This window comes from Xiphophorus couchianus, chromosome 10 (assembly GCF_001444195.1).
Source record: "Xiphophorus couchianus chromosome 10, X_couchianus-1.0, whole genome shotgun sequence".
In the NCBI taxonomy this organism is placed as follows: domain Eukaryota; kingdom Metazoa; phylum Chordata; class Actinopteri; order Cyprinodontiformes; family Poeciliidae; genus Xiphophorus; species Xiphophorus couchianus.
In genome coordinates, this window is record NC_040237.1 from 6682761 (window position 1) to 6925721 (window position 242961).

The 242961-nt window shown below is 39.0% G+C and overlaps 6 protein-coding genes across 16 annotated transcripts; 4 read left to right on the forward strand and 2 right to left on the reverse strand.

The window, feature by feature from the left end:
• Positions 1-3462: 3462 nt before the first annotated feature.
• Positions 3463-116330, forward strand: ctbp2l (C-terminal binding protein 2, like). Of its 6 annotated transcripts, none has more exons than XM_028029071.1 (10): positions 3463-3827; positions 47326-47538; positions 93755-93909; positions 99306-99450; positions 101339-101545; positions 106950-107164; positions 109498-109628; positions 111542-111669; positions 111887-112004; positions 114753-114933. In XM_028029071.1, exons 2-10 carry the CDS (start codon positions 47481-47483, stop codon positions 114931-114933), a joined length of 1338 nt encoding a protein of 445 aa, XP_027884872.1. In that variant the 5' UTR covers positions 3463-3827; positions 47326-47480. The 6 variants fall into 6 exon arrangements, with proteins under 6 accessions (XP_027884872.1, XP_027884873.1, XP_027884876.1 ...); XM_028029072.1 differs by lacking the exon at positions 3463-3827 and adding an exon at positions 35440-35546; XM_028029075.1 differs by lacking the exon at positions 3463-3827 and adding an exon at positions 112822-112896 and having other exon boundaries at positions 47481-47538; positions 114753-114888.
• Positions 116331-118010: 1680 nt separating this feature from the next.
• On the reverse strand, positions 118011-134862 carry zranb1a (zinc finger, RAN-binding domain containing 1a). Its single transcript, XM_028029070.1, has 10 exons — positions 134509-134862; positions 131947-132791; positions 128800-128987; positions 125928-126081; positions 124528-124599; positions 124071-124269; positions 123369-123489; positions 121055-121184; positions 120333-120562; positions 118011-118987 (listed from the first exon to the last, which is right to left on the reverse strand). Exons 2-10 carry the CDS (start codon positions 132755-132757, stop codon positions 118772-118774), a joined length of 2121 nt encoding a protein of 706 aa, XP_027884871.1. The 5' UTR covers positions 132758-132791; positions 134509-134862; the 3' UTR covers positions 118011-118771.
• Positions 134863-136453: 1591 nt separating this feature from the next.
• hpdl (4-hydroxyphenylpyruvate dioxygenase-like) lies at positions 136454-140963 on the forward strand. Of its 3 annotated transcripts, none has more exons than XR_003597110.1 (5): positions 136455-137185; positions 138310-138476; positions 138560-138756; positions 138833-139950; positions 140225-140242. XR_003597110.1 is itself a non-coding variant. In XM_028030263.1 (5 exons), the coding sequence occupies exons 1-5, from the start codon at positions 136491-136493 to the stop codon at positions 140367-140369; spliced, it is 1287 nt and encodes a 428-aa protein (XP_027886064.1). In that variant the 5' UTR covers positions 136456-136490; the 3' UTR covers positions 140370-140963. The 3 variants fall into 3 exon arrangements, 2 of the variants coding, with proteins under 2 accessions (XP_027886063.1, XP_027886064.1); XM_028030263.1 differs by having other exon boundaries at positions 136456-137185; positions 138560-138711; positions 139823-139950; positions 140225-140963; XM_028030262.1 differs by lacking the exon at positions 140225-140242 and having other exon boundaries at positions 136454-137185; positions 138560-139950.
• Positions 140964-143723: 2760 nt separating this feature from the next.
• Positions 143724-160549, forward strand: fam53b (family with sequence similarity 53 member B). Of its 3 annotated transcripts, none has more exons than XM_028029464.1 (5): positions 143724-143926; positions 151082-151275; positions 151889-151937; positions 154082-154824; positions 159502-160549. In XM_028029464.1, exons 2-5 carry the CDS (start codon positions 151186-151188, stop codon positions 159808-159810), a joined length of 1191 nt encoding a protein of 396 aa, XP_027885265.1. In that variant the 5' UTR covers positions 143724-143926; positions 151082-151185; the 3' UTR covers positions 159811-160549. The 3 variants fall into 3 exon arrangements, with proteins under 3 accessions (XP_027885265.1, XP_027885266.1, XP_027885267.1); XM_028029465.1 differs by lacking the exon at positions 143724-143926 and adding an exon at positions 148265-148796; XM_028029466.1 differs by lacking the exon at positions 143724-143926 and having other exon boundaries at positions 151181-151298.
• Positions 160550-166326: 5777 nt separating this feature from the next.
• On the reverse strand, positions 166327-193392 carry lhpp (phospholysine phosphohistidine inorganic pyrophosphate phosphatase). Its single transcript, XM_028029467.1, has 7 exons — positions 193235-193392; positions 192779-192966; positions 192286-192439; positions 192132-192195; positions 191944-192036; positions 191009-191100; positions 166327-169080 (listed from the first exon to the last, which is right to left on the reverse strand). Exons 1-7 carry the CDS (start codon positions 193363-193365, stop codon positions 168978-168980), a joined length of 825 nt encoding a protein of 274 aa, XP_027885268.1. The 5' UTR covers positions 193366-193392; the 3' UTR covers positions 166327-168977.
• A 4454-nt stretch (positions 193393-197846) lies between these two features.
• oat (ornithine aminotransferase) lies at positions 197847-205175 on the forward strand. 2 transcript variants are annotated; one of them, XM_028029942.1, is made up of 10 exons: positions 197847-197967; positions 200079-200270; positions 200367-200591; positions 200682-200777; positions 200893-201020; positions 201158-201280; positions 203191-203319; positions 203402-203515; positions 203658-203802; positions 204015-205175. In XM_028029942.1, the coding sequence occupies exons 2-10, from the start codon at positions 200084-200086 to the stop codon at positions 204173-204175; spliced, it is 1308 nt and encodes a 435-aa protein (XP_027885743.1). In that variant the 5' UTR covers positions 197847-197967; positions 200079-200083; the 3' UTR covers positions 204176-205175. The 2 variants fall into 2 exon arrangements, with proteins under 2 accessions (XP_027885743.1, XP_027885742.1); XM_028029941.1 differs by having other exon boundaries at positions 197900-198021.
• The last annotated feature ends 37786 nt before the right edge of the window (positions 205176-242961 follow it).

Genomic DNA, 242961 nt, shown 5'->3' on the forward strand with positions numbered 1-242961 from the left:
ATATATATATATATATGTGTGTGTGGGCGTGTGTTGGCGTGTGTGTGTGTGCATAACATTTTAGTGGGGGGTTTATTGGTGTTGAGCCAGATGCCAACCGGATGAATAGATCATAGAGACAAAGAAATACAGACTCAAAATAAATTATATTAAAAAAAACACATTTAATATATGGTAGGAATCTACAAGTGAGCCCTTAAATTCATAGACACAAAAATCTCAGATAAAATGTCCTCAACTTTAAATTTCTCCACAACTTAATCTCTGACTTGTATCGATTGTTTATCAGTCTTTATGAAACTGTTCACTAATGTCCTCTAACAAACATGAAAACATGGATTATTTCTCTCTCACTTCATAGCTATGCATTGTTGTTGTTTTTTTATTATTTGTCACATACAATTGTAATTAACTACCTTAAAGCTTGTGGTTGTAACACAACAAAATTTAAAAAGGTCAACGAGAGAGAATCTTCACAAGTGACCATAAAACAGAATGTGCATGACTCAGTGTAATTGGTGTCCCCTGTGGTCAGGGTGACCCTTATAAACATATTCCTGAAAGGAAAAACCCTGAATGCTTTAATTGACTCATGTGGCTTAAAGTTGTTCCTTTGTGCAGCAATTTACCAAACAAGGGAGCAAAGATTCATCATGTGACATCATCTGGATCTGCAGTGTGTGCGTGGGTCATTGGATTTGCTACGCAGACTTGTCAAATCAATTGTGCATGGTTCTGGTATTTACACAGTCACACAATATTTCCTAAATTAGATTTATTTCCCTTACTGACCTCACAGTTCTGCTTGCAGGGCAGTTACCATGTAAAAGTTTAAGGGAACGCAGACAATTATCAATATGAGGTAGTTTCAGATCCTTATATCCAGTGTTTTGTGAAAAAAAAAGTACTCCATGCACATAAATTAATCCTAAATGTTCTATTATTTCAGCTGTCTTATATGCAGGGTGAATCAAAGTCCATTATGTATACTTTTATTACTTATTTAAAGTATGTTCAAACTCAAGCATCACAGGCACACGTTTCTTTGCTCCTGCAACGTACACCACAGAGCACATGAGGCGTTTTGCTGTATTTGCTTAGACTTTTAGACGTTTTGTTTCCGAACATTTCCACATCATTAAATGAAATAGATTAGGGATTAATTTTAGATATTTATTTTTTTCTGCTTTTTACTTGTAAGCATTTCATTATCTGTTGTCTGGATTGCTTGAGGTAAGGGCCAGTTCAACTAAATATTAAATCTGGTCCAATTTTGAAACACACACATGGATAATCCGACCTGCTTTTAGCCTTAAGTGGCACTTAACCATCAGAATCAGACCAAAATGTACTTCCATTTGGGATAATTGACTTTTTACAATCACCCACACAAGTTTTATGAAGATTTTAGAGCTTTCAGGTGCCATACCAGTAGAATTGAAATGACTAATTAGCATGAGTTGTTTCCTGTTTTAATTGTCTTACTTTAAAGTTCAAGAAAATGTCCTTTACCTTGGCTTCTAAGTCAGGCCTTACTGCTCCACATAAGGCAGGATTAACAGCAAATTCTATAATCCACTCTTTTGGTTCATCTGTTCATGTTTGCAACTTTCTTACCATTAGACATGGCTTATCTTTTTCCTGAGAACAAGGAATTTGGATTTGCACAAAGGGGTTATTTATTAGGCACCTACCAGCTGTAGTTATTAAAGTATGGTTCTAAATAGTTAATGCTTAAAAATGACTGAACTATTACATTTCCTGCTTCTAGATTTTAAATTTCTTTAATGAGATGCAAGAGATTGTTTTTGGAGGGGTTTTTTTTCCAGCTGTATGGACTGTATAGCAACATAAAGTTTCCCCTTCCCCCACATGTTGCTGTTCATTGACAGACAATTGAAGAAAAGCAAAACAAATTTCTGCTTGTGTACAATGGAATTTTGAAAACATATCCTGTTGGGAAGAAAACAAACAGTCATGTTAGACAATCCAAAGAATTTTCACATAATTAATGTTTTCAGGCAAAACTGTCTTAAAACGACAGAAATATGTAAATTTCTGCGCGCTAAGCTCTTTAGCAGTTACTTTTGTGACAGTTTTGCTAACGTCTATCAAAATCAAACTAGCAGTAAAGAAATGTCACTGAAAACTGTACAACTTTCATAATTAATGTCTTGTATAATTTCAACAGCAGCGGGGATTAATCAGGGATTCATTTCACTTTCTATGCACTCTGATCTTTAATTCTTTTCAATTTTCCATTGGATAATTTTCCAAGTCACTTGATTGACTAGACTATTTTATCTTTTTTTACATTCTTCCTTTGAAACCAATTAAGAGTTTTCTTCACTGTGTGCTTGAAGTCTACAGGAAATCAATGCTTGCTTCATTCTCAGATTCTTATGAAGAATTCTCCAGTTTTCCTTCCTACAGTCATTGCAGTCGTTGTTGTCGACGGCTGATTTGAACTTTGTATCAATGTAAACTAAGTTGCACTTTTAATGTTTTTAGTCAGCTGTTACTTGATTTCTGCTTATTGTAAAATTTGCACTTGTTTTGAAATTAGTGGTTGGTTATGATTTCAGCTTTTAGCCTTAGTCAAAAATGATGGGATATATATAAACACAAAGCCCCAAAGATGCTTCCTGCATACAATGCTGCTGTTGCCATGTTCCATACATATTTAAAGTGACACAAGCAGAAAGATATTTACTGCAAGTGATCGATGTGCATGGAAAACAGTAAGATGGAAATCCTGAAAAAGGACAATAAACTTAACATTTTTATTGTCGCTTTTTGGTTCAGCTTCGCCATCCTCGACAGTATCCATCAATGATTTTGGATAATCGAAGTTAAACTCCGGCTCGGCACGTAAGTGCAACCTGAACGCTTCAGAATATTTAAGATCTGTCACTTCTTGGCTATTGTGTTCACTAATGATGATTATCGTGTCTCTTTTGATGTCATCAACTCAAATCACAAAGCAGCATTACCTTTTGTCTCAAGTGTGTTTTTAAAAAGCATTGTGTTTCGTGAGATCTTTAAGCAAATCTGTATTTCATTAGTTATTCAGCTGTGTTTTTACAGTAGGTGGACATTTGTTAGTAAAAATGCATACCATGGGTAAAATCTTTTAAAATTATGGGTACTAACATTACAGTCAGGTCCCTAGAAAAGTGGTCTTTCTAGATAAAGATGACCTTCATTTAAAAACAAAACAAACAAACAAAAACTTTTGATTAAAATTTCCCGTTTGACCTCATCAGTTAGGATAAGCATGTGAGCAGAAGGTAAGTGTGTGTGAGTGATTTTATGGAGAAGGAGGAGGAGGAGAAGGAAGAAGTGTGGGGGGGTTCGTCTTCGTCTGGGTTTATGTCATTGGTTTAAACGACCCAAGACCCCGCCTTGATTAAAAAAAAAAAAAAAAAAAAAAAGAAAGAAAAAAAAAACTGGAGTTAGACAGACTACTGCCAAAGAGAGGCAGGCAGGGAGCGAGAGAGAGAGGGGGAGGAAAAAATAAAGCGGTGAAACATTTGGACACCTACTCGGTGTTTATGCTCATAATAAACAAGATTATAACACACTGTAGCCCGTTTACCCCCCATTACTCCTGTTATCTGCACATTTTCTTCGAGTCTGCTGGGGAAACAAACACGCTGCACGGAGGATTTATAAGGTGGAATCAGAATTACTCCGAAATCATAATATTAAGAACAATCTTCGCATGAAACATTAATCCTGAAGCGGATGATGCTGCCGCCGCCGAGGACGTGCGCTTGAAGAGAGAAAGTCGGCTCCTCAACTTGGCGATTCATTCATTTATTCGGGTAAGTGTGCGACATTTTTTGCTGTAGAAATTGAGAGAAGAGCGAAGCACGCTTTTAAAATCCAGTTTGTGGGTTGATTGAGAGTTGGGGGTGACTGGCTGCCGTCAGGGTGCCCAGGTCCGCATTCAGCTTCGGCCATGTGTGTCCACCTTACTGCGCCATGAAGATGGGGGGGGGGGAGGAGGAATGGACGGGTGGGTTGGATCCTCACAGACGCTGTTTTTGACCGAGTAGTAGCTTGTCCTGTTAAAATGTGGACCTGTATCTACCTTCTCTGTTGACATTTATTTTTTACCTCCGTCTGTATTTTCAGCCAGGACGCGGACACTAGCGCTTGTTTTTGCTTCCAGTAAGACCGAGTACGGAGTGTGGTGTCGTTTAGAAGAAAATAGGAAGTGTTGTAGTCACCTGAGAGTGTTGCATGCTGAGACAAACCCCGTCATAGTGGGCTTGTTTATGACTTTTGTAGCAAAACAAATTAACTATTTGTCAAAAGCATTCCGAGATCCTTCGAATGATGCTAATATCGAGTATGTGGGTTAAAAATTAAGAAAGTAACTTAATTTTAAAATCGCCTTTTATGATGTAATTTATTGTCCTAAATTTACATTGAAAATTGAAAAGTTGTGACCCAAAACAGGGTATTCAGCAAAAAAGATGGCATAATTTCTACATTCATTTTAAAAAATTTCCATCAAGTTTCCAGCAACGGTTTTTTTTAAACTATATTGTATGTATATATACAATATCAGTACTATCCACATTACTGTTACGGTTTCAAAAAAGTTCAAATCGTCCTTCACACCAATTTTATGGTTTAAAGGTTAATGAGTTTGCAGCATAGAGGCATTGGTGCCTCTCCTCCACCTGTTGTTGTGCACTGCTGGTCAGTTGGCTGCAAGATGGCAACTACATTTTTACCCCACTTACAGGAAGGACACATTTTGAATGCTTGCAAACATTCACTATGTGTAAACACAGTAGTGGCAGCATCATGCTGTGAGTATACCACCCGTCACTGTGTGTGAAATTAGAACGTTATAAATTATTTTTATGGTGAAAATAATTTTTCACCTTAAAATATAAAGTTTAGCTATTAGCTACATTTTGACGTAAAGATAAAAAAAAATATTTGTGTTGAGGATCAAAACATAGCATGCAATCCCACTTATTCTGCTATTATGAACGCTTTCCATTTGGACATAGATTTTTCCAGTGGTTAAAAAGCATGTGCTCATCAACTCAGATTTTTAATATTTAGGGGGAAACATTAAGAGACTATTAGGCTATTGGGTTGATTTTAAAACAACTACTTTGATCTTTAGATTAATCAAGTGAGTGCTTTCTGACCAAAAGATGTCACTAACAGGAAGTAAATAGATTTGAATTCTGGGTATGTTTACTTTGCTATCAACGGTGACACTTTAAAGCAAATGGTAAACAAGAAGCTACTGGACCAGAAACAGAGCAGAGCAATGACTCAAAGATAGGAAAATACCAGTTCTGTACTGGATTCTCGATCCCCAGCAACTAGTTTTTGTGGAAAACATTTCAGTAGAGGTTGGCGTACTATGTTCCTTATCCAAAAATAAACACAATTCACAATATCTTCAGTCTGGGTCTCACTGACCTTTCACACATAACCAATTTTCCAAACGTTCCTCCCCTGGGGGTAACTTTGAAGAAGATGCCACACATCATCACAGAGGATCAGAGGCCGCACTAAACTTTGTGCATCTCATGACAAAAAAAAAAAAAAAAAGATCAAACACTTGTTACTGCCTGAGGAATTCCACCTGAAAGGTTATCACTTATTGTGTTGTGGACTGGTGATCTGTAAGTTTCCTGCGTGGAATGAGGAATATACCCTAGAAAAAGCTGTCTGTCTCAGAATGTAACTGAGCTGTAGTCTTTCATTGAAGCTTTTGTACAACAGCTAAAAGAGTAAATGGTAGTCAAACTAAATCGAAAGTGGATCTTGATTTAACAGCCACTGTTTTGGGCAGCCAGTGTATGAATGAGCTGCTAATTGCTTTGTGTTAACTTTTAATTACACACTCGAATAAGTACTTTTACATATTAGCAGACTAATTAAATCAGCATTTTCTGAAAATATGTCAACAGAACGTGTTTGATTATCTGATTTTCTCTGTGTTTATACATAGTGATGCACCAATCAATCAGCCAGTGAGTGGAGTGTCTCCACTTTTTTTTTAGCAGGTCATAGAAAATGTTAGGCTTATTTTCTTATTCATTAAATGCATTCAAACGAAGATTTTCCAACCTGTTTAATCCATGACGCATTATCTGCCACGACACGTTTTATTTTGGGTTTGGTAAAGATGATGTTGAGGTTGTTTTTTAAAATAAAAATAAAAGTTAGGATAAAATACTTTGATGCAGAAATCGGAGTATTTATTTGGAATCAAAAGTACATATATCATAGAACATTGTTTCCTTTATGTGTTTTTATTAGTGCATACGGTTGCTGAGAAAAAAAAATAAAGTTGGTAAAAGCAGGAATCGGCATAAAAGAAATAAAACATTAAAGGAACTGAATGATTTTCCATTAATTATTGATTTTTGATCGGCATGGTAAACAAAGAAGAATCTTTTGAAGCATTTGTGCAACTACTACGTCTATCACCAAATTTGCAGCAAATGTTTTGTTTTTTATGTTGTAGTTAGAAATCGAAGAAAGTAAGATCTCAATGAAGTTTGAAATCTGTTTCAAGCAGAAAAAGCTTCACTGCTGCATCTTTTACTTTGTGGCTTGAAGTGGTGGGAAATGGAGGTTTTGTGTTTGCAGTATAGAAAGAGAAGATGAAACCAAAACAGCAAAAAAAAATCCCTTTTTCTCTAATGCTATATACCATGGCTTTATCGATAGGGGGCCTTTGAAAGCAACTGCAAAAACATTTCCTCTGAAATGGTAGATGGAGTGAGATCAAAAAAGCCATACTTTTTCCATAGAACTCTCGCACAGCAGCCTGTAAGTGTGAACTTAAAAAAAAAAAACACAATGTGGATCATGTGTTCGCAACCACTGTTTGGTGTAGTTCATTTATGAATGAGTTGCTAATAGCCTTTTGCTAACTTTTTAATTACGCACTCTTGTACATATTAACAGACTAATTAAATTAGAACTTTTTAGTATGTTTAACAGATGGTCTAATGAAAAACTAGTGTCACCCAGATTGAGAGTTGCATCTTAATCCCATAGTCGGTTCTGATCAGTGATCAGCGAGACAAATAGTGAAAATCTATTATTTTTCCTGATTTATTGAAAGCACCCAAACTAAGATCTCTCAGTATGTCAGTTAATGTATTCACCAAATAATATTTCGATGCAGCTTTCTTGAGTTCAGATAATGGTTAATGATGTGTGTTAAAATCATTAACCATATATGTATATATTTGTCTTAAATTTTCTGTTGAATTACCCTGCCTCTTACAAAGAACCTGCAGTACAGCTTTTCTCCTTTATATGTTAAAGTATTTGGAAAAAAACTCCCAGCTCGCCAAGCTTAAATTACACAGGACTTTTGTATCATTAAGGAAAACTCTGGCTGTAAAATGTCTACGTCCTGTTTTTGTTAAACCCTGGCCTTTCTTTTCTGTTCAATTTTCACTTATTTATCCTTACATTAACTGTTGTTTTGATACTTGTAAAGAATAAAAAAAGTAGATTTGAAAAATATAGCTGACCTATTGATTACACATCAAAGCTGACAAATAGAAACTGATTCCATTCTTTGACTGAGTAGTTGGTGTATGTCTACTAACAGAGTCTGATTAGCATTTAACACTTGTGTTGCATAATTTCAAAAATGTCTGTTTTCATCAATCTGGTTATTTGTAAGAGTATCTACCAGTGTGCTATTAACAATGCAGGTAGATTCTTCTTGTAGAGATGCACTCGAGATTGAAATAAGCCATTGCCCACGCACAAACCCACAACTTCCTCATTTGGCTCTGATTGATGACTGGCAGGTTAGATCCTATACTTTTACAGTATGAAATAGACATTCTTTGCTGCAAACTGGTTTGAGTTTTGTAAAAATCTCACAAAATAAAGATGACCTTGGTGGGTTAGCTCTGTCTCTCTCTCATGAGTGTCCATGTGCATGCATGCATTAGCGTCAGGAATGGGGGTGGGCCTGTGTGCCTGAAGGACTAGAAGGCCACTACAGATGTGTGCAGCCTGGACATCTGCTCTGCTGTGAAGCTATTGTCAAGGAAGCAGTTAAGATGGTGGGCAGATCAGTTCAACAGGGATCCCTGTCAGAAAAGCTCCTGACACAAGAGCAGCAGGGATGAGGTCATAACAGGTACATTCACAATAATCATTGCTCAGCAGTAGATTGTTTTGTCTCCATCTGTGACCAGCAGAGTCGCTATACATATGGTGAGTTGGAAGCAATTTTTTTTTATCCTTTTCTCTGGAAATTGATCTGACTCCATCAGTCTCAGCCTGGCAAGGAGTCTTCCTCCCCCTCTCCCTACCACCGTCTCCCGCGTTGCTGAGCAGCACCCCATTGCCAGAGGCAATCGAACGTCTCCGAAGGGACCTCTGTTAGCCCCCTGCAATATTTATTACCATCCATCATCCCCAGACCCTCGCTCTGCGCGGGTGAGTAACAGTGGCCGCTAAGTTCTTGTGTTAAAACTTCCCTCGCTGACGACCATTAGAGGGGATTTATGAGAGCGGAGTCCCCCTCTGGAGGTGCCGTGGAAGCGAGACGGAGCATGTTTCAGAACCGCTGTGATGCGAAATATGCCGTGGATGCACCGCTTGTGTAAAGATTGCCTAAACTTCTATTTAGCTTTTAGTGATTTATTAAGATGCATCTCAGTAAATCCTAATTCATTTCAGTTCAGTCCATAAAGTGAAACTCGGATTATAAAGATTTGCTACAGACAGTGATATATTTGAAGTATTTATTTCTTTTAATTTTGATGATTCTGACTTGTAGGTAATAAAAACCCCAAATTCAATCCCTTAAAAAATATTACAATAATGGGAAAGACTGCGGACTTGACAGTTGTCAAGCTTGCAGTCACTGACACAAGAAGAGTAACCCAAAAAAGCTTGTTGTTATTGAAGCTGACTGTTCAGAGTGCTGCATCCAAAGTTTAGTGGAAGGAAGAAGTGTGTTCAAATCATAGCCTTGAAATAATTGTGAAGTGAAGCCTATATCATCTGATAGAAAAACTCCACCTGAGTTTTTCTATCATATTCTAATTCATTGAGAATGATCTATATATAGTTGATTTTCTGGTCTTTGTGGTAAGGTATTAGCATTTTACGGCCTTCTGTTATTTTCTTCAACATTCATATAGTTTGAGCAACACTGTTGCAGTGCTGAGAATGACATCCTTGTGTCTCTGTGAATTTTTCCCCCATCTTTCTATTAAGTCTTTCTTATGTCAGTGATGGTTGTGATCTAATAGTGTCTTGGGTGTTTAAAGAAGATCATGTAATTTATGCCTGGAAGACTACTGAGCCTGTAAATGCTTCCCTCATGCCCCTTATGTGTGTTCACCACCTCTCGATATTCTCTTCAATCCTTCCAAGGAGGCAGATTTTTCATCTTTATTTTCTGTGGAGGTTGCTTGTTTGGACTGGAAACAGCAGCTATGGGGAAAGGGTAAGTAGTGTAACCTGTACGGTTCTTTTAGGTCAGTTTTAATATGTGATTCTAATTGGTCTCCAAAGGCTAAGACTTCTCCCTTTCTCTTTTGTGCCTTCCTTCTTTAAAAACTGTCTGTGTGATGTGCCTGTGTTGAGCTGAGGTGCCCAGGAGCGCTGGTGTTCATTTTGAAGTCTGCCGAACATGTTCATTATCTCCAACTTAAGGCAAGATTGGTTTAGCTGGAAGCGGGGGGTAATTTTCAGTCTTTTAGAAAAGGGGGCAAAAACGTGAAGGTAAAACTGAAAATTGATCGTGATAGTTTATAGTAGCGGGAAACTAATATGTTTTTGCAACTGAAGCTGTAGTTACTCTACTGCTCTCATGGTTTTCAAACTCCTTTAACCTTTAGCAGTGATGTATTGGAAAGGTATTGCAAAGAAACATCTGACATATTGTTCCCTTTTTCTCTTTTCTCCTGAGGCTCTGTGTATCTTCATTTTTCAGATACATTACGGGGATTTTCAGACTGTTCTTCTGTCATTGCTGCCTTTCCTGTTGCTATCAATTCAGTGACAGTAGCAGCACTTGTATCTGGAGCTACATACGGATAAAGACTAATTAGTACCATACATGTCTTTTTTTATAAATCCCCATGAACAGTTCCCTGTACTGTAGGGAACAATAAGATATTTTGACAATGTGTGTATGAAAGTTTTTTGTTGTGTTTTTTTCCACGTCTGAGGAGGGTGTGAGATTGAAACAGTTGAAGAACCTTGAACGTAGTTATTTTCATTTCATATATTTCAGTTTTGATGCACAGTACAAGTACAGTGAGAGAAGATTGGTGTGTTGACTGTCAGCACTCTCTAAAATTTTCTTCAGCTAATTAATGTCTATATGTTCATGTTTTCAGTGTCAGCTGTAGATATTTTGTAAACGAAGGCGGGAATACTCATGTGATAAGGATTAAGGAAAGACGGTTTTGTTGACAATTTCCAGTTTATTTAAAAAAAATAAATCACTAAATTGCCAACATACATTTTTTCTGATTTTGATTTGTTTTTTAAAAGCAAGTGACAACAATATTCTATTTTAAAAATGAATAAAAATTTGGTTTAAGAAAAAAATCAAGTAAAATCCAACAAGTTTTGTGTTATCGTACAAAAAAACCCCAACTTTAAAGAATGAGAAATATCTTATTTACAGTGTTACATATTAAGAAGTGGGAAGAAGTGCTTCTCTAGTTGGAAGTATTTTTTGTTTGACAATTTGTAAACAGCTGAGTTAATTTTGTGTAGATGGAGAAATGTTTAGATGAATCCCCCTCCTTTGGCGTACGCATAGCTGATGGAAACCTTGCAGCACAGGCAGGAAAGACAGACAGCTACTTATGCTCCATTTGACCAGGAACCCCCCGCCCTCCCGCAGTTTCTCTGGCAACTTAAAACACGTTTAAAAGGCAGGAACCATATGAGCCAAATGATTAGGTGTTTTAAATATGTACTCTAATCCTATATAGAGCCAAGCATTGTTTAAATCCTCTATAGCTGAATCTTGTGGCTGTCTGGCAAGACGCTAAGATTTTCTTGCCGTTATTGGACTGGATGTAACAGTCACCACTCTTCATTAGTGTCAGGGGACACTGAGGTGGTTGAACGGCAGCTGCATTGTTTGCAAAAGGTCAAGTAAGTATTGCAGCGTTAGCCCCCTCTGACCGTGTCTGAGACAGCCTTGTTAGCATCCGGGTAAGATGTTGTCGGGTGAAGCAGTGGCACCGCTATTACAGTTATTAATTTTTTTTCAACAACTTAATACACTTTAATTTAATGCATATTAATTGATGGGCTTCTGAATTCACATTCACATAATCCACCAAGGATTTCTCAAAGGCAAGCACAAAAGGCTTTTATTATCTTAAGGAGGAAGTGGTCTTTTGGGATGTAAAGGGGCCCCCGCTCAATTGTGTGTTACATTATGAGACAGACATAAGTGAAATGAAATTACAACGTATCATCAGCACGGTGAAGGATCCTATTGAGTAATTGCCTCTGCAGAGCCATTGTTGTAATGTCAGACTTGCTCTTTTGGATATGACAGAGGGTCTTTCATGAAGTCCTCATGCGAGGGAGTAAAACGCCGGTTTCAAGGTTAAACTGTGTGAAGGCCAAATGTTTGGGGAGGGTGGATTAATTTCATGTCCCATAATATAATTTGTAAGATCTCCTCCTCCACTGCCCTTGTTTTTTCTTGGGAGATGAACAAACCTGATCAAAGCGGAAAGCTAGGTTGGGGGGAAGTAGGGGGGAGGTTAGCTATCGCCTGCAATTCTACATGTTTTCTAGGCAAAGAGCATGAGATTCTGTCTCTTAACCTTGAGCAATATTATTAGATAAAAAATACAATCTGACATGTAGGTACCAAATGATCTAATTACTTTGATGAAAATTATTATTAACTAATATGATTAATAATGTCACCTATTAATTCAAAAGATTATTATAATATTATTTTTGAAACCTATTTAATTACTGTTTTAACTTAAAAAAACAAAATAAAAAATATTCATTTTCAAAACACCATAAGCTCAAACTCCAGGAAGCCATCTGAACATTGGAGGGTTACCAGCATCAGGTATGCGAAGTGTGGTGGTGGCAGCAGCATGCTGTGGGGATGACATATTACCACTCATATTGAGCAACATGTCTGTTAAGTAGGAACTAATATTACTTGAACACTACATGTCATGTTATTATAGGAGCTCTGGAAATAACAGTTGCTTTTCAGTTTTAAGTAAAAGCAGTTAGATAATTTGTTTATTATTTTTATATTTGCAGTATCTTCAAAATGTGATATTTTTGGTCACAGTCGTGACACTAGGAAGATCTTTTTCTGGTCTTTGCCTATTTCTGTAGTTATTACTTTACCATCATTCATCTTATTACTGGATGCAAAACTTCACAATTTAACATTGAACCAAAAGCGAATTTCTCATGCAGTCAATTATTAATTGCATCATAGTTTCAAATGTATAAGTCAACATGTGCGAGGATGTGAGGTTGTTGCAGGAAAATCACAGTGCATCATTAATTACAGGGCAGGCTCTAAGGGTGGGAGATGGACTGTCGCGCTAACAGATGCCTTGTTGCTCTGTTGGCTTAAAGAAGCCTAACCAACACTTCTATCGCTCTGCATCGGCAGCCTTTCATTGTGTATCTGTGTATATCAGCCCAGCCAATGAAAGCAATTGCCTCATCTTGCTGGCAAATTCTTTGCAATACAGATGTCCTCTTAGATATGCATGTAGTCCATGTGGCAGGAGTGTAGATACATTTGTTCAGCCCGGTGATATGTGTACAGTATGAGGAAGTGATAAAATCAGCTATTAAAGTCACTGCAAGTAGCGAGTGGGCGGGATATAGACTTTTTATGGCTCTTGGCGCCTTGTTTAGCATTTTAACTCATCACGTTTTAGTGGTTAAATGGTAGAGGAAAAGTCATAAAAATTTTGGGCCGTTTTATTTGGTGGCTTTACACAAAACATATATTTCTTTAAAATTTAACCAAAAGAGAATTTCAGTCATTACTTGCATCATACTCACCAATATATGAATGAACATGTGCAGGCAAAAATAATTAGCTTATCTTTTAAGCTGGTTAAAATTTAAAAGTATACATTGGGTTGAAATTAAACTTCTCAGATTAGCTGCTGCATAATGTTGCTGCTGTTTGAAATGTAATCAAAGCATTGTCCAACTTTGGTCTCAACTAAGATATGGGTGTAGCTAAAGAAGTGAAATACAAGTTTGAATGGACAAAGACAAAATTTTAGTAGCAACAAAATAGGTAAATTTTTGGCAAAGGATCCATTGTCCCATGTAGATGCAATGCATGGTATCGTTTTGATTCTGAATAGTCATGCTTGTTTAGAACCCTAGTTTGCAAGAAACAAACATGGAGAATAGTAATATTTACCTAGGAAGATGTTTATTAGTACTTAGGCACGTTTTATCGACATATGCTTTAATGCGGACAATCTTTGAAGTAAGTATTCTTTTAATTGCTGACCAGATTTTTGCACATGCTTCAACTGATATTTTGAAAATTGGTCTATTGTGATGAGCCTCAAGTCATTGAGGTTAGAAAGGTTGCCATCACCCTAATCTTCAGCTCCGTCCATAGATTCTTAGATTGAAGTCAGGGCTCTGGCTGGGTTACTCTGAAATGTAAATGCTACTTCCAGTCATTAGCCCTGCCTGGCTTACTTTTGCTATGTTTTCTGCTAATGGTTGGACAAGACAATGACACATTTACAATATTTACAGATAGTTTGTGTATAATCTATGACTCTTTCAGTTTCTTTCTCTACAGACTTGTAAAGTATAAATAGAACCTCAACTGTGTAGGTAGTTAAAAATGTAGCTATTAAAACTCTGCATCTACTTGCAAGCCCGGCATGTCTTAAACTAATTTTGGCAGATTACTTTGACCTTAGAACATTTATAAATAACCTTTAAATAGAGAAGACTTGTAAAGGATAAAATTTACCCTGGCTTGACTGTGAAACCAGAAGCAACAATAAGATTAGATAAAACTAGCAACTGTTTGTTGAAGAGATTACCAGCTGATAAAAGTGAAGGGTAGTGTTGTGGTGGATGACAGTTTCTTTTTTCTTGAAATGAAATTAAGTGTTCCTGTATTGTTCTGCAGCTGCTCTGCTTTGATGCTTCAGACAGCTTCATGTTCACACATTTTAACTAATCTCTAGCTATGGTTATAGGTCTGAGAACAAAGGTTCTTCTTTTTGAGTTAGTGCTGTGGCTGCTCTCTCAGCGGCGTAGCTCGGCTGTCTGGAAGCATTGAAGGCAGCGTTATAGTCAGTATTGTGCTTGAAGTGCTTAATTCTGCTTTTAAATTATGATTCTTTCTTATTTTATTTTGTATTTTTTTCTACCTCCAATTAATCAGCATATGCCCTAAGCTCTGCATAATTTCTAATACCTGCCTACTGTTTGATTTGTTTTTGAAGGACTACATATCAGTTCGGTTTAATACCGAACACGCTGCTTTCTGTATAGTTAGAAACTAACCCAGAGAGAAAACCTAAATGCTGTATAAGTGGAACACTAAGTGGAGAAAATCTCCCAGAGCAGTCACCAGGTACTGTTATAGAGGCAACGTTGTTGTCACACTGTCAGCTTTTTTTAGCAGAGTTTTCCCCCAAAATGCATTTTTTATTTAAATGGTTGTTTAAAAAGGCAACAGGCTTTTGAAAGATGGCAGTTTGCCTTAAAAATGTGCCACAGTTGCCTGCTACCAGCTGTTTGACTTGACTTTTTTACGTCAAAAGCGATGTAAGTCGATGTAAAAGAGATTGTAAAATACTATTTAAAAGGTAACTATAATCGATCTGACACTATTCTATCACAGTCCCTCTCCCAGCGTGCTGCTTAGCTGCAGTCAGATAAAGTTAGATCTGAATCAGTCTTAAACATGCGCACACTTTGACCACATGCAGTTGTTTGCAGAAGGGTTATTCATGCACTTGACATCTTGGAGGAGTTTTAAGATTCTCCCTCTCTCTAGCTGCAGAACAACAAAACATCCTGCAAAATACCACCATAAAAAGCTCACTTTCAACCCTATGCTCTGTGCTGTATTAGCCTAAGCTCTTTCCAGCCGTTACCTTTATATGTCAGATAAATTCACTTCAGCTGTGGAAACTTTGTAGGTTGCAACACTCCTCCTTCAACAGTGTGAAAACAACCCCATGTGGAGTCTTGGCATTTGAATTTCCTTCGAACTGGACTTCTTTTCTCTACAAGTACCCTATAGCAACACCAACGCAGCCCTGTGGTGCAGTTGTCTGCCTGAAAAGCCTCTGCTGCTTTCTAAAACCCTTTTTAACTCTCCTTTTACCTTGCACTTTCTTATCTTTTTTTTCCTTCGACAGGTAGTCTTCTTCATCCCTCCTCCACATCGAGTGTAACAGGCGCATCGCTTATGTAACATGTCTAAACATTTGTGGAGCATTAGGAGAAGTCATGCATGTCAGAGCTGTGCAAAACGTCCCTCTGTGCACCCCATAGAGGCGGGACAGATGGCTGTCCTCATTCCCAGTCTTGTAAACTGCCTGTGACAGGAGATGGCATGTACACAGCTGAACCGGAGCGCTTCTAACTAAGGCTTGACAGACAGTGGTGGACACAGTCACATGTACCCTCATCAGCCAGAAACCTTATATGAGAATTATTTATTCTGTGTTTTTAGATTTTTAACTGCTGATTATATTTAACATTGAAAAAAGTATCTATACTCACATCGCTACTACAAACTTTAATAAATTTTATAAGAATTCGATCTAATGGAACAACACAAAGTTTTTCATAATTGGGTCGTCTAATGAATATTATTTATAATTTTCAACACTTCTTTCATGAATAAAAATCTGAAAATTTGAAGTAAAGCATCCTTTAAGGATGATGGTTCTAGTTCCATGTTAGACTTAGACTTAGACTGACTTTATTGTCATTTTGCATGCACATGTTTGAGTCATGTACACAGTCATGATTGACAGTGCTAAGACCCGCCTCCTCCCAGCTGTGATTGGTTGTTTTTGACCAGGAGCGGTGTATTTCTGCAGACATCAGTAGGACAACAGAAAGGAGGTAAAGGAACTTGATTTTTTTGGACAGATTATCAGTCTCATGTTATACTGGCACAACACGGTGACAGTTTTAACGAATGTGTAAAAAAAATATTGTTTCTAAAAGTTACATACAGCAACTTTACTGTGGGTGAACTTTTTAGAGTTTTATTTATAGAAGAATCATTAGATCATCAATTATTTTCCTCTCACATCAGAGTTGTGCACTACTTTCTGTTGATCTGGCATATAAAAATGTGGAAAAATGGCACCAAATTCAAGCAGTGAAAGGCATGACAGTTCGCCGTTTCATGGAAAAGTTCCTTAAACTCCAAACAGCAACAAAAGGCCATCATGATTCTTTCGTCAGGTCATTCATCATGACGTTAAAGAAGGTGACCCGGAGTTGTTTTCTAATTCGCTCGTTAATCACCGGCCCAGTAGACATGTCGGAACACTTTCACTTTGTCCCCCTTTAACAACTCTCTGGGCAGAGTCCATTACTGAGTAAACACAGAAGAAACGAATGAAGATGCCCAGTGCCGAGCACCCAGAGGTGAGATCAAATGGCAGGCTTGCTGATGAAGAGCTATGTTTATGGCTCGCACTCTATTAAGAGGAGCCTCTTCCCTGCTGGCTCATAATGAACATCTACCTTGTGTAACAGTTCGAGTTCAACCTTTTTCTCCCTTGCGATGAATTACGGGTCATTTTCATCAAAATGTGCCCTAATTGCGCTCAGAATCGAGATGAGGAAAGGCAGAGGACTGGGGGGGAGCACTGATTTGTCGATGAGGAGAATGACTTTTTGGCTGATTTGGCAAGGTGACTATCTTATGGCAACATTAACTGTGTTGATACGAATAAATCATGACCCTTATTTTCCCCTTTGCACGTTAATGAAATCGGGGTTTGTCCTTGGAGGATTATATTTCTGGCCTCTCCTCCTTTTCTTTTCTCTGTGTACATGGTAACGCCTCCTCCAGATGTCCCCTGCTGCGGGAGGCTGAGAGGCACATGCGAGGAGCTTACTGCTAACAAAACACACATACACACACACGCACACAAACACACCCCTACACCCCCACAAACATCACCTCTGGGGGCAGTCACCTCAGCTGACCTGTTATGAAATAAGGCTGCATGGGCTGTGGAGAAAAACTGTGCCGTTTTTGTCAAGATGAGAGTTAAATAGTCCCGACAAAAAAGGGCCTCTGTTTATATGCGCGGGTGTTTGTGTGGGGTAAGGAGAGGGAGAGCATCTCAGGAAAGGAAAGTGTTTTGGTAAATCACAGACAACGTACCATCTGCACACAGCGGGGTGTATAAGCGACACTGGGCCACTACTGTGAGGAACTATTGCATTGTTATTAAATGGCTGTTGCCTCCCTGGCAGCCATATTAAAGCTTTAGATCTTGTGTCTGATGGAAGGCATCGAAAAGGGAAAAGATATACTCTGAACTAGTCTGGCCTTTCAGCAGGGAATGTAGCCTTGATGACACACATTTGAAAATGGTCAACTAAATTAGGAATGTTGCTTATTTGTAGAGATGCACTGATCCAAACTTTGAGGCCAGTTTCTGTATGTTGGTTTTTGCAGAGTGCGAACACAAGCCTTGATTAATAGAATTTTTAGCTGATGTTGATTTGTCTGTTGCAGCTATCATAAAAGAAAATATAGGCCTTCAGAATATATATTTTTTTCCATTCTAATTTCATTCATTGTTTGTTTGGAGAAAAACCAAGAAATCTATTATTATTTATTATTTTTAAAACATAAGTCATTACAGAATTCACATCTTAAACCAGCCTGGATAAGATTGGTTTCCCATGTAATTATTGACTGATTTCTGATCACCCAAAATTAAGGAAATTAGTGCAGATTGTTCAGTGCACAACACATGAACATTTTGTAGATAACATTATCATCCTGAAACAATCTAAGTTAGCTTATTTTTTAGCAATACGTTTTTCTTATTTGTTCAAAATTAAAGCATTTAGATCATTTGGCTTAGCTAATCAAGCTGATTTCAGTCAACAGCTGATTTCTCAGTGCTTCTTTAGTTTCCTCTTCTTTTCATCTCTTCTTAACCTCCCTCTATTGCCTCCACTTGCTCAGCCTCTCTCCTACACGGTGTTGTCAAAGGACTTTTTTTTTTGTCTTTATATATTCAAATGTTCTTCACGGTCACCATGTTAACTCAATCCCTCAAGCGGTTCTGCAGCAGAATTAATTTAGTTTCCCACTTGCAATTAGATGTGTCTCTCTCTTTCATGGCTGAGGAGTCTGGATCCACTCTGGCTGTAGAAGCATGTTGACTTATCGATGCTACGTGCCCTTTGTGCATTCTGAACCAGTGGCAGACAGTTCATAAAATGCTGCTGAAGAGTACAAGTTGATTAGCTCCTCTTACTTCCCCCTCGTCTCATTCCCTCACACTCGGGGGGGGGGGGCGGAAATGATTCTCAAGATTGTGCACATTGTTAACTTTTTCTTGTTAAGTTTATACATACCAGAGGTCATTAAAATGATCCAGAGCCTGAATGTTTGCCTGTAAATTGAATCTGACCTCTTACAGGGTGTCTTTGCAACCTTTTACTTGTTACATAGGGAAGAAATGTGGATTACGTCTTTCTTCACTTTCTGCATTTTCATCCGAGAACTGTTGCTTTAATCAGTGTTCAACAGTAAAACTGCTGAGTTTTCTATTACAGTTCTCTGTGATTACACAATGTCTGTGATTTGCCATTGTCAGCAGCAACCTATTTTGGATTTTTGTGGAAATATTCATCCAATCTTTCTTTTTGATTTGGCATCAGTGGACTTTAAATCTCTAAGTAGATGTGTTGCAAAGATTTATTTCACATAAGCAAGCCGATATTCTGCTTTCCAATTGATTGGTAAAAATCACAGAATATGTTGACAAAATATGGGTGTAAAAAGTCTCAGGATATTGAAGTAAGGTGTTTTTTTTTTGGCTGGAGAAAATCTGTCTTGCCAAAATTTATCCAGTCACTGCCAGCAGGGTTTTTTTTGGCTCCTCTTAGTTTGTAGCCCACTTAGTACCATTTTGTCCCATCTTCCTTCCATTTTATACCTGTGAACAAAACATTTCATGCCCATGTACTCATCCATTGCATATCAGTTTATTTTTCTTCTCAGCTAAATATTAATATGGTAACAAATAGTCAAAAACATGCACAAATCTCATCTATAAACTAATTTTGGAATACTTTATGTGACATCGATTCTCATTCATATTTGGTCAACTGGTATGAAAAATGAAAATATATCATAATTTTTTACGAGTCACTTAAACACATCTTTTGTCATTTTGAGGCAATTACACAAAATTACATGAAATCAACAGTTGCTGAAAGTAAGTACAAATTAATGCATTGGTTGATATGAAGCAACACTTTTTGTAGCCAAAATTACTTAAACAAATGATCAAAACTATGAAAGTTCAAAATGGGAAATGGGTAAATGGGTACTACGACACTGTTTACCCCAATGGTTTAGAGAGAAAGAAACATTTACAACTGTTAATAAAATGATTATATTGACCACCTTCACCACATTTTTATGGGCATACCCAAATCAGCGACCTTACAAAGGGTTTCTCAGCAAGTTCAGACTTTCAAAAGTTTGCATTATGTAATGTCAGAATTCGCCAATTTTGCCTTGATCAGCTCTGATTGATTATTTATTTGTCTAATGCTTAAATATAGCATATAAATAACCATAATATGTTTTCACAATATTTTTTGTCTATGTTGGTTAAATCAGAACTAAGAAATCCTATGATTTTCAAATTATAAATGCATCAACCAACACTGATGTACATTTTCTTAGTTGAATAAACATCTGAAAAAGTTAGGAACAGGTGCATTGATGAATATATGGGAGATATTCTTTTAATTCATTTCATTGTTATATAGATGCAAAACTTCAACCTCTACAAAGTCTCACTCAATGAAACAATCTGTATCGGCAAGGAAAATGTCCAATTGGTGCATCTCTAATTTCCACGAAACAGTCCCAGATGTTGGTCATTAACGTAGCTCTAACTGCGGATCGTCTTCGGTTTAGCCCACAGCATAGTTTGTTAGCATCTGGCTAAGGAGATAAGAGTTGATGCCATGCGGCTGAGGACTGATTATTAAATAAATAAATAGATTTTTTTTAAAACTTCCTAAGCGGCACAGCAGTTTGACAGAAAAATAAACATGTGTGCATGCTGGGCAGCACTTGTTAAAAGTGGAGTCAAGTAACTGTCAGATCAGCAGCTCAGTCAGTGCTTTACTTACTCCAGCTACTGCATGAGGAGTGAGTTTGTGAGTGGCCATAAATATGCATGTTCGCTTGAACGTCTGACAAAAGTTTTCGAGCACCTTTTTTTTCTTTGGTGTTGGGGAGGGGCGTGCCGTCATGGAGTTTGATGAAACCTGACATTTGGAAGAGGTCTACGAAGAGGATTTTGTTTGTGACAGCTTCAAATTACTGTGCCATGGAGGGACGGGGAGAAGGAGGAGGGGAGGACGCAGGGATGAGGGAGAAAATGGTTCCTGCTTATTTAAATGTCACTCCATTGAGGTGAATATGTAAGCTCTTTTTTATATTCCCCAACAAGCACTACATTGGCTTGTCTGACAATGGGAAAAACATTGCCTGCCATAGTTTTCCTCCCTTTCCCTCTATTTGGCTCCGGCTGTGATATTGGCAGAAGGCTTTAAGCTCTGTGTAGCTTTGCCAACATCTTGACAGTAACCACAAATCATTTAGTTGTTTGTTCTGTGTTGGTATTGACTGAAGGTCCATTAACTCGGGTCCTATTTGGATTTGAGGCTTATTCTTGACTACTGTATATATGGAGGAGTATAAAATACATATTAATTCACTGCCTCTCCCACTCTCTTACGACGGCAAGAACAAGACAAAAGAGCATAAATTATTTTAAGTGCAATCTGGCAGAGGATGCAGATGAGAAAAATAGCTAATATTTTCTGGACATCCAAAGATATTTACCTTATGTAACAAACAAAGGCTGTTATTTCTTTCTATCACTCAGTGTAGCTATGATTGCGTAGGGGTCTCTGCCTGTCATGACCAAAATAGCCAAAATACATGATGTCCTTCATAGCGATAACAGTCAAATGTCACTCAGACTAAAGTACCGTGTTCAAACTCTCGCACTGAGCTTTCAGCATCGGTAAAGAGGATGGATTCCAGAGCCCTCCATCTCTGTTTTGCTTGACAAATAACTGATGACAGTGTTGGATTTAGAATTCACAGATCATGCCAGCTGCTGGAATCAGATGACAAGTACCTCGATGTCTACCGTTTCTTAATCCGTTTCTGAACCTTCCAGCATCATCACTGGAATTTTTATCACAGATGCGCTGGATGCAGATTTCAATAAATGAAGTTACTTAAAGGGAATGTATTGTAAGCACTTTATTTTTGAGTTTCGTGTTCAACTTTGTGACTTGCAGTAGGAATGCAAATGAGATTACTTGATTTTCTAGTTTTAACAAAATCGCAAAAAACTTTTTTCCCACATTGTCATAAAGAGGTAATCGTGTGTAGAGTTTTTAAGAAATATGTTAATTTGATACATTTTGGAATACTTGCTTTCCAGATGCACTGTTTTTTAATTACCATGTCTGAAATCAATAAATTTGTAAAGGGGGGAAAAAAGTGTGAATGAAGAACAGTGAACACAACATAGCCATGAACACAAAGCTTGTGAATTAGTGCGTAACACACACAAGAGAAAACAGTAATAAGTCTTGAAATGTGAAGTCATTAAAAAACGATTATATGTTATGCTAACTTTGCTAACTTCTTGATAAACGTTTATAAAAATGGTGTAAAACAGGTCACTGTCAAATTCCGGAAGTTTGGAGGCTTATTACGTCATTTTCAATGTTGTAAATATACAGTAGATACAGGTGAACATATGAGCAAAACTTGAAGCTGACACAGATTGTGCCACTCTGGTTTATTTGTATAACTTTATACACCAAAAACAGTTCTCCATCTGAAAATTATCTGCAATGGCCTTCTGTCTTGAAATCCTTTACTGGCGCATGCCTCAAAAACTGATATGCTTCTAAACCTGCTCGGAGCTCTTACGGCGCAGAATTGAGAGTTTTACATTGCACTAATGCAAACAGAGCATCTGTTTTAACAGAGGCATTGCCCATAATTAAACCAACACACAGGAAAGTTTGCTAGGGTTGCTCTCTTGATTAATGGAGCAATTAAATAATCCATTACGCTGAATTATGAATGTGCTAATGATGAGCCAACGCTGGGGTAATGATTCCTGGAGCTTGCTTGTGTAAAATATATATATAAAAAAAAAGGAAGTGGAGAGGACTGCCTGTGTTTGCAGATCTTTTTTTAATCATTGGGAGGTAGGGCTAAGGAGGAACGATTGTGTGCGACTTCCTGCCGCGAGTGGCAGCTCCATCATCGCGGGTCATTGCTTTGTGCTGTAACAAGGAAGCCTCCCACTGTTTCCGATAAGACATGATGTCACAGATTTAAGAGTCTCCTGCTATGATTGACCTAATTTAATGCAAATTTAAATGAGCAATTTATGTAATTCCTGGTGGCAACATTAATTATCCAATTCAGAAAGGTGAAAGCAATATAAAGGGTGACTGTTTATTTTTGGAAATTTCTTACTGAGCCAGTATGGTTGCTGTTATAGATTTTATTGGTGAATTTATAGATTTATGAACATTATTTGACACCAGCAGCTTGTCTGGTTCGATAACTTGCATTGTGGCTTTTCTTGTACTTAAAATTCACCCAAAGTGAATAAAATGGTCAAGCTTCCATTTATTTTAGAGAAATGCGAAATCTAGTTTATTTAACATAGACGTAGAATAGGTAAAGCTCTAGTGTGCTATTTTTTAAACAAATATTACACTAAAAGCATGAGCCTTGACTATTTATTTGCTCTTTTTGTTGAACAAAACCCAACACTAGTGCTTGACAAGGCTTCCAAATTTCTGCTTTCAGATGTTTCATCCATCTCAGATTTTGAGGAACAGTTTCACTCTTAAATCCTTTCACCAAATGTAAATATTTTTTCCCAGTTTGTGTACAATTACTTCTTATGATGCCCTTACATGTTTTCAAGATTTATTTGGACATTATAAGAAGCCCACGGTACATGTTTTCTGTAGATTAATTTAGACGTTTGCCTCATTAAATTTTTGTTCCATAATCTGATCTTTCAATGTTCTGACCTTCTGTCTCTCACTCACAGCTGCAGTGTGCACAAATATTTTAACAAGGTTGGGATTTAGAAAATTCAAACAATTATTGAATACTCTGAGTCAGCACGACTATACATAGCAGAATTTACAAATACTACTCAACTACAATTTGTTTGCTTTTAAAGCAAAGTGACTGGAGGTTTTTGTGGTCGAAGCACCTCAAATCCAAGGTTACTGGTTCAGGATGGCGAACGGCTTCTTTAAAATGTTAATTGAGTTGCAGCTTTTTGTTCGCATCAAAAATGCCAAAGATTATTGCGACAATGCACCAGATATCACATACCCTTCATCTATATTTATTTGACATTCTTGTAATCAAGGGAAATTGAGTTATTGAAACAATATCTGAATATAATTTTATTGCTGGTCTAATTAGAAACTACTGTGTTTATTTAGGTGTCATTTTAGACTGGATATACTATATACACTTTAAGTGAATGAATTCATTCTTCTGGTTTTTGAATGTTCATTTGAAATAAGATTTCTGCTTCACACTTTTGCAAATATTTATTTAAACTCCGAATTATTAGCGAAAATCCTGAGTTCAGACAAAGGAAATATGGATAAAGTTAAATCTTTAAACTATAGAATGCTCTATCTCTTCTCACTTTGGAAATTTCATTTAAGTTCTGAATTTTTCTTTAATCATTCAGAAAACATTCCTCTGACTTGTGTAGAGAAAGAAAGCAAATTGGGCTCCCTGAAAAAGACAGGTTACTTTTTTAGATTTGGTTTTGTATTGAATTTTGAGACTGCTTAGAAAGTAAAATAGTTAATTTCATGAAACTGATTTTTTTTTTAAAAGTTTTATGCATATTCTTTTGTGAATTTCTCCATGATGCCATGGTTTGAAATGAGTTCAAGCTGTTGATTTGTAGTTACTGTGCTTGTATATAGATCAGCTGATAAAAAAATATATATATATATAGATATGCTTTGATTATATTAGAATTGGGAGCATGTAAAAAATAGCATAAGTCATTGTCCTTTTATTGCTGAGTAATTAACCTGTGAAGGGCCCAAACCGGCACTTCTATAAGCCTTAATTAAGGCATTAGTTTGGTCCATTGTACTGCGGGTCACATTAGCTGCACTAAAACACCAAAGAGCTCACATATTTTTCATTCAGATATAATAACTATTACCTGCCTGTATTATGTCTTTGGAGAAATGTTTTTCAGTAACCACAAGAGGATAATGAATTATGCATTAATGTAAATTAGAGTCCTTTGTTGACATTATGTGCTGGGTTTTTTCTACATCTTAATTTTTGCCATTTGTTAGACCATTTTATTCCAAGTAAATTATAAATTAATAAAAACATTTAAGGTTAGCAACAGTATGAAACTGCGTTATGCATAGGAGCAGGTTAAGTCAAGTTCAGACAAAATGATTTTAGAGTAATATGTGGGAGATTACTACACACGCTGCAAGACGTTTCATCAGATTTGCTGTCTTATAAATCTGGCTTGATCTATACCAAGCATTTAATTTTTATTAGAGATAAATGTCTCGTCTTTAGCATTACATTTCAAGTAGCTTCCAATCGGATTTCCTGACCTGATTATTAAAAAGCGCTGCCAGTTTTTCTCCATGGATTTTCTCTCGAGCGCATTAAGATGTTGCATACTGAAACGTTTTCTGACTCGAAATACGCAATGCTTTCCTTGCTATGCTCTCCATTATATTTGTGTTACTTTTGCAGCCCCCTCTTACATCTTCTGTGCGCTAACAGTAACATTTTCACAAACATCCTGTACGAAGAACATCACAATCAGGATTTTTGTAACCTTTGTTGGAAAAATGTGCGAAGAGATAGTTTGTTAATCCTGAACAATAGCCAAGGATACATCATTACATTTTTTTAGGTCCAGCTGCACCTTGTTTATCTGAGCCATGTAAGTGAAATAAGGCTAGATTTTCTTCTGAGACTGTGGGATAATATGGCAAGAATGACATGTACATTTGATGACAATCATCTGTAGTCATATTCAATAAATTAAAAAATAGTAAGTCTCAATCATACTTTTCATTTAGCCCACATTTCCATTGGTCTGATGTAATATTTTACTCTTAAATGTATATTTTTTTCATGAACCGTAAATGGAAAATGATCTTAACAAATACAGCGGCTTGGAAACATCTCTCTGTGGGGAGTTTATTTGTATAATGTTTTTTATTTAGTGAGCTGAGTTACTGGAATTAATTAACTTTTAAATAATACTCTAATTTATTGAATTTATTCTGTATTGCTTTGATAGCAAAGCTACATACTTTGATGATCTGAGCATTGTGCCTTGGGGCACACCAATCGATTAACAATTAGCATTTTTCACACTTTAAAAATGCACAAACATTAGTGGTCTAGTATCAAATTATATCTATCTTAAAGATAATAGGAAGTATTTCATCACCATTTACTGTGCTTGAATCTGCTTAGATTTTCATCAAGATAATTTTTTTTTTTTTTAAAGTGCTGCAGCTTTCGCTTCAGTTTCTGTTGAGCTTCCAATCTGAAAACCACAATGCAGATTGAGCAAGTTTTTCAATGAGAAACTTTTAAGCATGTGTTTGAAATCCACTCTCAACAACCCATAAAGTGTTTTTCTGTGCATACAAATTTTAAAATCAAATTGTTTTTTTTTCCCTTTGCCACCTAAATATTGTTTTAAGCTGCCTGAAATGCCATATTTGTAGTATACCTTGTAGATGAGGTTTCATCTCATCTCCAAGTATATTTGCATAATTTCTTACTACTGGCAAGTTTGGTTTACCACAAACACGCAGCTGACATCTAAAAGCAAGAGCTACAAAGAGAACTTAAATAGAGAAAGATGCTACAGTAAAATCAAGCAATTCAGTGTACTCTAAAAGATGTGCAAAATAATATAACAAGCACCTTCATGAGCATAATGGGGCGCTTGAGTGCTTAACTTTGATGTTGACGAGTTTTAATCATCAGTTTGGCTGATTGTTTATTTACCACCTTATCTCTAAACATGGTATGAACAGTGTTCATCTCGCTAGAATTTAATTCTTTTTTTTCTTGTCGAGTCAGCTCGGTGTTTGAGCTAATTTCTTCACAATATCAGCACGCATCTCTGATGAAAACAGGACTCAAGAGGTGTGAGATTGTGAATGCGAGCAACGTGAGAAAAACAAGAGACTGCGATGCATTTCTCCACTCAGTTGTGTGTCATCTCCTGAGCGCAACACCATCTTGGCCCACTTCTGCCTGACCGACTACAGTCGGCGGCTCATCTGGGCCATTCCCTCTTGTCTGTTTTGCTTAATTTGCTCCATCCAACTCCTCTTCCCTGTCTGGGGGCCCGGTATTCATGTGTCTTTGTGATAGAGAGGAGAGAATAACTCAGATGTACATAGAAGCAGAACATCCCAGGTGAAATAGAAAGAGGGTTACAGCCAGCACCTTTGGTAAATCAGACGAGACCACCCAGCATGGATTCCCACACAGAGTTCTTACCCCAGTGCATGCACCCATACACATCTAGGTCACAGAGGGGAAGAGTGGTCTTTACTCCACATTACAGCAGCTCTGCTTTCATAGACTGAAGGGTCTCTGAGGCCTGTCACATGCAGTATGGTTTCCCCAACTTGTCCACAGTTAAAATATTCTTGCAGATGATGCAATAAAGAGGTTGTCAGACTTTCAACCATTGATTCTCTCAGTACCTCATTACTGGTAAGAACATTGCAACAAGTGAATATCCAGGTAAATCCAACCGATAAATTACAAATTTAGGTCAAGTTTACCTTTCAAACGAATGAAAAAGGAAACTCTTTGATTCATGTTTTACCTTTTTTTGAATTGGGAAAGTAAAAATTAACCATCCCCCTCTGTGTTTTGTTTGCTTGGAATTAGCATGTGTTTATAAAAAGTTATCAACATCTAACCTCTTAATTAAGAAGTGGAAAATGGTGGATTCTTCTGTAACAAACCAACAAAAATTTCATGCATGACTTACACAAAACGTACAAGTCTTTACGGGGGGAAAAAGAGAAGCACATGTAGCCGTTTCAAGATGTACAATAAAAAAGCCCTTGAAGGAAAAATGAGCTGTATGGTTGAGTCAACAGAATAAAACTAATACTCCACCAATACCACAAAGGAGCCTACAATTTACAATTTACCAGCACAGATGAGCATTAAAACCAAAAAAGATCCAATTTGAACAACTATCATCTCGACAACTGGAGTGAAATCAGCAACGCAAATATAGAATGTACACCAGTTCCACTTTGAAACACGGAGGTGGATTGCTGATGTTTTGGGGATGTGTACTACAAAGGCACAGATAACTTAGAAAATATCCAACAAGAAGACATCCCAACATGACAGTAATCCAAAACTCAAGGGAAAATTGACCTCTCAGTATGGAGCTGCTATGGAGAGATCTTAAACTTGTTTTCCTTACAGAGAATGCAAAATTGACAGGAACTGAAGGCTTTTGCCTAGAAGAATGAACTGAACTAAATTACTTCCATGTTGCTCTGAACTTCCAACTCCTTTCTGTTATGTTGGACTTAAAAATGTCTGCAGCTTTTAGGAAATAAGGGTAAGGCGTAGTCCACACACCTGGATATGTGAAACTTTTATTCACACAAAAGCTCAGTTTTACTTTACTAAAATCATTTTTTTAATGAAAATTTCAATCAAAGTGAAGCTTTGATAAGACTTGTTATTTATGTTTGCATGTGTTCACGGTCCCATGTCTGTGACAAATAGTGTGGTGCTGATGTCACGTGCGACCATTGTTACTGACTTGGAGGAAGAGTGGATGCTTTAAGAGAAGTGAGGATTTTTGCGTTGGCTCGTAAGCTTTTTGTTTGTTTCTTTTTACGAGCTGAACTCAGCTCCAATCAGGTGCAAAGGAGAAATGGCTCTTGGAGGTTAGCTGTTTACATCGACTCTCCCCCAAATACAGAGACATAATGCCTTTAGTTATTGCCGGTTTTGGATCAGACCTGGATGCGCTGTTGGAGTTGTTCTTAAGGATTCCATTTGACTTTGCAGTACACTGTTCCCTACATGTTTGGCATGTTTTAAAAAAAAAGGATTGTGCACTTCCATGTGGATGAAAACTTTGCCTTACAGATGAAACGTTATCTCAACTGTATCCAGATATCTATTACTCACATCTCTTTAGATTGTATTTCTTTAGAATGAGCTTGCATGGCATTGCTTTAAACATTATGTCACAAAAAGAGAACAGAACAAAAGCTTTTTAGTGAAAACACTTTTCCGATATCTTTGAAATGGAGAGGTGTGTGCACCGATGAAACTTCCCACTGTCACACAGAGGTTGCTGATATAAAATAATCATAACTAGAGCTTGATGCTCATAAAACTCATTTAAGGTGTATGAACTGTACTCCTGTACCAACTGTCTTTGGTCTACCCTTTACATGGAGACTACTGTTTTAGTAAGGTTGTAATCACTAATCTCCACTTTTGCTCCTAACATTAATTTAAAAAATGAGCGCTTAGAGCAGAAAGTTAGAAGACTTTTTTTTGTAATAGTTCACAAAGAGAAGTCGGATGAAGTAATTGGAAATTCTGATCAGTGTGGCTCTTAAAGCTGGAGATGGGTACAAGACTCCCGTGACCCAACACAGAGTAAGCAGGTTGAATGTATGTATGCATTTGACATGGTTACACCCTGTAAAACTACATTATTAGAGTCAAAACTACTGCATGTAGGGTCAACAGGCTTCTCACACATCAGTGGTATCAAAATGATGGAGATGGATCTATCACCATCCGTCATGGGTGAGAGTGTGTACATGCACTGCTTCTATCTTTCCCCACTCCTGTGGTCAAAACCCGTCGCTCCAGGCAGCGGTTGGTTCATTATGCCTTTATCTGCCCCAGGCCGCGGCTCATTGACTGGGCAGAGACTGTGACAGAGTCCTTTCATAGGGTCACCCGACCTGCAGAAGGCCACTCAGCCAAGATGTTGGTAGCCTGTGTGTCCAGAAAGACAAATTGACAGACAGCAGGAGTGATGGATTTGACACTTGTCAGGATTCGTGATAGAATAATCCACTCCATGTTGTCGTGTCTTTTATATGGCGTACAGATCAGAAGGATCAATTCAATGTTTGCCTCACTGCAAAGCAAACGGAGGAATACTTTGTAGGTATAGCTCAACAAAAAACGTAAATCATGTTTAATGAGATTTATGTCTGTCATTTTGAGATCGACTCACAGTTTTAGCTCGATGATTTTTATATTTCAGCGCAGGAGGAGTTAATCCATCAGAAACGAGTGCTTGTGTGTAGCCGAACTGTATTCCCAAGGCCTTTACCGCTCATCCATTGCCTGAAGAGGACGGCCAGCTTATTTTCTCTGCATATTAAAAATTGCCTGGAGAGGTGGCAGGCTAGGTCCCCAGAGGATGTACAGGGAAAAAAGATGAGTGGGGAGACAAAGACTGGAGGGGAGATCAGGGGTGGGCTTTTCTTTCCCCTTTCTCTTTTTAAATAAATGATTAACTAAATACGTCCCTCACTCCTGTCCGGTTTTAAAGACGGACTGACTTTGATCTCAGGGGCTCTTTGAAAGGATCCGAGGAATCAGAAGAGAATGGGAAATGCGTTGTCGCTCTGCCTGTATAGAGAAGCATCCCAGGTTACTGCTTCACAAAGACTGGAAGCAGTTTGAAAATCTGTGTGGATTTCTAGAGCAAAGCTTTTGGATTCAAACTGTGTATATGTAAAGTGAGCTGGTTGATGGCCTTACTGTAGATATGCCTGGGGATAGATTAGTTTCCCTGTTTCCCCTGAGGTCAGCGGAAAGCATATGTCTCAAACCACTTAAAAGTAAATCGTGTATCCCTTTTTTCATTGTAGTTGAGCAGAATATTGCTGGATGAAAATCCCACATCTTACTGGCTCTTGTATACTTGGAAGCCCCTGTTAGCACTGTGATGCCAACTGAGGTGAGACGATATGTTCCGACTTTCTGGTGTGCACAGTTCCAGTGTTTCATTTATTCTTAGCCAGTCAGTTGTCTTTGTGTCACTTAACCCTTAAGAACCCAGACCCAGTTCTACTTTCAGAAAAAATATTGGAATTACATCTTATACCAAATGGATCATATGTAACAGATATCTAAAGGTGGTTTTTAAATGGCGCCACCCACTGGCACAGATTTGAAGTGTCAGTGGGTGGCACTTCAAATCTGAAGTGTTTCTACAAAGTCCCAATGTGACATATATATACATATATATATTCATACAGTATATACAGGTCTGTATATACAGTACAGACCAAAAGTTTGGACACACCTTTCTAATTCAATGGGTTTTCTTTATTTTCATGACTATTTATAAGGCAAGAAATCCCACTTATTAACCTGACAGGGCAGGTTGACCTATGAAGTGAAAACCATTTCAGGTGACTACCTCTTGAAGCTCATCAAGAAAATGCAGAGTGTGTGCAAAGCAGTAATCACAGCAAAAGGCTGCTACTTTGAAGAAACTAGAATATAAGGGGTATTTCTCAGTTGTTTTACACTTTTTTGTTTAGTGCATATTTCCACATGTGTTATTCATAGGTTTGATGCCTTCAGTGTGAATCTACAATGTCAATAGTCATGAAAATAAAGGAAACTCATTGAATTAAAAGGTGTGTCCAAACTTTTGGTCTGTACTGTATATATATATATGGCATATATGTATAATTATGGAAACAATTGGTTTCCATATTAGGAAACAAATTGTCTTGCTTATTGACACAGAATTTACTTTTGATTACATTCCATAACATGTATGATATCTTTCTGATTTTTGTCATCTTCAAGCCTTGCAACCTCTTAGGTGTTTTTTACAAAGTGTTTCTACAAAGTCCATTCATTGCTCAATGAATGTGAGAAGTTTATATTTTTTAGGAGTTTTCAGCAAAAAATGCTTTGTTACTGTGGTTGAATTCAAAAGTTTTATTTTGGAGTTGTTTTAATCCAATATAGTAATTGAATGCATAGTAGAAACTCATCTTGCATCATCTCTTGTTGATGGACTTCTCTCAACACAGTTTGGGAATATGGTGGCATGTCTTCTGGTATCACAACTCCCATGGTATTTGGGCCTGATTTAATGCTACCGGTAGGCTTAGACTTTCACCAAATTTTTTCTTTGTAAAACTATAATGTTTATGTTCGGCAGGATGTCTCTCAGATTATTAAGTTCAGCGTGAGTGAGCTAAGTACCATATCACTGTTGGAAAAATACTGAAGTTGAAGTCTGCTGTTTAGAAATATTTCCTGTCATCCACCACCAGGCAAGGTGGGTGAAGTGTCTTGCCTAAGGACACTACGATGGAGGCGTAGTCAAACCAGTAACTCGACGATTGTGGGACAAACTCTTACCAACGTCGCCACCATCGTGTTAACTGTGTCACATTTCCTCAGGAATATTATGCTCCATGAATCTCATACAGCCCCATGCCTAATTATAGCTGTTTATCTTGATCAACATTGCAATACGTTAAAAACTGTTTTTGAACAAGGATTGACTTTTATTACGTCATCCAGAGATATTTAGTATTCAACCAGCATATTTTTTTCAGCAAACCCCCCTCGCCTTGCATCAGCGACACTGTCTGTCCTTGTTGTTGTCATTAGCCAGGAGACTTGGGTATTTCACCAAAGTCACCCGATACTTTTAATTTTGCAGCCTGACAAGCTTTTATCTCTGAGTCTGTTCTTCGGCACCTCTGTTCCCATGAGATCCCCGCTTTCATTAAAAAGTTGCTTGGTGAGTCTCTCGGCTTCGGTGCCTCATAAAACAAACAGCCATGATGAAAATAACAAAATGAAAAAAAAAACCAAAAGCACACACAGCCCAAATCTGCTCCTCTTATTTTATTACTGCATGCATACAGACACAAATGCACAACAAAATACTGTTTGTTGAGGTTGTAATGAGTCCCAGTAGCAGTGTTTTTTTTTCCTCCCACTAATTTGACATGCTTCAATTGGGCTGGGTCCCTCACTCTCCGCAGGCCTCAAATCCTCCACGCTGAGGCCTAATGAATCTTCTCAATGTACACAAACAAAAGGACAAACAAAGCAGGCAGGAAGCACTCGCTTCACTTGAGCTTGTAATTGTCCTAAACATGTCAATCAATCACTGCATCTTGCTTGTATCTTACTTTTCATGCAGACTATAGTTAATAGTCACCCGTGAGAGCAAATTTGTCTTAAGACTGCTGCGTTACGCCCAATGCATCGAATTGTGCTTACAAGTCTTCTTTCATTTTGTGGCAGAAGAGCTCAAACATTCCCCGCTGCACTTCCCCGCTCAGGAAGGTGACACGAAGAACAATGAGTCGGGGCCCCGCCGGTCTCAGAGGGCTCTCCTCGCTCAGGTTTCGGGAGTAATTGAATCGGGGCTTTTGCTGCTCGCAGAAGACAGCGTGAGCAAATTGTCTCGGATAGTTTATAGGGTAATAAACTCCCTCCACGCCAACACCTGCCAGCTGTGCTTAGCTTTGACCAAAACTGGTCTATTTAGTGCATCCTGCTGTGCACCTGCACCCCACCCGTAACATTTCTATCAGAGCTCTATCACACCAATCAGCTTTTCCAATAAACAGTGTCTTTGTTGGTCTACTGGAGGCTGCTGAATGTTATGATCGAGGTAATTAAAATCTTGACTCAATTCGGCATGCATGGCTGACCTTGTCGGCAGGTTAGGTTCCTGTATCTGAAGTCAGTTAGGATCATAATCTGTTATCCCAGATCCTCCTTTTCTTTGCCCAACAGCTTCCATCTATTCGTCTGTCAGACTGTCCACCTGTCCACCTGTCTTTGATTTAATCCATCCATCTATCCGTTCGTTAATTTTTTTATTCAGTCATTCATGCATCCATCCATGCATCCATCCATCCATCCATGCATCCATCCATCCATCCATCCATCCATCCATCCATCCATCCATCCATCCATCCATCCATCCATCCATCCATTATCTTAATGATGTGTAATTTTTCTTCTCTTGACTGTAACGCACATCTTCATCCAAACTGCTTCTGAGTGTCTGTTAAAAGGAACAGCTGAGTGGGCGAGGAGTAGGAGGACAAATGGATGCAGCGCTGATGCTTTCTAAGTTCTGCAAAGTGTCTTTCATGCATTAAATTTTGCCTCCGCTCGCGCCAGGTTCAAACTTGTCTGTCTACAAATGTTTAAGAAATGGGCTTAATAATGCTAATTAATTCTTTGACAAAACTGCACCTTTAAAACGTGATTATCAGTTTTTCCAACTCCTGCGTTCGGTGCTATTAAGCAAACCGTGCATTAACGGGCGTCAGCAGCTTTTGGAGCTGCAGTCTCATTACATTTACAGGGAAGGGATGAAGTGCAACAAAAACCCGAGAAAAAAAATTAATTGGAAGCATGTGATAGTTAGGACAGGAGCCTGGGCAAGGGCAGAATAAATCAGAGGTCTGGCTGACAGCTTTATGGTGCTGTGGAGAGAGAAGTGGTCGACGTTAATGGGTGGAGATAGAAATGTTCGGTTACTTTATTTCCCCCCCCTCTTCCTCGCTGCAACAAACACCCCCCTCCTCCCTCACTCCTCTTCCCTCTCATCAGCTTAGCCCCTCACCCCTGAACTGTGTAGCAAAGCTTGATATATAGAGTTAATTCAGTCCGTCCTGGGCAATAATTCATGCATTCAGTGTCTTGCAGACACAGCACGGGGTGGAATTGTTAATTTGCGCTGCTGAGATTGCACCCTCAGCCCCCTCTCCTCTTCAACACACACCTCTGTCACCTAATCTACAAACTGATCCCACCCTCTTGTCTCCTCCCTGCTCCATTATGCCGTCCTCTCAGACTTGAGCCAAATCTAAACCCATTATTTCCCCTTATCATCGAGCTGGACCCTCATCTCCTAACCGCGGTCACGTCCTGATCTCACCCCACCATCTCCAAGTTCACAAAGGTCATTCCCACATGTGGCTTCTCCTTCCCCATCCCTCTTCTGTTCCTGCTTTTATATTTAGGGAATAAATCCTGGGTAGGAATCAAGCAGTGAAGTGGTTTCTGCAGGTTGACGGGGGCCCTGCTCTCCAGGCTTAAGCCGAAGAGACCCCTGCATGTGGGGTTTGAGTCAGTGTGTGTGTTTTCATTTTGTCACTTGTTATGAGGGCAGATGGATAGGAGCACACCTTGACCTCAGAGGAAAACGATTCATTCAGATTGAACTGAATTGTTGGCCGTTAATTAATCCATATTTGCATTATTGATAGATTGCCGTTTATTTTTCTCTTATTTGAAGTAGGGATTGTGTCCTGCTCCAGAGTCAAAGAGACATCCACCCATGCAGTCCAGAAAATTATGCAGTTGTTGATCTGGATAATACATTTTTTTTAAAAAGTTGTATTTGGCTTCTTGTTCTATGTCTATGCATCCATTCGTCTTTCCGTCCGTCCATGCTTCTAATTTCAGGTTTTATATTTAAGTTTAAAAAATTGTATCTGTACAAAACACTGTCCTATGCACTCTGAATTTTTCTGCTTATATTAACAAGAAAATGCCTAAAAAGTTACATTGCACTGTACAAAAGTGTGAAATTTTGGCATGAAAAATATGTGAGGAGCCACCTTTATAAGCTGAAAACCTTTGTCCTGCTAGCTTCATGCGACATCGACAGTTTACAACGCATTTATGTTTCTAGCGCAAATAAAACCATGAGACAAACTAAACTGTAGTATCAAACAGCATAATGTCAGTGATGCTAAGCAGAAAGCTCTAATTAACCTCAATTACCCAAAAACATCTCTTTGCACATTTTAGCTTACGATTTTAAGACATGGTAACACTTTGGAAATGCTTTCGTAAATTCCTGCAGGTTTTAACAGTGCCAACATTAGGCTTGTGCACTGTTTCACAAGCCTTGGCTCAGACCGGCACAGCCAAAGATAAACAGTGAGAAGCATTTTCCCCCAGGCCCCAAATGCAACTCCGTATAAAGTTAAAGCCGTCACCTCCACTCTTAACATGGAAACTCTCTCAAGCAGGAGTTAACGGAGAACAAAAAAGAAACTTCTCTACGTGGTCTGGCAGAACTGCACAGCACATTGTTTTCATTTATTTTATTTCAGTTGGCAGCGAAGAGGTGAGTTCGGTTTTCTTTTTTTGTTTCAGCAGTGGGAGGGAAAAAAGGGAGAAAAAAAAACGAAAGAGAAAGGAGGTCACATTTTGTTGGCGGTGCTGCAGGAGTGCACTGATAGGAGCGTGAGGGCTTTTGTGTCAGGAGACGGGGAGAAACCTTAGCACTGTGACGGGGGCTTTTCTCTTCCTAAAAAGGCGTGACGACCCCCATGACCCAGAGAGTTGAAATGGAGGCCACCATTAAAATTCTCATTCCTAATTGAGTTGGAGGCGATAAAAATCCCAGACAGAAATAGTCATGTTGTTTTTAAAAAAGAAAGAAAATAAAACGAACAAAGAAGAGAAATGATTTGTACAATTTTGGAAAATCTACAAATTTGTGTGTGGCGTGTTTCTGCCCCTCAGCTGACCTAAAGCCTGAGGCGGTCAGTGGGTCTTTAATGTGAATACAATCCCATGATTCATCCTTTTTCATGGCACTTCCTCCCCTGTTGTGTGGGACGATGTACCGCTAGCGCCAGAGACGAGATCTCATTGAGGTCTCTGCAGTTTGGCGCATACAGGTCCTTACAGCCTATTCACATGTTATCACTGACTTGATGGGCTTAAATTGCCTATCTAGTGGACCTTCTGATATTGCACAGCATTCACTACAGTTTTTTAGATAAAGCTTTTAACATTGTGCTGATAATAATGGATTCTTGTGCTCCTTTGATGTTTTGATTCTTGATAAAATGAGCCGCTGATTGCTCTTTGAGAAAAGACATGAAACAGGAACAGATGGCAGCGGGTAGCAGGGAGACTGCTTCAATGTTATCCATGTTAGAGTCTAAATGACTGTTTGAGTTGTTAAAAAATAGTTATTTATCATTCCGTTTGTGCCATTTATCTCCGCTTTTCGCCTGCACAAATGAGGGCTTGTTGCTTTAATTTGCTTAGCAGCAGTATGCGAGTGTGGATTTCTAGAATTCAGCATTTAATGGTGGGGCTTGTACGTTGCCTTACAAAAGTGACACTCTTTAAGCTATTTCATAATTTATCATAAATCACAGCCTACGTGATTTTCTGTCTTTCTTTTTTGGTGGGAGGGTTTCACTAGACCAACAGAAAGTAGTGCATAATTTTGAATTGGAAGAAAAGGGATACATGCTTTTTACAGTTTTTAACCAATAAAATGTAGAATTTATGACATGTGCAAAGATTGTATGTATCTACCATCTTTACAAATTAGGTCACAATTTAGCAGCATTCAATTTTATTTTATCATATTAAAGTAGACATGAATGCATATGGCAACACATATTTTCCACTTCAGAACTTTGCTCCATTTTGTATTGGTCCATTGCATAAAATGTATTTGTAGCAGGCTGTAAGGGATGTGAATACTTTTGCTGTGCAATTTATCCAGCGTGTTAGTAGTGTAGGTTGATTACTGGCTATGCATTATGTGTGCCCAAGTATTATTTCTGTTAGCAAAAATACTAATAATCTATAAATAATTAAAAAAATTATTTAGGTCCAAGACAGGTGCTCTGATTTTTTTTTCTTTTTTAACTCTGCTTTGGAGAACTGCCGGACCAGCAGAAACTCAGCGACAGCCCAGTGAGATTTGTTTCAAAAAAATTGTCACACTACAGCTGCATACTCAGTTATCCACCAAAAAAACCTTGCTGAGAAGTAAGTCTCAGCCTAGATGTTAAACACTAGATTTCTCCCAAAGAGCTGTGCTCCGTCTTTGGAAAGATGGGACGCTTCGCTCTCTAATCAATTCAGTTAGGGCAGCATTATCTGGGGGTTGTGCCACCAGAGCTGCAGTGCACAATAACTCAATGCTGGCATTTGAGAGGTGTGTGAGTTTGATCCTGCGCCAGAGTGATGAATAGCTGTTTTTACTCTTTTGTTGCCTATCAGCACTTTTATTCCGCAGTTAATCCACCAGGCCATGCGTACCTCCTCTGCTGCAATTTTTCACCTTGCAGTGTGAGATTGTGCATGTGTGTGAGTGTGTTTGCACATCTTGCAGCTGATTGTTGGGCTCCTGCTATCTGCACCTTCCTGCTGGCATTGGAGCCTGATTTAGAGTGCGGGCGTGTTCAGGCGTGTGTGTGAGTGTGGATTGAAAGAATTGACATGTTGTGAAAAGTTAGTGAGGAGTGGGATCCATATATAACATGTCAGCAGGCGCTGGTGAGGGGAAAGCCTTGTTACCGTTGTGTGTCAAGTGTTAAAAGGATTGTCATGTTGTTGCAGACAATGCAGCTTAGCCTCTTGATTTACTACACCAGAGGGGCTGAGGGGCTCTGCTTGCCCTGCCTCCTGCTGAAACCATGTTCCAGCTGTGATATGGTCCACAATTATTTGCATCCATGGTAAAGAGGAGTAAAAAGCGTCTTCTATTGTAGTTGCATAAATTCACACTGAAAATGTTACAGTTGTTTTTACACTATACTATATGTCCACATACACCTCAGTGTTTAATACTTTGTACAACCAATGTTTACAAGCTTCAGAGCTTGTTACTCTGGAAGCTTCTGCTAAACGTCAACTCACCTCACTGGTTTTCTGTAAGTTTTAGGTCTGGGAACTTAGCTGGAAGGTAATTTCCTAAACTTGAAGCAGTTCGGAATCTACCAACTTTCCCAAGGTCTTTGGTGGAGAATCGAGCCAACAGCATCTCAGATCCTCCATAGTTCTTAATGGCTTTCCCACTAAATTATTCTTTATTCCATCCACACTCAGCTGGAGATGTTTGTTGAGGAACAGGTCCGTCTTACGAGTCCTACGAGTTTACAGCAAGCTGCAAATGTTTGTGATGGTAGGACAGAAACTTTTTGTGAATTCCAGCCCAACAAGTTGTGGTCGGTACAATCACACTGTCGACTGCTGTCATTTTTGTTTCTTACTGAAAACGTGTTCCTCGCTGCATCTTGTGTAGAAGACAGGTAAAGCAGATGGTTAATGGAGTCTAAGTGGGATGACATGAAATCCTGCACAGCTTTGCTAACCAGGAACTCCCCACCTCCTCCCGCTCCTCCTGCTTGTCAGGCCAGCTCCGATTAGGGAGTTAGGGGATCGTTGTGGCCATATTTTAACACAAGCCAGAGCACTTCGAGGCCCCCCTCAGCCTCATATTTGCCACATGTCTTCTAGCTGTTGGGGCTAGCTGCCCTCCAGAGAGCTGTTCTACATACGGCGGACAAGGAGTACAGCTTCGCGCGGAAGCCTGCTGAGACCCCGCATCATTTATCTCTCTGCTGCGAGGTTGGGCCAGTACTAATTGTCTGTGTATGCGTGTTTGCATATGTATATACTGTATGTGTGTGCATGTTTCAGTCCTTGTCTCCTGGAGCTGTGCACATCAGTGAGATGATAGGATGAGGTAAAGAGAGGAAGAGAGGCCAATCTGATGTTGCAATCCCATCAGAAGGGGCTCAGATGAAAAGGCCTAACAAATACATCCAGTAAAACTGCTCTGGGAGCTGAAATAAAACACAACCAATGCTGCTTTCAAAGAAAAACTCTTGTATAGTGGGGGGCACAATTTTACCTGTAATAGACAGGATAACATGACGTAAAGGAGGACAGAAATGCGAGTGAAATTGTGTATCGTGACACTCATGATGGACACAAAGAAAGTAACTTTTTTGCTGCCTTTAGGAAAAGTTTAGAAACTTATGGAGTTTAATTGAATTTTCCAGGTATAGATACAAATGGAAGAATCATCCATCTCCTCAATTCTTTTCTCCTTGGTGAGCATTAGCTTAAATCGAAGTTTCAGAGCAGCGGGTGTCTTAGTGGAGATTATCGGGGCTCCTACCTTTCTGTCTATTCTGTACACCAAAGAGCAGAGGCAAGGAAAACTTTGGATTTTAGCTTGTGTGTTTTAATGTGTTTTAAGGTATATTTTGTGTATGAACTCTTAAAGTAAGGCGTAAGAAAGGTCTCTAGCTATTTGCAGGGGGCCGTTTTCCCCAGGGGTTCACAGTATTAAACATATGCACATAAACTTGAAAGGTTTGTCAGAAATTAACTGACAACCTAGATGATTTGGGTCCTGAAAGGAAGATAATTTGGCCATGAAGATTGTGCTGGAATGTTGTGATATTCCCGTCCACCTGTACATAGTTGACAGGACTAGTGATTATTGTTTTACCTCCAAGATATAAATTTGTTTAAAACCTGTTTTTGTAGTTCTACTCCACATTTGTTCCTCTCTGTGACCTTATTTTATGATGATGTAATTTCCTCTTATGCTAACAACTAACTTTCAGCTATCATTCCCTCTAGATCTGTTTGCCAGAACTTGCAAAAGAAAAAGAAAAAAGTTGAAGTGAAATGATCCATCAGTGATCCTCCTGGCTCTGTGAATTCCTGTCTTGTGTGGGGTGTTACGGCATGATGCTCATGCCCTGTCTTTGTGTTCTGTCTCTACACCACCCTGTTCTGGACTTTATCAACATGTCGTTTGGCTTGGCCTCCTCCCAAAGTAAGCTTGAGTACAGCACGGAGTTGGCCGTCTCACTGTCCGCTGGGAGAAAGCTGAGTGATGTGCGCGTCTGTAGTCTGCATGTGTTGGTGGGTGCATTCTGAGGGTAGAGGGGATTGTCGAAGCCACCTCTCTCTCCTTGGACTGGGAAGCTCTGAATCATGCCGGCTTTTCCTGGAAGAGACCCAGAGGGAACAGGGCAGAGCCGGCTGGACTCGAGCAGGCCGTCTTAGCCGAAGCCTGGCCTCTCGCTGACACCAAGCTGGTGATGAGAGCAGTTCTTATTTCACCCGCCTTCCCTCTGCTCACCAGGTTGGCACGCTGCAGGCGCTTTCCTGTAACTGGGAAGTGTTTCCAGTTCTAGTCTGTGAAAGAAACAGATAACCTCATCGAGCTGAACTTTAAGAAGCAAGGTTTTAATAGATGCAGTGCTTTGTAAATCTGTTTGTACTCCTTTAAAATTTTACAATTTTACATGCCACAGTCTTAAACTTTAGTGAGTTCATTTGGGATTTTATGTGATAGACCAACACAATATTTAGGAAAATATGAAGTGGAAAGAAGAAACATGGTCCTTACATTTTCCTACAAATAAAAATCAAAAAAAGAACATCATAGTTCTACATCCTTTGATGTAGAACTATGCAAAAGATGTGTGTTTTTGGTAAACCTTGACCTTCATGTAGGAGGTGAATATAACAGATTTTCTTCATTCATTGTCTTTAACTTTGTCCATTTTTCAATCAAGTCTGACCAGATTCTGCTGGACTAGAGACCACTCCAAAGTCAGGAAGCAAACTAAAGTGCAGGGCATTCTGAGTAAATACAACCGAAACAAACAAGCAAGTCTATTGCTAGTGGAAGAAATGGCGGCTCATGGTCTATAACCAAGAATCGTCCTTCTCCTATGTTTTTATTTTTTTCAGAAATCAATGTGCACCATTATTTTTTTTGTTTGTTTGTTTTTATTTTACAAGGACAAAAGAGAAATTGTACAACCTCTAAAATCTGATGCCACTCGTTTTTTGTGTCATGAAGAAGTAAGGTGTGCTCATGTCTTCTTAAGAGGCTGTCATGTAGATTCCTGCAGCAGTTCTTGATGCAGCGCCACCACTGGCTGGAGAGTGAACAGTTCTCATATTCAAAGAGTTTGATTCGTTTGACACTGTGCAGTATGAAAACGAACTGCGCCATCTGAAAATGTAACAAATGTTGAAATTTTGGTCCCTGATCAAACGAGCCTACCTGACTATTTGTTTACACAGTCTCACATCTGAGCTGTGGGTCTCTGCAGCTCCTCCAGAGTTAACTTGGTCCTCTTGGTTGCATCTTTGATAAATATCCATCTTATCAGTTTAGGTGTACGGTCATGTCTGGGTTTGTTGCTTCGTCATGGTCTTTCCAATTATTAGATGCTGGATTGAACAGTGCTTTCTCTATGAGCTCTGTGAGTCACTATGGCACAATCTGGGCTACTTTACACAAAATCTTCATCACTGACACCCCTAGTGCCACAGTTGTGCAGTTGCCGGGGCTAAATATAATTGTGTCGAACTGTCACCTGCCTACGCTGTCACGTGCCGTGTTCAGTTCAGGGAAATCACTCTCTTCTGTGCCTGAGGTGCTGAGGATTGAGGCACGAAAGCCGATATTAATAGTAGAGTCCATTTGTTGCTACAGGGTGTCCGCACTTTCCTGTTTTCTCTTTCTTTGTTTTGGCCGAGCACTGACAGATTTACCACTGGAGGAACTCCAGCATCTAAAACGGAAAAATAGGCTCTATTGTTCAAATTGGTCTCTAGTGGAAAGAAAACAGACACTGTTCTGAAGAAAATAACAAGGGAGTAATCATGGTTTTCAATGTGAGTCCTGTAAACAGTGTTGTCATCGAGATATGTTTGTTATTTCTTTAGGAAATTGAGGGAATAGAGGTGTTTTCTCCTCTCAGTGAAGAGTCCCCCGGAGGGTGAAAGTGTTGAGTCCCAGTGAAAAGTTCAGCTTTCTCTTTGAGGAGGTTCTCATGTCTGAATCCCTAAAGAGGCTCGCTGAGCACCGGCGTTTGATTGGAATCAGCGGTAAGAGGGCTGGAGATTGCTCAGCGTATCCCTGCTTCACACTGTCAGATAACGTTAACAGTTGCCTCTTCTCACAATTTTCTTGTCAAGCTCCAGTGGGAAATTAAGTCAGGAGAAATAACTGCAGAAAGTGATCCAGCTCGATTTGTGAGCAAGTTTTGGCAGGAATCTGCAAAGAACTCGCATGCAGATATGTTATATAAACTCGGAGAGGCTGTAGCACAGGCTGGGAGAGAAAATAAGTTGTATTTAGAACTCTATATAAAGATGTAATCAAAGCTTTTTTAATGGAGTTACATTATTTTAGTTTAGCCAGTAAAATGAAAACCAGTCACTGTACATGACTTTTAAAGTATTCACACCAGTTGAACTTTTCATTCAAAAAAGCTGAAATTCAAATGTACCAAGACATGGCTGTCCACCTAAACTCACTGGCCACAGGGGTTTAGACTAACTTTTTCCTCTACATGTGCCTGAGAAAAAAAGTAAGGCACACCAGCATAAAAGTTAGATGCACCCAAATTTTTGAGCACACTGCATTAACGTTGCAGTTTTACAGTTCACTTTTTAAAACAAATACTCCAATTAATGTAATATTGACATGTAAATGATTTATTAACAATCTAGTCAATGTAAAGTTCTGTATTTGAAGCAGAATTACTGAAATAGTGCTTAAAATGCAGATGCTGAAATGTAAAAATCTCAAGATAAAGAAAATAAAAGATAACCTAGAAGATGGTTTAAAGACAAAAAAATCTTATGATAACCTCAAACTAAGCATACCATTAAGTTCAAGCCATTTTTTCTTATGAAAAATTATTTCAACTCAGTGAAGGGAAATTTTTCTTCTGCAGCGCTGGGCTATGTTATCCTCTCAACTTCTACTGATGATGTGTTTGCTGTCATATATAGTTTTTTTTAGATTCATTGCACTTTTTGTTAGTTTCAATTTGTTAGTTAGTGCCCAGAGCAGCACCTTGTGCCAAGTGCTGCTCTGGGCAAATGCCAATTTGACCCTTATCAAAAACCATCAGAGTAGTCACCGAAAGACCTATGGGGTATCAGGAGGCACTGCAGACATCCACAGATCCATAGATCCTTAGGGGGGGAGAACACCTATTGTTCTGTATCCAGGATAATACATTTATGCATTTCTTCAACTAGAGCTGGTCAATGTTGATGCGAAGATGGAGATTACTAAAAACAAAATGATTCTGGAAGAAAACTTGTTTGAGACAGCAAAAGACTTAAAACTGAAACAAAAAATCACCTTCCTAAACATAATCCAGAGTTATGATGGATTCAGATCAATATATGCTCCTTTGCTAACAAAACCCCAGACCTAAACCTAATTGTGAATCTGGAGCAAGACTCAAAAGGTGATCTTCTGAGACGCTATCCAGACAATAATCTAACTGAGCTTCTGGTACTTTCCAGAGATTAATTGGAAAGAAATCCACTAAAGCTGGTGAAGACATACTCTTCACTCTATATAAACGGAGTGAAAGGTGGTTCTACGAAATATTGACACAGGGAAGCAAAATGCAGACCAATATCCAGCTATATATTTGCAGATAAATTTGAAAGCATTAATTGTTTTTCTTCCACGTCACATAAAATACCAAATGTGAGACATTGAAGCTCTATTGTATGTACTCTAAAACCTCTCGTCAATGTAATTTATGTACAAAAGGTTTATCTCAAAAGATTTGTTCATATTCAGTCAATCTTACAGTTTTTTTTTTTAAGATTGAACTAAAATCTCTATGGTTTCCCTGTGGTTTTACCGTTATTTTGTTTGCCCCTTGAGAGTTGATTGGATGTAAAAGATTATTTGATGCAGCAGAATAAAATGAAGAGCAGCCATACTAAAGTAGGTTTTTTATCATTTTTATCTTTAAACATTTACACAGTGATTCAGCTTATGATGTTGTATTGAAAGAAACCACAGTTGTTAAAAGCTTTCCATTCCAACCACTAAATAAATATTGACGTGAACATGGTTAGAATCTGTAAATGTTCTTATTTTCTGAAAAATTGAAAATGACTGTCCTCTGTGGCTTTCCTTGTGCTAGTGCTTCTCATATTTTAAGATTATGTCTAAAAGACTTATCAGTGCAGTAAAGCTCTGTCTTCATATCTTTCTGGATGTGATACTTCTCTCCCATGAGAATAGGAGAAAAGTCCCGGTGAGAAGTATCGCTTGTCATGTTTTGATATGTATTGAAAACACATTGATTTTCTGGATTTATCTGTCACTCAAATGTTTCCTTGTAAAAAAATTCCAATAAAGGATTCCCTACAGTTTTGGGGGAAATAACTGACAAGTGTGGAAATGTGTAGCTGTTAGATGTGGAAATGTCAAACGTATTCTCTGTGAAGCCTCAGAACAAGAGATTCCCTTTCAGTTCTGAGCTTCAGGGCTTCACTGGTTGTTCTCCACGTCCTTGGAAAGCCAAATCTTACCGGAGCAAACCCCAAGGCTTAATGTCAGCAAATTAATTATGGATTCACCCAATTAGTTCACAAACTACTCTGTGTGTTTGAGGGGAAAATGATTACTCTCCAAGATGATGTCTCTTCTCAGTCCTTGCCCCAGTGAGCATTGCTCTTCTCTTAGAGGAACTGTGTGTGTGTGTGTGGGGGGGGGTTGTCTGCATGTGTGAAACGACACGCAGCAGGCAGGTAGCATGACCTTTTTAATTATTCAGCCACCCAAACCTATCCACAGCATCCACTTTGGCTTTTATCACCTTTCTGTTTTTCAAACAAAAGAGGATATTTCCGACTTACTGATTTTAATATAGATCGATAAGGACCTAACCTAGTTAATCTAGTGGATTAATTGTGAGTAATTGTATCTGGTAAATTCAGGTTTTTCTGAAACTCCCCACAAGTGTGCCAGGTATAGAAATGAACAACTCATAATTTTCTTCACTACTCTGTCTGAAGTCTAGCAGGGATCACTGTGTCATGGTCAAATTTATGGTGTAATATGGTTTTTTCCACTTGTCACATTAAGTTCCTGATAGTTTTCACTGTACTCTTTAGTAATTTAGAAAGTCTTCTGTAACCAGTGCTATCAGTTTGCTTAGCAACAATAAGGTCATCGTGGTGACAAAAATCACAGTTCCGCTTGGGCAAAAGTTCCCCCAGTTTATGACGCTGCCACCACCCTGCTGTACTGTGGGTTTGTTGTTCTTCTGCTGATGTTCTGTGTTGTTTTGTCAATATATTACCTTTCATATGTCAAAAAAAGTTTAGGTTTGGTTTAATCACACCATGACACATTTTTTCCTGAAGGAAGAAGACTAGATGTTTGACCTGAAAGTGCTTCTTTCAACTCTGGGGAATATAGGAGATTTTATCTGATCACATAAACGGTGGAATAAGGTGCTAAATGATTAATGTTGGTCCCATTTCTTTGCATTGCAAAATTCTGATAGTTTTGTTTCTCTGTTGGGCTGCGTTGCACCTCTAACACCCTGACAGCAGTCTCTGTGCATTTACCGATGTTGGGAAGAGTTTGTCTCCCATGGATGGCTTCACTGCGAAGCATGATTATGCTTCACAGACTCAATCATAACAAATATGGATTTCCACATTTATTGTCTTACCATCCCGTGGACAAACATTTCTCTTTCAGGGAGCCGGGGGCCACACGGGCTGAGAGCTTTATCAATCATTTGACTTCTAATGCCTCCTAAATATTAGGATTCATGTGTATGACCTTTGTGTTTGGATTTAGCATGCAACTTTGAATACCGTTTTAAAATGTGTTTGGCTGCACTACAGACTTTTGCTCGTATTCTTGTTTCACACTTTGACTAGATTACTTGAAGTGTGAATTGTTGAACGATGATGGGATGAGATGTTTGAGTCTCACGACCATTCTGCTCATTGCTAGCAAAAAGTAAATGGAGTACAGAAGAGAGGAAGTCCATGAGAAGTGGGCCTCTGTGCACATGAGCACTTTTTCCACCTTCCACCCACTTCAGCTCGTTTTCATGTCTCACACATACGCACGCCCATGTATCTGGAAGACAGCCCGGTGATTGATGACTCTCTGTGAGAGACCTCAGAGGCAGCAGCTCTGCAGAAAGATGGACAGTTGAAAAGCAAGGAGGAGGGACTGAAAGACGGCTGAAATGAATCAAATAGCATGATGAGGTCGAGCTGCAGCCGTTAACATGCTGAGGCCACCGTCTTGCATTGTTTAGTGGATTTGATAGTAACTTTATAAACCAGCTTCCTCTTGACAAAATCACTCTTTTTTTTTCTTTTTGTAGTTCCTTTATGACTATTTTTCAAGAAAATGCAGTTCTTAAAAAAAAAAAAAAACTATTCATACTTTGTGTAGTTTATCCATTTTTCTCACCTTCCAACCAAAAGTATTAATATATTTTGGGATTTTATGTGATGGAAAAAAACACAATAAAGTGAATAAAAATGTGATGCGTGTTCCACACCTTTCACTCTAATATATTACCAAATAGTAATCAAATTTGATGGTATATTACTGAGAAACTCATCTAAAATAATATAACCTTAATATATCTCTCTGTGTCTAATCTATATTGGCTTTATTATGCACGAGTGTAACTTGCATAGAATTACTGAAAGAAGCTAGCTTTTCAATGGTATTCTCATTTATGGAGATACATTTCTAGGAATCCACAGATACTATGCTATTCCCTCTGAGTTGATTTTAAGTACCCTCTATTGGGCTGAATGTGCAATTACATGTCATGTTATGGGACAGCCTTATTTTGTCAAGCTTAAGTCTTGCCCACCTCCTTCACATTGAATTAATTCAATATATGTCACATGAATGAGCTTTTAGTAAAAAACCTACAATGTTTTTTTCAAAAAATGTACTTGAGATGTTGCTGCAAGTGATGGAAAACATGGTGAGTCAGATGATGCTGCAGATGTGTTTGCCAAATTGAAGAAATTTGGAGCGCTTAGAGCATCAAAGTTTTGTCACTTTTAGAGCAAACAAAGCACTTTGTCACCACTGTGTGTGAGAATGTACGTGTGTGATTAAGGGATTTTTCAGCATCTGCTGCCTGGAGCTCCTTCTGAGCAAGAGGCAGAGCGACTTTGTTGTCGAGGTCTCTTTAGTGCCTTCCAAGTCAGCATTTTGCTGTGCGTTTACGACAATAATGTGCATTTTTTTACACCGTGTGTCTGTGTTTACCCAAGCCTCCTTGTGTTTGTAGGTGTATGTGCCGAGGCGGAATGCCCCGGGGAACAGCGCTGACTGTGCACTAGGAGTCTGAACCTTGTCGGTGTTTGTGGCTGAGGAGGAGAAGGAGGAGGAGGAGACGGAGGAGAGGTCCCCACCAGCACGCCGTGCCGAGCAGTGTTTGACGCCATGTCCCTGACTGACAAACATAAAGTGAAGAGACAGCGACTGGACCGGATCTGCGAAGGTAAAGAGACCTCCTCATTATCACTCCTCACGCTTTTTGAGATTATTTTAGGGAAACTTTTCAACAAATTATTGTTTTAAGAATTGCTTTTGTGCATTAAATCATTTTTTAAAATCAGAAATGGTATTTCTTGATTATTTTCATTGGGTTTCTTTCAGTAGAAGGTGTGTGCCAGCTAGTTATCAAAGTGGACTGTGGTTTTAAAAAGTCAAGTCTGTAAGAATTTTCCATCAAATCATACCTTTGGTTTACTGACATAAATGGCTGGAGTGACCAAAGTTCTCTTTGGCTGTATGAGCATCGAAGCACTGTCTTCCCAGCACTTGCTGCATACTACCAGTCAGCTGGCTGAAAGAAGGCTCTTATGGTTAACACTCACTTGTAAGAAACACAAACTTAATCATTTGACCAGGGCATGTTATGGTGTGGAAACTCAAAATAATACCGCATTCACAGCATCCTGCAGTGAGAATGATTCTGCCACCTAACATGTTTTTTTTTCTTGAAGTAAAGCTAGGAAGCTGATTAATCCAGATTCCTCAATAGGTTATTTTACAGAGTAGAATGACAAAAAAATAATATTCGTCATAATAAACACTTGAAAAGTATTAAAAACATTAAAAGGTGTTGATTCTTTATGTTTGCTTAAAATGTCTCAAAATAACATATTTGCGTTCATTAGCACAATTCCTTAGCACCCACTTTGTGTTAAGGCTGAAAAGCTCACTGTACATCTTTAGTTGCCACATGTATGTTGCTTAACTACTTTCAAAGACTGCACAGATTTATTTGTCTATTATTTATGTTGCTGGTGGCAAATTTTCTCAATGTAGTTATGACCTACAGTAGTATTTCTTTGCTGCTCTCTGGAGGTCACCAGCTTCTGTGGAACTCTGCTGATTAAGTTGGTGAGGCTTTAAGTTTTGTCAATGCAAAGTTATTGCTGTCATATTTTAATATCATTATCAAACTGTTATTCAAACATCAGTAAACTATATTTTCTTTAGTCTTTAAACTGGTAGCTAACGATGGGCACATTAGTACTTGTAAAATAAAATCTATTCAAATGTTTTGCCAAATTGCATCATTTAATTTTTTTCCCAAAATCAGAGGGTACAAGTATTGCTGATTCTTACAAAAAAAAGAAAAACTGGGTAGCGATCATTATTCTTTTTCCATAGAAACAATGTGAAATTTAATTAGACTTCTCTTCCGTTCTTCCTGTGTTCACTGAGCTGTTGGCAAAATCAGAAGCAGTAAGCCTGTTTTACTCGCTTTGGAGAAATTCTCCTCCTTTTTCCTTTTGCTTTGCTCCTCACACATACCTTTCCTTTTTGTAACCTCATGGTAGTATTTTAACTTGCAAATGTGCAAATGAATATATGGTGATGATTCAGGGGAGTTTTTCTTTAGATGGTTCTAGGAATATTCAGCTTTTAGAAGTTTAACTTCTCTGTTGCCAAAACTTTCCTGAAAGTATGCTTTTTCTTTTTTGCTTTAATTTCTCAGGTATTTTAACTAATTAAAAACTTGATTAAAAACTATAAAATATGTTCCTCTTACCTGTTTTAAGTAGATCTATCCATCCATCCATCCACCCACCCACCCTTCACCTTATAATTGTTTCTAGCTTTTTAATAAGGATATCCAAACATTATTTTCACTGACTGCATAATAAATCCTCATTTTGCTTCAACTATCCTCGGTCTTATTAACACATTTTTATCATCCATTAGTGAGGAATATTTACTTATTTCAATAATTTCCTCCTGGCACACAGCATAAGTCTGCTGTGCTGCAGAAATCAGTGCATGATTGTTGACCTCTGCAGCTATCCAGAGATGAGACTGAGATCTCTGCCTCACTCTGACCCTCTCAGTTTGACCTGTGGGCTGTTTGTGTAGGAGTATCTCTTATGTGACTTATTGTTTTGGAGAAGCTCTCAACATTTGAACTGAGGTTCGACTACTGCAGGGGCTGAAACACTTTCATTTCTGTTATGACTGTTAACTGCACCAATTTTTATTTAGGCTTTAGGTTGTGGATTGAAGAGCAGTGGGGACCTCGACATGGAATAGGAGTGCAGACCCTCCCTCCCCCAACATTCTGCTGTGCACATTGTTACAAAGTCAGTCCAGGCGGCAGATTCTATGTGCCTTCCTGTGGGTGAAGTTTAAAGCTTGGTGAATGTACATTTTCAAACCCACTTGTTTGCCTCCACCTTGCATATACGGGTGTGTTTGTGTGTGTGTGTCAGTCAGACGGAGTCCTGAGGTAAAATCATCTCCACTCTGCCGTCTGGGTCCCCGAGAGGCTTGTTAAGCTGCTGGGCCCTCCTGGAGCCGGTGCAGGGAGGAGCAGACATGACTGCGGTGCTGGAAAATGAAGCTTTATGCACCATTACCCCCAGTGCCAGCATATTTGTTTTGGTACATGATGCAAGCACCTCAGCATTGTGCACTTGAAAGGAAGGGCATAAGCCACACTTCCTCTAAAGGCTCATAAACTGGTCCTTGAAACATTATGATTCCCCTACAAACACTGCAGAATAATATTCAGCTGTCATACTGAGTGCTGGTTCGTATTTTATCTGGAGTCTATGTGATGTAGACCAACACAACCTACTGTATAATTGCAAAGAGGAAGGAAATGATACTTGGCTGTCGGATTTTGCTCATATAAATCAATATAATATCCTATTCACTCTGACACTCCTAAATAAAATCCAGTTCTATGTAGTAGGCTGGAAGAATGAATGCAGCAGGTCAGTGACTTGATGCAATCTGCTGCTTCCTTTGATAGAAAACGTTTTAAACTAATTTGCATCATGAACTGAACTTAGTACACTGATTGATAACTGTTATCAATTGGACTGTATATATGATTGAATTGAACTGAATACACATCAAGACCAGTGAAAAGAAAGCCATGAGTTTTTCCTGCAAGCCCTGGACTGGACGGATAAACGCATTGAAGGATTATTATACCAAAATGCAAATCAAACTAACACAGCACGTTAACCTGAGCACACGACTCACACTGGGGCTGGAGCATCAAGCTGTAGGAGGGCTTTGCTTCAGCAGGGACAGTGAAGCTGGTCAGAACTGAGGAGAGGAAGGATGAAACTGAATATGGGGTAAAACTGGAAGACAACATGTTAGAGGACAAAAAAGATTTAAGGCAACAACCCTAAGCATACAGCCAGAGCTACCATTGAATGGGTATGTTTATGTGTTTGAATGGTCCAGTCAAAGTTTCTGTAGCAACAGTTCACAACCAGTTTTCACAGACACTCCCCAGACTAATTTTTATGTTCCAAATGAAAAGTATTAATATTTGACTTAATCATACTTATTATGGGTTAATATGATTAATTTTATGTCATATTTGTATAAACAACAGTATTATATTCAGGTAGAAAGAGTCTACTCCATGTCAGATTTCAACATTATGAGGCAGTTATTTCAGTTATTTGGCAGTTATAAAAGCTTTAATATTTCATAGCGCAGCTGTTTACATTTAATCGGGGGGATCCTTCTTGATTAGATGGGCTGTTAAAGTCCAGCTGCTGAATTTGTATGTATTAAACACCTGAGACAGTTTAGTGATTCCTGTGGGAACGACAGTTTGTCTGCTCTGAGCTCAGAGAGACCTTAGCAGCTGGTGGTGCTCTGCCGTTGCAGGCAAAAGTTTGTGATTTGACTATGAATATAACTCTGAATTCAAAACTGCAATCCATATCCTCTAAATTAGAACACACAACTACTAAGTACGGGGAAGCTTATCAGGAAGAATCTCAAGCAGCTTGTAAAAGTTGTGCTTTTTTTATTAGCTTTCTTCATCTTGTTATTATCTTGTGACAGTACTCTCCTCTCATTGCTGAATAACTAGAAAATTGATCCAAAGGCATTCATTACTACTTCTGCAAACATTGCGGTGCTGTTTTGACGTCTACGTTTTCCTGCACACATGGGTTGCTTTTGGGTCGTAAACCGTTCACACAGAAATCTGATTGTGGTCGCATTTAATTAAATGAACGACCACGGAAAAAAATTTAACTGCTCATCAAGTCCTGGTGTGTGAAAGTAGCTTTAGGAAACATTTTAGAACTTCTAGCATAAAGCTGAAAGCTGTACCTAATGCAAATATGAGACACAGTAGGTGGGACAAAACATTAGAAGTACTAGTTACGGGGCGTGCTGTGGTGGCGTGGGGGGTTAGCGCGCCCCACGTTTGGAGGCCTTGGTCCTCGATGCGGGCGTCGCAGGTTCGGCTCCCGGTCCCGGCGACCTTTGCCGCATGTCTTCCCCCCTCTCCTCACCCTCCTTCCTGTCTGTCTACTGTAGAAAAAATACGAGCCACTAGCGCCGCAAAAACTCTTCGGAGAAAAAAAAAAGGAAAAAAAAAAAAAAAAGTTGTAGTTAAACTGCCTTTTTGTGCTCTTTTTAATGGACTAATTTTATGAGTCTGATAACAGAATACAGCGTTTGCGTGGCATTTGTTTAAATTACAAAACGTTTGGTGCGTGAGACAATTAGTGTAGATTTGTTGTGAGCTATTGGCTGGGTGAGTTGTTGTGCTGTCAGTTTAACACAGATCTGTTGCAAATCAAGCAGCTAAGTTAGATTCATTCATTATTCATAAAAAATCAGCAATTACAACTGAAATGTATGTTGAGGTTGGTGTAGCTATATGCATTCATATCATTTTCCTTACATAATGATTCCCTAGCAGTCCTTTATGCCAAAGAATGGACTGTGCCTTTGAAATAGTTTTAACAATTATAGTTGCAGTTGAAAGTGTATTATTTTTTCATTTAGATTTTTTTTTCAGCATTGTGTATTTTTTCAAGAGAAATTTTTTTTCTGCAGAACAATAGATTTGTCTAGTCAGAATTTTTCCATTGTGTTGCTGTATCTGTGAAGGAATGGGACAGCTTAATTTCCAAGAGAAAAAATAAAGAGATGTCACAACGACTTGCACACTTTTCATGCGAACAGGGTCTGAAATGTAAAGCCTCACTATGATGCTGGAATACGCAAACACAAGTACCCACAGCTCTCCAGATGGTCGTCATAAAGGATCAGAGAATCTGTCCTCCAGCCACCTTGGTGAGGGTGTAAAAACAAATAAACAGCTTGTGGTTTGTTCATGAGCCAGTGACCAGGCAGAGTTGTCCCACTGATTGCATGTTGCGGCGTGATAAGGCTGCCATGGTGATTGTCTCAGAGCATAGGGGGGAAACACAAATAAAGGGAGCTTCTTCTTTTGCTTTCCCTCGCAGGTAGAATCCTCACAAGACAAGGGAGTCACTCATCTTAATCCAGGTTCCCAGTTTAAACAGGCTCATGGCTGGCAAACATCTACAGAGGAGATAAAGCCGTATAATTCTTGCTGTCTTCTTTCCGTGTTTTTCCACAGGAAAAAAAACGATCTGCCGTTTTCTTTGGATCATATGCTTCCCAAAAAAAAATAAAACTCAGCTCTCATTTTATGCAAAGAGAGGTTTTTATTTATTTGAATTATACCATCATCCAAATTGTTCATTAAGGCTGTGGGATCACAAATGAAGTATCTACGGATGCCCGGTGGGTAGATGACAAGGCCGATTAAGCCATTAAAGTCCTTGATATGTATTTAACATAATCTGGCCTGTCTGCAAATAAGGAAGCATGGAGCTGGTTGGGAATGCTTTTTATCAAAAGATGCTAGTTGGCTCAATCAAAGCCGCTGCTGGGAAGCATGAGCGTTATGAGGAACAGAGAGCAGCTATCTGTCTCCCTCTGTCTCTCAGGGGGAAGGAGATTCATTTCTGTCGTCTGAAGAGATGAGGAGTGATCTGCCACGGCCCCTGTTCCTTTCAGCCTCAGGTCCTTTCATGTTCCCATCTTAATTTGAGCTGATCCAATGTTTATCATTCTGCAACGACAGGGCTGAGAGCGAGGCAGGGACAGTTCTGCTCCTAAACCAATTTTTTGATTTTATTCTCTTTGCTGAGATTGTTGTTTTGCTCGTAGACTGCAATATTCCCTCCCTCTGGGTTAGATTGGAGCTGCACTAATCTTGTCAGATAATGTTTTAATCAACGGCTGCATTTTATTCGTAGTGTGCAACATGATGGCACTTTATGCTGGTATAATTAGGAATATAATTTATCCGTATCAGATTCTGAACGAGAGAGGAGTTATTACGCAAATAATTTTATGTTTCTGAGCTCCAACATTAATATTGAACATCTTGAAACCAATCAAAGCTCTGCTGGGAGAAATCAGCTTATTCTATTTTATATTATGTCATTATTGCTACATGGGTTTTTAAAATGAATATAATGTCATTTTAGCATTTATCTCAGTTACTTGATTGACACCTTCAGTCTGTAGCTGTGCTAAGTTTAGGCAGGTGCTCTCGTTGAAGAAGCCTTTAGATGTTGTTTATTGTCAGTGCTCTGTCCAAACTGAGACATTTTCTGATGTTTCCATAAGTAAAGGTTTTATGTCATGAAACATAGAAACTTCTTTTTAAAGGCCACAAGATGGGTCTCTCAGGTTGTTTAGGGAAGGAGGAGCTGTTAGCTCCCAGCTCAACCAAAAAAGAAAAGCCTCAAAGTTTGAACAGTTTATTAATTCATTATTAGTAGAGTATTAGTAATTATTAGTAATAGAAACAATCACAGGCCACTTTAGAGCAATTTAGAAAAACTAAGATGTAGTTGAGCCATCTTCTATTCCTTTCACTCCTGTGGACTTTGCAGAATTTCTTTTCTCTGTAAACAAAAATAACTTTATTTTACACTAAATTTATGACAATATCCCCACTATGGAGACTTGGTTGCCTGGTTTAGGAACAGGGAACAGGGAGTTTAGGAACAGATTAATCTGATCTTTACTTAGAGTCCAGTCCCTGAGTGCCAGTGTCCTGCAACCTTCAATTCAACACACATCAATCAAACATCAACTTGACTGCATGCTCAGGAGACTGTACAGCTTGTCAGTTGAGGCGTATCGGACTCCTCAACTGCAGATGTGCTGCAGACTTTTTGAAGTCTGCTCTCAAGAACTGGAGTTTGACACTCCTGATCTAAACTACATCGTAAATGTTAACTTAACTTCATGACATCCTTTCCCTGCATGGACTCTAGATTTGCATATTTATGATTAGTAAAGGAAAAAAATAACATAGCTAGGTTTCTTTTTTGTCCTGCTGCCAAGCTAATGACCATAAAGGATTTAATTGCTCTTTTTATACATTTTTGTAGCTTATGACCAAGTGAGGCAGCAAAAGAACTACAGGACCTAATCTGTGGTTATACCTTTGGAAGTGTCAAATGTAATAGTTTGAGAGATGGTATCCTGCATGTGTTTTACTTGATGACATGTTTAGGAGGTAATTCCATCATTTACATCAGCTATGTTAAATCAGAAACATGTAAAACATGTAGGACACTTCGCGTAGAGCACTCAAACTGGACAGCACTAATCTAGAAAACATAATTTATCTGTCAGACTCCATCCCAACCAAATTATTAAGGTTGCATTTTGGCGTCCACCTCTTGTTAGATCTGATTAGCACGTCCTAAGTGAATGGATATGTTTTTCTTACTTAAGGTGGCTATAATTAAACATTCACTGTGTAATATTTTTTGATTAGAGTGTTCCAACTTTTAATTAAGAACAATATGTTCAAAATATAGTTAGTATTTAATTTTTTTTTTTCATTAGCCAGTACTGCTGAATTAATCTTTTGATTTGTGGTTATAATTTAGCATATTTCTAAATCGGACAAAGCAGTAGGCATTATAGTGACTTTATTAGGATGCTTTACAGCATCTTAAGCCTTTTTTTTTTTAATAAAAAGTGCTGGAGGAAATACAGACCTTTTATAAACCATTAACACCACAGGAAAAATCCATGAACGTCATGTTAGATTTTTCAGTCCTCGACAGCTGAACCACTCTATATATCTGCGTAAAACCCCAGCTGAGCTGAGCGTAGCCTGCTTTCATCTAACTATACAATTTACCCTTTTTCCACCTTTGACAGGAAAATCACATTTTTCTCTCCATCCTTTCCCCTCTCTAATACACTCGTTCCCTCCCTCTTCTCTCACTCAGCTGCACACTCCTCATCCCTCCAAAAAGCAAGCGGGCTGTCGCCTCTCCCTTCTGTCTGCCCCATCTGCGATGCAGTATGGGCCGCTGGCTCGGTAATGATCGGCGGGCTGAGCGTGGGGCTGCACGCGAGCCCAAGATGCGAAAAATGAAAGACGAGGCTCCACTCGCTTGCTTCGCCGAGTCTTCGAGAGGTCTCACCCCGCAGCGGTTCGCGCTCTTCCTTCTAGTTGTGCAAATGTGCGACGTGCTGCGTCACACTCTGCAGAGACGTGCACAGTCTCGATAACACAGCAGATGCACATAAACCCTCCGAAGGCCATCGAACCAGAATTGGTACCATGTGTTTTGCCGTCCCCCGCCACCCCCTCTTTCCTCCCTGCCGCTTGTGTTCTGGTGAGGAAAGGCTCAGAGGCTTGTTAAAACTTTAATATACTGTACAATCACAGTAATTGAGTGGAATGTTGGAGTTCTTGCAGCCGCAGCTTTAATTTATGAAGTCCCCATGAAAGTTTAATGTATCAGCAGTTGTAGGGTCGCCACAATCTAAATCATTCGGTAGCTATCTCTGTTCTGCGCGGGCTGCCAAGTCCTGCCGTTAGCTTCTGGTGCCCTAGAAAGATGGCCAGATTGCTCTGAAGCGACGAATGTTCCTGGACGTCTGTTTAGCACATTGCACCTAAAAGTCTTTGACAGAACTGAACGTCTGTTTGTGTGTGAGCACCTTCGGTTATGACGTTAATTTTGATGTTTTAACCAAATACAGCCACAGTGCATTTTGGATTTTCTTGGTTTGGCTTTTTTTAAACTAAAAAGCCAAAAAAGATCATGGATCCCTGTTGCTTGGTGATTGTTGGATAAACTGCTCTCCGAATTACGGAGCAGCCCTAAGGCGTGTCAGCGAATACAGAGGAGATGGATTTAGTAATCCAACTCCTGCTTATATATTGTGGGGAAATATGGTAAGTTGCTTGATGAGGATATATATCCAATGTCCTTGCAACAGTTGTACCAACACAGGCCTAACCATACTTGTGCTGTTTATAATTAATAATGTTTTGTCAGGAAGTGGGCATCTGAGTGACACACTGCCCTGGAAGGGGCTTATTAAGAAAAGTTATTGTCTATGATTGCTGTAGAGAAACAACATAGTGATTAATGGTGTCTTTTGTGGTGTGGAAACGGGGACACTGAGACTCAGACCTGCGAGGATATAGTGCTGAGAAATTACTACAGGGAAGCTGTTATGTGTCTAATGAAAGGAAACATTCATCCAATAACTGCAAGGGGCTGAAGAAAAAATAAAATCCTTCTATCTGTTTTTTGTTTTTACTACTTCTTTAATTCCAGTGTGGAATTATTTCACAGAAATTTCACTATTTCTGATATTATGTCATTGTTACTAGAGCTGCATGTTGTCTGAAAAACAGGTCATTGCAGCGTTATTGTTGAAACGTTAACCTACAATTCTTCCACTACTTTCTTTGTTTTACATCATCTTGATGTCGGCTCCTCTCTTTGAGGTTTTGCATGTTGTTCACTAAGATCAGGTGAATGTTGCATCAGGTGTGAGCATAAAGGACAGTGCAGGTCCATTCAAATGGCTAATACATTGCAGTCAGAGTTCAAATGAGTAGCACCCAAAATGTCATAAGCCATCAAAATACTACACAGTCCTTTGAAATTACTATATTACACACATTAATATGTAATGGCGGTATGATAAGCTGTGCTACTCTAATTATTAGGTAATGGAATTTCTTGAACAATACTGGGCTTCTATTGCATTTATAGCTGGAAATCGACAGATTGCATATTTACCATATGAATGACAACCCATTCATATTACAGTTTAATATGATGTTGGCACCCTCTTTGCGGCCATAACAGGAAAACCTTATTATCTCTTCAAGGGCATTTTTTGTTTACAGCAACACAAGCAAGACTTCATAGATTTCATACACAGTCAATGAAAATCATAGACACAAATTGTATATAGTTATTGAATGTGCAGTACTAAGTGCCAGCAATAGTTAAAACTAAGCCCGCAGCATTATGGTGACAAAATGAACATTTAGATTTAAATATGTTAAAATAATTCATAAATTCAATAAAAGATCTGCTAATTGGAGATGGAATAAAAGTTATTTGTTGTTAAGAGACTTGAAATAACTCTGTCCTGAAGGATTCCAACTGAAAACAAGTATGAAACATGTCTCTGTTTTTGGCTAATAGTGCGCTCTATCATCTTCTTGGCCTGATGTCGCTCTAGTGGAGACTTGCCTCCTTGCTTTGAGGAGCCCAGCATTGTTTAGTTCTACTTTTCCAGGTTGATATGCAAATGCAGAAGGTCAAAGCTGTTTGCAGTTTTTTCTATGAGGGCATTTGTGGGCTCATACACTTTTGTTGGATGAGATGGTTCATTGTTTTTCATTTGAAAGGTGATTAACGTAAGTCAAAAGGCTGAGTCACCTTATCTCCTTTGTCGCTTTCGTTCTACCTTTAGTTATAGAATCCTTCCTTCTCCTTCTAAAACCGTTCCAATATCTCTTGTCACAGCACATAAACACTGGCAGTTACCTCTCAATGGTGGCATGCCAGATAAGCAATGTTTGCACATCTGGTGTGTTTGGTATGTAGCAGGAAAGTTGCATAAAGTGTGTGCTCTGAGAGCGGAACAAGTCAATCTTGTAATACCATTTATGGAATATTTCTGAAATAAATCTAAGGCCTGTGTCAACCTTTTAGCAATATTGTCAATAATTTTGCTATGATCATCCATATGTTGTACTTATTACAATTTTGTTTTTTCATGTCTGTATATAAAATTACATCTGTATTCACCACAGACATTATTGCACACACTTTTATTGCATTCTTGTTTTATGTCTCATTTGCATTGATTTCCTTGTTACCTGTCAAGCTGTTATGCTCGCTGAATCATTGGTTCCAACTGACTTTTATATTACTCATGCTGAAATAAAGACTACTTTTTCAGGACCTCGGGATCTGAGTTTTATTTATAAGAGAATACAAACAATTAGAGGGGTTTTTTTGTACAGCAGCAGTCATAGCTTTTTGCTGGATATTTATTTTTGAACTGAGACCTTATGCGTGTACTTAATTGTATCTCCAAATCTTTTCTTAAACATTAAATTATAAAAGACTTAATGCTGTTATCTGTTTGAGTAAATTTGGACAAAAATAAACGTACAAACTCGCGCATCATGCTTCGCTAACTTTGGGTTTAAAATCTCACAAAATAAGTCAGACTCAATGTTAATTACTGGAGTTGGTTTTACTAGTGCACAGTTTTCTCCCACACCCTTTCCTTCCATTCAGCTTGCCAGAGTTTGCTTACATGCAGCATTCTGTAAACTGCCAGTTTCTTTTCTTTTTTTATTACAAATAACCATTTGCGGCTTAGCCTTTTTATTGAGGCTTATTGATAAGAATCCACTGGCTAACTAAAGTTAGCACTTTTCCAAGTGAGTGTGTAATATTGTCTTTTAGCTGTTTTTTCATTTCCTTTTATATATTTTTGGGTTTCATGAGTAAATTAATGAAGTTATTTTTATAAACTTCAATCCCTTATTAAAATAAAAATAATACTTGAATCCTTGTTAACATTGGACTATACACCAGTCGGTATGGAAACTTTGGGAGTATGCATGTTCTGTAAATGCATTTGCCCAGTAGAGGAGGCTCTGTATTCTTCATGGTTGAAGTGGAGCATGTCCTGGTTTTCTTCTAACAGCTATCAGATTAAGTGTAAGCCTCAGAAGTACTTGTGGGAGTCGACTTTGTTGCATATCCCTCCCCATCTCTCTGGGGATGTGCAGAATGTCACCCCCCCTTTGTCCTCCTCTGCCTCTTGGGTAAGATCCAGTCAATCCCACAGGGATATGGGCTGCAGGCCAGCAGAGAGGTGAGCAACAAACACCATAAACAGTGTAGTTTTACACTCCCTGAACACACCCCTGGGCCTCTGCAGACTGCCGGCTACATGCACTATCTAGACCAAGTGATGTCACAGGAGCAGTGGATTTAAGCAGGTTTTAGTTTGACGCTAATCCCCTCGTGGTGAGCGCAGTAAACGAGAGGACAGTCCCTGCCAATAGCATGCATGCATCAGCCCCCGTTGGATTAGTACATCTCGTCCCCTCCTCCAGTCTGTTGTCATTGTCCAGCATGTGTTTTTACCCCAATTTCTTACCCTCAGTCTTAGTGTGGGATGCCCAGCACAAGCATGATCCCAGCAGAATGGAGTAGAGCCTCACTCTGAAGGTGTGTTATTTTTCTGCCAGTATGCCTGCGTGTGTGTTCTTTTTCTATCATGTTGTATGTCTCTCTCCATGGATTTCTAATGTTTCCAGGGCTGAATTATTTAGACAGGCTGCCAGCAGGGAGCTACATGATAGCTCAGACTTAAGAGTGAAGGGAGGGAGGGGGTGTACAGCTGCAGATCAGGTAAGAGGGTACCTGCTGCTTCACCTGTCCTTCTCTCCTCCCCACGTCTCCCTTATGATTGGGGGGGTCAGTGTAACTGGAGAGTTTGAAACCCAATACTTGGCTCTATTTTCCGCTTTTGTAGCTATCCTCATTATTGTCTTTACTGATGCCTGACTTGAGCGAACAGTCGCATTTTGGTGGCTCTCTTGGCCAGCAGGTCGCTGCGTGGAGCGAGGGCCAGAACGACAGGCCGGCAAGTCGTTGTTTCTACTGTGGTACCATCGAGGGGCGAAGGAGTTCTCTGCTGCTGAGTGGTAGAGATAGCACAACTGGTTTTCTTCATCAGCTAGACCTGGCTGAGAAACAGCATCAAGGCCTGCATGGACAGCAGCTCCTGAGGAAGGGCTCTGTTCCTGATCTGAGCAGTAACCTCTACCTGAGGCAAGCCATGGCAGGCCAGACCTCAGTACCAGCTCAAGATTACTACCTGGCTGATGCTTCCTTATCTGGTCAGCCACCTGAAGAGTCTGGATTTTACAGGGATAACCAGCACTCACTCACCAGATCAGCCTCGCATTATGGAGGGGTGAGGCCTGCGTGGGATCAAGGACAGGCAAGAGCCACACCTTCTATATTGGCCTCTGCTTCTGCACCTACATCCGTGCCTCCTCCTCCTCTCCCTCCTCCCCCGCCACTTCCGCCCCCTCCTCTTCACGAGCTGAGCCGTTTGTACCGGGAAGCTCTGGGATCTAAGATGATCCCAGACGTCCAGCGTATTGGTGGCAGTTCTTTTACTCCAGCCGCTATCTACGGGGTCCAGCCCCCTCTTCCCATTTACGCCTCTGAACCGCCGTCTCTACCTGCACATCAGATTTATAACAGCATCACCAGCTTGCCCCTGGAACCTCGCCAGCCAACTGGCATCGGCTCAGTGGTGGACCCAGTATCTCAAGTGATGGACGGAGTTCTCCCACGAGCCTATGGAGCTCTGGCCTCCCAGAGGCTGCCCTATGACCCCAACTATGACCCTGCCTCAGTCATGGTGGCCGCCACAGCTGGAATGCCTTCCAACCTGCCTCCAGTCCATCCCAGCGCTGCAGACCCCAAGAAGATGGTAGACCCTACCTTTTTGGCTTTCCTGCGAGCCGAAGGCTTGGCTGAGAGCACCATCACTCTGCTGCTGCAACACGGCTTCGATTCCACGGCCACACTGACGATGATGGAGGATCACGATGTTCGGTCTGTGGCCCCGAACTTGGCCCAAGCCCGTGTTTTGTCCCGCCTGGTGATGGGATGTAAAACAAGTGGCGCTGCGACACGTACCCGGTCTAACAGCTTTAGCCATCGCAATGACCTCTATATGCAGCCACAGGGGCTGACGATGGACACCAGTCTGATGCAGCAACCCTCCACTACTATTCAGACCGTATCTCCGAGAATGGGGGAGTTTCTCGGCCGAAGGCCAAGCAGTGCTCCTTCTCAGCATCTCCTCGAGACCACCACCTACCCCGGGGCAAGGCCACTGGCAACTGGAGCTTTCCCAGTTAGCCCTGGAGGATACAACAATGTAGTGCCTCAGGCAAGACCTCTCTCTATGTACAATCCTCACACCGGTCTTGCCATGTCTGCGCTTGGACAGCAACCCCCACCAGCCCCTGGCACTCCCGGAACGGCGCCCAAAACCTTCTCTGGCTCCTATTCCCCCATGGAGCTGATGAAGAGAGCCCCAAACCTTCCCCCGGCTTCTCCCATTGCAGCAGCGAGCCCCCTCCACAGCCCACAGCTTCTCCGGAAAGGGATCAGTGCTGCTCTTGAGAGCACCATCGTTCCTTCTACCTCCAACACCACTCTCCAAGGGCAAACTACCACCAACAACAAGCTGGTTGGACGTCGCACCGGTCCACCTGTTATAGTCTCAACCATGACCACTGCACCCGATACAAGTAATGTGAAACCTCACATTTTCATTACTTATTTTCTAAAATCTTAAGCTTTAATATCTAAATCCATATTGTTTGTTGATAACAATAACTTCCACCCTGTGATTCTACTCTTAGGATAAATTTGTGGTATGCAAAATTGAAATCACACTGACATTGTTTTTTGGAGGAGCAGCATGTAAGATGACTCTGACAAGTTAAGCTGCTTTGCTCTGAGAGGTTCCTCTCCAAATTATGCAGCTATTTATACATGTATTGCACCAGAGTTGTGTCATTTACCAGAGGGGATTGTGTCTCATCACCAACTTGAAACATTTCAAACAAGCACCACTCAGTTTTTTTAGGATGCTTGTTTTTAATTAAGTTGGTGGTCAAATTTTCTATGCTTTCATGGTTGTTTTGCTGGGTTGTGGTGAAATTTTAAATGATATGCCCACTTTGTTGTAGAGTCCTCTCAAAATACATAAATATGAGGTAGTGTTCAGCAGCCATCTTTCAAATGTACTTTGCCTTTTGAGATAGTTTTTTTTTAATACACCGCTTGTTTTTAGTATGTAAGAGACGTTGCTGTCATTCTATTTTACGTTGTACTCTCACCTAATCTGGAGCTTAACAGTTAAAAATCCAATTACACTAATTGGATGTATGTTTGTGTAGACTATAATAGGCAACTGGTTTTTGTAGCTTCAGCTGTGTTTCTTTAGTGCAACACAACTCAAAGACATTGCCTTTTTCTCTTTGCCTCTTTCAAAATTAAATTTAAACCGTTGTTTAATAAAAAAATATGCCTTATTCTCGAATTGACTTTTAGTGTTATCATTAGCAGCTATTTTTTGTTGTTCTTTTCAAATCAATATATCAAGTATTTGTTGTGTGTTTTTATTTCTCAATTAATCGCAAGTCATCAATTATTCTTTTGATCAGTTCACCTTAGCTATTTTTTCAAATAATCTAAGCTATTTTCTTGCTTAATCAAAACAGCCTGCATCCCTCCAAGAAAAGAAAAGTTATTTTTTTATATACTTTTACATTTGGTATCACTGTTGCATTGCAGCAGGAAGGTCCCGATGCAGAATCCCAGCCTGGGGTCTTTCTGCTTGTAGTGTCCATGCTCTCCCAGTGCATATAGGGGATCTCTGTTGGTTCTCCAGACTTCTTCCCCAGTCCAGAACCGTCACTGTTAATTGGTAACAGTTAATTGTGTGCATGCACAGTTTCTTATTGTGTGCCATCCAACAATCCAGCAGTGGATGTTCTTAATTACACTTTTGAAATTATGGCCTTGGTTTAGTCAAATTATAGCACAGTATGGTGTTTAAAATAGCTTGTATTAATACCTACATAGAAATGTACTGTAATTAAAAGGGGGTGAGTTTACATTGCACTAACTCTGCACAGTACCACATATAGAAAAATAGTAAATTAGCGAAACATTGATCTAAACATTTCCATAAACCCCTTTGCAAAGGAAAATGTAGGAGACAGGTGTGTCTGACTGCCTAGTGTGCATTCAGCACCTTAAAAAAGCACTTAGGCCAGTTTTATCTTTCATCATTAACCCCTGGGTGTCACAGCTGCTTCTCTAGCAAGGCGCCTGTGCTGCTGTGGTTTGCGTCTAAGCACATATTTATTGTTGCCTAACTTACATTTCCTTGATACTTTAGAGCTTTTCAGTCTTTAAAAACTTAAAAAATCTTTATTCACCCTTTGTCCACTGTAGTTGTTTTGAAATTGTAGTTTTTAGATGGAACTGACCAATGATTGGAGAAAATGTCAATTCTCACACATCAACTTGGAGAAAATCAATCCAATTCAGTTTAACTATATAGGGCCAAAAAGACATTTCAGTTAAATCACACTACTGATCCTAGCCAACAATTAGTGCATTAGGTTCAAATTATTGTACAAATTAGTTTGAAGGGAACCAAGATTGACTTACATAATTCATCCATGTAACAACTGTAGACAATCTCTTGCTACATGCTTCCTCATACTGAGCAAACATGCAGCAACAGTGAAGAGGAAAAACTTCCCTTAAACAGGAAGAAACTTCCAGCACAACCACAACCTGACTTTGTACAAGCACCCATATCTGCCATGACTGACAGGTTTGAGAAGACAGAGCAGATGCAAATAAAATAAACAGACGATTTGATGTAGGAGTGCTTCCTAAGTTAAAGAAAAGTAAAAAACAGGAGAAAGAGAGAGATTAGTTTTTGTCTCAAACAATGCCCTCCTACAGAAAGGTACAGAGAAAGTGGTCAGTTTTTTCTCCAGGAGCCTAAAGCAGCACAGCAGCTTAACCTTCAGGGAGAAATGTAATTTAAAAAGATTAATTTACAAAAAAAAAATTCTTTAATAAATATTTTAATGTCGACTGGTTATGATAGTCATCGATTGTCTTCATCTTAGTCTTGATGTGACATTTAAAATCATTGCCAATAAATAGCAGTTATGACAGACACTTAGAAATTCTGTCATGTGGTTTTATAGCCATAGTGAAATTTAATATTACAGCCGTGTATTATGTTTGAAGGTCACACAAATGGGCTTACGTGCAAATAGTTATGAAAGTATTTATTTTATGCTCTACAGAAGTTTTCTCAAAAAGTCTTGTAGAAATATTGTGAAACTGTTTGAGTTTTACACACAGCTAATTTATATTTTAGAACCATCATGTGGGATACTTTTTTTAATTATCCCTAAACACCTAAATTTCAAGTTTAACAAACAAACATCTTTTAATGGGAGCTGGTAACTTTGCTTTTAGCTGTGTAACACCTAATCTTACTCCCCTCCTAATGGCTCTGTGGTCTGCTGCACTTGATACAAAGTAGTGACTTTTATGAAGTGGCCTCCCTTCATGTGTTGTCAAAGAAATAAGAAGCAGATCCAGATGATGGGGAGGGAGAGGCTTTTTTGAGCTTTATGGAAAACATCCTCTTCTGTCAGGGGTCACCACTACCCATAACACTCTTATCACAGCTGGCGTCATTTGCATGTGACTGCAACATTTGTTGCTGCTCCAACTTCATCTGATAAGAGGTCGCTCTTGCCACTGATCGGAAAGCATATTTCTTAATTGTGTGTTGCCAGGCAACTTCAATTTCTGTGCTAATCAGAGATGGATAATCTTTACATTTAAGGAAATAGGAAGTGTGGGGAGCTGCATGCAGTTTAGCGCTTGTTTTTTTTCTTCAATTGTAACCTTTTTTTGCGTTCAAGGATGAATATAGAGTGAAAATAATGAGACGCTGCAGGGCGCTTAATGAAACTTTTTTTTTCTCACCTCCCCGCTTCTTTCTGTGTGCCGCACATGTATTACTTTGCATTTTTGTGTGAAAGTATCTGCAAAGAGCCTCTTCTGTTACAAACAATGGTTTATGATCATCAAGATGCACATGAAGAAAGGTTAAATTAATGCAGACTTGTTATCCATAGTCCCAGCACTGCACGGTATATGCCCTTGATACTTAATTTGTGCTCCTTTTTTCTGATTTGCTGTATCATCGAGGTTTGGAATGGAGACAACCAGCTTGTGGCTTATCTGAGAGAAATGAATGTTAAGTTGCTTTAATAACAGCTCGTCTGTATGGTTGGGTCTTACATCGTTCATCTTAATCTTGACATCATTCTGTTTAGATCAGGTGAATCTGTTGGCCAACAAAACAGAGTGATACCACGGTCATTCAAACAGTTATTTGAACTTTTGTCGATTGGCCAGGTCCTACTGGAACATAAAATCAGCATCTCCAAAAAGCTTGTCAGTAAAGGGAAACATTAGGTTTTCTATAATTTACTGATGGACAGCCACTTTGATTTTGGACTTGATAAAACACAATGGACCAACATGAGATTAAATGGCTCTGTATTTCCAGATGAAAAGAGGACTTTGAACCTCCTAGGTAAGACGATTCTGACATTGTCTCTGGTTCATCAGCGGCTTAACACAAAGATTACTTCCATGTCTTGTATATCTATTCAGGTGGCAATTCTTGAATACACTCTACTTCACTATCTTCTCATCTTTCCGGTTATGTCTGTTGTGGTTTTTAAGGTATTGTCTTGTGTAGAAGGGAGTTTCATAAAGGTCCATGAGACACAGGAGTTGGCTGTCGTATTACGTTACTGTAGCACTCAGGTTTAAATACAAGGTTAACAGGTTTTTATAGCTTCCGCTGTTGTAATATACCTTAGCTCTTTTTCTGTCTGTAATTTGTTATTTATACATGCAAATCATGTAAAATGGCAAAGTATTTTAAGAATTCAAAGCCATCAGGCTTTTTAAATACTGTAGTTTTGAGGAATGAAGGTTTCTTCATGCATACTGTGACTGGTACTTCAGTGGTTCAATGGACAGACAGAACATACTTTTCAGTCTTATTTTAGTGAATTTAGACATACCTGCTTTTTTGTAAATACACTTTTTCATTTAATTACCTTAGATCAAACTACAAATTCTTTTTTTTTTTTTTTTTTAAATCAATTCTTACTCTTAAAGCAGACTTCAGGTGGGAGGGCCCATGTTTGTTCTCTGTTCTCCACTTGAGACTGTATTGGTTGGCTAAAGCCGTAAGCAGAGCTAATTGTGGCTTTAAACGGTGGAGTCTAGCTTAGATGCAACAGTTCCCTTCCACCTGAAGCAGGGAGAGCGCCTTGCAGCCCTCAGATTGGCCATGGAGGTGTCCATCAGTGGCATCCCACAGAGCAGCACAGGTGAGTAAACCCTGGCTTTAGCGTCATGTGAAACAACCCCAGCCTCCTTCGAAAGAGACGTGATTGGCTTGTAGCCTTTTGCTGTGTGTGTGTGCTTAGTAGATTAGGTAAAGGTAGATGCTTTGCACGTGGATTTCCCTGTGGGGATAATCTGTGAAGCATCTTTAGATGTGCTTTTCTGGGCAGGAGAATTAGGAGGCGTCATAGGGACGCTGCGTTTGTGGGTAGGTCTTGTTGGACGTGTCACTTCACCTGGAGCTCTTCTTTCTGTGCTGTTTTAGGTTCCATTTTATGACACTAAAAGCTGCAAATCAGTTTTTCTGATTGGAGACTTCTGATGCTGCAGCCGACAGTTATGTAATCTCCCAGCACATGTATCTGTCAGGGGCTGAATGGGTTTTTAATTTCCTTCCCTGTATTTGGAAGAACATTCACAAGGATCCATACCTAATGTGCTTTCATTTGTCCTCTGCTAAACTGCTTTAAAGTGTCTGAGTGTTTTGTTTTTTGCGCACAAACCCATCTTAAAGGGGAACAAGTGTACATCTTGTACCACTGAGGCTTCACACTGTCATTCTGAAAGCATTTCAGTTTTTACGTGTAGCCTTTTGGATTTTAGCAATAAAAATATTTTTATTGACAGTGCAGATTTTGTCACATTTTAGCATGACGAAAAACAAAGAAGCAGCAAAATATCTGTAAGGATCCAAATATTTTTTTAGCAGCAATGAAAATGCTTAAATATAAGAACCAGGGTAAAATACCGTGAATGAACCCTTGTTAGTAAATTTTATTATTCTGATCTAGAGGAATTAAACTATTTTTGAATATAAACACTACAAACATACAATAGGGCACAAATCAGACAACTTTCTCACATTTCTTTATGCACCATATGCTCTGCAGAGATCAAACTGTTAAATGGCCGCTGTTAACCTCTATATTTTGTCTCTTGTCTCAGTCTGCAGCCCTCCTTTTTCTGTGTCTCCAGTTTCCTGAGAACCTGCTAAATGTTACATGACGTTTTTTGTGCTATCTGCTTGACCATCTCCTCTTGAAACTAAGTTTGTGTCCTGAGGGGAAGTGCAGCGAGGAAAAATCCATTTTCCCACTGGGGTACTTTTTTTCTACAAACTGAGGGAAAGAAAAGTGTCGTCAAGTGGTCTGTCCACTCGCCGCCTTCCCCTCCCCCCCGAACTTCCCGTTTCTTGTCTTGATATTTCCAAACCATCGCTTGCGCTCACCAAGGGATTAATGGGTTCTGGAGGGAATGGAGCTTTCGAGCGAATGAGGAACAGCTGGTCTCCCCTCTCCTTGGCAGTTCGAGTGTTTTGAGTGTGAATTCGTGTTAGTGTGTGCAGTGGTAAAATCTGACCTTTGCACAGGATCAGCGGTGTTACTCCTGATCTGAAAAAGCACCTATAAGGTCAAGGTTTTCTCCACACTGGGTTGAATCTACTGTGAAATCGTATTTAATGCTGGTGAAAAACCGCTGCGATTATGAATTTTGTTTTTGCTCAAACTCTATTTAGTGTAAATCCTTTTATTCATAACACTAAATCGCAGATGTCAACTGATAGCACTTAAGTAAAAAAGCAGCGGCTTAATCACTTCAGTCTTTGAAAGCTGTGCTAATTTGGCTTCAAAGTAGCACTGTATCATCGTGAAGAAGTTGAGTTAAGGGCTGCAAGTCACTCAATCAAAAGTAGAAAATTCATGAAATTTTTGCTGATGTTAGTACAAATAAGTATTTGTTCTGATACCCTTAAAAAATCCAGTTCAACCCAATTGCCTTCAGAAGCAGCCTAATTAGTAAACAGAGTACAGTGGTGAGTAATTAGTCAGTGTGTGACCCGGGTCCGGGTGTGAATGCATCAGAGGTTGGTGAACAATGAGCACCATGAAGATTAAAATTTAACTCCTTCATGATTTTGTGGGGGTTTTTTTTGTTTGTTTTTTTTAAGTATGATGCAACTATTCTACATGAAGTTCCTCCCTGAAGTATTTGTAACACTGATCATGTTACGACCACAAACCTCACTGTATTTCTTTGTATTTTGTGTTACATAGCAACAGTGGTGCATAGCTGTGAAGTGGATCCTCCTTTCACAGCAAATTACAGCTTCAAGTCTTCACTAACTTTCCACATTAACATACAGAGCTTTTTGGCCATTCTTCCTATAAAAGATACCTCAAGCTCAGTCAGACTTGAAATAGAGCATCTACTAATATCAACTTTCAAGTTTTTCAACTGATTCTCAACTAGATTGAACTCTGGACTTTGATTGGGTCAGGCTTTGATATTCATCGTTTGATTGTACGTTAGTCTGTTTGTTTTTAGTTGTTATCCAGCTGAAGGGTTCTGATCATGATGCATCTGTCATCATGCTTTACTGTGACGAGGCTGCACTCAGAGAGAAGTGTTAATTTCCCCATACACGTCAAGTTTAGCCCAGAAAGATGAATTTTCCTTTACAGATAAAAATCGACAGTTATGGAACGTTTTTATTGTTTACTTAATACACGATAAGCATCATTTTCAAGATTCTACTAGGATGCTTTGTCATGTTTGTTTCTCTTCCGTCCGCCTCTCTAGTTTTTTTTTGTTTACATGTCAGCGGCAATTTGTGTTTGTTGAGCATTCTAGAAAAAAATGGCTTCCCTTTCATCTAATCTTCCCAATTATCCGCCGTCGATCGTGCTGCAGGTTGCACCTCTCTCCACAGCAGCCGCGGAGGAGATCGGTTTTGTGCTGAACAGCAACAGCTGCATCCACTTAAACAGACAACTACCTCTGCACACCTCCTCCTTCTTCTACTTTTTGTGGCTATGCATGTGTGTGTGTGATCTCCATCCCCCTCCCACCTCCCTCGCTCAGCAGTGGGCAGGTCACCCTGAATTATTCATCAGTGCGAAATGAAAAAGCTCATGGATATTGAATATCTTTTCTGAAGTGGTGGCCAACATTGTGTGTGTGTTTTTTTCCCTTCTTCTCTCTTCCTTTCTTTTTTTTACTTTTTTCCTCCAGCTGAATGGAGTAAAGAGCAGTCGATCTCATTGGCAGGGTATTTCAAAGGTTAACCAATTGCTTTACCTTGTGCACATATTTACTTTTTTCATGGTCCATGGCCAGCAAGGTGGGGGTTGAGAAAGAGAGAGGATGAAGAGGAAAACGGAGGAAAATAAATAGGTTGGGAATAAAAGGTGAAACGGTGGATATTTTTCTCTCTGAGGATCTTTCTTTTTTTCTTGAAGTGCTGCACCGCCTCTCTTCCTGGAACAAGCGTGCTTTTGGTCGTTTGTGGCCATCCTCATCGACCAGTTGTCATTCATTTCCCATTGTACTTCAGCCTGGTCTTTTGCCCTGTGGTTTGATCTGTGGCTCATGCTGTAAATCAATGCTACCGGTTCTTGTTCATTCAGCTCAGCTGCCAGCAAACACAGCGGAGCCTCTCAGAATATCTCCCATGCGAGAACGCTTTAGAAAAGGCAGAGAGGATTAGCAGGAAAAGTCTCTTAAGTGTCAGTGCCCTCTCTGCTGTGACTTTATTCTCTTTTTCTAAATGCTGGAGACATTAGGCTCTCATGCGAATCGTTATTTGTCCAGTATTAACTTGCATCGGTGTCTTTTTTTTTTTTTTTTAATGAGCAAGCTGGATACTGGTTCCCAGATGGGTTAAAACTTATTTCTTTGTGGCACAGATCACTAGTTCATGTACTGGTTCACCCTTTTACTAATTTGTGTGTCTAATTGCTATGCAAGAACAAAAAAAACTGATGTTGCAGTTATTTCTTAAAACAGACCTGTTGAAAAAGGACGGTTATTGATAAAAGACCACAATCCATTTCTTCCACTAGCGCTATACTCACTTGTTTGTTTTGGTTGTATTTACCCAGAATGCCCTGCATTTGGAGCGGTCTCCTGTCCGCTTTACATATCTATTCAAATCTCGGTTTCACTCGAACTGAGACCAATATTTTTAGGTGGACCAGACTTCGCTTTTTTGGTCTACATCGCAGTCCGATTGCGCATTCACTCCTCGTCAAATGAACCAGACATTTTAGGCAAACAAACTAGAAATCGATTAAAGTGGACTTAACAGAGCTGGTGTGAATGCACCCTAAGGAGTTACCAATACCCAACCAGCACTACAAACAGACTAAACATACTTCTCTTCTGTGAACTGCATGTTTTCAGGTCTTTTCAAGTTTGAAGAGTAGCAAAGAGAAATAGCCGTCTGTTTAATGGTATTTTTTATACTCAAGCGAAACAGAAACAATAAATGAAATAAAACCAAAAACTACTCAAGATGCCAGTCTTTTGTTTTCTGCTTTGCATGTTGCCCAGGCTCGAAAAGGAGGACTTAATGTTTTATTATTTATTAATACCTCGGAGAACCACACAGACCTGACCCTGCGTGGCTCCCATATGCCATTATGTTACTACCGTGCTTCCTGTCGGTCATTACAGTCCATTTTCCTTCAATACCAGCTCCTACCTCGGCACAGACAATTACCCAGGAATCCTTTTAAGAGTATTCCCAGGCTGAACAAAGACCAAATGTTCCTGCAGGAAGAGGTAAGGGCTTTAAGTGGCCAACCTTTTTCCAAAACCTATTTTTAACCAAGACATAATGACTGACAACTGTAGAACGCAATTTGATTTTCTCTGTGAAAAAGAAAAAAAAAAAGCAAGTCAATCTCTTTGTCTTCCTGGGAACTCTTGTGAGACTCATTTGTTTAGGAACATCATGTTACCTCCAGGTTACCATATTTTAAGCTCCACCGTGTCTCTGGTGCTGATGTCATACCTGGACAGCATCAGGTGACGGGTGTGGTGTTCACAAAATGCACCTTTCTGCAGGCTACAATGGGTTTCTGGGTATTGTAGAATCTTTGGGGAAGTGTGAAACATCATCTGGCACGGTGGAGGGAGACGGATGAGCAGGTGGGCGGGAGTTTATGGTGATAAAAATGCCTGCAACTCTTTAGCAAATCGAGCTTTAAAAGGCTGTAAGTGGACACCGCAAAATATCTGAGGGGCTGACTCCTAGCCGACAGGACCCCCCCTGACCCTGGAGTTTTTATCATAATGGAGCACAGCTGGGCTGCAGCTTGGACGGGTTAATAGCCATGTGACAGCTTTTCAAGAGGGAATGGGGGAGGGGGGGTTGCATGCATTTGTGTGCGTGCATGCATTTTATTTACTCGTGCACTCTTGAGTGGCATCCAGGGGCCACTCTGAAGAGGGTGGGACTTTGTGCTTCTCCCTCTCACTGCCAGGCCAGATGGCTCCTGTCACTGCAAGAAGAGGAGGAGCGATGGAAGGAAAAGGGGAAAAAAGGAGGGCGCTTGGAGTTGGCCTTAACAGAGCTGGAGTGGCCTGTCCCCAGAGCTGCTACATCTGGAGACCACCTGCAGCTGACTCCAAGTGCTTCCTCCCTCCCCAGCTCCTTCCCCATGCTTACTTTCTCATTCCATGATGGAGGGGAGGGGGGTGGCAGGGAGTCGGAGGCAGTGGTGGTAGGGGTATGTTTAGCCAGGCTCTGTGCCCATGCTGCTGCAACTTTCTTTCTTTATGATCTGGGTGGAGGAGGTGCAGGAAAAACAGTGGCGATGGCGGCATAACAGCAGAGCAGAATGTCTTTTTATTTTATGGCTGCAGCAGCCTCTGAGAGTAGAAAGGTTTTGTATTTGCTATATTTCTCGCTTTGTTTTTTTTTTCTCTTTTTTTTTATTTCTCCCCAAGTAAAAAAGACAGAGTGAGAATGTTCGCTTTTCTTCCCTCCGCTCATGCTACAACTGATCCAGAGGCCACAGGGGGGCTGTTCCTGCCTGGAAGATAAAGCCTGCCTGCCCTCCTTGGCTACCCCCAAATAAAATAAGCTCATTTGCATTCCCATGCTGTAATTTATCCCTTCTCTTTTCCATTTTTCGCTATCTCCATCCGTCATCCCTGCATCTTTTCAGCCCCATTCCTTGCGGTTCCGCGGGGACCGATGCGAGGGAGGGATGAAAAGATGGAGAATTGGAGAAAACAAAAGCAGAGAGGCACTGTTTACTTAGGTTTGTTATCTGGACAGCTGCTGTGATGGAGGGAGGGGGGGAATTCTACCACCCCTCAGGCATGTATGTCAACACATACATGCCTGAGGGGTGACATTTACCCTGCCTACAAGTACGAGTCAGGTGAATAAACCTGCGCTTCTTAGTTAAATATTTAATACATGAAAATGAACAATGCATCAGAAGAAAACTATGCCACCTGCAGAGATCCAAGTAGCATATGTTTCACCTTTTTTCCCCTAGAGATTATGAAATAAAAGAAAAATTGTGCTGCGGGTTTTTCGATAGAGATAACCGTAATGGTTTCAAATCCTTGGGAAAATAAAAGAAATTACAAAATTATTCCAGTTTATGCAACACATCATGACTGTTATTAAACTCAAAAAATGCATCAAACTAAATCCTGTTGGTAGGAGTTCTTAGTTTTGATGCGCCGAACTAAAGAAAAATCATATTTCAAAGCACTACAAGGAGAAATAGTCGCTCGCAGTCTCCAGACATCAAGGTTGATCTTATGAGTTAATTATTGTTGCATCTGTTCAGTCATAGAAGAATTGTGGCTTTTATTTTACTCACAAGAGATTTGTTCTCTCATTCATCTGATTGTCTTTTATCCTGCCATCTGTTTATTCATCCAGCCAGTCAGCTATTTGTTGTTGTTCACGCTGGCTATATATATATTACTATATATATATATATATATATATATAAAGGGAGAAAACAGCTAAAATAAGGGCTGAGAATCCTTGAAGGGTCTTATGGTCTTTTGTAGCACACAATGACAGAATATCCAGTGTGCAAACCAGTTGTAACATCCCTCGTTCATAACACTTAACTAATAAGTGTTTCTTCTGTATACTTTTGTGCTGAACACACCATAAGAGCTATAAAGAAAGAGAAAACATCAAACTAATGCTTTGCTCTTCCACATTCATAAAGAAAAGTTCATTTCAGACTAACTGTAGGTCCTGATAAACATGGTAAAACACATACTGACCTAAATAATAGAAGAAAACAGCAACCACTCTTAGTCCTCTTAGCAAGAGTTTAACATTACCTTCATTAACCTTACGCTCTTTAACATACCTTGCCTTCTGTCAACTAGCATATTGGCCTTTTGGCTTTTCTTTTTTCATTATTTCCCCTGTTTTCAGTTTACCAAACTGGATTACCTTCCTTTACTGGTAAAACCTACAAAATAAAAGCACAGATTTCACAAGGAAACACCATATGCTTCAAAAATGTACAAGCAAATAAAGAAGGATTAAGTCTCTTTTGAAATGCGTTGGACTTTGCTATTATTTATACACACAAAAATGTTGAAATTATTGTATTTACTTAGCAGATAAAAAAAATAGACCAAGAGACCAGAGAATAACAGAAGCTAAGTTCAAGATGTGCTAAAAAGCTGCACCTTCAGAGTGGCTTTGTGATTGCAGCTTAATCAGAAGTATCCAGTTCACTTTGATTTTTCATATGAGGCCAGTGTGAATATTAGCAGATTCCTGACTGCCCGTCCTAAACTACCAATTGAATTTCCCTGTAGAATAAAAGTCAGGAAAAGCTAAAGAATAGAAAGAATGTGTTTCAGAAAGGCAATAGAAATGGAAGAAAAAGAGAAAAACGAAAGCTTCCTTTTAAAAGATTACAGGGAAATCCTCTGTGGTAAACTTGGTGGGAAGCGGAAACCCCCTTTAACCTAAGTCCAGCATCTGCATTGAACCCCTGAACCTCCAGTCAGATGCCCTGAACTCAGGCCTTGTCTCCAAGCAGCAGGTTGGCTCGCCCTCCTGATTTCCTAAAAATCCCTTTAAGGGCTTTAGGGGGATTTAACTGGCCTCTACATTCAGCTCGTTTCATCAGCCAAGTTCTTGCACTTACAGGAAAAGGGCAAATACACTATAATTAGGCTGGTTAAAGAAGAGAGATTCTTTTCTGTGTTAAATCCACATAGGAGACTTGGGCCAATTGTGGGGTCTTCCAGAGCATGACTGCTGCTTCTGATGTTTTACTATGCCAAGGGTCGGGGCTCAAAGAAGGCATCCAGCTGGAGGGAGATTACAGCCTGTGTAATAAATCTAATAAATAAAAAGCAAACTGAATTTTAGAATTACAGCTGGCTCAACAGCTAGGTTTTTTTCAGCCAGTCTGTTGAGAGTGGTCATTATTTTAGACATTTTGCCATTTGCACAATGTCTAATGTCTAGTAAAACATCTGCAAAACGTTTTGCTACAGACTCTGAATTTGTATGTACTTTGACTGGACCCTTTTAAAATTCCATACTGGAATTCAAATCCTTTAGCTCTGCTAGAAGTCATAAGATTTTTTTTCTTCAAGGTTTTCCCTGTATTTCTATTTATCCATTGTCCCAACTCCTCTCACCAGCTTTCCTGTTCTTGCCAGGGAAAACCATCCCCACAGCATGATGCTGCCAACATCATGTCTCATACTGGGGAGGATGTGTTTGGGATACTAGCGCTTTCCATGCAGACTAAAAGGTTCACTTCGGGTCTCATCTCTCCTCTTCATGAGCACACTGAGTAAGTGTTTTGCAACGTAACTCTGCTTTAAGGAGCCAACAGAAGAGATGGATTTTCCATTGTTGACTCTGGTGGGAGTGGGGGAGGGAGGTTGCAGTATTTCTTTGCGTGACATTATACTTAAAAGGCTTAGAACCATAAGAAAAGAGAGTAAGCTACAAAAACAAACACGGATAACCAAATAATTTATGTTCATGCGATAATATTTACTGACGACGGATGGATAATTGCTGTGGCTGAACCGGTGCATTGTGGAAACAGATGTGAAGTCAGTCCTGGTTTAAACTCATGTCTGGCTGCCTTTCGTCTGTGAAAGCAGTTGTTTGTTTGCAGGGAGGTTCCCTGCTGTGCCAATCTGTTCTCATTAGTGTTTCGTCGCCCTCTCCAAACGCGTAACAACGTTTTCATCAACTGTTGGACTCAAACATTATTAAGCCCATTGAGATCAACATTTTTATAGGCTCTTAGAAAGAGAGGCGAAAATAGGGAAAGTAGTCCTTCAGTTTTAATAATTTCACTGTTTCCCATATAAATAATTAAGCTGAATTTGAAATCCTTTACCCCCAAAATGAATGCAAGGTAATTCTAAGTAAGGAGTCCCTTGCATAAGGGATAACGCTAGATAAGGACGTATTTCATTTTGCCACAACTCACGGTGAGATTGTAAGGCAGGTAAATAAATAATCTGCCATGTTCATTTTAGGGAACTGCAGCAAAGAGAGTGAAAAAGGGATTACCATGTTTTCATATTGACCAATAAATTCTGTGTACATGCCAACTGGTTGTTTGAATCAAGCCCTTTCACTGTCCTACAATTGCTGTAGTGGTTAGTGGAAAAACGCTATAATAAACCATGGCAAATTAGCTAATTCCCCATGCAAATCGAAATGTATTGCTTTTATTGTGAAGGTGACCACTGTGGTTGCTCTATTTTGGTAGCGATATCAGCACAACTGACTCAACTGCTAAATAAAGACTGATGCAGAGTGTGTAGTTTTTAATAATGCATAAGCTTCTAATACAGAGTTGCACAGAGCAGCAGTATGGCACTATCAGTGTGTGCATTAATAATAATGCAGAGGACCAGCTGAAAAGAAAACATTAGTTGGTTATTAATAATACATTCACCTTGTTGAATGAAATCTCACTGTGGTTGGTGCTCACACCTTACAGAGTCGATAGTGCCCAGTATACTAAAACTAAACGGGTGAGAAATGGAAGCGAAAATTTCACACTATTACTTTTCTTAACATTACGCAGCTCTACTCATTTATTTATTTACGGATGTCAATTGTAAAGCGGCTCCATTTGATTAGAACATTCCGCTGCTCAGGGATTACATCTTGAGTCAACCTTTTTTGATGAAACCTGCTGTAAAATACAAGAGCATCGATGTTTGTAATGTTTTTGTTTTTTTTGGAAGTGCTTTTTTTTTTCAAAAATCAATCAGCAGTCAAATAGAATAAAGCTTCTGTTGTTAGTACAAAATTTTAAACCGTAGCAGTTAATTGCAAAGTCTACTATTAATAGCAGTCGATTAATAAAAGTGTAAAGTTTATTTTCACGTTTGTGGAATATTTGTTTATCCAATTAATGCAACTGCCGTCATCATGTTACTATCATAATTGGACTGTCACCATAAACAGTTCCTCATGTGGGCCTGTTTGGAAAAATAATTGGCCGTCGTTGATTTGGAGTAAAAAAAAAAAAATCTATGTTTAGAATTTCTGTGCTACTGTCACCAGCATGGGTGGAGTTTGTCTATCACTACTGGGATTTTAACTCAAAATGTGTGCTTTGGTTGGATGGCACTAAGACTGAGATTCTCTGCATTAATGACTCCAAGTGGATGTGGTGTAAAGAAAAAAGGAATAAATGTGGAAGACCATCTCAAACTCACCAATATAGTAGAGGATTTGCTGTGGGCATTTTCTTCTTCCTCTCTTGAACTTTGGCAGCATCCATGACATTGAACTATTTGAATTACTTTACTTCTTATTTTAAAAAAATAAAAATCTGGTATGATTTGTTAGAAAATTGAATAATTGTCATGATATCCTCCATCCTCTTAGGTTTAATCGTTTATAAAAACCTATGAGGTGAACCGAAGAGAAGAGAGCTTAAGCGAGGACCCAGGATTCTGGACAGAATGTGCAAAAAAGAATGGTCAAACATCCTACTGTGAGCTCCAAGACGTGAAATGCCAGAAGGGGGTTGTAAAAAGTATTGATCCATTAGTTTGTTACCTGTAATTTCTCAATCATGGATTTTTTTTCTTTGTACTCAATATATGTAAAAGTAGGTTTTTTTTCCCCTAATTTTGACTCATTGCAGATTATTCTAGAATAAAATATTCATTAGTAGTGTGACAAATTTTATGTTAAACAAACATTTAAAAGGTGAAAAATCTCTGTACTATTTATCATGGCATCAGAAGAGACCACTCAAACAAACCTGCAGTATTCCTAAACACTTCACCCTCCTCTACCTCTGCTTTTATCCCTAAAAATTCCCAACCTCCCAGATTGATTCAGTGTCTGTTGGGATGTGATCCATCTCTATCATGTTCCATATTAACATATCTCTGTCAGTAGCCCTCCCCCCCTCATTCTACCCTCTGCTGCACTTTCTCTTATGTTATTGAAGCCAGAAAGATCAGAGGAGCAGCCATATCCCCACACTCCATCAAGGGTGTGGGGGTGTGCTGGCGTGTGTGTTGGGGTGGTGTGTGTGTGTGTGTTTGTTTCGCCGGCTGGCAGGAAGTTGAAGCCTTTGATGGTCACGGTCCTCAGATGTGTCGTTTCTGCAGACGGCGGCTCCGGTGACGTGCTGTGTCTCTGCTTGTTTGGCTTTTGCCGCTGATAAAAAACACACACAAACACACACATGAAGTGAATGCGCATCATTATTCCTCACAGGTGACATTGTTTTTTTTTTTTTTTTACAAAGATGGACACTTCCAGCCACACAGTGCCAGAGTGGTTCCACCTTTTCACTTTTCTGTCACTGATAATCGCTTCTGGCGCCGGACTCTTTATATATTTGTTGCGCTTGTCATGCAGTTGATGAGGTGTGTGTGTGTTTTCTCTGGCATGCCCTGAACTTGCTGCAGAGTGGCAGGGAGGCTCCACTTGCTTTGTTTTTCCCCACCAGCCTCTTCTCCTGCTGGTCATTCAGCCAAACGATCTCTCACTCCAGCCCCACTCTGCCTTCCTCCCTCCTGGGATCAAACTGTGAACTTAGCACACTAACCGCTGATGACTTCCTTAAAATCAGCAACAACTGCAAGCGGAGAGTATTGTTCTAAGTAGATATCAGCAGTCAAATCTTCCACTGTAACACTAAACATTTCAGAATGGGCACACATTTCTGTTTGGGGACAAGCAGGGAAGGGAACAAAAAAATGTCTAGAAAAGTCACGAGTTATATTAATGAATTTTATATTTTACTTTCATTTTACTTTATCAATCAATCAGGTTCATTTGTATAGCACATTTCAGCAACAAGGCGGTTGAACTGCCTTGAACATAAACCACAAAAGTACAGTCAGAAAAGATAGCATACAGTCAACAATTGAGAGAAATGGTAACAAACATTACATTTTGATGAGTGCCATACTTTACTTCCCATCCCATTCACTAAAGATATATTCATTCATCCATCCCTGTATTCATCCATTCTTCCTGATTTCATAAAGTCCAACTCCTGTGAAAATGTCTGCTAAAAAGTGTGGGTTTTCATTTTATAGTTTAAAACCATCTGCAAAGATTTGCAAACTCTGGAAATCTGAATAAGTGAAACTCTGAAATTCTGACCAGAGTAATGGGCGGGAACGCAGAAAAGAAGAAGGTTGGCTGCCTGGATATTGTAGAAAGTGAGAAGATGATAGGAGGGACCAAATAATTGGGAAGGAGAGGAGAAGCGAGTCGGGGATAGTGTGCGCAGCTAAGTGTGGTGCAAAAAAAAAACAAACAAAAATGGGACAGGCGTTCTGAAAACACTGAGGAGTCCAGATCAGGAATAAAAAAGGAAAAGAAAAAAAAAAACTGGGAGCAGAAAGCAGGCGGCAGAGGAGGAGGAAGAGGAGGGGGAAAAGAGGGAGGAGGGATTGTGCTTGTGCGGATCCTATGAAGTGATTGCAGCCTGTGAGCCCAGAGAGCTCGGCTCAGCATGTTCAAGCTAGCATTTCTGATTTACTGATTCTTTTTTTTATTTATTTATTTTTTATTTTGTATCTTCGGTGAGATTTTTTGTCCCCTCTCCCTCTGAAACCAACCAAACCAAGAGGATGCACAGTGATTGTTTGCCGCGCAGCTGACAACAAGGGAAGCAGCACAGAGACTTTCCAGCTAGCGTCCTCCCCTGACCGCGTTTTTTTTTCTTCTTATTCTTCGGGAGATTATAAAGGACAAAAGCTTTTCCTTCTTTTCTCCTGAAGCCGATCACCAGCACCATCTTCCTGGTGTGTGTCCGCGCGTGTGTTGTCCGTGTGTGTGTGTGTGTGTGTGTGTGCGTGGACAGAGACGCAGCGGAGGGGTGAACGGTGCTTCTTTTTTTCTCCCATCCATGAAAGGCACGGACTAAAAGATGATGCAGCCGGGGGGCTTAGTGTGAACTCACAGTGCAGAAGCCCCTTCCCTTCACTGACGAGGCCAGAGCGAGAAGAGTGACTCTGCGAGAGGAGGGAGGCGGGGAGGGGAGGGGGGTGTTAAGGCATTGCAGGAGAAGGAGGAGGGGATACCCTTCTTGGATTTTTTTTTTTTTTTTCATAGAGGGTCTTCCGTTTTGATTTTTCTGCTTAAAAACATTTTTTACCTCCAACTTTTCTTCCACCGACTTCTGTTTTTGTTGCGATGCTCGGGCTCTGAGCCTTTAAGAATGTGGAGGCAACATTTTCCAGGCAAGCAGCATGTTTCCTGTTTTCTTTTCTGGATGTCTAATAAAGTCTGGCATGTCGGGGGAGATGGGAGGGGAAGTGGGTGGTGGGGTGTGTGAGTGTCATGAATAAGAGGAGGTCTGGGGTGTGTTTGTGTGTGTGTGGGTTGCTGTGGTCAGTAACGTGGCCGTCTGCACCTGGCTTGTTTTGGTTTTCGACCTGCGGCACTTCGGGGTCTCAGTGGAAGAATGAAAAACAAGGAGGGTAGCGGGGGCACCAGCTCGTTGTGCCATGTGGGTACCGGTTCGTCAGTGCCCCACAGAGGGCACCGCTTTAAACATGCGTGCGCTCATTTTCTTGGCAGGGGGACGTAATGGTGTGGCGAGCCGCCAGCTGGGGACAGGGGTGGGGCACTGGCAGTGCCAGGACAAGTGGCCTTTGTGCGCTACTTTTGGGAAAGTGAAAGAAGTGAAGGGCATAGAGGGGGCTGTCAACAAAGGGTGCTTACACCCTCCCTTCTTCATCCCCTTCTTTTTTAGCCACGGTGTAAATTCACTACACACTCTGGCGGAGTGCCATTGGAAATGGAAGGAAGCTCCATAGAGGAAAACAAAGTGCTGTTTGACTTAATGGCACATCTGTGCATTATACCACAGTCAAGCTGCTGGCTCATTGCCAAGGTTCTAAACTGGTTTCTATCCATTAATTACTGAGTCCATACAAGTGCATTCCCACTGTACCAGTGTGTTCCTGGTAGGCATCACTTTGCATTTGCAGCTTGTCCTTAATGCACGTTGCAAACTGTGGAACATTGGTGTTTAAAGCTGTCTGCTTGACTTTTCTGTAAAATCAGTCAATCTCATTTCAGATATAGCTTGCCACCTATACAGTAACTTGTACTGTAATGTCATTAGTTTTTTTTCCCCACTTCTCCAAAAGTACAATTTAGTCCAAATGAAATCCCCTGCCCCCCCAAAAACAAACTTCCATTGCACATGCTTTTGGTGACATCACATAAGGCAGAAGTCTAAAAATGAACAATCTGACATTAATCTCATTTAGTCTGCTTAAAATAATTGCTCTATGTTAGAAACTAAAACTGAGGCCCAACATAGCGCATGAATACATGACATCTTTATCTTTGTCAAAAAAATTAATTTCCACATGTGAATTTTCTTTCAACTCCTGTGAATTGTTTTGTAACATAATAATATTTCTGTTACAAATATCAATATACATTTGTATTTTAAAAACAAGTAGAAATGAACTAGTGTTTCTGAACTTGAGATTTACAAGCATTAACCCATTTCACACAAGAAGTCGTGTTCAGAGGCTGTCCTTCTGCTCATTCTTTGTTGGAAGATGTGCCTGTTAGAAATCCTTCTAAAGATGCATTTCAAAATCCTTACCATCTAATTTGAGCAGTAAATGTGTTACAAGGTATGCAAGTATTTGCAAATTGAAGAGCTAGACATGATGCAGTGACTGAATAAAAAAGGTGAATATACTTCTGAATAAACATAATAAACAGGATATGTTTTTTAAAGTAACTGAGGTGGAGAAAATAAAATGCCAGTGGTAAGTTCAGTTTTTATTTTGCTCCAAAATGACTCAAAGTCATGTAATACAGATTTTGTTTGATGAACATAAATTCAAGGAAACCATGAACAGCTTGGAATAAACCATTAAAAGCCCACAGTGGGTAAATATTCCCAGTTGTTAAATCAAACGCACCCTTTCACTGGAGAATATGCGCATCTCTGAACTGCCAACTGTGTGGCTTTTTTACTGTGAATGCCACGCGGTGGCTGTGTTAAACAAAAGTAGGCAAACTTGGAAGCTGACATCAACTAATTTTACTGTCGAGAAACCTTACAGACAACCTGTTTACATGTGTGCAGTGTTTCCATGACAACCAGTGATTTGTAGACATCTCTACAGAGGGGACGTATTTTGTCATTTGCTCTAACGAGGGTGGACGGGGTTCTATTTGCTTACATGTTTTTGAACAAGTTCCTCATTCAGAAGTGTTCATTGCATCCAAGTCTATTTTGAAACCTGTTAAAACTTGCTTGCTTGCTGCAGAGTTCACTAAAGGCAGCTGATTAGCCTGACGTGTGTGCCTCTTGTGATGTCATTGACCCAAATACAGTACACACAAAGCAGAATGACCTGTTTCCTTTCTTTGACACCCTTCCTATAAAAAGTTGCACTTTGTAAAATGCATCATTGATAATCCATCATTGTTACCCAGCTGGGATTTTATTGTCTATGTACATTTGTTAGTGGAAGAGAATACACCACAAAATGAATCTCATATTTGTTTCCTCAAAAGTTTTGGTTGCAACTTAGTTGTGTATTTATGAGATGTTATGAGATCTATCAGGTTTAAAAGGTAAACATTGTTATTATTATTTTACTTGTGGACCTCAAATTTTAGCAAAATTGTTTAACTTTCAAGCAAACTGCTTGAAAAATGTACTTGTGTCACCTGTTATTTTGCCTATGACCCAGAATTGTAGGGCACAAAACAAGACAGCTGTAATTCAGTTGTCTGTGTCACAATTTAATGAGAATAAAAAGTTATTTCAGCTGAGTTTGACTTTGGGCTGTAATTTATTTTAGATTTTATACCGCTGCAGCTTTAATCAAGAGGTAAACATGTTTGCTTAGGGGAAGTTTTACAAGCGAGGAGGGTGGCAGGTTTTGATTTGGCCAGTAACCCAGGGTGGTATTAAAACGGGATGACAAACAAGCACCATAAAGAACATAATTTGCTAGTTGTGCCGAGAACACGTTTGCTATTGCTTTTATTTCAGTCAATAGGGACATGACGGTTCCTTAGAAGTGGGAGATCAGGGTATGCTTTCTGTTGATTAGTCAACGCTTATGTGGGGTGAGTTGAAGTCATTCTGTGGCGTCTTCTTTTCCTTTTTCCTTAACCTTTAAGGGAAATATGAAAAATAGATCTTCCCAAATTGGAACAGTTTCTCTAGATCTTTGTATCATGGTAGCAGCCATGAAGAGGGAAAATAAGAGTGGCTATGTTGAGCAGCAGAAGTAAGAGCTGACCCAGGGCACCATCCATGCAAGGCGATGTTCACATCCCCGCCCCATAAACACAGCCTCTTGTTGTTTGACTCACTGCCTGATGGCGACCATGTTTCGGGGGTTAAACTGCCGGCCACTAGCAAACTGCCGCTAGTACCGACACTAGCAAACAGCAGCGTGGGGTTGCTTGGTAACAGCAGATGATAATGATGATGATAATGAGAGTGTGGTGGAGTGGAGTGGCTTGTCTGGTCCCCCATTTCTACCTTTCTCTTGCTCTGCTCTTCTCTTCTGTCCCGTCTTTTTCCCCATTTTCTTTTCTTCACGTATGACCACATCACATTTCCCATTAGCCACCCCTCACCGTCTTTGCTGGTCCCTCTCCCCCCCATCCGAGGCAACTTAACACCAGCAGTGGAGGCCAGCGGTAGGAAGAGACTCCCCGTTCCCTGCCACCACCTAATGGAAACTCTGGTCTCATCTCCCAGCGCTGCTCCGCTGTATCCCACTGCCAGACTCTCTTGCTAAGTGTTGCTGGCTGAAAATCCGAGGCCTCCAGCCACCAGCCTCCATTCCTCTACTGGGGTGATTAGAATCAAAAACCTTAAGATGTGAGGCTGTGTAGATCTTAAAAATCCTTGTATTCTAAATTAAAAGGTGTTTTGCTTTCTTCATTTTTGGAGCAACCCTAGTTTTCCGAAATAAATATGATCCTGACCTAATTCTTATCTTCGTTAGGTTCTTTAGTTAATTAGGAAAGGGGTTTTATTTTAAGACCACCTGGGACAACATTCATTGTTGCCAGGATTTGAAAGAACATTAGATATAATTTTTTTAATATGGGCTGCTTTTACCATGTTAAGGCTAGTAATCAGCCAACTACAAGTTTTATGGTAAATGAAATAGTTGGAGTTTCATTGTGGTGTGCATAAAGTTTGAAGTTCTTTTATTAGAAAGGCACGAAATCAGTTTTTAGGCTGATTTCTGATGTCTCTCAATAAAGATTTTGGTCATTTCTGATTTTCTCTTCCCAACTAATTAAAGATTTAAGAATACTTCAGCTAACAGTTAACATACTATTGTTGTGTATCCTTCCCAAGCATTCAATTATTAATAGCAGGCATAATCTCTGTGAAACAAAAACAAAATTATTTCCAAGCTGACTTTCTAAACTCTCTAACGATTGCTGCAGTTAGCATCGTTAAGGATTTCCTCAGGTCTTGCTGTCTCGTTTCTTATGTTTGCAAAAAAACATGCACAGCAAATCGCTGTCTGCGACAGTTTGCAAACCAGAGTGCCATTCATCACTATCTCTGTTTTAAAACTACAGTTGGGTAGGCTCATAGATCGTGTCTGTGAAGCAGCTGACTGCAGGAGTGAGTCAGTAGATATCAGCTTTCTGTTTTTTCTCTCTCTAGAAAAAAACATAACTCCAAAGAGTGAATATTCTGCTCAGTAAGAACTTAAAAGCTGCTTATGAATCTACTAATTTGTTGTATGTTTTTGCTTAAGACATTGTGTAAACTGAAACAGCAAAATAAGTAACATATAACGTTACGGTGGCTATAAAGATTATATTGTTGTAGCACAAATAAATTTGAGTAAACAGTGCGATCATTTTACTTCAGCCTGAGAATCTCATAACGTAAAATATGTTTTTTTTTGTGTCTTTATTTTTGTAATTAAACAAGCAAACATCTCTTCAATCCCTGGTTTTTGTTGATTTGTTTTTGACTTGTTGTAGTACTTAGAGGTAATTAATTTTGAAGAGAGGGAAAATCATTTTCAGGACTAATCACCAGTGAGAAAAATCATTAACCGCAGCTCTGGATCTGACAGACTATATCATTACACAGACCCAGCAGGGGTTGTGTATTTGTGTCGAAGTGTGCTGCACGTTTCTTTTGGCAGGTAAATGCACAGCAGCATCTGCCTCCCTTAGTGAAAATTAACTCATACGCAGCGGAATCATTAGAAACAAAAAAAATCCACACGCACGTTTAGCAGCCTGGCAACAGTTTAGCAACAAGCAGAGGAAGCGAGAAGACAGAGGAATGAAAGGAAGCGAGGGGAATTAATTAACGGAGGAGGGATATTAAGAGCACTCTCTCATGCCCCCTAACACTCCACCGTGCTCCAGCCCTCAGTGATTAGCACATTTGTTGACATTTGTTGCACCATGTCTAAGTGCATCTCCCTCTCTCATCTCTGCACGATTCACAGCTCGGTTTATATCTTTGGTTGGTTACCATGAGGGGGCAAGCGGCAACACCGGTGCCTGTGGAAAAACAACAACTAAAAAACAAAACATGGCTGGCCTGCTGGAAACTACTCTTTAATTCCTGGATGTTGCTCTGTAACATCGCCACACCGCTGCTAAAGCAGAGAGCTAACAGAGTAGAAGTTAACCAGCCTAGGAGTTACATTTCAGTCTGTATTAAATATGAGCAAATCCGGTGGTGACAGTAAATCTGGTGATTGCCTAAAGGGTAGAAAATGGAGGATTCTACCTGGATAATTGGTTTTTCCTGAACAGCTCCACCTATGTGAAGCTTTGACAGAATGTGATGCATTTCTCTTGATTTAACCATCAAGGAGGTTAATTATCTTTAAAAATACACTACGGATAAAAGTAATGTGCAGTTATGTGTGATAGAAAGTAAATGCTTCAGTTGAGATTTAATGGTTGACACACTGACATCGGCATTAGAGCGTTACAGTTTTTATTCTTTTTTTTGATCATGTTAAAGAGTCCTTGTATAATAAGTCAGTGCCTTGCAAATGTATTCATGTCATATTTTGTCATCTGACTAATAAAATCTTAAATATATTTGGATGGGATTTTATGCGATAGACAAAAACAAAGTTATGCATAATCCGTCAGTATGAAGTAAACAGAAGATGATACCTGGTCTTCAAAGGTTTTTCTTTTTCTTTTTTGAAGTAAAGTAATCTTGTGTATATGAACCATTTTGATGTAATATTTTGAATAATCTTTTTAAAATTGTTTTTCAAGCCCTACCATGTCTTTTGCAGCAAACTTTTCCAGGATTACCCTGGACCAGCTTCCATATTCCTGCTAAAGAGCATGATGCTTCCACCACTTCATGTCACAGTTTAGTGACATGAAGTGGTAAAGGATTTGTGAGAATATGCTTTACTAATAGTTGTCTGTCGACAGATTCTCCCACCTGAGGGTTTATGCAGCTCTTCCAGAAATTAATGATTGACCGATATGTCAGTTTAGGTGGACCGCCATGTCTTGGTTGGCTTGCAGATTGGCTTGTGATGTTCTATGATTGAACTCTAGTTTAAACTTACCTACAAAATGATCCCTGACCTACCTGCTGTGTTCTTTGGTCTCCATGGTGAATCTTGTTCCCTTATGTTTTCCAAGATATTTCTGAGGCCTTCACAGAACAGCTGGATTTTTACTGAGACTAAATTACACACGTTTTCTAACACATTACGTGTTTTATTGCAATTTCTGAATGCCTTTGGTTGCACAGGAGTTTATATAATGTCATCCTATGGGGTTTCATGGAAATACACTTTTCAGGTTTTTCTTCGTAAGCATTTATGAAAAATTAAATGGTTACGAATATGATAAAGCCTAATTGATACGAATACTTTGGGGACTGTACATAACTGACACAACGCTGCATCTACTGTTACATTAATCCCTCTCAAATACATAGAACATGTGGGATATTTTTTCAGTTCTTTCTCCTAAAACCCCAAACCTCATTTAATTGTTCAACTTTTACATTTATTTTCCCGCTTTGAGAATTTCTGAATATTTTGTGTAATTTTCATATTTATTCTAATCCAGTCCAGATGACTCGCCACTAGATATTTTTGACCTGAATATAATTAATAACACAGCCATCACTCTAAATCTATTTCCCCACTTTAATAAGAAGGTGCTTAAAATTCCCACGAGTAACAACATCTAAACGAACGAAATTCTATCCTACATAATTACAGACTATTTCCAACGCACAAACCGCAGGCATGCTGTCAAGCTGCACGGTGCAGAGGGAAAGGTGCTGATAAGGGTGTCATGAATGGATCACTTATCAGAAGCGCGTGCGGCGGCATTGTGAGGCTGACAGACCCAGTGATTCTGGTTGAGGCTGGTTTGATATACATGCTGTCAGTTTACCACGAGGGGAGTGTTGCCTGTCACCTCCGTGCTTCCCCAGACTGAATACATCATCTCCTTTCCATCAAAATCAGCAGAGTGAAAATCAGCCTGTCACAGGGAGGACACACACACAACCGCACAGCGCCGCCGTGTGCTTCTGGAATGGAGAAGGAGGAGAAAATGATAGGAAAAGAGGAGGAGGAGTGACAGTCGAGGTGAGGGAATGACGGAAAGGGGAAGGTTGGAGATCACTGAAAGACAGCTGAGGAATGATAGCCAAGGTCGGTAGGAAATTTATGTGAGAAGAGAGATAAATGACTCGAATACACAGCGGGCAAACAAATACACGGAGCCAGACTTCAGCAGAGCAGAAGAGCTGTCAGAAGATGCTATCGCACAAGGATCCCCAGGAATAAAGCGCGATACAGCAGACGATGCTGTGAGATGTAGCCGAGGAAAGAAGTCTGTAGCGGGGAGATTTAAAGAGTAAGAGACTGAAAGGTTAGCTAGAGACACAGAGAAACTCAGTGGATGATTCACAGAGTTCAGCCAATCTAACTTGTGCCTGAGGGTTTGATGGGGCCTGCCAACAGCTTTTCTCCCCTCCTGCTTCATCCACTGCTTCTCTCACCTACACACCCACTCCTGTCTAAAACTGTTACATACAAGCACCGCTTCGATTATAGCACTTGTGGCTTATTTCTGAAAGGCAGAGCTCCGCAGTTGATGCTATTTTTTTCTTCTTTCTTTTTTAAATGTTCATTTTACATGAAATCGGTGTGATGTGAATGGGTTCGTCGAGCTGGTTTAAGTTAACAGCTCACGTTCCACCTTAGCTCACTGCTCTGATTTTTACACAAAAAAAAAATTCCAATGGCGATCAGAGCAAAGATAAGGTTGTTTTTGAGGAGATGCAAACTAAAACTTTCACCTCACTGTCTCCTGCTGAAGGATCTAAGAAATGTCTTGCACAAACTCTTCAGTAATCAGTGATTTCTGCTGAAAATCCTGGGGGAAATCCCCCCAAACAAACTCAGAGAGGGCTGTTGGAAAGTGTTGCAAAGAGTTTCAGATGCCAAAACAGTGTTTGGTGGCTTAAATTCATTTTATTTACATAGAGGCAATTCACTGCAAATGTCAAGTCACACAGTCTGAAAAAATAAGCAAGTGTTTGGGAAAGCATGGGACATGTAAATAATTTGCCGTCCATCCATCTGCATTAGTTAGTAAATTATCCATCCATTTATATAAAAATAAGGAGTATAATATAAATATATTTTATTGTCCCTTAGTCGGAAAATAAAGATGTACTAGCACCAAAAAACCAAATAAGAGACTCTACTGTAAAGGAAATCTATAAAAGGGTAATCGATGTTGTTTTATTATAATCACTAAATATTTTTGCTGGTTGTCCTATAAAATAAATATGTTCTGTTTGACCTGGTTAATCGGTGAATATTTTTAGATTTAAAGGCTTAGTTAATTTGTCTGATCCAGGTTAGTAATTGCAGATGTAATGGACTCTGTATTTGCAGTCCGCTTTCTGCCATCTGCCTCTATTAATGTTAAATGAGCTGTCACAAATCAGCGGTAACAGTCAGTATGCCATCACCTGTCTGCAGTGGGGGACCTGGAAGGGTTACATAGGAGGAGGCATTACTTGCGGGGATCAGGCTGTCTGTACTGTATATCAGGGCACACAGCATCTCGGCACAACAAACACGTCGAGGATAACGGAGGTTTCTGCCTCCGACCTCCACTCTTGTCTTGCACGCAAGTGGTGTTAAAAATAAAGCGTGCTAAAGCGGACGGCAAAAGCCTGTCAAGCGATCACCATGACAACAGACAGGCAACGGGAGGCGAACCCTCACGCTATGATATCCACTCGGCCTGCCGTAAGAGGCTGCACTGCTGGACTGCTCGCTTTTCTGTGCGCCGCTCCTGTCGTTTACGTCCTCAGTTTTTCCCTTTCATCTCCCTCTCCTCTAATATGACCCCCGGGAGCTTTTAAGGCTAACAGGCAGTGCTTGGTCTGTTTTAAGCATACTACTTTTCCCTTACTACTTACATCTGTTTATTTTTATGCTTGCAAAAGCTACACAGCCCTATTAATCTTAAACCTCCTAATCTCACTGTTATCTACCCTAATCAGCCTTCGCTGACGTAATCCCAACGCACGCTGACCCAATGAGACTTACTTGCATTAAGTCTTTTATGTGATTCACCTGTATCTCAAGTTGTACAGTTAATACATATATTACTCTTTTCTTTTAAATGAGTGACATTATTAACTAAAGGTCCATGTAACATTTATTATTACATTTTGAACTGAACCCATTAAATTCCAGTTTCAGTGATGAAAGCCTTTTTCTTCCACTCCCATAATATTGCTCTCAAATGTGTGTGCATCCTGAACAAAATGCCAGGCTTGGTGGCATAAAAACTAGATAATAAGAAAAATCTGTGTACTTTTTCCACATTTATTTAAATCCATATTCTGTACTATACATTTCATCTGGAAAAATACATTTTTAGTAAAAAATAAAGATGCAATAATCTGCTTGCAAAAGTGTGCACACCCTTAAGCTCATACTTTCATAAAGCTCCCTTTACTTCAACTTGAGAACTTATTCTTCTTCAGGAGGAGTTTGCCTTCATCCCACATCCTGTATTTGCCCATTCTGCCTGAATGTGTCAAACTGTGAGGACATCCTGTCTTATCTATCTCTACAGCTCTTAAATAGATATTCTGTTACCTCTAGATCTGGACTTGGCAAGGTCATTTCAAAATATTAATGTTTTTCAAGTGACCATTGCATTTATTTACTTGAGTATATGCTTAAACTCATTGCAACATTGAGAGAAAACTTATTTTTATCTTCATCTTTCCAACAGATACCCGAATGGCTTGTGGGTTAAAACTGACAGATATTTGAAAGTGTTAATAATTTAATGACAAAAAGCTCTGCTACATTTGAACTAAAGTAACCCCAGATTTTGATGTCACCACTACCATGTTTCTCAGTGTGCACGGCGTGCTTTGAGTGATGCTCAGTGTTGTTTTGGGCCAAATACATTTTTTGGATTAAGCATCAGTTTAAGTCCAGTTTTTGCAGTCTGCAACTCATTCTTCTGCATGCCTTTATGAATGTTTTAGACACGTCTGAATGTTTTCTTTGCAAACAAAAAAAAAAAAAAAGTTTCTGTTTCAAGTTTTTGCTAGAATTCAAAGTTTCTAATGACCTCTTGGCAGCCTCGGGGACCAATTTCTGTTTTATTTGATTTTTTTAGCAGTTTTGGAGAATCACCTGCTTTCTTGATTTAGTTTGAAAGGCATATGAAAGACTGACTAATAAACACTTCCAATTCAGCCAAAATGCACAGCTTGGGCATGTTTATGCAATTTGCATCAGCCTAGCCAAATGTATTCTAAAATTAAAAAAACAAAGTGCCGTGACCCAAGAGGGTGAAAAAAAACCCAAATGATGAGCCGAGATACCGTGAAAGACATTTGACTTTTAGATCTTTATTTGATTAATTTAAGTGTGTTACGTCATCTTAGATTGACCCATTGATGCTAACCATTAGTGATTAACATGACCTCTATGGAGTAAAAAGCTGTTAATCTGTAAGGAACACACTCTTTCCATCTCGGGTCCATCTGTACATGAAGCAACATGAATATTTATTCTCTGCACTTGTTAACATTGCATGAAGCTGGGCTGATAATTGTCTGTCTTCTCGGCGCTACACGCCGTCTTCTGCGGGGATGTGTGAGAAGGTCGAGCCACCGGGGAACTCGGCTCCTCTCCACTCTCTTCAGTCTAAGTGAGAAAATGGTGAAGCGACCCGTTCGGCGACAGAACCATAAATGCGACACATGCTTTGTCAACTGCGCCGCTGTGCAGATGTGAATCGGCTATGGGGTTTGTTCCAGGCTTGTAACGTTTTCTCGAGCATTCTCCATTTCAGTGATACATTGCTCTTTTGAGCCACGAAGTGAATGAAACTCTTCTGTGAAGGTGCCGATTGCAGGTTTTTTCTCGCCCCATTGAGGCAAATCTAGGATCCTTGCCTTAAAAAGTGAGGAAATGCTTATCCATTCAGCTTGTAGTTGTCAAAGCACCACCGTGGGGAATATATTTTCTTTTTTGCTGTGTGAATATACTTTTAGCTGCTTGCGCTCATGTTTAGGTGTACAGTTTGAGAGTGTAATGCAGGTGTTTCAGAGCTGTGATTCTGAGAGTGTTCCTGTAAATCTAATCCAGTCTAGCGTAGGTCCATTGATTTATTGAGCAGGCCTTGTTAGTACGGAGCAGCCGTGCTTCCCGCTACATTCTAATCACCTCCTTTACTCACACCCAGTCTTAGGAAAAGAATGATGCAATGAAACCAGCTATGTTTTAATTTGATGCCTGTTTGATTTGATAGTTCTTTGATGTCAAAAATTATAGTGTTTGTTGTCAATTTTCCATTTTCAGTTTTAGTAAACTTTGATGCTTTCACCCAGAACTTAAGAAGGCATGTAAACGAGTTTAGAGGGCTGCTGAACCACTTGTCTTGATTCTTGAAGATTGTTTCCCCTCCCATCCAAAATGTGATACCTATTTTCACCAAACCCAATTTCTTTTTTTTTCCTTTTTGAGAAGTGCCAAATAAGAAGATATCAGAACAGCATTTTTCTTCTAGCCTTCCTGCAGTGAGCAGTCATTGATAGCTTGCATTAGGACTAGAGGTGATAAGGGCACATAAGACACAGCAGTGACTGTACACAGAGTTTTATCATAAACAAAATAGTTGCGCTGTTTTCTCTTTAAACTGGCTTTCGCAGCCTGTATTAGCAATTACCACAATACTCATCATTAAAAAGACTAGCATTAGAAAAACAGTCTGCACTGTAGAGATTTTAGTGCAAACTCAGCGTGTTCCACTGGAGACAGGTCGAAATCTGAAAACAATAAACAGCTTTGCTGTACTCTTTTTAACATTCTTGTTGTCTGATGAGAGTATTGCCTCAATATGTAGTACGCGTGTGGCCTAAACTTCCTCAAGAAGTACGATCTGCTCTTCTTGTAGACGGCTTTTCTGTCGTCATATTGTTGCCTTTAATGTTCACTCAGACATTCAATAAGAGAAACAGATAAGCATTGTCTCTGTGTGGTCAGCTATTAGTAGGTTAGTTTTCATTTTGTAATGTTTAAGCATGTACAATTTTTGATCAGTTGCTGTTTCTGTTGTCTTTTTCATTATGTGATGTGTTTGCAGCATTAGTTAGCGTTTATACCTGTGGCTGATGAACTCGAATATTATGTTTTAACAAAACTATATTTCCCACGATACAGGGTAGAAAACATACCTCTTAACAGATTTATTGAGATTCAACATTCATTGTGAACCCTCCAACACGTTCTACTCCCCAAATTGGCTTTTGTTTAGGCAATTCAATTCTTGTTCTTGTTAGCCTATCCATTGGTTCTGTACAGAATGTGTAGTCCTTGGGTTTATGGACTAGGTGATTAATGCTCCATTGCATTTTGCCAGGCAGAATTGCTGTCACTCCAAGTGAATATATGTAAGAAATCAGCTTTGTAAATTAACCTTTTATTCCTGTGTTATCATTTCTCCCAAAAAATTGGGAATATCCCAAGTTTTAATTTGAGTATTTTACTTAGTCAAGGGAGGGAAAAGATCCCAACCCCTTTTTGGCAACAGGCCAGATCTTTTTAGGTTGTTCTTCTTCTGGGCTCTCTCTTAAGCTCTCTTCTCTTCAGCTCTGCCTCACAATTTCTAAAGGCTGTGCTGTTTTGAATCAGTGTCCTGCTGAATGACCCAATGATTACCCAAGTTTCAGTTCTCTGGGAGAGCTTGGTGAAATGAAAACGAAAAGAACGGTTCATGGTACCATGCACTCTCGAAAGCTTCCACCCACATTTAAGCCACAGTTGCAGTGATTCTGCAACAGTGTTGTACATGTGCAGTAGACCTGGCACCTTCCAGCTTTCCTCCAGCGATTAATTTTTCTACATGTCTGAAAAATCTGATCAAACTGAATGCTAGTGTCAAAGTTTCAAATAAGTCAATGCCAGACTAACAATAAGGCAAATTCTCAAAAGTGTAACATTGGTTTAAGGAACAAAAAAAGGGTCGGAATGTCTTTTGAGAAATCTTCAAAACCCTAAAGAACTATTTATTCAAGAGCATCTTAATTAGTAATGACTTCTTGAAAGCAAAGAAAAAACATTAGCTGAGACTTTTCCACAGATGATTCTCTGTAGCCCTGTACGCTAATTTTTCCCTCTCTTCTCATGTGTCTCGTTCAGGTATTCGGCCCCAAATCATGAACGGGCCTATGCATCCGCGCCCGCTGGTGGCACTGCTGGATGGGCGCGACTGCACCGTGGAGATGCCCATCCTGAAAGACTTAGCAACCGTTGCCTTCTGCGATGCCCAGTCAACACAGGAGATCCACGAGAAGGTAGGACACACACTCTTTGACACACACAACGGTATGCATCATAGCAACTGAAAGCTGATAGGGAGATTGCTCGTGTCCACCTCTATCACCGAGCTGATGTGTGAATCGTGTTATATTGGCCTCATGTACACTCGGCAGTTAAAAAATAGTGGCTTCATTATGATTTAATGTCACTTTGGGGCATTGGGTGTGATGCCTATATCAGTGCCATTGTTCTAATAGAGAGTCTTGTACGGCGGGGATGCAGTGTAATTACATTGGCTTGTCGAGGTTCTTTATTGTCTTTTATGCAGCGCTCCGGCTGCAAAACAATCTACGTCTGCAGAGATGGGTATCACCCAGGAGCGATCTCTCCATCTGATGATGGAGAGCGAGCCGCTACATCTTTTCGTCTCGCTGTCTTTATGAAAATAGGACATATTAAAAAAGAAGCATTTGCATAAAGATCAATTCAATCAAAGACCTCGGGCAGAGAAGAGGCGAGGGGGAGTGCGGGATACCTTTTTGTTTGTTTTAACACTACCTTATCAGGAAAAACATGATTGTAATGTTCACCTCAGCAGCATATTCAGCAGTTCGCAGTAATAACCTGCAGTCTGGATACCCAGAGGGGCGTGATAGATTGAAAATGTCCAATATCTTTCCTGCGCTGCATGTATGCAGAGATGTAGTGTTGATAACTGTGGAATTTCTGCATAATGTAGACGAGCGTGTCTGCGCGCCTACATTGGACTTGCAAGTTGTGTAAAATTAAAAGACCAACGGATCTCCTGCCAGATCCATAACTTTTTTAGGCGAGACGTGAATGATGACACTCGAGCAATGACAGAGCAAGAAAAACGTTACAAACCCACTTCAATGAAATTCAGCACCTGTGCTCATCCGCCAAGGTCAATGATCCTTTGTCTTTGTTTCAGTCGTTAGAGCCTAATATACCGCTTGTAAAGCTTGGATCGCAGCCCACATGGCAAACTGTCAAGAATGGCTTATCACACAGTTCAGCTTGACTCAGCCACTGAAAGTGTTAAGCTTAGCGATGTAGTGAAGCCCAGTAAATAATATAATATAATATAATATAATATAATATAATATAATATAATATAATTTTGTCAGTAATCAAGGTCTGCAGCTGGTAGTTTCTCTTTGCCAGCATTGAACGTATTTCTCCAATGGTGCTCACTTGATTCATCAGCATGATAAGAAGGTTGACAGAACTCTGTGAAGATCTGAGAAGGACATTTGTAGATTTCCAAAGTCTTTATAAGCCTTCTTCATACAGCAATTAGGCTAGGATGTTCAGAAACAAATAAGGGACCAACAAGATTCAGGCCTGCCATGAGCTGAAAACTGATGGAACCAAGTAGGTACGTCTGCAGGCGAAGTTGGCGTTTCCAAAGAAAGGCATTTCTCAAGGGTCAAACCTGATTAAACAAACAAAATAAGGTGCAAAACAATTGGACGTGCAAGTCAGCGTAGGTGTTTCTTGAGTCATTCTTGAGTTGAGGCTTTTAAACCTAAGAACACAAATAATTATCAAGCAAAGTGGTGGCAGTGTCATCATATGGGACTGTTTTGATGTCAGTGGAATAGGGACATTGCACAAAGTGGATTTGGACTACTTCCAAATTCTCTCATTTCTAACTCACATCACCTAGATGGTTGAAACTCACAGATGGGGGCTTGCAACAGGACAGTCACCCCAAAAGCACAACAGCAGTTTCTGCAGTTGGATAAGGTAGGCCAACATTGAGCTTCTAGAAACGCAATGGACTATGACAAAGACTGGGTGTTTATCAAACAGCCAACTTAATCACTGAAGAGTTGAAAAATATTCATACAAAATTATGCCAGAAGCTGGTTGATGGATTCAAACAGTGGGTGGTTGCCTAAGGAACCATTTTCAAATTATTAGTGGGTGTATGCATATGTTTAAGCTTATTAAGTTTTGATTACAATAATACACAGCAAATTAGTTATTCCATTGTGGAAAAGGAACTATTTAAACAAAACCTTAAAAGCTTGAAATTAGTAACATTCTTCCATATGAGTGTTTGTAACTTTCTCCAGTAAATGGGAAAATTTACAAATGCAAATTTTCAGCTGTTCTTTTTGTGTATTTGTGCTGAATTTGCCTTTATTTAAGGTTTCCAGTACACTATTAACATAAGGTAAGATTTTACTCTCCCTTTTTCTCACATACCTGTTTTATCACTAACGTGGATTTTAAAAGTGAGGTCAAAAAGAGGTTTTTATTGCATCCTAAACATGGGGTTATTCTGTCATTTGCCTGCTGCACTTTTATTAATAAGTGATCAATGCTTAGTAGTTTTAAGCAGCAACTATTTTAACAAAACAGCTTTTTCTGCCAGGTGGAAAAAAGTTTGTTCTCAATGTTCCAACCACATTGGATCTACTTTGGACCGTGTGCAGTGTGACTTCATAACCATGAAATCCTTCCACTGTTAACCGCAGAGACACACAAACACACACAAATGGTTTTCTGTTTGATAGGCGTCTAATTAGTGTTTATTTTTCTGAAATTCCCATGCACTGAAGAAACACTCAAATTTCTTTCACTGTTTTGAAAAGTACAGAATTAGATTTCAGTGATCCCAGATTTGAATAGTATGAAAAGTTTCTCTAGATTATTCACTGTCCTGTCGTCTTAATGATCCTTCCTACCTTTATTCTTTCTTCATTATTTCTTTCCATTCTCCCTTCCACTCATCCCTCCATCTTTCCCTCCGTTCTTCCAGCTTCTGTTTATTTATTTGAAGCATATTTAAAGCCTGCCCACTGCCGAAATAACAGCTATAAATTCATGGTGAACTTAATTATGTTGCATTTTAAAATGTCCATAAAAGATTAAGAAAATTGGGTGTGGAAAAGTGTGACATTTTTATATGGGAAATTTGTTGGAACCCTGAATTAAAATAATGATCAAAATATTAATTAAAATAAATGACCACATTCCAACAATCTTCTCCTCAAGCTCAGAAGAAGAAGAAAAAATCTTTCAGTGCAGAGGGATGTTGGCGTGCATTTGTGTGTGTAAGGAGTGTTTTAACCTTGAACTAGTATCTGGAAGGCCTGTCCAGGACACAGTGCTAATAAAAGCAGTATGGAAATTCAGAGCTAATCTACTAATCACAGGAAAGCTAATTCAGTTTGGCTGGAGGTGAATGTAGCGCTGTTATTTAGGCGCTGACAGGGGCCCGGGCAGATTCTGAGGGGGAGCAGTTTAGATCCTCATCAAACCGACTAGCAGGCCGGGTCACCTTGAGAGCCCTCGGGTGTTTCACTGCTACTGATCTCTGTAGGTGGCACAATTCAGATTCATCCACTGCTGATTCTTTGGATCTTCTGAGGGATACCCAAAACTTTCTAGCATGAACTTAAAAATAACTACTTTAACTATGTATGCAAAGGTTTGCATTAATTTAACATCACTTAACAGCACATCCCTATTTCCTTTCCAACAGTAGTCCTTGAATCTTGACAGGATTTATTTTCTGGTTTAAATAATGAACATCTGTTCGTTTCCAGGCTGATTCAGTAACCAGAATTATGTAGCTCTATATCGACAAAAAACAACTTTTTGAACATTAAAAACATTAAAAGAACAGAAATTATTTCCACTGTCCTCTGGGGAGAATAAATAGCTTCTTCCTTTTTGTCCTCTTAAGCACCTTTTAATGGTTATATTTTTACCATGTGCTGCAAAAGCTTGACTATCATTTCTAATGTCGTTTGGATAAAGATATTTTTCTGGGTTCTGCTCCTCACTTTGCCATCTTTGTCATTTGCAGTTCGGGTCTATTTGTGTGACTTTTTGTATTAAGGAGAGGTAATCGTCTAAGGGAACTAGTGCACTACACATCAGCTAAAGATACTTTAAATCTACTTTCATCACCATTTACTGAAAGTAATTTTCTATGTAATCCACTCAGCATAAAGAAATGTGGTTATGTGACTGCAGTCATGATTATCCACCAGCAGTAGATCACTTATAGTTATTTTTGGTTTAATCAATAGTCATTTCAGATGAGTCAGCTGGTCTCAGCACATATCGAAAGTAGGTGTAATTATGTTTATTTGTCATTTTGCTTTTGTGCATGAATGGCTTTATGAAGAGCTGAAATTGATATGCAGATATTCACATAAACTGTGTAAAAAGAGAGATCATATTTTAATCACTGTCTGACAATAGTCAATAGTTTATAAACTGTACAGTTCCTAAGTATTTCATTGAACACCAGGCATTTATTCAAGATTGAATGTCTTTGTCACTTTGAATTTGCAAATTGCTGACTGGCCCTTAAGCCTATTAGGGTCCAAAACTTGCATCACTATGAAAATGTCATTCTTTTATAGTTTCAACAGTATTTTCACAAGATCCTTTTTTCTTACTTTTATTCTGGGTTTAAATTATACATTTTTCACCAAACCACGATCACCTCTTAAACATAGAACTTATCTCCTTTTAAACAGAAATGCATTAAATGTATTTAACTCTGGCTAGAGTGTTCGTTCAAGAGAAGTTGATGCAATATCAAATTGATACTTGATCTTGAGCAGCATGGGTATGTGGTTTTTAAAATATTATCTCCCTAGTGCATCATTTGACTCTGTTGTTGTCAATGTATAGTCATAGTCAGCCTTGACCTCACCATAGAGACGGATAAGCAACCCTCTAGGTCTGAATGGAGTCCTGGTGATCACGCAGCAGTACAGATTCAGCCGAACTCTCTCTGCAACATAATTTTCTTTTTTTTTTTTCGCTGTTTGTACATCATTCTGGCCTTTCTCAACATCCTGGACTGACAGATGCTCTACTCTCTCAAGCCCAGCCAGAGTTCTACTTTATCTATTTGTCCATGCACGCCTCCCTGCCCACGCTCTCACACACACACACGCCCACCCCTGCACACAGACTGAAACACACACTAAGAAGAAGCACAATGCCTCCTCCTCTTCTCTATCCAGTCTCCATGCGCTCTTACCGCACACAGCCTTCTTTCTTACCCAATCCGGCTTTCTACAGTCTGTGCTGTTGGTCAGTTTGACTGGTGTTGACCCAAAGCAGCGTCCCTTGTCAGTGGGAAATTGAATAGAGCAGAGGCCTCCTGGTGTTTCATTGGAAGACAACAAGCTATTCAACTCTGGTGGCTGTAACTACACATATCCAGTGCAGGAACATTTTGATCCTGTTGGGTAAAAAAAAAAAATAAATAAATCTTTTGCCTTAATGAGTATGAATAATCACATGATCTGTGCAAAGTTGCAAAGTCCATTCAACGGAGAAGCAGATTTGTAAGCACACGGCAAGTGATAAAAATTTAAGAAAATAGAAGAGAGAAATATTTTTGTGTCTTTTTGTCTTGGTGTATCTGCAGGTTCTAAATGAGGCAGTGGGAGCCATGATGTACCACACCATCACCTTGACCAGAGAGGACCTGGAGAAGTTCAAAGCCCTACGCATCATCATTCGCATCGGCAGCGGATATGACAACATCGACATAAAGGCAGCTGGAGAACTAGGTAGTGAATTGTTATTTTTGGGTTTTAAATATTCCTCTATTCATGTATACATTTTACACATTCATTGTTGTACTCATATGAACTATCGTGTTCACATTACAACTGATAATGTGTTTTTAATGCTTTTATTTTGGTGCAACAACACAGAATTAGAATAGACTTTGATGTAAGGCACTCGGCCCAAAACAAATGCTACAATGGTTTGCAATAATGACCTTAGTTTTTAGCAACAGAGTCCAATAGTGGAAAACGAGTGGCTGCTTCGGTTGTCATTTTAAAAGTGAGGTTATGGCAAGCTGTTCATGAATATATTCTTCATCCTGACATTGCATTTTTTTACCGTCAACGGCATGTTGAAGAAAGTGTACGTCTGAAGTCTTCAACTTTGCCTCAGTGTAACACTTAAATGCATGTTCCAACAGGACGATGATCCCAAACACACCAAACTGCTTATGCAAAAGATAATGCATGTTTATAGTGAATTAATAAATCCGCCCTGACCTTTGGACCCTAATGAGAATTTGTGGAATTTACTTAAAAGCTGGATCCGTCACATGACCAAACATGAGGGGTTTTAGTAACACAGCTTTACTTTAAAGAAAACCTAAATCAATATAGCAGCAGGTGTTTGATTGGAGGTGTTGCTGTGAAAAGTGCTTTATTCCAAATGGTTTCCATTGATTCCATTACACAGAGTTTTGCCTGCTATCTTCCTCGTTGATCTTTTGTTTACCTGTCAGTGACATGCTTCACTTCAAATGCCAGTGTTTGGATTTATCCAGATAGCTTACCGGTGATTCATCAAATCATTTGCAATGTGCTCAAAAAAAAAATTAAAAGAGGGTGCTGAAGATGGTGATCAAAATAAGATCTATGTCTGAAGGGAATTTTCCATTGAAAAGACTTGCTTCAAGTACCTTTTCTGAGTTTCCTGGTATGCATTTTTAGAATAGGGTTTAAAGCCGAAGTTAATAGTAAGATGAACCACGAAGATGGAACTACGAGCCAGACTTTTCAAAGCCACTGAAAGTAAAAGGAAGAAAAGAGTTTGGTTCATCCTCTGAAACACCACTCAGGCTCCTATCAGCAGGCTCAGTGGCTCAAACAGCTCTTAGAGCTGACAAAGCTGCCATTTCCCTGCCAATACGAGATACTGTGTCTAACTGCCACCCACTCGCCGACAGCGCGCTGCCTTTTGCAACACAGGAGTCAAAAAGCTATCAGGCCTCGAGAAGGCAGCGCAGATAGGACGGCTGTTCTCCGAGAGGAGAAAAAAAGAGGCCATTGATTGAACATTGAACAGGCTCTGGGTATTTTTTGCTGTCCGCAGACCACCGTGCTGTTACTCAGAGATACAGAGTGGGATGAGGGCATTAGTGGAGAGCCAGGGCAGGCAGAAGTGCTTTGAAAGGAGTATAAAAAAAAGATGTGAAGGAAAGACGAGGTAATACCACGAGGTCAGAGGTTTAAATTGCTTGAAGGCAGCTAAATTGAGAACACTCTGCTGGAGTATAACTCAACAGAAAGTCCCTAAAATTTCAAAGTTTTCAGGTCATCCTGTTATTGACAGTAGAATGCTTGTATTTGGCTGTGATAATTCACTTTAATTTAAAAAGGTGCAACATAAATAAAGATTTTGGGGTTTATATAGGCTTCTTTAACATAGTGTTCATGTTTGGTGTGAAGCAAACACATTTTGACATAGACATTTGCATTGTTGCTTCTTGTATCCTATTATCCCAATTCAAGCTGAACATTTTCCAAGCGACAATTAATTTTTTTCTTTTTACGTTGTTAACCATAGTTTGGGTGAACACTGATAACATTTTTTTTATATCACCTATTCAGATTGATTTGAAACTCTTATGGCCTCTTTCTCGTCTTTCAGGGATTGCTGTGTGCAACATTCCCTCTGCAGCCGTGGAGGAGACGGCCGATTCCACCATTTGTCACATCCTGAACCTCTACAGGCGAAACACCTGGCTCTATCAAGCTCTCCGGGAGGGCACGAGGGTCCAGAGCGTGGAACAGATCCGCGAGGTGGCCTCTGGTGCCGCTCGCATCCGTGGCGAAACCCTCGGCCTCATCGGATTTGGTGAATATCCAGTATACTCATTTTTGTACCAGTAACGAATCTCCTCCTTTCCCCTTAAAATGCTTTCTATGTAGAGATGCCATGACGAGTTTCTCTTCTCTTTTGTCAGCTTTCATTCTGCCAGCACATGATTTTGTGAATTCTGATTTCCCTTTAAGAACTACCACATAATAAAATGCCAATCACAATAACCTTTGATTGGTTATTGATTAAGTATATTTGGAATAGAGAAACCATCGCACCTGGCTGTAAAATTCTCAGTGCCAAAATTATTACAGAATTATAATTTTAACATTGCTCTCAGCATCTTTATTAAATTTGCGCAGCTAGCTTTTCTGAAACAGAGGTCTCCCAGTGTATTTCTTAGAGAAATACAAAAGGAGCCTTTCTTTAACTCCAGAAAGGCTACTGAGCCAAAAGAAAAATAAAGCACAACAAAGTCTTCATCTCTCTCACGCTCTTGCATCTTGAAAGAACTGCAGCCTTGTCTCAAAATGTACTATAAAATATGATTTTAAGAAAAGTAACTATTAAGTAGTTGCCCTATTGTGTTGACAAAGTTGATTAAAATGCTACTAGGTTCCACGGCAACACTACATAATTTTTAAATAGTTAATCTGGCAATATTTTGAGAACTTGGTAGAAAAAAGAAACAGACAATATTTGAGCATTAGGTAAGCACCATCAGAGTAATGTGACTGACTAGCCTCTAGCCACGAATGCTAAAGTTACCATTCGCTTTGAAGTTGTGTTTCAGGCTAGACAGCAAATGATCATATGAAATACTTAGTGATCAAAATCCAATTTTAGATTTCTAAAACCTTTGTTCTGTTTGTGAAAATACAAAAGTGTGAAAATTTTAATGTGTTTTTGGCTGGACTACTTAAATAGTAGACATGCAGAAATACACAGACTGGTAAAAGATGGAGTGGGAAATTCTGCACAAAAAAGATGCTTAAGTACACAATTATTGATCAATATAATGTCTGAAGAGGCTGAGGAGAAACAAGCAAAAGGTTGTTTCTCCTGCAGCACAAAAAATGCAAAGTGCAGCAGGAGGTTTTGTAGCGTCCACAGGCCTTCTAAATTATTAGGCTTTCCTTTATTCTGCAGAGCGTGGCAACAATCACAGATGAAGCCGCAACAAAGCAGTCGCCTCATTTGTGAAAAGAAAACGTGGATTCGTAGTTTTCTCCAAATCTGTTTTTCATCTCATCTCCTCTCATCTCATTTTGTTTTAATAAACCCAGTATTGTTTTATAAACTTGATGTATTTTTTTTTATATCCCTACTTACATCTCTTTGTTTTCCTCTGACTTCAGCACCTCACTCTCACTGAAAATAGCTCATTTTTAGTATTCTTTATAAATAACTTGATCATTATTGTTTGTGCAATCTGGTAGCGATTGGGTCCAACGCATTCACTGATCAGCGCCGACCACCAGCCAGTGCATCCCTACTTTCATGTAGTGTGTTTTCAGATCTCCTTGCCAGTCAGAGAGCCTTCTGTTTTTCTGCTCTGATAAGGTTGTTTTTTTCCCCGCTCCGCTCGTCCCCCAGATTATCTCAAGGTTGTCTGTTTGGCCTCCCTCCGGGCCGACTCCCTCTATCCGCTCTCACAGCCCACCGCTCTAATGCTCCGTCATAATATCTTTATTATTTTCTTCTCTTCTGCTTTTCGACTCTTCGTCTCTGTTATTGCTCTCCCCTGACATCTCGCGCGGCCATAATCAGCCCTCATGGCGTACTCCATTCTGCCTTAGTGTGTGTAAATGTGTACGTTTCGCTCTCGGCTACTGTTTCTCTGTTGATTGTGTGTGTGCGCTTTTTTTGTTGTTTTTTTTTCTGATCCATTGTCTCCTGTCTCAACATTGCCGGGCACTCGAATGCTCAGTGTTCACATAAGCATTTGAAGAGTGCCACCTTATCTCTGTGTCCACACACAAACACACACAACCTGCAGGTCCCAGACAGCTGCGCAGACTAACTGTGCCTGAGCACCGGGCTCTGGCAGAGAAAACCGCCTTCCTCATTCTCTTGTTTTTACCCAATCCTCCCACTTCTAGCCTCATCCCTGAGTCCTTCTGGCTCAAGCAGTTCTCAAAACAGTGTCCATTGTTAGTGGAAAAGCAAAGGCCTGCTGGAGTTTGCTTGCAGGACTCAGCTCGGGCTGCCAGCTGCAGATACAAAGGTTCTTCAGGTGTCAAACTTAAGTCACTTCTGCTCTTTCTGCTGTGTTAGATTTTTAAGTAATTCAAGTAGCTCTTGTTTAATTGTCTTTATCTGAATAACGAATGAATTCATTGAACTGTAAGCAATCAATGCATGTTTAAAAATGTTTGAATGTCAAATTAAAAGGGTTATTAGATTTTGTTCATTAATACTGGCAGCAACACATCAGTCAAAGGCATTAAATGCATCCAGTTCACCCCTGTTTTAAATTTCCGTCATATCCAGCTACCACGTTGGCTTCAGTGCTGACAGCTTGAATGAAGCGAAGTTCACGAATCTGTTTTGACCTCATGTAACATTCGGCGGTCTTCATCTTCTTTCTCTGTGAATAGGTTGGCGACACAAAGCAAAAAGTCGAGTCGAGAATGAGCCAGACATTGAAACGCTCCCGTGGGCGACAGATCCTCTGGTTCTTTTACAGTTATTGGTATTGATCAGTGCATGAAGAAGCCGAACAGAAACGAGCTTTGATACTCAGGTATTTTATATAGCTTCCATTACAGCCGCGGTGCCACAAAAGCAAATACTGTTTTATGCTCAATGCATCAGCTGTAAATAAATCTGACTCTGTTTCAACTATAAAAGATTTATATAGGAAGAAAATGGCTGAAGAAGCCTGCAGCTGCAGGACAAATTTTTTTAAGCTTCACAACAGCCTGTTGTGATTCACACCAGCTGCAGACACTCCCTTCCTGCTGCTGACAGTACAGTTTTAAGACTGCAATCAGAAACAACAGAGGATGGCAATAGGTTCGTTCCTCAGAGTTCTCACACTGTCTGGAAAAGTCTGGAGTATATGGATTGCTTGATTCTTCATCCATCTGTTTGTCCATCCATCTCTATATCATCCATCCGTTCATTTGTCATTTGTTATACATCTATCTAGCTATTAATCTCTCTGACAGGAGGGGACAAATGGGACAATCGTCTTGTTCCCATGGCATCTGGAACCTTCAACTATTAAATTATGGTCAATATAGAAGTTTCTCCTTCAAAAGAGGCTTGCTTGTGAATAAAAATGTAGTATTAATATTTAAGTTACAAGTAGTGATCAAGATGGTTTATTCACTGACAGCCTTTGGTTTTTCAGGCCAGTAAAATCTAAAATACTCTGGGCACTACAGCAGAGAGAGAGGAAAACACAATCTGTCCCTGCTCTGGGTCAGGCAGTTGCTACATCATTTTGATATAAACGGCACCGCGACTTGTCATCTGACAGACACGCCTCAGTTCACTCCCTAAACCACTTTCCCTTGCAGTTGGTCTTCTCTCTTCTGTGTTCTCTGCTCTAATGGTGTTAACAAACTTGTTAGCACCAAGTCAGACACATCTCTGACATCTTTTGTCTGGCGGTGAGTGGCCGTGGATGAAATTGAAATATTGCTGTAGAACCTCATTTGCTGAAGAACGGTTCATATTATGACATTTGGAGTACAAATATACACATCTCACTCTAGCAATATCCTAAAATATGATTGATTTACTTTCCATAGCCCAGCCTGAGGGTTAAGGAAAGCCAAAAGTGCCACAATTCAATACTGCAAAAGGACCCAAATTGTTATTGATGAATATGAAAACTGCAATACACCTGGAAATTCACGTGACAAATTAATCACTCAAAGGTGTAGATTAACCAGTCAGTTAGGGTTTTTTAAGTGAGACACAACAGCAGTTTAAATTAGTTCATGGTGTACTTTAGCACAGGAAGCAAAATGTAATAAAAAAAAATACATTTGTATAATTTTAATATAAGTTTCATTAAAATCTTTAGTTTGATTCCCCAATTTAAGTACTTCAGTAAGTGCCAATGTATTGAGAAAAAAAAGTATTTTTTGAGATAAATACTTAAAATTTTATTCATGTGATCAACTGTAACAATATATTAATGACTGGCCTACTAGAAAGAATATCATCTAGAACCTGTTCTAAGAAGGAAAACTAAAAATGCAAAGTATATAGCAGAGAGGAGAGTAAGGGAGAAGCTGGAGGAAGAAAAAAATGAGACAGAATGAATTAAAAAATTATGTCTTTAAGTAGTAAATATGAATTCATTTTTCTACGACTCATAGAATACATCTGAGTTGATATTTTCTTGAGCCCAGGCAAAGCTCTCTGCTGGCTTTTATCTCTCATCCATCCGTTTTTTTCAGGCTAACTTTGGTAGCTTATGTAGAATTTAAAGTCAAGGACAGTATCCATAATTATCTATTAGTGCATTTAAAATGAACAAGGAAAGTCTGCTCATCTGAGTTTGGAAAAGTTTGCAAATTGGTCATTAAATATGTGCAGGAACCCTGATTCCTCTACTCTGAGGAGCTCAAGTGTGCTCAGGAAATACCAGGGTATAAAGTAGCTACGACAGAAACAGAAGCTGAGCGCGTCTAAAAGTAAAATGATTAATCATGTTAGAAACACTTCGCCATGCATCGCTTTAGAATCTATTTAGAAAATGACTGAATAATTATCTGTTAATTTAGCTGTAACTTTATGTTGCTCCATTCTGAATCGTCTCTTCTCTTAATGGACATAACGCTCCATCACAGAGAGAAAAGTCCCAGAGAGCATAAAGGACATTATCGATCCTCTCCACAGCCAACACCAGACAGCTCTTCTTTACTCTGCAGCCACCGAGCAGAACGCTTCCTCCAGCCAACTCGAGACGAGACTCTCATCCTACACAACACATGGCTGCGAGAGACAGAGAGGCTTAATATGTGCAGCAGAGTCCCACTCTGAATCACTGTCTGTTACCTTGCTCTGTGAGATGATTTCTGTGTCACGACTCTTTCCCTAATTCTTCAATGATTTTAATCTCTTCAAGACAAGGGAAACATCTTTCACTGATGGAAACTGTTACAAATAGTCATGAACTGATTTGAGACCCTTGCATTGAAGATAAGAGGGTTTCGCAGAATTTGCACAGAAATCAATAGCAGAAATGTAAAACATAATCAAACTATTTTTAATTGACAATTATTGTTCCAACTAAGAAAAGTTACACGTCATTTACTGACCTGTCTGCTACGTCCATCAGTCTCGATTTAAGACCACCACTGTTGACTAATATTCTCTAACAGACATCTGAGACTTTCACAGATGTCGCAAATTAATTGCTGAGATTAATTAGCACACATTTGGAGTGTGCATTTACGCAAATTATTTGTGCCCACAGGTCGTTTGGGTCAGGCGGTGGCCGTCCGGGCTAAGGTCTTCGGCTTCAACATCATCTTCTACGACCCATACCTGCAGGACGGACTGGAGCGCTCGTTGGGCGTGCAGCGCGTCTACACCCTGCAGGACCTGCTCTACCAGAGCGACTGCGTCTCCCTGCACTGCAACCTGAACGAGCACAACCATCATCTCATCAACGACTTCACCATCAAACAGGTGAAAACAGCCAAATGATTAAACCATAGTGATGTGGGTGAATAATTCTGTCTCAAAATCTGTCAAAAATCAGTCTGAAGGATGAAATCTTTACCGATTCGTTAAGTATTTCGGATTTAGATTAATTAGGATGAATCAAAGATAATTATATGTCAGTTAGTATCATAAAACAAACCAAGAGGATCTTGTAATTAATGTAATCAAGAATTCAGTTAATTAATTAAGGTATTTACTTATGATTAATTTAACCTAAACGAACTGCACGAAAGACAACTCTCAAGTTATTTCTACTCTCTGCTATTAATAAAGCTGTTGAGCTTGTCTTTAGGAACAAATATGCTTGTGTTTTTGTTTTGAAGATCTTACAGTTATACTGCATGTTCAACAAATAATGAAGAAATGCAAGATTAACTGTTTTTTTAATTTGAAAATCTGTTCTGGTTTTTTCAAGACAAGAAAATACCCGTCTCTCCAACTTTGATGCTTGTATTGGGTTATAGTAACATATACATCCGGGCCTCCTATTAGGGTCTGGGTGAGACCAACAGAGTTGGACTCTGTTACCATTTTGGAATTGTGTCTCACATTTCCCAGAAAGCATATAAATGATCCCGAAGACTAAAATGGAACTATTTGGGAGGTTTGGGTCCCTTTACATCTGGAGCATTTCAGAAAGAAATGATGCTGCTGCTTGTACTTTGCTTTTCCAGGACCTGAAATACGTTCTGTTACTGATGTAGCCATTGCTCTTTGCCTGTAAATACCGAAGGACAATGTTCAACCATAAATTTGTTACCTTAAGTTAAAAAGCACTTACGTTATGCACCAAGATGATGATCCAAAGCACACCTCCAAAACAACTAATTTCAATGTCCAGACCTGATTCCGATTAGGATGTTATGGTGTGAGCTTAACCTGGTCATCTCTGCTCAAAAGACCCTCAGAAGTGGCTGAACTGAATCAGTTCCGAAAAGAGTTCATCAAAAGTTTTGCGTAGCAATGTAAAAGACTTAATGCCTGTTATGCAATCACCTGATGGGAGTCATTGCATCTGTTTGTGGCATTACCATTAGTGTTTTAACTTTTTCACATTGGATTTGTTTGGTTTGGATGTACTACTTCTCCTAATAAAGGAAATAATCTTTTTAAAAAAAACAAATTTTTGGTACACTCGTGTTGCCTTTGTCTGATGTTAACATCCATATGATCTGAAACATTTATGTGAGTCAAGAAAGTAAAAAAGTAAAAATTACTTTCATGTCACTGCATGTTGACAGGCATTCAAGTTTTTCTCTTAGGATAACACTTTAAAACTAAAGTCATGGATATTTCAGAGGTAGCTGTGACTAGACCTAAGAGGTCATATATGGACAGTACAAAAAAACCTCAGGATAGAAATTAAATCTGAAGTGATCAGTACACTGCGATGACTTGAACATAAAGCAGCAATTTCTGGTAAGTGAGCAGTGATGAGATGTATTTTTATCACGCTTCCAGCCTGTGGGATGTCCCGACCTAAAGAAAGCAAAGAGTGAAGAGGGGTGAAGACAAAAAAAAGAGAAGAAGAACCAGCTCTTTATCTGAAGCTCCACTAAAGCTGGACACAAATTCATTCCTTTGCTCTGTCAAATGCAATTAGCACCACCCCACGGCTATAGCAAATATATTGACTAGCTGCACAGCGGGAGGCGGAGGGACAGAGCTGCTCTCCGACTCGCTGTCTGAGGCGACATCTGCAGGGGAGCTGAGGAACTGCGTCCTCAACGTTCAAGTCTCCTTATTGAGATGTTCTGAATGCATAAAGAGATACATAGGAGTGGGAGGAACAGCCTAACCCAGTTAAATACATATTTCTACAAAGCTCATGACTCTCAGTTGCTTCTTTAAGTGCTGCAATGAAGCAACACTTTTTCCTCACTAATGCGTCTAAAAATGTTGGTGGTTCTTCTCAGATGCTAAAATGGAAATGGAAATGTGTGTGCGTGTGTGAAAACAAGCAGAGCCTAATAATTAAAGACTGCCTGCCAGTGTAAAGGCTTTTGCCAAGATTAAGGTATTACTTTCATCTGAGTAGACTGGCTTAATTTTTCTCCCCATCACATTTGTTGTACGACTTTTTGTTATACAAACACCAAAATGATGATGGCGCTCTCTCATCTTCCAACTCGTCCCTGTCCTGCATCCCACAACTTCCCCCATTGTTATCTTTCAGGTCTTTAGATGCAAAACCTGAAACGTGCAGTCTGATAATCAGCTCTCGATCACACAAATAATCAAAAAGACAGGCAGCCTCTAAAATTTTTATTTATTTATTTTTTGTCTGTGTGTCACAGATGCGTCAGGGCGCGTTTCTGGTCAACACCGCGCGGGGAGGCCTGGTGGACGAGAAAGCTCTGGCCCAGGCGCTGAAGGAGGGCAGGATACGGGGAGCCGCCCTGGACGTCCATGAAACTGAACCCTTTGCGTAAGTTGCTCAGACTGAACCGGACGTACAAAAGGAAGTTCAGCCAGTTGGGAAAGAGGCAATGAGTTGGAACACCTGATCTTCATCTGAAAGGGTCAATCAGAGAGTTGTGGAGGAATTGCTTAAACTGATTCAGAATTTTATGAAGACTGTTCTCCACATAAAGTGAAGAAATTACAAGATTCTCTCCATTTAGCCATCAAAGGACATGCCTCTAAGTTTGATCTGATCCAGAGAAAGGACACAGATTTTTATTCTCCAGTTTTGTAGCCTTATGATCAAGGGAGATTTTTTTCCATGTTGACTTCTGGCTAACTATTTGCATGTCTTCGATCTTTTCTTGTTCTGATCTGATTGAAATTTGTTTAGACTTCAGATTGTTTTCCAATCTTCTCAAACACTGGTTGGCATTCTTACCGAGGTCAATGCCCCAATTGTGTGATTTTAAACAATGTGTTGCAAGTCTGAAAATTCCGGTAGAATTTGTCTTCACCACCCTTTGTTTTATGTAATTGAACTGTTCAATCTGGCAGCAATGAAAACATAATTACTTTAGCTTTAAGCATATCTAAATAGATAAAGATTTATTTGGCCATAAGCTAACTGCAGATTTCCATTTCTGAATTTTAGCTCAAACGGTTAAAAACTGCTAGCAAAGACATCCGCCTTCCTCCTTTTAAGCTGTGAGCCAAGAAGTCACTTAACTCTTGTCCTCCAGTTTCCCACCTTTTTAGAGATCCATGTTTCAGATCTCAGAGGGTAGCTGGTGCTGATATGTCGTTCACGCATCAGGGGCATCATGGGAGGTTTTTGGATGCTGTGTGTTTCCGGCTGGCTGCCCAACAGACTGGCTGCTGCTGCAGGGGACTGAAAGTGATCCAGATGGATCTGGAGCTCCTGCTCTACTAACCTAATATGTCAACAGGGGGTGGGGGAGTTTCATAACTTTTTCCCTATTGTCCCACATGACACGGATCTGATTTTCTGCAGAGACGTTGCACAAGCAGATCAGACAGGAATGTTGTAAGGACAGAGGAAGAGGAGGAGAAGGAAAATAAACAGGATGAGATATTTTATTTTTCTATTAGACAGGAGACTGGTTGATTCTACACGCTTATTAGGGGCATCTTAGTGTTTTTGAACATCAACAAAAATGTTATTAAATTATTTTCTATTTTGTCATTTTAGTAAAATAGATTCGTTATAGATTTTGGTTAGCCATTCAGCCATTATCATACTGCCAGAAGTACTCAAGTGGGCAGGTGACAAATCTGATGGAAAAATTAAATCAGCATCTTCAGAAAGCTTGTAAGCAGAAGGAAGCATGAAGTGCTCTAAAACTTTTTTATAGACTGATTCACTTAAGTTTTCCATTACTATGCTTTTGGGTGCTTTCTGTGAACATCCGATTTTTTTAGCAATGAGTCTTTGTGTTTTTACCATCCGCCATTTAGAGTTATAAGTGATAGTTTCCTAGAGAACTGCCAAGTTGGCAGTTTTCCACATCATTGTGTAGCCCCTCGCATGATCAAACATTTCTGTATTTAAAATATGTTTTTATCGGCATAATGCAATTTCTACATTTTCAGATAAACTGAATTGTGGGTTTTCATTTTTTGAATAATTCAGCTGAGATTTTTCTAAGGATTCTAGATTTTAAAGTGGAGCCAATCTGACGTTGTTCCAAATACCAAAGAAGTAGTGAATTAGCCACTTAACCATTTTGTTAAAGTGGAAGTTAGGTTTAGTGCTCATTTATGGAAAACACTCATTTAAAAAAATTATGTAATGGCTTTTTATTGAAAATTTAAAAGTGTTAGAAGCTGTCAAAAAAAAAATCAAGAATTAGAAACTATAAAACTGTAAAATTGTGTAAAATTTATAGAAACTGTGTGTGTGTGTGTGTGCTGCAGATTTGCACAAGGCCCTCTGAAAGACGCACCAAACCTGATCTGCACGCCTCACACAGCCTGGTACAGTGAGCAGTCTTCTCTGGAAATGAGGGAGGCGGCTGCCACTGAAATCCGAAGAGCCATCACAGGTAGGCAGAACATTCACAGATTCCCGTGTAACAGGTGTCAGCTCTGGCTCAGTATGTCCTTATGCTCGACCAGCATTTCACAACAACATCCAGACTGTCACGTAATCTTGATTTGCATATGTTTAATCAACTCGTTTGATCGCCAGCGCCATCTAGCGGCTTATTCCATCTTTTTGGATTGATTCATCCTTTATTCTGTGTCCGTTTCATTTGGCAGGACGAATCCCCGATAGTCTACGAAACTGTGTGAACAAGGAGTTTTTTGTTACCACGGCACCCTGGGGAGTTATGGAGCAACCAGGCGTTCACCCTGAGCTCAACGGCGCTGCCTACAGGTAGGAGCGGAAAGTTCTGGAGGGCAGTTTGTGTCTTTAAAAGTTGTTAATTTAAGGACAGAGATAATTTTAAATAATTTTCTTCACAGTGAACTCATTTAATATTTCCCAGCTGACGAGTGATTAAACTGTCAATACAGTGCCTTACAAAAGTATTCCCACCCTTGAAACATTTCTACATTGACCTTACACCCACAAATTCTACTGGTCTTATTGGGATTTTATCTGACAGAGAAACACAAAGTAAAAGGAAAATCAGTTTTTAAAATGTTTAATGTGCTGCTAGCCCTCCCTGTACCTAAGAAACACCTTCCCACAGAATGCCACCTCCATGTGTCACTGTAGGGATGGTGCATTCAGGGAACAATTTTGGTTTTTATGTCAAAATCTTTTTAACTGATTATGTTCCCACTTTTCTATATCTCCATCTTCCACATTTGCTGACTCCCTTACTTGGCAGCAAATGACTAATTAATTAGTTACACTAGTTTTTAAGGGTGCCAGATTAAAGCAGGTTGAACAAAAAGGTGTGTCTTTGGATATTTATTTGTTAGATAGTTTGAAAACTAGGCGTCATGTTCCTTCTACTTTGCAATTATCCACTACTTTTTTATCCATCGCATCCAATCCCAATAAGAATCAACATAGTTTGTGGGTGTGGTGGGACAAAATGTAAAAAAAATTCAGGGGATATGAATTATTTAGCAAGATACTGTATCACAGAGCCCCCAAACACTCTCTACCTGTGTGTCCATTATATTCAGTTCTGGGTTCTTTTATCTCAGCATGTCCACCTCCGTCTCCTTCTTTCATGCAGCCAACTGAACCAAACTCTCCCGGCTGTAACAACTGGCATCCCCCAAGACAAAATTAATGCCTAGATCAGGAGCAGGTAAATGAGACACCATGGATGGAAACCTCTCACCTTAAACTCACCTGATGTGTGCCTTCCCCTACCTCTATAGACCCTCCCCCCTCTCAAGAACTCACCCGTTTGACTGAACTCAGAGTAGAGCTGGATGGCAGTGAATGTGGGTTTTGAGTGTCCCAGTAAGCATGATGCAATTCAGATGTAATCTCATGGATGGACAGATTTTCTGTGGTTTCCTCTTTCTGGGTATTTTTTTGTTTGTTTGTTTGGGGATAATTTCTTTCCTGGTTTATGGGTTTTATTGTGATTTTTGTGTTTCTTCCTAGAAAGCCTTTAGTGCCTCTTTCTTCCAATTACATTCCAGAGCCAAATCAGGAACTACAAATGTTTACTTACTTTAGAATGCCTTCCAAGAGCCTTATCTTTGCAAGGACTGCTCTTAAGTTGCTTTTATATTAACAGCATTCATATTTTTACAATTTATAGCATTTTATATTTTATTTTTATTTTATCTACAACTACTACTCAGTGGTAGTTGTTATTGTGTCTTGTCTCTATGCTGTAACTGCGAAGTAATTTCCCTGCTGGGATGAATAAAGTACTTCTATTCCATTCCATTCCATTCTATTCTATTCTATTCTATTCTATAGCTTATGTAAATTAACTTTACGTTAATTCAGTTATTTTTCATTGAGGCTTATCAAATATGAGAATTTGATTTAGTCTCACTAAAAAGAAGAAAATCATGACTCCCAAACAAGATGATATTAAAGGTTACAAAATGTTTCTGTAATTAAGTCAAAAAAAAAAAAGTTTCCCATAAAGACCAACTTTGAGTTTCAAGATGGCCACTCCTCACATCAACTAAGATGTGGTGAAAACATGTTTATTTTACAACACATACTTGTAGGAGTGCATCCAATATCAATATTGCAAGATTATGCAACTCTAATCTGAACAAATTAAGCTGTGCTTTTATGTGAAAGGTAAAGCTTAAAACGATGTTTCATAAGAGGTACTATGAACAATAGATACTTAGGCATCACCATTCTGAAATTCCGACTTCCTCAACTACTCCATTCGTAGCACCTCTCATGTGTTAAGCTGCACTTTCCACAAATACCACGTTTAATTTGTTCAGCTCGTATTTGCAGACACTACATGTAACATTGATCTTGGACACACTCTTAGATGTGTGTCTTAAGCATGTTTCCACCAAAGGTTACTAATTGATGATGCGAGGAGCGGCCATATTGGATCGCAAAAATCATTTGAAAAACTCTTTGACTTTCCGAGTGGGAAGTCGGGGGAACATTCCAAATGATTTTTCCGACTACAGATGGAAGGCTATTGGCATTAGCATTAGCATTCTCAGATCATTCAGAACACATTGGTGAACAGACTCCGTACTGTACGTTTCACTCTACAGTGAAACGTACAGAGTTGATGATATAAACACGGCAATGGTACATTTTTAACTAACTGATTGTTTATAAGTTGTCCCTATTGTTGCCTTTTATTCAGCTTTAAACAGCATTTAATATTGACAGAGATAACAGAATAAGTAATCTCAAATGATTAGCACTTTTAAATTTGTTCAGTAAACAGCATAGGGGATTTAGCTTAGCACTTCTTCACAAATTACTTTCCAATTATTTAGTTAAAGATTTTAATAGCTTTATTTAATTCTGGTACTTCTAAAAGTCTAACTCCCATCTAAGCTGAATTCTTAAATGTAGAAACTTCTAATAAGAACACATGAATCAGTTCCTGAAGAGGCTTCTGTGGTGGAAAAGAGGCAGTAGGATCTCTAGATGTGTGCTGAAATTTAATATTTTAGCTTACACTGCACTTAACCTTGAATCCTCCACCGCCAGATATCCGCCGGGTGTTGTTGGAGTGGCTCCAGGCGGCCTCTCGGGGGCGTTAGAGGGCATGGTGCCCGGTGGGGTCCCCATCGCCCACACTCTGCCCTCTGGTACACACCCTTCCCAGGCCCCGTCACCAAACCAGCCCTCCAAACACGGCGAGACCAGAGAGCACCTCACTGAGCAATAGCAGAAGAGGGGATCCGAGCAGCGAACATCTCATCTGACAACGCTCAGAAAACCAACCGATCACGAAGTAAACCGACCAACCTGGGGACCAAGAGACAGTGAAAAACGACACAAAGCGGCTGCCTGTTGAACCAGCCTGGAAATGGGAACTAAGGAAGTGTTACGGGGAATTTGTACTTTTAAAGTTTCGGTTTTTACTCTGTCTGTTTGAGTTCTGTACCGACTTTACTCTTTGATGATGTTTTTGAGGTTTGTTTTTTTTTCTCCTCCACCTTCGGGACATGCCTATGATTGTGGACACAGAGTCCAGTGCTTTTAGTGCTCCAGGATTACCTGATAAGACTCTGTTCTGCCTACCCTATACAAACCAGAGCTCGTGGGAAATATAGGCCCACTTCTCAGAAGAACAGAAAAAAAGACCATCCTGTGCTACTGGACCTCATTCATCCCCCTCCTGAACTCCAAACACCTTTCCAATCCCTCCTTTATGTAACAAGTGTGCGTTGATTAGATTTCCCCCCATTTAAGGCTCAGAAAAGATTTTATTTTGTTTTCTTTCTTTTAGTGTGAATGATTAAGAATTTATCAACATATATCTATTTATCATTCAAATATACATGAGATTTGTCATCAGTTCTAATAATCTATAGTGATTTTCAACCCTTTCCTGGCAGCAATTCACAGCTGCAATATCAACATCACCACTAGGGGGTCACTTTTATACTTTGGAGATGTCCACTTTTTGGTAGGTAAACAATATGAGGGTTAAGTTTTAAGTTATACACAGAGGTTTATAACTACCTCGGTTTTTAAAAAGGGGACCTGCAACTACCATCAATGATCATTCAGGTTCCTGAGTAAATTCACTGCTGGCAGGAAAGGGTTAAAGCACACTTCAGTTCTTAACTCAGGAAAAACACTTTTTTGCCGATTTCCTTCCCATTAAATTTTCATCGCTTGAGTTGTAAAAAAGAAAAAGAAAGTTAAGACTAATCCGGTTAGTCTGAATATGTTCTCTCCTCCATCATCCTCTCCATTGTGGTATTTTTCTATACAAGGTGCATCATATGTTTTTGGTGTTAAAGAGTTTTGAGGAGTCCTGTTAGATTTGTATTGCCTAGTTAAATGTTCCTATAACCATAGTCCTATGTGATCCATCCTCTCTCTCCTCTCTCCTTACGGTTTCTTTGTTCTATTCAAGGCCTGGTTCTTTGGGGAAGGGGGGGGTCGTCCTGTACTCTGTAAGAGCAATAGCTGAAACTCCTTAGTGTCCCGACAATAGCGGAAGAGGCAGCCAGCAGTATGTTTTTGTTTTTAGTGTGAGTATTTGTATTTGTTTCTTGTACAAGGTGAACATTTAGCATTCAGTACAGTTCAAATAAAGAGATGATTCAGAGATCCAGTTGTGGTGTTACTTGATTCTGATGGATCATGGATCATATAGTTTGTACTTCCTCTGAATTTACAGGTTTTTTTTCTGAAACGTTTTGGAAGGTAACATGCAAAGTTAGAAGAAAGTATCTTACGATGGCTTTTCCCTCATATGGAATGCGGCCTGTGTATTTTTCAAACTTACAGGTTGCTTTCTGGAGTTTTCCCACAAACTAAAGTTACTTCCAAGCAAGTAAGCACCAATATTAGGAGTTTTTTTCCCCCTATACTACTATAAATGTGGTAAAGACCATTACAGCCCACATATCCCCAGACTTAAAGGTTATTTTCTGAAAATAACCTATTGTGGGACTCTACACATCTGTGTTTAATTCTCCACACACTAAAAGTACTCAGTAATGATACATAGTACAACCCATGGAAGGTTTTTCTTTTTTAAATGAACCATTATCTTCAAAGAATTTGAAAAGTGGTTGTGTTCTTTTCCCCTCAATCCTCTAACTGTAATTATTGATAAGATAGCCAATATTTTCCATATTTACAGGGTACCGTATTTTTCCACAACTTAAATTTTTTTTGAAATCTTTGCCCTAGGAAATACAAGATATTGCTGCTTAGGTGTTGAAAAGGTAGGGGAATGTGTATAATATTGATAAATATCGGTTCTCGTACATATCTCCCCAGATTTTTATATCTGTGTATCCCTAGTTATAGATATCCAAAATATTTGATCTCATATATTACAGATGTAGAATGGAGTTTTTCCTCAATATTCTAAAAAAAAAAAAAAAAAAATGCAGAAATTTAATTTAATACTGTCCACATTTTGTTCTGAACTTACAGGTTAAAATCAAAACACTTTGGATAAAACCCACCGGGTTTTGCATTTCTTGGAACTTGAACAGTACATATTGTCAGTCATAATTATGGCAGTCAATATTTTCCTACAAAGTTACAAGTTGCTTTCTGGAATGTTCCCAAAACATCTGTTACTTCTTAAAATTGAATCTTTGAGGTCTGAACATAAAAGTATCTGCACTTTTTACAACATTATTTAAAATGTTGTCAGTAGTTTGGCATAATGCATTCCATCTTTTCTTCGTAACTTACCGGTTAATGTTTTGTAATATTTCAGAAAGTAATCTCCAAATTGTGGGACTGTTCTAAGAATAAGAATGGTCTTGTTTCTCTGCATACTCTAAATATAGTCACAATAAAGCCAAAATTACAAGGCACTTTCAGTACTTTTCAAACTCTCGTGTATAAAAATAAGCATCCAGTCTGGTCTGACTACATGAGATGAAAAAATGTTTTTGCTTTTCAATTAAGGGTTTTTACTATATCATCAATACAAACTATTCTTTAACAAAAAAAATTATTAATTTTTTGTTTATTAAAGAAACAGTAGGCCTGCTAGGATAGTACTGGATAGAAAGAAAAATATTTAATGTTTCCCATGGGCAAAAATGTAAAAATATTGATATTGACCTTTTTAAAAAGCGGTAAAGGGAAATTTGGCCATCTGCGCCTTCCAAAACCATTCCATAAAGTTTATTTGTAATAGGAAATTTTGGGATTTTTTTCTTGTAATTCCTAAAGATTATATCTAATTTGACATCTCTTAATATTTCCAACCAGATTAATTCTCATATCAAAACAGAAAGAAATTAAAAATCAAGACAAAAGTTAAGTGGTTGCAAGTGAGTTAAGTTTAATACTAATGCTCTCCACAGAAGAGGCAGAGTGTTTGGTTTTCTCTTTTCCCCGCCGGCGTAATCACCCCTCACTCTTCAAAACACAAACATGAGCTACGAGTCGCACATCAAAATGTCAGCAAACTTGAATGTCACCCCTTCCCCTTCCAAAATGTAGGTTTTAACTGTGCAAAATAAAATACTTCAAGACAAGGTGAATCAAATAAAACTCAGGTCAAAATGAAAAAGAAAGCGGGGAACAGAAAGAGGAGAACTAAAAGCCAGGCGTTTGAAATAAATAAATCCAGCATCAATAAGGGCTTTGCAGCAAGATAAGCGCTCAGTGAAACATATGTTCTTCAACCACTGACGAAACGAATGGAATGCCCATCCTAACAAATTTCTTCATGGCAAGTGTGCAGATGAAAATCCTAACCTATTGCAGCTTGGGGAATATGGTACATCTTCAGACATATTCTGGCTTTTCTTTTTTTTTTTAGCTGTTTGAGATAACTAGGTAACAAACAGGGGAAAAATGTGAGCCTTGGAATTTGAACTAAGAAGCATTTATGTGCTTAAGTGGGAAAAGAGATACGTTCTCTGCAACAGAGCTCACAAAAATCATGCATTATAACAGGGAAGGGGTTTGCATTTTGGGGGGTGGGGGAAAAAAAAAACAAAAGTTGGAGAGCCCAGTACTCTCACCCAGAGCCTACAATGTCCATTTCAAAGATGCACAAGTTCCAACTGTCCTCACTCATCTTCATCGTCGTCCTCCTCACCGTCAGAGAGCGAGGTGCAGGGGTGGATCTGGCGGTATCTGTCCAGCCACTTGTCCACCATCTGGGTGACCAGGGGGTGGTTACGGTGGCGGGAGCTCTTCTGCATTGCGACGAGGAGGCCTCCGTCCGTCACGCAGCAGTCCAGCCACTCCCTCAGCAGCTTCTCTTGCTGCTCCTCGTTCCCCATCTGGTTGAAAGCAAGCCACATCGAAATACTTAAACATTAAAGTTTCCTCAAAAGTCTTTACAAGGTGAAACTATGCGCTGAAACAAACTGGAAACTGGAGTCATGTTTTCTTTTTCTCCTACACTTCTTTCACTCTTTCATTTTATTCAAGCAGAAAATATTCTCTCAAAACTAAGTTGTGTTGGTTGAACAAGATTTCTGAACCGTTATTTTGGTTATACATGTTTCTAGAATACATTTTAAAGAAGCAGCAAATTTCCAAAGCAAGAGCGAAAGACATTCATCTGATCGTTAACACTTCCTGGTAGAAGTTCACTGATGATGTGTGAGTAAGAGTCAAGCCACAGGGTTCATACAGCTGACAGATTCTACCCAAGTTTCCTTCCTTCTGTTAGAGGAGCTTAGCTTTGAGCTAACAGTCACATCTGTTTATTCCCGAATGTCACCACAGTGAGGTGCACTAGGCTTAAACAGCTTTTGTTAGATTTATGAAAAGTGAAAATGGGAATCATTTATAAAAAAGAATCACATGAAACTTCAATATCTGCTGGAAGCCTGCATATGAAAATGACGTGTGGATTTTCTAAAAGCATTGCTTGTTGAAATAAACAATTTAAACAAAATTACTGGTATAAATGGATCTCATTTCACCTAAAACAAATGTCGATAATTATGGGAATTTAATTATCCATTTTAGCGCAAAAATCAAGATCAAAAAAAGTACTGACATGGATAAAGCAGGCTGACGCCCAATAACACAATCTGTAGTGAATTTTGTACAAAATTACTTTCTGAGCCAGGAAAACTATAATGAATTGGCTCTATTAATCTTAGAAATGGTAAACATGGTGGTGATGTGGTGGCGCAGGGGGAAAGCATGACCCACGTATGGAGGCCTTAGTCCTCGTGATGGTGGTTGCAGGTTCGATTCCTGGCCTGGCGACATTTGCCGCATGCCTTCCCCTTTCTCATTACCCTGTTTTCTGTCAAACTACTTTCAAATAAAGGCCACTATAGCCAACAAAACCTTTAAAAAAAAAAAAAAAAAAAAAAAAAAAAAAAAGGTAAACATTTCTCATCAGAATCATGTCAGAAGCTTGTTTATGGCCATGAAAAATGTACAATTGCATTTATCCAAATATTAGTTGGGATGCAAGTATAATTCTGACCGTATTAATTAAAAGATATATATTTGTTTATGATTTCCTCCTTTTCACAAACCAAAAAAATGTAAAAGAATGAGAAATTCTGACCACAACTCTATATGAGAGATTTTAAGTATATCAATTGTTAAGCTTAAGGGAGAGAGAAAATTTGCAGCTACAGGAGTAATGTAAGTGCTCACCTCCTGAGCGGACAGGAAGTGAATGTGCAACAGCTTCCTCTCGCTGTCCACTAGCGGCAAAAAGGTGACCGTGACGTCGTCATCAGTATTGAGGTTGGCGCCTGCACCACGATTGTCGTAACCGTCGTTCTCCATGGCCACCAGGGCGGAGAAGTGTCCCCGCGTGTAACCCAGGGCAATGGGGCTCTTCCAGCAGAAGCTCTGCTCCCATAACAGAGGAAGGTACACACCTGTGGACGCAAAAACGAATTTAACAAGCTGGGACAGGGCGAACCTGGCGATCCCGCAGGCCCCTGCAACAAACAGGCTGTCCTACTGTACACTTTATTTTTAAACTGTGTGTGAGAGTCAGCAGGGACAAAGCACCAGCTCAGATCTGACATCAGAAGCTTTTCAGCTGACTGGAAACAAACAGAGTATTGTTAGCAGAGCAGAGCGTCTGAAGCAAACTCACACTCTATGCTGCGACTTCTGTCAGAGCACTTCCTGCTGTAAACTCAATGTGTTTGTATATGAAAACCAGAGGTATAACTGCATGAAAACATCAACTTGCAATTTCCTCGCAAAACAATCATTTAAAACGTTATTTTATCTGACGCGGAAGAATTCACCAACATAAAAAAATATAACACATAAGCAAAAAAAAAAAAAAAAAAAAAACGTAAGTAAACCACATTGACTAAAATCTGGACTATTTCTTGATGGATGTGAAGTCTCTTCACCTTGAAAACGAGTGTATCCCAACGTTTCCCCACGGAAACTTTTGTAGTATTTTACTCCGTAGACTATGATGGGTCTTCGAAGAATGTGTGCGAGAACAAAAATGTGGGTCTGCTCCAGGCTGGCCCCGGGCTGAGAGAAAGCAGAGGAGACAACATTTCATTTCATTTCACATCTAATATTTATACATTTCCTGTCAGGTGTATGACATTTGTGCTTTAGTCTTTCTCCCATTAGCAGCATACAATTCTATTTATTGGAAGCAGTGAAAAACATTCCACTACTGAGCACTGTAAGCGGGCTTTTATTACTTGTTGTACGGCTTCTTACACATTCTCTCACCAATTCAAATTTCAATACTTTTCCAACTTAAGTTTAGAGAGCGCCCAGGCAAAATAACTCGATTTAAATATAAAATATGCAAAAACCTGGCTGTACGAATGAATGGATAGACAATTTGAAGGATAAATAGAATCATGAATGGATCAATCAAAATATAGGTACATAAGTGTGACACTACAATGTGATCTTTTATCTTTCATGGGGGCAGGGGAGAAATGACATGGATTAGAGCAACTTATTCTTAGAAATTTACAGAGACAATGGGAAGAAAATTAAAGGATACCATTGTTTTTTCAATCTTTTCTTGACATATGAAAAAGGTTAAACAAATTCTGTATTTTTCAAGACTGTAGGAACCCGGATTTTAAAAGTGTAGAGATAATTTTTAAACTCTTATTTAACAAATTAGCACAGTTTGCCAGGCCAGTTTTACTAAAAACAGTAGGCGTCCTCTGTACACGACAGAAAATCAAAAATGTTTATCTCAAAAGATTTTCAAAATCCTGCCTATATTTCCTAATGCGGCGTGTCCCATAACAGACAGGAGGTGAAAGGTCAAAAGAAACCAAAAGATCACCTTTGCTCCATTCGGGCCTTCCTGTCATCTGCTTGATGCTTTGTTCTCTTTAGCAAAACTGAACAAACCGCAAACGTGTCTCAACACACAGAAAATGGTTTCCTTTTTATTAGCATCTGTGCTTCCTCTTCAACCTAGCCACCTCAATGATACAGACAACAGCAAACTTTTACTCAGTAACAACTTTTCCACTGAAGGGTGGTGTTGCTTTGGGTTCCAACAGTGTTTCATTATGGTGCATTAAATCGGCAGGAAAAAAAAGGTTGGATTTCCAAGCTTCCAACCGCTCTGACTGGTTTCTTGGAACATAGGTAGTAGGAACTTAACTCCCAAATCCAAATGTGATTCTCACTGAACAGTGAGACAATCTCATCTTGGTACATTAAACGTACAGAGAGTTGCCCAAGAGGCAACAGGCAAAAAAAAAAGATAAACATAAATGCAACCTGGCAAAAACAGGCATTCCTTAAAGTAACACAGCAGTTCTGTTCCTATCTCCATTCCCATCCCTAACCTGCTCATCTTATCTTTGTACTAACTGAATAAGCAGAAAGCAGATTATGTAACTTCTCTCAAATAGATGCAACAATCCGCATCAAAAAGCTTCAAAAGAAACAAAGTGAGACACAAAAACGTGCCATCATCCAACATCATATGTTTGGCACTTTCAGGCTCAGTGGAGGATATCTAATCAAAGCTTCTGCAATATTTCTTTATCCTGTCAGAGTAGTGGCTCAGCTAAATCCCCAAATCACGTGCTGAGAAGCAGTGCTGCCTCAGCAGGCGTGTCACTAAAGTAGATCAGCTGTCAATCTGCAGCTATTCTCCTTGCAACTCCATTAATCCACCTCAGTTCTTTGCAAATCTCTTAATAGTACTAGTACGAAAAATAATGCATAGTGTAGTCATGCAGTCTAGTCATACGCTGTTGGGTTTAATACATATGCAAAACGACTTTCTATATCTTAGACTAACTAATATTTTCTGTTTCTACAGCACCTGGCAAAAACATCAATATTCCTTGAACTCTTCCACAGTTTGTCAGGCCACAGGCCTCAATGCATTCTATCGGGATTTTATGTGACAAAATAGGCACATAACTATGAGGTGGAAGGAAAAGGATAAAAAAAATTTTAAATAAAAAAAATAAAGTATATATTTGTTTCCAGGCTCATTTTGCTCTAATTGATTGCAGCAAGTCTTTTGAGGTTATGCCTCAACTTGCACAACAACACGTTGTTTGAGGTCAAAGTTTAATTAAACGTTTAATTAATGTTTAATTAAACTGCACCGAAATATAAAAAAGCTCCAAAATGTAAATACTTTTGCAATTACATTATACACATTTCTTGTAGTTTTCTGTTTTTTGTAAACATCAGTTATAAAGAAACAATTACCTGGCTGGCTAAGGATAGGATGAAAGCCCAGTCCTCCTGCCACTGCTCTTCTCTGAGGGAGAAATGTAAACCAAAGCTCTGCGAGTACCAGGACTCCCACTCCTTCCAGCGACTGTAAAACCTTTTAAATACAAAGAAAGAAAATAAAAGGTTACATCAGATTTGCTCTTTATTTGACTCAACCAATGTCCAACTTAAAAATTAAATCTCAATGTAGGACCTTTCCTCAGTGATCAACAAAAAAAATCTAAGCTATGCACATAGTTTATACTTTTTATATGTTGAATCTCTCCCTACATTTTTAAATCTTCAAAATTTGCCTGCCTAGGATGCATGCAAATAAGCTGCAGAAATATTTCGACATCAGGCCTGTGTTTTATTTTAGCAAAGAAAAAGCATAAGAAAATAAGAAGTAATAATTACAGAAGTTTCACACTGATAAAGCTGAAAATAAACATTGAGCAAACCTCAGGGGGAAGCACTAAACATTTTTTTTCAAATTTCAGACCAGAACATGTAAATTGGGAAAACTGGCTTCACAGGCTAAAAATGATGCATGCAGTATCAATGTAGTTTTAAAGCTTAAATAGATCTAATATAGTCAGTTCATTCAGACTTTTTAGAGAAAGTCAAAAAGGCCAAAGTAGATTCACTCTAAAATAGTAAAAGGATTCCCTAGTACTGAGAACTCTGCCTCCTTACCAGTGGGAGCAGTCGTGCAGGCTGTCATGGAGGGTTTTGCGGAGGACTGAGTCCTTGTCGTAGATGCCCCAGGTGGCCTGCAGCACAGAGTCCAGCAGACAGTCTCCGGCCGTGCGGTTCCACAAGGCGTAGAGACGGCTGTCCAGGCGGGTCCCCAGCTCTAGAGACCAGTTAATAACCGGAGGCTCCTCTTCAAGTTCTATGGACAAAATGACAAATAGTTGATCTGTCGTGAAGACTATAAGACAATGGATATTTCATCAAACCAGGATTTCTTTGACTCTTAAAACTAAATAGTTTTAAGAAAAATACATTTTTCTCATGTAACAAGGGATGATTCAGAAGGTTTTCAAGTAGCGGTTTTATTTGCTTCCGACTTCTCCAATAGACAGTCAGCTTACTGCTTACTCTTTCACGCCAACATCAGATATGTAAAAAAAGAATAAATCCCAAATACCTTTCTGCACATCTCGGTCTAGCACATCATCATACAGCTTCTCCTGAACAGCAGGGGGCAAGTCCTCGATGTCTGCCAGAACACAGGAGAAACGTTTGTTTTCATGACCGTTGTTTAGTGATTGTGCTGTGAGAGGAGAGCAACATCAACTCCACAGTAATGGATCGCAGACGAGGGATGCTCTTTGCACTTCCATTCCCCTCATGACATTTAGTCGATGGTACAGTGTAAACACTGCGGCCCAGCGCAGGAGTGTGTGTTTCTGTGTGTGTGGAGCTGAGGCGACAGAGAGCGAGAACCCAGCTGCCTATTATCTGGTTCGGTATTGAACTGTACGGCTTTCTCAGAGAGACTGAAGCCTGCAGCTGGCCTCAGGCAAAAATCATTCGGCAGTAACATAATTGGCATCACACACGCACATTATAGACACACAGCCTCACATCTAACATTACATGCTTTGTAATCATGTATTCATGAAGTTCTGAGTCACAATGTTGGTTGTTCTGTTGTCAACACTGTTCCAACCTGGAAAGCACAGATCAGGATTTTTTTTTTCTCCTGCCTGTACTAGTCATGTCTTTTAGTTGTTCCAGTCCGATGACATAAAAGTTAGGATATATGTTGAAAAACATTCAGGACGCTGCAGTATCCATTTGTCATAATGACAAAGAGATTTTATACCAACATGAGTTTCAGTATGATAGTGTTGACAGCCTTAGTCACAAATTTCACATGAGTTAACTTTGTGACTAAGGCTACTATAATAAGATGTCAGCTAAAGTTTACATCTTTAGATTTAAAGACCAGGTTCTTACAAAAACTTCTTAAATGAACTTAAGCTTTTGCTCCTTTGTGGTCAAGTGAAGTGCTAGGCTGACATTGGTCAGTTTCCTTTCCGTTTTGATAAGACCTGCAGATAATTCGTTCTAGTTCAAACAGAGGTTGGAGATAAAAGTTGCTAGAAATGTACAATTTTCTTTGACCGTCATAAAATGCCTCGGGTCCCAGGATCTCTCTGAGCAAATCTTTTACCAAGAAATTTGTCTGCAGAAAAAGAAAGCTGTAAAACAGAATACAAGCTGCTGCAGCCAACAGTTTCTCTCCTATCATCGTCATCTTTTCTAAGGGTTAAAAAAAAAAAAACCCACAGATTTCTAAAACAGCCCTATGCTTTTTACAAGTTCCACTGTATTAACAAGATGAATCCATTTCAGTCAAAAAGGCAAAGCTTTATTGCAGGTGCCATTTTATCATGATGTAAACTCAAAGATGAAAATGAATCATTATTCTGGCAGTTGGAACTAAAAGATAATGTATTCAATTGTTCAATACATTACCATAAAGAATACAAAAACATTACACATGTAGAGAAGCTGACAGTATCGGCATGTGATGAGTACCTGCAGGCAGAGTGAAGGTGACCAAGTCAGTGAGAAAGTAACAGGCAAAGTCTCCTTTGCGCTGATGAAGGGAAGCTGCAATCTCCCTCCGGATCTGCTCCGTCAGCTCAGGACACACCATGGAGGGAATGCACTTCGCTGCCTGCTGGTTCACCTTAAACAAAACAGAATACTGAATGGCTGGAAATTACAACGTCTTTGTCAAATTATTCATTTGTTATAAAGACGGATCGAGAACTTTTAACCCAGTGAAAGTAATTTTATGTAGAGGTGCAATTGATATTGTTGTATATTTACAACTTTAGCCATTTTGATTTTTGTACAAGAAAACACTATATACAGATTAAGAACGGCATTCAAAGTATTTTTTTTCCTATTCTTTCTGTGATAGCTGGGAGTAGATAATGGGCTGAGGTCACCAAGCTAACATGGTCCCAAGTAATTACAAGCTTAAGGCTACAGACAGAATATAATTTCATCCTTAAATGACAAAGTATACAGATTACGTTCTTGTATTATAGATAAACAAATGTTTTACATATTAATAAATGCATTTCTCAATTTTGTCAGATTACTTAAAGTTTAAACAGCTGCCCAAGGACAACATCTCCTTTGGGATATATTTAATGTGATGAGACAAGACATGCATGTTTTGTAAAAACTCTTTAAAGAGGTGGAAACTGAGAAATTTTAGAGCTTTAGGGAAGAGCCACGAAAACCTTCAGCAAACAGAAAGGCCAGCTGCTCTTATCCTTGAAACTTTCAACCATCATCTTCCATGGGAAATGTAGGATCTGGAAATATTAGCAAACTGGTAACGAACTGTGACTTATAAAAAGAACATTTATGGCGTAGAAAATACACAGGGACGGCTACTTAAGTTAGCGAAGCTAATTGCCCTAACCTAACTGTTAATTTAAAGTTGTTGAGAACAGTTAGTAATAGTCACCGTCTTATGTTCTTGACATGATTTAACAAAAGCAGCAAACTCTTATTTATGTAGGCTGTTTGGTGAAGCTTCTTGGTTTATCATGTACACACAACAATGCCACTTCTGCTCATGGATGACAAGAGGATGTAGCTGCTTTTCTTCACTTTATTTTAACCAACAGTTCACGCCACAAAAAACCCACAGAGCAGACAGTAGCAGCTTCTGGAAACCAGTAACGTTTTGAAGCGTGTCTAGTCTCCTTCCATCTCTGTAGCTCATGCTGAGGAGCTCTGTGACTAACAATGAATATGAAGATTAAATTATAATCTTTATGCCATGATGTACTCTGTTCACATAAATAGAGCGATGACATATGCACATTTCAGCATGTTTTATTCATATTAACTTGTACTTCACAAAGACCAAAAGTAACACTTAATGTTTAAGTAAAGGAGTTCTGGATCAGAAAATATTAATATCAGCAAATAATTGGGATGCAGATATAATAATCAGAATTTAGAAGAATAGGATAGGTCCCACTTTGTATGAGAGGGAACATTTTATATAAAATGAGGGTTTTACCATTTCAAAATAAAAGCACAATTATCACAGAGCTGATATTTTAAACTTAGTTTAGAATTGCATATCAGTATTTAGATTAATTAAAGTTGCTAGTCTTATACTGGAAATAGTTAATAGTTAACTCTGATTGCTTTTCCCTCCCAACATCCACACTTTGTAAATGTTACACCACTTGTATTGAGTGATATTCACATTTAACACTTAATTCCTGTGCACTAATAAAACTATTGTAAAAATCAACGCTAACCAGGGAAACAACTGGCAAACACCAAGATAATTAACATCCAACTAAAACCAATAATTGCAGGCTTAGTTAATCTAATTCTTACTGAGGACCTTGTTTCACCCCTCTGTCTTCCAGCATCATTGCTTCCTCTGGTTATAGGACACTCCAACTCTGTATTAACATCCCCATTAGGAAGAAGTGACTGGAGCCAGGCTAATCCTCCATGTAATCCTTAAAGAGCACTTCCCCTGCAGATATAGACATCCAGATCGCACGGTGAACTATGGGGAATAGGAAGTAATAACGCATCATTTCCGAACCTGGGGGTTCATGGAGCGCTCATTGGGGACCCTTTACTGCCAATAAGACTGTCAACACGTCTTGTACATTGTGACAACCTCATTCCTCCAGGGACCGGTGCCTTGCAATTCTTAGATGTGTCTTTGGTCCAACACACCTTTATATAATGGACAAATAAAACCTCCTTGGCATCAGTTAAGTCCTGCTAATGACCCAATTATTTAATTCAGCTGTGAAGAAGCAGAGACATCTAGAAGTTGCAGGACACTTTAGAATGCAAAATAAGGCATCCCATCAATTTTGCCATTTGTGGTGACAAAGATCAAATTTATAAGATGTTTCCTCAGACCACTGACCAGCAAGGCTTTACCTGTTCACTCAATTTATCAAAGTTTAAAACTCAATATCTTTTCAGTCCGGTAATGCATCATAAAATCCCAAAATATGAATTTTGTTTCATGTTTAAATGTTTACATAAGGGCTTTATGACCAATGTTTGTTCCAATTAAGTCCTTAACAAGAAAATCGAAACAACTCTTCCAAGACTGAAACTGCTGTTCAACATCAAAGAAACCATATTTTATCAGGCAGAAAACTTTAACCTTGAAGTGATATCTTAAAGTAAAAATAACTAAAATTTTAACTAAATAAATAGCAACTGCTTTTTCTGGCTTTGTCAGAAAAAGCCAGATGTTTTTTAACATGTATTTAATATACATGTTTAAAAAAAACATAAGCTTAACAAAGGGACGTCTGTGTACCAGCTTCCTCACAGAGAATAGCTTCAGTCCATGCGGGTTACGCTAATAAAAGTCTGCAGTCAAAATGCTTACCTCTGTCAACAAAATAGCTAGCATGTCCTGCCTCTGGAAGCGAATGGCCAGATGGACCAGAGTGAAGCCCACGTCAAACGCAGAGGAGCGGTTGAGGAGCTGGACCTCATCAGCAGTGAGCTGCCGAGCGATGTCGCCTCCGGATGACTTGTAGGCTTCCACTGCGGCCAGATCTCCTTCTACGACTCCTACACCAGAGGTAGGAAGACAGCAAGGTCAAAAAACAAAGAAAATAAAAGCTCCATCAGCAGGATAATAAAATTCTCACTTGTCTCAACTTCATACAAAACTTCATCTGATTTATATTAAACTAAAAAAAACAAACAAACAAAAAAAAACACATTAAGTTACCGATGGTTGGCCAATGTGTTAACAGCCTGAGAATCTTGGGGTTGTTTAGTTTAAATGCATATAACTGACATTAAAAATAAATGAAAAAATAAAATTTGTGTTTGCTTTATTTGACCAATCAATCTTTAATCATTGGTAATCAAGGGAAAATTGACCAATTCTGACTTTGGGTCAACTGAGTGGGACACGTTTACCAATAACGTCACAGAGGTGAGAAAACTCATTAACTTTTTGTCTTGAATCAGCTTCCATTCAGTATCATGGCTAACAAAAGACAGCATGTAAAAGCAACTTTAGTCTGAAAGAAATGCTAATGACAACATTCGCAGTTTAAAAGGGACAAATGAAGGTCAAAATGACTGCACTGCAAATGTGCATAGTTCTTGATGTCAGTTAATAGTTTGGATGACCTCTAGCTGTAACTTCCAGCTAAGCTAGCATGAGAACAGCTTTCACACAGTCAGGGAGAGCAGGCAAAACCCTGCAGCCTAAAAGCAGAGCCGTCAGATGGCTGTGTAAGGCAGAGGACAGCCTGTGCGGATTAGTGTTACCCCCTCTAATTCTGGACCCCGTGGGCAACATCTGTGATGAGTGAAAAGTACAACAGCTAGATGGCACACAGGGCACCAAGGCGCTAGAAAACTCAAACAGCTTTTCTGTAGTGAGGAAGTTCTTTCTGCCAGGAAACAGGGTGGCTGCTGTGAGATGAATCTAACCTGAGAGCCGTCTAGTCTCATTTTACACATGCCGAGTGACATTCTGCAAACACGCATCTATAACAAGGCACTAAATGACTCCAGCTGGCACATTCTGTAACAGTACTAGAGCTGAAAAGGAACTTGTAAAATATTAGATTACTTTTTTCCTCTATAAATTGATGAACATGTTTAACTTGTTTTCATGAGTAAAAGTTGAAATGTTATCTTCAGATTTTTATTTGTGTTTTTTTGCTAAAGAGCATCAAGTACAGAGTTAACTCTATACTAGACGGTAATTGTATTTACATTCCAGGTCGTATTTGTTGATTGTTTTCAACTTCACTCACAGTATTTGTGACGTGGACAACTAGTGATTGAAGAAGAAACAAAAACACCGAACAGCTAAAGACAACCAACAAACATAAAAATTCCTGTACATCCACTACCTAAAAGAAACACTGATCGGGACATTTCAAATCAAGACTTGAACGGTCAATGGCGAGTTCACCCGATTCCAATTTCTGTTTAAGAATTATAATATCAAAAAAAAGTATAAAAACAGAGTTCACAGTCTGCCTATCATAAGTAGCACAAGAAACAGACTGCATGTGTGAGAGCAAAATGACTTGTAAAAGATAATTATATACAGTTGATACGCATTTCTCTGTGGAACTCAACTCCAAATTGTTTGTGGAAAACCTGCACAGAACTGATTTTTTGACAGGGTACATGTAAATATATTTTAAAGCAATGAAGCTTGGGAAGGTGAAAAACCAAAACACAATGCTCCACAGCAGCCAATCCAGGAGCACCGTTTATTTTCCTTGGCACTGACTGGCTGAACCCCAAAGAGGAGAGATATGGAAGACTGTTGATGTTAGCTTCTCCTGTAGTGCCAAGACTGCCTCCATGGTGGTTATTAATAAATATTAAGGTACATTTGGTGTTGAACTAATAAACTAAAGAATTTTAAGCATTTTTAGAGGGAGTTTCAAATATTTGCAGATGGAATACTTGGAATACAATTGCTGATACTAAAAATGGCTAATGTATTTTTTCGCTAATTAAAGGTTTCAAAAACTTGTTGTCAGTGGAAGCTGGTAGTTAAAAACAACAACAACAAAACAAAAACAGAAGCTGGCTATCTTTAAGGTGACAGTTGAACCAATTGGACAGAGATTCTGGCTCGACTACAGATGTCTAATGCAGCAGAAATATGAGGAAACAACACAGTGAAGTGAGACTTTAGTTCTCAGACCAAAGGAAGTGCTTGGCGTCTTGGTCAAACTGCAACGCTTGATTCAGACACTTCCTGCTTAGAAACAGTGCAAGGAGAACTAGTGAGTCAGCTGCCTCTGTATATGTGCTAAACTGACTAAAAGTAGTACTCCTAGCACAACTGGAGTGATTTCTAATCCTCAACAGCAAGTTGGGAGGTGCAATCGGTGCAAAGGTCAAGAGTGCACTGCTGATCACGTGTTACTTTGCCTTCAGGTTTTCTGTTGTTGACAGTTTCTCATGTTTTTGTCGAGGCTATTTTCATCTGCCGGAGGTCTGTGCTCGGGACATAAGCGCCACTGTTTACAGGGTGTGTTGACTCACAGCCAAGAGGGACTCCGGTCACAGGCTCCACTCTCACTGCTCTGCCCAGACGCCCCATTCAGCCCCACCAGCTGGGAAACACTCAGCGATTCTCAAAGATCCTCTCAGTGGCACATTGAGAACATACTCAGCCTCAAGGTTAAATGGGACCAAATTTCAACTTTTTTTGTTTAACATCGTTACTACTCAGAAAAATTTATAATAAATGTGTATCCTCCATCCTAAAAACCCCTTCCTCCACTTTACTAACAGTGTGGATTAAGTTTTAAAGCTCATCCTGTGCCAGAAAATCAAATAATTTCAATAAAATAAAACACTAATTCTGATAAAAGTGGTCAAACATGCATAAGACTATGCCCGAAGCTTCATAAAAGACTTTCTACTAGGTGTTACAGGGGTTGTATGTATAATTGTGACCTAAGTTGATTAGGGGGGGAAAAAAAAAAAACGTTTCTTTACCTAAACTGAAAGTGTAATAAGAAAAGTAAAAGCTTACCAGCACACGCACTAAGAAAGAGCCAGTCAGTTTTCCTCATCCGGTTCCTGATCTGCTTCAGCTTCTTGAAGTTTACCTCATGCTCCTCTGTGCTCATGGCTCCAGCTGCGACCTCGATTCTCTGGAAGTCTTCCCTCTTGGCCGTAGGAGGGGATCTCCTCTGAAGCTGGCTGCCACTGCAGCTGCCCCTCCACCGCGCCGCGTCCTGCTCGATGATCAGAGGATAGGATTGTGCGGGCTCCGGGAGCCCTACTGCTTCCTGGTTGTTGGGTTTGGGGAGGTCACACATGACACACTTTGTAGATCTGGGCAAGTTCTGGTAAGTGCAAGCTGTACATGTCCAGTGTTGCTGGTGCGTGTTGAGTCTGTTCCTGTCATTATATTCCTCACACGTATCCACAGGGGAGTGGACGCTGGCGGGCCGGCAGCCTGCGTTGGTAGCTGAAGTCTGGGGCGACTCCGTCGGGCTGCTGGTCCGCGGACGCTGACACAGGCACTGCGTGCAGCGCACGGCGCGTGGCCAGTTCAGGTACGTGCACACCTGGCAGGACCATTTGCTGGCGAGCTCAGTCACGCCGGACGTCCTGACTCTGGGTCTGGCGCTGGAGTCCGGGCAGATCAGGAGGCTGCTCTCGCTCCCAGTCCTAGCAGGATCCCATTCTGGACCGGGTTCGGGGATGTTTCTGTACGGCTCCTCCGTAATGATGGGCCCCGTTAACCTCGGCGCGCGGCACATTGTGCACTTGACAGCAGACGGCCAGTTCTCATAGGTGCAGTAGTCACAGGCCCACTTCACCCTTTGTTCCGTCATTGTGGGTTGCTTTTTCCTGGCGGGTAAAATCCAGCTTCAAGTGAGACAAAAAGAAAGAGCTTGTCAGACTTTGCTGAAGAAAAAGCCTTTCTTCAGAATTTTTCAAATATAAATAAGAATTGAAAAATATGACTGAGCAAAAACATTGTGCTTCCAGAGTTTCTATTTATTTATCAAAAAATATATATATATATATACTCTGAAGTTACATAAAAAATAAATAAATTAGAAAAAGGCCACACAAAAATGACTTTACATGAAACACTAACAGTTACTAGGTGGATATCTTTTTGATCATCCACCACATCAGTCTCAAGTAGGAATGGGACGATTACCAAGACTTTAAAAAGTTACAGACTCTAAACTGCTAAAATCTTTCATCATATAGTTTAAAGATCTTTTAATAGGATACCAGAGAAAGTTTTCCTTTAACGGAGTGCAGGTCCTTCCCCTCCTGATGATGGACACTACCGGCTTGGAGGAAGACAAATGTAGCTGTTGGGCAATAGTCCCATGTGGGAAACTAAAGGAGCACTTGCTATTTCATCGATTAGCTTTTATTTAAAATTTTTTTTTTTTTTAAAAATAGATGCTGTTTTCAGCTAAAATTAGTAAGCTAAGTTTGTTAAACTGAGCCAATATCTGGTGTTTATATATACTGTAGGTTTGTCTATAAAAGCAGAATGGTAAAAGCAACAGCATGAAGGTTCAGTTTTAAAATGCTCAAACTTACTGAACTGTTGTAAATCAGATTTTCAAGTTGTCAAATTGACATGGAAGCTTTTTGACGGAACCAGTCAGGTGTTTGGGCTACAGTGTGAGTAAAATTCAGTACATGGGTTTTGCTCATGGTTGAGCTGTATGAGAAAGTAGAGCTGTGATTTGCATATCAACTAATGGCAAAATAATGACACAAGATCGGAGGTAAAGGTTTTTAAAAATGAGTTAAAAATCATGGGCCTCACATGATAGAAAACTTTTGAAGTTTTGTAAAGTTCTTAAAAATGAACCAAGAAAAAATTCCAACTAGATAAGTTTTGCAGCTAGTGTAAGCAAGCTACAAGCGCAATGTTAGGCAGCCGACTGCGGGCTGGCTACACAACCAGATAGCCCCTCTAACCAGCTAATAACAGCTTGCTATACCCCTGTTAATCTACAAAGAGCAGAGCAGGGGAAATCTGAGTCTTTACTCTATACAAAATAACAATAAACAAAATTGCAAGAATTTGTTGGATCTTTGTTTTGCAACAGCAGCAATAAGACGAGTGTCATGTTTGCAAACATACTGTGACATTTTAGAGGAAAATCTCATAGGTGAAAATTGAATTTTTTTTTTTTTTCGATATTTACAAGTAATTTTTTTTTTTTTGGCTTAGAGGTAAGAACTCTAAAATCAACTGAGAGCTCTGTTAAATTGTGGGAGTCTGGCATTTTCAGCTTGATACATACGTACGAACCCTTTAAATGCTTCGCATTTTTGCTAATTTCTTCCTCAAAATGTGGCAGCTTGTAATTTCAACGTAGGTAAAGCAACGCAGCAGTTGTATGTTATCAGAGGCAGTGTTGAGTTTGCGTAATAGTTTGGATTCTTTGTTTGGATTCTCAGCCTTCAGCATAAGCTTGCTAGCTGGCAAGCTAACTTCGTAGCGAATGAACGTTAGCTAACTAGCGACAAACCACCGAAAGTCATCTGCTAGGGCACAACCACAAAATTGTTACCCAATAAGGTAAATAAATATGCAATATATTACCGTTTCGTGACGGTGTTGGCCTCTTGAAAGCTGTTGAAAACCACAACAAATCCTTCCCGTCCTGCTTTACCCCTCTCCACCTCCGTCTCCTCATCCAGGTCTCCCCTCCTCCTGCTCAATCAAACCTTTCCCTGTCCGAAATACTCCGTCTGTCTCTCACATGTTCACCTTTACAAATCCAACGACACCTCGCAGAACAAAGACAGACTCTCCGAAGTCCGCGACTTACGGTATAAATTCACAGCTTTCCATGGTTTACAACTGTCCCCGTCTGGTTTAATGGCGGCGACAGCTAGACAAATGAGGAGCACAGCCAAAATAAACGCAAGCCTGATGTCGTCACCAATCATCTGGCTGAGTGCTGGGATGCCTTCAGGAACCGTCGGAATTTTCGGTATCGCAAGAAGATTTCACATTGGTATGCATTTTTTGTGTTAAAACTTAGATGACTGATAATTTAAATACGTTTGGGTGCATTACTTAACAGTTAGCCGGGGGATGGCTTGGGAAGTTATGAGGAAACGGAGTGGGAGGAGTTATCTTCCTTTATGGAAGACAAGAGGTAATTGATTAAAGCCACAGGTCACAGACACACACATCGACATTGACAGTGGAGAGTTAGATGCCACTATGTTTTTAATAACAAGTGAATGATGTATTATCTTGTCTAATATAGAAAAAGATAGGTTTTTTTACTTGCTATTCACAGTGCATCACGTAATATTCTGGAATATTGGTAGATGTGAAAATATTTTTTATCTTAATATCTATGTGAAACAAAGCTGTGACAGATAGTTATAACTGTTGAACAAGTTTTCTATAAATAGCACTTAAGTAAAATAGTATCATGAAGTGTTGCTATACTGCATGCCTCGCTCGTAATTTAATAAGGGGAACCGATGTAAAAGACAAATTCTTCTTCCTCACGTACAACAAGTTAATACTACATTGCTGGGGTTAACATTGCAGGCTTGGGATTGTGAAAAGGCATCATGAAGGAGAAATTTTCAACAGCTTCATGTCTGCGTTATTTTTTTTTCTGATTAGTTAGAAGCAAGGGACAAATTTTTGCTGTTTTGTATTGGGATGTTATGGTGGACTATTGTATATAACATATAAAAATACATACAAAATGTGTGGTAGATTTGTAATTTGTCTTATGGAGTTTTACTTTGAGTTTATAGAACAAAGTTTTATCTAAGCACACTAGTCAAAATGCTCCTTAAAGAGCATTTTCAAGACCACAAAGTACTATTTTTAATCATTCGTATTAAAGCCTACAAGTGCTTCATCAACAGCAACTGAAAAGCTGAATATTTTTGTTCAAAGCAGAAACAAAGAACATGATTTATCAACCAGTGTTCTTGTTTGTTTCCTTCCTGATAAAATTGAAAATACTAAATGAAATTCTTCAAAATACTCCGCCAGTAATTTCTTCCTAAAGCTCTATTTTGATCTATATTGTCAGTGTCAAGTTTACATTGAAAGGTATTAATACAAGAATATTCAGACTGAAAGACTAACACTTATCGTCAACTAATCATCTTATTTTTACTTAACTGCCTTTAAATTTCATTATAATATGTATTTTTGTCTTAATAATATATGAATCATTAAGCCATGAATTATCTTCAACTCAAAATAAGATACAACCAATATGAAAATTGTGTCTTTATAATGCACAATTTATAAAGACACAATGACATGTAACGTGTACCCATTTATCTCAACATTTAAATTAATTCATTAGTGTTAATCATAATAACTAAACAGTGTTTCGTTAAGCATTTGCTTCATCAAAAAAAATACAGACTGTGGATATGACTCCCTTTAATTTAGTTTTCAGTTGTTATTATTATTATTATTATTATTATTGAGTGGTATAGCGCCATTTGAGAGTCTGTGCAAACCAAGTCCACACGGCGCGCCACCTTCCTTCCCGGCTTACAAATGATGCGCACCCCGTCAGAGAAAGGGGAAACATGGCAGTTCCCTTGCGCCGTTTACACCACGTTTCGCTTCAAGCTTCAAACGGGCTGAAATTAGCCCACGACCTTGTGTCAAAATACAAGTTTAATTTGTTTGCCACCAGACTGACTGACAGGTCAAGGCAGGTGGCTTTCCGGAAGGGAACGTCAGTCTTCGTTGTGAATGAGGGACCCGTTCAGGGCAGTGTGGGTTTGAATGAATGGCCGCAGGACGGTGGAAACGGTGAACACTCCGATCATCCTCCCCGAGTCCACTCGGAGAAACACAAGCTGAGTAACCCGTCGTATCTTTACGATGTTCACACCCACCATCCGGTGGACTCTGTCAGTAACGTGTGTTTCGAGGTGGAAGATGTGGAAAGGTCGTTCAAGGTGCTCCGCCAACTGGGCTGCAACTTCCTTGTGCCTCCCACGACAGTCGAGGACGAGAATGGTCTCGTCACCTACTCTGTGGTTAAATCGGTTGTGGGAAATGTGTGCCACACGTTGATTGACAAGACAAAATACAGAGGGACCTTTTTGCCTGGGTTTACTATCACTGAAAAGGACCCGAGCTTGCAAAAGGAGGACTTGTCTTGTCCAGTTACCCATTTTGATCACATAACTTATGCCTGTCCCAGAAAGTCATCCCACCAGGTCATGGGGTGGTATGGGAAGCTTTTTGGCTTTCAGAGATTTTTCATTGATGGGTAAGTAAAGGCAAAAATAACGTATGGCAGAGTGTAGTTATGCACAATCAAGCCACACTGTTTAATCAAAAATGTCATTCCTCAGTCAAATTTTGTTCTTAGGATTTAAATGTAATTTTTGTTTCGAACACTCAGAATGACAGCTGTATTCAAGTATATTATATTAAATTACTTCCAATTCACTTGCTGTAGCGTAGGCTGTTTATTAATGTTAATGTTAACAGCAGCCATGTTGTTAACATGTTAAATAATGCCATTTTGTTGGTTTAAGTTGCACTTAGAGCTCACTATTAACCTGTAACTTGGTTCATGCTCAGCTACGTTGGGATTTTAACATTGGACAAGTTTTGACATTTCAAATTCTTCAAAGATTAGATTGCTCCTTCTCCATCTTACACCCTGCGACAGACTGGCGACCTGTCCAGGATCTACCCCGCCTCTCACCCGAAACGTTCGCTGGAGATGGGCACAAACACCCCTCATGACCCCACTAGGGACAAGGGTGTACAGAAAATGGATGGATCGATGGATGGCTCCATCTTACACAAATAGACAAATAGAGATGGTTTGAAAAAAAAAATCCCTTCTGTCTGAAGCTATTGTCTACATGCTAATTATAGTTGTTTCTTTTTTTTTTTAAATATTTGTCTCTTTTTTGTAATGAACACTGTTGATTTGAGCGTTGAATAAGGCCAAAGTTGTAATGAATCCTTTAGTGCCACTTACTGGTGAGAGACGGATATTACTCAACAGTAATATCCATCGTATATGTTGGTATTGAAAACAGAAAAAAAGAAAAGGTAAAAAAAAGTCTCTTCTTTTTGGCGGCCAATGTTGACATTTAATACTCAAACTAGACAACTTTTTGCAGATTTGTGTAATTAAAGTCTCCAAAAACAATAACAAAAAACTTCCTACTTATCTGCAAAATCATAATTTTCTAGAGCTACATGACCTTGCTATGTGTTTTTTTAAAAAAATCAAAAACCACATAAAACCACAACCACAAAAAATGAATCCCTCATGGAAAAAGCACCACAGGTATTTTTAAATGAATGGTTATTAGAACAAGCATTACGAAGTAATTTATCCCAAGGTGAACAACCCTTTTCTGTTTTTTGTAGCAATGAAGATATAGATGAAGGTTTCGTTGTGAACCAGGAAGGCGTCGGACTTCGACTCACTGCCATGCAGTACTGGAAGTGCAGCAAAGCGGGCATCGCTCTTCCCTTCCCTGACAAAAAAGAACCCGACTGCAAGTTTGTCATCGCAGAATCACTTCCTCATGAAGGTACAACAACCCGGCTGACCTTTCAGATTATTCTACAGTTCATGACGTCACAGCTTCTGCGTGCATCGCTACTCGTATATTAGGCCGCAACCAGGTGGACACCTTCTTGGAGCAGCACAGAGGGGCAGGCGTCCAGCACGTCGCACTCTACACCAAAAACATTGTCTCTACCGCGCATGCGATGGCTGAAGCTGGAGTCCAGTTTTTCTCCCCTCCTCCTGCATACTACACAGAGGTTTGCACACGCCTTATTGCAATAAGAGAGAAGGAAGTTCAGAAGGTCAGTTTATTCAATGCTGTCTTTTTTTTTCTTCAAAAGAAAATAAAATCAGAGTTAGTTTCACTCCTTTTTTTAGCCTCTCTATGCAGATTTCCTGACACAGCTCAGCTCATAATCAGTCTCTTCAAGGCCACCACACCGCCCAGCACGGCCAGGACAGAGCCGCTCTTTGTTCATGAAAACAACACAGACAGAGACACAGATATACAGAGTCTGGTTTGCATGTCATGTGTTCATTTGAGTATTTTGCTTTAAAAATAGAAACTCCTAATGAGTTTATTTGACAGTATGATACATTTCAAGCACTTGTCTCTATTAATTCTGATGATTATGGCTTACAATGATCCACAAAAGGCCACTGCTACAAAAGCAAAAGAATAACTGCAGACTGAAGAATGATTGTGAAGCAAAACATATTCAGATGATTGTTGGAGGAATGCACTGTGTTTTATTACATGTTTTTACATTTTTAATATTGGGGATGCCTTATTTGATTTTATTTTTTAAATTTTCAAATATATTTAGAATTTTCTTACCAGAATATCCACCTATTGTTATTATTAAGGACTTTCTGTCAGAGGAGATCTTGCAGATGAGTAAATGAAATAATAAAATATTGTTTTTAAATAGCTAATGTACTCAATGACGGTATACAGTTATGGTCAAATAAAAAAAAAGACTATTTCCTGAAAACTAAGTAGTAAATTTAGAAAATATCCTAATAAGACAAAGCAAATAAATCATTTTTTCATACAATGAGGATATTTAATTTTTAAATAAAACCTGGAAATTTAGGGAGAAGCAACAACAAAAAGTGAGTTCAAATAGACAAGAAAAAAAAAGTTGGAATTGGAATATAATTAAGATAACGATATGGTTTACAATTCATTTCCCTCCTTCACTCTACACGTTCTTAACCATCGTCAGGAGAACCACACCGCTCTCTGTGAGCATTTCGATCTTTGTCCCTAATACCTAGATTGACTGTGGGCAACAGGCGCATTGAAAATCCATCCAACTGATTTGCAAACCAGTGATTTCTTACACGTGACGTGTGCTCCGGCAGGTCGGAAAACAGCAGGAAATAGAGGAGGCGGGACTCGATCCCCAGAGGCTTTCGGAGCACGGCATTCTTCTGGATACGGACCTGCAGCAGGTTCCATCGTCACAGACAGGATGCAGCGAAAGCAGAAGGTGGGACACAACTGAGAATAAACTACTGGTTTATTCTCATACAGCCAGTTGTGATAAAGAGTGAAAACCTTTACCAGGTCATCAGCAACTGTTTTATTTTGGTATTGACACTAAACTGTTCAATAAGAATATGAAGTAAGACTTTTATTCTGAACTTTAAATGATGTCATTTTAACTGTATGTATATAGAAAGTCAGTTTGAGTGCAGATTAGTAGCAAGAGTCATATTAAAGGTGGTTCATAATGTCTATTGACCTTTCGGTTATGCTTTCAGATATCTACTCCAGGTGTTTTCAAAGCCCCTCTTCGCTGAGGATACCTTCTTCCTGGAGCTGATTGAGCGCAGAGGGGCGACGGGTTTTGGCGAGGGGAACATCCGGGCCCTGTGGAGGTCCGTGCAGGCGTACATGGAGAACTAGCGGAGGGATTCTCAGGGAGAGACTGTGCAGTCTGCTCACTAATGACCGCTCTGTGTTTTTTTTAAACGTATCTTATTGCATGCGTGTTTTATACATAATGTTATAATACTTAAACTGGAGGTTATATGCAAAGGAGCTAAAAGAAATGTATGAAATAATCATAAAGCTGCTCTCTTCATGTTGTGTCGGTTGCTGTCCTTGAACATGAATGTAATACTTGAAGGGGTGTTCTCTGTTTATCAAAGCAAGCCATATGAACTGAAAGCAGCTGTACCTCAATAAATCGATTTTCCACCGACTGAGAAGACGAAGCTCTGCAAACTGAAAAGTTCCAGAAACCTGCAGTTTGTCTTAGATGGTATCACACATGAGGCTTCCTCTAATTACATCTCAAAACACTTCCTTTGTGCATCGCTTTGCAAATCTATTCAGTCATTTACATTTTTCACATTTTGTTTTACATCTGTAAAGTTCAAATGATTTTATTGGGGTTTAACATGACTGATCAAAACAATGTATTGCACAGTTGTAAATTTGTTGGAATTTGATAAGTAGTTTGCAAAATGTTTTACAAATAAAAATTTAAATAAGGTATGACATGTATTTTTATTTAGCTACCGCCTGCCCATCTAAAAAATGTTAATTATTCACACATTAATTTAATTACATTTAAGAGGCGGTACACACTCTTGGTGTTGATTTGCCACCATGGATGTTTCCGGATCCTTCACGAACCGTCACTGGGCAAACAGCTGCCCCTCTTCCAGACACAGGAGCTTTATTAAATCATGATTTGCCAGCGACTTGGGTTTGGATCCTCTGAGAGGGAAACCTTGAAACCCACTGAGATGAGTCTGTTCACTTAAATTTGGCTATAAACATAATGGGTGAGGATTAGTGGGAAGAATGAAAGGCAATGAAACCTAGATGGGAACTCCATGAAAGCCATATGGTTCTTTTTATGTCCCAACTATAGTTACAGGACCCCGCTGGGTAAAAGAAATTTCAACAACCTATTAAAAGACAGTTCTTAAAGTTGTGCACTTCTAAATTTTGACAAATGGTGTCAGTGTTTTTCTTTTAATCAATCTGGTTGTTTTCGCAAAACAGATTCTCAGACAGTTTGCATGTTTTTGTGTGAAGGTGGGATGACACATACTTTGGATATGAATAGTAACTCATTTTTGTTTAATCAGCTGAGAAACTAATTGCCACACATTTAGAAAGTTATATGGTTTTATTGGATTGATTTGACACTTTGCATGAATGCCAACCTCTACTTGTAATAAAATGGGAATTGTTAGCCACAGAGGGGATTAACTGTTCATTAAAGTTGAGAAGCGATTGCTCCTGTAACAGGAGTTCTTCAGCCATCTGTCCCTGGTCAGTGTGAGCCGCAGATGGCACCCAGCATTATGCAGAGAGCTCTCTGGAAGATTGCTTTATTTTATTTTTATTGTTTTTTACTCGGAACTAACAGTAAAACCATGAAAAGTAAGAAAAATCAAACAATTAAAAATTATTGCAATTAGTCACAATATCCATTTTTTATAATACGTTTTGATCACTTTTTGATTCTTTTCTTGTAACATGTTTGGTGGACACTGCCCCCTATGGTTTTCACAGCAACAACACACCCAGCCTACTCCTAATTTCTTGTAGTCAGCAAGTACAAATAAACATAAATTGATTGAATAAACATGATTTAATCATCTGCTTCTTATCTATGATGTTTAAGTAATCAATATATATTCATGTGATAAATTACATGTAATTAAACATACGTAGTTTAGGTAAATAGACAAATGATCAAAACAACACCCCCCCACACATTATTCATTAGTTTTACACATCACAGTCAGTGGATAAGAATAACTGTCAGTTAAAATACTTTGTAGGTAACCAATCTAGTCAGGGTCTACCTGATGAGCCATATTTATAGTTTTAAATAATTCATGTACAGCGCACATAAAAGTTTTACCAATTATAGAAAAGGTTATGTATTAATTCATATGTTTAATTCAAGGTTTATTTAACTACATGATTATGTACTTAAGAAATTAAAGTCATTTATGAAAAATGTGAAACCTCTTTTCTTTCATGTATTTCTTTACATTTTATGACTTTTGTCCCCAATACTGCTCTGTATGTGATCACTAAAGAAGTGCACTCTTCCAACAACTTAATTCTATGCTGGTATCCGATATTGTGTAGGAGACAAATCCTGGGTCACCCAAAAAGCAGGCAAAAATAAAAGCAGACAGTCTAAAACCGAGCAGGACAGTCTGGAGAAGATTAGAAGAACACAGCAGATGTTACTCCTTGATTAACAATAGTGTCTGCCACCCGTATGAGGCCCAGTTAGGCGAATTCATTATGCCCCCTTTGGAAATGTTTTCAACTTACTGTAAAAAAACAACTATTTTTGTGCATATAACAGTAGGCGAAGGTTTTTGGCGAAGGTGGTGAAGGTTTACTTAAGTATTCATAACAATAAACCACAATATCTTATGGCTCAAAATTGTCAGATACTTGTTATTATTATTCTTCCATTGCAATGGTATTCAAATATCCAGAACCTTTAGACATAAATGTCACATTACAACCACAAACCTCATTGGATTTTAACAAGGTTCTGTGATAGACCAACATGAAGTAGTGCATGTTATGAAGTGAAAGAAAAACTAACACTGGAAACACCATCCCCACAGCATCGTACAGCCACCTCTTTTTTGACACTGCAGATGAATTTCTTCAGCAGGGACTGCATTGGTGTGAAGATATTTTTACCCATTTAAAGTGTGAAAATGGGTGGGCCATTGACTAGTCTAATCCTGATTAAAAATTATTTAATAACCTTTCAACACAGTTTGTGATTTGTGAAAATGCAATATGAAAAAAAGGATTGAATTTCCTTAAAGATATAGCTGAATTGACCCTGTTAATCAATCAAAGCTACTTATTATAGATATGTTCACTTCTTATTACTTATCCATCTGCTTAATCCTGCATTTGGACTGAGAAGAATGATCAGGATCTCTGAAAGAGACGGACATCCCACTATTATTTTGCCTGACTCAGAAGTTGTGGTTACTTTTCATTACTTCAAGGGGGTTAGACGACTGTCTGAAAGGATGGAGGGGTGTTTCTCTCAACAAAAGTCAATTCAAAGTAAATGTTTTCCATTCATGTTCCTCAAACTTCAGTTCAGAAAATATAACAAATTAAACTTTTGAAAATAATACAGACAATGACCGTTAAGTATGAGATTTAAAGGTGTTTTTAATCAAATGTAAGCCTCATCCCCCCCTCCCCCTGTATGAGTGGTATCGTCCACGCAAGTCGTCACAAGCTCATTAGCGTGTAGTTCTGTGGGACAGTAGAGTAGTGGGGCAGTGTTGTAGTTAGTAGAGAGCAGCTGAAGTGAGCTGTTCCCTTCGCTTCCTACCTTGTTGTTGTTTCTATTTTTTGCGAAAAGGAAACTCGCCATGGCTGACAGCAACTAAACAGCTGCTCTGAATTGTTGGGAATCCGAGGAACTCATCACAGTGATGCTTGTGAGTTGGGGATTTTGTTCAAATGTTAGCAACATTGCTCAGAAAACTTACTGTAACATCTATAGCTACACTACAAACAATGTTATAATTCGTTTTGAAGCTATGTTACTCCTAAATTATGAGAATTGCCATTATTATTGCTAGTGGTAGCGTCTTCGGGGGAGTCTGAATAGTTTCTGTTAGCTTAGCTAAAGTTTTCCTCATGAGAACTGCCATAGCTGTGTCCCTTTGTTTTGTCTGTTTTAGCACTCACAATTTCCTCTTTTAACAATTGTTTTTATAAATGAAGTCAGCTCCTCTTTTACTATACTCTATCTGTATAAGACCTAAACAGTGAGAAATATGTTGGAGAAACTTCTCAAAAGTGTTTTAAAAATAATAACCATGCACATGATTAGTTAATAAACCTTAATGAAAGGTGTTAATTAAGTTTATTGCATCAGATGCTGATTATGAAGGACACAATCATTTCAGTGTGGTTTCCTCCTATGTAAGACATTCAAACCAAGCTGTTTGGTTGGTTTTTTTAAATGAGTTTTTATTGCAGCTGAATACTTACTGACACCACCTTATTTTATGGCTGTACTATTTGTCCTTTGACTTTTGGTTTCAGACTGTGGCACTGCAGCGGAATGTGGTTGTCTTATCATTTTGAAAGCCGGCTTGCTCCTCAGAAATGAAGTCAGGGTTGGCTGACACACATCCTACAGATTCAGCAGTTTACCATCCCGGCACCATAAACAAAAACAGAGAAACGTGAACACTGAAGTGTCCTACATGGCCGCAGTTGTGACTGTTAAGTCTTTGTAATCAAATTAAGTGTTTCACTGTTGAAGAATTTCACATTTTCTGCATGTAAACATGCCCTTGTACGTTACAGTTACAAGGGCTTGGCTGATTTTGTCAAGTTCAAAATCATATTCTTGCTGTGGTTTAGTTCAGTTCCTCTGCCAAACCCATTTCCCTTTCATTAGAAATGGGGTTTTAATAGAGTGTGCCAGTCACTTGTGGACTGGCTCAGTTTTCTGGGCATTTTTTCTTGTGACAAGAGCCATCCAGCTGGAAGGTTAGCTGCAGGTTTGTGTGAAAAACTGTTGAACGTTTTAACTTGTACTCATAAGAGGGTTGCCAATCATCAAGACTCGCAGATGATTTACCTTTCCTTTTTAGGTACCACTGGAAATACTTAGTCATAATCTTAAAACATATTTTAATTCATTTTTAACAACATTTAGACATGGTATTTGTTATCAAGCTAGATCAGGCCACAGATTCTTTAACAGGTATTAGTTTTGAAGCCAGATTTGAAGATTATTCCCATCTAAGATGAAATAATTTTTTTTTAAGTTCTTAGTTTTTATTTATCTATTATAAATAAAATGACCATTTGAGCTTGAAACACATCAGTGTCGAACACCAATCAAAGCCCATACCCAGCCCATTTGTCGGCGCATCTGTAGTTTCCGCTCCTTTTAATGAGATGCCCCAAAGTTTGCTGAAGTCGCCAGAATTCCCGTCATGGATCATGGCGTAATGCAGAGCTGCCCCCACCCCACCTGTTGCTGCATGTCCGCTGGTCAACTAGCTCAAAAGTAGACTCCTAAACTAAACGACACTATGAGTGGGGCTGACTTCTGGCTGGTTATGCTAGCAGGTACCCTGATTAATTAAGCAGATAATATCTGGTTGCTTAACCCCCAAGGGAGTAGGAGCACCACAACTATGTAAAGATTAAAAGGATGATATTCTGCACATATACTACATTAAGTAATTATTTATCCCCAAGTCTATTAATCAAAATTATATTAACAAATATATGACGTAGAGAACATGATTATAGATGTAATAAGCCTATCAGCCTATTGATTAACCATTCCTGCCAATTCCTATTTTGTACCATTAGCTGTTGTGTCCCCTTATCCACTGTGTAATTAAGAGACTTTGTTAGATTTAGCATTCAAGCGGACAACTTTCTTCTCCAACTTGGACAAGTTTGTCCAAAGCCTCGATTACCGAGCTCAACAAAGCTCTTGTTCTGGACAAATGTATACAGTGCAAGCGATTATGTATGAGATAATTAAGCGACGAGCCAGCTTTAAGAACCTGGGCCTCCCTGGCTGCCATGCGTAGCCATGCTGAGCTTTTGTATTTATGGTAAGTGGGCAGCTGCATGCCTGTGAGACCTTGGCTGTACCCCAGGGCCTCGACTGAGCCCGATAGCTGCCATTGAAGCCTCCCGGCCATGCTCATTTCTGACTATTCACTCACAGCTTTAAAAAATGTGGAGCAAGCCTCCTGTATGACTTGGTTTAATTTCTGTGAACGTGTTGGGCAGCTGTGTGCTTGCCAGCACCCTACAATGTGTTTCATAAAGTTCCTTTCATTCAGTCAGCCTCGACAGTACTAAGTACCACCTGCTGCTCACTGGGAGCTAAATAATGACCCCAACAAAGGAAGTTTCAGGTTTCAAAAACCTGGAGTTTTCTCTGTGATGTGCAATCTGCTGCTGCAGTGTAAAAAAAAAAAAAAAAAAAAAGCAGACATAGATGGCTAGATTTCAAATTTATTTCATATCAGAGTTTCAGTTTCTACACAGATACACAAATATGACACTTTTTTTTCTTCTGTTAATTACTTGCAGTTAATGAATATGCCCAGTTCAGTTTCTGAGACAATTACAATATTACAAAAACATCAAAATAAAGGTTTTTAGATTCTTTTTGTTTTGACCTACATAACCAGGGAGAAAAATTGCTGACATGGTAGTTGTCCAGCAGACAGTCAGAGACAATCCACAAGTAGGGTAATCCCAAAAAGGTAATTGCTGTACAAGTCGGCTATTCAGAGTGCCATATCCTAACATAATAATGGAAAATTATGTGGAAGAAAAAAATGTGGCACAAAAAGTTGAATAGAATCCAACTTGCTTTGATATCCAATGAACCAAAAGATTTGCATAGAAATGTGGGCCTACTGGAAGGTACGTACAATACAGAACGTTCATTCAACACGTGGCTTATTTTGTATGTATGACTGCATCAGTGTGACATGACATTTAGAATTGCTGGTAAAACCCACATTGCTTTAATAGCTTCTGTTGGTAGTCTGTCAAACTGGTAATTTAACAGTTCTAGGGCAGAAGCAAGAGGTCAAGTCTCTCCAAATTACCACTCAGTGTGTGGCAACTTCACACTCAATATCAGGCACCTTAAATGCTGTGCAAGTTTTTTTTCTTCCACTCAACTTTCTCTCAAAAACATCCTGCCTGTGGAGGAAGTCAGTGTTTGTCTGCTGGACAACTACCAAGTCAGCAGTCTGTTTTCTGTAATCATATGACATAACATGGTCATGATGTAACATTTCTGTGTTAAACATCCTTTTTCTTGGTCTTATGAAATATTACAAGTTTTAGAGAAACTCAATTCAGTGCTGAATTTTTATCAGCTGTAAGCTGTAGTCTTCAGAATTAATAGTAATTTGTTTTATTTTTGTTTTGAATGAGATAAAAAAAACAAGATTTTGGTCATACTTTAACTCATTGGGATGAACTTGAATTCTCAAAAGGTGGGCATAGATTTGGAACCTTCTACTCTTCTGGGGTTTAGCTGTTTGCTTTGTTTCCTTCAGGAATAGTGTCTGCAGAAAATGTCCCTTTTACCCTGAATTCCTTCTGCAGAGGTTGTAGAGATAAGGAACAGTACAAATTCCCCAGTTAGCCTGCCAAGGCTGGCCATCTCAGGTGCTCGGCAGATTCTCCTTTTGTTGAGACAGCCACAGTTGTCTTTCCATTGATTTGTATTTCTTTAGGGATATCAAAACCTCTCCTCCATTAAACTTTTGTACAGATTTTTGTTCTTTTTTTTTAAATTTAGCATCTTAGAAAAAAAATAATTAAAGATTACATTTCTAAGTGGCAATCCTTCAGAGTAATAAATCTGAATAAGCTGAAGCCATATCAAACACTTTTGTTTTTACCAGCTGTCCAAGTGCTATAAAACAGATTAGTATTAGCTCTAATTGTCAGACACAAAGCTGACAAATCCTTATGTAATGGTGGCCTAACCCACGGGATTACAGTCTAGGCAATGTATGGAAAAGCTGCTCAAACAGCAGACGCTGCTGTTGGGGTCTTTGTTTAGATTGCTTTGTGTGGTCTTTATGAAATTTAGTTAAATCTAGAGCAAATAAACACATGCTGTCTCAAGACAAAGAGATCCAATTCATATCCATTTATATTTTAAAAAGTTTTAAATCAATACACTTACAATGCAATTCAGTCACAAAGTGGGATTGAGATCCTAATTAAAATGCAATACAATGCAGTTGAAGAACATTTGACAAAAAGCCCCCTTGCGTTGAGTTGACCAAATAAGCTCTGTGGTTTCCTCATGTCGTATCTCACTTTTGCAGCACGATTGCTTGATGTCGCTGACAAACCAAAGCGGCCATGGTTGAAAAGTTTTGGTGACCACAAAGGAAGAAGGGCAACATCTGCTCATCCAAGACAGCATCGTCATTGCCTTTCAGGACAGACGCCAGACAGCATTGCAGAAAGATGTGTTGGAAGTCAGTTTGTCAGTCTGTCTTTGATGGGAAGTGAAATGTTCTGTTGCATTGTGCTCAGCGATTAGACTTTCTCAGTTGTCATGGTGGCTAAAGATAAAACAGTTATCGGATGCCAGAAGTGTAGAGACTCCCACCAATTCCAGATAAAAGGCGATGTCGCTAAGAGAGGTGCTTTCAGGTTTTGCATCACAATTGGAGAAGGACAGACATTTTTGTTGCTGAATTTGGCAATTTGTAAGATGCAGCTCTGGGCATGGTAATGGATGAAGGTGTGCCAAGCAGGGGCTGGTAGGAGATTCTCATGGTAAGTTTCAAGAAATGAGAAAATTTTAAATTAGGCTTTGAAAAACTACCCTTGTTTCCTAACATCCATCAGTGTATTTACTTATTTTTATGCAAAAACTAGTTTTTATAATTATTGCACAGAACATGTGAATTAGCTGGGCTGTCTGCTCAGGTAGCCAGTCTACACTTGTTATTAGTGCGCAGCAGCATTTGGCGGAAGGGCAGTGCTTGGTATGTCTACCCTCAAGTCATCCTAGCACTTTTTATAGGATCCCATTAAGAATTTTTGCACCTCAAATGTGAATCATACGACTGGCATAATGGAAAACCTTTAATTGTTAAACTTACTGATTTCAAAGAAGCCAGCTGCAAATATATTTATCCTTTTGGGAAAAGTATAAAAAAAAAGGAATCAATCACATTTGGCAAACCAGATGTTATATAAAACCAGAAATCTACATTATAGGTAAAGAGTGATCTATGGATCTCAAGTTATCATTCCATGGGACTGATATTGGCCCATGCCTGATCTCACGTTCGCTCTCCAGGTTTTGTCTATCCAAGAAAAAGCAGTCTCACTCTCTTCCTTTTTATTATTATTTTTTTATTCCTAGCATTTTGCATCTTCTGTTTTTATTCAAAATCCAAGACAAGCTTGTGTGGTTTTCCAGGGCTGCGGGGCTAGGTTAGGCTTTTATAATTGTGTGTTCCACTTGTGTCATGCAGCAGAGGAATGTTTATCATTATGTTATAAACCTCACCCACTTGAAGTACTCAGTTCAGATTTATAGGGATAGGCGAAGGAAAAAGAGAGAAAAAGATTATTTAATTGTTGCAATTTTCTCTAACTGAATGTATTGGTGGTGTTTACGATGGGAGCATGAAGAATGTCGAATAACCCTGGGAGTCATCGGTCGGGAGGACTTCGTGTTGGTCGCTGTGTCTGTCTCTGGGTCATTTAGATGCGTAAACAACTGTTTCCCCTTCCGTAGCGTTAGTCGCAGCCATCTCGCAGATCTCTGTAGTTGATGGCCACACCACGCACATTATTCATCCCAAAGCTCTGCTCCTTTCTGTCACCAGATAAACCCAAAGAGCTCAGTGAGTGTTGTGAGTGTCTTTTCATCAGAACCTCTCTCTTGTTCTGTCATCTCAGGGTGATAAGTGTTAGTGATGGAAGTCATTCGCTGAATTCAAACAGCACCTTTGGTGTGCTCCTGCATGGTCTTGTGACACTGTTGCACTCCACTCCACACCCCGCAGCAGCAGACCTTTCTGCTCGTGCCTCTTCTGTTTTTGTTTGTTTGCTGGTTTCCTACAGTGACTTTTAGGGCGTCATACGGCCATCTCGTGTCCTCTTTGTTCTATGATTGCTCTACCTGACGTGGCCTCGCGTGTAACCGATCGCTGTGGTAGCGAGATCCTCTGCGACCATTATATAGATTTACATCTGACAGGGGGGGGCAATCAGCAGTTTTAGTGTAATCATGGAGCAGCGTTAATACGAGGAGGCCTGTTTTGATAACCGCAAGGTCAGCTATTCCTGGCCGGCCCCCAAGGAGTCAATTACACAACTCCTCTGCGGGCTCCAGAGTGGGACACTTTTAAGGAAACTCGCACAAATCTAAAAAGGTGGAGTTCCACTTAATGTGGCTTTCTTGAGGAGGCCATGCGGAAGTGAAAACGCATGATGGCGGAGGAGACAAATAAAGTGTGTTCTGGGAGTTCAGCCTCAGAAAAACTTGAATTCCCATTATCTTCCACATATGTAGATATTGAACAGGATGCACGTGTTGGAACAGCAGAAATGGAATCCGTGTGTGGGGGGGTGTGTGTGTGTGAGAGAGAGAGAGAAATGGAGCTTGGGTGTTTCAGTATTAAAAATTTATCTGTGCATGGAAGGCCACTCTTTAAGGTTAAATGTCTGTGAGGGGCTTTGGGTTTCAGGTTAGTTTGGTTTGTGCTGCTATTGAAATGTTTAGTGTAGAGGCTGTAGTAGAAAATCTGCAATATTTTGATAATATTCCAGATTTACAGAGTTTTTATTTGAGTTATTTAAAAAAAAAAATAAATCCACCCATGTGTCCATCCATCTTCCTGTTGTTCCAGTCAACATTGGACACCAAAGCGATTCTCAGATAATTCCTTTTGGGATATTAGGGGTTTCTTTTGCATTTAATGATGCATTTCAGAGCCTCCAGGTCGGGGATCCCTTCTTCTCCATTCGCAGCTTTTATATGGTCGATAAAATGTTAAAAATGCTCTGAATTCTAATCCCTCTCTCATCTCTCTGTGTCCTCTCAGGTTTGGGCCGAGTTGTGAAACACATTCCAGCCGACTAATAGCACCAAGCCTGAAGAGATGGCCCTCAGCATGAATGGCCTTTACTGGACCAGCTGTGGACAGGGATGCGTGTTGTGATGGTGATCATTTACAAGAAAACAGTGGAAAAAAAGGGCGGTGACGATGTAACAACAAAACGTACGGACTTGGGCACGGTGAGAGGATGTTTTCAGATTACGTAAGCAGTTCCTTGTGTGTGAAATGTGTCACTTCATGTTTGTGTGACGTATGCTCTTCAAAGGAGAGCACAAGGTGCTGCTTTGAATTAAAACCACCTATTTCTCTTAAAACAAAGCTGAAACTTAACTCTCAGGCAGAATATTTAACGGCTGCCTGAGTGACTCACAGGACATGACATCAGAGAAACAATGTGAATGCTTTTTATGATTATAAATGCACGACATTTATGCTACAATTACAGATGATTGCATCATAAAAGCTGGTAGCATTAACCAGGATTTCTCTTGGAATGACAGTGGAGTATTTTTTTACACGAGGCTGACCAACTCTGACTAATTTTTTGTTCTGCATCCTTGCAACTTGAAGCTCTGCCAGCAGGAAGAAAATTCCCCCACTTATGTGGACTGAGATTGCCCTCAGTCTCATGAAATGAAGTCATCGTAACTCCGTGGCCGAACTTTTGTTCACCATTTTCTTCAGTTTTATTGAAATTATTAACTACTACCTCTACAATTCCACATTCCTTTTATTTTTGTGGTGTTTTAATGAGCAGACAGAGAATCATGTTCTGATTTCTAACACTTCCAGGCACAGACCATGAGCCAGGGAGCAGCACTTTTTTCTTGTGGACTCATGGGTAAGCTTTCCTTATCTCATTTGATCGATATGCAGATGTGCTCGTAACTTTACACGCTTTGGTAATGTGTATTGTGAGTTACTAGCTTCTGAGTATTTATCTCAGCTGTTTTTTTCAGAGTGGAATAATTATGCAACAAACAACATCATTACAGTCTAGAAAAAACATTTAAATTAGTTATGCAGAAAAAAATAGATGTACATGCTCAAATATATCCTTAAACTCCCACTAATATATCTTTAGCATCCTTTTGCAAGGTCCAGCTCTTTTTTTTTTATAAAGTCATCAAGTTTCTGATGTATTCCTGACTGGATATATGACTATAAATTGTGGACTTCATTTAAATTAAGGTTTTTTGGTACAGTTCTAACTTTTAAGTTAACTTTCTACATATTTTTATCTGGTTAAAGTTGCAGAAGCTAAACATTAGTCAGCTTTATCCATCCTCTAACCAGTTTGCTTGTTTGCCATCACTGTGCTGTTTTACTGCAAGTTCAAACATCTAGCTGCTGATTTAAGTTAGAGCATTCATTCTAAATTATTTCAACCCCCCACCATCCTTAATAATCGTGATTAAAAGGCCAGAATGTCCAGATCAAGTCTTTAGGATGTAGTTGATTCAATATGCTTTATCCATTTTCCAAAGCTGAACTTTGCTCACAATGTTATTTGACGCACAAAGTGGTTTAAATGCTGCTCTGTAGCTTGCAAAGACCTGGAAGTGTCTCATGGGTTTAAGAAATGGAGGCTGACTCGGCTACAGTTGGTTTAAGGCCGTATGGATTCATGTGAAACATGCCTGGCAGGTGGTTTTCAGGTACAAGAATGTATTCAAGTGAGTTCATGTTAGTAAGTTTATCTTTGTGGAAATCTCCTCACACCTAAACACAGTAAACCTGATTTTTCCCACTTTTTTCATGAGACAAAAATGTCTGATATTCTTGGACTAACTATGATAACACTTCCCACAGGCCTTGTTGTTGCTTCTTGTTTTGATTATCAGTGACGTTTATCTCGAGAGAGGAACAAATGTCCTGAATACTATGAATGGATAGTTGCTGTGTTTAGCTGCTGACTCACCAACTCATGTTGGTTACCTTTATTCAAAAGAAAAGACAAACATCATTTGGGAGGTGACTTAGTTTCCTGTGCTTCTTGCAACAACTCGGTCATCAGAATGTTTGTGATGTATATATTTACTCCGACTCCAGTGCATTGAGCCAGCTGGACGTTGAGCTTCCTTTTTCCAGTCAGCAAGGCGACTGGAGCACTGCCTGAGGGACAAGGCAGGGTGTGTTTGTAGTGAATATAACACAAAGCAGCGAGTGCTATGAACTCGGAAACAATCCTGAAGCAGAAGTTTGACGTCACTTATGTCTGCACAACCTTGGGACATATAGTAACAAACAGCAGCAGTTTGGACTATCAGGATAGTAATAATGTACTTTCTTTCCAATCCTAGTGGAAAATTGTCCCTATGGAGTAAGAAATTCACCCCTCAAACCACAATGCTTCTGTCACTATTGAACAAAACGATCAATACAGACCGAGCGTGGGCTTTTCATCAATAGTAATACAACCGTCACGGCTTGGGGGCTGAATTTTACTGCATAGTGTCAATTTTCCACTACTATTTCAAGCCAGTTAACAAAGCCTCTACAACAAACCATGTGAGATTCATCTGTGAGCAACCGCAAACAAAAGCAAACAACAAAACCAACTTAGATTTATAGTACTTTAAACCTTACAGCAGGGAGGTCAAACTCATTTTCATTTTGGACAAAATCAAGATCAGGAATGTCCTCAAAGGAAAGTTGTGCCAAAAAAAAGTCAATTAGTGTCTGTGTATTTGATGAGTACTTCTTAAAGTTAAATAATATTAAACATCTTTTCACATTGATATAAGTTTTTTTTAATGTGGTAGTCGGAGGGCCATATTAAAAACTATGGCTGGCCTGATTTTGGTCTTGAGTTTGACATGCATGCTTTGCAACCTATTTGGAAAATTTGAGTGTTTCGTCTGTTTTACTCCGATACCAGTAAGGGGCCCATTCTTATTGGAGATACTATTAACAAGCTTGCTCTGAACATCTGCTGTCTTGTGTTGAGCATTTTGAAAAGGCCGCCACCGCTGTTTGTTACAGAGACGAGCCGATGGCGTGAGGTGGGGACCAGCTGCGCCTTGCAGCAGCGGCCGGTCGGAACCAGCCTGGAGAGCCTGTGGGACGTCCTGCCCGACGTGCACAGAACTTCTGCCCACTGGGGCTGGGACGTGGGCTCCACCTCCAGCACCATCTCCAGTCTGCTGCAGGACCTGAGTCTGACCGATGCCTCGCACTCCACCGCGCCCCCCAGCAAGCGCCAGTGCCGGTCCCTGTCCTGCTCTGACGAGCTGAGCAGCTGCCGCTCCACCTGGCGCCCTCAAGGGTCCCGGGTGTGGACTTCGGTGGAGAAGAGGAGGTGCCACAGCGGGGGCAGCGTTCAGCGCAGCGGCCTCGGGAACTCGCAACTCTGCTTCCCGGCTATGCAGCGCAGCTCCAGCTTCAGCCTTCCCGCCCGCTCCGACGGCCAGGAGCAGCTCTGCTTCCCCCAGCTGTCGCCCAGGCCTTCCGCTTTCTCTGGCCCAACTCCCAACTCCTCTGATCCGTCTGCCCAGTCCCTCTACCTCTCCCATGAACAAATCTGCCTCCCTGAGGCGGAGGAACCCTCACCGGCGAGCTCGCCAGACTCCACTCCAGAACTTGAGCGCCGCGGTGGAGAAGGTGGCCTTGCCCGGAGTCGCTCCCAGCCGTGTGTCTTAAACGACAAAAAGATCGGTGTGAAACGCAGGCGGCCGGCAGACTCTCAGAAACAGAGGCCTTCCCTGGATCTGGCAAAGATGACTCAGGTTAGTGTTTGGAGAGCAGATCATAAAGTAGGAAAATATGTGGAAGAATTTCCTGTTTTCAGTCAGTTCGTCATTATTTATAATGCATTTTATGTTGTCCATTATTTATAATGGACAACATAAAATGCTACATATTAGGTAAGAGATAAAGGAAAACAAAGGCCAAATGGAAAAAAGTGATGTTGGTTTGGAGACTGAGAAAAACGTTTAAAAGATAAAGGGGGAAACAGTGAACTCAGACAAAAAAAATAACTGATTCTAAAAACAAATTTAACAAATTAAATGTCACACAGATGGATTTCTGAACATGTACGTTTTATTTGTTGGTTTCTGCATAAAGGGGGCTTAACAGTGCAAATTATATTTTCTGTAAAAAATAATAATAATAATAATAATTGTACTTAGTCTTTGTAACATCTACCAGATGTAAATTCTACAGACATCTATTGGATAAATTCTACATTTTGTGATCCAAACATGGACTAAATGACCTGTGAGATTTAGTCCATGTCCTCCAGCCTCTGTAGCGTTTACGTGTTGCACTCACAAACGTAATTTTTTTTTCTTTTTTTGCTTGTCATGGCGTGAAAACAAACACTTTTGGTAAAGGTCGCGGCGGTCTCCCTCGGCACACCTCGCAAGTGTCTGTCTGCCTGCATTGTCGTTGAAAGCAGTCATTCATTCATGCAGGCCTGTTGAGAGTCGCATTCCATTATGTGGGTGTGTATTTGCATTCGCATTCAAGGAGGAGAATACTGTTGTATTTATTGCGTGGGAGAAGACAGCTGGGTCAAAGCAGACTTATAGAAAACGGGTTCACTATCCAGCACACCTCTCTGTTTTAGTTTGCACATCCATGGAGGCGTCACATCTTCCTACCCTCACATGGAGTAAAGTTTAATGTATTTTCATAAACACAAAGCAGGCCTTGGCTTTTTGGAGACAGTCATTTGGAGTTCAGCAGTGTCACTGTTGTGACACAGCAAGCAGACGCCACAGGAGCTTCAAACAGAGGCGAGGTCAATGTAGGGATAAACAACCCGAGGCGAGACGACCAAAAGTGTTTTCACACTGTTTTCAGCTGTGGATCTTCTCTACTGTTTATGTGTTGTTCTCTGATTCTGTGCGGAAGGACAACATCAGTCAACACAGAGAAAAAAAAAAGTGAAAGCTGTTACTATTTTGAAAAAGTTCTGCAGAAATCTAAAGAGTTTCTCTTTTCAAATTAAGAAACTCTAAGACATGTTTAGTGGTGATAAGACTCTGAGGTTACTCCCCACCCAGCTGTAGGACTTTTCCATCTACCTTATCAGGACTCAAAGTCACCTCACTATTCAAAGATGGCCTGCAGTGTTGCTGAATGTGTGTCTCCGGAGCGTACTGTCATCCAGACACGTCGTTTAACTTTCCAGAGGAAAAACCAATCGCCTGCTGCGGAGCTCAGCTTTACAAATGTCAGGAAGTGGAACGGTGGTGGCTGAAGGTTATAGATTATCAAAAAGATAAGACGGATATCTGTTAATTCAGCTTATCTACAGTGCAATATAAAAGTATCCATGTCTCGAAGTTTTTTACATTTTGTCAAGTTACAACCACATTTTACAATTTATTTCATGGGACTTTTATGGGATAGAAAAGTACATGGTAGTGCATAAAAGTGAAGTGGAAGAAAATGAGGATTGTCTTTTTTGTTGTTGTTGTTGGCCATCGTATTAATAAGTAGAGTCCAGCTGTGTAATTTGATCTCAGTGTTAATCCAGGTATTCTGTGAAAAAGCCTCAGAGAACATTAGTTAACAAGCAACATAATGAAGACCAAGGAACACAGCAGGGCAGGGATGAAACGTGTGGAGGAGTTTAAAGCAGTGATCCCAAACCAAAGCAGTGGTAGTAAAGCTGGTAGAATAAACTGAGAAATAAGAGCTGGTACTCTTGAAGCCAGAAGATTTCATACACCACATAAAAAACATCCCCTCTATCCTGTCAAACAAGATAGCAGTGTTTAAGGTGTGGCCTTAACATAAATCTACAGGTGTTTACTTCAGTTATCTCAAATGTATCAGTTAACCTATCAGAAGCTTCCAAACCCATGACATCATGTGGGCTTTCTCTTACTGTTTTAAAGGGATAGTAATCACTCTGTATGAAAACTCCTGATTTTGAAGATATTAATGAATAAACCTCTTAAATTCTTCCTCTCGTTATTGTGGCATTGAGCAAATAGAAATAATTTTGGTAATTCTAGCTGACCTAAAAGATGAGACGTTTGGTCTGGCTTAACTTCAGACTGAAAGACAAAAGGTGCATGTGTCTAAATACAAATGCTTACTATTTGTAAAAGAAAATTGGAAACCATGTATCATTTTTCTTCAACTTCAAAACTATGCACTACTCTGTTTCAATCTGTCACTAAAAAAAACAAATAATAAAATACATTGAAGCCTAGTGGTTATAATTTGATGAAAGGGGAATGAACATTTGCAAGGAACTGTATTTATCTCGTCTTTCTGGATGTTGTAGAGTTGAGGTCAGCATCTGTAGCTTTGATGACTTTTTTGTTTTGCTCAGACCCATGTTGTTGTTGGGTCCCTTCCAAAGGTCTGTCCCATGTTTTGATCCAGAGGTCTGACTTTGGAGTCTGACATGCTAATCCAACAATGCAATAATTGGCATGGTGGACAAATGTCCCTGCTTTCCCAGAGCCAAGAAAAACATCAGTATTCCTCTTTGATCTACAACGATCATCACTGTCTAGAAGGTCATGGATGATAGCTTCAGCTTTAGCTGCCCCGGTCCTCGTTCTTCTCATTTTCTGCTGTTAAATGATGATAAATCACTTTTAAGATATCTGAACTAAATTCACTTTGGTATTTTTTGTTAGATAATGACCTGAGAACTCTAACTTGGAGTTTGGAAATAAAAAGCGAACCCTTTTGTTTGGCCTGAGTAGATTAAACTTGTTGAAATTAAACAGCTCTGCACCCACCAGCAGTTCCTTTCAGCACAGAGTTATCTGATCATAACAGCTCGAGTTTTACTCCTCAGTTCTGAATGGGGCTTACACTTAATGCTACATCTGTGCCTCATCTGAGATGTGCAGATTTATGGATGTTGCAGCTAGTGCCACTTCCACCGCTTGCAGCTGTTCACTCTGCACTAGTTTGTGAGGGGAATGCCTTTTTAAAAGACGGGTGATACTTTTTAATTGTCTACAGAAACATGTAATGGCCAACTACTGATGGTGTTTATGAGTTAACACAGAACATGCACCAAGTTTGGTCAATCAAGTACTTTTTATTAATCTTGAAATTGTAGGTTTTTCCACCCAAATCAACTAAAGCTATTGACCATCTTCATCCACACGCCTCGTAAACTTAATTAACAGTCCCATTCCTTCTAAAGGTTACGTAAGCGTACAACTGATGGGTGGGGGATTCACAGAGGCCCCATTCTCTCTCGTCCCCCCGGCCCGACACCGGCGAGGCATGAGGCAGCTGTCCTGCCTTCTCCATATTAGCCGTACAGATTGGATAAGTCTCTGTCGTAAAGGCTTCTCATTCCGGCACGCACAGCTGTCGCAGGGCATGCCCGCAGCACCACTGGCACATGTGTATTCGCCTGAAGAAGCTTCTAGATTTCCCCAGATCTAAGTGCGCATTGTGCAGGGCCATCGAGAGGCCAGCCAGAGGAGGCAAAAGGCTGACATGAGTGATGCATGGCCACTTGCTGCGTGGGCACTCGAAACACAGATCACAGCTTTGTAGCCTCAACCAGTGTGAAATGTGAACTGAATTAATGCTCAAAGTTTTCTGGGTTTTTTTTTTTTTTTTTACTATATATTATTCATACATTTTTAAAAGTAGCTCTGTTGTTGTTCCATACTTTCATCACATAATCTCAGCAGTAATAACGAGAAGTAATGGTGCAAATTAATTTCATCTTTTAAATACAAATCTGACTAAATGTCAGTAAATGCAACATTTACTTTCATATGAAAAGAATACTTTGGTTCCTTGTTCCCTGATGGGCTTTATCCTAAGAATTCATAATGTATGCATTACATACATTAGGAATTTCTCTTGCATTGGTCTCAATTTAAAATTGTGCACCTTTTTCTACACATTTCTTGTTCCACTCAACTCTCCTTTAATATTATTGGATGATGCACTTTGTGAGCAGCCAGTTTCTTTAGCGAGGAATTACTGACTGACTGTTGGAAAACTGTCAACTAACCCACTCCCAGTGACTGCCGAGGCCATGAATATCTCTAAAAATGTTTTTTATCTTAACAGTTATCCATATAAATTTAATTTAATAAGGTTCATCATTGTGCGTGTCATGGACCTTTGAGTTTCACTTCTTGATCTGAATTACTAAAATAAATTAACATTTCAATGATATTCTAGGTCATTTACTGTAGATGCGGGTGTAAGGTATAAATAGCTTTTTAAGGAGTGGTGTATAAACTGCCTTTAATATTCATCATTGCTGATTCATCTTAGTGTAATCTTGATGCTGGTAATATAATCTTTATTAGTCATTTCCTTTTGATATCAAAATTTCAGGCAGACTTTTCATAGAAGAAATGAGTCATTTACTTTTACTAATTTGTTCAGATTCAGAAATTATATTTACAAGGTTGTTTTGATTTCTTTTTTCCCCCCCTGTTTCTCTACAGAAACTTCGGAATTTCCACAGCCTCAGCTGCCCTGGGATCACAAGCGACGACCCGTTAAAGTCTGGCCCGGCGGCCCTCTCTCTCAGGCCCAACGCCGATGACCTGTCTGACAACGAGGACGGCCCGGAGCTCAACGGGAACGAGTCGTCCGACACCGACTGGAACCCCAGCGGCCGTGGCGACAACACGATGGCAGGAACGACCGGAGGGAAGGACGGCGAGACCCTGTGGGTGGGGCTGTGCAGCATGACGAGGGATATGTACCAGCTGGGAGGAGAGCTCGACATCGAGCAGATTGAGAGGAACTGAGCTGAGCTGCTTTTTTCTCCTCTGGCGGGGGAAGCTAATCACGGGACTGGAAGTTTATCACCAGGTGGTACAATAAACAGTGCTGATAGTCTTAAGGACAAAGCAAAAGGGGAGCTCATGCAGAGAGCATTCCAGGGCTTCTTTTTTTTCTTCTTCTTCTTAAAGAGAGACTGAGCAGGAGTTTTGTGCTTTAAATGTCCATGTTTGGGGACTTTGTGTTGTTAGAGGCGACTCTCCCCCCGCCCCACTGTGGGGTGTCTCAGGATAAAACGGAAGTCAGGGAAGAAGGATCTGAGTTGAAATAAGAAAAAAAAACAAAAACAAAATGGATACTCTGACATCACTCTAACCCTGAATAGCCTACTTGTGCTTTGTTTGGAGAGAATTCACAGCAGGTTTGTATAAATTCTCTGCACTAGAAAGAGTGTCTTTATTTTTTCTCTGACGTTCCTCACTAGCACATAGGTACATGATGGAGACGAATGAACACCACTTATCGAGCTACTGTTGAAGCTCTGTTCACTCTTTACTGAGCAGCAAGCAGCACAAAACACCTATAAAGTATCCAGATGCTTAACGTTTTACTGAGATCTGAGCTCCTGAATGTCTGGAAGACGCTTTGAGATGCTAACTGTGTTAATGTTCTTTCTTTCTTATGATTTGTAACTACAAAGTTATGTAAAACATGAACATAATTTCTATATAAAAAAATAAATAAACACAGGTTTAAAAGTGTAAATTGTAGTCACTTTATTTGACTTGATGTTTACAATCTCTGTTGTACGCTTTGCAGGTTTGCGTCTTGTCTTTGCTCAGATGCTGTGCCAAAAATATTTATATCGCTTGAAGTGTTTCACTTTTTCTCACGATACAACCGTTTTATTTGGGTTTGGTTTGACAAATACCGCAAAGAAATGCAAAGTTGCGAAGATTTCACATATAAAAATCCAAAAATATTGATCTGTGTTCAGACCACAAGTCCTTGCATGGCTTGCACATGCGATGACTGAAGTTTTTACTCATTTTTGCAAAATAGCTCAAAGTACGCTGGATTAAATGGATAGTGTGTGATCATTAGTCTTCACCTGATTTGATATTGACTTATTGGATGTAAGTCAGGACTTTGACTGGGACATTTTTACTCATGAATTCAATTCATTTTAACTCTGGCTGTAGATTTAGGGCCGGTGACCTACTTTAAAGTTCAAGTCCAACTGGTTTCCAGTTTCCCTGTCCCTGCTGAAGAAATGCATCTCCACAGCATTATCCTGCCATCACCATGTTTTTACAATGGGGATTGTGTGTTCAAGGTTATGTGCAATGTCGTGTTACTTTCGCATATTTGTGTTTTGCAGGCAAGCTTTAAAAAATTTCCCCTGGTTTCATTGCCATGAGTAATAGCTGAGATATTTTCCCACCTGAGCTATTAATCTCTGCAGCTCCTCCTGAGTTAACCTGGGTCTTTTGGCTGCTTTTTGACAAAAGGCAGCTGTCAGAATAAAGAATCAAAATCTTTGATGGAAATGTGTAGTCCAATACAGAATCTAAAGATTAAAAATACATATATATTAACAAATAAAACAAGTATGAACAATTGCATAAAATGGGGGTTGAACACAAAAAGGTGCCACACTTCCTGGCTTTTCTTTGTAAAGAATTGTTTCCATTAACTTTACAATCATGGAGTACTTTTTGTTGCTATATCATAAACTTTGCGGCTGTAATGTGACAATGTGGAAAAACTTCAAGGGTTATAAATATTTCTGCGCAGCATTGTAGACCATGTTTCCTTAGCTGGCCTACTTTTTTACGAGATGGCATGAGGTTTGACATTTTATGTGTTGGAACAGTTTTACAATGAAAGGTTACATGTAAAATAGATTCAGCAGTTTACTCGTGGACTTTGGTGTCATGCTGCTTTTTAAGCAGGCAAATAATTGTTATAGATGTGGATGCACTGCGAGTTTATAGATTAGATTATTCTGCATAGATTTTCTTTTATTGCTTTTCTCCAATAAACTGCACATTTAAGTTTTAAAACATGGCTATTAGTAGGGCACATCTATTTAGCAGCAAATGTCATCGTTGGTTTACTCGTCAATGCAGCAATACAGACTGACCCAATTAAGTTGCATGAAAACAATTGCAGCAGTAAGCGTGGTGGGGCTGATGGGCCTGTGTTTGTGTGCTGAAGCGGGGAGGACGCTGAGCAGGGGAGGGAAGTCCGCTCCGGGTTTTTTTTTTCCAAAATAATTTTTTTTTTTTATGGCGATTTGAAGCTGAGCGACGGTTCACCCCAAAGACCTCGCTCCCTCCCCGCTCTGGGAAACAAAAGGGGCTTTTTCTCTAAGGAGCGCGGTGACGTGGGAGGCGGCAGTGAATGTGGGCCATGTGTCAGGGCTGTTGCTGCTCCGTTTGTCTGCTTCCCCTCCCCGGCTCTGGTGCCTGTGTAGACCTCAAGAGTTCGTATTGTTCCCTTTTCTTCTTTTTTTTTTTTTTTTTGGCTCTGTTGTGATTGCACACCCTTTTGTAGCGTGCTCACACTGAGAGTGATGCTGCTCAACATTCTTTGAAAGTGTAAGGTACCTTTTGAAGGAATGAAGTCACATCATTAAAGGTCTGGCTGAGTAATTCTTAGATTGCTTGACATGCTATTCTCCTGGCTCAAACAGCACACAAAGCCCCATCTGTGGGAAATTTAAGTGGCCTCCAAGGCCACTGCGTGTGCGTGCTCCTGTAATGGATGATTATGTTGTCCTAGAGAATCTGTATGCTTGCACAGTAAGGTCACATTCACTCTTGTCAGCCGCCTGTGGTACGTGCAAGCCACTTACCGGCCCTGGAAATGGGTAAACATGGCCCTTGTTAAACGTGCTGAGCGGCAGACTGACACACTGAGGGCCCCTAGGCTTTAATCAGCGAAGTGACAGGAGTGAAAGGAGGCTGTGTTCTGGAAGAAGATAGGCATACAACAGGAGGTGTGGGCTGTGCCAAGGTCCAGCGTTGCACGCTCTCACAACCCCCCACAAGCACTAACTCCCATTATTGACAAGCTGTCAAATGATTAAGCAACAGGCCACTTTTCAAGCTGATGTTCACATCAGCTTGTCACCTCTTTACTCTTCTGCATGGTGAGATTTGCTCGTTGCTTAGTTTCGGCTCATGATGTGACAGCAGGCCAACCTCACTGACTTATACTCATGATCTTCATGTGCAGCTTCTACTCCTTTTCTGTGGCTTCTTCACAGCTCAAAAGAGGTCTTTGTAACAACTTTAGCAACCTGGCTGTGGCCTGACCTGTTTGATCATTCAACTTATTTTAATATGGAGTTGAAGAGCTGTTTTTACAACTTTTAAACTCCACAGAGAGAGCCATTACCTACAAAAGGAGAACATGCTTAACAGTGGTGGACCTTCCCGGGAGTGTCCAGGCTACCAAAATTATTCCATGAAAACGTCAATGACTTGTCCAGGAGGTTTAGAAAAAGAACGCAGAACAACATCTAAAGCATCATAGGCCTCATTTCCCTCGGTTAAGGTCACAAATCTGGATTCAGTGATTAGAAGGAGGCATCCTTGAGAGAGTTCCCAGGGGAAAAGCCATAGCTGGCCAAGAAAAACCCATGTTTGCCAAAAACATTTTAATGATCCCCAAGATGTTTACAACTATACTCTGAGGACTGACAAAACAAAAGTGGAAGGTGTGCAAAGTGTTAAAACTGGTCCACATGATGTTGGTAGTGTGATAGTCTATGTGCTGTGTTGTTGCAGAAAGTGGCTCATCTGTGAATTCCAGCCGCTGGAATTTACCCCGGAGCGATCATTTGCACAACTTTCACACATTCATAAGAATGTAAGGTTCTATTTAAAAACGATTCTATACAACTTCAGAAAGCTCTTTTAAGAAAAAAAGGCTGTAGCAGATATTTGTTGCACTTTATAGAAAAATTATAAAACAAAACAGAGTTTTTTGTTTTTCCAGAAGTGACGCCCTTACGGTCCTACCTAGCACACATCATGCAGCGTGCTCCCTGCAGTCAGCCTGAGCCAACGTTCATTCTCCGGTTGTATGTCATCTGTTTGGGTTAGACTCCTCTTTAACTGCACGCACACTGCCACACTTGTGCCACACCTGCATTCACCCACCTAAAACAACTTCCAGCTGTGTACTACCTTGAACTTTCATCTCCTCTCATTTGCCTCTTCCTGTTTAACAGGAAATGGTGGGTCAGGTGACCAGACGGAGCAGAGCACCTGCAGCACTGAGCGCTCCGTTATCCGTGGAAAACCTGAACTTATTTTTATAGCAGCTGGTTGTTTATCACACCTCCTCCTTCTCCTCTCTCCTGAGTGTGGAATATTTGCCTTTTGCTTGCCAGGCTTCATGCTTTCCTCCACATTTCATCATTCTCCATTCCTCCTCCTGGGCAACTGTGCCAACAGTTCCAAGAGGTGTGGTAGGGTTTTAAAAGTCTGAATAGTTACGGTTTGAGCCAAAGCCTGATTTTTTCTTCCTTTTCGTTCTCCCTCCCAGTCCAAGCCCAGTTTCCCCATGACAGCCTTTACAAGCAATCTGAGAAGCACCCCTGTTCAAACACAGAGGAGTCTGTATTCTGCTAATGTGGCCCACAGTCGTCACAATCCCCCCTCCAGGGACATGACCCCTTCTCATCTGCCCACTGAAGCCTCTCTGAGGCTCTAGACACAAAGCACGTCCCCATGATGCCGTCCTCGACCTTGTACGTATGCATAATCCGGGTGTAACGGTGGTCGTATGTCATCATGCAATGTAAACCGATTGTCTTGGTATTCAAAACATCTGAAAGCTTACAGCTGACCTCGGCTTTGTAGCCAGGTCTCTCTCTGGGCTCCTTTTTCGGCGGATTTCCAGTTGCTTTGTTGTCAGACTGAAAGGAGGCCTGTTGAGGGCACCTATAATGGTTCCTGCAACCATCCTGGAAATTGGATCTTTCTTAACATAGGGAGAGCTTCTATAGCTTTAAATTGTCCTTTTTGCGACAGCTTGGCCTTGAGTCAACCCAATAAACAAAATGTATAAAAGCTGGTGCCCATCCCACAGGAGAACGTAGGAAGAAAAAAGTTTCTGGCACAACTTCAATTCCCCAGGTGCATGAAAACGGTCAAAGGTCTAATGAGGTGAAGACCTAAATGAAGTTCCAGGAAACAATTTAGTTTTATAAAGTTAAATTAATCCCTGAACTTAAAACTAGTAATTAAAGGAGCGTAATACAGCCTGTCTTCTGAAGTGTTTGTTGTAGGTCTGTGAAAAGACATAGTCCTCCTTGCATATTTTTTTTCAGTTTTTCTTTTTTTGTCACATTTACTGTAAATGTTTGACATCATCAAACAAATTTTAATATCAGACACAGATAACCCAAAGAACAACCTGCAAAATAACTATCTTGTTTTTCCAAATTAACTGCTCCTACACATTAAACACTTTTTTGGGTTCAGTTCAACTAACCATACCCAGGTCTGATTACTGACGGGTTCAAGCATTCATTCTACATTTTAAAAGTCAAATTTCTAAATGGAATTGAGCACCACTGGTCAGGAAAGAAAGTGAGCATTTTTGAAAGGTTGCCCTTGTAAACCAGAATTAAGACAAACAGTGTTTGTTTTACTACAAACCGACAGTCAAGCATGATTGTGTTAGTGGTCTGGGTGATGCTTTGCTTCGTCTGGATATGGATGACTGTACCAGAAAATCTGGAAAGATTCGGTTCATGAAATTCAAGATCTTTTTGATTATCCAGCAGAAAAAATATTCAAAGCAAACAAAACAGAGTCAAAGTCTGAACTTAAATCTGATTGAAAATCTGTGGTAGAATCAAGCTGTCCATTCTCACACACAAAAAAAACTCCCAATACGCCTGACTTAAGACTTATGACAGTTCTCTGCTCTGTCTGCTCTGAGGGCACTTTGTTTTCCACACAGCCAGGTTGGTTTAGATAGCTTTTTCATCATTTGAAAACTGGATTTTGCTGCGTCTACCCTGGTTATCTTTATCTGACATCAAATTTGTTTGATGATTTTGAATAGTTAGGTGTAACAAAAAAAAAAAAAAAAAAAGCAAACGCAGTAATTGGAGCAGAAAGGACTGTGTATAACCCCTTATGACAGTTCAAAAGTGACCAAAACTCTGTTGAGTGAGCTCACACATGTCCGGACATGTCTGCTGAAAATGAGGTCATTGCTGTTATCTGGAGCAGCTCCACAGGCTGCAGGGACAGTGAAGGAATCAATACCCTGGACTCCAGGAGGAACTTACCACTGTTTACCCAACATGGCAACCTGAACTGGATAAACTCGTACTAATTTGTAACTCGTGAAAAAAAAAAAAAAAATTACCCCTGGCAATCCCTGAGAGGTGCGGTTAACAACCAGCCGGCTCATGAGATGCGTTTGTATCTGAGACAGAGGAATGCAGAACTTTCCAAGAAAACTTCTGTTTTAGACTACGTTCGAAAAACTGGAAGAACAAAAAACCTAAAACCAATGAAATGAATGTTTAATTGCTTCTCATACAAGGCCAACGGGCAGGGAAGTATCACAGACAAAACACTCATTCAAACAGAGCATAAGCTGTTAGAAAACAGAGCACCAGCAGTACCAGCTGCTAGCACTTTGCCGGGTACATTAATATTTAATAAGCAATCTCAAGGAGCAGCGACACAGCCAGCTCAGACACGGTTTCATAACACTTTGCAGCATTTTTATTACCTCTAATTGTCCAATAACATTCAAGCATGTGTGTCAGCTAATGGTGAAATGAACCAGTCAGACCTCAATGAATCACTTGGCAGCAGATTTCTGTTCTCGCAGAATGTACATTGGGACCTTGGGGGCAGGCAATTGAGAATCATTTGTTTTATGCTCCACTTCAAAAAGGCCTCTGTGATCCAGCTGGCACGCACGGATTTTACACACTCATCATTTTATCAGCCCTCTCTGTACAGCGCAGTGCAGACAACATGTGACGCAACGATCAGAGGCCAGCAGGGGAGGAATTCAAGTCAAAACAATAAACATAAGCAGAGATTTGTGATTCTTCTCTCTTCACTTATGGAGTGCCTGCTTCATTTTCTTCGATTCAGCACGTAATCATGTAGTGAAGAGAAAGGAATGCAGTTTTTAGCTAATTATCTAAATCAGTAGCTCTTTTTAAGGTTGTTGTCCTGCTTGAAGGTAAACATCTGCCCCAGTCTCTGGTCTTCTGCAGCCTCACACATTTTCTACCAGGATTGCCCTGTAATTTTCTGAGCCCATCTCCCCATCAACTCTGTCATCTAAAAAGGCTTGTGGCAAAATGCAGCGGGGAATTCTTTTGGCTTTCTTTCAGCAATTCAACTTCCCTAAAAATAGATTTGTGTTCTGCAAAACTATTAGTTGTGCTATCATCAGTTTCTTCTAAGTCTTATTTGATTTCTTGGCTGCTTACAGTTAATGCTCTCCTTGCATGGGCTCACTATTTAGCTTGATGGCCCGATCTTGTTAAGTTCGTAGTTGTGCCATGCTAATTTTATGTGATTTAACACATAAAGCTAGCATTAGCATTAGGTTTTTGTGATGATCAAATCTTGGGATATTGTTTTATAATTGAATCCTACTTTAAACAACTCCACCAAGTTATCTCTGACCTGCCTGTTGTGTTCTTTGGTCATCATGATGCTGTTTGTTCATTTATGATTCAAACCTCTGAGGCCTTCAAAGTGCTGCTGGATTTTTACTGAGAATAATCACTAAAAAGTGACTCTGAAGGCAGTTGGTAAGCCCTAGAATTATTTTGAGGTGGAAAGGCAGATTGGGAAAAAAAAAAAAATGCTAGTTTACCAAAAAATTATTTTTAAACACATTTTTGTTAATCTATTACAGGGGTCAGCTAATATTACCATTTTTGAAATCGCTCTCAATACATATAATTTATGTAGAGCTACAAAACTTACTCTGCCCTTTGAAGAAATTTTATGAACACCTAGAATGCAAAATGTATCAGTTTGGTAGTTAAAAAAAATGCAATTTAACATCCAATTTTAGGTTCCAGAATAAAGGAAAGACTAACGTTTTAATAGGAAATGACTTTTTAAATAAAAGATTCATATGTATTATTAAATAAAGTGGACAAGCATGCAGTTTGTAGCCTAATGATCAAAGGAATGAGCTAAAAATAAATCCAGCAATTCTGTTTTTGTAAGTCTTTGCACAGATAACTTGGGAAAATAAACCAAACACAGCTGACCATGTCTGGACTTTTGTATTGATTTTATATTTAAGAATACTGCTCAGATCTTCCGGACAAAGACATGAAGGGCCGCTGTAAAGGGCCTATAGAGGTTGAACAACCACAGTTTGCTGACCCTTGGTCTAGCATATAAAATTCCAACACAACACATTGTACTTTGTGGTTATAAATGTAACATCACTGTGAATCATCGTGTCTCTCTCTGAGATTAACTCACTTCCCATTTCTAGAGTTTTACTGCTGTGCAAACAAAAGGCTTTTCTGCTACGAATTAAGGTTCAAAAACTAAGGAAACATAAGAAAAACTTTTCCCAGGTGCTTTGAAACTTTTAGGGTCTCCATGACCATTACTCTGAAAACGTCAAGAGAATAAATTATTTTTATTTTCTAACTAAATGTGTAATATTATCCAGTTCATATGCACAGCCATCATTTGTGCTATGACACATACAACAACTTGATCACAGTCATTCTCAGCTGCACTTCTGTACATGTTTCCAACGACTCTGAAGGCCTCGACTTTCCATATCTAACTGTCGATCAGCAGCTGGTTAGATGCTCATTCGTGTCAAGCTTGAGGGATCCCATCTATGCCAAACATGAACTGACAAATGAACAGCGCAGTTCGAGAGCACTTAGAACCATCTAGGCTAGGTTTCACGGGAGTTACATTAACACTACGTAGGGCAAGCAGATGGCTGATTCGCTCCCATGTTTAACAGCACAGTTTATAGTGGCTAGACAACATGGGAATAGTTCTGGTAATTCTTTTCACAGTTTTCTTCAACTACCTCAACACTGAGGAACCTCCTCATATGAAACAACACTTTTATGAGCCATAAGTTAGCACTACAGTGTGACAGTGGGCCTGGACGGCTCTAAGTCACAGCAAGTGGAGGGTTCTCAGGCGCTGCACCCTCTCTGACCGAGGATCGCATCCACAGCATGGGCCAAGTTGTCCACAGTTGCATCAGCGATCACAGTTGGGTGCCTCTCGTCACTTGGCCTGCAGGACGACAAGTGAAACCATAAGAAACAGGAAGGAGCAGCTGCTACATGAGAATCTGTAAACATGGAATCTAGTTCCCAGATGATAAAAACACAGAATGGAGGCTTATGAAGTGGACAAGATGGCTTAAAAATAACCCACACAAGCCAGAGTTAGAATACAGACCACCCTGATAAGCTTCTGTGGAAATATGTCCCAGTAGAAACAGGTTTATAGTCTCTAAGAATGAACAGCAGTGCAATAAAAATGATTTTTGTTTTCAATAAATTTTGCGGTTATTAGTGCTGTTAAAAGGGTATCTGTGCAGCTGCTTGTATTACAGAAATGCAAGGCAGTGCGTGCTTCTGACCTTCATCACCAGCTGCAAAGGTGCATTCTAACCTTTACTATTTTTGGCATCTAACTGAAACAGACAAACTGGAACACACACACCCAAGGGAAAACATTTCAATACATAAATACCAGATTCTACAACTCATTTAGGCTCCAACACCTAAATTTGGCTACTTTCAGCAAAAAATGCAACCTATCTGTTCAAATCATCTCCAACAGGTTTCTTGGACATGACAATGAGTTCAATGTACTCCAAAGGCCTCCACAATCATTAAATCACAATCAGATAACAAGGCTAGTTAGTACCACTGTGGCCATTAAAACTATGTTACATAAATATCCCTGCCACTAAATGCTATGACAACCAGTTTTCACTTTACCTGTTCTGGTTGCCATTTAGACTTTTCATCATGTTGTACATTTATAGTTAGTCTTTTTTTTTTTTTTTTTTTTTTTACCAATTATGTCCTTATCCATACCTGCTTTGACAACTGACAGTCTACTCAGGGTGTTGAGGAATGATATCTACCAGCAAGAGGTTGCTTGGATGAGTCAACTGATCTAAACTGCTATCAGAACCAAAATAAATGAGTAAATGGGGTGTCATAAAACGTTTTCGGAAAATATTATATAATATTATGGAATAAACCATTGGAAGATTTGACTTCTTTTATGACCAAAATTTATGATAATCCTGAATAACTGGAGGCTGCAAGTAAGAATACCATCGCATGAAAGAAGAACCACCCACTAGATAAGAGTGGGTTGATACAACATAATCCTTAAAAAATGATTCAGGTTTCCTTGAGACTACATAAAGGCACACTTTACAGAATATGGTCTAACTTGACAAATTGTGCAACATTAGCAAGAGTCAACTTTAACTGATGGACTTGACACAAAATCATTTAATAATTCTCTTGCCTAATTATCAAACCGTGAAAGAATAAATACCCTCCAATTGATCTTTAATGGAAACAGCCACACTAAGGCATTAACATCTTATTGGATATAAAGAAATAAACACATTTGTAAAGATTATAAGTAGCTGTTTTTGTTGCTGTTCAGATATTCAAGTATAATTGAAGAAAACACTGAACTTCAATTAAAAATAAACTGGTTTAACAGGAAAGTATTTGCTTACAGAGTTGACATAGAAGTAGAAAGTGATTAAATAGCAATGCGTAGGTGAAGGTCCATCTGTCAGTGGTCATAAAGTTATGCCTGGTATCAAGTTTTCTTGAAGTGAAAACTGTTTGCTGTTGAAAACTAAACTAAAAAGGTCTTAGACTGGTTGAGGTTACAATCATAATCTTGGTTCTGCTTTGGTTCCTAAATTGTGGGAAAGCTTCACAAAGCGTGCCTCAACGGTTCATATCTCCCCCACTGACTAATGCCTTTCTTTGGATCAGGGTCCACTGATGGATGCAGATATGGCTGTTTAATCAGCTGGTGGAGGAAATGTAATCCATTTGGTGTGGCACCCGGCCCAGGGTCGGCATGCAAGACCCTTTTCCTCCCAATCACATCAAAAGACATGGACACCTTTTCATTCATCTACAGGAGTCCTGTTCATTTATAAAGGGGAGCCTATAGATACCCCCAAGCCTCCAAACACACACACCCACTTCTCAGACCAGCCTAGACCAGACTCTGTGTGCTTCCTCTGTTCTGTCCCTCAGTCATGGGTTGGAGCTCCAGATGGGGACTCTTTGTCTGGTTACGGGCGTGCGGCACACACCACCATTAATCCTTGCTTCTGAGAGCCTGCGGAGAACCATGGCAAATATTTGTGAGCTGCCCAAGTGTAGCGCTAGAAAGAAGAGGCCTGGAGGTGGTGGTGGGGGCAGAGAGGTGTTGAATACTGAAGCCACGTTGAATACGGGGAAGCGGTGCCATGTGTTTACGCATGTCTGTCAGCTGCCAGCGCTTGGGTTATGTGAGCTGCTGCACTAATGGTCGGGGTGTTATGTCTCCTGTGCAGAATTACTCCCGCACCCTTTTCTGCCCGAGGACTGATAGAGTTTACACACGCACACAGAGGCATGAACTCACAAGCAAGTCGGTCACATGGCTCTTAGGTTTCAAGCAGTGAATTCAACCGCATTGTCTCTTTTACCTTTTGCGCTATTAAATCTTTCAAATGTCCCTTTGCTCCTGTCCTCCAGATATCCATGCATGCATGCATGTCTGCATGTATTCATTTTGCTGCTTTCCAATTTCTGCCATGAATAATAGAGGAGCCACGAGGTCAATGTGACCATGCAAAATTCAGGACAACGGATCTAGTGTTACCAGTGAGGTAATCTGCGGCTTGCTCCGTGCCCTTCAGGTCAGCGCAATATCAATACGCATAAGCAGATCCGTTCGGCCTCCACAACTGACCGACACTGCACAGCCTTTGTGCAGCGATGAGGTCAGCCATGAGGTAGGAGGTAGACAACAGCAGCAGTCAGGGATCTTGGCCAACACAGCTGCTAACGTGTTGACAGAGCAAAGTATCTCTCTGAATTAAAATTATTAAGTCACCACAAGATTTACTTTGCATGTGGAGCCTGGAAAAGCAGTATATAATTATAATGCACTGGACCCATAGTATACTTCAATATTACATAGTAAAATTAATTAGTTAGATTTGAGGTTGGATCTAAAGATTTTATATGGGCAGAAATCTTGTTAAAAATAATAATTATTGTTTTTGTTGTAAAATCAGGGAGTTTTTTTAATGGTAGTACTGTTAAAAGGTACACAAAATAGCAACAGAATTGCTTTCAGTATCATTCCAAATTTGTTACTTTCATGTTCTCCATAAGATTAGATCAGATTACACCATAAAGTTGAATTTGCTTCCTTTAACGACACATATCATATCTTAGAGCCATAAAACAAATTCAATCATAATTGGCCATTTTATTGTTTATTAAAAACAAAAAATCATTGAAAGGCTGATGTAAGAGAACACAATATACTTCCCCCCATGACAAAGACAAAGCTTAAGCAGGAAGTTACCAGGCAGACCACTGAATCAGCTGTTTATGAGCATAAAGTTTATAAGATTAGAAAATTGTTTCAATGTCTAAAGTACGTCTATAGGATGTTTAAAAATGATAACTACTTTCAGCTTTAGCTTCTCTTTTATCCACCACATGTAGCATAGGGTGACATCATCTTACTTGATTAGTTGGAACTTGGAAGGTGTACTGAGCAGTTGTAAAATAAATACATTCAAACAACTGGGTAAAATAATTAGATGAAAAAAAAACTCAGATCTTATGCAGAAGAAAAGTTAAACCACAGCAACCTTCAGGATAAAGCAATGTTGAAAAGTAACAACATCCACAACTAACAGTGTTAGTGTTGGCTTGACCTGGCAGTGCTTAAGCACGGTGCATTTACTGCTCAGGAAAAGCCCAGAAATTTGACTTTATGACCCCCCAGTCACTGGCCTGGGCTTATTAAGCTTAATGCATGTTTTGAACAGTTGAGTCTTGGACATTTGATAGGACATGAGTATCCTAATGGATGTGGCAAGTGAATGCTCTCCATGCATTATAAGGCAAATCTAACATGCCATTAGTTTATGTAAACATAGTTTAGTGTACAGTTCTTGCCTATGATAAAACGGAACTGTTATGTTAGTCTTGCTCTCTCTTACTTTCTTGCGGCATGAATGAACTGCAGACATGTCTAGAGATGTCATAAAGAAATACACTTTCCAAGTGCTTCTCATAGCTCTGTGTTGCAAAAATCTTTACCTACCCATACTGAAAAGGTTATTATACATGGTGAATGAGATGTTTGGGAAAGAATGCAAAGTGTCAAATGAGGAACAAAACTCTAAATCCATTTAATGGACAACCTACAGAAATGCATTGATAAAGGCAGATTAGATGGTATGTCTAATACATATCTAACATACTTGGAAAGTCCCTTTGAGTAAGCACATTAAAATGGGAACCCCTGTTCTAGCTTGAACCAGTAAGCAGACTCTCATATGCAAACCATAAAATTCTGCATAGAAGGAAATACAAGAGGTTCATCTTTATGTGGTTGTTCTTTAACTAAAGGTACAACCAAACTTTGTTTTTTAGCTCTCTTTACCAACAACATTTAAGTCTGATTGATTTTACTTTTAATCACATAATTTGAAATCCATTTTGATTTACTCAACTTAAAGTTGGGCCTTCATAGCTGTGTATTTGGAATGACTCAAAGACTTAAACTACGTATTAAATGTTTTAGAAATGAACCTCTTCTCTGCTCTGTTTTTTTTTTTTTTGAAGATGCATTCGTAAACCTCCAACCCTGCCCATGTCAGACATTATAAAAGCTGAACCCGTGTTGCAAACGAATGCTCTTCATGCATTACTGAGACGATAGTGGTTTAGAGAACTTACAGGTGGCTAATATACTACTAGTCTCTATAAACAGTTTGTGAGTACAGACTGTGCCATGGTGAAATGAAAGTGGACCCAAATGAGTCATAAAAAGCGCTAACTTGTTTGTGAAAGTCAGCTGTGCATGGGAGATAAACACAGATAAGACACCGAACAGAAAAAAAGAGAAACGGGATCATTAAACCTCTCGTTAGGAGAACAGCTCCATTGTTGTTTTGATTGTCAAGGCAACTGCCCGCAAGGTAAAGAAGATGGCTACGGAAGGAAAGGAAACATGAATGAGAAACACGCGCACAAGACCAAAGGAAGCAAATCTGTCACATAATGTAAACTTAGTTTCGATTTATACTTCTCTGTTAACCTCTCCACCTTTTTTGCTGAGTAGGTGTTTCATCTGAGTGAGTGCAGATGGAGCAGATATGAAGCAGGCATAGGGGGTTGAGATAAAAAGTTCAACCAGAGCCAGCAGTGAATTACTTAGCAGGCTGTTATGGTGGGAAGATGGTGACAAAAAAAACAAACCAGGATAAAAATTTGTTTTGTTTTTCTTGCAACGTAAACGGAAGCAATCTTGATCCGTGAAAACCACGGTTATTGTTTTGACCTTGATTATTTATATGGAATCTTGGTCTCAAATAACCAAAATACCTGCCTAATTGTGTTTCCTAAACTATGTCCCAAATAAAATATGATGTTAAAGCCAGTTTCAAGACGCAATATGTCCAAAAAATGGTAAATCTTTTCCCTTGTTAGTTGTAGCATCTTAACTGCATCTTGTAGCATTTACTGCTATGAGACCTGTGACTTGGTAAAAAAGAGCAACGTCTAGACAAGACTGTAGGAAGGATAGCAAATGTTTCTGCACTTTGAAAGATTTTAAAAGTTGTGTATGTATTAACGCTAATTGGAGCTCAGGATTATGCAGGGTCTTGCAAAAGTACTCATGTGCGTTGAGCTGTTACAGATGTCAAATGCAAAACTTTTCTTTGGGGTTTATGCAAAAAAAAAAAAAAAAGCTTCATAAAATGGTTCATAACTGACCTGGAACGACAATACGGGACTTCATGCATTTCTATTTAGCTCATTTCACTCTGCTGGACACCTCTTTTGTAAAAATGCTGACATATTAGCAAAACCTCAAGTCTAACCTAATCCTCAAACGCATCATAAATAACGGCAAAATCTTTTCAGATTTTTGCTTGTAAAATTATATATATATATATATATATATATATATATATATATAAAATTCCCTTCTCACCCACCGCGGGTGGTTCTTATCCTCTGAGCTCGGGTCCTCTACCAGAGGCCTGGGAGCTTGAGGGTTCTGCGCAGTATCTTGGCTGTGCCAAGGACTGCACATTTCTGGACTGAGATGTCTGATGTTGTTCCTGGGATCTGTTGTAGCCATTGGTCCAGTTTGGGGGTGACTGCCCTGAGGGCCCCGATGACCACAGGCACCACTGTGGTCTTCATGGGCGAGAGATGAAAATGTGGATCTGTTGGAATATATATATATATATATATATATATATATATATATATATATATATATATATAACCATATCTCGTTTTCTTTCTACATCACCATTGTGCCATAACATGTGTTCTTCTATCACATAAAATCCCAACAAATGACATGGTAGTTAGTAGTTTTAATCTCCCAAAATGTGGAAAAGTTAAACTTGGCAAGGTACGGTAACTGCCCAAGACTGTGTCGCATGGTAATTTGTTGCTGGACTGATATACTTTCCCACTGCACTAAAAGCAGATGTTGGCAGAATTTTGGAACTCTTGATGAGGGTAAAAATGATTCAAGATTGTTGTGGATAGGTGGGATTTACCACAACAAACACCCACAAAAGTCTAGAAACTGTACTGAAAATTCTCTTTAAGCTGACATAAACTAAAATAAGTTAAAAATGTCAGATTAGGCAAAAAAGATTGCTCCCATCACACTGAAATTACCATTTTGTTTGCAATGAAGGAGGCCAGGCAATCAGAGCTAACTGTAAAGTAGTAATCTGCAAGGAATTAAGTCTAAAGACGGCATTTGTGTCTGAATTACATGTTCTCTGGTTAAGGAACATTACATGAAGAACATTTTGATTCATATCAGCAAAGTATCCAAGAGCACATTCAAACTGGATAAAAAAAAAAACAAACAAAAGAAAAACAGACGTTTATCAACATGTTCATGACACTTTAATAGCAGAAGGAAGCATGCAATTAGTGTTACTTTAGTTCTACTTCCCCTGTCCCAAATGGAGTAAAACTACAGTGACAAAAACAGAAATATGGAAGTGTTCCGTGGCTTCCATATTTCTAAAAGTTTCTACAGAAGCAAACATAAGTTAGAAAAGATTTTATGTGAAACTAAATATGGTACTGTAATTTACTATGACAAATTCTGACTGGTATCAATTTCTCTTATTTGGTACCATTTGTTGGATGCTGGTATGATTAACATGCAATGGAAAATAAACCATGTTTGAGGTATAGTTGGATGTTGTTTATCTACTGGAAGCACACATCTCCTATTTCTACTCCATAATTAAACAAGATAGTAGTGCAGAATAAAGGATTTTAAAAATGATTTTAAAAATAATGTGTTGGTAAAAGTAAACCCCTTTTTCTCATAGCAGGGTCAGTTCTGTTAACTAAAGTCATTCTGAATTTTGAGGTTGATTCCTGAGCTCAACATTTGTTACTGATTCTGGGGTATTTTTGATACTGATTTTTAACAGCTAGATATGAAGACATTCACTTACTAAATGCAGCAATTAGTGTAAAGTAGACCCTCTGTACTACTTTAATGAAAAGGGTCTAGATTTCAAATTATGTTTGATTTTTTTTTTTTAAATGAAAGACAAAATAATTGCAGTTGAACATGCTAACCATCTTAATTAGTGATTAACATCTCTAAATCAGATACCACTGAAAACCCCCCACATCAGTCTCCCTTGATCATTAGTTTGCAGATCATGACCATAACACTTAGATTTAGAAAAAGCTGCCAACATTTTAAATCCAATATGTTAGTTAACAGACAGAGGACATCATAAAAAAACACAAACACCATGCCTTCCTGTTATCTTTCTCAACCTAAATGAAGCACAGATGTGTCTTCATATGCTGCAGAAAAGATTTTAAAATAGCTAATCGAATCTTGTTCTTCCTCTGACCTCATTTTTAAACGCTTCACTGATAATACTGATACTATAGATTGCTAACTTTGGGTTCAATTTCCTCAGTAAGAGCTCCCACACTGAAAAAGAGATGTTGATAGCATGAGCATTCTGTATAAACAAACAGGAAATGTATTTTTTTTTTTTTAAGTTTCCCACTTGGTCCATTAAGCAAGCAAGAAAATCAGCTGATTTGGGTCAACAACCGAGTTCTTGGTTAATCTCCAAAATAAAGTAACCGAACATGTCTTGATTGGATGTTTTTGCACGTCACGCTCCCATCTGACTGCTGCAGTAAGGTTATTAAATGTTTCCAAATGTGTTTTTCATGACAAAACACAAAAGCGTTAAAGTTTGCAAAACACCTATGTGTAACTGCTGCAAATCACCAAAAAATAATAACGTGGGCGAATTAGTTATGACAGCAAACCATCACAGATGATTTGGAAATTTTCATACCAAACTGGTGAATCAGGGAAAGAGTAATGGGAAGAATTGTACTTTCATAATAAAGTTACCTACACAGACACACAACCTGAAAGCAAACATGACTGCATGATAACTATAGCCCTTATGTTCAGCCAAGCCTTGTGGGTGGATATTAGATGCCAACACAAGACAAAGCTCTCTGCTCTAACCCTGGGGCAGTCGGAATGAAGGTGAGCAGCTGCTCGCGTTTTCCCTAAACCCAGTAACGCTACGGGAGACTTAATGGCCTTTAGGGTGAGAATGTGATCACAGTTTAAATGCTCAAAAATGTGAAGAGCTCCAGGCCAACTGACATGCAGCGTGGTTTCATCCTAATCAACTCAAGGCTACGTTTTCATATCTCTCCCTCCTTTATCTGATATTACAAGGCCTTACTAAAATAAACAGCCCAACGGAACAATGATGAACCACCATCTTTTTGCATGTTATGGCAACAGACGTATCCCTTTTCTCTGTAAAGAAGATGTGCAATGTTGACTCACAATCAGCAAACAGCTGCAGTATGGTGTTCACACTTTACTCAGATTAACCGCTGTTTTCAGGCGAGCAGGACTCAAAGGGGGTTCCCTAGGTGCAATATGATGAGCAACTAGATTTGCTTTCCTTTTTCCACTCATCCTGCTGCTGCATAAAAAAAAGCCTCTTGAGAGAGTCAGGCAGAGTTTTTGCAAGAGAGAAAGACAGAAGCGTCAACTCCCTCCCACTGGAAACCTTCAGCTTTTCCAAACATTAAAGATCAGAGGACACAAACCATTACTGAACATCTTCGTCTTCTTAACTGCATTTTAAGAAGTTCATTATTTCAGCTGCTAGTATTTGCTCAATATGCGGAGCTTCATGTGACCCAGAACTTACCACAGGCTTTTAACCAGCGTGTTATTATTTGCAGTGTTGCTGACGAGTTGCAAAGCTCTTATTTGCGTATCTCTCTGTATGAGTGTTTTAAGATAGCGATGCAGTTCTGCTGAGTCACTTGCTTCAGACACACATAATGCATTTATGTGCAAACCCAAACAAACATGCAGAGATATTTAAATGGTGGCAACTAACAGTAACTAGGCATATCACCGAATTCACACCATGCTTGGCTGATTGGGTTGGCAATTAGGAATTGCTTAGCAGGACTGATTATCCGTTCAAACAGTAAAGAATTTTCCTTTGTGTGCTAAAGAAGCAGCTCAATGCTTTTGCTTGTGGACTTTAGCTCTCTAGACTTTCACCAATTTTCTTTCTCTGTCAAAGGGTGGAAAAGTACAGTTGTGGAGGTCAGAGGCTAAGGCCCGGTCAGCTCCTTTGTCTTGTTGTGGCAGTCTGGTCTCACCATAAAAAAAAAGAAAGAACCTAGGTTAATAATTGATATCTTATCGAGTTCCAACACCAAACAAGCCTTGAAGGAGGCCGGAGGAAACAGTCAGAACATGGTGCTGAGGACAACAAGCTTTCTGAAAAAGTGTGTTGTCCACTGACGGTTGAGATTTCATAGTTCAGTGTGTTGATTTCCTACATTTCTCCAGACAAATTCCTTCATTTCCCACAATTGTTGTTTTTCAAAGAGCTAATCAAACTTTTTAAAAAATATTATTAGGAAAGCTCTGCGTTTATCCTGTTTTTACTTTTTAAAAATAGAGAAAGGAACTCCGGAGCTTTAAACATAGTCCTCAACAATTTATTAGACTGACAGTTGTTTTGTCTGGCACAGCAGCAACTGGAGTTGGTTTGGCAATTAGAAATTCTTCCAAAAATCAAAACTGCCTTTGTTGTAAGAAAAGGAAGCTGGCTAGCATTGTGCAGAAACAAGTGGAGGAGGGGCAATGCTGCATTACTCTATACAAGCACATTTTACTTTCACTCTCTTTCCTGGATTTGAACTTTAATGATACGCCAGAAATTATTAAGAGTTCTAAAAGGTAAAGCCAAGTCAAAACTCGACAGAGGTATAGCAATGAAATGGCAGCACACAATTGTGAAATGGGTGTACAAAGAAGTTGATCCAGGTATAAATAAACTAAAATTTCACTTTAAAAAAAAAAAAGAATCCTATGAACTTTACGGTTCACCCATTTGTAATTGTTGTAACTTGTGTGATTCTATGAAAATGAAAAGAGTGGCATTCTAATGCACTTTAATTCTTTGGAAGCAAAAAAAGATAAGTCTGGAGCAAAGATGCAAGGGAGGGGGGAAACCAACAAAACAAAAACAAGCTTTCATGTGCCATCTATTAAAAATAAAAGAGATACAGCAAAGGAAATACTAACCTTTTGTTACATGCAAGCTCCCATTTACCACGCAAGTGTTTCACCAGCTGCTCACAAAGGAGGTGTATAGAAATGTGCAGCTGGCAGACAAGAATGTGCATACATGCATATTCAATATGCATTTTTATATTTTTATGTTGTTTTGGCACAACTCAATATCAAAATTTGAATAAACATGCACAGTTAAAATTTGTCATGTATAAATTGGGTGGGATAAATCATTGAAAAATAAACAGCTTCACTCAAAACGCGTTTGCTCGATAACAAAAATCCCTAAATGAGTCAGAATGCTTTTCATTTTCTCTTCAAATGAGGTTCTGAACATAAAACAGTGTCTTTGTGGATTATGCTGTGGAAGCAAACAGACCGAAATGACACATTTAGAAACACAAACTGGCGAGCTGACGATCCTTTGACAAGTTTACAACCTCAATGGAGACGAGTTGCACTGAGATAACTCCACTTCCTTCCCACACAGACAAAACTCATCTGCAAACAGTGGTGAAAAAAGGACAGGGTGTGTGGGACTGTGCTGTTCTGCTCGACCATACTCTTGCCTACGGAGGAAAAGGCTTCGCAAAGCCGAGCAATTGTGTGGTCAAAGTGTGACTCAGACTGAACCTGCAAAGGCATGACTGCAAGAAGAAGAATCTGGTTCTACAAAAAAATACCCTGAGAATTAAAGGCACAATAGTGGGTGAAAGATTATAGAGTTGCATAGGTGAAACCTACAGAGAAGGGTATTAAATATAGAAGGTGACATAAATTATGTTGGACGTCATAGGACACCAATGGAGGAATGAAAGATAAGCCAGGCTGAAATACAGTATGTACCTGAGAGCTAAGCTAGGGGCACTACTTAGTTTGTAAAGAAGATTAAGCTCCTGCTACAGAAGACATAGCCACCCTGTCGAGGTTCAATGACACAGGTCTGCACAGAACAAAGGCCAGCCGTAATCACTACAGTCTTATGTTCGGTTCGATGCCTAGTTGAGTCAATGAGGAAGAGATCGGATAGGAAAGAGCATGTACTTTCTGCAGACGCACATAAATCCTACAGTAACACATTTAGGGTGTTTTTTAGCTGCTTTAACAAATCCTTAAACTGAATGATCAAGCTACTCTGTTTTGGTCCTCTGAAAATGTGTCCTGTCCTTTACCAGAGAATGCAATGTCTGTTACACTCAAATGTTACATTCACCAGGCATTTATGTTCTTCTGACTGCAGTCTTTAACAGTAAAACAATGCTACCATTCAAAATGGTGGCATCAAAAACAGTAAATGAAGTAAAACAGTTTATTGTCAAATGCAGTGGTGGGAACAGTTCCACTAGTGTGCTAGTAGCAGAGCAAATTTTTCCTTTAGCTCTTTTGCTATATTTGAAAAATGTTTAGCATACTTAGCTTCCCTTAAATGTATTTCTCTGGATAAATTCTAAAGCGCTAATTTACTTGGCTGTTCTGAAAACTTTCCACTAAATAAAGTTTGACATTTGGTTATCGACTTAAAAATTCTCCAATACGTTTATATTCATGCGACAGACTGGCGACCTGTCCGGGGTGTACCCCGCCTCTCGCCCGGAATGTAGCTGGAGATAGGCACCAGCAACCCTCCCGACCCCATTAGGGACAAGGGTGAACGGAAAATGGATGGATGGATGGATGGACGTTTATATTCATGCTCTTACTTTGAACGCTATGAAGACTGATTACACAGCAGTTCCATTTCCTAACCACAAGTTCTGTCTCTTTGTATCCCCCCAGTAACTACATTTCAAACAAGAAACATACAGGAACAAAACACTCATAACTCCAAATGCAAGATAAAAAGTTATTATTCCAAATACAAGATAAAAAGACAAATTCTAAGTTTGTAAATCCAATCAGGGACAAAGATCTTCACTCTTAAAGGCATGTATGATAGTTGGACAAAAATAAAAAGGTTCAATTCACCAAATAGACTCCATCATGACGAAAAACATTAAGAAATATTGAAAAAATCTCAAGACATTAGCCAAGAAGTTAAACCTTACATACAAATGAGTCCGAGGCATAGGACCAAATTATTTACAAAGTCAATGTCTTGGAGTTGCCGTCGCAAAGCCATGATCTCAGAGCTGAAAACGTCTTTGACACCAAAGAGGCCAACAAGTTAGACCAGTTCAGACCTGACCAGAGTATTAAGCCTAAATTACAGCTAACTCACCTAAATAGGAAAGGTTTAGTCTTTCTGTACAGTTTGTGTAAATATCTGGTTTCAACTTTTGATCATTTTATTATTGAAAAAATATAAGTCAACAAAATATTGCATCCAAGCTACTGTAAATGTGAGCTCTAATGATCCAACTTTGATCAGTTGCTAAAAGGTCGTTGCTCCTGAAGACTTTTCTTTCATGTCCACAAGCTCTTTAATGTGGAGACTGGACAACAATTATCTCCACTGTAGCATTAGGACCACAAAAACTACTCCTAGATGTTCCCACTGTTTCAAAGTTACAGGATACTCACATTCCTCATGCGGTAATAGATAACAGGCGTTTTAGTAGTTAAATGTGTGACAAATGTGTGTTAAGCTTTTTGTGTACCTTTCCATCAAAATATACTGTACCACCTCTATGGGTAGCTGTGCCTCACCATAACGCTGATCCACATTCTTTTCTCCGCTCACTCCCTATTCAGGCTCAGGCCATCATGGTTCTGATGACTGACTGCAGGAAAATGGAGCAGTTACAGTGACGTCTGGATATTTGCATTGTGACCATCTGGGGGTAATTGTGCTCCAACTGATGTTATTCATTTACAAGCTTGCACTTGTGCGTATATGTGTGATTTTTTGCACAAATACAACAGCTTCTCTGATAAGACACACTAACCTCTGTACTTTATAACCCTGGTTACACAATTCCCACCATTCATTCTAAACTAAATAAGGAAGTGCATTATAAGTAAGCTGCCTGTAATGCAAGCCACTGCCTAACAGATTAAAAACAAATTTTGAGATGGGAATTTTTTTTTTTAGATACATTTGTGTAGATCTATTTTCTGAGCTTACACGAAATGTGGGCCCATTCAAAAGGAAAACAATCATTTACTTTCAGAGAAATCTACAATTTTGAATCATTTTAAGAGTTTTTATTCAAGACAACTAGTTGTCAGGGGGAGTTGGGCCAAGATTCAAATTACAGTTCCCAAAACATCCACAGACAAGTTAAATGCTCCGTTCGTAGTGGGTTTCTTTTGGATGGATAATGTTTTTTCCAATCTCTCATTGTCCAATCTTAGTGACCCTGTAAGACAAATAGCCTCAGTTTTATGTTTTGCTACCTGGTGGACATTTCTCCTTTCTTACCCTTTATGATGCTTGGTCCAAACTTCAGTAAATCGTCCTTACTACATCTGTTTGTCCAGATGAAAAAAGTTCCTCCCATGTGATTGGCCAATTCTCCATTTCTTTCAGCAAGAAATTGAACAGGTGCACCAAATCAATGACAGTATGTTTCAGATATGGGGTACTCCTTTGTGAAGTCTAGATGGGAATTCTTTATATTTCAATTTAATGAAACAGATAACAGATGTAACTCAAGCATATTTATTACTATTTTATGCTTTAGTTCTTGTTTGCCTTGGATAAAGTATGAGGTGAACAAAGTTAAATTATCTTAGTCCCAGACAAAAGGTGTGTCTTGATCTACAAACATCAAGTTGCCTAGACATGTACACAGTCGAAAAGAATAAATGAAAAGATTAAAATGAGGATAATGACAAACCAAACTGGATGGGGACCAAAGATAATTTAACTACTAGGAAAAGAGAGAAGGATTGTTAGAGAGAGAGCAAAATCTAAAACCCTCAATGTTAAAGAACTGGAGCAAAAAGATGCATCTTTGAATCAAGACTCTAAAACAGCTAAAACAGCAGTTAAAAGGTAAGACTAAAAAAAGACTGTAAGCACTTTTGTAACGAACCTAAACAGGTGGAGGGTCCTAAATGCTACAAGGTCTAAGATAAGACAAGATTGAGCTATTTGGCAATAAACACTCCAAGCATATTTGATGTAAAACAAAGGGTGAACAACGGAAAATTCATCTCATGGATACCGGTAAGTAGAAAGGTGAATGTGTGATTCTGTGGGTGTGTTTATCTTCTAAAGAACATGGAAAGCTTGTTGGAGAGCATCATACACTGCATAAAATACCAGAGTATTTAGAATGACAATTCTACACCTTCCTTCTGGGGGTGCCAAAAATCATGGAGGGTACTGTTTACATAAAACTGCCACAAATACCATTTCTATTTAACTTCAAATGAATAAAGATAGTTCTTGTAGATAAAATAAAAATATTTAAGTTAGCCTCTGGAAATGAGTCATGTTGGATTAATAATATTGATTAACGGGAACAGAGAGCTGTGGTTACAATAAGTGGACGTTTCAGGGAAGTTACATATTTGCTGTAGTGTCAACAACTGCAAAAGCATTTCTCAAGCTCTTAGCCAAGTGCTTTCTCAAAGGGAGTCGTTTATTAAAAACACAAATCCTTTCCTTTCCTATTTATGAACCTGACGTAGCACACACTTCAGGATGTTCTAACACCCTGAAATACTTCTAACCCTTTGTTTTATACGATAATTTTACGTCAATTGCCAAAAATGTGGTTTGTCGTCATGTGTATTTTTTGTTCCTTGAGAAAAGTGAAGTTAAGCTGCAGGAGGAACACTTATCACGATTATAATCAGATGACCACTGACCCCCAGTGCAGAGCTTGCTTCCTGTTGCGTCCCTCTGTGACGACCGCCGACTGAGAGGGCACAAACCTGGGTGTGGTTTCAGTGAACTTGCACTGTGGTTTCGTATCATCAGGGACTCACACTCTCTCCCTCCTGAGAGTCTTAATCTGGCTCGGTCTGCTTGTTTCCCAACATTCTCATTAGCAGTGACGTGCTGGCCGGAGTAAGGAGGTTTACAGTGTAAACCTTTGAAAGATGGTTTCTGCTGTGTGTATGAACTCTCTGCCAGATTTCATCAGAAATGCAGCAAGTACTCATCAATGGCTGGTTAAGATCTGACACACTGCTACAGAGACAAAAGGATGTTGACGTGTACTGAGAGTTTATGCAAATCTGTTTCATTTGAAAGAAAGAAGAAAACACAAACAAACCAGCAGCAGCAATGAAATCATGTTACAAAATGGGATATAAAGAGGCAAAGTGACATGAAGTTGCTTTTAAATTGCTTCAAAGCGCCCCAGTTCCGTGCTGATGCAGCTCCCTGAAGATAAGAGAACAAGAAACAAAGAGCACAGGACCAGCTAAGGTCAGAGACTGTGGGAGATCCCTGTTCAAAACCGAGAAAATAACAAGAAGCCACAGGACAGAAAAAACAAGAATAAAAACATAGAATTCAAGTGGCTGCGTCATACTCTGGTAACAAACAGTACTAAAATCTAGAGCACAGCTTTTAAATGGCTTATATTAATAAATAGAATGTGTGATGACAAAAACAGCACCTTGAAAAGATCACAAACATCAAAATGTGTGGTTCCTCTTTTCAATTCTTGATTGGCATTTTGAGATCTTCTGTTTAAAACTCTTTCTTTTTATTGCTTGCAACTTAGCTGTTTTGGTTGAAGAACTTACTTAGTGTCAAATCTTGTGCAACAAGGTTTGACACCCCTTGATCTATTTTCACAATGTGTTACATTTCAACCAAAACCTTCAGTGTTACCTCAGTCGATTTTATGTAAAAGATGAACACAGTGTGTGTAATATGAAGTGGAAAGATAACAGCATCATCTTTTCAACATTTCATAGAAACAAAGTATGGTGTGTGCATTTGTTTTGGTCTGAAAATGGAAAGTGACACATAGTGTGAACATTCGAAGCCACAGCCATCTACCTAAACCAGGCTAGGTCAGCATTAATCAGAGAAGCAGCCAAGAGGCCTTTTAGTTTAATCTTTATTTTACTCTGGATGAGCAGCAGAGATCTATAGCTCAGGTGGGAAAATCTGTTGAAAAGAACTTGTGCACTCCCCAAATTGAACCTTTATGGAAGAGTGGTAAGAAGAAAGCAATTCTTGAAAGAAAGCCAATAAACATGCCTATGATGAAATACAGTGTGGCAGCATCATGCTGTGGGGATGCTGTTTTCAGCTGAGACAGGAAAGCTGCTCAGTTTAATGGAATACTGATAGAGCCAAATACAAGACAGTCCTGTCAGAAACACCATAAGAAGCTATAAAATAGTTCATACTGGAAGGGAGGTTAAATTGTTAGCAGAACAGTAAACCTGAGCAAATAATCGGAGCTGTAATGAAATTGTTTCAATCAAAGCTTACTGTAAAGACATATTCATTAAGTTAGAATAAAGGTTATGATGAAACTTGTTATTCAGATTTACATCAAATTTTAGAAGTGACCTTTAAGCAGCTGTTATACATACTTTTCATTAAGTCCACATGCCTGTGCTAATCTTTTTATTGGTCTGATCTAACATTCTAATCCTAAATGTCATATCTTTATTATTCATAACAATTAGCAGAAACCAAGGCTTCAAAACATCAGCCTTTGTGTAATTAAGCTGTATGGTGTTTTACTTAGTAGGTCCAGTTACTAAAATAAATGAACTTTTCAATAGTATCCTATATGACTATATTCATGCATTAAGATGGCAAAGTCAAAGAATATCTGGAAAAACTCGGAAATTCGTGTTTATAGGCCCCACCCATCCAATCTGACTGAGCTTGAGTTATTGAGAATCTGCGTGTACAAAGCCGGCAAAAATATATCCCCAATGGGTTGCAGCTGTAATCCGAGCCAAAAGGAGGTTCGTTGTTCAGGGAGACTGAATAAAAATCCATACGACACTTTAATTTTAAAAAAGCTGAACGATGACTCTACCTGCCATAATCTTGCAGCTTTTACAGCATCTCTGAAACAGTGTTGGGATAAAGTTGGAGTTAGCATAAAGGAGCCACTTGTGAGTTTGTTTTTTTCTTTTTTGCCTAAGTGTTTACACAGGGAATATAATGTTTAAAATTTTCTACACCTCTAACTCCCTGGCTGCAACTCAAAACTCAACTACAAAATTTAAAGGTTGAACAAAGGTTGGAGCAGAGCACGCTGTTGGCACATTTGTCTCCATGCAGCTGATTAACATCAGTACTCAGGTTTCCCACACACCTCATGTAAAATCCAACCACATTTCACTCAAAGGCCCCACTCTGAAAACCTGTTCTATATTAAAGAGCAAAGGGCTCCTTTGGATTGCACTAACTGTAGCTCATTATTTCAGAACCAGGAAAAGCTGAGCACTGGCAGAACGGCTTTGTTGCAATTATCCCTGTGATCTGCCTACACATCAACATTCATTTCTGCCAAGGCCTTAGCCTTGTTATTTCTAGAATGTAATGACGGATGTAACATGCCAATATGCTATATGGAAACTTAAAGATTGAGGAAAAGACTTGGGGAAAAACTGATTATTCGTTATAAACCTTTTTAGTCGATATTATTACAATTTCATCAGCAGCAACAACAACAAAAGTTCAACAGTAGGTATCTGCCAAAAGTTTGCCACATGTGAAAAATTAAATCCTTGCTATATTTTTGAAGCAATGAATACGAATGCAATGTACACTTTTCAGGTTTTTATTTGAAAAGAAAAAAGAGATGAGACAAAAAGTTTAAATGGTACTATGTATTCATTCTAGCCGTAAATCTTAAATGAAACCAACCAGGGAACGTTTCTCAGCCACAGTTTTCCAATAGCCCCTTATGTCTGATTTGTCTAATATTTGTATCCTTTTCACCTTCCTGCCCCGTCACTGGGCCTGGGGTATTTTGAGGCTGTCTTCATTCAAACCTGATGGGAATTGGAGGTCTGTGCAGCATCTGGTTGACTTGGAAACAGCTGTGTTTTCACAGATCTGACTGAGGGTTTATAGCTCCTCTGAGCAGGCCTGGGTTCACCTGAGCTGTTTGCCTAAACAATGTTAAATCTCACGTCTCCCATGGCTCTCTGAAACACAGTAACTGTCACAGTTACTCTTATTTCTTTCAGACACAGTGTATGTAAAATTGGCCATTTGAGAGACTTTAAATGTTATGTACTGGTTCTGTTTAAGACATAAATGATTGTTTAGATGTCCTACAGTTGTTGTAACTGCTGCATGCACTGTAAAAGTAAAAAAGTAGATAAGTTAATAGTGCTTGCTACTTGGTGCATACCAAAACGAGTAATTTTTTTCTTGCTTGGGCTTGTTTAGCCCAAACAAGCATTGAAAACATGATGTTTGAGTTTTAATTTGAAATGCCATCAGGGTGATTTTTCTCAGTCCTACAAAAATGTGGAACTAAGATTTGCAATAATGTATTCTGAGAAAAAACCTAAACTTTTATTTTGAAAATGATGTACAGTATGTGGTTTTTGGAAAGACTTAACACTACATTTGTAATCTTTAGTCAATCTACTAGTAGTGATCCAAACTATAAAATACAACTATGTAAAATAAAACTTTTTTTATTGTTATCTGTGAGTTTTATGTTGAAATTTCAACACAATTCGTTCTTTTTTAACTACTGGTTTAGTAAAATTACTAACAGAAAAAAATTGCAATCGTGAATTTTATTTCTTCTTTTATTTTGAAAGACCAACATAATCCCTTTTTCATTTCTTGTTTTCATCCATTAGCAAAAAGGTGCCTACATTTTAAAAGAAAAATCCATTAAATTAAACTTAGAGACTTGAGGTTGTTGTTTGGATGAGTACCTCTGACTCTCATTTTGAAAACCTAAAATTTGTAAATGTTTGAGGAGAATAACATTAGATAATTTATATAAAGAATTGGCATTACTGTATCCAGCAGGGATTTGAAAGAAAACTATTATTGAGTCACAGACATATTATACTGAAAGCAGACATTTTTTTTTTTTTTACAAAAGAACTAAAATATTTATTTTTGTGAGCATGGTAAGTGACAAAAGCAGAAACATTAAATTTTAGAAAACCTTTCTCTACAAACAACAAAAATCCACATTTTAAAAAGGGATAATTTTCTCAAAACCTTGTCTGACTTCTAAGATAAATTTGGGATAACTGTAGGGGTAGTGGGAACTGAAAAGGGAACTTATTGGTCAACAACCAGAATATTGAGCTGAATCCGCAAATGAAGCCTTTCAAAGTTGGGCAAAATGTTCATTCTCCTTGATGAGGGGTCGCTAGCTTCAGTCCTCAAGAGCTACCATCCAGCAACATTTGGATGATTCATTGCACTGACACACCTGATATCAGAAGCACCAAGACAGTTCCACTAAATAACAGCCTCTTCTTTTTACCAAACATGTGACAAACTGGCTACACCAGTCACTGAGCTTAGGGATTATAAAAATATCCAACAGCAGCTGTGATAAGGGCAAAAACTGATAGCACATTTGTTCCTTTGCTCTATTCATCTTGCTTACATCCACATAATGAGATGAGTCAAGTGGTGATATAATATAATCGGCCTTATCCTGTGTTTAGCTTATATGTGACAGACATTCTTCAGAGTATCTGCGTTCTGGAGCCCAACTGACTGAACTGTTAGAGCAACAATGTGGAGGAACATAAACCACATGAACTGAGCCTATTGCACTGAGAGCTACACCCAGAATAGCCTAGTCTCCTATGCTTGTGCTGAATCACTATACAAAGATGGCTTTCCAGCTCATATACTGGCACAAACACAAAGTAGGTACATGCATGTGCATGCTAGCCAAATACACAAAAGCACAGCAAAGCGTAAACAGACAAATCCAAATATCCCATAAATGCACAAGAATAACTGCACAAAGGTGAGGTATAGTTTTTGAGTTGTGAGAAACTGTTCTCTGACTGCAGGATAAAAATGACTGATGCTTTTGCAGATTACTCCGTGTTGTCTCAGTATCATGACCAAAAAAAAAAAAAAAAAACCTGCCGCGACAGCCTGCAGTAGGCTCTGCCATGCCACGGCAAAACCCAGCTGGTTTACAGCTGCACTGAACAAATGTTGCTTTCTGATTCTGGCCAACTGAGGATATGTGTTGGTTCATGATTAGACACATTATAGTAGTGACCCCATTTCAGTGAGATGGCTTTAAACCACCAATGATTGATAGATTTAATTTGATCTTAGCTCTGAACAAATTCACAGTGCACAACATGTGATATTTCTTTTACTGTACCTGGCACAAAGTCTTAAATTTTTTCATATTGCAGCCGCAAACTTTAATGTCTTTCATTCCGATTTTATGTTATGGACCAACATAAAGCGGAGCACAGCTACGAATTGAAAGATTTCACTGATAAGATAAAAACAAAAATCTGAAAAGATAGTGTGTGGAATGCAGTCCCTTGACTCTGATACTCCTATAAAATCCAGCGCACAAAAGTGTCTTCAGAGGTCACCCAATTAATAAAAAGAGTACATCTGTGAGAAATTTATTCCCAGCATAAATCCAAAAAACGCTGTGAAGGCCTCAGAGGATTCTACAAAGTACTGACTATTATTTATAAAACATATTTAAAGCCATGTATACTTTCCTTTTTCTTAACATGAGCAAATTCCAGTGGCCATCTGAGCTAAAATATACATTAAAATCTGGTTTAGTTACAAAGAAAGAGATCTGGATTTATGATTTGGAACACATACCAGATATGCCATAATGTGCAGTTCCATACAAGCATCAACATATTCCCATAGTAATGTTTCTATTTCCTTCTAACCATAAGCACATCATTTACCATTAAAAATAATCTGCCATAACCTCCATGTGATGACACCCTAAGAGCAGCCTTACAGTAATCCCCAGGTTGGGACTATAAATCGCTCAGTGACTCAAAAGTTGCGGTCAACGTGGGGGAGAGAATAAACTATTTTTGGCAGAGTCTTAAAACAAACAAATCTGGAAGATTTAAGAATGGGTCATCTGGGCCACAGGAGGGTTTGTGGAGGAAACTCCAATGTAGAAATGTGTTCAAAGTGCGCCATCAGGTGGTGGAAAATAAACATTGGTCTTCTCAAAGCACATTGCTCCAAATATGGTAATTTCTTTCCTTTAGAGGGGCACAAGTTTCTAAAAATAGATTGTTGTGTTTTGCAAGATGTCTGAGATTTGTAATACTTTTTCAGCGTTTAAGTAAGCTTCAAAAAACAAACCCAGTTACAAAGGAGTTGGAAATATTGGATATAGAACCATTTGTGGCTGAAACGAAATTAATCATCAGGCTTGAGGATATCACTGACCTGTATTTGCCTGTCCTGACTTGCACACCTTTCATGCCACAGTACTGGGCCCCTCCCACATCGTTCACAAGGTCATCTCCAATCATTAGAGTCTGAAATTGTGCCGAAGAAAAGAAGAATATTGGTACATAAACTGTGAGTGCTTAACGGTTGCAAAATGTTGTGTACCGATCTTGCGAGTAAATATTTTAAGATTTCTGAAGTATGATTTTTTAAATAGCAATAGAACAAATGAATGGACAGATAGAAATATAGGTAGCTTGATGGATGGATAAGAAAAATACAGATGGCAGATGACAGCTCTATGAGTAGTTAAATGCAGGAGTGAGTGGGTGGATGGACAGACGGACGGATAAATGTGAAATTGGATGGACAGATAAAAAACTGTATGGACTGAAAGAAGGATGATCGGACTGACAAACGGAAGAACAAATTTGCGGATAGAAAATTTTACAACTGGATAGACAAATGGATGAATTGAAGAATGTATGCCTATAATTATCCAGATCAGGAAATGACTAATTAAATTTATCACTTTGTGTAGGAACCATATGATTATGAGTCATCCATCCATCCATCCATCCATCCATCCATCCATCCATTTTCTGTTCACCCTTTGTCCCTAATGGGGTCGGGAGGGTTGCCGGTGCCTATCTCCAGCTACGTTACAGGCGGGAGGCGGGGTTCACCCTGGACAGGTCGCCAGTCTGTTGCAGGGCAACACAAAGACATACAGGACAAACAACCATTCACACACACACCCCTAGGGAGAATTTAGATAGACCAATTAACCTAACAGTCACGTTTATGAGTCAGTCAAACCAAATTCCTCTTAAATTTGAAGCCAAATTTGATCCAACAAATTAGTGCAATTTTAAGGACAAATCTTCATCAGTGTGCTCTGACAACATGCAGCATCATTTCTTGTTACTTACCTCATGTGGTTTCAGCCCCATGTCACTGAGAACACTCTGGAAGAATGTTGGTGATGGCTTCCCAATTACTTCTGCTTTTAAATCACAAGCATACTAGAAAAGAAAAGAAAGTTCAGGTTATAAGTAAGACGGCATTGTGATAGAATTATTTCTTCCTGCCAAACTGAGCAAGTGATACAAAAATATACCTCAAGAGCCTTCATGTAAACACCAACATCTAGTTTTAACCCATCTGTCTCCTTGTAGTATCGTCTAAGAAAGCAGTGAAAAAAAGAATCATAAGCATTTAGCTAAATCTGTGAAATACATTCAGTCTTATCTTGCACTTAAATAATTTATTACCCCTGGCCAAGGGAGAATAACACTGGCTTTTCCAATCCTATCAAAACCCTAAATGCCTCATTTAAGTTCTGGTACGAGAAGTTTTCAGCTGCGTCTCCAATGATCACACAGTTTGGGTTGGTCTTATCTACGGCATCAAACTCAGGGAGAAGTCCTGCAAAAATAAAAATAAAAAGAACAAAAAGTCATATTTGAATGAGCAAGTGAGGATTTGATTTTAAAGTTTGACAGAACTATTTTATTTATTGCTTTATTAATGTTTAGATTGATTGCTAACGCCACATTAGGAAGCTGGTCAGAGTTGAAGGGTAGATGTATGGATCAACTCTGACCATGCATAAAAATAGCATCATGCTGCTACCACCACTGGCCACCATTAAGACAGGGTTATGATTGGAGATATGCAATCTCTAACCTCTTAAGATTTTCTCAGAACAGCTTTATTTATTTTGCTTTTTTTTGCACTGGATTTTAGGATATTTAGGGGCATTACCGTCATGCACCAGCAGGTGGGGCCTCAAACCCCTCTCCTTGAGAACAGCAATGGCTGCAGGGGCAGGAGGGAAGACCTCAGATACAGAAATGTCAAAACCCAGTCTTTGGAGTTTGGCTACGAACTTCTCTCTGGTGGCCTGGGTCTCATTGGTGCAGAAACGCAGCTGTAGGTCTGACTCTTTGAGTCTATAAAAAAGCAAAAGTGATGTGAAGGTTACTGGAATAAACTCAATTTCAGCAACATAAAGCTTGCCTGATCTTATGTTGTTGGCATAAATGGCCAAATCAATGCAGAATGCATACATGCACACACAACTTTTGACTTTCTTTCCCATAAGAAAATGCGCGCTACCGTCATGAGTCAGACACGATTTCTTCGCTCCATGCTATGAACTTTTGCAAAGTAAACTTTAAAATCTCAAACAATGCCACAAACAAACAGTCATACACTCACCTTTTCACAGCCTCTACGGAGCCAGGGATAGCAACTCCGTCTCCCTCCCCGCTGTCATACAAAACTCCACACAAGTCCAAAATAACACCTTTCAAACTCTTCGTACAGCCTGGCCAGCCTGTGTCAGCCATGACGTTCTGTGTACTGCGCCTGCGTGACCCGTAACGTGGCGAAGATAACCTGTATGGAACTACAACAGTGCCATGAAAACAAACCAGAAAGAAAAATATGTAAATACAAAAGAGAATATGTAAGTAAATATGTTGGCTTTAGGTTAAATAAAAGAGACAAAAGTAAAAAAAAAAAAAAACTGTGACTATATAAAAATATACAATGGTTAAAGTCAGTGGCGATTCTAGCTAAATTAATGCTAAATTAATGCACCCTAAAACTGTATCTCAGCAACGCTGAATAGGATTGCCACCCATCCAGTAAAATACGGAGTCGTCCCATATTTGGCCATTAAATGTGCGTCTCTTATTGAACCGATAACTGTCCAATAGACACGCCAATAATACGTCTCTCAGCTTCTCGCTCTGCCATGCGTCAGGAAACGCAGGTGGATTTACAAATCACTGAACGGGTTAGCACCAAAATACATTAAAGATCTGTTGTTATATCAACCTTCCAGACCCTTCGCTCTGCTCTGCATCCCCAGAACCAAACGAGGAGAAGCAGCATTCAGCTTCTATGCACCACAAATCTGGAACATACTCCCAGAAAACTGTAAAACAGCTGAAACACTGACTTCTTTTAAATCTCAACTAAAAACCCACCTGTTTAGAATTGTATTTGAAATGTAATCAATTACAAATTTATTGATGGAACCTGACTTAATGCTGTGTTTTAATTGTTTCTATCTTGCATTGTGTTTCTGTGTTTGTAATGATGTAAAGCACTTTGAAATGCCTTGCTGCTGAAATGTGCTATACAAATAAAATTTGATTGATTGATTGATTTGGAAAGTCTTCCTCTTAAAGGGAAGTTCTTTTTTTGGAACATCTTCCTCTTAAAGGGAGATTCTTTTTCAAAAGTCTTCCTGTTAAAGGGAAGTTCTCATATCCACTGTCACAAGAATCCTCAATATGAGGCATTGCTTAAGGTTACTTTTAACCAATTTACATAATTTGTGCAGCTTTAGAATAACACAGTAGACTACATAAAGAAAGGTGGCCTGATCTTTTTTTCACAGCAACAAGAACAGATCTTGGATTCACTCCATGCACAAAATGAATGGAAGGCTACATAAAGGTAGGTCTGATCTTATTTACAACATCAAGGACAAATCTTGGATTTATTCCATGCTTGAAAAATACAGTAGGCTACATAAAGGTAGACGGTTTGATCTTATTTACAGTTTTGTCTGGTTTTGCTTCCAACCTGGTCCTGTTCCTGTTTTTCTTCAAGTCTTGTCTTGATTATCTTTTTGTTAATTTTTTCTTGCTTCCGCTCTGGGTTTGTCTCATTTCTGCTCTGGTCTTCTTTAGATTCCGGTCTTGTTTGTTGTCTTCTCTTGTTTTTTGCGTCCCTTCCTGTTTTTCTTCTGGTCTTGGTTTTGGTCTTCATTTGCTTCTGGTCTTTCTTGCTTTTGCTCTGGTCTTGTTTTACTTTTGGTCATGGTTTTGTTTTGTGTCTGGTCTTGCTTCTGTTATGGTCCTTTTTTGCTACTGATTTTTTTTGTGTGTGTGCCTGGCTTTGGGTTGGCTCAAGTCAACGCATCATGATGGGATCAGATAAATCAAGAAAAACTAGTTCTGTTCAGCCTGTCATGAAAACAACAAAAATATGAGAAATGGAAAACTAACCTTTATTTTAATTTGTCCTACAGGCTGATCGCGTTCCGACCAAAGATGAAAAGAAATTAGGAAATATTAAATCGTTCCAGTATGTTTTACATTACATTAAACTCGTTCTAACTGTGATTATTCAGGTATTTTGTATTCCAGCAGCTTTTATGAAACGTAAAGAAAATGCATCCTGCTTTCTGGTTTTATGAAATAAACTGAAACATCTTTGTTTAAATCCAGATATGAAGGTTTTTTTTGTTGTCTTAAATTAAAAGCAGATGTTACACGCCTCAAAATTTTAAAAATAAAACATAGTTAGAGAGACTTAAGTTCATTTTACTTTAAAAGAATAATAGTTCTGGTTGTTTTGACTCTGGGTGTCGTCTGTCTGTCAGGCTGTGAGTTGAGAGAACTAGAAACTTGAACGTTTTCGCCCTGCAGCTGCAGCCGCACATCTAGTTGGGAATATTTTAGCTCAAGTGATGTGTGGGTGTAACGCAGCTCTTCCCCTTATAGCCAGCCTTTTCAAGTATTGAACAGCCTCCTGTCATGTTTGCATGAAACATCTGAGAAAAATGTTTGTAGCCAGAATAAATTTAATATTTTGGGCATGTTTACACTGTGCTTTCATGTCAGGACAGATTTCTATGTGGCAGATATATTTTACTCAACTGTTATGATGTTTTGATCAACTCTGATTTATGCATTTCTACTACACTTCCCAGGATGCAATGGGTAGTTCCTCTGAGTAGAGCACAAAAAAAGGCTCAAGATACCAACCATTCAAAACAAAGAAGACATTTTGAAGGTTTAAGACAATAAAATTAAAATAAAAGATGTATAAAGGGAGTCCTGCTGTGCTAATGTTTGAAGAAACGTTAACTTGCAGTGACTAGTTGAACCACCAGGTGGCACAGAAGAGCTGAAATCTCTGAAATATCCTATTTTACTCTTACTTGAGTCATTTCTTCAATGTTTACTTTTTACTGGAGTAAAATTCTTTGGTACTCATGAACTGTGAACTGAAATAGTAATACCCTGACTCATAAAGTCCACTTTTCCATAGATAGACAAACATTATTTAAAGAAAAAGGCTAACAGCCGCATAACGTTCAGATAAAAATAAGGGTAATACAATTTCTAAGTATGATTTTCAAATAAAATTCAGATTAAAGACTCATTTTCACGAGTCATTTACCTGAACGTCTACCTTGACAATAAACTGGTTTTAGTGAAATGTTCTTCAAATAACTAGAAATGCATCGTTTTGAGTAGATTTTATTTTAATTTCCGGGGGATCAGACCACGCTGTGTCACTCCACAGCTGCTTGTCTCTCATTAATGTTAGCAGATGTTGGCAGGTATGATGTAGTCCTGATATTCGGTTTCAAATTGAGTTTATACACCTCTGGAAAAAATTTTAAGTTTCTCTGATTTTACTCTTTATAGGTATATGTTTGAGTAAAATGAAAATTGTTTACTGACATGTCTCTTAATTTTGTTTGTGAATGTATTTAAATAAACAGATTTAGAAAACAGCACCAATGAATATCTTCTCATGGGTCTTAGACCTGCTGGGGGCTAAGCACCTCTAAAGGTCAGATCCTAGAATCGCCCTTGGTTAAAGCCACTATAACCCATAGTGTACACTACACACTATAGTGTATGCTTTCATGGAAAGTGAATACATATTTCTTCTTATAGTGTTTTATGGTAGTTGGCAGACCATCTATGAAGGTGGACAGAAAAAAATCTTCATCTTTTATTTCAATTATATTCTAAAAATATTTTCAGTTGTGTAGTTAATTTTTTATTTATTAAGTGCTTCTTTGAGTTCTCTTTCTGGATCCTATGCAATGACTCCATGAAAACATGCTGTAAAGATTTGGTTTAGTTTGTTTAAAGAGGACTGATAATATCTACATGAAGAGATGTTTTTTTTTCTCCCATCAGACCTTATGTCTTTGAACTAATTTCCGTCTGCAGTCCCTAAAACACAAAGCAACAGTGTACATAAAACTATGCAATTTGTACCATTTAAAGATGGTGCTATAATATGTCATAAAAAGTACCTTCAGTAAAAGGCACTTAAAACGTAAAGACCTATTACCTTGTACTCAACCCTTCCCATACACTGATGACAACTAATTAAATAGAGATTACTTTTGTTTCCTTTTAGTTTGTTAGTTTTTTGTTTGTTCCATTTATTTTTAATGTTGACACATCTAGATATCTATAAAATGTTACATACTTTCACTATTTTTTTGTCTGCATAGTTCTAGCTCAGTTGGGAGTTTAGGAGTTTACTCCATATTGTAATTTATTTTAAGGAACATGCGGATTGTCCTAACACTCTTTTCATGTAAGAAGCAATGATCATATAACCTAGTTGAATTTTGAACAAATTACTAAGGATTATTTTGGATTTACCTTAACTCTATGTTGCTTATTGAGCTATTCTTATATTTTGTTTTTATACAATACAATGCTTATTTTTTTTATTTTTTACATTGACTGTAGTTTTTTTTTTTTTACTGCCTTTTTAAATTAACGTTAGCCTATAGAATTTAATCTACACTTTTTTGGCTCTAATAGGACTCTATAGTATGTCACGTGGGATTTCATTCATGCGCGTGTCTTTTAGTCATTTTTTGAGATCGCAGCTGATCGTTACATAATACTTAACCATGTAAGTACAAGCTGTCGTTAGATAAAGAATATTAAGTGGCATAAACAGGGTCTAACAATAGATATTTAGGTATTATATTATGGAATAAAGGTTAATTCTGGTAGTTACGTATGGAGTATACCGGTGAAATTATCGTCTAAAATTGCACAAAGGAGGCGTGCGTCTCCACTGACGTAAGCACGCACAAAGAGCCCGGGCGTTGGCACGTTGGGCAGTCAAATAATCCGCAACGGAACAGCCTCATATTTTTCACCGGGGTGAGTGAGCATCAAAAAAAGAGGGTTTCTGAACTGCTGTTCTTTTTACACAAGGTACATTTTCAATCTTTTTTCTTCTTAGTTTTATTCTGATAGACTTGAGTTTAAAATATTGATTGAGACCAGCAGGGGGAAAAAACAGATCAACTGATGATCACCACAACGCTCTGAACAACTGGTGTCATAGGTCGGGGGGAGACGTGGCTATCATTACGGTTGACATTCATTTTTGAACGCATTTTGTTATTTTTTGACATCAAATGCAGGCAGGTAAGTGTTCTGTGAGGCTGTTTCAGCTCTTCCTGATATGTTACCGCTCTCGAAATTTACTAAGAGAAACTCCGTGTTGCATAAAATCAGGTTAGACGCTAAGGATTGAAGAGTTGCCTATAGTAACCGGTTGAACATGATCATGTAGTTCTTTATTTAGCTTGGCCCCGTGAGGTCAGTGGGTGCGGTGGAGGCAGATCCTCGGGAACCTATCAGCTGTCAGGGACAGAGGGATGAGCCCAGGCTCAGGTCAACTCCCCGATAGAAGTTTGCTTTACTGATGTTTCAGCTCATTGATTTACAAACTCTGCTATCTTCATTTAAAGGTGGATTTCAACACTTAAAAGAGGTAGCATAGGTAACATAACTCAAGAAATATTTGAGATCGTGTATGGCTGCCAACAGGTTGGTGGCTGGCATAGATACTGCGGCTTTTCACAACTTTCAGAATGTCAGCTACTTTGCTCCCCTTTCTTTCAGGAATTAAACTCTACAATACCCATAAGATAAAGATTTATTTATTATTTCAGGTGTTTAATTATTTTACTTCATATGTAAGGCTAACAACTAATGTAAACCCAAAATTTGGTTCTTATATAATTAGAATATTACATAATATGTTTTTTTTTTTGCTAATACAGTGCTGACTGTTCAAAAAAGATTTTGGAATCTCTTTTAGCAGATTCCCAAATCTCCTAAAAGTCACTATCAAATCAAGTAGTGTTTTTTTTTTCTTTCAAACCAGAGTTGAAAACTTTTCATTTCAACTTTTCACTTTTCATTTCTGTGTAAATGGAAGAATCTGGAACTGCAGTGTTGCTGCTTTTGTTAACCAGTAGCCAGTCCCTTCCTTTGTATTGGACATGAAAGAGAAGCTTGGTTCAGCAGACCTGCAAATCCTCGGTGATCTATGGAAACTCATGTAATAGACTTTTTTTAACCACTTCTGTTTGGTTAATTGTCTCCAAGTCATTGGGTTGTCTATATATAGAAATCTCTCCAAATTAAGAAATTCATTTCAAAGTAACAATCACCCCTACTGTAAAATGAAATATGTCCAGCCAACGAGTTTTTGATGATCATGTACTAATAATACATAATACTATTTTATCCCTTTCCCAAAGGTACTTTTGGTATTTTCCTCTCAAATCAGCTTTGATTAATCAGTCAACTGACTCTTTCCTCCAGCTTCTTGTATCTGCTGGAAACTAAACTCGATACCACAGAGTTTGCAGGGCTGAACAAATTATTTAGGGCCTATGTTTAATTAAGCGTAACGCAGAGACAAGATATCAATTTATGCTGCTGAGAGGCATTGTTAGCATGGGAAGCATGCAAAGCCCTTCTTTCCATTCTAATCCTGTGAGAAGTTTCGAAGCAGTTGTGGCTAAAGAAAAAACAAACAGGATAAGTTGCATCAGCAGATGAGTTAAAGTTGCATCAAGTCTGTGCTAGTCTTAAGACAAGCTACAGTGTATATGGAAAGTATTCACAATTGTCAATTTTGTTAGTATGGCATTGGATGTAAATTAATAAGTACACGTGTACAGTGTTATGTTTGGAAATAGAATAAGAGCAAGGTTTGTCAGAGCTTCCCTCAAAATAAATTAACACAGTTTCTTGTCTCACTAATAATGAACTTGCAGTTGCCTTTGGTAAGAGATGCTACAGCAGTTGCAAACAGACTGCTTTCTGTGACATTTGCTTTTTGCACAATTTAAATGTTATATTTTACATTTTGCCACAAAAACCTAAAATGTGTTTCCACTGAATAAGTAACTTCACAATCGCTTTAAATATCAAAGCTCTTTTTTTTTTTTCTGTGCCCAACCACACAACAGCAAGCATGAAGGGAATGATTTTAAAACTCGGGAGCCTGAGCCGTGCTGGCCTGGTTCTCCGCAGGAGCATCAATACACATCCACGTCCCGCCACCGTGACCAAGCTCACCTCGGAGGAAATCTATGCCCGCGAGGAGAAGCATGGGGCACACAACTACCATCCGCTCCCTGTGGCCCTAGAGCGAGGCCAGGGTGAGTTCAGGACCAAAAATTGCAAATCTTCTATGAATAATGCTGATCCACATCAAAGAAGAAATGATTTTACTCTATTTTTTTTATGGACTAAAGGCATCTATGTGTGGGATGTGGAAGGCAACCGGTACTATGACTTCCTCAGTGCATACAGTGCAGTAAATCAGGGTCACTGCCACCCTAAGATCGTCTCTGCGCTCACCAAGCAGGCGTCTACGCTCGCCTTGACTTCCAGAGCATTCTACAATGACGTGCTTGGAGCCTATGGAGAGTACATCACCAACATGTTTGGATATGACAAAGTTTTACCCATGAATACAGGTAAGTCATGAAGTCCACCTTGGGATGGGTCTTTCAAATTTCTTTGACATAAAATCTAAATGAGTTCCTTTTTATTTTGTGTGAAATTAGGGGTTGAAGGTGGTGAGACGGCCTGTAAGCTTGCCAGGAAGTGGGCCTACAACATAAAGGGGGTTCCAAACAATAAGGCCAAGATCATTTTTGCAGGCAAGTCGCCATCCTATGTTGAAATATTTTCAGAATGCCACAGTAAGCAAGTTTATTTTGTCTAGAGTTTGGTGAGATTATTGTTGAAGCTGTATTTCGCTCTTTCTTTCTTAAGAGGGAAACTTCTGGGGTCGCACCTTGGCTGCCATCTCCAGCTCCACTGACCCCAGTAGCTACGAGGGTTTTGGGCCATACATGCCCGGGTTTGAGCTTGTCCCGTTCAATGACATTCCTGCACTAGAGGTACAGGTTCCCATCAGCTTAGTTTAGGGTTAACTTGTTTTGCAGAATGTTGAGAAACATTAACTCTGGGTTGAGACTTTCCACGGATTAATGTGTATAAAAATCTTAACTTGCTTTTTACCCCTCCCTTTCTCTAGAAAGCTTTTCAGGACCAAAATGTTGCCGCTTTCATGGTGGAACCTATCCAAGGAGAAGCAGGCGTGGTTGTGCCTGACCAAGGCTACCTGACCAAAGTCAGAGAACTTTGCACAAAATACAATGTAAGTCCATATGAAGGCACTAGAACCAAAGAATATAATGACTAGGTTGATGTTAGTATCAGCCCTTCATCTTTATGTCAAAGAACTGAAAATGTTCATGCTTTTATATAGTAGAGTGTCTACCACAGCTGTCTGCTGTTACAAATGGCATAGTGCACTACAACTAGCAAGATTTAAACAGAATCTACATCTACAGTATTATCTTTGTTATTTCCCAGGTCTGGATAAGTATGGAAAATGAGAAGCGAGCATGGAGAAACATCTGCATTTCCTAATGTTATTAACTGCCCCATTTTTAAACATTTGTATCCATCCATTCAAAATCAGTCCATTTGTTCATCCATCCATTTGTCCATATGTGTAGTGTACACACACCTACACAACCACCTACTTTTTGATTTTTGACCTTGGCATATTTTGTCCAAAACATTTTGGATGGTTTGGCAGACCTTCATTTAAAATAAACGGCATTTCTTAATATTCTCTGTTTAATTTTAAGCTGCCAACAAATTTAAATCGTGCTTCTAGGCGTAGACAAATCGAAGGTTTTATTAAGCTTTAAAATAATGCAGAATTAACCATGCATTTTAATATGTATAGTTTGTTTATGGGTGTATTGATATATTGAATGTAATGTGTCAAAAATTAGCTGCAAGCCTTGCATGTGTGTTTAGTCCACCGCTTCTGATTGGTTAAATTTTAGTTGGATGAAATAGGTGTGGGTGATCTTGCTAGGAAATGAAATCACAATGTATTTTTTTTAAATACCTCAATAATGGGGCAGAGGGGATATTTATTTTTTATTTTTATGCAGTCACTACATTAAAACATAATCACATATAGAAATATACAAAATCACATGTGTTTAGTGCGTCACATAAAATACAAAATAGATGGACAAAAATGTAAACTTATCTGGCTAACAAAAAACAGTTTGAAATTTGCTACCAAATGGAAATAAAAACATTTAATACACAAACTAAACAAATGGTTCTGGCTCAACAGAACATTAGGTTTACAACATGTTCTTTTAAAAATGCAAACATTATATGCAAAACTATGAATCTTGTTTTAATATAAAATGAAATCTTCCTTTTAAAAATGCTCAACACCAAAATATATCGCATAAAAAACCCTGAAATTTTGTGGAAACTGAGAGTGAAGAATGGAAGGCACTAAAGTAAATGAAATATCAAAGTTTGATAAGATTCTTAGATAAAAGGCATCGCGGGCATAACTTAGCAAATACTTCTAAGAAGAGAATGTTTCAGTGATCACACCATGTTCTTTCCCTAGAAAGCTAACATTGTGTGTGGGAAGTGCTGCAGATGGATATTTTGTAGCTGAGTCAGCAAACACAGAGATTAACTTTTTTAGCAAAGTGACAAAATGTAATAGTACTTCCTGTGATCATAGTGATCACTGCATGTTCTTTCCCTAGAAAGCTAACATTGTGTGTGGGAAGTGCTGCAGATGAATATGTTGTAGCTGAATCAGCAAACACAGAGATTAACTTTCTTAGCAAAGTAACAACTTGTAATAATACTAATACTTCCTGGCCCCAGGAGAGGACTAATTTACTGGGAGATTTATTCGAACTTCTAAGACCCAAATTGCAATAAATCTGAATTGGAGCTGTTTTGAGGATGTTGCCAACAAGTATTTGCTTAAAGAACGTTATTAGCTGTGCCTCAGTCTCAAGCCCTGGAATGACTTTTATCCTTTTGTCCATTTCCAAACTGTTGCCAATAACTACTTGATCACAGGGAATTCTTGGCTGTGGTTTAGTGTGAAATGCCCTGAGGTGATCTTACTGCTGCATTAAAAACTGATCAGAACCGTGTTGACTGTGACATCACTGAGTGTAGATGTTTCTGCAGTCACTAAAAAAACCCTTGTGGGTTTTGCAGGTGCTGTGGATCGCTGATGAGGTCCAGACGGGCCTGGCACGGACTGGCCGGCGCCTGGCTGTTGACCACGAAGGTGTTCGCCCGGATTTGGTGATACTGGGCAAAGCTCTCTCTGGAGGAGTTTATCCAGTGAGTGTTATCTGTAATTTCATCAGATAACACTTGATTATACCCATGTTAGCTTTAACTTAGCTGTTTTTGATTCCCTTAGGTGTCTGCAGTACTTTGTGATAATGATATAATGTTGACCATTAAGCCTGGGGAGCACGGATCCACTTTCGGAGGGAACCCTGTGGCTTGTCGTGTTGCTATTGCAGCTTTGGAGGTGAACATTTCACAGCAGTTTAACTTTAACGTCGTTTTTGTCCATACATTTGCCTTTTTAAGTATTTCTCTATATCAAAAGTGTTTTATCTGAGCATCTGTATTAAACCAAAATGGTGTTGTTTTGTTTTTTATATCCCCAGGTGATGGAGGAAGAGAAGCTTGCAGAGAATGCTCAAAGGATGGGAGAACTTTTGCGGTCTGAGTTGAGGAAACTGCCCAAAGCCATTGTGACAACAGTCAGAGGGAAAGGCCTCCTCAATGCAGTTGTTATCAAGGAGACCAAAGGTGAGGTAGAAAACTATTTCTGAGAGAACAGAGACCACGCTTTGCATGAGTCAAAATGTTGGCAAATACTGTTTGCTAAAAAACTTAACTAATGGAGAACTGTCCGTTTAGCCCTGTCACAAAAAGAGTTTTAAATGGACTATTGCAACACCTAACATTCTATATATTCAACCTTACAAGTCAATAAGTTACTTTGTTTTCCGCACTTACAGACTACGATGCCTGGAAGGTTTGCTTGCGCCTTCGGGACAACGGACTCTTGGCCAAGCCCACCCATGGGGACATCATCCGACTGGCCCCGCCTCTGGTCATCAGGGAGCATGAACTCCAGGAATGCATCGATATCATTCAGAGGACCATCATGTCCTTCTAAAAAAAAAAAAAGAAAACATAGTCCAAATCTTTTGAGGCCAAGGAAGGCCACACTTAATGTTTTAGTTGCTATTATTTAGATTTTATTTTTAGACCATTTTCATGCTCTTCGAAAGAATCTTAGGAATAGGAGTAGGAATTGTATGAAGACACCTTTGTAAGAGTAACTGCTGTAGAAGAGAGAGAATACAGTTTGGTTTTCTAAGGAGAGGTTGCAGGTAGATCTTAAACTTTTGATGTGTTTAGTTTACAGTGTGTGATTTTAACTATAAATTGTGGGGGTTTTCAGAAACATTCAGTTTAAAAATATAGAAACAGTGTTACTACTGAAGCCTATGGTCTGGTCAAGAAGGGAAAAAGACCTCCTGTAGGACAGTGAAGCAAATGCACCTTTTTTTTTATGTAAATCATCTTAAGGTCCCATTGCACAGGTTGAGTAAGGTCAAACCGTCAGTCTTCCACCATCCTTTACATTTAGTCTGATATGTTAACGTTAAGCTGTGTTTGCGTCTACAGCTCCAACTCTAGTAGAACTTACTTTGTAATAGGTTATCATTTAAGTGTTTACACTGCTGGATTTCTTTCAGCTTGACTGATTTCTGCTGACACGTTCTGACAACGATCTTGTTACATAAGAGGTCAAAAGTCTAGATATCTTGCAATTTAGGGTTTTCCTTTTTTTATATTTATATAATTGTGCATTTGCACTGTAATTGCCACTTAAACTAAAGTTACAATAATTCAAAATCCAATTGACCAAATTTCATACATTCTCTCTATAACAGTTAATTTTGCCACAAAAGAAAATATGTGAGAAATGTCACTCGCTGCTTTAGGATGACTTAAAGAATGTTTGGATGGATGGCGACGTGGTGCTGGAGGAGGCTGGCTTAGTTTTCAATATTTGCTGTTTGTGCAGTATGTATGTGAAGATGGCCTTTTTGAAGACACCTGACGTTGATATAAAATCCATTGTTCCCCAAATAAATTATTTCAACATAGTCTCTTGCTACTCTTTCTGAGCGATAAGCCAAAGTTGTTCAGTTGAAGTAAAATTTAATTAAACTCACCCAAAGGGATTTTTAGAAATAATTTTATTTTTTTATTTACTTGTTTGCTTTTTGGGAAACTATAGGGGTCTTCAGTGTGGGAATAGAGTAAGGAATACTCTAGGTGCACCTCAATAATTGAAAAATACCACTAAAATAAGTAAATCAGTTTAAAAGTGAATCTGCTTTATGATATAGATTTCCGACTACTACCTATATGAATGGTTTATGTTAATTTCTCATAGAAAAAATGCACACTTGTCAAGCAGACAGTCATTGATGAGAACCTGTACATTTAGGGTAAGTCTCAAAAGGTAATTGGTAAGGATGGTGGCTGTTTGCAGAGTTGCTTTTGTTTAAAAATGTTAATGGAAAGTTAAAGAGAAAAAATTAACAAATCACAATGTTGATTAAAGCCCTTTAAGAGTTTGAGGAGATTCACAATAAGTGGCCAGCAGCTGGAGCTAGAGCTCCAAGAGCCGATACACACAGACTTAACCAGGATATGGGCAACCACTGATCTGTTGGCTACTCAGGGTAAAGGGCAAAAAGAAAACTGTGGCTCAGGTCCAAGAATTAAAAAAAAAAAATCAAGTTTGATTTGGGAGCTATGTGATCTGCTGCTGTTGGTAAAATGTGTTTTATTAAATTCAAAGTCGGTGACATGGTTTACTAGAATACTTTAGAGAACTTAATGTTTCCCCCTGCTGACAAGTGTTATGAATCTGCTATTATTTTCCCTGGCGGACTTGGCCTCTTCCCAAACTGTGAAAAAGTAACACCAGCTTTTGTGATCATAGTGTTAACGTGTTTGATAGGGCAGCAACCTGTCCTAATCCATGGATCATTGTCCAGAGGAGAAGGAGAGGAACCTGACCCAACACTCCAGAGAAACGACAAGCTGAGCTTCCTGATCACCTCGGCAGAGCCACAAACTGGTCTTCTGTGTGATCATTATTAACCCACTGACATGCTGAAAACATTTAAATATGTAATTTAATTTAACTGTTTCGAATTGTGAATCGATCTTATGCTATCATTTGCCACTAGGTGGTGATGTGCTCTTACCAAAGTAAATCCGTGCGAGGACTAAAAGGTGCGGCCAAAACGCCTAAAACGTTGGGAAAGGAACAGACTTGAGCTGGATTTTAGGAGAACCAAAATTCTAGAGAGCTATCAAGTCAATATGTAGATGATTTTCCTCTCAGTACAACCAGTTAAAATGTACCCAAAAATGACTACACCTTGGGAAAGAATTTACACCCCTCAATTTTTCTTTTTACAGTGATTTACATTCGGATTTTACAAAAACAAAGCAGTATATCATTGTGAAACAAAACAAAGGGTACGTATTCACATTTTTAAATATAAAATACTTTGCAGAATCACATTTTGACTGAGATTTATCCTCATTCCTCTTTGTCAACTAGCTCAAGCTCTCAGATTGGATGAATTACAGGCCTCGTTTTAGTTCCTCCAAAAAATTTCACCTCCCAGAATTTCAGGATAGAAAGAAGTCTATGCTTCTTTCTGAAATGTATTATAAAACAAAAATAATGTCTGTAATAATAGATCGATAAAGTTCACTCAAGCTTGTTAAATGTTTTGCCCGCTTAATGTCTACTCCTCTTTAAATGCTTTGTATCGATTTCGTCTTTGGGAACTTTCACTCAGCCAAGAAATGCTTAAATTATTTGCTGTAGGAATACATTTGTTGATTATGTTCTCAATCATAACATTAAAAAAAGCTGACATTCAGTTTTCCTCTAGTTGGACTCTGGTCAGCCTGTAAGTATGTGGTCTGAAACCACAACAATTTAGAAAATGGCATGTGTTTCTGAAGATTTAAGGCTTTTGTTACCTCGTTGTTTCTTTTTAAACCCCCAAATGTTTGGTAAAAGATCATTTAAAATGTACATGTATTTACAAGTTTACCATCAAACCATCTATTTAGTTCTGGACAGAAAAGAACAAAGAACTGCTGTCTACTAAATACAGAGCACTGCAAAAGTGTCTATACCCCTCAAAGACTGCATTGGGATTAGATTTACCAGAGATCTACACAGTTTGGTGCATAATTGACCCCTAGCTCTCCCCTTCCCCAATAGATCATTTTAGCAGTGTGTACAGCTGCAAGTATTTTTCTATGTAAGTAAAGTAAGTAAGTATGTAAAAGTTTATATAGCACATTTCCATTGACAAATTCCATAATGCTTCACAAGTAAATTGACCCCCAAAAATACACAGTCAAAACAAAAGATAATAAAATCACTAAAGCATATTGTAAAACCTCAAATCTAACTAAAAGCTGGGAGGAATAAAAATGTCCTTAAATGCACATGTCAAAATAAAAGTCTTAGATAAAACAGAAAATATTGCTAGATTTGTTGCTTTTTCAAGTAAATATTGTTGGAGAGGTCTGAAAAGTCTCCAAGTATGGTGACAAAATGGGTTAATTAGCAATTTTCATCCAGACGAGCCCTGCATAATCCCACACTTGCCCATGCCGCTCAGTGTCTCTTGGCTCCACTCACTTTGTTGGAAATTTTTCCATATTTGCTGGAGGGTCGGACTTCCATAGGAGGCTTAGTTGCACTTTCAGTTTGTACGATTTTCTCGAAAGTGTAACTAACTCCCCTTAGCATAAACCCACCCTGACACTTTGAACAATTCCAAGAAAGTAGGCGGAGCCAAGAGACATATTGCTCAGATACAGAAATCACAACATAAAATAATGCCATACTAAAAGAATTCCACAAAAATGTCAAGAATCACACAGGAATGTAAGAGTTAGATAGAACTATCTAGAGTTAGATAGAACTCTAGATAACCTATTTGGACAGCTTATTAGAAAATAAAAAGTTGATTTTGGGGTGAGTTTTACTTTAGATCAAGGCTAAAAACCCATTTGTTTAGAGTTGCCTTTGAATAGTAATCACTGGAACACAAATTGTATTACAATATTTTTATTATGTAAAATACTTTGAATTGTCTTGCTGCTACAAATAAACTTGCCTTGCTTGAAGATGAATCTCTGCTCCACCGTCAAGATGACAGGTCAACTGTGGTTTATCTTACCTTTGCTCTGAAAATTTACCTTGAAAATCTTTTCAAAGCTAAAACTAAGCTTCTGCTAACATTGACATATATCTAAAAGTCAGTTGAAAAAAGGGCACATAAAGTCTGATTTTCCATTTAAAGAACTTCTTAGATCACCTCATAGTAATCTTTAGGAAATGCACTGTAAACAGAAACTTGAAATCCCCCCTAAACACATTAACATCTTTAGATGTAACGTGATAAAATATAAAACAGTTCTAAGATGTACGGCTACTTGTGCAAATAGCTGTATTTTTTTTAAGTGAGCTGAGAGACGAACGGGTTTGTCCTGAGTTTGCTTGAGAAATATGAGTGGAATCCGGTTTGGCAGGAGAAATGAGCGTTATTACTAGGTGACACTGAGAAATGAACAGACTTTGATCCTACACTCTGCTCAGACCTGCATCCTGTCTTGCCACGGCAGGAAGACACATTATATTCCACAAATGAGCTCCAGATTTGGCAGGGGGTTGACAGGCCTGCTGGCCCTGTGAGGATCTGGGAAAACTTGAAGTACGGCTCAAGGCTCGGACTGTCCTGGCCAAACCTGAGGATTCTCCCGCAGCTTCTTACTGCTTATCCCTCCCATGCGCTCAGTGCCAGCAGACAGTCTCCTTCTGAGTGTGAGGTACGAGGCTGGGTTCAAAGCTGGCTGTCTGTCTGTTCCATCACAATTTCTCACACTGAGTGGGTCAAGAGAGGCTCATCCAGACTAAATGGCTTCTTTTGTTCACCTCTTTCAGCATTTTATCTTTCCTTTTTTTTGTTCTCAGTCTTTCTAGTTGACTAGTCTTATAATTTGTTATCCCTCCATGTGACACCACTTTCCATCTCTTGCTTTCTGCCACTTTCCCTCCAACTCAGTACGCCCATTTGCATTCCCGCCTTACATAATGCAGAAATCAGATTATGGTACTTATCTGGGATGTAATCAAAGTGGTGAAGTTGCATTCAAACCACGCTAAATTTAAAATGCCCCGTATCCATTAAAGGTCCGGAGAAGCAAGGTGCCAGCCTGAGAATGATGACTGATGCTGTGCAGAACAGGAAAAGCTATTTCTCTTTTTTTTTTTCTTCCTGTAGCGCCACAGATAAATCACTTAAAATGTTGGACTTGCCTGCCAGTACTCAAATTAATGGGGCTTTTGCATTAAGTTTATGACATCTGAATGCATTGATGAGATACATGTACATCCTAAAGTGCAAACGATATATGGTCTGTAAGGGAGGAAATGCACCGGTTAATTTTCTCCCACAGCTGCAGACCTTCCCTGTCTGAGGGGATGCATAAATGTACATACATTTATCAGGCAAGGTCTTCCGAAGGACATGCCTCTCCCTGCACACCCCAAGCATGGGGACACTTGACTCTCCGTATAAGTGCTTTCAGAAAATTATCCTATTTGTCACGGCCCATTTGATTTATATCTGCCTGAAAAAACTACAGAAGGTGTCACAGCAACAGAGGTTCAGAGATTTTTACCCCCTACATTACATGATGCATCTGATAAACAACAGATCGAGTACTGGTATGTGCACCCCTGCCTTGGCCAAATATTTATATCTGAAGAAATAAAAATGTGAGGCATGCAAGAGTTTATAAAATCATGTTTTCTTTTGTTATTAAAGCTGCCAGTCTTTTTCTAATATTTGTCTACTAGCTTCACACATGTAGAAACTGATATTTTTGTTCCACATAATACAAAAGACATTTTTTGGCCACAAATGGTAAGTTAGAAAGGAAGAAGTCACAATTAAAAGTCCGATTACAGTTTGCAAACTCACTCAGGGACAAATAGATGCATTTTTAGAAATATGTACTGTGGTCTAAAAAAATAAGTCAGCCAAGATGACCACTGTTATTTTTTTTTAAGACAAAGGGGGAGCTTGCAATCATAAGCATCATGTTGTTTGGGTGTTTTACAGCTGGGGGGAGTAGTGCTTTCTTCACAAAACGGATAGCAATATTATGTGGAAATATTAAATATCACCCAGGAAGCTTGGGCAAGACTGGATCATAGGTATACAAATTACAAAGTACAAAGATTAAGAACAATAAAGTCAAAGTTTTGCAGTGTCCATCACAAAGAACCGATTTCAGTCTCAGAACATTTGCAGGCAAACTTGAAAAGGTGCGTCAGAGTAAGGTTACCTACAGACTTGGCTCAGTCCTACCAGTTCTGTCACAAGGAATGAGCCAATATCCCAGCAAACTATCGTAAGAAGGTTGTGGAAGGAGACTCATACACTTTAAAACAAATATACAAAATACTAAAGAAATCTAGCCTTCTGAAAGTGAAGAAAATGATAAATTATGAAGATGGCATTAAGGAAAGAGTAATCATTTTGGTAATCCTAATTGACATAAAACAAGAAAGGTTGAGGCAGCAAGGACAAATATGTTTCTTGTTACCCAAATATCTATGTTCAAATGGATTTATAAATATAAATATTGCTCTGGACTCTATCAGAATTTAAATGTTGCATCCCAGTTTGGTTTATAGTTGTGTCCTTGGTTTTAACCTCCTACTGGACATACAATGTTAATCTGTTTTCAAGTCTTTATCTTGAGATGATATCACAGATATTTTCCTCCTTGGCTTAAGTACTGTATACTGTTACTTTAGGTTACTGATGATCACAGTGATTTTTAAAAAATCTTTCACTGATTTCCTGTAGTTAGAAGCTTAATTCTCCCTCATAGGAGGAACAGAACGTCAACATGTAGCAAGCGCAACATGGAAACCACATAAAAAACAAGCATTTCCTCCTCTTCTGGCTTGGAAATGTGTGTTTTTGAACATTTGCAGAAACACAAGGTGCAGACAATTACTTCCTGACTATTTTGCCCCCCTTCAGGTCAACTGACGTCGCAGTCCAATGACTCAGGGCTCAGAAAAATGTTTTTTTGAGGACTTTACAGTGACAGTCTGACCACAACAACTGCAGACAAAGCTCCACTGTGTTAATTTAAGTGAGGGAAGAAAGGGCGGCAGCAGGAAGCAGGCGGACATTGGGGTTGCCCACAGTAATCCAAGTTTAAGGCCAAAAACACTTGAAAAGGTCAGTCGGACACAGTTTACATAAAATGACACATACAAAGGACTTGTTTATTCAGTAAATGAATGTGATGTCGAGGCCTGAAAAACAAAAGAAAAAGAAGGCGTTGGTGTGCTGGAAAGCGCAAACATGAGGGCTGTACAGAAAGAAAAGACTGGCAGCCTACAGTATCACACTGAGGCTGGCAGTGATGAGGACTCCACAAGCCTGGGTTGGGCAAGCTGCCACAGAGGCTCTCAGCATCAGAAAAGAATACATCAAGATTTCAAGCATGGCCGTGGCACTCCGGGCTCTCCAAACACGAAATGACACATTTTAACCTCGTTCGCGACAGAAGTCACTAAAGTGCATTAAATCCACATGATAATTTGCAAGATAAATGCTATTAAAGTTAAATACTGAGTAAAAAAAAAAAAGAACAAAAAAAGTCAGATCCCATCCCCTCGGAGGGAAAGAGCTCTCCACTTATCAGCCGGAGGTAAAATTAATCAGTAATGTTTTTCCTGTTCATTGTCTGAGCTAATTAATCGCTAATGAGGTACGTCAAATTTCATTTTAGAAACTCATTCACAGACAGTTTGTCCAGGGGATTAAATCACAGTGTTTTGGCCAGTCGATAAACTGGGAATGGTTGTTCAGTTATTTCTGCACTGGAGGCGTTTTAGAGAGACGGGATTTAAAAATTAACGTCTAGAAAAATTAACTCTTTAATAATGAGCCTAAATTATTCGATTTTTTTTAAGAGCTTAAAATATTTAAAATTTCCTCACCTGTTTCCTTAAATGTAAATGCACTAGTTGCATAATCCAAATGTACTCATAACCCTTGGATATTTTTCCTTTTTTTTCCATATTGCTGTTGTTGCACCTGAGTTTCGCTATTCTGTGAAACAATAAAGGTTATTTCTATTCTATTTTTATTCTATTTTATCATGTTGCAACCACAAATGTCAATAATGTGACATGAATGGAAAGTTAGTTCAATCCTTGAAAGCTACTTTCCTGCAACTTTCAGTTGCATCCCTTCTCTTATACCTGAATCAAATGGCTGAATTTCCCAATCAGCAGTCATTCAACTCTACAGACCCCTTGTAACGAACCCTTTGTTTGGTTCAGGTGTGTTGAATAAGGAATGTAATTTAAAGTTGCTGGAAAGTAGCTCTTAAGGACTGTAGAGCACCTTTGTCCTAGAGGTGTGTCACTCTCAGCTTTGGAAATATAGAGGGACACTTTCTCCCCATTCTTTCTCAGAGAACAGAACAAAGTTAGTCCGATTAGATAATGAGTGTCTGTAAACATACAATGGCTGTAGCTCTTCTTTTTTTAAAAGTTTTTTTTGATTACAGTGTTTCTTGTCGTTTTTCTTGCTCTCAAATAGCGCGCAAACATTGGCGAGTAGGAGGAGAGGTGAAGAGAACAGGTGCAACTGATGTATGAGCCTTATCCTATTGTCTTCTTTTTCTCTTTTCCACTCACTCTTTATGCCTTTTTTGAGGCCATGTCCCACGCCAAACCCGAAACTGAGGGATTGTCAAACAGACCACTGGGAAGCATCACAATGAAGATTAATCTTTTTCTTAAGCAAATATTGTGTCCAGAATTTTTCTCTCTATCTTTCTGCTGCTGATACGGTGTGAAAATATTACTTGAAGCACTCATCAAATCTGCTTCATAATCATCCTTAACGTTAGGTGTAATTAAATGTTTTAGCCGTGGCCTGTATATAGGGGCGTGGAGACCGGATTGACGATCGTCTGTCTCATCTGGGCCTTTCGCACAAGCACTGCCACAGAGTAAGTCTGTAATTAAAAGTAAAATGCTTTTTTTTTTCAAAATCAGTTTCTTTTGACACAAGGAAAGGTACAGTAGAAGGGAGCCCACACACACAGACCCACACACTGGAAAATGATTACAAGTACAGCTCAATGAGAACACAGTCTCCCCCTAGGTCTGCAACGACAAGAACATCAAATTCCTTACACATCCAAGTGAACATCTAAAGACTGCTCCCACAGTAGACGCTGCTAGTCATTGTTCAACTGGAGCACGTTCACATAGATTCTCATTCTGTGCGCCTTTTCTATATGCAAATCAAATCCCCCAAAAAGAGAAGTTCATAAATACAATCTCAGTAAGTGGTAAAATTCCATCTTCACAGCTTCTCCACGCTCTTAAACTTTAATTTCTAGCTCACGCAAAGCTCCAAATCTGCAACAGCACTCTCCGGCTTTGATCCTTGGTGTCCTCCACAGTCGTGCTGAGCCTGCGTGTTCTCGGCCTTCTGACATTAGTAACACTTCTCCAAAGGGGAATTTTAATGCCAGCAAACCACTTTGTGCAACTCTGGAGGTATCCCAATTTTTGACCCTGAAACGTTTGAGTCTTGATGAGGTCATTGGGTGAAACAATGTCAACATCACGCATGTATGAAAGATGTTTTGATGTCTATAAATTTGTAAAATTCCACCATGTAAAATATTCTCAAGGATGAAATGTATTGCAAGCATAAGCACTTAACATTATTCATGAGCAAACATATTCTAAGCACACCCTTAAGTCATCACATTGTGTATTTTCACTAGCAAACTTCTTGAAATTCTTTCGTTAAGTGATACAAACCCTTTACCACTACTATCCTTTCTAACTTAATGTGTTTCTCACAAGAACTGGATGCCTGGAATCACTTAGAGTGGCTTAATGGGGTGATTAGGTGTACTTTGCTTTATTTTCAAAGTGTACATCCATCTCCATCAAAGTGTTGACCCTGCAGGAAACCTTTTAGAAGATTCCTCACAAAGTCTGACTGCAAATCGTTGGAGCACTACAGAGGTAAACGGCTTCTCCAATGCCTTCATTATGAGGGGCCTGCCTGGTGTCCATCAGGGGGCTTGTGACATTGTCTGATCTGTTGGTCAAACCATTTCCAGACACATTATTTTCTAGTTTTGGAAGGAGTTATGTGACCTAATGTGGTAAGATGAGAGCAGAGCCTTGTAAAAGTATTATGGCCCCTTGAAGTTCTCAACATTTTGACATCTTTGTGCTCTCAGAGCTACAGTCTTTTGGCTTATGTCTCAAGTTAAAATTGTATCCATTCTTTTTGGCAAAATTGCTCAAGCTCAACCAGATTGTATGGCAACAGTCTGTGAACATTGGCTTTCATCTCTTGCTACAGATTCTCAATTGTCCCGGTTAAGTTTGTACATTGACTGGGCCAATTGAAGACTTACTTCTGCTTTGACATAAACTAATCTATTGTAGCTATAACTGTATGTTCTATTAGGGACATTAAAGTCTTTTGCAGCCTACACAAGTTTTCTTCCAGTGATGCTCTGTATTCATCTCCACCCATCTCCATTCATCAATCCCCGGATCCCCGCAATATTGTGGATCATGTGGGGATCATTGTGGATCATGCGGGGATCCACAATGATCCCCACATGATCCACAATCATGCGGGGATCCACAATGATACCCACATGATTCTGCGAACAGACAGACATCTCCTTAAAGCCAGATTTGTACAGTGTGCAATTAATCACTTTCCTGTCAGATTCTCCTGTGAGCTGTGGACCTTTGTAGCTCCTTCAAAGTTACAAAAGACCTCTTGGCTTTACTAATTAAGAAACTTCTTCCTCATTTCTGTACAAACATTGAAGTACAGGGATATGCATATTTAGTAAAAAGCTATTAAGCAAAAATTAATAAACATATCTACAAAAAAAAAAAAGAAAAAAAAAAGCTATTAAGCAAATCTTCCATTTTGGTTTAGAAATATTTTCAGCCACTTATTTTGTTGGTGTTTCACTAAAAAAATGAAAATGACTTTTTATACAATTTCAGCCTCACCCTGTTCATATACTAGTCAAATAATGATACTTAAATTATATGATAAATTTGTCATTTATCTTTCAATAAAGATGACAAGAAAAATCTTGAAAGCATAAAAAAAAATAAACTTCCTTTATAGAAAGACTAAATAACCAATAGTAAAAACATATGGTGTGAGTCAAATTCAGAAATTAACCAGAAACTGCAAAGAAGTGCAATCGGAGAAGGAAATTGTCCATGTCAAACTTAATTGATTTTCTTTTCTAACTGGCCAGTTTTGACTGTTGCAAATGGAGTTTAGATTGAGATTTATCTGTTTATTGGGGGATTTTGGACTGCAGTGATATAAGCAATTATCTTTCCTGAATAGTTTTTGTTTTGCTTATTTGCAAATAGAAGGAACGAAGTCACACATTTTAGCCCAAAAAATCAGAAACTCAACTACATTTTTGTTATTATCATAGTTTTTTTAATCATACCGTTTCACATCTGTATACTACATATGTAGAGCTTTAAAATTAGAGAAGTATGGAAACTTATGTAAGCCTATGAACTGACACAATTCACTTTTATTACAGTTTTTTTAGTATTAAGTCGTGCAGTACTTTTTTTTTTTACTTTTGAGCTTTAAAAAGTTGAAACTAGAAGAAAGTCATTGTGACAGGTGGAACATTTATTTTACCCTCTAAGGTCCTTCTTGGTGCAGTGCATCCCACACATTACCCCTATTAACATGAAGATTAGTGTATCTTCAATAGAGGTAATAGAAACAACAAATTATTGCCTCTAAATAAAATCTGAATTGCTCCCAGTGAAAGATAATCTGATATATAAATTCCCCCACATAAATTACACACAATTTCCCTTTAAAACTACCTTAGGTGCTGTCAGACATTGGTAAAATAATAAGCATTCAAACAAAGAAAAAGCTCTACTGTTTCAAACTGGCCAGTCACTTCCCTGGATTGTGACCCATCACTTTTGTGACACAGAATTCAATGGTTTGTCTGCAGCAATGAAGGCTTTTTAATGCTTCTGATTGAAGCAATCCCATCCAACCGTGCAGAGATGCTGGACTAAACTCAGATTAGTATGCCCCTGGTGTGGCTTGGTGACAGAAGTTGGAGCTCAGTCTTCCTTCCTCTCTCTCTGTCAGTACACCTAATGTCAGATGGAGAATTTTATGTGCCAGAGGGTGAAATGAAATATGCTGGCTAACAGGCGCTGGCTCTTCAGCTCCTACTCTTAGGAGTTGAGTGATGGTTAAAGCCTAAAGATGCCTGAAGATGCAATTTTTTTTAATTTTATCAATAATTGGACCTCATCCTATGTGAATATTAAATAAAATGTATATAACATATTTTAAGTCCCCGAAAGGGATTTTTAAAATGGCGGTTGGAGGATTAACACAGTAGATTGCTACAATCTAAAAAATTCAATTTGAAAAGATATTCCCAATATTCCCAAGTGTTTGCTTGTCATGTTTCATATACATATGAACTTTAGTGACATCCTGATCCTTAGGGTTTAATGATGTGTTACCCCACCGTTTTCAGCTATAAAAAGCTTAATTATTTTGGGAAGGCTTTTAAAAATGTATTATTGTGCTTATACGAATGTGTGACCATTCTTCCAGAAGCACATTTGTGAGGTCAGACACTAATGCTGGACAAAAGGGCCTGGCTTGCAGTCTCCACTTTATTTTAGATTGTTGGGTTTATTTCAAGATTCTGCGCCGGCTAGTCGAAGGCCTCCCCAACAAACTCACACATTTGTGCATTGTTTGGAAGTCATTTTGAAACAGGAAGGAATTTCTTTAGACAGAAACCTTTAAACATTTAAACTACTTTGGATTTTGACTATAGTAGAGCCAACATTGCAGAAAGTTTTAGCAGGATCTAGAAAATAAGCTTATTTCTTTTTCTTTTTGAAAATTTTAACAATATTTTTAAGAATTTGGGTCAAGTGTAAAAAAACGTGTTTTACAAAAGCTCACTTTTCATTGACATCCCCCCTCTGCTAACAATTCAGTCACAAAACACAATAGTAAATAGATTTAGGAACAGGCTTACTATTGTGCCCCCAGAGCAGCTCACTTTCATGTTGTTACGCTGAATCAGAACACATTCCAAGAGCGCTGGGGATAACACCAAAGCTCCAAAGTGGTTCTGCACTGGGAAGCCTTTTTCCCCCTCTGACTGTTCTTGTTCAACCATTAAAAGTGAATTCATGGGTTGCCAGGTTTGGTACTGAACCTGTGAGAGATAGCAGGTAATATTATTCTCCTTGACATTCTCCCAGCATAAGCTAATCATTGTTTTACTTTTTCTTTTTCTTTTTACCGAATTCAGAAAGGAGCTGTAAATGCCAGGATTGGAAACCGTTTCCTTTTACCTTAAGAAAAGCAACAATTTTAAAACAGTAGACAGAGGTATACTTATTGAGTATTCTCACCTCTCTGCTACACTTTATTGGTTCACTGTTGTTGTTTTGTTGTGTACATAGGTATCATTTGTATTTATCCATTGTAGCAGTCAGAATTGCATGTTTGTTTTGTAAAAGCTGTACCATTTAGTATTGATACATTGTTCTTCTTTTTTTCTGGTTTTCCTCAAAATGGCATCAAGAATAAAAGAAATAGCAGCACAAAGACATTCTCAATGTCCTTGGAGGGGAGAAAGAAAATTTCCCACTTTGTGTGGGCAGCATTAGTCCAACATCCCCTCCCCGGTGGACAGACAGATTAGAGGGGGTTTGCAATAAAAGACCCCAGCTTTTTTGTTAGAACGTGAAAGATGGACAATGCTGCTACTGTGCTGACAGCAGGAGCCGTAAGAGTGCCAGATCTTGTCACAATTACGCCAGTCTTTTGTTGGGTTATTTTTCTGTAAACATGACCTATCTCCTGTTCTTTCCTCTTTTAACGCTTTGCATTTTCTTCAAGGGATTCCTTTTGACAAAGGTGTTTTCACTCTACTCCTCTTCTATATTGCTGATTTCTTCACCCTTAAATCCCAACATAGGGCATCTGGAAAGTATTCACAGTGCTTCAACTTTTCCACTTTCTGTCATGTTACAGCCTCATTACAAATTGTACAAAATTATTCTCCTTCCTCATAATTCTGTACACAAACACCCCATTTTGACAATGTGGAGAAAAACAAATTTTCCAGATATTTGTAAATTTATTAAAATGAGAAAAACAAACAAACACATTTACTCAAGTATTCACAATCTTTACCATAAAGAGGGACAGATGAATGCAGGATTACACAAAGATTTCCTGGATAAAAACCCTTTCCCGAGCACTCTTGATCTCAGACTGCGGTGAAAGTTAATTTTCCTGCAGGACAGTGAGCTAAAGAACATGGCCAAGATCTCAAAGGAATCAGAAACACTCAGTGAATGACCTGGAATGGTCAAGCCAGAGTCCAATCCGATTGAACATCTGTAAAAAAGATCCAAAACTGTCTATGCACCTCAGCTTGTCATTAAATTCTCAGAGTCCTGATAATGCTCTTGCTGTTTATTTTCAGGTTTGTTTAAGTTGTGACACATCCATCTGCAGGACCCTTGCCCTCAAGGACTGGAGTTTGGCACGTTTGAATCAGATCAAAGCATATTTATATGTACAAATTTGTGTTGGTCTATAACATAAAAGCTCACTTTAATGCATTGACATTTATAATTGTAAAGGGAGAAAATGTAAAAAAGTTCAACAGATCTGCCTGCTTTTTGCAAGGCCATCAATTCATAATTATAGTGATTTGTTCAAGCAGGGGTCTTTTTCATGAGGTGCCCTTGTGCAAATCAGAATAAAGCGAATAGTCAGTGCAGGGAACCTTGGTTGCTTTTATTATCACAATCCTCAGTGGATAACATGCCTTCTGTGACTAAATACCTCACATAGAAAACCCCAATTCAAAAGAAACAAGACTCTGTCTTTAGAACACCTCTGGGCCATGATGAATTCCAGTTGGATCACAACATCCTATGTGGATATATTTGCTTCATACAAAGAAAGGGTTCTCCAAGGAGACCTCAGTTAGAGAAGGACTGAAATAGCTTCGGCATCATACAGATTAGGGCAGTACTGATTGTGCTGTCAGATGCATTTGAAGTGCTAATGAAAAAGAAAGTATGCATAAAATGCCGCGCATAATTGTAAAAGCAGTCAGCTGTGGAATATGGCAGCCTTTAAAGTGGAGAGGTGATTTTTTATTGAACAAAGTCAGAAGAGCACCAGAGGAGACTGAGGGACGGCCAGGCCTGTTTTACTTGGGGAAGCCTCGGGGAGCAGTTCTTCAGTCTTATGTTCAGCGCTAAAATGTGAGCATCTCCATCTAAAAAAGGGATGTGGATTTAATGGAGGTTTATGCATGCATAGTCTGAACCACACTGAACATTTTAACGTAAATATGAGCACAAGTGTAATTAAGGCACAGAAACCAATTACCGTACTCACTGTGCTTTGGAAAAATATTCATACCCCTTGAACTTGTACAGGTTTTTGCACAAAAACAAACTTAATCTATGTTATTAAAATGTTGCGTTATGCACCAAATCACTGCTTAAATGTGAAGTAAAAGAAAATTGAATATATAATCTTCTGTTTTTTTGTTGTTTTTTTTTACAACTATGTCTAAAAAGTGTAGAGTGCATTTGAGCTGCAGGATATTTTGCAAATATATAGTTATTGCAATATCTTTCTGGGCAATAAAAATATGACAAATGGTTGCTTGGACTACAATAATAGTTGGCTGTTTAAAGGAGTAGATACCCACACCAGAATCAAGTGATGCAAAATGCCGGAGAGAATTATTTTCAGTGTTCTGTGCAGCTCTTTGCATGCCGACAAAAAACTTCAACTTTTTGGTTGACATGGTGCTTTGGGTAGGGTTAGGGTTATATTAAAGCTTAGGGTATTGTTTTGCAACTAAACCCGGGTTTGAAATTTTCAACTGATCCCTGATCATTGATCCTTATTCTGTGCTTCCTGGTTTTCATGATGTTGTTTATTTCTTATGTTCTCTACAAAACCTCTGAGGCTTTTGTGAAACTGTTGTATTTAAAATGAGAATAAGACACATTAGCCAGGCTGATTATTTACAAACTATTTGGTTGCTAAAGCTGGCTGACTATCACATAGGATCCCGATAGAATATAGAGAGGCTTGAAATCGTAAAGTGACAAATGTGGGATTGATTCTTTACAAAGGCTAAGTGACATATTTCGCTTTTGCAATTTTATAAAAGTCATTTTTAGTTAAGTTAGTTTTAAAAAATCCATTAATGAATAATTTCATTCTGCTGTGTATATGCGTGTAATAGGCTGTCGTTTGAATTGGAGTAAACAGACAAACCTGCCCTCAAAGGGAAAAAAACTGATCTAAACAAGAAGTGAAGCAGCTGCCTTTGTACATTTACTTTATTGTTACTGAACACAGCATTAAACGAGCTCAAGGGATATGAACTGTTTTCATGAGAGGATTTGAAAAAAAAAAGAAAGGTTCTGGAGATATAGAGAATTTTGAATGAACTGCCGTTAATGTCTTATTTGATTAAAACTTTAAGAACGTCACTGTTGACCTTTGTCATTGGCTGAGGAATTTGTTCAGTCATTGTTCAGCTTTGTGTGATAAATATTGAATTCCACTTGACCTCAAACACATTATTTATAAAGACAGTCATCATCATAAGTGAAGTGAACTCTGCCTGTGCTGCTCTATCATCAAACTAAATGGCCTTTATGAATAACATCATTTGACCACAAATTAGCATATTCACATTGCTCATGTTGTAGATGTAAATCTAACAGATTCTGACTTTGGGCAAAGAAGACATGCAACCCTCACCTAGAGTCATTGCTTTAGAAACTTCAAACTCTTATTTACCCTAGGTCTTCTCCTTGTTTGCTTTGGCTGCTGTTCACGTCCCACCACAAACCTGCACATCAGAAGCTGATAAACAGCTCGCTGAGCTGACAAAAGACTTGGAGAAAGAGCTTCCATACTCTCTCATTATTTTTCTTGAGAATTTTAACAGCGCAAACCTGTCAAATGAGCTTCTCTCCATGCTGCACCCTTCTTAGACCGTCTTTAAAGAAGCATACCACGTAGTTCTACTTTCAGCTTTAGGACTCTCTGACCACTCTCTTTATCCAGCTTGCAGACAATAACTGAAAACCTATAAGCCTGTGCTTTGTACTGTTAGGAAGTAAACTAATAAGTCAAGGCAGAAATTACAGGGCAGTCTCTACTGCACAGATTGGAGTGTTTTTGAAACTTTAACCACTGACCTAAATGAGCTTGTTCAGACTGCGGTACCATACATCAGTTTTTGTGAGGACATCTGTATGTAGGCAAAGACCAAATTTGAATCATATGAACAATATGAATCCACTCAAGATTGTTGATGACAGTGGCTTTGCAGTAAACACTCCTCACACTGCTTCTCCTCACCATCCTTAGCAACACTGTGTCTACTGTGGATCATATCTGGTTCCTGGGAGCCTCCCTTTCTCTGGACATGAGCTGATCCTCACACACGGTTACTTTCAGAAAAAAAAGACCCACAAGAGACAGTGCTTCCTGTGGCAACTAAAAAAGTACAATCTTCCACAGTAGCTCCTAGTCATCTTCTTTATGGTCAGGATTCAGTCTGTCCTGTGAACATCCGTCCCTGTGAAGTTTGTTTCATCCAAAAACACAAGACAAGACTGAATTGTAATGAAAAATTTGGTTTGCAGAGTTCATCATGGCTGACCTTCTCTTCATCCAGGTCTTGTTCAGAAAAAGGGCAGCAATCTTTGCTGCCGACCACACACATTCTGGATACAATCTGTTAGGAATTACGTAAAGGTTGGTGCTATAGAGCACCATTTTCAAAAACAAGTTGTCACAGAAAGAGTTTCTTCTGAGAGAAAGAACAGGGGTTCTTCCTCCCCTGCACCCCTGAGAGGAACGGGTACAGGGGGAGTTTCTTCCCCCTGTACTAAACTCTAATGAACACAATAAACACCTTACAGAAGTCAGCTACTCTGCTGTGAAAGAAAATAAGCATATATGCATGACCACATCCTGCCTATTTTATATTTTTTCATTTACTTTCAAATATAGTTGGCTGTACATACTGTTCCTTTTATTCCTTTTTCCATTTCCTCTAAAGTTTTATATGTATACTTTGAGGCTGTGTGCAGAGCGCAGTTGGCCAATAAAGCTAATTCTGAAATGATTATCATGTCATCTTTTGCTACTACTTCCTAAGAGGGTTATATGGATCTAACTTCTCATTGCAATGTCAGAACATGTCTCTGTCTTTCATTGTGTGGTGGTCAAAGGGTCAGGCAAGTGATACAAGAAAAAAACAACTTCTAACCTGGAGACGATGGTAAAGTCCATGTGTGTATATGTCATTTCTGAGCAATTTCTGTTTTAAAACGTCATCAGAGATCTGAAGAAAACTCTGAAGAACATTTGGTGGACATCATTCACAGCTAAAATATTTACACTGTCCTTTGTTTACATTTAGTAAAAGCTTACGTGTTCACACTTTGACTTTGACATACTAACCAATGAATGTCCTTTAATAGTTTGTCACCCTAGATTTTATTTTGTGAGTATCAGAGCACAACGGAGAAATTACATTTTGAAAACCATGCATGCTTTTTTCTTCCAATTCCCATTGACAAAATGTGAAAAGTTAAAGTATTCTTAGTGAAAGTATTATTCTCAGTAGAATAATACTGCAGTAGTGACTTCATAATAAGGAAACAAATATTAGTTTTAGAGCAAACGGCTCATTAGAGTAGGTTACAAGAGGAAGGAAATTTGCTATCATCTTAAAATAACTCCAATCCTTGTCTCATTTGATTAAGATGGTTAATTACATTAACAACTGTTTTTAAGAGTTGTCCATAATTTCCAACAATGACTTTTCCCTCTTTATAGGGCATAGTACAAAAACAGGATGTGTTAGGTGGAAATAGCTTAAGAAACCTCTGCAAATTTACAAACAAATCTGCAAAACAGATTTTTAAACAAAGCCTGACAAATCAGTCAATGCAGACAAGAAAGGAGGACAATTAACAAAATGGCTACTCTTTTTCAAAGAGAGAGAATGGGGAACACAGGACAGGTGTTTAGTCTTTCAAACTGAGGGAAGAAGAATGAAGAAGGCAAGAAAAACAAAACAAAACTAAAGAACTCAGACATACAAACGTCTGCTTTCTTTTTCCAATACACGCCAAAACCTCACTGTCAGAGTCAGGGAAAATCTTCACCGAGTCTTGAGGTTTTTTGTTTTTCACTCACTTTCAGGGACTCTAAATGGTGTTTGTTGATGATAGGTTTAACCAGAAGGAAAACAATCTGAGGCATCAAAACAATCTTTGTCTGCACAAAATATGGAAACAGACCAAGTCCTCACACAACCAAAACAGACGTTTAGCTTTTTGCTGAAAAATTCTGCCTAAAAAAAGACGTGAAAAAGGTTTGATTATGTACCATGCATTCATAATTTTTTTCTTATCCAAGATCAAATCACAATGATAAAAGTTTCAGGTTGGAAAGTCAAATTTTGATCTTCCCAGCTAATTTTTCCTCTCATACTTTGGGATCCCAAAACATTTTAGGGCTAGAGGGAATATGAGGCCCTTTATTAGGGACCTTACGTTCAATTGCTTGATAATCCAAACAGAAATTAACCAATCAACTGGCAACAACTCAGTATTTAGCAAAAGAGTTGCTAAAGTTTAAATCAAACATAATGGAGAAGAAAGAGGACATAACATGAAGTGGAATGCAGCATGGTTGTTGGCACCAGACAGGCTGTTCTGAAGATTTAAAATGTTTTGGATCTACTGGGATCAGATGGTGGGGTCAGAATATGATGTAAACAACATGAAAGCACTGCTGCTTCGTATATATATCTCATTACACTAGCTTACTGTAGCTTGGACTGGAGAGTTACTGGCTTATAAGGAACCATATTTTTCAGTTCAGATCTTTCGTTACCACCAAAGACTGATGCTGCTCCTGCAAAACATTTGAACTGAGATAGATACTGACCCCCTTATTAAAAGATATTGAAACATTCAAAACTCTCTTCATTTCAGAAATTCAATTTGAAAATTTTTATAGTCAGAAAACAAGCCAAATAAGTTGATTTCAAACAGATAATCTAAGATCACTTTTTTTAACATTTCAGATCAAAGATTATAATTATGCGTGGTTCCAAAATCTCACAGAGAACCTGGTATGAGTAAAGCAGGTCAGGAGAAATGAAAAGTGGACCTGGAGAGGAAGGCTGTGGTGTGAAGTGATGGATAGAGGAGAGCTCAACTCTGTGTGTGTCGTCATGGGTGGTGAGCACAGCCCTCTCCCATTGACCCTTGTTGCATGTCTTCCCCCTTTCTCACGACCAGCTGTCAAACAAACTTTAAAAAACATAAAGATAAACTCATAAAGTCCATTTAGCTATTTGTGTTAACCAGTTAAACTTGTGTAGCTAATTGGTTGGTGAGTGTATTAGGCATAGGCCACTGGGTCTGAGCATTCACCTTGCAACTTGCAGGACTTAATTGATTTGTTGCCGTCTGGAGCCAGAGACCAAAGTGCACCTCCAGATGTACACTTGAATCCATGCTTTGATGAATCAGGGCTGCTTTGGCATCAAAAGAGCCCAAGCACACTGTTTGGGAGGTGCTCATGATCTTAATGTGTAAATGTGTAACCCAGCATTTGGGCTAGAGAACTGACCTATTGTATGTGGCTTCATTATTTTGTCAGGCTACCTTTCGCTGTAAACAGCCCAGCCGGGTTAAGCTTCTTTCCTAATGAGCACCTCCACCGCTGCTAGTACGGCCGTCCATGTTTGATGGCAAACTCTGTGGGGCATTTTTCTATTGAACTGAGAAACAAACAATTTGCAAAGGGGGGAGGGAGGAGGGGACCGGTGCACAATAAGGCTCAGCAGCTAATACGGAGCATGAATAAAACATCAGCTGAAGGTTTCTCGCTGTGCTTCCCCCTGGACTTCGGAAAGACTGTTTCAGGGAGCATGCAATAATGCAGTGGGAGACTATATGAACAGCTCATTTTGCACTGCTGTATGCCGTCTCACAGCTGCAGTTAGGCAGGAGCTCGGAGACCTGATTCTGACTATGCAATAATTCAGGATAATTCACCTGTGCTTTGTGTTATTACATCAGCTTCCAACACAAATTAGCATTGCATGAATGACATATTTATGAAAAATACTGATATGTTTGTATGAAACCACAAGAAGTGATTTCCATGTTTTTTGTCTTATAATATGTATTATATTTATCTTTACCTGCCAGATGAATGACAGTCAGCTCAGTCTATACATTAAAACCCCCCAGAAAAACTAGTTTTTTTTCTAGTTTTCTCTGCAAACAGTGAGGCCAACTGTAGTGGCGTGACTGTAAATATAATGAACTGGAAGTATAATTACACACTTAAATAGCCTAAGTGCAGTCAATGATAACCTCACTCTTTTCCTTGATAATGGTACCATGGTTCATTCCCTCCAGTGACTCGCTCCGGTAAATCTCTGAGAGGTTTGCTGTTCCACTCAGCTCACCCTCACCTTGGTGACAGGCCAAACCAGAGTTTACATCCATGAGAGGCCCCCTGGTTTTCATATGACAGCATCAGACATTCCTGAGGTTTGTTGCACAGTGCTTTGACTGTTCAGAGCTCCTGCCAAGTCCATAGTAACAGACAAGCCTATATTTAGTTGCATTTAGAGACTGTTGGAAAGCGCTTAAAATAGTCTTGGGGGGAGACGCTTCTATAATACTTTTCCTTAGGGGCCATAAGAGTCTTCAATATCAAAACCGCACAAACACAACCAGTGAAAATATTGACTCTTGATTATTAATGCAACTGTTTCTCCAAGACAACTGTGAGAATATCCAAAAGCTAAACTTAAGTCTAAACATCTAATCCTTATAGTCATTACATTTCTAAAATAGTCAAATCCAATCTTCTCCCACTCTTTGGGAGGTTTCTGAAGCTTTTTAGCCTTTGGCTGTTGGCACAACTCTAGCCAAAAATGTGCAGCTTTCGCCCCCAATCCTCTTATCTAACAAGTTCAGCGCTCTAATCTTGTCTAAAGGGAAGCCTGCATCTTTCAAGAAAATCTTTGATAAAGAGGCTACAGAAAACAATGACTGACAGTCTCCCCCATCAAAGGTTAAAGCGCTTGTTGGTCTGATGACAGAGTTTCAGAGGTACGAGGTAAATCTCCAGAGTCTCCGACCTGAACAGCACACCAAACAGAGACTACTGTGACTGACAGCTTCAATGGATGTCAACTATCCCTGAATCCTCTCATCAAAGGCTCAAAGGGAATTATATTAACATGAAAGAGATGTGGGAACAACCTTTGACTAAGCAAATCGGATCCATTTTACCTCTAACTCCGAGTAAACTTGACAAGTTGTCCTATAGAGCTTCTTTTAAACTCTGACAGAATGAAACACCTTTTACTGAGGCTTAAATCGCTGTCTGTTTTTCAGCTGGTGCCACCAAGGATCTGCCAAGACGGGGCAAGGACCATCTTCATTCATTTGCAAGGCAAAAAAAAAAAAACTACTAATTTTGCTATCTTCTGTACAAAATAGCTCAAGCACAAACAAAAAGGGTATTAAAACTCTCAACATTTTGTTATCTCTCCACCCATCTGAAAACATTTGGGAGGTAACCCTGTTGTGATCACTAAGCTTGGGCATCATGATGCTGCTATCTTTTTAATACATGAGAACACACACTGTTGTGCAAACAAACCCCCCATAAGGAGTTGGAACTTACAAGCGTGTGAATGTTAAAACCCAGGATCAGTCTGGAATTGCTGTTTAAACACAAAGGGAAAGAGAGGATTTCTGTAAGCAGGCATAATTATGTGGCATCAGCAGATAAACTACCACTATGAGCCAGTAACCATCGTGGCCCCCACTGTAAACACAAAAGCGTATCAACACTTTGCTTAGGCTGATCTATAAAGGGCCCTGTTTGGATTATGCAGTTTCTTTTTATACTGGGCATATATTTCACAACTGGATTTTGTCCACTGATGAAAAAATGTAATCAGTCATTCATGTTTGAGCAATCCTATTGACAAGCCACTAAGGTCCATCAATATGTGCCTAAACAGAGAGAGTCTCAGAGTCTAAACATTGCATTCAGGACATCAGAAGAAAGTATTTTAAACACTCAATAGTCTCTGTTCCCCCCGTGAAATTCCAAGTAAACATGAAAATTCAGTTTGAATTTGAGTTTCTGCACTAAAGAGGTGGAAATTCATGTATCCAAATGTACTGAGAGCAAAAAGGTTTGAATTTTTTTTTTTTTTTTTTCTCCGAAGAGTTTTTGCGGCGCTAGTGGCTCGTATTTTTTTTTTTAGACAGTAGGCAGACAGGAAGGAGGGTGAGTAGAGGGGGAAGACATGCGGCAAAGGTTGTCGGGATCGGGAGTCGAACCCGCGACGTCCGCGTCGAGGACTAAGGCCTCCAAACGTGGGGCGTGCTAAACCCCTGCGCCACCACAGCACGCCCCAAAAAGGTTTGAATTTTTAACTGAGAATTACTATAGGCTTAGTGTGACACAGTGGTCCAGACTCATGACCCCTCTGTGTAATGGTGTTAAGAGATGTCTCAAACAGAAACCTAAGATTCAGTGAACTAGAACAAGTTCTCAGAGAGTCCTGAACTTGTTCAATCTGCTGTTGACAGCAAAGCCATTGCCCTCATTGCCCTCCTTCTCCCTCCTACCGAATGGCTCCATCAGTTAGAAACCCCCCAGACAGTTTAGGCAAAGCATTGTGTTTGCATTTTAATGGAGAAATACGCTCAATAATCCAGGCAGCACAGGTGAGCAACAGCAAAGACTCTCACACTGGTAGCAACTGAACAAGATAAAACAACTAACAGACTAGACGAGGACCCGGCAAGGAACAAGAGACACGGGTGGGATTAAATACACAGGGAGACAATCAGGGGAAACAAGGGACAGCTGGAGACAATTTAGGGGTAGAGAGACAACACGGAGACTGAACTGAACACAGGAACCTAAATTAATACAGAGGAAAAACCAAATCCTCACACACTCTGAATAAGGATTCTACAAAGTGTTCAGCCACTTCCCAATTTGTTTGAACTACCCTAATACTTAAAGTCTCAATGAAAGGAATTGAATTTTGAAGCTGTACAAGTAGAAAATGCAGTTTAATGAGTATGAATACTTTGGCAATGTTGTTGCTTTCAAAATAGATTATACTAAGTGTTAAAGTTTCTAAGTTGTTTCTGAGAAAAACCCATTACCACTCTCTTTAACTAATGTTTACTCTGCTAGGAAAGGAATTCTCTAATATATTTAAATAAATAAAGTATTACCTACAATTTCAACTTATGTTTTAATGTCTGTCATTTATTCTGGTTTAAAATAGGTTACCTTCTGAAAGGTATAGAAAATCTTTTGTTAAGGAACAAAGCAGCTTCACATTTTAGTTAATTGTTTTGTCTGGACACAGGCAGTCCTACAATGACTTAAACAGATGTGTTTCCTCAGCTCTGAATAAAGCGGAAAACATTATAGCGCATGTTAATTTGCTTTGATGTCTCTAAGATGTATGGCTGAGCAATCTCACACAGACATCGGTACCTGCAGTTATCAGTGCTACCTCAGCACTTCAGCAGACCTTCCATCGATCCCGCCACACTTCATGCTTCTTCCCATATCTCTCTGTGTCTCGGAAACAGGTCCTCTTAGTATCAATATTAACAGTAAAAACTGAATATTTCTCTTACAAGGCTGAAAAAAAATCAATGCACCACATCTATGTTTATTTAGCGAATCTAAAGGGGTCACTGGAGGGGAAACAGAAGGGTTTTCTCTTTGAAATGCACAATTGATTTATAATTGCCTGTTTATTTTCTTTGAACATTTGTTGTTTTCTTGGGAGAAAGCCAACACACCCATAAGCAGGAGTCCCATAAATCATTTTTTCTCTGAGGGGTCAACAACAGTTTTCTTTCACAAACATTTTTGGAACCTAAAAAGGCAGAGAAATAAGTTATTGCTTCTGGAAATGTTAATATAGTCCATATATTATGTAGAACTGGTAAGTAAGAGGCACCAAATCATTTCAGAATGATCTCAACAAACTGGAATTGCAGTTGCAATCAGAAAATTCTGCAAAAAATATTGGACTTGATTAAATAAAGCTCATTCAAAGACTAAGATACATATAGTTGTAAATGGATAGAAACAGTTTTTTAGAAGTTTTTCTTGGGAAGTTAATCTGGGCATTATAACAGGTTTGAAACTTTCCATGGCAATTCTGGTAATGAATGGGATGCTTATCTTGAAACTGAGAGGAAATTAATCAACAAACTGTTTCACATCCAAATGTAAATATTTAGTTTTGTCATATGTAGATATCCACGTGATCTCTGCATCAATGCTTCTCATACACGCATACACACAATACACGCAATAACAAAATCAAAACTCATGTTGCTTTACAGAAATAAATCACTAGTCCAGGGCTTCAAAAATCATCTCTGCATTTGATGGAGAAATTCCCAGTTCATCTAGGGGGCCTCAGAACCGCAACATTGTTACATGAGAGTGATTAATAAATTACACCCAATCAATTTGGGTTGTTTTCACACTCATTTGGTTCTGCTTTAGAAGCTACATCAGCTTAAAAGGGCCCTCAAGATTCTGGAGCACCAGTAAAAGGTTTTGTGATTTTGTGACGGTTTTGTGATAAGTCCAGATTTAAACTCTGAAAGGCACAATCAGGATTAGGCTGGCAGTTTTTGATCTATTCATAATTTCTGGTATCAGCTAACATGAGTTGCAGTGTTATGACCTGAGCTTAGCTTATTTGGACAGGCTCCCCAAATTTAATTGCCCAAAGAATCTGCTCAACTGACAACCTAGATATGCTGAACAAATCTGATTTTATTTCCCTCGAAGGCATGGAAACACTCCAACAAAACAATATCAGGATTCAGTGGACTCACATTGTGAAATATCAGTTCAGAGAGACTCAGATATTATTTTAGCCCTCATGGACTGACCTCCACAGAACCCAAATCCTAACCGCATTGAGCATCTTTAGGCTGTGCAGAGAAAGATTTCCTGATATTCTTTCCATCTTAGTATTTGTAATGTCAGATCTAAATAAATGCAGCGGCATTGCACAAGCCTATAGAAACACTGAAGACGCCTTCATTATACTAAAACCATATTTGCTTTCAACTGAATTTATGAATTGAATAATTTGTTTATGAATACAGATTTCTTTGACCAGCTTTAAGATTTTAGGTAGTAGAAGCAAACCACCTCAGGGTCAATTTTTCTTTCAAGGCTTGAATTATGTGTTTTCTGAAAACATGGAGTGAAAATTACACATCTGAGTTTCACAGGAAGAGACGCTGTAGTTAGTAATCAGTGTGAAAGCCAGAAAAATACAGTAGGCTGGCCAAATGTCACATACTTTAGCTATAATGTTGATGTCTCATTTTCTTGCCATTCACAGGTTGTGTGAAAGCTTTTGCACATTTGTAATACACTTTGTATTTATATATATAAACACACATATTAATTTTTTGATCACTCGCCATGTAGCTGGAACCAAAACTCCTTTAGTAATCAGCGTTAAGAGGAGCCTGGAAAGTATGGAATTTGATTGCTGTGTTTTCCAGGTCTAAATAAAAATGGCACAAACACACATTATTTCTCATTGCATTGTCTAAAATTTCCTTCCATCCATCCATGTAAACTTTACATAACTGTTTTTTCCAGCTAAATATAACCATAGTTGCATGTGATGTACAGCCAACATCTGTTATGAAATTGTAATTGTAGCTGAAATGATCTATTGGAAAACATTGTTCAACCAAACAGGAAATGGAGAATCAACCAAACCAGTAACTGGTTTGTCTAGATCAAGAGTTGGAGCTTCATTTGGCCATTTGAAAGGTTCTACATCTGTTTTCTGTGATGCTTTTGCACAGTTCATGTAACCTGTGGAGACTGCTGTCACCTTATTAACCCAGGAGGGTGTTGGAAGGCAATGCTGGAGCATTATTTACCAGATGTAGCATTATTTCACAGATGCAGCATATTTTTTATATGACTGAAATGCAAGGATATTACACAAGTTTGGGGGAAAAATCTGAGAGGGCAAATAAATATACACAGCAATAGAAACAAAAACATCCACTAAAAGATATGAATACAAATTCAAGCATGTTTTAATAGGATTTGTAATGGCCTATACTGTATATTTTAATAAACTCCAGGCTACAAAAAAGTAATTATCTCAAAGTAATGAAAACACATCCATCAGGGCTTGTTTATTTTCAGACATCGGCTTGACAGGTTTTCTTACATATTTGATGGGAAACACATGGTGGTGGTTTACATTTTTAGCACACAAGACCACATGGAGTGACAGAGCCGCTCAGTATTTCAGGTGAACCACATGGGGGATCGCATTCCCTCTGTTTCCTGTGAAACACATTGATAACATATCCAGCTTTGATGTTCTCTCCCCAGCATGCCGTTTTTCCTCCTACTGGAACCAATACAGATAACTTGGAGCCACAAAGCTTGTTTTCTTTTGTCTCGTCTACAGTATATTGCCTGAGAATCCAGAATTGGGAAGGAATGTGAAATGTTTTTCTCATGGCTCAGTGCACAGCTGTGTGGCTGATTCTGCCAATCCATATCTATTTCTATGCAAATGAATGTGATTAAAGCTGTTTAGATAGACACCAGGCCTAGTTGACGTTCTGGTCACAGATCAAACAGAAGTAAATGGTTTAACTGAAATAATTCTTCTTGTGCATATACTACATCAACTGTCTGATAGTGTCCTATGCCTCCCGATTTGACTCTGAAATAATGAATATGTTTCTCATCAGACGACACTCTAATGGATACCTTTCTGAATCAAACATTAACTGGATTTTCAAAGAGCTCTAGATCAAAAAGACATTGGAATAGCGGCCAGATCAATTCTGAATTTATTGGGCTTGAGTAAGCTCAGACCTCGACTCTGGCTGAAACTCTGCTTTATGTCACCAGACGCTAATGTTACCCAACGAGCCCAAGGCTGGTGATTTTCCCCACCCAATCTTGGCCCTAGAGAACTTTGCCCTAGGCAATGACAAGAAAGGTTAGTGCAGGTGCTCAACATCCTGAGCATTAGGTTATTCATAAAGGGATGCAGGTGTTAATCTCATGTTTTGAGGTGAAGGTCGTGAGGCAGATGCAACAGACCTAGGTTGAAATGAAGAAAATGTTGATTTTAATGATGTTGTCAGAAATACAAAAGTCCAAAATCCAGGCAGCACAGATTGAGCAAGAAGGCTAAGAGCTCAAAAAACTGGTAGCAACTAAGTCTTGTCAGACTTGACGGCTGACAAGACAGTTTGACAAGGACCCGACAAAGAACAAGGAACACTGGTGGGTTTAAATACACAGGGAGACAATCAGGGGAAACACAGTACAGGTGTAACTAATCGATGGGTAGACGGGACAACACAGAGACTCCACAGAACACAGAAGCCTAAATAAACACACAGAAAAACTCAAATCCTGATTTTGCTAAATCAGTGCCAATTACTGTTGTAGTTGTTACAGGTGTGGTTTCAAAGGGCTGGTCTTTTAAATTTTGTTGCAATATCCTTTTTCATGGTAAACCTTTTTTTTGTGTGTAATAAATCTTTTATAATAAATGAAGATGTGAAGATGTTTTGTCCCCACTTTGACTTAGTAACTTTCAGCGTTTTCTGTTGGTCTACATCAAGGAAAGAAACGTTATGTGGAACTAGTCAATACTGTCCACCAGAAGAACATTGGTCAGTTATTTCCAGTAGACTTTTGTGATGTGTTAGAATAGCAGATTTACATTACTGATTCATCATCTCCATTTTCCTTCAAAAACATTTTTTTGTCACTGAATCACATATTTACTGTTCAATCTTTTAGTGATGCTTTAAGTAATGGATGTTCAGCTGGTAAATGTAGGCTCTTTAATAATCTTCTATTGATTTTTATTTTTGATGTAGTGTTGTAAAGTTAAAAAAAAGAATAAAAAAGAAATCATATATGCATGTAACTGCTGATGTTTTCTAACTTATTTTAGATAAAAGACTTTCGCCCTCTAACTACCTTCCATAACTAATTTGAATCATCAGTTAAACTGAAATTCTTCTGACTGCATTCCACATCAAATAAGACACTGACTTCAGATTACTATTTTACGAAAGCTTTCTTAAACAAATCTGCAATGACCCTTTAAGGCTTTTAAAAGTATGTATGTGTGTTGAAAATAAAGAAATCCTTGATGTTGAAAAGAAGTTTTGTTTTCCCCCAATGTACAAGAAATCTTAATTCATTCAAAAGGCTGATGGACTTCACATCTATTATCCAACCATATGTTTTTTCAAAGTTTGACTTGTATCCAAGTTCAATTCAACATTAAGTATGAAGTATTAAACTTAGCCTGTCAAAACAAATTAAATATGCCTCTGTCCATGGATTGACAGGCTATGGAATATCTTTAACATACTTTTAGGGTTATGAGCGGAATGCATATTGTTTATGTACAGCCAAAATCAACTTCTGTGCAAGAGATTATTTGTTACAGTAGAAAAATACATCGCATTAGACTTAAGTTATGAGACCTGTCAAATGTTAGACCATTTAAATGTGTGTCTGTGTTTATTCAAAACGTTTTTTTTTCTTTTTTTCTGTAACTGGGCCTGGAGTGGAAACGCAGGTGGGGAAATCTGCACCACGGAGGTTGAGTCAGAATGGCTGTGAGGCTGATGGTGCTTGAGATTAATTTAATGGCTGGTATCCAGGCCGGTGCTGTCTGCCTGGCAATGCTTCCTACCCGTCCAGGTTCCCAAAGTGCCGTCTGTCAGTCACAGACAGTGAGACAGCTGTCTCGTCCAGGTGCCAACCCGTGTTCCTCTGCCAGTATGGGTGACTTCACATCCTCTATAACCACTGACTTATTTTTACTCGCTGGAGAAATGCAGGTGAAGGAACAAGCATAGATCTCAGTATTATTTTTTATTTCAGAAATTAGTTATTTTAGTTTACAGTAGTAAATCACAGCACAGACAATACACTTTCTATACGTGTACCTATTACAGGTGATTATTTGCCTGTTATGTAGTCATTTTATCCATTGAGCACTTGCAGTCTGTCACTCATTGATAGAGAATAAAGTCAATCTGGGCTTCCTGAACGCCTCAGCAGACCTAAGGGATGGAGGCATCCATGCCATGCTGCATGGATGCATTACTTCATGCAAAAACAGCCCCAGCCAAGAACTCACCGCATATTGTGTATGCCCACAGTACAAAGGCATATTTTTTCAACAAGCTCACATTTCTGCTTTAAACATATTTTTTTGTAGGTCTTAGGTAAAACTGAACTTTTCAGGAAAACAGAATTTCTGAAACATTCTTGGCTACTAACCAGTTATTAACGCTTGACAAGTCTACGTTTGCGAACTGTCAGAATTAAATGACAATAAAGAAAGGAAAATGTTTTTCTCTCTTGCATCCTGCCACAGCTTGAATCCCAGACAATGACCCTTCAGGCAGATGTGACTCAGAAGAGGAAGTTAATTAAACCTGTTTCAAATGATACGCGGGTAGGGGGGATTCTCATCACCACAAATGGCTTGTCTTGTTTCATTATGTGTTGGCTGACTTCAAGTCGGAGTGAGTAATGGAGGGCTAGGATGTATGGGTTGTGTGTGCTCATGAACTTTCAGTGTTTCAACGAGCCGCACACACCCCCACCCCCAGCCCCCACGCACACCCCCACACACACCCGCACACCTACCCCAACACCCAGTCAATCACACCTGCTGTCTCCTGAGCATTATCATGATGGCTTGCTGTTTCACACTCACTCAGGTGTTGTAGCAGCAGACCTCACAGCAGCAGCAGCAGCAGCAGCAGAACACACTCTGCTGACTGAAAGAGAAAGGAGCTCATGTCCAAGGTCATCACTCACCTCCTGTTTCCAAGGCAAAGGTTCCAGAACTCTTCTCAGATTGCTTTCAACTTATTTACACAGCACTACTGATTTACACTGTAAAAATATCTAACAGCTTTGGACCACCATATGTTTTTTTTCCCTTTTTTTTTTAAACAAAGGTGTAGTTAGAAAATACAAAAATCAATCTGATAGGGAGAAAGAAAAATCTATTTCTCTTTCAACATCACATATTTGACAATTACTGGAGTTCTCCATATTATTGCTTTTTTAAACCACCTTTTGCCAGACACAATTTAAGCTTCCACTAATGGCAATGCATAAATTTTACACCATGCCTCTCTTTTCCTCTTTTCTCTCCAGGTCATTCACTAAAATTGCTTTAAATCACCAACTTCTGAAAGCATCCAATGAGCCTCTTGCCTAATTCTGGCTGGATATTTAATCGTTTTTCGTGAAAGAATTGGTAGAGTTCATTTAAATTGGTTGGTTTTATGGCACAGATTCCAATTTTAATCACAGTCCACAAATTCTTCATAGGTTGAAGATGGAACTAATCCAGAGGTTAAATAGTTTTATTCATTCATAAACGGTACTTGGACACCTTTTGGTGTGCTTTGACTCATCCATGCATCTTGTGGCAATCATTCGGGGGTGTTTAAACTCGTACTCGTACAATTTGCTGCCTATTTACCCAAAGCTCCTCCTTGGGCCTTCAGTCCCCAGGCTATTAATCCGCCAGCCAAGCTCCCATCCCAGAGAATACCCCTCTCTCACACCTTCCCCCTCAAAGCTCCGCAAGACTAGCAGCGGCAAGAATTTAGCATCTGCTGAGTTTATCATATTAAAGGAAGTGGAAATCTACTGAGTTTACAGGTACGGATAAAAGAAAATAAAGAGAAATCTTTCTCTGATATGTAAGTTCATCTTTGTTCTGCATGATGCATATTATTACATATATTCTAATTGAAGCAAATGAAATGAAATAAAATAAATAAATAAAATAAAACCACCTCAATTTTTTTACTCCTCTGGATTTTCTGTACCAGTGTAAAAAAATGGCTAGTTGGTTTCTGCCACTCCTTTTCTTCTCATAGCCTCAGGCGGGCAAAGTCCTTACAGCCAATTAGCTCAGACAGCAACAGCCTCCAACATGAGCTGCGAGGAGGGCATGTAAAAAGATTTACAGCTTTAAGAGCCAAATCCACCCTCATGTCTTATCTCTTCCCCCCAGGGGTTCGGCCACCGTACAGAGGAGGAGAAAGTCTTTGTTGCTGAATAATGGTTGGTCTGGAGGCTCTCACTGGGGGGAAATAGTGGAAAGATGCCTCTGTGTCCAACAGTGGGAAACTGGGCCGTGAAGTTGAAAGTGGGTGCTCCTCCTTGTCACTCAACGCAGGCTGAATGGACTCAAGCAGCCCACAATAACCTCACATTTTCCATGCAACTCCCTGTTTACATAGAAATGCATATTAAAGCTTTTTGTCAGCACTTTGGTTTTCCTTCCTACTAACTCCTCTGCAATTCTGTCTGATCAACTGAGCTCTAAACTGACATCTGGAACTTGTCCCACCTCTGTTCTTTCCCCGTCTTTGTTTTCAGGTACATACTGCCAAGTGTTTGTTTAGATTTCATTTCCGCTCCTTTGCAGCTCATCTCTCTGAGGCTCTTGTTCTGGCACACGTAACGGTTGGTGGGCAATAATTCATTTTTTGTTTACAAGCAGACTAGAGACACTGCAAATTAACCTTCAGCCACAACTACCGTCTGAAAAGACAAGTGGAGAGAGTGCTATGTTTTTCAGACAATATTGGCTGGCAAAAAAGGGAGCAATTTGCAGGAATTTTAATCATACATATTTTGTTAAACCAACAAAAGGACATTTGAACCCCTTCTTTTCTTCTAGTTATCCAAGTAGAAGAAAAAGAAACCAGCAGACAAGCTCCAGGTGGTTTGAATTTGATCTTTACTATGACTAGGAATGCCAACAAGCAACACTTTCAATTCCTTTCAAACAGAGCCTGTTCTTTGGAGTAAGCAAATTAATTATTATGCAATTCTCCCAAATTCTCAGCTCCCTTCAATGCTCTAGTCATTCGTTTCCCCATAGAGATGCACTTCATCCAGGCCAATCAGAGAACAGAAGGAGGAGTTATGAACATAACTGACGTCGAGTTTCTGCACTATTTGTTTGTTGTTTCAAAAACAAATTGTTGGTTTTTGAAACTATTGTTCATATTTTGTATGAAATCACACCTTCAAAATATCTATCTCCATTCACTGAACAGATTATTCTTTGACAAAAGATCTTTTGTCCCTCCTCACACCTCCCAGACCTCCACCGTCATAAAGGACTATTGTGAAAAGCAGGGGGAAGTATCAAAACCGCCATTGAAAACTAATCATTCTGTGGCTTCTTAATTTTCTGACAGTTGTTTGGAGAAATAAAGCAAACAATGTATGAACAATCTCAAACTAAAATGCTTACTTTTGAAACACTGACCTATCTGCGCTGTGAAAGTGGCTAACTTCTACTGTCATACCTTCCACCAGCAGCTAGCTGTGTTGTAGTGCTTACCACAGCTTATGTAAACATAAAGAGTAAGAATAGATATGGTTTTACCTGTGTTAGTTTTTTCTTTTTATCTCCATTCTTCAAAGAAACACTGCAACAATTTATTGCCAAGGTAGCCCGCCATCCTGCGTTCATGGGTTCTGCTGTTCCTTTTCAGCTTTTTATGTAATTTTTGCATAGATTTATCAATCTTAGAAACCCTTGTTTTGGCATTTAGTTTTTAATCTACAAATTTAGTTGTAAAAATGTTACAAAACTAGTTGAAGTGTGGATATCATTATTATACATGTGATATTAACAACCCAAAGCATAAAAACCATATAAACAAAGAAAATAGTTGAAGTGATTTCCGAGAGTTTGATTAAGCTACATTTGGACAATTTATAAAAAATGTAAAAGTCAGGATATAAATTATGACAATATTAGTTTTAAGCAATATTGGAGGAAGAAACCCATCTTTACTTTTGTAATTCTATTTTTCAGAAATACTGCAGCATATATGTATATACTGTTATGATAGTCACATAGCCCTCCTTATAATACAGGACATCACAGTGTGGGATGACAGAGTTTATTGCTTTGCTGGAGTGGCCAGTCGCGGTGTGTCAGTGGAAATTTGCTTTGACCGCATCAGCCCACATGCAGCCCTGTGAGGGTCGCTTTTTGCCTGTCATTGCAGTTATAAGGTTGAGAAAATGTGGTCCTGAATATTCTCTATGATCATGTTTCTCTAAAGTGGAAAGTATGAGCAGCACTGGAAACTGCTTTCTGGTCACTGCGGATCAAGTACTGCAGTCGGTACAAAGTGTCTCATAACATCCAGGCAGAGTTTCCGTCTTGTTTATGTGAGAAAAAGGTCAGTACTGGCTTGAGCAGCTGGGATGGCAGCTGCACCTTCAACCGCACAGAGACACAGAAAAGCTCCCGGTTTTCACAAACTGATGTGAGGAGGAAACCATCAGCAGAATCAATTAACTTTCTTATGAAAAGAGGTGGGTAGTAACTGGTTACATTTACTTGAGTAACTTTTTGGGGAAAAAAATAGAAATAGTTGTATTACTTTTTACTTTAACTTTATTATTATCATTAAGTATGACTACTCTTACTTGAGTAAGACCCATTTATTTACCAGGTATTTGCATACTCAACCCACTGTGAGCAATTTCAATGAATGAAGAGCAAATATATTTTTACCAAAACTGAAAGACATGGGAGTGGCAGCATTGTGCTGCTCTATTCTTATGAAGGCAAAGAGAAGCTGGTCAGAGGTGATGAGAGGACGGGTGGAGCCATACACAGAGCAATCCTGGATGAAAAGCCATTAGAGGCTGCAAGACCCATAACTGGGGTGGAGATTCACCTTCCAGCAGAAAAACAGTAACCCTAAATTTACCTAAAGGCAGAGTAACAGTGGGATGTTGTGATGAAAACATATTCATCCATTAGAATGTCCAGACCTAATCCAACTAAGAATGAATTAGGAATCCAATCTGTCTAAGCAAGTTAAAGAATTCAAATATGTACCCGTTTCCTTCCACTTTGAAATTCTGCACTATTTTCTGTTGGTTTATGACATAAAATTCAGATAAAGTACATTACTTTGTAGTTGTATCATTGCATAATGTGAGAACGTTCAAGGCCCTGTAGATTTGCATGGTAGTCTCTATCTGCTAGGTCCGAGTCATATCAATGTACATTCATTTTGATTCTGATCTTAAACTGAGAAAAGAGTGACAAATCTTGTTCAGATACACACAGGATGTGGGAGAAAGATTAGATGGATGCAAGTATTGATCTCTCTGTGTGTTGGTACGTGTCGTTTCTCACGTACGTACAGACATGAAGAAGAGTCAAGGACAGTTCAAACATTCCTCCAGTTTAGATTTGTCATCACAGACACCCTCATCTTTGATAGAAAAGAATCAGCGAAAGCAGTGCATCAAATTTAAAAAGAAAACTATATTTAAAAGAAACATCTACTACCGCACTGCAGTGATAAAGTAATACAAAAGATGCTTCTTATTCTATTAATAGAACTGAATAAGGGCCAGATACTGTAACACAAACTTCTGCTCATGCATATTCATGATTTACAGTGAATCTCTAATTGTGGATAATTTATGACTAAGTTTCACACATGGGATTGCAGATCTCTGGCCTCTTTAGAGATATCATTTATCAGCCACACACTACTGACGACAGTGTTTAATCATACTAACTTCTCTGATTAATTATGCAGTCCAAATAAACTTTTCATACACCTCTAATTAAAATGTATTGAACCCTGGAAATAAAGCCCTTTAAAAGATTGTATTGCATCTGTTGTTGTAATTTATTGTTTCTTATTTGTTGCATCAACTTCATGTCCAAAACAAACAAAAAAAAGTTTAAAAAAATATATATATATTTATACGTAATTCAAAACCAAATATTTTCTTAATTGTGTCAAATTAGTTGAGAGGAGTGACACTTCTGATCATTTGACAAGCCTTCTCATCCATGCACTAAACTTCTTTTGACTCTAGTTTCATCCCCATAATTCTTATTTTCTCTAATCTTCTATCCTTACTCATCCTAATTATCTTTGTCAATACCTTTTTTATCCCACCCAGTCCACTCAAGCCTCTTTACCACCTATTTTCAGCCACTCTCTCACCCGTATTTCAACTTACAACCCCTTCTTATCCCAACCTTCATCCTCATCCATTATTTGTCCATCCCACTCTTTTCAATCCTCTCCTCCTCTTAATCCCTTTCTCTGAACACTTTTCAATTTAGTTTCCATCCTCATCTCTCTTAATCCATTTTCATCCCACTCATTCTCCCCACTGCTTCTGAGACTCAATTGTTCACCTCTCTGCCTCATTTATTTATTCATCTTCACAATCTTTTCATCCCACTCATCCCTTCGAAAGAGTTTTTTTGTGTCTCATCTCTTCTTACAGTGATTTTTTTGTTCCACTTATCTGTCTTTATCACCATTTTCCCATGTATTCTTCCTATCTGTTCTTTATTACACTTCTTTTTCCCTCCAGTCATTCTCATCCTGTTTTCCAACTCTTTTAATTCACAGTATCCTATTCTTTCCCAAGATACCTTTCATAATTCTCCTCTTTCAACTAAATTTCCATGGTAAATTATATTTAAATACACTTTAAGAAATTTTTACTCTACAACAGGTATTCTAAAGAACCACAAAAAATAAAAACAAAAAATTGAAGCTGATCTATATGGTCAAACTCTTACATTCAAATGCAAATCCTTTTACCTAGGCTTTCAGGTTTAAGTGGGATTCTGAGATGGCCCCATTATGGAAGAGGATTAGGGCCACTTTTTTTTAGTGACCTTAATCCTTTTCCGTACTCCTTCAATAGCATTTTAGTTAAAAAAAAACAAAAAAAACAACAACCAAAAAACACACTTTTTATATCATGGTTGAGAATCACGACAGTCCAGATGAAGCTTAGCCATCATTCTCTTTCCTCTTTGATTATACTTGTGAATTTCATTTCTATGTAGGTGTTGTGATCTGAGTTTTAGTGTGTTTATTGTGAGTTCTCTGTGTCCTTTGAGTCCCTGTGCTGTCCTGTCTTCCCTTTAATTGTTCCCTGGTGTGTCTCGTTTCCTTGATTACCCTCTGTGTATTTAACTCCACTTGTGTCCTTGTTCCTTGTCAGGTCCTCGTCTCACTTGGCGTCTGTTCTGCCGTGTGTCTCGTCAGTCCATTCGTATTCTCTGTTGCTACCTGTGTTGAGCCTTAGCTTCCGCTCAGCAGTGCTGCCAGGGATTTGGACTTGTGGATCATCGTTGTGTTCTGTTTTCTTGGGATTATTCCTCATTAAAACCTTCATTATGCATCTTACCTGGGTCTTCAAGCGTCTGCCTCACCACCTCATCCACCGCACTTCATGACAGTAGGGGTCTTTATAAAAAAATTCTTTAATAATAATGCAATAGTTTTAAGAATCTTAAAAAAGATTTACAGGATTTTAAAACTTTAAACAAAGATACTTTATACCAACCGTTTCCTGATAGAAACCCTTAAAGATTGATGCTTTAAAAAAAGTTGTAAACATCCACAGCTATTGTTTTGTGTTTGGATCTTTTTATTTGTTATAGTTCAGGAGATATGAGACTATTTTTCATCCTCAGATTTGAGCCTATCAGCCTCACTGGGCTGTTAGAGACAAAACAATCTGTTGCAAAGTCCCCCCCCCCTCCATATAGTTGCCCCCCACACATTTCTGCAGGGCACAAAAGCAGGTAGCTATTACTGCTGGAGGCAGATGCTCAGGGGGGGGGGGGACCTCCAGCACACACATTCCATTTTATTTTTTAATATTTTTTGCAAGCGAGGTCAGACAGAAGCATGAAGGACTGCAATGCTTTACAAAGCACCACAAAGCTTTACAGTGGCTGCCTTCACCATCAACCTTGAAAATAAATTGATATTTTTCAAACAGCCCCAGAGGCAATCAGTGGCTTTTAAACTCAAACTTCACTTGGCACAGCTTCATCGAATAAGACCCTTAGCTGTTTGACCAAAATTGTGACCACAACCAGCCAGTCCCTTTTTGACATGCTTCACAAACAGCTTGATTGTAAGTGTATTGCTCTGTTGGTGTTAAATAGTGCTAAATTTGTATTCATCCTAGAGTCTCGCTTAACACAAGGTCCTCAAGGCTTTTATTCACCATAAAACACAGGTGCATTTCAATAATTTAGAATATCTTCAAAAAGTAATTTTATTTCCATAATTTAGTTCAAAAACTTTAACTTTGTCTATCAAATGCATTTAAAGCACATAGTGGTGCAGATAAAATGTGTATTTCTTTCAGTTGTGATAGTTATGGGGTATACCTAAAACCATGAAACCCAGTTTCTCCGAAAAGTAAAATATTCCATGAGGCAATAAAAAAAAGAAATATTTTTAATACAGAAATATCTGCCTACAAAAGCTATTTTTATGTACTGTAAAAACGGTCACTAGTTGGAGGGCATTTTGCAGAGTGATGGCAGCAAACAATGACTGAACCCATCAGTATTTATGCTGAAGAGCTAATTACTGTCCACCTTTCCATTAAGTGTGACCAGCTTTGCTGTCCCTACTAA

Excerpts from the sequence above, each read along its gene's own strand:
- ctbp2l (XM_028029071.1), top strand. The coding sequence starts at position 47,481 with ATGTCCCTGACTGACAAACATAAAGTGAAGAGACAGCGACTGGACCGG. Across the intron at positions 99,451-101,338 it reads AAAGGCAGCTGGAGAACTAG|GGATTGCTGTGTGCAACATT; the intron begins GTAGTGAATTGT and ends CTCGTCTTTCAG. Across the intron at positions 101,546-106,949 it reads CCTCGGCCTCATCGGATTTG|GTCGTTTGGGTCAGGCGGTG; the intron begins GTGAATATCCAG and ends TTGTGCCCACAG.
- zranb1a (XM_028029070.1), bottom strand. The coding sequence starts at position 132,757 with ATGACGGAACAAAGGGTGAAGTGGGCCTGTGACTACTGCACCTATGAG. Across the intron at positions 128,988-131,946 it reads CTTTCTTAGTGCGTGTGCTG|GAGTCGTAGAAGGAGATCTG; the intron begins GTAAGCTTTTAC and ends CCTCTGGTGTAG. Across the intron at positions 120,563-121,054 it reads GGGATACACTCGTTTTCAAG|GTGTGTACCTTCCTCTGTTA; the intron begins GTGAAGAGACTT and ends TTGCGTCCACAG.
- hpdl (XM_028030262.1), top strand. The coding sequence starts at position 136,491 with ATGGCAGTTCCCTTGCGCCGTTTACACCACGTTTCGCTTCAAGCTTCA. Across the intron at positions 137,186-138,309 it reads CAGAGATTTTTCATTGATGG|CAATGAAGATATAGATGAAG; the intron begins GTAAGTAAAGGC and ends TGTTTTTTGTAG. Across the intron at positions 138,477-138,559 it reads AGAATCACTTCCTCATGAAG|GCCGCAACCAGGTGGACACC; the intron begins GTACAACAACCC and ends CTCGTATATTAG.
- fam53b (XM_028029464.1), top strand. The coding sequence starts at position 151,186 with ATGCGTGTTGTGATGGTGATCATTTACAAGAAAACAGTGGAAAAAAAG. Across the intron at positions 151,276-151,888 it reads AACGTACGGACTTGGGCACG|GCACAGACCATGAGCCAGGG; the intron begins GTGAGAGGATGT and ends TAACACTTCCAG. Across the intron at positions 154,825-159,501 it reads ATCTGGCAAAGATGACTCAG|AAACTTCGGAATTTCCACAG; the intron begins GTTAGTGTTTGG and ends GTTTCTCTACAG.
- lhpp (XM_028029467.1), bottom strand. The coding sequence starts at position 193,365 with ATGGCTGACACAGGCTGGCCAGGCTGTACGAAGAGTTTGAAAGGTGTT. Across the intron at positions 192,967-193,234 it reads TCCGTAGAGGCTGTGAAAAG|ACTCAAAGAGTCAGACCTAC; the intron begins GTGAGTGTATGA and ends GCTTTTTTATAG. Across the intron at positions 169,081-191,008 it reads GTCAGGACAGGCAAATACAG|GCCAAGTGACGAGAGGCACC; the intron begins GTCAGTGATATC and ends GTCGTCCTGCAG.
- oat (XM_028029942.1), top strand. The coding sequence starts at position 200,084 with ATGAAGGGAATGATTTTAAAACTCGGGAGCCTGAGCCGTGCTGGCCTG. Across the intron at positions 201,281-203,190 it reads AACTTTGCACAAAATACAAT|GTGCTGTGGATCGCTGATGA; the intron begins GTAAGTCCATAT and ends TGGGTTTTGCAG. Across the intron at positions 203,320-203,401 it reads TCTCTGGAGGAGTTTATCCA|GTGTCTGCAGTACTTTGTGA; the intron begins GTGAGTGTTATC and ends TGATTCCCTTAG.